We start from the raw sequence: 288,358 nt of genomic DNA on the forward strand, positions 1-288,358 counted from the left end.
CAGTTTAATTGTAAACGGTTTTCAATTGTAAAAAAAAAAAAAAGAAAAAAAAAATTCATTTCCTTTAAAAATGGACTGGTGGCAGCAATGGGTCTGGAACAGTGACGCCGCTAACGTACAGCGTGGGTCTGGAACACAGTCACACCTCTAGCATACAGCGTGGGTCTGGAACACAGTCACACCGCTAGCGTACAGCGTGGGTCTGGAACACAGTCACCACGCTAGCGTACAGCGTGGGTCTGGAACACAGTCACACCGCTAGCGTACAGCGTGGGTCTGGAACACAGTCACACCGCTAGTGTACAGCGTGGGTCTGGAACAGTGACACCGCTAGCGTACAGCGTGGGTCTGGAACACAGTCACACCGCTAGCGTACAGCGTGGGTCTGGAACACAGTCACCACGCTAGCGTACAGCGTGGGTCTGGAACACAGTCACACCGCTAGCGTACAGCGTGGGTCTGGAACACAGTCACACCGCTAGTGTACAGCGTGGGTCTGGAACAGTGACACCGCTAGCGTACAGCGTGGGTCTGGAACACAGTCACACCGCTAGCATACAGCGTGGGTATGGAACACAGTCACACCGTTAGTGTACAGCGTGGGTCTGGAACACAGTCACACCGCTAGCACACAGCGTGGGTCTGGAACACAGTCACACCGGTAGCGTACAGCGTGGGTCTGGAACACAATGACACCGCTAGCGTATAGCGTGGGTCTGGAACACAGTGACACCGCTAGCATACAGCGTGGGTATGGAACACAGTCACACCGTTAGTGTACAGCGTGGGTCTGGAACACAGTCACACCGCTAGCATACAGCGTGGGTCTGGAACACAGTCACACCGCTAGCGTACAGCGTGGGTCTGGAACACAATGACACCGCTAGCGTACAGGTGGGTCTGGAACCCAGTGACACCGCTAGCGTACAGCGTGGGTCTGAAACACAGTGACACCGCGGGTCTGGAACACAGTGACACCGCTAGCATACAGCGTGGGTCTGGAACACAGTGACACCACTAGCGTACAGCGTAGGTCTGGAACACAGTGACACCACTAGCGTACAGCGTAGGTCTGGAACACAGTGACACCGCTAGCGTACAGCTTAGGTCTGGAACAGTGACACCGCTAGCGTACAGCGTGGGTCTGGAACACAGTGACACCACTAGCGTACAGCGTAGGTCTGGAACACAGTGACACCGCTAGCGTACAGCGTGGGTCTGGAACACAGTCACACTGCTAGCGTACAGCGTAGGTCTGGAACACAGTCACACCGCTAGCGTACAGCGTGGGTCTGGAACACAGTCACACCGCTAGCGTACAGCGTGGGTCTGGAACACAGTCACACCGCTAGCGTACAGAGTGGGTCTGGAACACAGTCACACCGCTAGCGTACAGTGTGGGTCTGGAACACAGTCACACCACTAACGTATAGCTTCAGACTGGCCTGGAAAAACATACTCAGTCTCCTCTTCAAGCAAAACCACAAAACAAGACTCAAACAACTGTTCAACTGTTCGGTATCTGCCTGCAATCTGTACAACTAGCAGTGTGAATGAGGTCCGTCAGCCTTAGAGGGACCCGTTATAACTTGCAAACAAAAGGCTAGGGCCTCACCCGGCCCTCGTAATTACAAATCACAGGGCGCATTCAGAAGCAGCAGTGTTCCAAAGCCATTTAGCAAAGTAATGCTCCACGGAACATTCCGGGGCGGCAGTTACCCCGTCAGAGGGACAGCTCATCCAGTGGCCGCACTGAAAACACGCGTCCGTTCAATTGCTTCCAGACACCCGACCGCACGGCTCAAATGATCCGCAGTCGTTAAAAAGGGCTTTAAATTCAAAGCCAATGCGCTGCTTTCTCGTCCTCTCTCTCTCACGACAGTGCCGGTTGGTCTGTTTTCCAAGGGCCAAAACTGCTGGGTTTCACGGTTCTCCTTACTGATGACAGGGCCGCTCTCGTTAATCACTCAACCAAACTCTTTCATAAAACCCTTGAGCAGGCTGTGTAGTGCAGCAGAGTTTCAGTGTGTGATGAACAGCTATTTAAAAAAAACAAAACCTTTTAACAAGCTGCATTGCCATGGCTGGCCTGAGGGCATTTAGATCTGTGGTAAGAAAATAGGCTACCCTTTTAAGTAACTCCAAAGCAGCTCGTACAGCAATGTTATGCCCAGGGTTGTAACTACATACATCACCCGATTAGTCTTCAAAACACAGTTACTAATTTTTGGTTTGAACCATTTCCTATGGCACATTCAACTTGAGACTGCAGCACTCAAGACAGAAGACAGACATGATATAGACTGATCTAAAGACAGAAGACAGGCATGATATAGACTACGCTGACCTGAAGAAAGAAGACAGGCATGATATAGACTGATGTGTTTAGCACCAAAATGAATGCGTTTACACGTACACCATCTTGAACAGACTTAATGATCAAACATTAGCATGCTGGACCTCCTCGCCACATACACAAAGTAAATAAAACGTAATGCTTCTCTAGCTCAGGAAACGGGCCATCCCAATTACTTTAGTTAGCCCAGATGTGGCAGCCATAAACGGCAGTTTATTTCAGGGACATAAAGGAAAGAGAAATGTCACATGGTCATAAGAGACACTTGTCCTCTCCCAAGCCTAAGGCCAGACAGAACAACCGCACTGCCTTTTCACACAAGTTTGCTTTTCCAAAGTAAGCGTTTCTAATCAGACCCGAACACAACGATGCAGTTGTAAAATGCTGATTGGTTTTTACTCACTTAGCTTTTAAGGCCTAGACGATAACACTACTGGAGAAAAATACAGACAGCAAGCAGCGAATCAAAAAAGCTGAAAATTTAGGTTGTCCGTCAGCTGTTTTACAGCGTACATACAGCATTGTCCTGACCCAAAATCAGAACATCATCTTGGTTTCCACCTGACATCAAGTCTCATTGTCTATAGAGCAGGGTAGTAAGATATGAATGCTTTCTCCAGCTCGAGCTCCATTGTCACAAATGTAATTGTATACCTTTTTTTTTTTTTTTTACAGAAAACCTCAGAAATATTATACTTTCTGGAAACTATTACAAGAATCCATTCATGGACATTTAATAGAAAAATGACAATGGTCAACACAAAGAATAAGACAATGGAAAAACAAAGGTCCTTCCTGCTATACGTGTTTAAAGTCATGGGGGAAAAAACTAATTTTTTCTCTCTTTTTAAAGTTCATAACGTCTCAAAAGCATCTCTTTCCTTGTTAAACAGGAAAGAGAGAATGGACTATTGAGACATTCTGGACAACAAGTCAAGAGTTTAAGATGACAAACATGATAGGTTATTGTAAATTTTAAAAAGGCATTATTCATTATTTGGACATGAGGAATGCAATACTACACTTTCCTAAAAAATGTGTTAAGCTATGATGACTGGCAGAAATCTGCACGGTGAAAATGCCAACCGGCTGCTAGCATTGATATCTGCACATCTTTTTTAAGTGTTAAAAGCATGAAGGGACAAAATGTTCCACAAGAAAAGTGAATACTGGACGCCTTACGCAGCATGAGTGTGTCGTATAGCACATGGCTTGCTCTCACTAGTTACTAGGAAATTGCAAATAAAATTCAACTTTACAACCCGGAGTTTACAGCGAAGTGAAGTCGTCATCTTAAATAGGGACTAGGGAGTCCACGAAAGCACGATCACGGGCAGATGACGCTAATTAGAACAAAACCCATTTTGTAGATTACGCATAAATGCGCAATATATTAGCAGTTTACAGGGGCCCTTGTTATCAGCCGGGTAGACACTGAGTAAGGGACACAGTAGGTTATTTCCAGATATTTCCTAGTTTCCTAGTGCAGCAGGGTAAAAATCGGGACAAAATCCCAGCAAAGGAGCGAGTGGTGTAACTGTCCCGCCACCCTTTAACCGCTGGTTATAAGGTAGCTAACAGGAGTAGCAACATTTTAATAAATTTGATGGTTTTTTGAGGTCGCACAGACAAAAGAGAACGAAGACCTGATTCAATCAACATAATGTGGTCCGACAGAAATTCAAGCGTAGACTAATGCTTTTTATTTCTTTTTTGCAAACAAAGAGTAGTGTGAGCTTAATCGCTGAAATTAATTCGTGAAATTACTCTGTGAACAAAAACATTCATTTAAGGACTTGTTGATTGATTGGAAACAATAACAGTCATTTAATGTCTAAGGTTGATAGAACTGAAACAAAAATGAACTATTTTACAATGTAACGTGAGCGCTAATTGGCCAAATAGCCATGTTAGCTAGCTATCTCTAACGTTGAGCTAGTTCTATCCACACGAGACGCTTAACTAGCTGACCAGTAACGTAAATGTACAGCCGCAGAGACAGGACGAGGAAAAGGAACTGCGTTACAAGTCAGGAAAAAACAAAACACAAAAACCAAATGAAAAAAAGCAAACTGGCAAGGTAGCCAGCTAACCGTTGGCACCTGGACTTAATTCGCGCGGTAGCTACTGTGACTACCGAACTACTTAGTCTAGCGTTCGCTACATAGGTAGCCTAATTTAAGTAGTCTCCAGCGTATTTATCCATTTTACGCTTCTGGATAATTACTGAGCGTTGCTGATTTTTTCCTAATTTAATCAGAGAAACAGTATAACATACATAACGTGCCACTGTTCACAAGGAAGAAGTTAACAACTATTTAAATAACTGGATGGCAATGCAGTGTTTATTTTTCCTGTGCCAGTTACTTTTAACTGTGCCATTAACATTTCTACCATGCTAACTAGCATGAGGGCTAGTCTAAGCTAAGGACTGTGTGTACACCAGTTGAACTATTACCAAATCATCGTTCAGGTGAATCGACAGCATTCACTTTAAAAACGAATATTGCACCATGTATTAACAAAGTAGCTCAAATGGCAAATTGCATTATAATTGACTGCCACCTTAGGGCGAATATCAGCATAGTCATCTCTTTCACAGGTCTCCGTCTCATTCCCTAGTGCTGTTCATCCTCTTCATTTTTTCTCCAAGTTAAGCTCCACGCAACAGCAGTAACTAACAAGTTAATTCGCTTACTTGAGGGTAATTAACGGAGCAGCCCACTACCGTTATTTATGTTAGCTAACTGGCGAATATCAATAGTTTTATATTGCGACCATCATTAACTTTTTCTGAATGCCTGCTACGATCTGTTTCTCAAGACAGCAGAGTAACAACATGAGCTAGCTGATACTAGCTATGGCAAATACTGGTACACAAGTATGCTGCCACATGTTTAGGCTTGCAGTGTTATTTTTCCCCCCAAACGGGACGTTTACCTACAAGAAAAACACAAGAAGTTTCGATCTAGGCTGGTAAGTTTTAAATGCTTAATAGCGACCAAATAATTTAGTGAATCAACGCGGAGTAAAACTTAAGCAAACTATCATAGCTACCTTTTCAACTTTTATGCGTCCTCCTGCTCGGGAATGATGCGGCTCCAGTTGATGTTCCCCAATTCACTATTACAATTGCACTTTTCCCTCGATTTTTCGGCATAAAACAAAAGCGTCCTTCTCTATTAACCCATTGAGGTACCATGTGACCCTCCAATCCATGTCAGGGTACTAATACGAGGAGGACAAAGAAATATCCCAAAATCCCATTTCCTCCTCCCCCTATCTGCGCACCCACCCCCAGTTTGGGGCCCATGTATTGAAACCTGAGATCGCGATCTGCGATTCGCGCTTGTGCCTGATGCAAGCCAGCAACGTCCTGACTCACTCTTCGCCGTTTTGTTGAGGTTTTTTTTTTTTTTTTTTGCATTTTGGACACGATCATTGTGTCGCCTCGTCATATTTGAAGTCATCAAATGTAACCGTGCACAGACGAGAAGTTTAACCGTATGAATTTCGCTGTAGCCTAGGCTACTTGACTTAAATGATCCTCTAATGAATTTAACGGATTCAATAAAACGTATCTGCTCGTTTTGTCAGCGTAGTCTTAATCTACGAATGATTAAATCTAATTTACAATTTCAGGTCCTAATTTTGTGTTTACCAATAGCATAAGTATTGCATAGGCATCCCTGCTAGCCTAAACATGCACAGGGTAAAATGTGTTGCATCACTGCTTAAGTAAGTCTTGTCTGTGATTTGTGGACCAGATGGAATATAGCTACAGGTTATCCGCTGCTCTGTCCCTGGTAGAGTCTATTTCTAGCTCTAGAACCTGAAATGGTTATATTTCCGGGACATTCTCAGAATTCCGTTTTCTCATGAACTATAACAGCGTAATTATGTAGCCTTCTCAACATTTAGGGTATTTGTTGCAGAATTTTAGCTAAGTAACAAGGGTGTACATTTTATGGCCAACTGCAGGCTATTCGACACCCCATATATTAACCATTATTAGTGGTGGGATTATGAGAAACATCAACAGTTAACAAATATGTGCAGAAAGTACAGTCTATTGTACGAGTTTTTTTTTGCGACAAAATGTTTGCACTCCTTTCCCCAGAAGGTTATGAACGTTGACACAATGCATCCCGTTTTCCAGGTCTGTTTCTAATCTGTGAATGTGTGTACGTATCCGTGAAACTTAAATTTTTATTTATTTTTATTTTTTTAAGTCTGTATAATTTTAATCAAATTGGCTGAAGTGGTGCATTGGTGAAAAGTTTGACAAGACTAAAATGGTTCACATAATATGCCAATATTTGCATGGCAAGAAGAATACATTCTCTGTAAAAAAGAAAAAAGGCTTAAAAACAACTGAGTAAAACAAGACTTGTTAAAAAAAAAAAAAAAAAAAAAAAAGGACTAATAATTTATTTTAAAAACACCAGCAGTACAAATATTCATGGCTCACCTCCTTCCTTCCCCCTGTCCCTACTGCCAGACACTTAAATAGTTGAGCCAATCAGTTGCACCTGGTTACAATCACATCAGATTAACAAATTAAACAATTAAATAATCAATTAAACAATAAATACACAATCAATTAAACAATTAACAAACTAGTGAAGGGCCACTCCTTCACATTCTCTAAGTTTTTTTAAAAAATTAAAAGTTACATTATTTGTTGCAATTGAATATATTGTAAAATGAGGAAAACTTGAAGGAAATATTGGCTTATGAGCGAGTTGCAGTATGATAAGAACAATAACTAATTTTTGTGTGTATGGTGGAATATCCTACATGTCCTTCTGCAGTAAATCGCCAGACAGTATGCAGCACTGAAACACATGCCTGTGCAGCTGCATCCGTGCTTGCAGAATCTGCAAGCTTCCCCTGAATTTCTTACAGAGGAACCCACAAAATACTTTAGGTTCCAGGTGTTTCCATTCGACCACAAAGTAAAACTAGGGTAAAACGATGTTTGCTTTTACCCGACTTAATTTTTGACAGTCAGAGAAGATGGTCAGCGAGAGAAGTCTTTTTATTTAGCCTTTTCTCTTTTTAATGTGTTTTAAATTGATATAGTGGACACCTTTCGTTAGAATTGAGTTGAGTCTTGTCAGTAGAACAAAATATTTCTTGTAGAATGCATTTTGGGGGGAAAAATTGTTTAGATAGACATCTGAATTTTTCATAACACAAATATATGATAGGTCTGTGAAGAAAAAAAAAACATTCAGGTGTTCACCATCTCTGCCATGTGCTTTGACTGCTAGCTGGTTTACATGTTGCCAGCTATGTCAAAAAAGTAATTAGAAGTTTACTGGGTTACTGCTCATGAACAGTAACATTTACAAGTTTCAATTTTCTCATGTATGACATATAGGATGAAAAAGATTTTTTTTTTTTAATTAGAGAGTGCACAGGGAAAAGTGTTCAAATGTGACCTCAACAGTATCTTTGGGTATAATTCTCTTCCTGCAGGAGCATGTTTAAATGTCTGCAGCAGTGGCACAAGCACATGGGAATGGAGAGAGAAAGCGCTTCAGAAGATGTGCAGAAGCCATTCCTCCCCTCGATGGTCTCTCTGGGCACGTGCAGAAACGCGTCCAGCTGCTCTGGCACGGCGAGGTGTGAGGTGCCCGCGCGCTTTCTGACATGAACGGAGACCGAGCAGCACGCGCGCTTGTTTAAGTAGCGCAGAAACATTTCCTCTTCCTGCTCAAACGGCCGTTCGGAAGTTGTTGCTAGTTCAGTCTCCACAACACTTTCGTTGCAGGAATTTGGGGTGGGGAGGGGGGCTTTCTTTTGTTTTCCCATTTTATTTTTACCCTGGTGGTCTTCCTGTTTCACACATTGAAGGTGTCTCTGGAAAGCCTGACCGCAGGGCCACTTGAAAAGACGGGCTAAATACAATCTAGGGCATGAACCATGGCTGGCTCACAATCACTGTTACAAAACTCTGAGGCAAAAATAGAATTTCAGTATTAGTTGTTTGCCGATATTACTATTTACACCACCAAAACCTTATCGCACATTGCAGAATATGAGAAAAATAAGCCCCTTGCACCCAATCTGGATTCCACTGTTTGGATTAGATAGCTGCATTTAGTGACAGAGGCATTTTTTATCAGGGAAAGTATAGCTAAATACTGTTCTGGAAAAATATTAAATGCATTTATTGTCGCAGAATCAGATAGAATATGTTCATTAGCCTTTGGATTGTTTTTAGAAAGCAGCAGAAAACAAATCAGTTGAATCACAGTTGAAGTTTCAAAATGCCTCTCCAAACGAAGCAGAAAATCTGAGCGTCTCAAGGCATTCCTTTGAGCCGTATCAGACAGAAAGTTTGTGCGGTACACAGATGAGCTTCACCGTAAACTGCAACCAGGTGCCTCTCATTTTGTGTCTAGTCAAAACGAATTGTCGCATTTTTCCAGTGTAACTGAATCCTGCAAAGCAAAATCCCTGGTTGCTATTACGTTAGCGATCGGCGTTGGGCATGCACTCTCATAAATGGCTTGGGTAGCTGTTTGGTACGATAAAAGAGGTCTGTGTTGAGTTTCAGGGTCTTTGTTCTCTGCTCCCGTGGTTGTTTTGCGGTGAAAATCTGATTGATCTGATCTTTGTTGCTTAAAGCCTGCTGGACGCACAAGTCCAGAGAATGAATAAACGTCCCTCCACACACTGATACTGTATTCTTTTACTTTTCTCCAGCACTCTGTAGTGATAAACACTCTGTATAATGAGGTGCACTTACATGAATGACTTTTAAGACTGTTTTATGTAACGAAATACAGGTATGCTGACTAATCGCTGGCTTTTGCAGTATTGATGTAATGCTGGTAAAATGGTTCTGGTGTTTTCCTGTAGCTAAGTCAGGGAAAGAGACAGTCTTGATGTGAAAAGAGAAGTGTGTAAAAGGACAATCAGCTGAACCTCTGTGTACACTCGCACACGCACGTCCTCCCACGATCTCTCTTCTGCTTGAGCTTCTCATTGCGGGACATTTTGCGCAACACACCCTGATTCCCATTAACCGCCAAAGGGTGGGAGTGGAATCAAAATGCTTATGCAAGTTCAGCATTACCTGACATTTTGGCTTCCTCGGCACCGAACGACTTTAACAGGGTAATGGAGTTGAACAACCACGAAGACTGTCTGCATGCAGGTGTCGTTTTAAAACGCATTTTCTATCCTAAATACTTTTTACACAATCCAGTCTGTATCAAGTTACTCCTGCTGGGATTAGGTGCTGAATTTGCTTTGTATTTCAGCATTTGCTAACTGTGGGTGTGAGTGTTCTGATGAAGTGCACTGCCAGACTGCACATCAGTCAAGTACCAGGAACCAAATAAAAAACAGGCATCTATGCTTGAGGAGAATTATGTAATAAATGAACATTTTACTCATCTGAAAAGTGTATGCAGTTAAAATGCACATTTAATGAAATTCATTAGGGAATAAGAAAATAAACATTAGTCACATTCATTTTCCTTTAGACAAGTTGTTGAAAAATCCCAAATACCAAGTACAGCATGGTAGAAATAAGTTTGTACCCATTTCTGTTTGGCCAGCAGTGTAATATAATAGGGAACCCCTAAGGAATTGGTCACAGGTTTGATTCCCGGATAGGACATTGCAGTTGTACCCTTGAGCAAGGTACTTAACCTGCATTGCTTCAGGATATATCCAGCTGTATAATTGGATGCAGTGTAAATGCTATGTAAAAGTTGTGTAAGTCACTCTGGATAAGAGCGTCTGCTAAATGCCTGTAATGTGATGTAATGAACCTTTCATGAACTCTCATGCATATGATGTATGTGTGTATACGATAATAATATAAAGCACCCCCTCGCATGGCATTTTCTCCTCAGAATTCTTGCATCATGCCATAGTCCCTCAGGATCAAATCTGGCTAATGTTCTACTGGCGTACCTTGAGTTGTTCCCATGCCAACAGAGCTCTGAGCCTGAAGCTCAGTGGGTGTTCGGATTGTCCCCAGCACACACCGCGGAGAGACCCGTCCCTCCTCCCTGCTCTCTTTGTGTCACACGCATAATGAGCTCTGAAGAACTCTTTGGCCGTCCTCTCTGAGGACCGACTCGGCTAGCTCTGTAGCCGACTCATTTCTCTTGCTTGCTTTCGCTAGAAAATGTCGAAGGTGCGACAATTCCGGTCTCCGGCCTTTAAGGGGAAAAAGTTTCCGAGTCTGGCCGCGTCGTATCTACAGCCTCCCTTTCACTTCGGCTGGACAGGGCTTCCCGTCCGCGCTGAACGGAGCGGGAGCTGTTTACGCGCTCAGCTTGCGCTGAAGCACCTGCAAATATTGGCCGTAGGCTCGTTCCACATGCCATTAGAGGAGCTGCCGGCATTCCCCTCGTTGCTGAAGCAGTTTAATTCACCGTCCTGCAGGGAAGTCGAGCGAGGCACCAGGGGCAGTAATGCTTCCCATCTGCAGCCTTACGATTCCCCTCTGTGCTCAGCGCCGGGCTTTACAGCGCCTGTCTGGGGAGCAACCCGCAGCATCGCTGCAGAATGCAAGCAACCAGCATGACGGCATTAGCTTTGATTCGCAGTGAATTTGCAGGCATTAGTCACTCGGTGATTTGTTTCTGCAGCTCACAAAGAGAAGCTATACGGTGATGTTTTACATCAAAGGAATGCCACACGTTTCTTACTAATAGCATAGTCAAAAAAGAAAGAAACAAATCTGAATTATACAAAACAGCTTGCAGTACAATAAGCAGAGTGTTAAAACTTGCCTGTGCAGTATGCTGCACTGAAAGTGGACAAAATAATAGGTTTTTTTCTTACAATTTATGAATTGTTATAAAGAATATCTGCATCATAGGAATTGAACTCCTGATCCGTGATTTGCTGTTCAGAAGTGTGCGTGTGTTTCACGGAGTTCATGGGTGGAGGGGATCCTCAGGTTGCTAAGGGGACAATGACCTGCCTGCAGCGCGGAGGATGGGGCATGACTGCGGGGGCAGGGGCGGTGGGGGGGGGGGGGGGGGGGGGGGGTTGGAATCCCGCTGGGGATGGCATGTGTCAGGGGGTGGGGGTTGGGTGGTAGTTTGGGGGGTTGGTAGGGGGGGAGACCACCTTGTTCAGTACAATGGGAAAGTGGGGGTGGTGATGAAGCTCCAGTTTCACTTCAGCTCAAATAAAAGTTGTCCGTTTCACATGATGGAAAACGAGAACACACTTATACTCAGCTCAGGGGGGAACAGGACAGGAAACAGACGTGCGTTCCTCTGTTCCCCTATTCCGTGTAAATCACAGCTTTACCGAAAATAATCTTCATTGCACAAGGACAGTAGACTGAGGAGGGAAAAAAACAAAAAAAAAACAAGGTTTCCAGTATTGTCTTTGTCAGCCATGATCTCTGTGCCACATATGGGCGTGTTTTGGGGCGGGGGGGTGGGGGTGGGTCGAGTGGGACGCAGGGGTGCTTACCCTTCTCCCTCAGGGGTGGTGGGGGGCTGGAGTTACCATGGGAACAGACAGCTTTCTGCCCGTGGCCTCTCCCTAAAAGTGAAACAGATGGTGGGAGGTGTGGGGTGCCTGGGATCGGGTGGAGCTGTGGGGTTACCAGTGTTCATGTTTCCATGTAAAAATACTTCCCTCCCAGTCCAGGGTACTGTACCAATATGTCACAGCATTCAAACTGCACATCTTATGCACTATGCATATGGTAAAAAGCAGGCAAATTAACAAAAAATATATTATTATTATTATTATTGTATTTAATTTAGTAAAGTATTTTTCCTGAATGGCGCCTTCAATTTGTTTTTCATTAAAATCCTTTTTCTTAGTCTGTGTTATGTGACTGGGTTTTTATGTTTGTTATCTTTATGTACAATCGGCATGGAACACTCTTGCTGACTAATGGCGCTTCTCCACCGCCGCGCCGTGCCGGAATCCGTGCTCCCGCTTTGTTTTGCGTTCTCCACTGCCACCTGACCCTTGCCGGGCCGCAAGTACCCATGCCGATTTTAGCTCCTGCTCGGGGGTAGGTACCAAAGGTTTGAGTTTGCCTTTGATAATGGCCATCAATAATAGCATGTTTGATTTCATTTCATTATAAATTTAATTTATATTTAGTTTAGACAAAAAAAGGTTAAGAAGCGTATGCTCAATTGTAACAAAATAAATAAATAAAATTATATTTCTTTCATGTCTATGACATATTCAGATATAGCCTAGACATTGAAACTATACTGAAAGGTGTCAGTTATGTAATGTTGCTGGTATGATGTCAATATGACTATCAACAGCTCTATTCACTGTCTATTTTTGCTGAGAACCGCGCGCCTCGCGTGAAAAATAGGCTCCATGCCGAAACTCCAGATGACGCGCCGCAGCAGCGAGGCTCGAGCCGCGCCTCAGACGCGCGTCTCACGCTGGCTGTGCGGCTGCTCTAACCTGTTAACATGGGCGCCGAAATGAAAAGCAAGAGGTTCCGCTACCGTCACGCACACGCGAGGTGAGCGGTGTGGACCGGGCCTTAGCAGAAAAAGACACTGCACCTAACGAAATGTTGTCAACAATTTCTCGTAATCTCTTGGAAAATACTATTATTATTGAGGACTTCTGGGCATAGCTAAGCCAAAGGTTTGCTGATAGACCTATCTGATATCGTTTTCTGGAGCAAAACATAAGTGGATAGAACTTGATTTACTGTCTCTATCTCTATCTACTGAACACAGATAAAATGTCATAATTTCTATGTAAGTATTACTGCTCAAATATTTCTGTTATGTACATTATTTTTGAAATTGAGTGTCTTTAAATAGGTTAGTGGTATTATATAATGTGGATATTTCACACTGTAATGTTAGCGTTAGTAGTGTAATAGTTTTTGTGATGCATGCAACAGTGATGACGAGAGTGTTGGAACATTGCCAAAAGGTGGTGGACGGTGAAAATTGTTTTCATATTGTCCCATCCCCATACAAGAAAACATATGAGAGTACAGAGTAATACATACAAGAGTTAATTATTAAACATTTAGGACGCTTACTCCGCTTTACTCCTCCCATGACTCCTACATTCACGGGTCTGTTGTGTATGGAGAAGCGCAACAGGGCAACACGGGACGGATAGGATATGAATGCTTGCCGTCCTGTACCGTGCCGTGCTGGTCAATGGAGAAGCGCCATATGTGTCAATAATGTTAGTCAGTCAATGAAAGCAGAGAGAGTTTTTAGATTAAATCTGGGTTCGGCATCATGTTGGCTAATTTTCACAAACGGACCTGAAGGGTCAGAGTTATTTGTGTCCAACTTAATGTGTTTGTGTGTGCGTTCTCCTCCTGGAATAGCTCTGTGGGTGAAAGGGCTTTTTGTGAGCCTGAGCTGGCCCCTGGAGACACACCCTCTGTGTCTCAGCTGAGTCATCAGCTCATGGACCCTCCTGCTATGTTACAGGTGAATTTCAGTTTTAATGTCCCCGAAATACTGTAAAATGTCTCTTTTCCTGAGTGAAACTTTAGGACTTGTACTTCTGTGGGGTCATGGACCTCTATGCAGTGTTTTCACCCACAGCTGTGTTGTGGATTGTCTGTGCACACTTTGTACTGAGATGATGCTGTCGATCAGTAGTGTTTCATAATCATCTTTATAAAATGCAAAGCATACATTTGATCCCTGAAAATGGTTACATCAATTTGAACTGTTTTATCAACATCTTAACTATTTATTTGAGAGGAAATATGTTCAATAAATGTTATTAAATGTCATGTTTGAAAAAAAAAGAAGTTATTCCTGAATTGTCAGATGAGACAAACATTTCACTGTTTTGGGATTATTTGACTCTGGTTATAGATTTACATTGCGTAAATTAATTTGACCTGTAACATAATGGATGTAACTACACATTACAACATAATATAGGGTTAAGTCTGGGAGTCCAGTTTCATTCCAACGTTTTGCCAAATTGGTTGGAAAGAGACCAGGATGCGTTGAACTCCATTCCTGGGGATCGTTACGACATTGACCTGGCTATTTTTCACTTTTACTTTACAGTAGTGGCAGACAGTATATCACACTACGTAATGTCTGTGGTATTCATGATATTGGTTAGGTATCCATGTCGAGCCAATAAGGGTCCCTTGAAAGGTAACAGGCGTGTGTCTTGGGACGGCTGCGCTTGACTGACTCTCTGGTGAGCAGACGCAGAGAAACAGGCCCCAGGAGACAGCCCCCCCTCTGGGGCTCCCTTCAAAGTCCAGGAAATGACCGACTCCACCTCACCTCCTCACTGTCCTCTTTGATGAGTACCATGTGTCCCCTCCCCCCCATCTCTACCCTCTAAACACACCTCTACCCCACCCCCACTTCCCCCCTCTAAACCCACCTCTACCCCTCCCCTCAAAACACACCTTTACACCACCCCCATCTCCACCCTCTAAACACACCTCTACCCCACCCCCACTTCCACTCTATAAACACACCTCTTCTCCACCCCCACCTGCACTCTATAAACACACCTCTACCTCCACCCCCACCCTTAAAACACACCTCTACCCCACCCCCACTTCCACACTCTAAACCCACCTCTACCTCCACCCCCACCCTCAAAACACACCTCTACCCAGCCCCCACATCCACCCTCAAAACACACCTATAATGCACCCCACCCTCTAAGTACATATCTACCCCTACCGCCCCCACCTCCACCCAAACAAGCCTCTACCCCCAGTGCCAAACAAACCTGTTCCTAGAGGGTTTTCACTCCATTCTCTAGTTTTTCACTCCAATTCTAACAAAGCACATCTCATCCAACTGCTAGATATCTCCCCAAGCTGCTAATTAGTGGAATCAGGTGTGCCAAATTACAGTTGAAATGAAAAACCTACCAGATGGTAGATCTCCAGGAACAGAGTTGGATACCACTAATGTAAACACACCTCTATCCCCACCCCATCTCCACCCTCTAAACACACCTCTACCACACCCCACCTCCACCCTCTACACCCTCTAAACACATCTTTTCCCCACCCTTTAAGCACATCTCTACCCCACCCCCTCCTCTACCCTCTCAAGAGTGGTTACCCAGTTGGTAACCATCTACAGTCCCATGAAAAAGAATTTAACCCCTTCCTGATTTCCTCTATTATTGTACGTGTGTCACACTGAATGATTTCAGATCTTTAGATAAAATCACTTATTTAATGACAAAAGTTACCAAACGCCCTTATCACCCATGTGAAATAGTAATTTCCTCCTTAGTTACTTAGTCAGCCAATTAACCTAATTTAATTAATATTTATATTTATATAATTTATATTATTTAATTTCAGCTGATTGAATAGAGCCAGGCTTGTTTTCTGCCCTGTTAGATCAATACTACACTCATATTGAACCTGTAGATGTCTGGTCGTCCGTCCATGACTTGAAGCTGAAGTGTAATTGCGTTATACAGCAAAACAATGATCCAAAACACAAAAGCAAGTCCACGTCTGAATGGCTAGTTTGGAGTGGCCTAGTCAAAGTCATGGCTTAGCCAAACGAGATGTTGTATTAGTACCTGAAACAAACAGTTCATACTCGAAAACCTATCAATTTGTCTGCAAAGAAGAGTGAGCTAAAATTTCTCCACAGCGATGTGAAAGACTGATATAAAATTATAGGAAACATTTGCTTGCAGTTATTGCAGCTAAAGGTGGTGAAACCAGTTATTTAACTGTTTAAGTTTCACATGATATGGATATTTAATAGCTTTTTTCTTAAATAAATTAAATAATAATTTTAAAAAATGTGTTTTGTGTTTACTCAGGTTCCCTTTGTCTAATATTACATTTTTTCCAAGATCTGAAATTATTCAGTAAGATAAATATGCAATAATACAAGAAATCAGGAAGGGGCAAATACTTTTTTTCATCAAGCACACAATTATGCCAAATTTAAACTGGGTGTTCAGTGTTTGCTAGTTAACAGTTATCTTAAACTTTGGTCTTGTATTTTCTCCTTCACGGTTTGTATAACATTTAACCCTGTACATTTAACCCTCAGTAGGTTAACACTGGTTTTTGCACACACACCCACACACACACGCACACATATGTGTGCGTGTGTGTGTGTATGTGTGTGTGTACTTAGCACTACAATGGACTGACAAACGGTCCAGGGTGTATTCCTGCCTCAATGCCCAATGCATGCTGGGACAGGCTCCAGCACCTCCTGCAACACTGGCCAGGAATAAGCGGGCATAGATATTGGATGGATGGATATATGTACTTAGTTCGTTTCAGAAAGTATCATGATAAAAATATTTTGTTTTTATTAGGATTAAAGTTAATTGACTCTTATCAACAGGGAGGACGATAGTGTTATTGACTCCAGATCAACAAGAATTTGAGGGAATTACAGGGTAAGGTTGGAATGGCAGGTATGCCATCCACCAAGCTACACCTTGACGGGGCATGCCCCATACCTATACAACACCCAGAGTTTGGCACTTTTCAGGGTTTCCTACAGAAATCACCGGAATGACCACAGACTCTCAGCCCTAAAAAACATTAACTTCTATACCTTCTGCCTATATGGAAACACACAGAATTCAGATATAACTTCACAGGTTCACACAATAAAGCCCCAATCTTGGGTTATTTTGCATTTTCTCCTTCTTCCTGCTAATTTCATAATCACAAATTCCCCAGTCACACAATCAGTAATTCTCCCCATTGGACATTTAGCTACATCTGCCAATAACGACATCTGATCAAAGTCTAAGTGGGCAGTTGACTGTCAGCAAATTATGATTGACACCACAGTCCCCCAATCCCTGTTTAGAAATGGTTGCTGATCTTCTCCAACATCTGGGTCCAACACTGTCTGCAACATCATTGTAGCTGATAGCGGAAAAAACTACAAGTTACAAAACTTCTTCTGGATGTGTTGATGGGAAATGTGCAAAATCGTGGTGATTTGAATGTTACTGTGAACATCTGGGGGGGGGGGGGGGGGGGTTATTTTTATTCCGCTCCCCAAGCAAAGCCAAATTAGCAAGTGTCTTTTGTGGTTAAAGCTTTGTGGACAACCACACTCACAGCTTAATGTCAATACGTGTAACTCGAGTACCAGCAAACAGCGACAGTTATCAGACACGTCGGGTGTGTTCATGCGGGCTACATCTCTCCTGGCTGGAGTAGAACCGTCTGCTCCCCGACGATGTCACCAGTTCAAACCCTGTAAATGTTTGTGATGGTCCCCAGCTGTCCCAGAATGCCTCACTGCTCCCTTTCTGCAAGGGCTTCTGCACAGTTGCTGCTTCAACACTTTGACAGCCAGTGAAAATTGCCTTTTTGGTGTGGACCCCTGTCTGACTGACTGAGCCAAGCAGAGGTCATCCTTGCTGGCCCCCATTTTGGAATGTGTGAGGATTCTCAGGTGATCTTCCGCTGACTAGCGATGACTGCAATAGAAGACACTCTTTTGAACAGAGGGAGATAGGCATGCTGTCAAAGACTCAGAAACAAAAAGAGCTCATCAGAAACGTTTGCAGAATTCCTGAGGTTTTACTTTTCTGAGAAACCCAAAACAGTCGCAGTCAGAGACTGACACGGCACAGGCTATTCCTGGGCTGAATTCTGTGCATCATAATTACAGAAATACCTGTGGTGTGTTAAATACAGTGTAGCACGGCTCCAGGGCTCTCATACTGCTACTGCTAGGCTAAACACATAAAAGCAGGACAGGACGTGGTCGTGTGTGTTAGCATGTCACAGCTAGCTTAATGTACAATTTACACTCCCGTCATTCAACTTCAAAAGTACACTTCACATGGCATTCTTTATGAAGTGAAGACAGCTTGTCCTTTGTTTTCTGGATCTTTGTCAACCCAGAGTTTATGCAATTAGTCTTTTTCAGCTAAAGAGAAAAAGATAATGGAGGTGAATTAGCACTATTGACATTAGACGTAGGCTTCCGAAGTAGACCCAGTTTTTAGCAGAAGTATGTGATTTTCAAATCTTTTTCAAAGGCAGGCATTTAAAATATTTTGAAAAATGAAGGCAACACTGTCAAACATTCTAAAAAAAAAAACCGAAAGGGAAGCTGAACTTCAGGAATCTATCCAAGAGGAGATGTAGGAAACTACATGTAACTGCATATCACATTGGAAAACATGAAATATGTATCCCTCAGAACACTTCAGTTAGACAGAAAGCACTGTTCTCCATGTCTGTACATCTCTGCTTACACTACAATCATTTGGCATGTGCCAGATTGTAGATTGTAATGTAATGTAATGAGGGGCTTGCACCAACTTGAACCTGTTGGAGCTCCATAAAAGCACCCTCCCCCCCCCCCCCCCCCCCCCCCCACCACTGTAATCTCTGCCTCCTGCTCAGCTGGGACTCCTGCTCATCTGCAGGAGGAGAACCGCACCAGGTGTGTGCAAACATGCCGATAAACATAACTAAGGGAAGGACAGACCCTTTGACCTTCCTGTCCATAACTCTTGTCGCACTTGGAGTTCTCAGACACATGGACGATGGCATTTCAGTTCTTTTGTGTGAGGGGACAATGTACCCCCTTCTGCAGCTTTGGCTGTTTTAACATGACAAAGAGTCCCAGCTGGATGTAAACGGCGCTCCACTCAGGAACCCCCCAGTCCAACTTTGTCGACACCTTGACGGCTAGACGTGCCCCCCCCCAACCCAACCCCCCCCCCCCGAGCCGGATGGTCCATAAATATCCGCTTCAGTTCTCAGCCCTTTGTTCCCCCTTATTCACCACCAGCACTTCACCATTGTGGAGGTCGTTCTCGGTTTCAAGGTGAACCGTTTAAGTTGTACCGTTAAGACATCGCTGCTGTGTGCTGAACTGCGTCTTCTGAGGACTGCCCAAGATGCGTGATACAAGATACGATTTTCTTTTAACTATCAGTATTACGGACTAGTTTTAAAAAGCAGCTGACGCTGCTCCCCAGGCCGGCGTGCAATTTGTTCCCATATTAAATAACCTTCCTTATTCAGGGCCATCAACCCATCAATGGCGGCTGTCAGGCGTAAAGCTGTAAAGAGATTGAAAGCTGCGAGCCCGTAAAGAATTTCGCATGTGCCGTTTATTGCACTCTTCTGGCATTCGCTCTATTGTGACAGAGTGAGGATGGCCTTCTGAAGTCTGTCGGCATGCATCTGTTCGGCTGTTTGCACCTCATCGTAAACTTTTACCCCCGTCCTGCCAATGGGCCGGGCCAGAACAGAAGGATAGGTGGGGGGGGGGGGGTACACGCGGCCAACGGTGCGAGTCTCTTGAACTCTGACCTCTCCTGCCAGATAGAGCTCCTCTCCGGTCTTTCCCATTGACCGTCACATCAGAAAACCTCTTGTACTCATTGGTCGACCTCTCTTAAGCAGGTTGAGCTTTTTTTTTTTTAAAGTGAGTTTTTAGCGTTGCAACTGAGATCAAACTGTCATCTGGATGTAAAGCTGCAAATCTTTGTGGAATGTTCGTAATCCTTCAACCCAGAAGACCCCTCCCCGGAAAACAAGCTTTCTATTTGACCGCTCTCGGCCCTAATAAACGCTGAGCTGGAAGATGAGGCTGCGTGTGCTCGTGACTCGGTCAGATCCGCCCTGCGGTGTCTCGGGCCCGCTGTGTGGTTCCGGTGAGAGGACACCCTTTGGTCTGCCGCGGTCCTCCTCCTCCTGTTTGCTCTGCACACTCCACTGCCCGGGCGCTCAGTCCAGCCTGCGCAGCCGAGCTCGCTTCAGTACCCCAGCGCTGGGGCAGGGGGAGCCTCCCACACTCTGGCCTTTCTGACACGGAGAGGAGCCGCAGGATGGGCCTCTGAAACGAGCCAGAGCTGAATCCCAAAGCTGGGTCATCGGGACCTGACCGCTCAGTGTGTTAGGGCTCAGTGTGTTAGGGCTCAGTGTGTTAGGGCTCAATGTGTTAGAGCTCAGTGTGTTAGAGCTCAGTGTGTTAGAGCTCAATGTGTTAGGGCTCAACGTGTTAGAGCTCAGTGTGTTAGAGCTCAGTGTGTTAGGGCTCAATGTGTTAAGGCTCAGTGTGTTAGGGCTCAATGTGTTAGGGCTCAATGTGTTAGGGCTCAGTGTGTTAGGGCTCAGTGTGTTAGAGCTCAGTGTGTTAGAGCTCAGTGTGTTAGGGCTCAGTGTGTTAGGGCTCAATGTGTTAGGGCTCAGTGTGTTAGGGCTCAATGTGTTAGGGCTCAGTGTGTTTGGGCTCAGTGTGTTAGGGCTCAATGTTAGGGCTCAGTGTGTTAGGGCTCAGTGTGTTAGGGCTCAATGTTAGGGCTCAGTGTGTTAGGGCTCAGTGTGTTAGGGCTCAGTGTGTTAGGGCTCAATGTGTTAGGGCTCAATGTGTTAGGGCTCAGTGTGTTAGGGCTCAGTGTGTTAGGGCTCAATGTTAGGGCTCAGTGTGTTAGGGCTCAGTGTGTTAGGGCTCAATGTTAGGGCTCAATGTGTTAGGGCTGGGGGGAAATAAACTGAACTCATCTTGCCAAGATTGTACGCATAGATTTCTCTAAAACACTGGTGAGCAACAGGGGCAGTGTGCTACACTCACAGTGCCAGTGATTTGTCAATCACTGGCTTCCACACTGAGAAGCACATGGAGCAATGCAGTTTGGACTTTCACTTCATACCCAACTCCTCATTTCTATTTTTGTGAAAAATAGATGAAGATTTGGAAGCATCAGACAGAATACTGAGAAACCTCCTGAGCTACACTACAAAAAATGTGAAAAATTAATAAAAGTTCTTCCAACAGGATAGCCAAGTCCAGTGCATAACCAGAACAACATAGCGGTAATTACATGAGTTCTATTTTTAAATGAAAGCATGACCTCGAATTAATTTTTAAAATGGATCTGAGGGCTTTGATCTTCCCACAGACACAGTGGGAGAAGAGGTCTGGTAAATATGTCCCTCCCAAATGAAGCTAAGGTTAAGAATAAAGCAGCGGTCCATTCCTGCATCCGTTAGTTGTTCTGACGCACTGGGGCTCTCTGAGCTGCATACAGTGCCTTACACAGCAGTAAGTAGGCCTGACTGCTGCCTCGTTGAAAAAACGGAGCGAATTCTGCGGGACTCTCCAGTTACAGGGACCAGGAACGATGGGTGCTGTCAAGGGCACAGATGCAATCCAAACAAATAAGTGGGATTTCGGCTAAAGGAGCTTTCAACCTGCGCCAAAACTTTGATCAAGTTTCATTCCACCAGAGAAAGGAAAGACGTGGTCTCAGAGTTCAGAGTTTTCCTTCTCCTGTGTTGTTTTTCCCCCCCCTTCAAGTCAGTGCAGTATGGAGCCCACAAGGAAAACACCTCTTCTACAAGTCAAATTTCATTCACAGCACTTAAGACCCCATTGTGCCGTCGGATTATTATGGAGGAATATAGTATAATAAGCAATAAATGGGCCTCCTGCTTTGACAATACTTCACCAAGTAGTGAGACACGTTAAACTGCATTCTCAGCTCGTGCTCTGGGCTTATTCTTACAGTCCGTTCTAACTGTCCTCTCGTGCGTCTCTGCACTGTAACGGATCTACACTGGCAGGCCTGGGAAAGAGATCCGAATCTCTCTGTGGCCGCGACGGCAGAGCTGCCTTTTATCGCAGATCAAGGCAGGGGGACGCAAGTCTGCGCACGCAGCCCTCTTTCATCTCCCGAGCTGGCGGCCAGGAGCGATGTTTCGGTTACCCAGACGCGCCGTCTCACGGCACACGCGGGCCCGTCTCTGCGCCGCCAGCGCAGCTGCAGCTTTCCAGATCGGGGAAGAGATTAGGGACCTGGAACTTCACCTTCGCGCACGCTCGCAGGAGCTGCGCTGTGAACGTCGCTCGCCGCTTCCCGTTCGCTGTGCGGGCTCTGCAGATGTTCGCCTTACTGACAGCTCTCTTTCAGCGCTTGCCACGGACTTACTCAAATAGTGTCGCAATGCCCCTGCTAAGATGCGCGCACCTCGAAGATGCCTTGGGCGTCACCGCGGTTGACGAACAGAAAGCCTTTGTTGGAGATTGCACTTGTTTTTTGTGCGACTGAGTCACACGTGCTGTGCTGAGAGGCACGTGAACAGTGTTGTTGGAATCCCCGAAGGAACGCCGCGGAAGAATCTGCCTCCGCAGCGCTCGGACGCTTGACCTCTGACCTCCTGAGTCAGCGATTCCAAAAACCTCCTAAAAACACGCGTTTGTGTGCAGATGTGCATTTATCATTTTTGTTCCATTTGAAGATGCAGTACAAAGTCACTAAAGAAAGAATTTGAAAGAAGAAATCCCAGCACACTTACAATTACGCTGACCACGGTTGTGAGTGTTGGCTCAAGGAGGACCCAGAAGGCCATGTTAAACAGCACTTATTAACCCTTGTGTTCAATTTGGGTCAAACTAAACAATTAGTACATTTTAGTAAAATAGGAATGATTCTTTAGAGTGACTGAACCAGGGTAAATTTGGTTCTTGTTTTGTATTTTCATTTACCGTTCATCGTCTGTATTTGCCTTGTCTTTTTGCCTATATTGTTTCTTTGAATATAACAAAAAACATGAAAAATGTGAGTTCAAAACAATAAATATCAATACGGCATGATTGTTGTTTCAGTTTAATTCACAGACACAATTTACATAGATGAACATGATTTATAAACGCCATGCCTTCAATATAGTGGATTCGTTAAATAAATAAATAAATAAATAAATAAATAAATAAATAAATGACATTGGAATTGTTAAATGTGGTCTAGCAAAGGTAAATGGCAACCATTAACCATATATAGTTTAATCTGATTGGAATTGAGATGATAATATATATTGAGCAGTGCTGCCCAACACTGTTCCTGAAGGTCTATCATCTTGTAGGCTTTCATTTCAACTAATTTGGCACATCTGATTATTATTTATATTATTTGATTCTAGCATTTCAATGAGGATCTCTAGCTGTTGAGTGAGGTGTGGTTTTTTAGGGTTGGAATGAAAACTTGCAGGATGGTAGAGCTCCAGGAACAGGGTTGGGCATTCCTGATATGGAGTATTTTTGCAGAAGTTTTTATTTTAGTATTGCTTTAAAATACCAATAATTTCCTGGGTATATTTAACCCTGACTAACAGTTTCACTGATGCTGATAAGTGAACAAAAGACAAGTGTTAAAAATACTCCATATTTTTCTAGGTCTGAGCTGTTAGACACAGCTCAGCAATGCTAGACTACTGCCCCAGGGCAAGACCTGAAATTTAGGAATGGAAAAATTGGTGTCACCACATTATTTAGCCTCAAGTCAAAACTACAACAACACAACTATTGTAAAACTTCCATATGATCAACATTCTGGTAAAAAATGTAATAATGTATAACATTATTATTATTATTATTATTATCGTAATTTACACAATTCTTCATACTTGGGTCAGAAGTCACTATGTAATTTCTAATTAATCAAAATGACAAAATACAATATTTTAAAAGGTAAAACCATCCGTTTGGCCAACAATAAACTCTATCCCCACAGTCACTTATTCGGTTTTCTGTCGCAGAACAGCGGTAAACTGATTTTAGAGAAGGATAGTTTTAGGAACTGACCTTTTTCTTTTTTTTTTTTACAGTTTCCTTTTGCTAAATTGAGCCTTTCCAGGGACGGCCCTTGGTATTGCTAAAGACAGGATTATGTAAAATGGACTACCATCAGTCACCTCAAACTCAAATCCACATAAAACCTTATGGTCCAATGTATCTGTTTGTTTTCTCGTGTTTATTATTACCTAAAGTATGCAACGAATTAGCGTGCGGTTTTGCGGCCAATTAACATAATGAAGGGGTTAGTAAGCAGGGTTTTTACTGCTGCTCAATCAGTGTGCTGCTTAGTTTGATTCCAGATGTATGCTAGCTTTGGCAGGCATACAACAGCCAGGGATCCAGGCCTGCCACAGCACAGCTGCCACACTGGAATGGAGTCTCAGTGCCAGAGGTGGGCGGCAGTGTAGCATAATGGATAAGGAACTGGGCTTGTAACCAAAAGGTCATAGGTTCATAGGTTTAATTCCTGGGTAGGACACTGCCGTTGTACCCTTGAGCAAGGTACTTAACCTGTATTGCTTCAGTACATATCCAGCTGTATGAATGGATACAATGTAAAATGGCATGTAAAAGTTGGGTAAGTCGCTCTGGATAAGAGTGTCTGCTAAATGCCTGTAATGTAAAGAGGTGAAGCTGAGAGCTATACCAGGCAACAGAGGCATATACGTTTCCTGTCTGAATGGAGAGCCAGTTCTCCAGTCAGACATATTTCTGTGGTACAGAGACTTATATAAGTGACATTTAGAGCACAGCTGCTGAACACAAGAAATAAATGTGTACCATCTCTCTTGGGGAAACAAAGCGCTGAGTCTTCCATTTCAACAGCTTGGAAAATATCTCTCAGCTTTGCGTGACAGGAAGTGACATCGCATGTCTGACTGAGAAGCACAGGATCAGGAGGAAATGTCAAGATGTTGTAACACAGCATCGAAGAAATTATTTTTTAGAATCCACAAAAACAAGAAGAGATTCAAATTGAGCTTTAGCCATCTATATGTCCTGTATTGAAAAACAGTACTATCAGTAGGTACCAGTTTAGAAGGTGAATTCTATAACCCATCACAAATATGTATAAAAACAGCAGTCTCTAAGAAATGATAATTACTGCCTTCTCTGTGCTCATGCCCCTCCTCCCGTCAATCCCTTACAAGTGTTTTTCTGTTTCCTGTCAGCATTTCCAGACGTTTGATCAGCTAAGTCCTGTCCTTAAAACACAACTTCACATTTTAATAATCTATAATCTAATGTACTGTATGAATAGGCAATGTAAGACATCACAGCCATGAGAAACAAAATTTTTTAGGCCCAGTGTTTGAAGTCAATTACTTTCAATTCTGTCAAATCAGGAAATTAACTGGGTTTCAATTTATTGATGAAAAAATCCTCATAGAACATCTTGGTCATTTTTCAATTTACTGAACTGTGCTGAATTTAGATTTAATTGACCACAAAATGTCTAATAATGCAGGACTCATATATCGCATTACATATCCATGACAGGTGTTACGGCCCTGGGACGTAACAACAGGTGCTACAGAAAATGTGAAAAGCTTGCAGTTGAATATCAGATGGTAAAACATGCTCAACTGCAGCTTTTATCATTAAGCAGTTATAACTATAGCGTACAGTACAGTTTTATAGTATGACTTTGAGTACAGTTTTACAGTATGACCATGAGTCCAGTTTTACAGTATGGCCATGAGTACAGTTTTACAGTATGACCATGAGTACAGTTTTACACCATGACTTTGAGTACAGTTTTACAGAATGACCATGAGTACAGTTTTACAGTATGACTTTGAGTATAGTTTTACAGAATGACCATGAGTACAGTTTTACAGCATGACTTTGAGTACAGTTATACAGCATGACTTTGAGTACAGTTTTACAGAATGACCATGAGTACAGTTTTACAGCATGATTTTGAGTAGTTATACAGCATGACTTTGAGTACAGTTTTACAGTATGACTTTGAGTACAGTTTTACAGGATGACCGTGAGTACAGTTATACAGCATGTCCACAGGTACAATTTTACAACTGTTTTATTGCAGAGTCCCTCTTCTGGAACATACATGGGCTTTTTTCTTTCATAAACTTACGTGGCAGCTTGTAAGTCAGAACAAAGTGTAACTCAGATTTTCTGTGGAATCAGCTGCACAACTTGACTAAATTTGAGGTTGGGAAATACAAATGAAATTGCGTAACCAGCGTAACCTTGGTACACCATGGATTTCAGCTGACTCATTGTCTGTTCAGAGATAGCTTCACAAGGAACATATATATCATATTCATGTTTATGCCATTAAAACATAAAAATACTGGAGAAACAGACTGAGTAACCTGTTTTGACTTCTAGCCAACTATTGAAGAGAGATTTGTGAAAATAGGCTGTTACTTAACCAATTTATGGCCTTTCTCTCTCTGGATATTTACCAAACTGCACTCTGGGGTCCACATTAAACCTCATTGCTCTGTTCCTTCCAGATGCCCCCCCCCCCTCCTGTTAAGGACTGAAACAATAGAGGTGATTGTGAGGGAAACTCGAGAGGCTTTATTTTGGGGGGGGGGGGGGGTGGGGGGCAGTCTGACTTTCACATGGAAGCATCAGTGACAATCACGGCGAATTTGAGGAGGTACATGAACAGGACCAGATACAAGGGAGGGTGGGGTGAAGGGGGGGGGGGGGGGGGGGGGGTATTCACAAAAGCCTGAGGCTCTCATCATCAATGATAAGGATAGTAACTTGGCTCTTCAGACAGAAGAAGGTTTTCTGTTTCAATCCTTGGTTGTGCGTCACAAAGCAGAAGACAAACAAAATATCGGCATTGTAGTTGCATTAGGTTACAGTCTCCACCACAGCCTTCTGCCAGTTCACTCAACGCTTGACAGTCCAGGACGTCGGTGGATGTGTGTGGTGGTGGAGCCCTGGAGAGAATTCAAAAGGAAACAAACCTTCACATTAAAGGGGTAGTTCACTTTCTGGAGTTTTTAAAAAATATATTACATCAGTTGAAATGCATGTTTTCAATGGGCCCAGACAGTTGTGTTGTGCCATGAAGGATATTTTAGACACTTTCCAGAAGTTTCCGCTGACATGCCGGCTTTCATATGGGTGGGAAAGCGACATTGCTATGGGCCATGGTTTAAAGCAAGCTATAAATATGAACACATTTATTTAGTGGTGTTTATTCACATTATTGCTATTTTTATAATTAACCCATAATTAATAATGACATATCTGACAGCTGTTATCCATTGTGCAATAATTACCTGGTTAGAACATGTACACCAAGTCAGACGCAATGTTAGCCAGAAAGCTAAATTTAACCAGTTCATTCATTCATTCTGTTCATTCAAGAGGACTTCAGATCCCTGCTAATATGCTCCTAACTTCTGGCTAGCTAGCAAGTGAACAAACTTGGAAAAATACGAAACGCTGCTACTAATAGACAATATAAAAGCACTGTGCGTAATGGGATTTTTAGGTTTATAGACTCAGACTTTGTTGTAGCTGACTGTAAATATCTATTTCAGCCTTCGAACTTCCTCCCTGCGGCACTGCTGCAACAATCACCTCCGTCTGGCGAACCGGTTCCACACCTGATCAAATGATCGCTTTTATTTTATTTAATTTTTTGAGGGGGTGGATGACCGATGTGGGTTATGAGGGGATATGGAATACCCATTGTGATGTGAAAAACAATGACTGGACCAAATGTCTTTAAGGTAATTATTGGCGGGGATACTCCCAGCATATTGGTGGGGACATGTACCACCTGACCCTCCCTAAATCTAAGCCAACGGTATCGTGCTTATTCAACTTATTCCAAGCTCCAACCACAATAGAAAAAAATAGAACAGTGAGCAGGACTAGAACTCTTTGTTTCCTTTGTTTTCCTGAGTAAAGAATCTAATCTTCCAGACTAAGATTTCAGGCCTGGAGACGAAACCCAATAGGGCAGACATTGTTCAGTTCCTTCATATTCAACCAGGTCCTGCTTTACAAAATGGGCCTGCTGTTTATAAGTATAACCCCTTAACTCCTGGGTTCAGTCAATACTACCCCTAAATTGTGGTAAATCGCCTGTCAATGTCCATGAATATAGGAGGGAAAGTTACGGAAGTGAAAAGATAATATCTCTTGGTATCACATCACCCTCACTAATGTGACAAATTAGATGTTTCTATTTTTGGAAAACCATTACTATAGATAAAAATGAATTCTTACTGGATACACCAGGGGCAATCAGTTTATTTATTTGAGGGGATGCATAAAATCTCTGATGATTTACTGTAATAAGGTTCAAAAACCACAAAGCACCCTGTTCGTACGCATACATATGCTTCCTTCAGAGAGTAAATGGAGGACTTCCAGTGACCTGAAACCTGAGAGAGTAAACAGGTAGAGCCCCTGCAGCTGCAGCCACAACAGTCCCTGCAGAGGGAAGGATGTCTCCGCCCACGAGAGAGTGGAAAGCTCTGAATATTTCACCCGTTAGATCTGTTGTAGCACTGGTTCAAGGCAACCTGTCTGCTGGGCTGTTTATTTTCTGAAGGAGTGTTTGGATGAGGCCAGATAGGCCGACTGCCTGGCCACAGACGGGCCTTGGAGGTGAGGTGCATTGTGGGAGACAGCAGGACTCTACTGAGGGCCCAGGATCAGGTAGATTTCCAGGGAAAATACAACAGCCTTTTTCTTTGGGCCAAGACTGTCTAGGGTGCCATGGAGACTTGGTATTTGTGTTGGAACCATGCCTGTAATTGATAGGGGCCCTGGTCGTAGACAGACCCCAAGCTCTTTCTCTCTCTCTCGCTCTCTGTATCCGTTTCTTTCTCTCCTCCCTTTCTGGATCGCTGTCTCTTTTTCTCACTCTCACTCTTTCTTTCTCACATTCTCTGGCTCTTGCTCTCTCCCCCTCTCCTTCTTTCCCTCCCTCCTTCTCTCTCTTTTTTATAATGATTGGCCGGCTTCCTCCAAGAGTACGTCTGCATACCAGGACCATGTGACAGCAGCCAGGAAGGTGTACCTTTACCATTTATGTATCCTGCACTTTCAACATCCTTACCACTTCCAGATTCTCTGGTATTCTATTACATCCCTCCATGTCAAACTTCATGTCTTTCTTATCCCTGCTCATTTTAATGATGCTAATTTGTCATGCATGGCCTTCCTGGCATTACAGCCTATTCAAGCTCACATGAAGAAGATTCCTTCTGCGAGTTACAGAGCAGGGCAGCGCACTCGGGGGGTCCATCAGGAGAGCAGACTCCATGGGGTGAATTATCTCCCCCTGAACCAGATAAGAAGGAATAGCTGAAAAGCTTCGTCAGAAATTGGAGCAGGTTATCTGAATATTATTTATTGCCCAGCCAGTGTGGCAGCTCTTTCCTTTTCCTATGCTATTTAGCAACCATCTTTCTCACGTGATTTACAAGGCCCGTCCTGCGGGCGTGGGAGATGGCAGCCTCCTCTCGAGCTGGGGCCTGTCCACATTGAGCAACATCTGTTGCGTATCGTGTCAGGTTAGTGACGTGTGTAAAAATTGTTTTGCTACGGTGAAGTTATCCTTTGGTTCTTCCCACAGACAAATATTTGAACAGCTGTTCCACTGCCATGCGAATGCCTTGCTTAGACACATTTTTTTTTTGCATAATGGATAGGGCTCCTTTCTCTTTCCGCATACAGGGAGCGGGTTAAACTCCCAGCCTGGAGAGGAAATCTGTGCTTGGTGAAGGCACCCAGGTATTTGGGCTATCTTTATAACATGCGGAAGGCACAAGTCTCGTCCTGTCTACAGTACATACACTCAGGGAGGCAGTCTGACATTTTCAGTCGCTCCCTTCTCTCTACCACACACACACACACACACACACACACACACACAAAAACATGTAGGCTGGACTGACTCAGGCACATAAAAATAATCCAGCTGGCAGCCCCTGATAATGTCCATTTGTTCCAAACAGCTTGGAATAGGGCTAAATTCACAGATTCTCCACACTCATTCCTGTCCTCCCTCAGGACACAGGCTAACACGGATTGCTCCAAACTTCTTCTGCAATTGTGCAGGAAAAGCTAAAGAAGCTTTGTGAAATTCCATTTATTGTTAATACTTAAACACCATTGAACACCTCTGTCCCATCCCACCACACAGACAAGTTGAACACAAAACAATCTAAATTTAAGAAATAATTATAATAATAATTATAATATATACATAATTAAATTATTGAATTCGGCTGTTGCACAATTTACGTTTTAAAAACAAAAGAAGGTGAGGGTGTTTATTGAGTTTTCTCCAAGTTAAGATGTTGTTTGATTCCCCCTTTTCCAACGAGGACAAGAGGACCGGTCTCCAGCAGAGCTGCACTAAGGGCCAAAGGTCAGAAGATGAGAGTAGCCAGTTGTGGCTTACAGAGGTTCAGTTTGGGAGGGGTGGAGGGGAGCGGGGGGCCGGGACCCTAATACAGCTAATAGCACAAGAGCACAGTGGTCTCAGCAAGACATTTCATTACTTTTGAAAGACTGCAGAATTCATCAAAGCCAGGATATGGCCAAAGCATGCGTTCTGAGAATGATGATGGGTCTCATATAGGATCCCCCTCCAGGGGCATTTCTGAACATGTCATTCGGCAGATATGAAGCCTGTGAAGAACATTGAGCTGAATAAGAATGCAGCAGGTGCAGATGGAAAAGGACAGAAAGTGCTGGAAGTCATCTGGGTGTGCCATGCTAATGTCTTTTTCCCATGCAGCTTTTACATCAGGCAAGCACTGACAGTTCAGAATAAGTGGGAAGCGCTGCGGTAAATTAGCATGCTTGTATGCAAATTGGACCTTCCAAATCCAGGTGGGGCTGGAGATAACAAAATTTAAATAAATAAATAATTTATTTTTAATTTAAGGAAAAAAATGTGAATACACAATGAAAATGGTGAAACTAATCAAACTGCAGCATCGCAGTGTCAGCAGTAATAAATCAGCAGCAGTTGTAGACCATCTGCAGTGCCAGCGTAAGATATAACACTTAATGCACATCTCATATCTTAGTTACATCAATACTGAGATAGCTAAGCAGTTTGGTCTCAATATGTGCCATGTTTATTCAGTTTAGCAAGTGTCATCACATAGGTGCTCAACTGAATGCAGAGTTTGGCTACCATTTTGCTACGACAGTACAGCTGCAGTTTTTGCAAAAAAAATTGAATAGATGGCTAGCTATACAGAACATGCAGTGATTCCATTTGGACCCTGAATCAAATGGAATTTTTATACTTATTTTACGAGTGACAGCCAACCTAGTATAACGCTGGCTTGCTATTTGACTAGAGCGAGAGGAACTAGCGTGAAGGTCTCGTTACTAGGTAGTATGTAAGGTTTAGGCTTTAAATTGTGAAGTAAAGTTTCCATGGTATTGTAAACAAATCTTTATGGTGGTGGTTATTTTCCAGATATTAGTCTGACCCACGTGTGTTGCCAGAGAAACAGCACCTCTCTTGCTCTTACCTTTTAAAATTTGAATCCAAATCATTTAACAAAATACATGAATGCTTGTTTTAATTTTTTCACAAGTGATCACGTTATAAATGGCACAATCCATGACGTGATGCATGGGATGATGCTTCCTCACTGCCATGTCATGCATTAAAATCATAACATAAATATAACATTCATTGTAAAATGTTTATATATTTAGCTAAAATATGATCATTTGGTGACATGGTATTGATACTGAATTGCAAAAGAAAGTATTGCAGCTCCTATGCTGTATCTGTTTTTCCCCCATCTCTACAGCCGAAATATGTACCCCGACCCCCCCACACCCTGCCACACTCCCATGTCTCAATGGAAATTGAGCACCATCCAAATTGGGATTACAGACATTGGCTAAAACTACTGGGGTGGTTTAGCGAACAAAAGCTATTGTTGAATGAATCATACTTTTCCCCATCAAATACTGCAGAGATCAGAAAGGAAAAGGTGCTCCATCCAGCTCCTGTAAGAAAGAAAGTTTATATTTAATTGTCTGAGGTGTGAAAGCACGCTATTCCATCAAAGTGGATGATTGAGCCCCTTAACATTACAACTCACTGAGAAGGGATCATTACCTCTGTTATGTGACATTATGACTGAACATCCATCAACACCGACACAACCATCAACATCCTGGTCAGGATCACAGGGGGGTGCTGGAGCCTATCCCAGCATGCATGGGGTGAGAAGTAATCGCAGGGCACACATGGGCAATTTAGAGTCTCCAATTAACCTACCTGCATGTCTTTGGACTGTGGGAGGAAACCGGAAAAACTGGAGGAATGCCACGCGGAACATGCAACATGCAAACATACAAACTGTATGGCGACAACGCAAATGTAAAATGTGTATACATTTACCCACCACCATTATGCCGCCCTTATGAGTAAAAACAGTTTTTAAAAAAAGTGCAAAAAAGGATTGCCAACATTAAGCTAAGATGTTTGCATAGTGCTATACAAACAGATTCTGCTTGCCACATGAGATATTCAGGATATTGTGCTACACAATGCTACAATACATTAAGGATAGTGCATATAGGATATCAGCCTCACTAATATACAACCAGTCCTGTGGGCATCATAACAACACACTTTATAGACAACTGATAGCAAGCAACTTGTACATGTGTTTATAGCAAAGCCTAGCGGACTTGCAAACAGCAGGCTAAACGAATAGAAATACACACGTCTGAGCCACAGATATCAAGTGGCAGCTGAAGTTTTCAGGATATATCTTTGGATGTTGGATTCAGTTTCCTCCGGAGTGTCAAACCCCTTCTGGTTTCCATTATGAAACACTCTGAAGCCTGCCGAGGACGCCAAGCGGAAATTCACCCCCTGATGACCCCACCGCATTCATGATGTCATTAAAAGCTGCTCTCCTCTTCACAACAGCTACACTGAAGTTTGGGAAGTGTAGTCATTTCTGCCCATCGTAGTGCAAAGTCCCGGACTGCCCAGCTGTTCTTCAGGGTGAAAACAATGCAACACATTTCCACCTGGTTTCAGTCCAGGGTGCACTGATCTGTGTGTGCTGTCTGAAAGAGGCTTGCTGTTCAGTTCAAGCAGATTCTTCAGTGGTGTAGCGACAGATTCCCTAAGCTTTTCGAGTTTTCCTCAATCACAGTTATTCCCAAGTTGTTCCGATATCATATTCTGCTGTGTATTATTCCTATACCATTATATGGCAGTTACCTCTGCTGAGTTTCTGGAATTTAGTCTCAAGGGAGTGTCCTCTATTCTACTGCCGGCTTGTGGAAAATAACGTGCAGGCCAGTTTAGAGGGAGCGTTACGTGCATATTGCGCCCGACAATAAGCAGCTTATTTTTGTGAATTATAGGCAAATGATATTCGAATATATTCGAACGCTAACAAATTACAAAAGCTAATATTCAAACTCAATTTCATGGCAGTTTTGACAGCCTTATTAGATACTGTGCTGGTTGAACTGAAGGATTGCACAATGAAAATCAAACTGGGAATGTGAAGCATGCACAATAATTTAACTTTGTAAATTCAATAGAAGCACAATAAGTGGTGGTTAAACTATGATTAAGTAATCATTTTGTAGGGATGTCTGAATTCCTACACCTCTCTGAGCAGTCCCCAGAAAGATACTATTTCACTTTTTGAGGAGTACAAAACAATATCACTGCATGCATAAAATTTGCTGAATCCGAACCAACTGTTTTGAATTTAGTGTGGGTATCATATTTTAAGCCTACCTATAAATTCCATATAAAACCTATACAATGGTATAAATAAATCAATGAAATAATTAATTACTTAATTAATTACAAAGTTATTTACAAATTACATTCATTGACCATCAACACACAAAGTAATGCCAAACTTGACAGAGTTGATAAATGCACACTGAAACAAGTCACACAGGGTGATTTTCCATATGTTAACATGTGTTAAAAGATACGTTCCAGTGCGTCCCTTTGCTGTAAATAAGACTGACACACAGGAAAAACAGGATACCCTACCTATTCCCCAGTGAGTCTGATTAAAAAAAAACAAATCACAGAGACAGATTCCTCAGTTTACCCTGGGAGTAAGAACATAATGTTCTGCTTTAGTAAACAAGATTGTCATGGATTCAGCTCTGCTACCTTCAATTGTCACTGAAGAAACTAGCTCCTATCCTTCCAGGAATGACACGAATATCAGAAAAGATATTCATCTAAGTTAAGGTTAAGTTGGCGACTTTGCTGAACACTGTAATGCCAGGACGAGGTGATGCCATGCAAATCTAAAGCTATTGGTGTCTATGTTACACGGGGAATCGGGATTAACTTTCACAAGTGTGTCACGTCATATGAATGAGGTGTCTCCTCAGACAAAGGGATCTAACTCAACCGAATAAACAATATCTGAAACAACAGTGAGAGTGTAATCTGCTGTAACCAGTGGAATAAGCCAAAGGTTTTTGGAATAAGCGAGTGCTTGAGAGCTGGAAAAGAAAAGGGGCAGTCTTATCATCAAAGCTTGCCCGGCAAAGGAGGGTGGAGATTTCAGTCATCCCATAGTCAGTATGAGACAGATAATGCACTGAGGTAAAAACCTGAGCTGTTTTGCGGGGACGTGCACAAAGGAAGCTGTTGTTCTCACGGCTCGTATGATTTTTAAAAATATAAGATCTTGCAGCAGGGACAAGCAGTTCGGGGAGGCACAGCATTCCTCTGCCTTCACTGTGTCACATGACCCCTCACAGGGGTATTAAAAACTCATCTCACACCAGTGGGAAAAGCTGGAAGCAGGAGACTACCTCACGACGGCAAAATCAGCTCGCTTAAAACACTTGATGGTAATTGATTGGTTCACCTGAGGGCATTAGGTTAGGCAGAGCTTTTCAATCCAGACAAACTGGAACACTGTTGTGGTTCAGCAAGGCCAATTTCAACCTGAGTTAACCTTTCGTGCTTGGAGTTGTCATTTATAACCATCAAAATCCTAAACTTTAACACTGATATTCATGTCTCCCGCTGTAACCCACATGCCGGACTGAACGTGGCTCAAAGCCAGGGAAGGAGTGGGCTCCTGGTTAACTTCTGCTGCCTCTACAACCACCTGATTTCAATCAGCTCAGCTGAGCATCATCACGCAGTGAATGATTAGATGAGGCTAACCAGCTCGACCCATTCTATTTGCTGTGATATATCCCTTGTAGCATTTCTGCCACATTCCATCCTACTGCTACTTTACACCAGGCTGGAGTGGAGGATGGGCTCCCCCTCTATAGCTGGGATCCTCTTGAGATTTCTTCCCATTGGGGAGTTTTTTTATCACCACCATTTGAGGGTTTTCTCCCTACTGGGAGGTTTTACCTTACGTACTTGCTGTTTGGGGGTTTAGGCCTGGTGTTTTCCATTTGCTCTTTTTGCTCTGTCTCTTGCCTTGCTACTCTGTAAAGCGTCTTTGTGACAGTTGTGAAAAGTGTGAAAAGTGCTATACAAATAAAATTGAATTGAAACTGAATTCACTAGCTAATATATTTCACGGTACTTAATATGAATGAGAGCTCAAATCCGTCCATCTTTGCCTGACATATCTGGAAAAGTAATGGCTGGATTGCCATGACATTTGCTGCACACATTTATGCGAGGGAAGATAACTGTGCCTTGACAGAGGTCTGCACTCTTCTGAGAAAAATCTTTTTAGTTTCAAATTGTACTTCTCTCTTATCCCTATTTAAAATACCCAATTAATGTGTGTTCATGTAACCTCCTCTGTCAGCACACACAAGAGCGTGTGAAAAGTTTCCTGGCATGCTGGTCATATTCAGTCTCCATTCTCCAGGTCAAGCTCACACAGACACTGAGCTGGGGGAGCACTCTGTATGTAGGCACCTTATGGAACAGAGGGGGACAGTGTTGTGGGACCCAGACATGATGACTGAATCCCTCACTTACCCATTTATTCAGAGGTGTCGGCCACAGGCTGCAATGGCACTGTCCAAATTCAAAACCGGATCGTGGGGCCCATCCACACACTAGAACAGTGCATTAACAGATACCACACCATGGAGCTCATCCATGCACTAGAACAGTGCATTAACAGATACCACACCATGGAGCTCATCAATGCACTAGAACAGTGCCTTAACAGATATCCGACCATGGAGCCCACTTATGCACTAGAACAATGGAACAGTACCTAAACAGACATCAGACTTTGGGGGCCATCCACACACCTTAACAGATTCCGAAGCTTGGAGTCACCCAGTAGTCCTCTCTTGTAAATGTATCTTGTCAGTCATGTCAAAACTGCATGTAAATGAGCAGCACTACTATATGGTGGTTTAGGGCACACATCTTGAAGGATTCCTGATATGCGTTCAAGACGATGAGCATTAGCTAACGCTCGCGAACATATTCAAACATTTTACACACAAACTTTTTCTGGGACTGCCCAGGGACAGGCATGGAAACCGATGTTGAAGATTCATTGGTGTACAATTTACACCCTGCTTGTGTCTCCTTAACGACGACTCCCTACTTTATAGCCTCTACAAAGCCAATTGCGCAGCAGTGGGTCCCACTGCTATAGATCTTGTGGAAGTCCCTCCACAGGGAAGGTTATCAGCAGTTCATGAATGGTCAGGGTTATCAGCAACTGTATAGCCGTATTCCTCTGCCTTACATATAAAATATCTCATTAAAAACACGTTTTCAACATACAAAAATGCCAAGTTACTCACACTTACAAAGCACTGTCTGTAAGTCATTCATTCAAACTGGCTAAATCTTGGCCTTCCATTAAAAGTATTGATATCAAAATGATGCCAAGTTACTGTACCAAAAACAATACAGGCTATCTTGCCTCACCGAAATTAAAGAAGCTGTATTCCAAAAACAACTGTATTCTTGAAACAATTTATGAGACATTGGGTAACATTCCTTTGGAATTATACTGTTCTGTGTCGCACAGTTTTTTTAATAAAACTATTGAAAATTTGTGCTTCATACGGTCATAAAAGCTTTTAGCTGACCACATACAAACTCACTCTCAGCTCGCTTAGCTTGTTGCTAATATTCTAGCAAAGCTTGCTACCAAGCAAGACGTCCTGTGCCTGCAAATCTCACGCTGACTGGAGGCCACTGCCATCGACTGGCGTTAGCTGGTTAGCAAAGAGACAGAAAGATCCTTGCATTATGTCATGAAAAACACATTTTTTCAATGTACAAGAATGGGAAGTTACTCACACACAAGGGTGACCAGACGTTTTTGGCATATGGTTTTTGGTGGCCTGTCCCCGGAAATATCCCGGTTTTTAACTGTGTGTTAAAAACAGACTGCAAAGTGAAACGTGGCAAGAAAGGCCGTGCAGCAGAGCCTACCGGTTGACGTCTCAATCATGTTATGCTTGTTTTGGCCAACAGAGGGGGCTGCTCGCTATAGCTGGTTCATATCACTCTTCTTCTACTAACTACTTGCTCGTGCTAGTTTTAGAGAAAACTGCTGTGGAAAACTCGGCCAGAAGCTAGCATGTATTGAACCATTTTCTTTATTGTGTGTTCCATAGTTTACCATAGCTTCACTCACCATGGTACTGTAAACTGATTTTCTGACACAGTTTACAAAGTTACTTAATTAGTACCCAATTTTATCAGTCGGCCTGCACCATAGTTTATTACAGTACAACAGTTAACATGGTCAAAATACATGAAACCGGAATTGTCCCCCTTTTTTATTTCATAGATAATAACAGGATATTTTAATGATATTTTGACCGCCGAACTGGAAATGTCCCCGGTTTTCATGTTGTATTTTCAGTCACCCAGCAAGCCAGTGTACTGAGTTTAGAGATGTGCTGGAGTCAGAGGGGGGGAGTTGAACCTGGGTCTCTCAGTCCTGTAAACGGTTCCAACCAAAAGACAATAGCACTACCCATTAGGCTATGAGGGAAGTTGACAGCAGGGATGCAAAGTTGTACTGTTTTAAACTTGCACACTTGTGTATGTTCATTTTGTGTTTGCATCCAATGTTTTTATTGGTTGATGTATGTAAAATGACCAATGGGGAGACATATTCTTTGTGGGCTAGGAGCATTTGTGGCAGGAAGAAGGAGAAAACGCAAAATCCCCTTAGTTTGGGGCTTTATTGTGTCGACATGTGAAGTTGTTTATGAATTCGGACTGTTCAAATGGGGTCAGAATGTATAGAAATGAATGTTTTTACAGGCTGAGAGTCTGTGGCTGTTGCGGTTATTTCTGTGGGGCACCCTGAAAAGTGCCAAACTCTCTGTGCTGTATAGGTATGGGGCATGCCCCTGCCAAGGTGTAACTTGGCTGGAAGGCATACCTGCCATCCCAATAACAAAAATCAATCATGACAATCGATCATGACAACAAAAAAACAAAGAAAAAAAAACAAGTTCACTGTTCACCGTCACCGTTGACTGTTTTCCCTGGAGCACAGTGCTGAGAGAGGTGCAGAAAACATTCGGTTATAAAGATTACGCAAAACATCCCACGTAATCCAGTGTGACGTGGGCCAGGGTTTCCTTTCAGGAGCTCCACAGAGGTGTAGGAGCAGGTGTTTTCATGCTCAAGCTGGATGCTCTGGGGCAGGGCTGTCACGGGGGGAGGGGGGGTAGTGGAACTGATGACCCAGGGCCCCAAGGCAGGGGGGTGGGGTGGGGTGGGGGTTGAGCTTAAAAGGCCTGGACTAAAAAGTTTGCTTCGGTCTACAATTTTAAGGGGGGCCACAGAGACTGCATATGCACAGGGCCCTGGATTTCATGCCCCACCCTCCTGCTCTGGAGTTCTCCCTGGCTGCTTTTCCTCCAGAGAAAACATGATGGAGGGAAGGTAGCTGAGCTCACGTGCTCAACATCAATAACTGCGAGATGAATGTGCAGACCCTGCATCATCAGTAATGCTCTCTCATTCATTTTCTCATTGGCTGATTTATACGTAAGTATTTCTTTGCTTCGTAGATGCCCTGATTTAGGAAGAGCTTATTTTTTTCTCAATGGATCTTTCATAGGAAGGCGCAAAGTAATTCAGCAGGTTAATAACATTGCTCATGAATGTGAACAACCACCATGCTACGATTTCAGTGTACAACTTTCCAGCTACACATCTAGTTTCTTTTCTATAACTGAACTCTTTTCCCCTAATATCATTTTGTATATTGCATTTTTTGAGCTTGTAGTAAAAAAAAAGAAGCTAAATGGGCTGTGTTGGGCATAATCATGCCATACTCAGATCACACATTGCCATATCCCAGGCAAAATTCCATTGCCACTCATGCCAATTAATCAAACAGAACTCACATGCAAAGCGATTTCACAAATGCTCCTCAGAACAGGATTATTGAATCTGACCGGTGCATAGCATCGTGACACTAAGGCATAATAACTTGGGTGTTATAGTTTGGCTTGCGAAGAGGCTTCACCTTTTAGGTTAAGAACACTGAAACATAAGAATCCTACCAGCGTGGAATAAAAACCCAAGACCTTCAGAAAGAGGAAGAGGAATCCCTACGGGAGGAAAGAGCAGTGGTTTTGAAGGCTTGAGTACAGAAGCTCACTGATTTCAGTCTGGGAAAATAGCTAAATAATAAAAGGCTAAATTCACAAGGGAAGAAGTCCAAAGACACGTGGTAATCGTCAGCAGAGCAGTGCACGATTCTGCGATGAGAAACACTTATGTAAACTTCATGCGCACACCTGTTTGTGCTGCTATGTACTGCATGTGATATGTCTGCTATGTTTTATATTAGGACCGTGAGAGGACTTGCTTTAACGATAACCAGACGGGCGAAACGGGAATAATGCACTATACAGGCAAACCTCAGCTATAAAAGTAGACTGGATAAGTTCCATAAACTATTTGTCTAGACAAAACAATGCGGTTATAAATGGTTTTCTGTCTGAGGTTCGGAAATTAAGGAAACCACAAGAAAATGTCATACGGTGCTCTGTACTGTACTGTGAGTATCTATTAATACTCACAGTTCATACTGAGCATACAGTAATACAATGTAAAGTTATTATAGCTAAGTTGGAGAGCAGTGTTATTAACGGTCACAGTACATAGTTATTATATTTATGTTGCTCAGTATTGTTATTAATACTCACTGTACACAATTATATCTGAGTTGGATGGTACTTGTGTTTATACCCACAGTACATTGTTACATCTGAGTTGGATGGTCCTTTATTCATACTCACAGTACACAGTTATTATATCTGAGTTGGATGGTCCTTTATTAATACTCACAGTACACAGTTATTATATCTGAGTTGGATGGTTCTTTATTAATACTCACAGTACTCAGTTATTATATCTGAGTTGGATGGTACTTTTATTAATACTCACAGTACACAGTTATTATATCTGAGTTGGATGGTCCTTTATTAATACTCACAGTACTCAGTTATTATATCTGAGTTGGATGGTTCTTTATTAATACTCACAGTACTCAGTTATTATATCTGAGTTGGATGGTACTTTTATTAATACTCACAGTACACAGTTATTATATCTGAGTTGGATGGTCCTTTATTAATACTCACAGTACTCAGTTATTATATCTGAGTTTGATGGTACTTTTATTAATTCTCACAGTACATTGTTACATCTGAGTTGGATGGTACTTTTATTAATACTCACAGTACACCGTTATTATGTGTGAGTTGATGTATTTGGTACATACTGTATGAGGAGAAACAGCGGTTTCACCATGTCAAGCGCTGGATTTCATTTTTTTTTTCATTCATTTTTCTTTCCTGCTAACCGCTCCCATTTCTCAGTAAATGGTTCAGATTGAATGTGTTCCGTTGCTGGGACAGCATTTTGGGAGTGCTCTGTTTTGTCGTATTTTGTCATCTCTGGACCAATGAAAGCCGGTTTAACTAGTTGGTAACTCCACAGGTCTCAACTTGTCATAGACTAATGGCAGTTACTGCTGACTAGAAGTCATCACGTTTCTCATCTGCTGATGCCAACAAGAAAAACAACAAAAAACTATTATGTCATTGACGTCACTAAGTCATATTAATTAAAATATCAAGAGAAATCCAAAAACGTTTTTTTTACTTAGTCAAAGAAGATAAATGCATTGACACTCTCAAAACTGAAAGAGACCTGTTTTAGAAGCACATGTAAAAAAGCACAAATCAAGGAGTCACATGACTTTCGTGATGATTTCCAGAGAAACTTCAAAAGCCTGACCGTTCACCCAGTGCCCTATATATCCTCAAAATTTCTTGGCTAAGCTCAGAGAGCTTGTGTTGTCTCTGTGAAAAACTGGGACATACTCAGCATGTGAAGATTCTGCGTGCTCCTCATCCTGTGTGATAAACCCAGGACACACTCAGCATGTGGGGGCTCTGTGTGCTGCTCATCCTGTGTGATAAACTCAGGACACACTCAGCATGTGGGGACTCTGTGCTCATCCTGTGTGATAAACCCAGGACACACTCAGCATGTGGGGACTCTGTGCTCATCCTGTGTGATAAACCCAGGACACACTCAGCATGTGGGGACTCTGTGTGCTGCTCATCCTGTGTGATAAACCCAGGACACACTCAGCATGTGGGGACTCTGTGTGCTGCTCATCCTGTGTGATAAACCCAGGACACACTCAGCATGTGGGGACTCTGTGTGCTGCTCATCCTGTGTGATAAACACAGGACACACTCAGCATGTGGGGACTCTATGCTTCTCACCCTGTGTGATAAACCCAGGACACACTCAGCATGTGGGGACTCTGTGCTTATCCTGTGTGATAAACCCAGGACACAATCAGCATGTGAGGACTCTATGCTTCTCACCCTGTGTGATAAACCCAGGACACACTCAGCATGTGGGGACTCTGTGTGCTGCTCATCCTGTGTGATAAACCCAGGACACACTCAGCATGTGGGGACTCTGTGTGCTGCTCATCCTGTGTGATAAACCCAGGACACACTCAGCATGTGGGGACTCTGTGCTCATCCTGTGTGATAAACCCAGGACACACTCAGCATGTGGGGACTCTGTGTGCTGCTCATCCTGTGTGATAAACTCAGGACACACTCAGCATGTGGGGGCTCTGTGTGCTGCTCATCCTGTGTGATAAACCCGGGACACACTCAGCATGTGGGGACTCTGTGCTCATCCTGTGTGATAAACCCGGGACACACTCAGCATGTGGGGACTCTGTGCTCATCCTGTGTGATAAACCCGGGACACACTCAGCATGTGGGGACTCTGTGCTCATCCTGTGTGATAAACCCAGGACACACTCAGCATGTGGGGACTCTGTGCTCATCCTGTGTGATAAACCCAGGACACACTCAGCATGTGGGGACTCTGTGTGCTGCTCATCCTGTGTGATAAACCCAGGACACACTCAGCATGTGGGGACTCTGTGTGCTGCTCACCCTGTGTGATAAACCCAGGACACACTCAGCATGTGGGGACTCTGTGCTTATCCTGTGTGATAAACCCAGGACACACTCAGCATGTGGGGACTCAGTGTGCTGCTCATCCTGTGTGATAAACTCAGGACACACTCAGCATGTGGGGACTCTGTGTGCTGCTCATCCTGTGTGATAAACCCGGGACACACTCAGCATGTGGGGACTCTGTGCTCATCCTGTGTGATAAACACAGGACACACTCAGCATGTGGGGACTCTGTGTGCTGCTCATCCTGTGTGATAAACCCAGGACACACTCAGCATGTAGGGACTCTGTGCTCATCCTGTGTGATAAACCCAGGACACACTCAGCATGTGGGGACTCTGTGTGCTGCTCATCCTGTGTGATAAACTCAGGACACACTCAGCATGTGGGGACTCTGTGTGCTGCTCATCCTGTGTGATAAACTCAGGACACACTCAGCATGTGGGGACTCTGTGTGCTGCTCATCCTGTGTGATAAACCCGGGACACACTCAGCATGTGGGGACTCTGTGTGCTGCTCATCCTGTGTGATAAACCCAGGACACACTCAGCATGTGGGGACTCTGTGTGCTGCTCATCCTGTGTGATAAACCCAGGACACACTCAGCATGTGGGGGCTCTGTGTGCTGCTCATCCTGTGTGATAAACCCAGGACACACTCAGCATGTGGGGGCTCTGTGTGCTGCTCATCCTGTGTGATAAACCCGGGACACACTCAGCATGTGGGGACTCTGTGTGCTGCTCATCCTGTGTGATAAACCCAGGACACACTCAGCATGTGGGGACTCTGTGCTCATCCTGTGTGATAAACCCAGGACACACTCAGCATGTGGGGACTCTGTGTGCTGCTCATCCTGTGTGATAAACCCGGGACACACTCAGCATGTGGGGACTCTGTGTGCTGCTCATCCTGTGTGATAAACCCAGGACACACTCAGCATGTGGGGACTCTATGTGCTGCTCATCCTGTGTGATAAACCCGGGACACACTCAGCATGTGGGGACTCTGTGTGCTGCTCATCCTGTGTGATAAACCCGGGACACACTCAGCATGTGGGGACTCTGTGTGCTGCTCATCCTGTGTGATAAACCCAGGACACACTCAGCATGTGGGGACTCTGTGTGCTGCTCATCCTGTGTGATAAACCCAGGACACACTCAGCATGTGGGGACTCTGTGTGCTGCTCATCCTGTGTGATAAACCCAGGACACACTCAGCATGTGGGGACTCTGTGCTCATCCTGTGTGATAAACCCAGGACACACTCAGCATGTGGGGACTCTGTGTGCTGCTCATCCTGTGTGATAAACTCAGGACACACTCAGCATGTGGGGTCTCTGTGTGCTGCTCATCCTGTGTGATAAACCCGGGACACACTCAGCATGTGGGGACTCTGTGCTCATCCTGTGTGATAAACCCGGGACACACTCAGCATGTGGGGACTCTGTGCTCATCCTGTGTGATAAACCCGGGACACACTCAGCATGTGGGGACTCTGTGCTCATCCTGTGTGATAAACCCAGGACACACTCAGCATGTGGGGACTCTGTGCTCATCCTGTGTGATAAACCCAGGACACACTCAGCATGTGGGGACTCTGTGTGCTGCTCATCCTGTGTGATAAACCCAGGACACACTCAGCATGTGGGGACTCTGTGTGCTGCTCACCCTGTGTGATAAACCCAGGACACACTCAGCATGTGGGGACTCTGTGCTTATCCTGTGTGATAAACCCAGGACACACTCAGCATGTGGGGACTCAGTGTGCTGCTCATCCTGTGTGATAAACTCAGGACACACTCAGCATGTGGGGACTCTGTGTGCTGCTCATCCTGTGTGATAAACCCGGGACACACTCAGCATGTGGGGACTCTGTGCTCATCCTGTGTGATAAACACAGGACACACTCAGCATGTGGGGACTCTGTGTGCTGCTCATCCTGTGTGATAAACCCAGGACACACTCAGCATGTAGGGACTCTGTGCTCATCCTGTGTGATAAACCCAGGACACACTCAGCATGTGGGGACTCTGTGTGCTGCTCATCCTGTGTGATAAACCCGGGACACACTCAGCATGTGGGGACTCTGTGTGCTGCTCATCCTGTGTGATAAACCCAGGACACACTCAGCATGTGGGGACTCTGTGTGCTGCTCATCCTGTGTGATAAACCCAGGACACACTCAGCATGTGGGGGCTCTGTGTGCTGCTCATCCTGTGTGATAAACCCAGGACACACTCAGCATGTGGGGGCTCTGTGTGCTGCTCATCCTGTGTGATAAACCCGGGACACACTCAGCATGTGGGGACTCTGTGTGCTGCTCATCCTGTGTGATAAACCCAGGACACACTCAGCATGTGGGGACTATGTGCTCATCCTGTGTGATAAACCCAGGACACACTCAGCATGTGGGGACTCTGTGTGCTGCTCATCCTGTGTGATAAACCCGGGACACACTCAGCATGTGGGGACTCTGTGTGCTGCTCATCCTGTGTGATAAACCCAGGACACACTCAGCATGTGGGGACTCTATGTGCTGCTCATCCTGTGTGATAAACCCGGGACACACTCAGCATGTGGGGACTCTGTGTGCTGCTCATCCTGTGTGATAAACCCGGGACACACTCAGCATGTGGGGACTCTGTGTGCTGCTCATCCTGTGTGATAAACCCGGGATGCACTCAGCATGTGGGGACTCTGTGCTTATCCTGTGTGATAAACCCAGGACACACTCAGCATGTGGGGACTCTGTGTGCTGCTCATCCTGTGTGATAAACCCAGGACACACTCAGCATGTGGGGACTCTGTGCTCATCCTGTGTGATAAACACAGGACACACTCAGCATGTAGGGACTCTGTGTGCTGCTCATCCTGTGTGATAAACCCAGGACACACTCAGCATGTGGGGACTCTGTGCTCATCCTGTGTGATAAACCCAGGACACACTCAGCATGTGGGGACTCTGTGTCAGTCTCTGTGGCGCAATCGGCTAGCGCGTTCGGCTGTTAACCGAAAGGTTGGTGGTTCGAGCCCACCCAGGGACGGAGGGCTTTTCTCTAGCTCGATGTCTTCTGAATTTCCGTCGTGATTATTATAGTATCTTCCAGGATGCTGGTGCACTGGTCGGGACCCAGCCGGACAGCAGGGACCTCATATTGATACCAAAACCTCAATGCTAACTTCTGAAGGCCCAAAGCACGAGGGTCATTATGTGCCTGGCCTATGAAAGCTGTATTTAAAAATCGCCAAATGGCGGCCAATGATAAAGAACGGACACAAGTATGCACCGCTGCACACTGCTCGGGAATTTGCTCACACACATGTGAAGCACTCGCACATATACTCGCAATATACTATGCATGAACTTACTGTTCAGAACTTTCAGAAGAATATCTGCAATGGACACACATATGGGATACTCTCACGTTCGCATACATGTATGAAATATTCCATTTCTGTTTGAGTATATTGTGTGTTTTGAACCTGGTACTATAGTTTTTTAATGACTACAAAGCTTGTCTGCTTAGGAAGGGATCATAATTAGCAGCTGTTTTGGGCTTTTGTTGTGTTCAGTGCAATCATGTTCTGTGATATTCTCTTGTAATAATTAGACTACATATATCAAGTTGAATGATTTAAAGAAAACAAGCATCAAGTTTAATTAAAAACATTTTATGGATGAGTGATTTACATCATTACTCAGAGAAAGCTCTACCGCAACAGTTGACTCATGTTTTGTCTGCTGACTCTTGTGAGTGTTTATTTTCCAAAAGCAGCTGGATTAAACCACTCAACTAAGAGCAGAAGGTTAAAAAGATTCTGGTCTGATCCAAAAATACAAGCAGCTAATAAAAACAATACTAAAAATCATTCCTAAAAGTCCTTGGTACTTTCATGCATCATGCTGTATAATAATAATAATAATAATAATAATAATAATAACCCAAAAGCTGATATTGGACAGTCATAATATTAAGCATAACATTAAGGGGAAAAGTTTTTTTATTGAGCATTTGCCTTTCATACTAATAAGTATGAGAGGCAAATGCTCACTGAACAAAGATGGAGGAATGGCCGGTCTCTCCCTCTCAGTGGACATCTGCTGTACATTTGACATTCTGCGCATTTCATGGGTTTGTTTAATGTTGCATGTTCCTGAGTGCACTTGTTAGGAGTCTCAGATTAAGGATTCTTGGTGAAGGGAGAGCAGTTGTTAGGAATCTCAGATTAAGGCTTCTTGGTGAAGGGAGAGCAGTTGTTAGGAGTCTCAGATTAAGGCTTCTTGGTGAAGGGAGAGCAGTTGTTAGGAGTCTCAGATTAAGGCTTCTTGGTGAAGGGAGAGCAGTTGTTAGGAGTCTCAGATTAAGGCTTCTTGGTGAAGGGAGAGCAGTTGTTAGGAGTCTCAGATTAAGGCTTCTTGGTGAAGGGAGAGCAGTTGTTAGGAGTCTCAGATTAAGGCTTCTTGGTGAAGGGAGAGCAGTTGTTAGGAGTCTCAGATTAAGGCTTCTTGGTGAAGGGAGAGCAGTTGTTAGGAGTCTCAGATTAAGGCTTCACAGTGAAGGGAAAGCAGTTGTTAGGAGTCTCAGATTAAGGCTTCTTGGTGAAGGGAGAGCAGTTGTTAGGAGTCTCAGATTAAAGCTTCTTGGTGAAGGGAGAGCAGTTGTTAGGAGTCTCAGATTAAGGCTTCTTGGTGAAGGGAGAGCAGTTGTTAGGAGTCTCAGATTAAGAATTCTTGGTGAAGGGAGAGCAGTTGTTAGGAGTCTCAGATTAAGAATTCTTGGTGAAGGGAGAGCAGTTGTTAGGAGTCTCAGATTAAGGCTTCTTGGTGAAGGGAGAGCAGTTGTTAGGAATCTCAGATTAAGGCTTCTTGGTGAAGGGAGAGCAGTTGTTAGGAGTCTCAGATTAAGGCTTCTTGGTGAAGGGAGAGCAGTTGTTAGGAGTCTCAGATTAAGGCTTCACAGTAAAGGGAGGGCTGGTTCACCACCGGGCCAGTGACACAGGTCACTTTCAGGAAGCTGTGCGAGAGCGGTTCCTGTGGGAGGGAGACTCAGTTTTATGTATTTGTTTATTTGTGCGGCGTCTTTTTTCAGAGATGCTGTCACCAAGTGGAAACACAAAAACGACAAACGGCCAAAAAAACCTGTTTGATTGTTTCCTTCCCCTCCCGGGCAGCCAACGGAAGGCTCAGGAGCCTTTAGAAATATCTGGAAGCGGCTGAACTTTCAGTCATCCCTATCAACAGCCCTGACTCGGCACGGCGGTACCCGTGGAAAGCAGGGGAACGAGCGTTCCCTCCCTGTTAAGGTATGCGTTCGCGTGCTCAGTGGGCCGGCCCTTAACACGAGGCAGGGTTGGGTCATTACACTGAGGGAAGAGCTTTTGACTCCGGGCCAGGGGAGCAGCGCAGCTGAGTCATCCATTGGACACCTCCACGTCCTCGGGACGGGGTTTCAGGGGAACCGGGCTGGGAGACGCGGGAGAGGCGGTCAGAATCCGAGAGAGAAAGAGAGGGAGGGAAGGAGGGAGAGAGATAGAGAGAGGGGGGGGGGGAGGGAGAGAGAGAGAGAGAAAAAGAGAGGGAGTGAGAGAGAGAGAGAGAGAGAGAGAGAGGGAGAGTGTGAGAGAGAGAGGGAGAGTGTGAGAGAGAGAGGGGCAGGGAGAGAGGGGGAGAGAGAGAGTTGTCTATTGTTTCATTGTGAATTGGTTTGGCAATATTGCTGCTATAGTCATGCTATAAAGCATTATAGAATTGAATTGAAATTGAATTGAGAGAGAGAAAGAGAGAGAGAGAGAGAGAGAGGGGCGGGGAGGGGGGAGAGAGAGAGTTGTTTATTGTTTCATTGTGAATTGGTTTGGCAATATTGTAGCTATAGTCATGCTATAAAGCATTATAGAATTGAATTGAAATTGAATTGAGAGAGAGAGAGAGGGAGAGAGAGTAAAAGAGAGTGAGATGGTGGATGAACAGACTGCAGCACACGCAGTGGGGGAAGCTCAGCCCATCGGTCTGATTCATGGTAAAGGAAACAAAGCTGACCCCCACGCTTGCCTCACCACTTCAGAGCCCTGTATGGCAGAAGAACGCACCCTTTAACCTATCGCCAGAGAGACCACATGACCTCGGCCTGCTGCCAGTTCTCATTTCTGGAGATTATTCTGTCGTTGTTATGACAGACTCCCCGATCCCTCCCCTGTGAATCACCCAGCACCCATTTGCCTTTCACTGCTTGGAATTCACTGGCGCGTTATATTGTGCCTTGTGTCGGAATGCTGGCCAAGTATTGCACCAAGCCAGAAAAAACCAGTCCTGAGTTATTTTCCACAAGCACGGTTTTTAAGAGGCTCGGTAGTTAATATGTATTAAATGATCAACTTCCCCCTAATGTCCTCTGACATAGTTCTCACCTACATTTTTTCCATTCAGTGTTTTGGCACGAATTCAATGTGTATAATTTATACAAGATTTATACATTTGTACAAGAATTTACTGATCAGTGCTTGATGTTTGTATTTCTGAGTTTAATCAAATTCACATTTACCTTATCCCATATACGTACAGAAATTGCATCTTAAATACCATGTCTTGGTCAAGAGATAAAGTAATTATAATTTAACAAAAAGAGAGAACTATTTTCTGCACAGTAAGAGGCTGTTTTTTTTCCAGTTCTCTCCCACAAACACAAATCCTTGTGGAAAGAAAAGCCTCTACAGCTGTAGGACGACAGAAGCATCAGTTTAATTTCATAGAATTTCAGCCCGGGAATGGACCAGTGGCCTACAGTAATTGCATGTACTGTAGTTTATAAAAGAAGAGCACTTCCATAGCTGTCCTCTTATAGGTTATTACAGGCGTGGGCTGCTAAGACAATGGCTTCCCCAGAGTACAGAACAGCACAAACCTCTGTAATGCAGGCAGTGTTTGCATGAAGACCAGTTCACTTTACAGCACAAACCTCTGTAATACAGGCAGCGTTTGCATGAAGACCAGTTCACTTTACAGCACAAACCTCTGTAATACAGGCAGTGTTTGCATGAAGACCAGTTCACTTTACAGCACAAAGCTCTGTAATACAGGCAGTGTTTGCATGAAGACCAGTTCACTTTACAGCACAAACCTCGGTAATACAGGCAGTGTTTGCATAAAGACCAGTTCACTTTACAGCACAAACCTCTGTAATACAGGCAGTGTTTGCATAAAGACCAGTTCACTTTACAGCACAAACCTCGGTAATACAGGCAGTGTTTGCATAAAGACCAGTTCACTTTACAGCACAAACCTCTGTAATACAGGCAGTGTTTGCATAAAGACCAGTTCACTTTACAGATTAAACCCTGGTGTGTTATCCTAAATGAGGAGCTGTTCAGTGGGTGTCCCACCCCTCCCCCGACCCAAAAGAAAACACCCCTACTACACTACACCCACCCCCTTCCCCCTCCCCCCTCATGATTTTCTATGGGTGAGTTAACTTAATTCCTCATTACAGATCTCTTAATTCAGGGAACAAATTTCGGCACGGTCGCCGCAAATGAGCCTTCTTTCTTTCTCGCGCTCGCTCTCTTTCTGTTTTGTGTGGGTGCCGCCTGACGCCGCCGTGAACCCCCCTAAAGTGGTGGTTTTTCGAGGGGGATTACGAGCGCTCTTCGGCGTCGCCATAATGACAGGGGAGGGAGAAAAAGGGGCCTATTATTTCCTCTGGGCTGCCTCTCATTCCTTCGCTCGTCCGCTCAAGTCAAGCGCATTTCATGCATTCCTTCGCTTTCAGCCTGCTCCCTCAGCCGTCTTTTCCAGGGCCGCGCTCGATTCGGATCAGTACGCGCTCGGGACCTGGATCCTGTTATTTTAGACAATTCCCTTCCCTCCTCCTTCCTTGTCCCCCCAGCTCTCCTAAAAATTTACGTGTCCTTTAGTTTGGGGGTAACTGGGGACCCACCCAGATCCCACCAGATCGCCCTGCTGCCAGCGAACCCTTTTCTGTTCTCCCCAAATGGCTCTAAGCCCCCACAGTGAGCACGCTAATGCGCTCCACCAGTCTCAGCACGGACACTCAGCCTTTGAAGCCCAAATTAATTGGGCCCTGGCCCTTTTAACTGATAGGCAGGCCGGAGTCACATGACCCTCCAGCAGACACTGGTAACGGAGCATCAGCGACGGGCGTTAAACTCCAACAGATCAACCTCAGAAAAAAATCTGCTTCCACTTTCCATTTAACAATTAGAATTTTATAATTTCAGGTTTTGAACCAACTTTATTCATTGTCATGGAACTCTGACAGTACACAGAGCTTGGATAAAAATCTTTATAATGTGAGTTTAAAATTCTAAATGAAAAAACATGGAGGCAAGGTTTTTCCATGGCTGCCATGACAGGTAACTTTTACATATTATGCTCATTGAATTTGCCATGCGTGAACATGGCCTGTCCCTTGGACTACAATGCTGTTAAAACAAGGTTACTAATTTATTTATTTTTGTCACATTTTGGATCAAAGAGATATTTAATCATCATATAAGTAGTAGTATAGACAAAAGGTTATGTAACAAACACAGTTTGAACTTTTCCATCATTTACTCAACAAAAACAAAAACTTCATCATCAACTTCAATATTTAATATCCAATTTATCCCGCAATAGTTTTAACCAAACTTTTAATGTACACAATTACTCTCACACATTGCCTAGGAGAAATTCAAGAACACCCTGTCTTACAGAATTGTTATCATACCCTTTCATCCCAATAACCTTTCAGCTGTAATTGTAAATGCAATTACGTATTCTTCTCCAGAATATTCTGGTACAGTGTGGAAGATATGGTTCCTTGTAGCTCAACAGATACTGAAGTAGTGGGGTCCATCCATGCTAATATTCCCCACTGAAGTGCCACATGATGGAGGTATGATGATGGCTTTGGGCTGCTTTGAATCTGTAAGGAAGTGTGATTCAGAATTACTCCTTGGCAACTGGAGAGACTAATCATCACTCACAGGAAATGTTTGTTTATGGATATTACTATTAAATGAGGTTTTAGCAGTTACTGAACTTTAGCTGAAAAGCTGTGTATGTGAAGAACAAAAGCAGTTCCTGTACAGTATTCCTGTGCCTGGTCAGCAGTAAGGACTAGTGTTGATTGAATTCAGTCCTGCGGCTTTCCAACTGGGAACAGCTGACTTGTTGTTGTGGATGTAAAAGCGAGCGGCTGAACTCTAGAAGGGTCTTTATTTCCCCAGAGATGCAAGACGGGAAATGGAGGCGAACAGAGATCCTTCAGTTAAGAGTTTTCAGCACTGGGGAACAGATATACACATGGAGGATTTATCACTGGGGGACAGAGATACACATGCAGGTTTTAGCACTGGGGAACAGAGATACACATGGAGGATTTAGCACTGGGGGACAGAGATACACATGGAGGATTTAGCACTGGGGCAGAGAGATACACATGGAGGATTTAGCACTGGGGAACAGAGATACACGTGGAGGATTTAGCACTGGGGCAGAGAGATACACATGGAGGATTTAGCACTGGGGCAGAGAGATACACATGGAGGATTTAGCACTGGGGCAGAGAGATACACATGGAGGATTTAGCACTGGGGAACAGAGATACACATGGAGGATTTAGCACTGGGGCAGAGAGATACACATGGAGGATTTAGCACTGGGGGACAGAGATACACATGGAGGATTTAGCACTGGGGAACAGAGATACACGTGGAGGATTTAGCACTGGGGGACAGAGATACACATGGAGGATTTAGCACTGGGGAACAGAGATACACATGGAGGATTTAGCACTGGGGGACAGAGATACACATGGAGGATTTAGCACTGGGGGACAGAGATACACATGGAGGATTTAGCACTGGGGGACAGAGATACACATGGAGGATTTAGCACTGGGGAACAGAGATACACATGGAGGATTTAGCACTGGGGGACAGAGATACACGTGGAGGATTTAGCACTGGGGGACAGAGATACACATGGAGGATTTAGCACTGGGGAACAGAGATACACGTGGAGGATTTAGCACTGGGGGACAGAGATACACATGGAGGATTTAGCACTGGGGAACAGAGATACACATGGAGGATTTAGCACTGGGGGACAGAGATACACATGGAGGATTTAGCACTGGGGGACAGAGATACACATGGAGGATTTAGCACTGGGGGACAGAGATACACATGGAGGATTTAGCACTGGGGAACAGAGATACACATGGAGGATTTAGCACTGGGGGACAGAGATACACGTGGAGGAGTTAGCACTGGGGGACAGAGATACACATGGAGGATTTAGCACTGGGGGACAGAGATACACCTGGAGGATTTAACACTGGGGGACAGAGATACACGTGGAGGATTTAGCACTGGGGGACAGAGATACACATGGAGGATTTAGCACTGGGGGACAGAGATACACATGGAGGATTTAGCACTGGGGGACAGAGATACACATGGAGGATTTAGCACTGGGGGACAGAGATACGCATGGAGGATTTAGCACTGGGGGACAGAGATACAAGTGGAGGATTTAGCACTGGGGCAGAGAGATACACATGGAGGATTTAGCACTGGGGAACAGAGATACACATGGAGGATTTAGCACTGGGGGACAGAGATACACATGGAGGAGTTAGCACTGGGGGACAGAGATACACATGGAGGATTTAGCACTGGGGGACAGAGATACACATGGAGGATTTAGCACTGGGGGACAGAGATACACATGGAGGATTTAGCACTGGGGGACAGAGATACACATGGAGGATTTAGCACTGGGGGACAGAGATACACATGGAGGATTTAGCACTGGGGGACAGAGATACACATGGATCATTTATCATTGTGGGACAGAGATGCACAACAGTCATCCACCTCGGCACTCTTATAGCTTGAATCCCGATCGCACTACCATTCTGTGGGCTTATATCAAATCATAGTAAAGCTCAGTGTAGAGTTCACAGCTTGGCACTGTTCTAACTGATGCAGATTATGGCGGTTTAAAACCATGAGACTGCGATCTTAAGGAAAAGGGTTTGGATCATGTTAGGCCACCGCCAGAGAGTACACAGCACAAAGGCCTGAGGCCTGAGGTCTGTCCGCCAGCCTTTAGGAAATCACTCCGAGGGACATTATTCACGTCATGAATGGCTGGTTCTTTCCTACGTGGCCTCGAGAGGATAAATCATCACACAGTGGACCTAAGGAGTGTCTAATTAACAATTAACAGCCTGTTGCAATTCTGAGGTTGCGCTTGTGGCTGGAACAAAAGCCAGTGTACTCAGGGGGTCTGGCGGGCGCGAGTTTGAGAAGCGCCGTTCTCGGGAAACGGACCTGCCGCCGGCAGACCACTGTGGTGCCGACCTGTGAAACACTGGCGGGCCGACGGAGATCTGGATTTGGCTCAGAGACGGCTCCTCATATGCGCAGAGCAAAGCGTTCAACGTTAAATCAACTCCTATAAGAGTACGCTGATTTTGAAAGAGCAAACTATCTCTTTTCATAAACTCTCTTTGTTAAAATGATATAAACGCCATTAAACCAATATAAACTCGGTTAAACCAATATAATCTCTGTTTAAGTTGACATGTCGCTTAAGATTTTACTGAGTAGCTCAGTAAAAGTACACAGTAGTACACAGTAATCACAGTAATTTGTAAATACGTTTCTATTGGAGAGACAGTCTTTAGTCTTGACACAGTGATGAAAGCATACTGATGTGTGTTGTGTGTGTGTGTGTTTGTATAGGGGTGTGTGTGCCTGTGTGGTGGGGGTGCATGTGTAGGGGTGTGTTGTGTATGTGTGTGTGTATGTGTGCGTGGGGGGGGTTATGTTTGTGTGTGTGTAGGGGTATGAGGGGAGAGGGCTTGGACATATCATGTTTGGTCAGAAATATTGCAGTCTGTTCTAGGCTTGCTGTCTAACAGGCTGGCTTTCTGGAGTCTGAAGGGGAGGTCAATCACCATGTGATTGGAGACCACCCATCGGGTTGCAAAAACACCCCTGATCTCTGGGGGGCTACCTCCAAATGTGCAGAGGAAACCTCAAATCCATCAAAGCGCAGAGAGACTTTCATCCTTAGTCTGAAGAGATACATTTTAATCTTTTGTGGAATGTGCTTCTCACTGAGTCTCGATCCCATGACCCATATCGTTGGCAGTCTGAAGACCCCCTAAGCCTCACCTCCCCACGTCTCCTCGGTATGGTTCTCTAAATGTCAGCCATTAAAGGGGCAGAGGAAGGTGGAAAGAACCATACAAAAAAAAAACTTTGCTCTACTGTGTTTTGGTCCTATATGGACCTTGCTATATGGTCAGACGAAGAACTCCAGCAGTCACAATGTATATGCAGTTGTTTTGATGAAAAAAGTGCGAATTCATGTGAAATGTATTTGAGGATTTATTGTGCTGTTTTAACAGCCGGGTCACATAAATCGTATGTGTTCATAAAGTGGGTCATGAGTTTGGAAGGTTCTGGAACCCCGGGCCTGGCTGACTGCATCTGTTATGACACACAGCTGACTGGGACTACAGCCCCGTGCCCCCCCCCCCCCCCTCCCCGCTGGAACGGGTCCATCCGGCACCGTGGGAGCAGAAGGCGCATGCTCCATGGCTCGCCCCCCCCAATCCCAAAAAACCCCACCGTGGACTTTTCCCCCTCCGCCACCCATGATGGGACATCCGCCAGAGTCCGCAGAGGTCGCCCAACAAAAACTATCGCCCGTCGCCACAGCAAGGAGCGCTAACAAACGGGCGGGGCCAGACCCGTGCACGGGGCGAGACGTTCGTGGACAGAACGTTTCCGGGGGGTAGGTGGGGGCTGAAATTAAAAAAGAGGAACCTGCTTTCAGGAACTAATGCGACTGTGCTCTACAGCGCCCATATGTTTTCACGCTTGTTCCCCCAGGAAGGGCTTTCCGTTGTTGCCACAGCGAGCCCCACACCCTTGCTTGCTTTGACTCAGCCGTGTCGAACGGGAGCGCGTTTGCCTGTCAGCGCCCGGATTAGCCAAGTGATGGACTGCGTGGTTTTGCCGTCGTACCACAGTGCCGCCACATAGCTGGGGTCTCCTGCTATTGTTACAGAGAGGGCTGATGCAAGATGACAGTGCTAGGCTGTTCCCATAGCTTTCTGCAATGACACTTCAGAATTTGGTGACAATAAGACGTGACGGGGCAGCTAGTCTCATTGCACAACTAATTCAGTTTTGGGAGACAAGCAAACAGCCCTGATCGCTGGGGAACAAAGGGGGAATCAACAGCAGATGGACAGATAAATGTGTGTGTAGCTGGTAACATTGGAGTCAGTGTTGAGCTGACATAACAATGAGGCAGCCTGCTCAGTTTTGTTTCACACGTGTGATGAGGCAAGTGTGTAGCTATGCGCCATAAATCCTGTGTAGCACTATAATCATGACACAGCACTGCTCATAACCAGCCACGACAGCTTATTACAGCACCACCTTCACAAGGGTAGCGCAATGTCACTGTGAAAGTGTATGGGGCAAATTTTACTAATCAGATTTCAAACGAACTCTTCCAGAGCAATCGTGGTATACATTGTGTCAGCGACAGTGTCTATCGCAAGCTGTGATACCATCAGCAACCTTAAGTTAGGAACACGTTAAAAAAGAGAAAAGGATACAAAAGAAAAGAAAAGAAATGTAACTCCTGAACATGCTGGACCAGCTCCTCGTTTCCTGCCTGCCTGCCTTGTCTTAAAACGTACTTTAAGACGCAGCAGACTGGAGGTTTTAATCTTTTACTTTGAAATGGTGGTGGATGGATATGCACCCCCACCCCCCCAAAAGTCTTTGACCTATTCTCCCTTTGGCCTTTGGTCTGCAGGCCGCATGCAGGATCCCTGCTCTCCTGTTCCCCTCCCCAGCTCAGATTTTTTAGGCTAATGTAGACTTCAGCCCCGGTGCTGTGTGATCTTCCAGCAGGGGGTGCCACCTAGCTCTGGCTGAGCTGGGCCAGGTTCTGTGATACTCAAAGCTCCCCTCTGTCAGGACTTTGGCCCATCATGGCCAGCATCATAGGCACTTTCAAACTGCAGGCCAGGGACATCCAAACTTTAGGCCAGGGACCCCCAAACTGCAGGCCAGGGACATCCAAACTTTAGGCCAGGGACCCCCAAACTTTAGGCTAGGGATCCCCAAACTGTAGGCAAGGGACCCCCAAACTGCAGGCCAGGGACATTCAAACGTTAGGCCAGGGACCCCCAAATTGTAGGCAAAGTTGCCTTTGGTGTGACACACAAAAAAGTAAATCATCTGGAAAACATATGTGAATGGGGAGAAAAGATGATTTAAATGTTCAGTAAACCCAACTTGGCTCATTCAAAATATGATTTATATATATACTTTATGTTCTGTCTCAACCCAGTCTTAACCCTTATGTGGTATTCGTGTTTTTGTTATTCACCCAATGTTCGTGGGTCTGGTGGACCCACGACATTATTGGGTTTTTAAAACCATACAGCCATAACAATTTATGTAAAAATACTTAACAGATGTTGGCCTTATCTCAATTACAAGCAATATAGACAGCATATATGGTTAATATTTGCCATTTACCTCTGCTAGATTACACAACCAATAGCCCCTCTGGGGACAAATAAAGTTCTACTTGACTTGACTTGATTTATCAATAAAAGTGCTATTCGTTTTTAGTGCTAAAATGCGATTTTTGTGAAAGAAAAATCAATTATCAATGCATGGGTTGAATAAATCATGTTTATCATGAGCAAATATAAATGAAACAAGGTTTTTATCACCATTGGTGTTTAATGTTTGAACTGAACAAATTGGAAAGACAAATTTTACATACGGTATTTAATGGAAATGATAAATGATCCCCATTGAACACAAATTCATGCCAGTCTACACACCACATGAAGGACAGAGTTTTACTGTGTGTGGGTGTCAGGAGGTCTGCCTGAGTTTCCGTTGTGTTCCTGTTTCTATATTTATTGTTTTTTTTTATTTCATTTTTTTTTTATCCGTTTATTTTTATTTTATTTTTGCGTGCTTGCTTTTTGTGTGTGTGTGCGAGTGCATGGGGTGTGCTTTGGTTTTCTTTTTCCTTTAGGTTCCTGGTTCCCGCCCACGCTCCGCCCCAGTCCTGCCTGTTCACCTCATCATTCAATCAAGCCTCGGCAGCCATCTCCACCTGCTACTCATCTTCCACTCGGTTTCTGTTGCTATATATTTCTGTTAGCCCATTAGCCTGTGCCAGATCATGCCTCTGTTTTCTCTCAGTTGCCGTTCAAGCTTTTTGCCCTGTATCTCCGTATCTCCTGGTTTTGATTCCTTGCCTGTTTGTTGACTACGTCTCTAGCCTGCCTGCTCTGTTGCTTAGCTTCCGGTTTTTTGACTCTTGCCTGTGCCCTCGACCTGATTTTTCTGCTCCGTTTCTGTACCTTTGCCTTATTGGATTTGGATTCACGGATTTTTCGACCTGTGCCTGTTTAGCGACCACAAGACTGTTGTTCTTCCTGAAACCCTGTTTGGTATTAATAAATCGCCACTTTCTCACTGGATCTTTTGTCTGCGTTTGAGTCCTACCCCGGATCCTGACAGTGGGTTGCAAATGTATTTCTTGGACTTGATGCATGTGTACTGTCACTCACTCATTCACTTACTCACTCACTCACATATAGTTTCAGCAGGCCAAGGTAGCAGAGTGAGACACACACACGTGCAACAACATCAATAACATTTACTTCAGGTACTGGAGTTGGTGGTTCTGTGGGTCGGGAGGGTGGGGCACCAGCATCCTCCTCCTGAAACCTCCTCACGATGGCTGCAGAAGCCGGGGCCCTTGGGATATGTTGTCTCCTCTGGACTTGAGGTCTTACCAATGCTTTGCCCGGCTCCTGGAGAAGGAGACGTCTCCTCTAGAGCTTCCCTCTGTTCCAATCTGGGTTGGCCCTGGGGCTGACTGCTGAAGGGCTGGTCCTGGGGCTGGCTGATGGTCAATCTCATCCTCTCCTTCGAACTCACTATCACACTCCGAATTGACAGAGACATGATCCTCATATTCTGAAAAATCTTCATCTTCCAAAGTGGAAGACGGTCCTTCCACACTAGCTTCTCTCTCTTCTAAAATGATTCCCAAGACTCTGAGCAGATATTCTTTTTGCTGTACTGATCGATTGTGGTAAGGAGCCAAACATGCAAATCTATTTATTTATTGTGTCCCTCCCCCAATTTGCAGTTGGGGTTGAGTGTGAGAAAATATTAAATGTTTAGAATGTTTTGAAATAACATTGTGCAGATCCCGCAAGACATTGTGTAGTTTCACACACTACAGAGGGTAGAGTGTGCGGGAAAAGCGGGAGCAGACAGGTTCTTGGAGCTGTGTTGATACCTTGTGTGTTTGTGTGTGTGTGTTTGTGTGTGTGTTGTCCACAGAGAAACTGGGAAGTGATTTCTGATTTTGAAAAGAAAAGAAATAAGAATTCTTATGAACTGTGAGTGTGTGTGTGTGTGTGGGGATGGGGGTGTATTGGTGGAGGAGGGGTGGGTGTGGGGGGTGGTGATGGGATTTGGCTTGGTAAAATGCCTATAAAATTGTGGAGAGGGTCATGTTCAATCTATGAAACATGCTGCAAATCTAAAGGACAAACCACACACACACACTCACACACACATACAACAGGCCCAGGTAGGAGGAAGACAGAGTGATGGTAGACAGCAAACCTTTTTGTTTCATTTTTACCATGCTGTAATACACCAGTCATACAGTACAGTCATACAGTCATAGAGTGCACAGTCATATACTCATACTCTAGTCTGAAGGCATGTCCACAACTTTGGCAATGCTAGGCCATGCTGTACTGAAGCACATGATATAGCCAGAAATCCCCGCCTCTGCTCTGAGCGTGCCTGGTGGTTTTACAGACATTTAAAGGCGTCATTTACATCAGAACCTCTTCAGTGGTCATTAAAAAAGGAGAATAAGTGGAAAAGTGTCTGAATTCCACAGGAAAGGGTCACAGCTGGCCTCATCTCGATTCTCTTCTTTTTTCATTTGTGCTGTCGTTTCTGGATTACTCACAGGAAACGCGTTCACGGGTCAGCCACTGGCCAGCTGCTTCTAAGTAAAAAAGATGAATAAACTCACAGTCCAGTCAATGGACAATGATGTGATGTGATGGAATTTTATCGTGGCTGTACAGAGGAGTGCTTTTCACAGGAAGAGATGACCTGAAAAGTATTATCCTCTGTCAGGTCAGAAAGTTACCCCCAGTCTGGAACTGGAACTGGAACCTAGATTAAGTAATTAAATAAATAAATGAACAAAACTTAATGATGAAGATTCATACTGCGATGGAAGAAAGGTTTTTTTTTTAAACTTCTGAGCTGCCTGAGCTTCCAGTCATTGAAAACAATTCATATGAGCGTGAACGAGTCCAAATGAACCACTGGCGTGAACTTCTCTCTCATTAAGTGCCAGGTCTCCAGCGAATTAATTAAAAACAGGGCGGGTTAATCCTCTTTTCCCATTGCAGGAGCTGGAGTGAAGGCAGACAGGGATCTGCTCGCCCCCCCTACACAAAGCCAGCGCCCTCCACAGGTCCCGGGACTCCAGACAAAGAGACGTCTGGCTCCGCCAGCTGCAAACAATAGATGCAGGAGCGACAGCAGGGAAGGAGAAGCAATGGCAGGCCTCTCTCCCCATCGAGTTCAAGCAGAGTTAACGCTTATAGCCATATAATTTAAAACATGAGTCCAGCTATATGCTTGAAGATCTGTATGGAGCAAAGGCAAATTTATTGTGGCTTTGATTTTTGAAAGTTGTTTGATACCTTCAGAACAACTGCATTTTCCTCACACAAACTCAGATGGTTTATTGCCAACTTGACCAAGACTCGGATGTAGACAAACAGGAGAGCTTGATGAGAGCTCATCGGGCTGCTCAGGCTTTCTTTGTGGTCTGAAGGAGACCCCATGAGTCAAAATGCATCTTTCCAGAATGCTGCTTGAACTTCTATTCTGCATATCAAACACAGCTTCACCGTCTCACCCAATACTGTCCTTCCACCTCTTTTTTGGGGTTCATGGTGTTGTGCCATTGGCTGAGCGTACTTGGGGGTTTTATGTTTTTGGTAGACTCTATGGTCACTCATAGTCACTACAATATGATAACCACAGCAGACCCAGACAGGCATTGTGGAAGTTCAGGCTCTCAGGTATGCCCTCAGAAGTGCATACTCATAGCTTCCAGCATACTGTCCTCACACAGCTCTCAGGTACGCCCTCAGAAGTGCATACTCATAGCCTCCAGCATACTGTCCTCACACAGCTCTCAGGTACACCCTCAGAAGTGCATACTCATAGCCTCCAGCATGCTGTCCTCACACAGCTCTCAGGAATGCCCTCAGAAGTGCATACTCATAGCCTCCAGCATACTGTCCTCACACAGCTCTCAGGTATGCCCTCAGAAGTGCATACTCATAGCCTCCAGCATACTGTCCTCACACAGCTCTCAGGTACACCCTCAGAAGTGCATACTCATAGCCTCCAGCATACTGTCCTCACACAGCTCTCAGGTACACCCTCAGAAGTGCATACTCATAAAAAGTGTACTCTCCTGTCCTGGGAGAAAACTGATTTATACTGGAGGTGATAGATGAAACTTTACTAGCAGATCCTAGCACCCAATGGACATTAAAGGTTTCCTGGCAGTATTTAAAGAGTGGTGGTATCAGCCTGGATTTCCAAGCAAATAAGGGTAACATATATTCACCCTGCGGCTGATTACACAGCTTCTCACATCCCAGCTGGTGTACTCTGGTTGCCCTACATTGCAACTAATATTAAAAATAGTTGCAGTTGAAGTTCAGCACTGAGGGGTTACAAATGAAAGAAAGCACTTTGGAAAAGCTCAAGCATGTGTAGTACCTGTGCATGTCACAAGGGGGCAGTAAGGCCAGCAGAATTGGGGGGTAATGAGCTGTGACTTCTGCAGGTAATTTTGTGTAGTCAGGTTACATTATATTATCTGGTTTTATACTTCTATGTGTGAAATAGGCTACTGACAGAAATAAATAGTAAAAACAACCGCAGGACTACTTTATCCTTAAAACCACTGATTTCATTACCTTTATTTCTCATGTGTTTTATCCTTTTTGTCTGTTTTTTTCTTGAGTGGAGCACTTCCCGAAGTAGTCATCCGAAACTGGCCCTGGATGCGCCTTTTCCAGGTTCAAATGCGGTAGGATCCCAGGGTCTCCTGGGTGTGGTAACACCCAATATAAACAAGGGTGTCAGTGACCATCAGACCAGAGGCGCGACCACGCCCGAGGGAGGGTGGCTGACACCCCCCTCCCCCATCTGAAGACCGGCGTGTCCAAAAGAAACACCGGCGTGTTGAGAAAAGCAGAGGTTAGAGGCAGGGCTGTGGAGTATCAGATGGTCAGATAGCAGCCATTTTGGCTCGTTTCCGGCAAACGTAATAAGCGCTTGAGAGAAAAGGAGGCGATGATAGCATCCCATCAATCTCCGCCTGGGACCGGAGGCGGCTGAGAAAGTATCCCTGAATCTGAGGCCATGTTCTGCATGTTCTAGCTGAATCTGTGGCCCTGTTCTGCATACTCTAGCTGAATCGGTGGCCATGTTCTGCATGTTCTAGCTGTTCTCGTCAAAGTACCTACTCAGTCCCAGATTTCCACGGCCTGCATGTGAATAATAAGAGAATCTAGCACCTTCTCTATGAGTTTACATGAAATGCCACCCAACATTTTCTGCGAATCTGTACGGCCATCTTGGTTCAGCTGATTCATCCATAATGGTGCCCTCAAGAGATAACTGTGCCCCACACTCCAGTGCTGCAGCTCTGCGAATTCTATAGGCCATAGAAAGTTCTACCAGAAAAACGTCTGCGTTCCCACTCTTAAGCAGGACAGAAAGGCATGGATTTATTCTCTTTTCCTCGACTGAAGCTTTGTTTCTGAGGTAAGACTGTGCTAATACTCCAGTAGTCTTCCAAACCTTGCTCAGAATGTGAGTTTACCTCTGAATAGCAAGGCCCAGTCAAAGCCAGACAGCAGCTGTCGGATATCAGACCCCAACCCCACAGGAATACCTCAGAGGGTGCAGGAGTAAGTGGAGAAAGGCACGGGTGAGATTTTGTAAATCCCCATGGCAACTACGCACTGATGAAACCCAGAGACAGGTTTTTTTTTCCTACCAAAATGCCATGCTTGATCACATACCAAAGAGAGTACTACGAGAAATTTCCAGGGATCTGAAAACCTTCAGGAAACAGCACGTACTGCGGTATGTACTGCCAGTAGGGAGCCCAGGCACAGTTAGTGGATGTTAGCCCTACACAACAAACACAGAACTGAACCTTAATTAGAATCAGACATCAGCTGGGTGAGCATCTCACGGACGTTTTGAGGTAGATTCGAATATATTAACTCAGTCATGCAGGAACAGATACTGACGCATGCACTCTCTCTCTCTCACACACACACACACACGCACACATATACAGTACACACACATACACACAAACACACAAAGATACACACACATACAGACACACACCACACACAAATCACACACACACATGCATATACACACAGACACACACATGCATGCACACACACATACACACACACACACATAAAGCACACAAATATGCATACACATAAGCAAGAACACAAACTTAGACAAAGACACACACACACACACACACACTGGCACAAAGACAATCACATACTCATAAGCATACACACATACACAAAGCTGAAGAACACACACTGAAAGGTACGCAACTCATACTTGAATTTTTAAAATTTGCATGATAGCAATTCCGAGAGAAGTTCAATAACAAAATAAATGAATAAAACATGTTTTATTAATACATTTCTTGCTCTGGAGAAATGTACTAATCACAGACTACTATAGGAATATGTAGATTGTTAACAACAGGATTTCAGGATTCAGAGATAAGTAGAGCCTCAGAAATGAGTCCGAGCCAAATGGATTGCTGAGCTTTGCTTTGTGAAAAATAAAAGGAGAAAATGGCAGAGAAAAACAAGCTGAGATCAGCACTTTGTGGCACCCCGTAACAGCTACCCCAGTAAGTTTACAACAAAAGCATTCCTTCCTTGCCCTAAAGTCAATCATATCAACAAGTTTCATACAAATCCAGACACCGTGTACGTTGTTTAGTCAGACAGTTTGACATACACCTAGAGGGGAAATAACCTCCACATGACCTACTGGTCCCAGATGTAGAGAAAGAACGCTATCGCCACCTACTGGAGCTTCTAAGCACTTACCTCCGAAGTTCTGCGAGCTGCAACGGAACATTCCTGAAATTTGGATGCCTGTCGTGCAAACAATCATAAGCCTATATAATGAAAACTCCGATATCTCAGAGAATTAAAAATAAAATAAACATCCTCCGGTAAGACTGCTCAGTGTCCGTGCTCTTCAGTGGGCGGGGAACAGAGCCGTTAAAATCTAATTTCCGCCGGCTTAGACACTGTCGGAACACTCAATTTCCTATTAAGAAATTTAATATCAATAAAGGAATAATTTAAAAAGTAAAGTAACCTATTTCTCAAAATATTTACAGAGTATTATCTCTATCTCAGACAGCTAATTTTTTTAATACACATTATTTCAGTTTTAGTGAATATTTTCATTTTCTTTTAGTGACAGTTTTTATGAGTGATAAAGTATATGTTAGTTATGTTATGATGGTTTTGATGTCTTACTGCCTTTACAGTTGTAGGTATACCTCATCCAATGGTTTGTGGTTTAGAGAAAGAAAATACACTTCAGGTAATCCAAAGCATTTTACACAATGTCATCATGCCTCCTCAGTCTGTACATGTATATGTTACCTGCTTATTCTGCAAAAAAAGAATGTTATTATGTTTTCAGGTGGAATTATTTCCTATGGTATGCAACCTGATAGCACTGCCTTAAAGGGAAGAATTACCCGCAAATTATAAAAACCAAAATGTGCATTCAGAATCACAAACAAACACTATAAAAACAATCTTTTCATGTGTATAGATTATGGAAACATCACTTAAAAAACCACTTTGGCATTACTAGAAGTATATTTTCTTGCTTAGGATCGCAAATTCCCAAATGCTCCTACAACATCCATTGTTCATCACAAAGGTATAACAAATTCTGTAATCAAAATATCCTTCATTGTACATAAAAACCGCCTCGGCTGATTTAAAACCTGAAACTCCCAGGTGAACCTTTTCCAAAGATCAAATTTAATTTAATTGTTTTTAAGGACAGATCAGGCAAAGTGTATTGATATGGTAAACACATTATATTCAAGGGTTTGCAGTTTTTAATTGTTACTTGAGCAAAGTATTATTTATAACGCACCTGTATTGCTCAGATCTTTTTATTATAACATACTGATATGCAGTGCCGTTATACTGTTGCATAAATTCAGCATAAGGACCTAAGGACTCAAACCTGCAGCCTCTGCATTACATGGCCTGTCCTCTAACCATATCACTACACTGCCAGCCCAAAGCCCCAGGGATTACTGAGTAGGGAGGATTTTAGTCAGTATTTCCCATGACTCATTGCACAACAGTGCCCCCCTCTGGTTGAGCAGCACACAGTCTGTGCAGAAGTGCAGCCCTGTGCAGCTCAATGGGCGTGTCACAGAGACACACTGGCAGCACGCCATTCACCAGAGAATGTGTTCTGTCTGAGCTATCCACAGCTAATGACAGAGAGTGTCTGTGTGATAAGACTGCAACACTCATTTGTATATTTCAATTTAGGAGATAATACAAACGATGGATCAAAACATGCTTAAAAGTATTAGCATAACATTATGGAAAACATCTTAAGCAAAATACCACAGAGGAAGAATAACTGCAGAGGGGAGATCACACAGTGAAGTGTTCAGAGTAATAATACCACAGAGAAAGAATAACTGCAGAGGGGGGGTCACACAGTGAAGTGTTCAGAGTAATAATACCGCAGAGGAAGAATAAAAGCAATGGGGAGGTTACACAGTGAAGTGTTCAGAGTAATAATACCACAGAGGAAGAATAACTGCAGAGGGGAGGTCCCACAGCGAAGTGTTCAGAGTTAATACCACAGAGAAAGAATAACTGCAGAAGGGAGGTTACACAGTGAAGTGTTCAGAGTAATAATACCACAGAGGAAGAATAACTGCAGAGGGGAAGTCCCACAGTGAAGTGTTCAGAGTAATAATACCACAGAAGAAGACTAACTGCAGAGAGGAGATCACAATATGAAGTGGTCAGAGTAATAATACCACAGAAGAAGAATAACTAGAGGAGAGGTCACACATGAAGTGTTCTGAGTAATAATACCATAGAGGAAGAATAACTGCAGAGGGGAGGTCACACAGTGAAGTGTTCAGAGCGATATATGTCATAGCTCAGGAGTTAAGAGCGGTTGACTGGCAGTCGGAGGGTTGCTGGTTCGATCCCCCTGCCCTGGGCATGTTGAAGTGTCCCTGAGCAAGACACCTATGCTCTAATTGCTCCCAATGAGTTGACTGGTACCTTGCATGGCAGCCTTTCACCATTGGTGTGTGAGTCTGCATGTGAATGGGTGAATGAGAAGCATCAAAAAGCGCTTTGGATAAAAGCGCTATATAAATGCAGTCCATTTACCATATGGTTTCTCAACGGGGGCGTTCTGAAATTGCAAGGGGGCGCTAGAAGCACGATGGATGAGAGGGGGCGTTGTGACCATTACGGGGGGCGTTTGCCCAATATTAATGTTCAAGTACGGGGGCAAACTGACAGGTAGCCTCTAAGGCCCGAGGGAAAAAATCACAATGACCACAATTAAAAAATATAATTCCGGCTTCACAGATAGCTGCGCTCCTTCCACAGTTCTGTGGCTCCGCCGGTAAGAACACAGAGAGGATGTTACGCATATACAACACGGCTGAAAGTTCTGTGCAGGGTTGCCAGACTGGGTATTTACACCTTAATGTAGGGGGATTTAAAAATCCATAGATAATGACAGTCAATTGGATATGGGGATTTTGGAGGAGTGTTTCAGAGGGAATTAATTCATGTGTCTGGCAACATTGCTTATTTGCCTGACGCACTGAACTTTTCTGTCAGTTGATAGGCCTACCATCACTGTAGCCAAGTTACTATTCAGAGCATGAGGAGCGAGCCAATGCTACATATAATGTAGATGTTTTTTGTTGCCTACACAAGACAATTTTCAGGGTTTTTAGCTTGTGGGATGTTGCGTTTATCTTGGGCCTACATGTGGGTAGAAACAATATAGCTAAGATTAATAAAAAGCAGTCGTTTGCGTGCTGGATCAAAATAATCACATTCTGTGAATCGCAAGTTGTAAAATCGACAGCTGCCTCCAGTCGTGTCTGAGGAAAGGAAAGTGTCTTGGTCGGAACCATGAACAGTAGTCTAGCAACCCTGTGTTAGCCAACTGCGAGTGTGGCGGCTAGCGGGATTAGCCTAGCTGGCTAGCTAGCTCACAGGCGATAAGTTATGTGTTGGTCACTAGCTAGTTGACGGTATCTAGTTACATACGGTAGGGTAGGCTAATGTCGCAGGCCCCAGGTTAAATTCAGCAGTCGTTGTTTTCAAATATTTTCGCTGTACGCAATTGATTTATTATTGCGAGTACCATTTCCTTGTGTGTATACTCATTTTTGTTTGACCTCTGTAGTCAACATAGCTTCAGACTGACGTTGCATTGTCACGATGTACCTTGTGTTTTTGCAACATGCTTTCATTCCCATTATTTTTGTCCTCTCAATCACTGTGGCTTTGGTTCTTTATGAATATTTTTAAATAGCCTAATGCCAGTTCAGTGTCATAAGACCCAAATTGTCCTTTTTCACCAGCTAGTAGCCGGCTAGCCGCCTTTCACTTGCATTCTTTCACTTGCCCTGTGGCTGGAACCAGCTAGCGTAAATGCGTAAAAGCACAGGGCTCACATTAACATTTCAGCCGTCCTCTTACTGTCTTTCCGCTGTGAAACACGTTTGACTGATCTGTATCATTTTTCTGTGTCATTGTCTGTAGCGGTAGGCTAATTCATAGGCATATTTTTGAGGAAATAATTGCTGGGGCTGCCGCTATTGTGGCCAAAACAATTTTTTCGTGTACAATCGCCTAGGCTTGTTTGATCAATGAAAAACACAGCATATGCCCCAAAATAAAAAGAGCATGCCAAATTGTTACCAGATGTAGGCTACTGAGGTGAACAGAGAAACAAAAGGTATGAACCGGGATAAACAAGGAAGAGTTATTTAATAAACTATAATAAAATGAGCACGATTACCACGACCACAGCCAGCAAATGTCAGGCACTGAATAAGAAAGATTAGACAAGACATAAGTCATTTGCTGCCCTCTGGTGGCAGCCAAGGGTTATGACACATAGCTAAAATGTAGTTCTTGTCTGAAAATTAAACAGCATTGGTAGGCTTGTTTGATTAAAAGAAAAAAAACCTAATATCACGAAAATAAGAACCTACATTTGGGGCTGATAATTCAAATTTTGGTGGTGGGGGGGGGGGGGGGGGGGGGGTATGGGACTTGAACATTTGATAGGGGGGCGTTGGTCTACAAAAGGTTGAGAACGCCTGATTTACCAGAGTAATAATACCACAGAGGAAGAATAACCACAGAGGGGAGGTCACACATTGGAAGTGCTCAGAGTAATAATACCACAGAGGGAGCACATAAAAGGGGAATCCAGCCCCAGCCCCTGATGGACTGAAAGCCTCCAGGCAGCGATTTATGGCCAGGCTGAGTCTCAGATCACATTCAAGAGGAAGAAAACAAGACCTGGAAGATAACCTGAATGATTCAGAAAGCATCTCACAGCCAAAGCCTGGCTATGCAATGGAATCCCCAGACCACAAGGGGGCGCATGCATCCAGAGATTTGCTAGAGGTGCACACCGAAGGCAATGTCTGTATAATCCTCATTTAAACGCTGGTCAAGCGTTTAAAAATGTGACTGACTCCACAATCAGTTGAAAGTTCATCTGACAGTAAAACAGATATGAGAGAGCAGTGTTTTGGTAAATCATGTACATTCTCTGTGCCACACATCAAAATAAATAAATAAATAACATGAACAGAAAAGTCCTGATAATGTGTTGCAGTACAATTTTTATTTCCACCTGATTCCAAACCAGGTGAGGATCAATGAGCTATTTGAACCTGAAGAAGGAATCACATGCCATATTTCCTAATAAAAAAACGAGTACCACCGGTTCAAATCAAAAATGTTCTACAAAGGCTCTGCAGAAATCAATAGAAAGGTTAAAGGCAGTAAAATTATGTAATTATGCATGTAATGACTTGTGCTGTGCCTGCGATGAGCTGCTCTGTGTCTGTGAGAAGCTCCTCTGTGCCTGTGATGAGCTGCTCTGTGCCTGTGATGAGCTGCTCTGTGCCTGTGATGAGCTGCTCTGTGTCTGTGATGAGCTGCTCTGTGCCTGTGATGAGCTGCTCTGTGTCTGTGATGAGCTGCTCTCTACCTGTGATGAGCTGCTCTGTGCCTGTGATGAGCTGCTCTCTACCTGTGATGAGCTGCTCTGTGTCTGTGAGAAGCTCCTCTGTGCCTGTGATGACCTGCTCTGTGTCTGTGATGAGCTGCTCTCTACCTGTGATGAGCTGCTCTGTGTCTGTGAGAAGCTCCTCTGTGCCTGTGATGACCTGCTCTGTGTCTGTGATGAGCTGCTCTGTGTCTGTGGTGAGCTGCTCTCTACCTGTGATGAGCTGCTCTGTGCCTGTGATGAGCTGCTCTCTACCTGTGATGAGCTGCTCTGTGTCTGTGATGAGCTGCTCTGTGTCTGTGATGAGCTGCTCTGTGTCTGATGAGCTGCTCTCTGCCTGTGATGAGCTGCTCTCTACCTGTGATGAGCTGCTCTGTGTCTGTGATGAGCTGCTCTCTACCTGTGATGAGCTGCTCTGTGTCTGTGATGAGCTGCTCTGTGCCTGTGATGAGCTGCTCTGTGTCTGTGATGAGCTGCTCTGTGCCTGTGATGAGCTGCTCTGTGTCTGTGATGAGCTGCTCTGTGTCTGTGATGAGCTGCTCTGTGTCTGATGAGCTGCTCTGTGCCTGTGATGAGCTGCTCTGTGCCTGTGATGAGCTGCTCTGTGCCTGTGATCAGCTGCTCTGTGTCTGTGATCAGCTGCTCTCTACCTGTGATGAGCTGCTCTGTGTCTGTGATGAGCTGCTCTGTGTCTGTGAGAAGCTCCTCTGTGCCTGTGATGAGCTGCCCTGTGTCTGTGATAAGCTGCTCTGTACCTGTGATGAGCTGCTCTCTACCTGTGATGAGCTGCTCTGTGTCTGTGAGAAGCTCCTCTGTGCCTGTGATGAGCTGCTCTCTACCTGTGATGAGCTGCTCTCTACCTGTGATGAGCTCTTCTGTGTCTGTGATGAGCTGCTCTGTGTGTGTGATGAGCTGCTCTCTACCTGTGATTAGCTGTTCTGTGTCTGTGATGAGCTGCTCTGTGCCTTTGCCAAGTGCATGTTTTGCATGGAAACCCTGATGAGCTGCATGGTGTCATTGCTGAAGTCCTTCATGCTCACTCTCCACAAACTCAAAAATGAGATCTGATGATATCCATCCCGATTTCTCTCTGCTGTACTTATACTGGATTTGTTGAGCTGAATTATGATTATGATTATTATTATTGTTATTATTATTACAGACTGGTGACTGTGCAGGCTGTGCAGTGATGGGCTGAACCCATTTCAGAATGCTGGTCTTTGCCCTCCTGAAAACACAGAAGCAATTTTGCAAATTATCGCCACTAACTCTGCAGCCCACGAAGATTAGAACTTACCACATATATGTAAAATATATGCAAAAGTATTGGGACAGTGACACAGTTTTTGTTGTTTTGGCTCTGTGCTCCAGCACTTTTGATTTGAAACAGAGTGGACCGTCAGCTTTCATTTGAGTGCATTGACATCCATATTAGGTGATCCGTGTAAGAATTACAGCCCTTTTTATACATGGTCCCCCATTTTAGGGGAGCAAAAGAACTAGGACATTTTGCACAGCTGTTTCTAGGCCAGCTCTGTATCTTTGTATCATTAGTTCATGTGGACGAAAGCTAACAAAAGGTCCAGAGGTGATTCTAGGTGTGGCTTTTGTATTTAGTCTCTTGCTGTTGTCTCTCTACATGAGGACCAAATAAGAGTCAATGGCATAAATGCAAGCCATCCTGAGGTAGAAAACTCAGAATGAATCGATCAGAGACATTGCCACACACTGGGTGTGTAAAAATCAACTGTTTCACACGCTAGAAAGCAAGAATGCACTGGGGAGCTCAACAATAGCAAATGACCTGGTAGACCATGGAAGATCACTGTAGAAGATGACCGAAGAATACTTTCAATTGCAAAGAAAAAGTCCTTTTCAACTGTCGAACAGATCAGGAACAATTTCGACCATGCAGGCATAGCTGGGTCCTAAACTACATTAATAAAAAGAATTCTACGCAAGCATAACCTCAGTGAATTCATTGCATGATGCAAACCACTGGTAAGCCTCAAGAACAGAACGGCCAGATTACAGTTTGCTAAAAGCTACATAAAAAACTGCACAGTTCTACATCATAGTCTTATGGACAGATGTGACGACTATTAACCTGTACCAAAGTGATGGAAAGAGGAACTGCTGATCATCCCCCTCATCTGTGGAACACGGTGGAGGTTAGGGATATGGCTTGGGCATGTATGCCACTGCAACTGGCTCACTTGTCTTTATTTATGATGTGACTGCTGACGGCAGCAGCAGGATGAATGCTGAAGTGCGCTTATTGTGGGTTGCTTTGGATAAAAGTGTCTGCCAAATAAATGCAATGTAATGTACAGAAACATCTTATCTACTCAGATCGAACCAAATGCCCCAAAACTCATTGCCTCGCTTTGGAGCAGGACAATGACTCCAAACTGCTACTGCTAAAGCTACCAAGGAGTTTTTCAGGGCCAAAATGTGGAACATTCTTGATTGGCCAAGTCAATCACCTGTCCTGAATCCAACTGAACATGCGTTTCACTTGCTGAAGACGACACTGAAGGCACAACGCCCCAGAAGCAAGCAGGAGCTAAAGGTGGCTGCAGTACAGGACTGGCAGAGCATCACCAGGGAAGATACCCAGGGTCTGGTGATGTCTGTGGGTCACAGATTTTAGATACAAAATATTTTGGATTTTGTACCATGTATAAAATATGATGACTTAATTTCCGATTATGTTGATTCGTCCAATTCCTTTTGCTCCCCTGAAATTCCTACGCTGATCACTCGATGTAAATACCATCATGTTAAAGCTGACAGTCTGCACTTTAACCTCATATCCATTATTGCATTTCAAATCCAATGTCAAAGCCATCAAAGGAAATATGTATGATATTTCTACACCCTGAGCCAACCAGAGGAGGATGGGTTTCCCCCTTGAGCCTGGTTCCTTCCAAGGTTTCTTCCCATCTACCACAGGGAGTTTTTGCTTGCCACTGTTGCTTTAGGCTTGCTCCTGTGGGGGTCTAAGCCAGGGTTGTCTGTGAAACATATTGAGACAATCGCTGTGAAATATGCTCTATAAATAATTTTTTATTTGATATACTATTTCTTTTCAGCAGTCTAAAGGAGCTATGGGTGAACTGTGCCGGTCTAATATTGTATTTCCAGTGTTTGCCTTTGTTCCACATTTTGCTAATTCTTATGAGGAGCCAGTTGAGAGCAGATTTGTTTTACATTTGCACAATATTATTCATCATGGAATATAGTGTATTTGAAGCCCTGGAATAATCTCACTTTGTAAGTAAACCCGTAAAAAGACTGAGATACTCATGCAGTGAACAGGACCACGAGCTCAGATAAAGAACGTAGCCTACTCTAGTTTCCATGGGAATCTGACCAACGTCACTCACACTCAATTATGCATTGACTACATGCTTTATATTTGAACTGGGTAAGTTGCCAGAGGTATAATGACATTGGTCTACGAAACTGTCTTTTCTTGGTCCCATTTTTCAGTTAGAATCACGGTGGCGGATTACCACAGAATAATAAACTCGCGCCACATTCACCTGCGTTTTACAGGCTCGAAGCGGGCAACCCTTCAGGCTAAGTCGCCAATCTTGCATATTGTGTGACTTCGCTTGTTTGAAGGAGGTTGACTGCTTGCATCACGTGGCCGTAGTCAGCATCACTAGTAAAGCAAGGAGCAATCTAGGAGGCGGCGAGAGCTTTCGCTATGGAGCATCACGGCTGCGGCGCTCTCTGACTGTACGGGCTTTCAAACTCATTCCGCTGGGACTGCACTTCAAACGCACAGGTAGGCCAGTCAGTCCGGGCCAGGTCGCTGGAGACGAACTCTGCACAATCTGGCGTGTACGTGCAAAATATTTTAAAAAAATCTAAGACAAACCACAAGGGAAGACTGCCCTTCACAAAGCATGGCTATTAGAAAAAGGAAGCGTTTTTCTTTCTCCTGGAGTATTCGTTTCCTTATAGCGCCACGCACATTATACTTACGAAGAACAACAGACCATTGATATGCATTAAATAAAATCCACCACGTGAATGACTGAGCATCATTGGTTTAAATAAAAAAACATGATGTGCGCTCCTTGATTCCACTTGCGTCGGGTAGCATTTTGCGGAAGATGCCTGAGGAATTGTTAAAGTAGGTGATGTATCGATTGCGGCGGAAGCGGTGTTGCCTTAGCTTATTTTGTGCCATTCGCCGTGAATCGTTAAATAATGATTAAATACAGTAACCATATTCTCGCTTCTAATGTATAGTGCAGAACAACAGCAACATTTACGCTACAGTGTCCAGTAGCATCAGTGTGTTTATATTTGGTTGAACAAAGAGCAGCCAATGTTGACTGTGCGCAGCGTATTGCCTTGAAGAGGGTTAACTCCGAAATGAGCAAATTCATTAAATCTAGGTTAGCATATCGCAGGATTTAAAATAGTCTTGGAAGCTTCTACTGATTTATACAGCTTTTTCGTATATTTAATAACTTGTGTAATAACGAATCCACGAATTCCGTAAATGTCCGTTAATGCATTCAGTCGCATCGGATGGCACGATTGTCATTACAGTAGCGAGCAGCTACCCCGCCTATAACTCCGATTCCCTATATTTGAGAACGTATATCTATAACTGATTACCGCTGCATTATGTTAATAGCCAAGCATTGTATGATTGTCATAATTACACAGGAAAAGACAACTGACGAGATATCGCCATGTGCTAAAATATTAGAAAATTGTCACTAAAGGACTTATTTTGAGAAGATAATTTCTGTCGTCCTTTTTCACATTGTCAGTGTAGAAACATTTGCAATACAACCAGTGGTGATGGCGATCGTGACGTTATTTCTGCAGATAATGCCTTGAAGAAGCTGGGAAATTCAGTACAGTACTGTTCAATGGACACATGATTTTTTGCGCGCACACCATTCGCGTTTCAGAATTGTTCCCAAATTATAATACAAACATTAAATGACAATGGCTGTATTGAAATTAAGAAGGCCCATTACAATACAGTGTGCAAAAAAGTCATGCAGCTGTTTGCATTACAAACACGTTTCCTGCGTGCAATGAAAATGTATGAATTAAACAGGTGCAGCCGGTGTACTGTAGGTCGAACAGACAACATTTAGAGGTACGGTTCTTCGGAGGTTGTCGGGCTTCCTTTAACCACATGGTCTGAAATGGACATCTTAGACGTGAACAGCTGCATTGGCATATCAACAGTATGTAAAGTACCCTGTGCTTTACCATAATGCCCTGCATAGTTCTGACTTTAATACTTAAGTATTTCAATATTTAAAAAAAAAACAAAACCCTACAAATGTTGGTGTGGCCCTGCCTTTGGGTAGCTGTGTGTTCATTAGATGGTCCGTGGAGTGCATTTGGCCGCACTTCCGTGTGGCTGGTGGTGCACATCTGGCTCTGCCTTGTGTAGATTTCTGAAAGCTATGGAAATTAGTGCTTACAGCGTGTCCCTTGCCCACACACAGGTCTATATATAGGCATTTGCATCCAGCGATGCTATCCTGGTGCTTTGACAAAATGCACAGAAAATCGCTGCTCTTTCTTCAGAAGAGGATCAGGCAGGATTTAAACAGAAGCCCGTTTCTGGCACTAGTGCCTTACTTTACCTTTACCTTTACCTTTCTGCATCCATCCAGGTGGGGAGAGCAGTTTGAGAAAATGTGGCAGAGTTGTGTAACGTGCAATGACTTACCCTTGGTATGAAGCTGCAAACAAGGGCTTCAGAATCCAGGCCTTGCTTATGAATGCACAGTACAACGCTCCCTCCAGGAACATGTCTTAGTATATCAGGTGAAATGCTGACAGTCTCCCTCTATCCCTAGTCTTGTACCTGCAGGGGTCCATGAAGGCTCATTCCTAACTGGGTTAATCTACTGGTCGGGATGTTGTGTCTGCTATTAATGAAAGCTGAATATGTGATCGATCCTCGTTATTTTGCAGCCGATTGTGTACCTGAGGGGATGGAGATGGATGCAGGTGCGTTTCTGCTGACTGGGTGTTCAGTCAGGCAGAATCGGTTCGACTGTTAGAGGTGAAAAATAAGTCTGCCGTCTCAGATCCAGGTGATGGAAGTTCACTGTCCAGTCGGATGGTCCTCAATCGGAGTACCTGTGCCGGAGAAGTGTGAGTGCAGAGCAAAGTCTTCAGTGTAGAATTAACTCTGATAGAGTTCTTTTAACTCTAACAGAGTATATTACTGCACTGAAGACATCCATTCATCCATTATCTATACCTGCTTATCCTGGGCAGGGTCGCGGGGGATGCTGGAGCCTATCCCAGCATGACGCTGTCAGACATCCATTCATCCATTATCTATACCTGCTTACACTGGGCAGGGTCGCAGGGGATGCTGGAGCCTACCCCAGCATGACGCAGGCAGACAACCTGTTGGAATTTGTGTTCACTTGTCAAGTGGTCTCTGACTTGAGTGAATGAGTTTTAGGAAGCTTCCTGCTTGTTTGCTGGCTGTTGGGTCTGCTTGTCCACAGAGACTGTATGACCATAGAAACAGCAGTATTACTTGCTCATTTGTTTACAGACACAGTCACAAACTGTCAGAAAGGGCAGCCTCTAAAAATGGGAATGCCTGTGTTTTTCCACTCGATAGGAAACTGCCTTGCCAAAGAAAATGTAGGCTGTTGCTCCTTTTGATAGGCTGAATGCCTATGTTTTCTGTTGAGCTAAACCACATTGTTTTTTTTTTGTTTAAATTTTTTTTTTTAAATAGTGGGACAAAAACTAAATGTACTCAGGTGGCAGAACAGAACTCAGTCTGCCATGTCTAGATGAATCACTCCCCCTCACCCAGATTCTGTGAGTTGACTCCGCAGAGATTAGGGTCAGGATGGGCTGAATGTTTGGGCTTTGGCACTAGTTGTTTTTGTGAAGGTCAGGCCCGCCGATAGTGAGATGACCTTTGGCCCTGTGGCCGGCCCATCAGAGCCACAGTCACACGTGTAGCTTAAGAGAGCTCACAGTGCAGCAGATCTACACGGATGAGGGCCGAGGAGACTCAAGGCCCTCTGAGAGTCACATCTTCTCCCTGCTCTGCCGGTCTTTATGGTGTCAGAGAGCTCTTAATGTGCCCAGGAGCCAGTGGGGATCTAATGAGGAGAACAGGCCTTTCAGCCTGTCTGGGTTTGTCATTTGCCTGCTGCCTGTCCCTTTTACTGCTGCGATTCTGCATTGCGTCCGTTCTTTCACCAGTTTGAAAACCAGCGGAGAAACTGTGCTGAAGTTTTCTTTAGTGCGGAGACAACTGGAGTTTTTCCAGTTCAACTAATTTTCCCTCTAAACCCTCATTATTAGTTAAACATCCTTGTCTTCTAACCAGATCATATCTAACAAGACAAGGTCAAAAACTAGTATATGGCTGGACCTAACACACGTGATCTGGTCGACCAATGGTGTAACTTCATAACTCGGCTGACCAGGGGTGTAACTTCATCACTCACTCACTCACTCACTCAGTCACAGACATTCGCGTTTGTAGGGCTGGCCCCGCTGTTCAGGTCCAACCAAAAATAAACAAACCGTGTGCCTAAATGGTGCTACATGTGTTGCCCTGAGTTACGTGGCCCTGTGTTTCCTATCAGATACTAAAATGCAATTTAATTTTATTGATAAAAAGTTATTTGTGAACTGACAAAAACCTGCAAGCAGTTCTCAGAATTCTTTCAGACTTTAATGTCAGTATTAGTAGTGTACTATTCAGGAGAGGAAGCTCTCCTTTCTATAGAAGTCTGCTAGCTATATATAGCATTGTGGCTAGCTAGCTAACTGCCATGGGTAGGAAGAGGATGCTTCTAGCAGCAGAGAGCTAGCTTGCTAATTGTAACTACAGAGATGTCCAGTAATACCAATGTTTACAAAACAGTTGAAGCATAGCTAATTAACAAGTTAACAGCCATGACTTTCCTGCTCACTACATCAGCTTCATTTTGTTTCCAGAGCGCAGATTTAGTCTAATTTAATTTAGGGGTTTAATTACCCACCTTGTCATGCTAGCTACTGGCATCAAACTCTTAGTGCTGTATATGTACAGAGGGTACCACAAGTTGTAACATACATGTGAGTGTGTGTGTGTGCATGCGTGTGTGTGTACGTCCGTGTGCATCTGTGTGTGTGCGCGAGTGTGTGTGTACACCATAAAAAGTTGCTCATGAGCTAATGTTGTCTCCTGTAGCCTGCATGGCTAGCTATCGTGCATTTTGCTGTGGTCAGTGATCATTTTCAGGCTCTAGACCAGGGCAGTGAAAGGTAGGTGAGTCCTCCTTTGGGAAGACAGATGCACATGTTCAGCTGCTGGTGGTGAGGTGGTGCGGGTTAGTGTCAGAGTGCCCCTCCATTAGGCCAGTGGCCAAGCACAACAGGGAAACGTGAGCAGTGCCTAACGTGCAGTACCCTGTGTTCCAGATCCTTTTCAGAATCGTGCCACGTGTCTCGTTTTAATAATAGCAGCACGTTACTCCATTCCAAATGAGCCAGATTTAAGTCAAAAGAGGGCCCATGGAAAGCATGGAGCTTTGCAAACCATTTTAGTGGAACAAGGAAAATTTTCAGATGCAATTTTTTCAAATATGCAGCAGGATAAATACAACAATGTTGTGGTGCCCAGAGTGGTGACTATACTCTGTCTGGTCTCTAGTGAGTCTTGGCTAAATGGTTGAGAAAAATATATTTGATGTAGTATTAGTGACTGGCGCGAGTAAATAGATTGAGGAATTTTGTGAGTTTTTTATGTTGTATCTACAGGGGCAGGATGCTTACCGGATTAACCAGGCTAATGTCAATAGGCTCAGTTAAGTCAGTCTGCCAAGCAGTGGTATGGTTCACATGGCAGACATTCACACTGACTCTGTGCCAAAGTGCACATAACACAGTGCACATGCCACAGCTGCCCCGAGTGTATGTGTGCACATTTTACTCTTACACACACACAGACACACACACCTGTGCGCACCTACACACGCACACACACTCACACACACATGCATGCTCAAACACACACACACCTGTGCGCGCCTACACACGCACACACACTCACACACACCTGTGCGCACCTACACACGCACACACACTCACTCACTTTGGATAAAAGCGCTATATTAATGCAGTCCATTACTCACACACACATGTGCACACACACACACATGCACACGTGCGCACCCACACACATACTCACACACGTGCATGCTCATACACACACACTCGCGTGTGCACACATATACACACACACACACACACACACACCTGTGCGCGCCTACACACACACACACACTCACACACACATGCATGCTCAAACACACACACACCTGTGCGCACCTACACACGCACACACACTCACACACACATGTGCACCCACACACACACTCACACACGTGCATGCTCATACACACACACTCGCGTGTGCACACATATACACACGTGCACACACACATGCACACGTGCGCACACACACACACACTCACACACACATGTGCACCCACACACACATTCACACACGTGCATGCTCATACACACACACTCGCGTGTGCACACATACACACACACACATACCCGTGCGCACCTACACATGCACACACACTCACACACACGTGTACTCACACACACACACGCATATGCACACACATGCGCACACACATACACACACACACCCACGCATACACAGACATACACACACACACACAAGCAGCAGTACACGTAAACACACATTCCCTCCCACATACACACACACACATACAAACACATTTATTCCCATGCTCCCAGTAGAAATGGCAGTGAAATGTAATATGGACTAGTAGGGCTGGTTCAGCTCAGTCTTGTTTCCAGAGCAGCTGGGCGGAGGCTGCCTGGATTGGCCAGTGGACAGCGAGCTCCACTTGTCTGAAACCAGAAGGCCGCTCGCACATATCTGCAGGGAGGGAAGGTTAGAGCACTGAGCACTACATAGCCCCACTCTACGTGAACTGACACAGCCCCAATCTACATGAACTTAGACAGCCCCACTCTACATTGACTGGCAAAAGCCCCACTCTACATGAACTGACACAACCCCACTCTACATGAACTGACAAAAGCCCCACTCTACGTGAATTGACACAGCCCCACTCTACATGAAATGACAGAGCCCCACTCTACATGAACTGACACAGCTCCACTCTACATGAACTGACAGAGCCCCACTCTACATGAACTGACACAGCTCCACGCTACATGCACTGACACATCCCCACTCTACATGCACTGACACATCCCCACTCTACATGAACTGACACAGCCCCAATCTACATGAACTGACACAGCCCCACTCTACATTAACTGGCAAAAGCCCCACTCTACATAAACTGACACAACCCCACTCTACATGAACTGACAAAAGCCCCACTCTACGTGAACTGACACAGCCCCACTCTACATGAAATGACAGAGCCCCACTCTACATGAACTGACACAGCTCCACTCTACATGAACTGACAGAGCCCCACTCTACATGAACTGACACAGCTCCACGCTACATGCACTGACACATCCCCACTCTACATGCACTGACACATCCCCACTCTACATGAACTGACACAGCCCCACTCTACATGCACTGACACAGCCTTACTCTACATGAACTGACAGAGCCCCATTCTACGTGAACTGACACACCCCCACTCTACATGAACTGACACAGCCTCACTCTAAATGAAATGACAGAGCCCCACTCTACATGAACTGACACAGCTCCACTCTACATGAACTGACACATCCCCACTCTACATGCACTGACACAGCTCCACTCTACATGAACTGACAGAGCCCCACTCTAAATGAAATGACAGAGCCCCACTCTACATGAACTGACACAGCTCCACTCTACATGAACTGACACATCCCCACTCTACATGAACTGACACAGCTCCACTCTACATGAACTGACAGAGCCCCACTCTACATGAACTGACACATCCCCACTCTACATGAACTGACACAGCTCCACTCTACATGAACTGACAGAGCCCCACTCTACATGAACTGACAGAGCTCCACGCTACATGCACTGACACATCCCCACTCTACATGCACTGACACATCCCCACTCTACATGAACTGACTCAGCCTTACTCTACATGAACTGACACAGGCCCACTCTACATGAACTGGCCGTTTAGAGTGGAGAGAGGCGGAGCAGAGGAACAGCAGACACCCCTGTCTGTCAGGGACGTGGTTCACACGGGATTCCTCTCTCTTTAACCGCTGCCTCGTCTGAACCAGGCAGACATTTTAAAGATGCCGTACGGCTCACAGCTTGCTCCAGACTCCATCAGTGTGGTCAGTGTTCAGGGCTGGCGGTTCTGCGTGTGGTAAACAACATGGGGTCTGCGTGTTCGCCCCTGTGCTAAACACCCAGCTCCGAAAGTCATCCCCATTTTTCAAGGACACCTAGAGTCCCAGAGAGTGTAATGTATTTAGGGGGACGACCCACACATTTCCACCTGTCTACAGGCCAGAAGGAGAGCGGTAAATGATTTAGTATATTCTCCCTGGCGCGTATGTGTGTATGTTTGACATAATATGAATACTATTTGAAGAGTAAGCTGAGATATCAGTGATGCTTCACAAGTTTTAGTCTACAGGTCAGGCTTGGAAAGATCAAGCGTGCAGTTATATGCTCCTCACACTGAGTGGTGAGTATTTAGCAAGAGTGAAGGGGTCAGTGTGCCTATTATATTTCACACAGAAATATAATATACCTGCAGTCAGAGTGGCAGATTAATTTTCAGGGGAAACGTCTTCAATATTTTAAATAGTAGAATCAATAATGATATTGTGGTATGAAAACATTGACTGAGAGAATGTGTGTAATTGTGTGCATGTGCGAGCGAGAGAGAGAGTGTTTGTGAGAGTGTGAATGCGTGCGTGTGTGAGAGAGTATGTGTGTGTGTGTGTGCTTGCATGTGTGTGAGAGAGTGTGTGTGAGTGTGCGCGCGCGTGTCTGAGAGAAAGTGTGTGTGCATGCGTGCGTGTGTCTGCGTGCGTGTGTGTGTGAGGGAGTGTATGAGTGTGTGTATGCGTGCGTGTGTGAGAGTGTTGTGCTAGTGTATGTGCTTTACAGATGCAGTATGAGAGTTCACTTTTGGCACATTTCAATTCCACACTGAAATGTAAAAACTGTGTCGTACATTGAAATTTTCCTGTTTACCTCTCTCTCTTAGTCAAAATGGGCTGTCTGGAGCAGCTCTCTCTTTCTCTTTCTGTCTCTCCCTCTCTCTACCTTTCTCTCTCAGTCAAAATGGGCTGTCTAGAGCAACTCTCTCTCTCTCTCTTTCTGTCTCTCTCTCGGTCAGAATGGGCTGTCTAGAGCAGCGCTCTCTCTCTCTCTCTCAGTCAGAATGGGCTGTCTGGAGCAGCCCTCTGTCAGAAGGGATTCCTCTGCTAAATCCTTGCACAGACAGGACTGTAAAGCACAAGCAGCTCTTTGATAATTAAATCAAATAAGGTGGGGGGGGGGCAGGAACCAGGAAACAAATGTTGAGTCAGCTATTGTTTTTTTGACATCCTGCAACAATGAATTATCTGCATAATTAAAGTGATTTGTAACTTGAACCTGTGTTACATCACGAATATCAGAAAAGGAGGTCACTGGCGGACCCTCTGAATTGCATTGTGTCTGACAGCCCCCCTCGTCTGTCCCCCTAAACCTGACCGCACACGGTGTGGTGAGGTCGCTTCAGGGCAGAGAGAACCCCTTAATTCAGGGTAATGGTTTGCACCTCCAGAGAGAGCACTGCTTCGGTTTGTGTTCACATACTCATATTTTCACAGGCTTCAAATTATTGATTAAAGTTGTCTTTGAGTCAGACCCATAACCCTTTGGGTGTACGATCACAAATACGTGATTAGAATGTTTCTGACTGAACATTCTCTAATGCTGATATAACAATTAGTACTTGTAATTGAAAGCTATGGAGTTTTTCAAAAGATTAGTGAAACTCATCCAAGGAAACTACTGGGGTGAAGTTTTCCCCAGAAACTTTATGTCATGAATACACTCTCATAAAAAGGGTTGTTTAGCTTGTCTCCACACAGGGACCTTTTTAGTTCTTTATGGAACCCTTTTAAGGTAGATGTGAAAAGTACGAAAGCTTACAAATTGAACCATTTTGCCTGACAACGAACTCTCCAGATAGGGTTCCTCTATGGAGACACAGAGGAGCCTTTAGAAACCTTTTCTGAAGAGTGAAGGTGGTAGGAAGCACCAAGGGCACTGTTACGCTCCCTTGCTCTGTGAGTCTGTGTGCATGTCTTTGTTCCTGCAGGTGGAGCTTATTGGGGCTTGAGTGTTTGACCTGTGTCCACCTAAGTAAACTGGATAAAGCCTGAAGACATCTCATTTGAAGGGGCTTTTTGAGAGACTCCTTTTTGACTCCGAGGCCTTTCTAACAGTCCCTTTACAATTTGCTGCTACCACATTTTGTGTTCTGTTTATGTTTTGTTTTGGTCCTTTTCTGTTGTAGGTTGCATGTGGTCAGGTTTCTTTGTTTGAACACGTTTTTAGATGTTTAGGCCAGAGCAGGAAAAAGTTTGCTGGAAGACTCACTCCTTTTGCTTTGTCCGGTACTTTAGAACGGTGCTTTCTTTTAGATGAAGAGTAGCCTAGCTCTGGTCTGTTTTCTGCCTGAATCATCCTGTTAACCTATACATGGTAATGTTCTGTTTTCTATCTTATTGGTCATTTATTGGTCAATAAATATTATATTTTTGTTACTGTATGTAGATTTTGACTCCTTGTTTTGTTTGTGGCATTTGTGTTGTTATTCGTTGTTGTGCCCGGTTATTGGAACTCGGGCTGGCTTTTGGGACATAACAGGCACCTTAACTGATCTGTCCTGGGAATGCTATGTATGTTTGATAACCTCCTCTCGAGGTTAGTTAATTAGGTAATGGGTCAGACAGCATGTCTTGTACTATTACAACCATTTATCAGACTCTCCTATCCTTTGCCAGACTTCATGGGACCCATATCCAAAAAGTTCCACTTTTGACTCATCTGTTCATAGAACATTATTCCAGAAGGCTTGGGGATCATCATGGTGCGTTTTGCAAATGTGAGGTGGGCATTGATGTTCCTCTTGGTTAGCAGTGGTTTCTGCCTTGCTACTCTCCATGAATCCCATTTTTGCTCAGTCTCTTTCTTACTGTGGAGTCATGAACACCGACCTTAGCTGAAACTAGACAGGCCTGCAGTTTTTTTGGATGTTGTTCTGGGATAATTTGTGACTTCCTCCTGGATCAGTTGTCACTGTGCCCTGGAGAAATTTCGGCAGGGTGGCCACTCCTGTGAAGATTGATCATGGTTCCTAGTTACATTTACATTTATCCAAAGTGACGTACAAAAGTGCATGTCATGGTCATTGGGACAACTACAAAACACAGGTTTGATAAGGTACAATACTTATTTTGTACAGTTATTCAAAGCCCAGAACGCAGTCTAGTTCAGGCAGTGAACATTATTCTAACACACCCCCAGGCCCTTGGAAAAGGTGGAGTCCCAGAGCCTTAGGAATAGCTTTCCAGTTTGATTATATTTAAACAACTTTTTTTTTTTTCATTGCTTCTGGATTTTCTGTGGCATATTGTGCTTGTAGACTTTTTGGTGACTACATTATGCAGTCAAGCCTGACTGTGCTCAGTCAGCTGAATCTAAATATCAATTAAATTAGGTTAATTGTGTAACCAATGTGCAATTACTTTTTTGCATGGGTGATGTGTGTTTGTAACTTTTCATTAAGTAAATTAAATTTAAAATTTTTAAAATCTGTTTTGTTTGCTAATTTTTTCCTTTGTAGTATTACATTTTGTGTAACGATCTAAAATCATTCAGTGTGACTAATATGCAATAATTGAGGAAATCAGGAAGGTGGACATTCTTTTTCACAGCACTGTATTCCAAAATAGGTGAATTCATCTTTAAAAACTTTAAATCAAACTTTAAAATTTTTTTAACCAAAACCAGTCTGATTTGCTATTGCCATACAATTACCATCAAGCCTTTCACCAGCATCCCATAGACATCTTGGACAAAGGCTTTGCAGAGAACTATGGGAGATTGAGACATGGAAACATAGAAATGGCTGCAAAGACTCTTTGCAAGTATAACTTGTGATTTTGAAATGGCCATACTGCTGAGGGGTGCAGGGTCTGGCTGGCAGACAGAGATAGACCCATGACCCATGAGAACCAGTGTAAAAACAGCCAGCTATGTTTTTGGCCAGCTCTCTACCTCCTGCCCATTCAAGCTCAACATATCCCAGACATGTTTACATGAACACTAGACCTGTTGACCCCCAGCTGTGAGTGAAGTAATGATGCTAGAATTATTACATGCTCCCAATCAGAAGCATGTTTTCCAAAAGCACCCAGGTTAATGTCTGAGGGCAAACTACTGCATTAAGAATAGGCAATCTGGACAAACAATGATGCTTCCCACATGTTCATAAAGTAGTCAAAATCCCTGAGGAATTTTGTTCATCATACACAATGAAAAATAAATACCAGTGATGGCTGTTCAAACAGATGCTCTGGCACTCAAAACAGTAAACATAGGCATGTACTATCTGACCAGCACTGCAGCTGACTGGCCAAGTTCTTGGGTTCATCTGTTTTGAATTGTCCCTCGTCCCTGAAACCTTGTCAGAAGCGTTACACACATAGTGCAGGTCCAGCGTACACCCTGTCCACATCTGTCTGGGAAATTTTGACTTTTGCAGATGGGAATTAATCCCTTGCTTGGTTGCAAATTCCAAATGAATCATCGGCTGATAAATCACACTATAAAAATGACTTGCTGCCATTCAGCGTTGGTCCAGGCCAGATGGAATTCTCCAGTGTTTCTCCCAGAAGATCTTTCTGTTTGCATTGGTTGTTAACCTAAACTGAAGTAGTCTGTCTCATCATGTTGTGTTGGCAGTGCTACCGTGAGTATTTCTTTTATGTTGTTCATTCTGGAGGATATTTCTGCCAGCAAGGAAGTTCCAGAACCAGCTGCCATCTTATTTCTGGTTAGCTTGTCTTAGTTTGCATTTTTTAAAACATGTACTGTTCACTTGAAGCATGTCAGTTATTTGATATTTGGGAGCTTCTGAAAAACTAAAATTAACATGAAATTTGAGTCAGAAAGGCTTTTCACAAGAGAGCTACTTAACTCTGTTTCTTGTGGGAAATGGTTGCTGTGTTCTTTCTCATTATCCAGGTAAACACCTGGTAGTATTAACTGTCATTTTAATTGAATGGAATTGGCTTCTTCCCCAGTTCAGGAAGTGAACTGGAAAAATTGTGGCTAATTAGCCCATTTTGGAACACTGGGAAGATATGGTTCTTTTTCTGGAGTGAGTAGCAGCAAGCTTGCAAAGGAGGGGGCGTCAGACCAGTCAGTGGGAGATAGTTAGGCTAGGGACCTGGGGGGGGTGGGGGCGGGGGGGGGGGCGGGGGCACTGTCTTTATCTCTCCTCACCCACCTCTGTAGATGTCCAACTCTTGCTATCTCTGCATCACTATACCCTTACAGAAATAGAACATGCTGTAATTTGTTCTAAATATGTGGACATTTTGGAAAATATAATGATAAACATGTATTTGCAGAAATGTAAAATATATATTTTGGAAAATATACATTGCAATCTGAAAGGAAGAATTATTAGTATTTTCTCATATTCCCATATTTTTGTTACTGAGTTCACAGTGGAGTGTCTGTACTGAGTCTACACTGGAGTGTCTGTACTGAGTTCACAGTGGAGTGTCTACTGAGTCTACACTGGAGTGTCTACTGAGTTCACAGTGGAGTGTCTGTACTGAGTCTACACTGGAGTGTCTACTGAGTTTATACTGTAGTGTCTGTACTGAGTCTACACTGGAGTGTCTGCACTGAGTCTACACTGGAGTGTCTGTACTGAGTTTGCACTGGAGTGTCTGTACTGAGTTTACACTGGAGGGTCTGTACTGAGTTTATACTGTAGTGTCTGTACTGAGTCTACACTGGAGTGTCTGCACTGAGTCTACACTGGAGTGTTTGTACTGAGTCTACACTGGAGTGTCTGTACTGAGTTTATACTGTAGTGTCTGTACTGAGTCTACACTGGAGGGTCTGTACTGAGTTTATACTGTAGTGTCTGCACTGAGTCTACACTGGAGTGTCTGCACTGAGTCTACACTGGAGTGTCTGTACTGAGTCTACACTGGAGTGTCTGTACTGAGTTTATACTGTAGTGTCTGTACTGAGTCTGCACTGGAGTGTCTGCACTGAGTCTACACTGGACTGTCTGTACTGAGTTTATACTGTAGTGTCTGTACTGAGTCTACACTGGAGTGTCTGTACTGAGTTTACACTAGAGGGTCTGTGAGAGCAGGAGGCTGAACCAGAACACCGTCTGGGTTCTGAGAGTGACACTGTGAGGGCAGGAGGGAGACTTGGCAGGCTACCAGTGCCCTTATTTCATGTTAAGGGATTATATTTTTAATAAATGAAATGCTGCCTCCACCATCCCTCACAAGAACATACATAATAAAAATAAAATTAGTCAAAAAGAGCATGATGACGTGACTGTATTTTGTCTTGTTCCCTTAAGCACAGCTGTATTGATAAACACACAGGGCCTCACTCAGAGATAGCAGATGCTGTGGGGAGAAATGCTGGGGTAGATCAGAAAGAGGCGTGTCCCCATAAGTGTATGTATTTCGTCAACACGCGGTGGACCAGGGTGCACTGCGTATCAATGCATCATGTCAATGTGTAATGTGTTAAAGATCTGTCCTTGCATTGACCAATCAGGACGTTGTTTCCGTACAGCAGCCTATAGTATCCATGCTCTCTGCTACAGCTCTCACTCGCTAATTTCGCTGGCTGCTCTTGTGAATGACTGACCATCCTGCCACCAGTGAAGTGTGAAAATGAACTTTCAGGTGTTTCTGGTAAAGAATTACAGAAAAAGATTCTTTACTCAACATTACTTATTAAATGTATGCTGAATTTAATGTATTCTTTTACATGGTTCAGTTGTACACTATTATTAGCTATAGTGTTGTGTAGCTAATAATAATAATAGTAACACCTACTACTACTACTTCTACTGCTACTGCTACTGCTGCTACTACTACTACTACTACTACTACTAATAATAATAATAATAATAATAATAATAATAATAATAATAATAAATTGTGCTAGCTACTTCACATTAACCCTGTACGGCGATCAGTAAAGGCTACCAGCACAGTACCACTTCATTCTTGTCACTTCTATCACCACTGTAATGAACTAAAAAAGGCGGCAGACTACCTTTTCTGTAAGAAATGTACTGAGCTCACGTGCATACACTGCTGGCAACATTCTAAATTCTAAAGTTCCGTTTTGCCCTCCCTACTGTCAGTTTGCTGTGATAGCTAATTCTAAATCATATTTGGGGACCCATGGATAACTCGTGACCCACAGTTTGCACCGATGGCTTACAGGCAAGACAATGCAAATATTTGACTAATGTCAGATTCACTTAAATTAGAGTGCCTTTTAAGGACTATTAGACTATTTCTGGTTGGTTATATTCATTTATAGCTAGCTGGCTAACGTCAGCTAGCTATGTAGTTTGCTTTTATAATGTAATGTTATCAATAACATTAGCTAGCTAGTTTGCTTTCAGAAGGACATTATAGTTGTGGTTTTATCTTATCTTGGCTAGCTAGCTAGCAAAAATTATTATTGGATATAAGTCAACGTCCTTAGCTATCGATACTTGATATACTAAGTTAGCTAGCTTGTGAAATCTTGTCTCCCAAGATGAGTGCGTATCATGGAGGTAGCTATGGTAACGGGGAACGGTCTGTCAATCATAGCTAACTGACAGTTCTCATTACCATGCCCAGACAGTTTGGGTGAACTTTTATAGTGGGAAATTTAGGCTTAGAAAATTAAGTTTTAAAATACATTTAAATGACTGAATAATAAAAAAAAATTATGCACATTTGTTTTGTTGTTGCCTAAAGACAACTGCCAAGTGTCACATTCAACCACCATGTTAATCCTTTAAAATCTGAAATCAGGAAGGACAGGGTTTGAGAGCCGGGGATGACTGATGAACACATGGATGAGGTACACAGAGTTTTGCACAGCTAAATCTATTGGGACTTATGATAAAATGGGCTTCAGTAGGGTCATCCACAGTGAATGGAGCTGAGCGATAAGGGACAAGGCAAATGAGTTTCAGAGCTGATGTTCTGACCATCTCATAAAGTGCTCCTCCCATGAGGTCAAGCTTTATGGGCCCAGTTATTTAGAAATGTGAAGATACTCAGATCCTATAACCTGGTTCTCCAAGGTTGTCTCTGACAATTGGTTTATTTACGGTCAGCACTTGCTCTGTTAAAAGAGTGACGTGTTTTTAGAGATCACGGTATTGTTTCCTCTTACCTCACCCTATTGTATGTTTTTGGAGAAAAAAAAATCCATTTCGCATGAATGTGCGTACCTTTCCATGAGGTGACTCTACTGTTGTGCATATATGCCAGATAGACTAACTTTCCTGTGTGAACCGAGGGACTGTATTAAATAATGAGGGATGGAAGTCACTGGTGACATAACATGCACTTGATTCATGCTGTGGTTTTTTATTTTCTGTTTTAAATTGTATATCTGCAGGGTATAGGTTTTTTGTTGAAAATATAACATAGAAGATTATTGTGGATTATGCTAAATATCCATTCATCCATTATCTAACCTGCTTATTACTGGTCAGGGTCATGGGGGGTCCTGGAGCCTATCCCAGCATGCATTGGGCATGCAGTTTGCCAGTCTATCACAGAGTACACACATCATTCACTCACACATTCATACCTACGGGCAATTTAGACTCAGTTAACCTAACCTGCATGTCTTTGGACTGTGGGAGGAAACCGGAATGCCCGGAGGAAACCCACACGGACACGGGCAGTACATGCAAATTCCACACAGAGAGGCCCAGCCCGGAATCGGTCCCGGGACATTCTTGGCTGAATATATCATGATAATTCATTTGGTTGTAATGAATTTAAATATGATGTTGTTACTGTACTAGAATCTGAGTGTAGATGCTTCCGCAACATCTCTGATATTACCAGGGCATGGCTGCATCTGTGCTGAGACCAGGGCTGCTGCTGTATTCACAGAGCTGCAGTGCTGATCTGGGATCATGCGTTCCCTGTCCCTATCCTATCCTTATCCATTATGAGCAAAAAGGCTAAACTGGTCCTGGATTGCCACTCTGACTCTGACATTTTAAGTCCAGGACCAGGTTTTGCTGGTTGAATCTGTAGAGCCCTTGAGTCTGTGAGAAAACCACTGCTCCACACCGCAAAAGGACCGAGCCAGCCCCATCCCACACACAGCCCCATCCCACACACAGCCCCGTCCCACAGCCCCGTCCCACACACAACCCCCCCATCCCACACACAGCCCCCCCGTCCCACACACAACCCCCCCGTCCCACACACAGCCCTGTCCCATACACAACCCCCCCATCCCACACACAACCCCCCCGTCCCACACACAACCCTGTCCCGCACACAACCCCCCCGTCCCGCACACAACCCCCCGTCCCACACACAACCCCCCCGTCCCACACACAACCCCCCCGTCCCACACACAACCCTGTCCCGCACACAACCCCCCCGTCCCGCACACAACCCCCCCGTCCCACACACAACCCCCCCGTCCCGCACACAACCCCCCCGTCCCGCACACAACCCCCCTGTCCCACACACAACCCCCCTGTCCCACACACAACCCCGTGTAGTGTAATGCAGTTTATAGTGTAACTTCATGTGGTTTAGTGTAATGTAAGGTTGGATAGTGTAATGTAATGCAGTTTAGTGTAATGTTGGATAGTGTAATGTAATGTAGTTTAGTGTAATGTAATGTAATGTTGGATAGTGCAATGTAATGTAGTTTAGTGTAATGTTGGATAGTGTAATGTAATGCAGTTTAGTGTAATGTTGGATAGTGTAATGTAATGTAGTTTAGTGTAATGTAATGTAATGTTGGATAGTGTAGTGTAATGTAGTTTAGTGTAATGTAAGGTTGGATAGTGTAACGTAATGCAGTTTAGTGTAATGTTGGATAGTGTAATGTAATGTAGTTTAGTGTAATCTAATGTAATGTTGGATAATGTAATGTAATGTAGTTTAGTGTAATGTAATGTTGGATAGTGTAATGTAGTGTAGTTTAGTGTAATCTAATGTAATGTTGGATAGTGTAATGTAATGTAGTTTAGTGTAATGTAAGGTTGGATAGTGTAATGTAATGTAGTTTAGTGTAATGTAATGTTGGATAGTGTAATGTAATGTAGTTTAGTGTAATATAATGTAATGTAGTTTAGTGTAATGTTGGATAGTGTAATGAATGTAGTTTAGTTTAATCTAATGTAACGTTGCATAGTCTAATGTAATGTAGTTTAGTGGAATGTAATGTTGGATAGTGTAATGTAATGTAGTTTAGTGTAATCTAATGTAATGTTGGATAGTGTAATGTAATGTAGTTTAGTGTAATGTTGGATAGTGTAATGCAATGTATTTTAGTGTAATCTAATGTAATGTTGGATAGTGTAATGTAATGTAGTTTAGTGTAATGTAATGTTGGATAGTGTAATGTAATGTATTTTAGTGTAATCTAATGTAATGTTGGATAGTGTAATGTAATGTAGTTTAGTGTAATGTAATGTAACGTTGCATAGTGTAATGTAATGTAGTTTAGTGGAATGTAATGTTGGATAGTGTAATGTAATGTAGTTTAGTGTAATCTAATGTAATGTTGGATAGTGTAATGTAATGTAGTTTAGTGTAATGTTGGATAGTGTAATGTAGTGTAGTTTAGTGTAATCTAATGTAATGTTGGATAGTGTAATGTAATGTAGTTTAGTGTAATGTAATGTTGGATAGTGTAATGTAGTGTAGTTTAGTGTAATCTAATGTAATGTTGGATAGTGTAATGTAATGTAGTTTAGTGTAATGTAATGTTGGATAGTGTAATGTAGTGTAGTTTAGTGTAATCTAATGTAATGTTGGATAGTGTAATGTAATGTAGTTTAGTGTAATGTAATGTTGGATAGTGTAATGTAGTGTAGTTTAGTGTAATCTAATGTAATGTTGGATAGTGTAATGTAATGTAGTTTAGTGTAATGTAATGTTGGATAGTGTAATGTAGTGTAATTTAGTGTAATCTAATGTAATGTTGGATAGTGTAATGTAATGTAGTTTAGTGTAATGTAAGGTTGGATAGTGTAATGTAATGTAGTTTAGTGTAATGTAATGTTGGATAGTGTAATGTAATGTAGTTTAGTGTAATATAATGTAATGTAGTTTAGTGTAATGTTGGATAGTGTAATGAATGTAGTTTAGTGTAATCTAATGTAACGTTGCATAGTGTAATGTAATGTAGTTTAGTGTAATGTAATGTAACGTTGCATAGTGTAATGTAATGTAGTTTAGTGGAATGTAATGTTGGATAGTGTAATGTAATGTAGTTTAGTGTAATCTAATGTAATGTTGGATAGTGTAATGTAATGTAGTTTAGTGTAATGTTGGATAGTGTAATGCAATGTATTTTAGTGTAATCTAATGTAATGTTGGATGGTGTAATGTAATGTAGTTTAGTGTAATGTAATGTTGGATAGTGTAATGTAATGTATTTTAGTGTAATCTAATGTAATGTTGGATAGTGTAATGTAATGTAGTTTAGTGTAATGTAATGTAACGTTGCATAGTGTAATGTAATGTAGTTTAGTGGAATGTAATGTTGGATAGTGTAATGTAATGTAGTTTAGTGTAATCTAATGTAATGTTGGATAGTGTAATGTAATGTAGTTTAGTGTAATGTTGGATAGTGTAATGCAGTGTATTTTAGTGTAATCTAATGTAATGTTGGATAGTGTAATGTAATGTAGTTTAGTGTAATGTAATGTTGGATAGTGTAATGTAATGTATTTTAGTGTAATCTAATGTAATGTAGTTTAGTGTAATGTAATGTTGGATAGTGCAATGTAATGTAGTTTAGTGTAATGTTGGATAGTGCAATGTAATGTAGTTTAGTGTAATGTAATGTTGGATAGTGTAATGTAATGTAGTTTAGTGTAATGTTGGATAGTGTAATGTAATGTAGTTTAGTGTAATGTAATGTAATGTTAGCTTGTGTAATATAATGTGTAGTGTCGTGTAATGGGTACAGATTTAGCACTGAGGCCATTATCTGTGGGTCTGTTCTTTGTCCGCACAGGTTATGCCACCCCACAGGCTGACTGGAACTCCAGCTGTCAAAGAGAAGGGCTGATCCGGGACGCGTGCCCCTCCCCCCTCCCTCTCCCCCTCCCTCTCCCCTCCCGCTGCTGCCCTCCTGTGTCCCCATGGCGACAGGAGGTCATGCCCCCGAGACAGACGTGCTGATCAACCTGCATCAGGTAGGAGACACGCCCGCCCCGCCCTCTTGTCTCGCTCCACCTCACCTGGGTGACTTCCCTTGGGGAGAGAGAGAGCACCTACCCGCCTCTCCTGAGATACCGGCATCCTGCGTCCCCCCGCCCCCCCCCCCCTGGGAATAACACACGGTGACTTCTGCCACACAAACGAATTAACTGGAGCTGGCGGGGTTAGCGGTATTTTAAACAGACAGGGTCAAAGGGGAAGTGGCGTTGGTGTCGTCTTGATAATTCGCAGTGAATCAATCATCCCTAATTAGAGGGGGTTGCTAAGGCGACCTTAGCAACCGCCGGCTGATGTCTGGCAGCCGCCCGTGCGGCGCGGGTCCCAGTGACGCTGGCGGCGCGCCGGCGGTGCGCTAGCCGGCGCGCGCGGAGACGGGCGCAGATGGGCCGGCTCCTCCGGCTGCGTTGGCACCGCGCGGCGACGTCTCTCGGCTCAGCGTGCGCGCGGGAGCCCGAGAGTAACGGACCTGCCCCCCCCGCCTTCCCGCCAACCTGCCATCCCACCATCCCGCCAGCCCGCCATCAGCTCTTACGGCCCGTCCTGCTCTTTCTAAAGGCCGGCCGGTCCCGTTTCCTGTTTCCTCCTACACGAGGTCCCGGCTAACTAACGGGCTCTAATTGCACTGATACGTTACGACAGGAGCGCGAGTCGCGGTAACAATGTGAAGTGGATGACTGTGGCGGTGGCACAGGTCATGCATGCAGATGAGGTGTGGCAGGCTGAGGGAAAAGTCAGAGCAGGTGATGCACAGGAGGGGGCCTCTGTCTGAACCCACCCCCCTCCCCAGCTGGGAGCCCTCTGCTTCAGGCTGACTGGAGAACGGTGGGGTGCCCAGAATGGCTTGGGATAGATAGAACATGGGATCGTGTGGATGGTGAAGGAGTGATCTGTCAATCGCTCAGTCGAGTAGACAAGGTTCGGCCCCTGCGCTGCTGCTGATGTCAGCGGTAGGCGTGTCCGTGACACATCCCCCTAAAGACGTTGCTGTTTCAAGGGGATTGAAAGGCCTGCTTGTGGGGTGTGTCAGTGGGCGTCAGTCCCTGGTAAAGCCCAGCTCCAGACTATGAGCTGAGTGGCCCTTACAGACTATTCAGAGCCAGGTCTCTGAGGAGGAGATAGTGATATAGGCAGCAATGTGGAGTAATGCTTAGGAAACTGGGCTTGTCCCTGCAGGGCTGCAGGTTCGACTCCCAGATACAGCAGGATAGTGCTGCTGTAGCGGGGATCCCCTTTGTTTGCTGTGTAATGCTCCCCACATCAGATCCACTTTGTTCGCTGTAAATGTGTTCTGTTCCGTGTATCCGATGTGCTTTGTTTGCTGTGGGCCGTTCCACGTATCATGTCCCCTGCGGTCACCGTGGGCTGTTCTGTGTATCAGGTTCAGCTGAGTGTAAACATTAACACAAAGTCCCACCGGTGTTTCCAAGGCTGTCTACTTCTAGCCCCGGAGACGGGCAAGGCTGGCCCATGGGAGGACAGCGCATGATTGGCTGCAGTCAAAAACAGCCTGGCTCGCTGTGATTTGCTCATCCCTCCCCCACTAAATTTACACAGAGAGCACACTGATGGGAGGGAGGGAGGCTGGAAGAGAACATTTTTGTTGCCTCCGGGTGAATATTTGACTAAACAATATTCAAACCTCATTCAAATCAACACAATGTGACTTTCAGCGACTGAATGGGGATATATTATCAGCGACTTAACTGAGCCAAAGAGAAGAAATAACAAATAGCACAGTACTAACCCCATTGTGAGACTGTGAAGTAAACTAGGCCAAGTGTTCTGTAGCTAAAATATCATTTGAAGTAACATGATTTCTGTTCAGGATTATTTCTATTTCCGTTTTACAGGAATAATAAAAGGCCTTTGACAGTTGTGTGCCCTGAACGACACCCTGTCATCTGGGGCCGTATTGCTGATAGTGGGCTTCTTCGCGAGCTCCTCGGTGGTTTTGTGCCTGTCTCTCAGCGAAACAGTGGAGCTCTGGAAGGACAGGAGTGAGAGTCTCTCTGCGTTTCCCGCCTTTTCCTGCTTTCCATCTGCCAGGCGATGCAAGGACTGCCTGTGGGTCTGGCAAACCTTACCGCTTCACAGAGAGTAATTCAAATGGACAGCAGAGGAAGAGAGCTTGCCATTCTTATCAGACATATTCTCCTGACGCTCGGCAGAAGAAGTTTAAATAACACAAGTGTCTTGGATGACAAAAACATGTTGCACTGAAAATATTTTCAAAAATAGTATTACTATATATTTATGTCCTCTACTCAGACCAACAGGTTTCAGCATAATGTAATATATGGTTCTAGTGATTACAACCAGAGACACATGTCCCCTACAGGAGACAAAAAGCAATGGCTGGGTCTTAGTAGGATGGGAATGTACTTGCGTGCCCATAAATAAAAGATTATGGCACTTAATTTAAACATGCCCTACATGGACACACAGGCCTTTTTGAGTCTGGTTAGGATTTGCTGTTTGCTGGTTTCTGTTTGTATCTCTCCTAGTCCAATGCTTGCTGTCCCCCTGTTGCTTCTCTTTGAAACATTTTTATGTATTTCTATATGGTTGATTCAGTTTTAAGCCCCTATAATGCTTAGGTTAATAAAATGCGTACGTTAATGTGATAGCATGTGCTGTATGTTTAGTATGACTCCAGTCCATGATTTATCAGATAAACACAGTAACATCAAACCATCTATACTACTTCAACTTTAAGTACAGATGGATTGGGCTGATGTTGAGGGAACTTAAAGACAGATCAGGCAGATGTTCAGGGCCCTTAAAGACGGATTGGGCTGATGTTCAGGGAAAGGAGATGCTGGTAATGGGTGCTGTGCAGTACCAAGCATTAGCATGATTAATGAAGCAGTGCGGATCGATGGCTGAGAGAAAATGCAGCCTCTGTACTGCAGATATGAACAGACAGGCCGCGTGTTGAGCACATTGTTGCTGTGATGGATCGCTGCCTTTGTTTTCTGTTCGGTTGTCTTGATTGGCTGCCCTGAGCACTGACAGTACAGGTGAGCCCTGGCGTTCTGTGGTTACCCGTGGTAACGGGCACATTATGGGTTAGCAGCCATTTACGAAATGTCAGTCCTTGTTTTTATTTCTGTTTTTTATTATGGGAGTCACATTAAAGACAATGATAGATAATTGAAACAGTAATGCTTAATAACTCTTTGTTGAGTGAATTTCTTTTTTGCACAGAAAGGGGTTTATACTACAAAACTATAAGTTAACCAAATAAAACACCAAAGAGGAAAATAGTAATGCAGATAAGATAGTTACGTAAGTTTGATGTAGAAAAGTGGAAGTTTAAAATGAGACTTAAGTCCCTGATAAATCTGGCCAGTTATTCCAGAAAATTGGAACCCTTGCTGCGGAGTACTTTTCCAGACTTGCTTTGAAATGCGTGGTTGGGACAGTGAGGAGGGTTTATGTTGGGGGTCTAATGCGGTGGGGTGTAAGCTTTTATGAGATCAGAAATGTATTCTGGGGCAATATCTAGCCTTACCTTAAAAGTGGTAAGTAAAAACGTTTTTTCATGAATTCTTAAAGCTACTGGAACCCTGTGCAGTGAAGCTGGGAGAGGTGTTGTATGAGATTTGATATTTATTCTGGTGAGAGGCCTAGCAGCTGAGTTTTTGAACTGCAGGTGGAATGAGGTATTTTCTACTGCGATACAGAAGCAGAAGGATGCAATAAAATAAAATTCATGTGCGATAAAATTGCTCTTTGGTTTAACATTATACAACACTATTGACTATCAAGAGGCTGTCTCTCTGTGATGTCATTTCCTGTGTGGGGTCTGTTTACGGACTTCCTGTTTGAGCATGCTGTGGTGGGATCCAGTGGCCCTAAACTGGGGTACCAGGCCCTGGGCTCCTCACTATGTCAGCTGTTCAGCGTTTGTCCTCCAATCAGCTTCCATCAACAAGCTGATGACCTGTCTAACAGCCGCATGCAGGCCGTCCCTCTGACCTCCTGGTCTTACAGCCCAGCCAATCAGCTGTGGTCTGTGAGGCAGCTGGGTCTGTCTGCATCACTGGTCAGTGTTTGAGCAGAACTGCAGAGTTTGAGCAGAACTGCAGAGTTTGAACAGAACTGCAGAGTTTGAGCAGAACTGCGGTGTTTGAGCAGAACTGCAGTGTTTGAGCAGAACTGCAGAGTTTGAGCAGAACTGCGGTGTTTGAGCAGAACTGTTGAGTGATCTCTAATATCATTCTGGGATTAGATTAGGAAGATTTAAGCACAGTTTCCTGCTTTAAGCCATGCACTTTTGAAAACTGCATTTGTGACATCAGGATTTCAGGGGCCAATCACAGCCAATTTGATTGTTTTGTGGTTCCCGTTTGTAGTTGATCACCTGACTGATGCCTTGCATTCTCTAAGGTTATTTTAAATGTGTGTATGTGTGTGTACGCGTGTGTGTGTGTCCTAGGGCTGGGTGGTATACCTTGTGTGTAGGTACACTGGCATGAATTCACGCAACAGTAGCAGTTTTGTAATACCGTTGTTAATGGCATTTTATTTAATTTATTTAATGAATATTAAAAATTGCAAGTTGCTTCAATATGATAAAGAATTTGTGATGTAAACCTGAGGCAGATTGTTTTAAATTAAACCCCATTTCAAAATGTTGATGTATTAGTAATGTCCCTATGGAAATAGGCAAATCTGAACAGAGCTTTTCCACATAGAAAACTGACTTTGCTCGAGTTAACCAATCATCTTTTACCTGCTGATTTAATATCGCCACTCCTCTGCAAGGCACCGCCCACTGTTTGAACTACAGAGCAGTGGCTATAATGGTGCTAGCTGTTTGGTGCTAGCTGTTCGGTTTTAGACTGTACGTTTAAAAACAAATCTTTACACCGGCTCCCTACGAATCCAGCCGTAAAAAAAAACACTATGGGTGCCGTGTGTTTCTAATGCAAGATCCCCTGCTCAGCTTGGCAGAAAAGTGTTTGTTTACTCAGGGCATTTCTCTGAAAGCAATATTCTCAATGAGATGGAGCGCAATGCTGGGTTTGCCTCCAAGTTAGTACTAAAACCAGGCCCGGTTCCATCTATTCAAACCCCTACTGCAAACACCCAGCCAGTAAGTATTTGTGTTTTACCAATAAATTTACCCTGAATGACTTGTCATTGATAGCCAATGTTTTCTGAGATGTAAAAGTAGCAATGCATTTTTTTTGTCCACTGGGCTTCAATTTCATATGCAATATCATAGGAATGCATTATTGTGGGAAATATTTTTCAGTCGGTGCCTGTGTAAAGGAAATTAAGTATAGGGAAAAGGAGAGGAGATATCACGCACAATGTAATCTAAACTCATCCATTTTTCTTATTTCTTCTCAGGCAGTAGACCTTGTGCAATTTAGCGGTTTTGGCTTTATGTCACTATTGTTGTACTGTTTGTGTCACTGTGTTTGTGTTGAAATTTGATATCTTGGCAATTATAGCAAACATTAGTTGGACTTTGACCTAAATATGAAAGAGGATTCTTGAGGAAATCTGGGTAGACCCTCTACTTGACCTGGGTTGTCCTCATAATTTGGGTCTGACTCCGCCCCGTACATTTACGCCATGACAACGCCCCGTGGTTCCGCCATACCGCTTTTCTCAAACCTGTTTGTGGGTGGAGTCGGCAAAAATTCAGAGCCAATCACAGCTATGGATTATTACATATTTAAATGAAGAGGGAAAAATGGCTCCTGTGAGTGAAGTGATAGCAGGAGTCTCGGGAAAATAATTTATTAAAATATTTGTGAATTGTTTTGACTGAAAAAAAATTGGCAGATGCATTGAAGAGGGGCCAGGGAATAATGGAAATTTTTTGAAAATATGGTTAAAAAAAAGAAAGGACAACTTAATGCCTGAAAGTAGGCCTGGGTGATAAATCATGTCAATGATTATGAAATGTTTTTAAGCATAACAATCATCTTTATTTTTTTGTAATCAGTAAAGTGTTTTTGTCTATCACATGAACACTGCAAGGCCACTGAGTGGATATCATTTAAACACTTAATATATAAAAGTGGTATTGTTTTTTTCCAGAAGTATTTCACATGGTCTCTGAAGTTTGGGTGTTTACTACGCATTGGGTATGATTAAAGAAAAGAGATGAAAATTAAGACAATACGTTAAAAATACCAGATAATCCTCTATATGGTTTATTATTGAGCAGCCCTACCTGGAATGGCAAATTCAAAACCTAGAAGCTTGGATTAAAAAAAAAAAATAATAATAATATATATATATTATATATGTGCAAAAACTCTGGTTGGTAGTTCTTTTTGCACCACCGTTGTTAATCAAAAACCTCTGGTCGTTAATTCTATGAAAACAACGATTTTGTCATTACATTATTTAAGAAAACTGCATGAAACCATAACTCAGTCAAATTAATCTATCTAGCTCTGTCTTGCGTTTTAAAAGGTTGCGGTCTCGCAGTGTAGACATTGCGTTTTTCCAAGACACTGTGAAACCGGGTTTGAATGCCAGTTAGCTTTATGATAATTTCGCCGTCACTTGTCACCTAGCCAATATTAAAATTCTGGGTTTTAGGCAGTGGCGTTGCCAAAGAGATTCGAATAGCAGTAAGTAACCTAACCGACTAGTAGGCGCAGTAGGTTGCAATCAGACAATTATATGGCTAGCACTGGTAGGCTACAGCAAAGTTCAGTCACAGAGTTCTGAATGACAGACTGACAGTTCCGCTTGTCTGACAAACGTACGCATACGCACTGCGCAGAGTTCTGTAGACGAGTCCGAATATTTCTCGTTCAGTAACGTTAGTGTCAGAAGAAAATATCGAGGCAGGTTGTTGAGGAGGAGATTCAGGAGAATAATGATGAGATTGAGAATGTAACTAACGTTACAGCGTATGTTGAGAGCCAGTCAGCAGCCCAGTCGGTGAGTGCAGAGCAGCTAGCTTCAGGTTTGTGCCGGGCAGCACAGGGTTGATAATACTGGCTACATGCAGCTAATTGTGATTAACTAAAATTAGTTTATTACCGAGCTAAAATCAGATTTAGAAGTGTAACGTCAGCAAAATAATTATTTGTGATGCCAGCTCAGTGACGTTAGTACACCTAACGTTAGCTAACAACGTTAGCTATAGCAAGCTAACGTAACCGGCTGGCTAAGCCAGCTAACGTTGTTAGCTATATATTCTTTTTAGCTTGCCTGCCCAGTGCCTTGCCAGTTTACGTGCTAGTAAGAAAGATTATTTAAAAAAAAAAAAAGCCATTACATATCATCACTCACAGCTGCATAGGATAAGAAACTAGGTAGTTAGCTAGCTATTTATGGCTAGTATTTTGTTTATTAATTTAGTTACAGTATATCTTATACATATTCTGGTAACTGGTGTAATATTCTGGTGTTTGCATAGCCAGTTATATTGAACCACGTAGATATTTACTCTGTTAGTCTGTTTCTCTACTGTAACATGACCAGTTACATTAATTATTTAACTACATCTAGCTGTCTTCATTCTGCTCTGCAATATAGTCACATATTACATTCATTCAACATTATATCCCTATACTAGCCAGATTAGTACAGCACTGTCACTATTATTTTTTGTAATCTAGGGTAATGTTTGTATGTGTAATAATAATAAATGGTTCCCCAAAAAAATTTGGGGGCCCCAAAAACTTTTGCGCGCACACTGTGCTTCATACTTTCCGCGTCCACGTGTCGTCATCCGCTCCGGAGGGCGCCGACTGCGCATGCTCCAGATGAAATTTAATGGATGCTTATTTTGAAGAGAGCTGTGCGAGGAGATCCGCCATTACCCACATTTATATTGTCTAGCTGGGCATTCATAAAAATATTCTTTCACCGCTCAAAAATCGTATTCCGTATAAACCCTAAGATAAATAGCCCTAAGATATGCCAATACAGCAGACAATCTGTTTGTGAAATACACGCGCATTTGTGATGCCTGGGTACAAAAATAGCTGTGCGTAATACCACACCTGTTGTTTACGGTGTTGTTGCCCTTTTTAGTAAAGTCTGGCTTGATTGATTTATTCAGTAGGTGAGAGTATAAGCTATCTAACGATGTATAGCATGTCTACTTTTGCTTTTGGAATAGCGTTTTATAGGTCAGCGTAACAAAAATTTTCTGAGCGTAGATCGGAAAATGCGCATGCGTGGAACACCAGACCGACGCGGACCCTCAACAAAGAGATTCGAATCTCTTTGCCCTCATTGTAGTATGAATGGATCCGGGCACGCGTCCGTGGATATTTTTGAATGTTATTCAATATTCACACCATTCAGTTCAGTGTTCATGTTTTTCATTGCTCATAAAAATAATGAAATGTATTACTGCATTTTTATTGATCCTTATTATTTTGCAGTTACAGTAGCCCTGTGTTTCAGTTTACTTGCGTAGTTTGTATCGGAAAACCAAATGCCTTCATACCATCAATAAGCCGCCTATAGGATAAAATGCCAAACACACCTGGTAAATGCTTAGAAATGCTCAGGGATATTATGTTTAATGAAACCCTGATGGATGCCAGGATGTTTGGTTTTAGCAGGAAATTATGTGTTTGTTGCAATGAGCCGTAGTGTAGCTGGGATATGTAGTTTTAGCAGTAAATGATGCATTGTGGGATGTTTGTGCTCAGTTAGGAGGTTCCTGGGGAGTACAGGGGAGTCGCCCGTCGCCCATGCAGCTTGCGCAGGTGGGGGTGCCACCTAAAACCAGGCTGCCGTTGCCATGGTGATCGTTATGGGACTCAGTCCCCAGTGTGAACCGCTTCAGCTTAAACGGGGGTCTGCGACACCCCCCCCCCGATACCCCCCCCACCAGTTGGGATTGCATTGCCATGGCAACGTCACCCTAGCAGCCGGCTGCAGCCCAACATCAGTGGCATTAATCAGAGTGGGTCTGGCCCCTCCCTGGACGAGGCTACAGCAGAATGGTCACAGTTAGCACTGGCTCCAGAACTGATTTCATACCAGACCATAGAACCCATCCATGCACTAGAACAAATTCCACAGCAGACCATGGAGGCCATCCATGTACTAGACCAGATTTCATACCAGACCATACAGCCCATCCATGCACTAAAACAGATTCCATACCAGACCATAGAGTCCATCCATGCACTAGAACACAGCCTTAACAGATAGCAGGCCATGGGGCCCATCCATACACTAGAACAGAGCCTTAACAGATACCAGACCGTGGGGCCCATCCATGCACTAGAACAGAGCCTTAACAGATACCAGACCATAAAGTTTATTCATGCACTACCACTGGGTGGGGCAGGGGTGTTGTGATGGGTCTGGCGGGATAGGGCTGCTGAGTTGGGACTGGTGGAGAAAGGTTGCTGGGTTGGGCCTGGCAGGGCAGGGGTGCTGGGTAAGGGCTGATGGGATAGGGCTGGTGGAGCAGGGCTGCTGGGTTCAGGCTGTCGGAGCAGGGGCTTCTGGGTTGGGGCGAGCGGGACCCAACGCCGCGGGGGCACAGGGTACTGCCGACCGGCCGCTGTGGCGTGTGGAGTTTAATCTGCGGCGTTCAGAGAGAACGAGCAAACAGCACACAGGCGCCTGTTAGCCTGTTAGCCTGCGCTGACTCCCCCGCCAGCATCACCTGTCCGCCTCACCTGCAGGATGAATAGAATCAGCCCGGTCCACCCGGCCGTCACTCCTCTTTCAGCGGCTCTGGGGGGGGCGATAAGCACCTGTGAAAGGAGAAGCATTCTCCCACCGCGTGACACTCAGGCGCTGATTCATCCCACCTCCATTTATGAGTGACTGCAAGGCAAATACGGCCATAAAGGGCATTTTCAAAGAGCGCTGCGGCCTCTGCTTATTACTGTGTTCCTGCACGCATTCAAAGACGCACGCACACACTCACGCATACACACACACACGCACACACTCACACACACACACACCCACACACACACACACACACGCACACACTCACACACACACACACACGCCCGCACACACCCACACACACACACACACACTCACACACTCACGCATACACACACACACACACTCACACACACCCGCACACACTCACACACACTCACACACTCACACACACACACACACACACACACCCGCACACACCCACACACACACACACACGCCCGCACACACCTGCACACACTCACACACACACACCCGCACACACTCACACACACTCACACACACACACACTCACACACACCCGCACACACTCACACACACTCACACACACCCGCACACACACACACACACACACCCGCACACACTCACACACACGCACACACTCACACACACACACACACACACACTCACACACACACACACACCCGCACACACTCACACACACCCACACACACACACGCATACACACACACCCACACTCACACACACACACGCGCGCACACGCACAGACGCACACACACACACGGGCGCGCACACACACACTTGCGCACACACACACAGTCATTCACACGCACACACACACACAAAATGCACATATACACACGTGCACACACACACACATGCACACACACTCACACATACACACACACTCACACACGTGCATACACACACATCAAAATGCACACATACACACACACGCGCGCACACACACACACTTACACGCACTCACACACATGCACACACACGTACACACACACACACAAAATGCACATATACACATGCCCACACACAAATGCATGCGCACACACAACCGCACACGCACACACACACACATACACACACTCACACACACGCACGCACACACACAAAACATGCACATATTCATGCACACACACACATGCACACATACACACCAGTGCTCCCATACACACGAACACAAATGCACACAGACACACACACGCACACTGACACACACACACACACACAGACACACAAGGATACTCACTCCTCTAAGCAGAACATGAAATAGATGAGCTTTGCTATCTGTCCACACTCAGTGTACAGTGATGAGTCCTGGGCAGCTCATTAATGTTATCTAGTGAAACATCACATTACAGAGTAAATAGGCACTTTTATACTGTAAGCTGGATGCTAGAAAGCTTGTTTCTCACCACAGTCTCATGGTATACAGTGTGTGTGCTTTGTGTTTTGCAATGTCAAACAAACAGGTATGAGTGTGTGAGTGAATGGTGAGAGAATAGTTTGCGTGCCCTGCGATAGATTGGCAGCCAGGGTGTATTCCTGCCTCTCGCCCAATGCAAGCTGGGCTAGGCTCCAACACCCCCCTGTGACCATGACTGGGATAAGCAGGTATAGATAATGGATGGATGGATTCTGTCCTGTCCATACTAGTCTGCAGCTAATCATGGCCGCGCAGGTGACTGTGGTTCGGTGGCTTCTGAAGGTGAGTATGTTTAGCCCGGAGGTCAGCCGAATGACGGAGCGAGCGCTCGAGCTAACGAAGTGGCGTCTGCATCCGCTTGAGAGGAGCCGGAGCGCGTTGGACGAGAAGCGTCTCCTCCCCGTAATCAAGTAGCTCGTGTGCCCCGCCCCCACTTTCATGTGTCCTCACGTTTAAGCGTCTGCTAATTACCCGCTGCTGCATAGCCACAGCTGCCGAGTTCCTCACACGGTGAGGTCTTTGGATTTAAAGGGGAACGGCATCCTAAAATCACTTCTTAATGGATCTGTTGACGGGCCTAACGTGTTACTGTTGGACGGATCAATTGATCTCCAAGAAAATGACATTTGCAAGATACTAGATATCCATCTCCCCTCCTGGAAAAACTGCAACCAAGTGCTTTATGTTCCTGGGGAAGCTATATAATAAGCTCAATGTAATTTTAATATGATACTGATATATATCAAGAGTCAAGGAGGCATGTTTTGGACACAAAACAGGAAAGTAAGTTATCTAGACAATCCACTTAGACAATATGGCATCAAATTGTGAAGAGATCAATAGAATATAAGAACATTGAATTAGGATGAAGTTGCCTTTCATAAGCATTTTTTAAAATAATATCTGTGTTATCCTGGATTATGATACTAATCATTTTATTTTTGCTCCATATGAATCTGTAAATAAAGTGATTTAGAGTGGCTTGGCGAGGCTCTTAACACTTGAAAGCAGGGTAGTGCCGCTCCTATTCCAGAGGGCTTCTGCTTGTGTTGGGTTTGTTCTAACCAGCTATCCGGGACTGAAATGTGAGTTTTCTAAATATTTGCCGCAGCTCACCCTGATAAAACAGACCTTGCGCGTCCATCTTCTTGTGGCCTCAAAATGCCATAAAATTTACGTTTGAAAAATTCAACAGCAACGTCTCTTTCCAAATATAACCCAGCGGTTACTCGCGAACATCCACAGAGCTGAATCTCTGTCGGGATTCATCGAACCACTTCTTCTACCGAGGTAGGCCAAAGCCGTAGCCTTTATCGCACAGCCTTTATAAGGACAGGACAGGCTTTACCAAACGCCCCCTGCACGAGCACTACGGAAGTTATGAAATTGTATATTGCATTCATATAGTAATATGTAATAAATGGATCACGTCAATATTTTGATTCATCGCCATATTTGTATCCTTTATCGTTTTGAGATACAGAGTTTTATTTTACACTGGTTTGTCTTTGATGGGAAGGGGTTAAACGGAACCAGACTGCAATCTCGCGTTTGGCCCTTCGGGGTAAAAGCAGGGGCATATGTGTAAAAGGGGATTCAGTAAGTGCATTCATAAAAGCTCCCCGGTCATGTGGTTCTTTCAGAAAAAGGCCGGGCTGCAGATTCAGAGCGCCTTCGCCAGGGAAATGGATCCTGGAAGAGTCCCAGGGCCTGTGCGACTGGACTGTCCCGTGGGGGGGGTGACCTTTACCCCCCACCCCCCCCCCACCCCCGCCTTGCGCTTCCTCGTCACTGCCGTCTGCCGTGCGCCATTCTCGCAGCCCACGCCCGAGGCCCCCCCCCCCCACCCCGCTTCAAAGCTCAGATGAGAACCCCCACCGATTTGGGAGCTGTGGAGTGATCAGGGGGGTTATCACCCCCCGCCCCCACCACCTCCACCCCCACCCCCACCTACCCTGCCTGCGTAGAGAACACCCCCCCCCCCCCAGACACACCCTGGTCCCTGGGGGCATGACGCGGGATACGGTGCTGGGGGGGGGGGTTATCGCCTCCATAGCATCACACAGTCACCTCCCAGCTACACATTCTTCTCCCCAAAACAGTCCTGTAGTCCTCTGCTTTCCTGGATGTCATTTACGATTCTTTTTAAGAGAAAATGAACATGTTATTGTTATTTACAGTTGTATCTGTGAATGGTAATTGGTCCATTTGTTGTTCCTCAATCAGGAAGGTTCACAATGTTCAAGGAATGGCATTTCAGTAATTCAAAATTCTGTACGTTCTTGATAATGTCAATGCCGAGTGCCTTCAGTTATGTTTTTCATGCTAAATGCTAACCATCGGTGGAGATTGAGTAAATGTGCATTTTACAACGCCCAGAATGTTATTTTGTGACTTTTACAGAAAAGTGACATGTTGCGTGAGGAACGTTGTCGTTATAGCTAATGGTATCTCACGACCAAATGGGAATGTTTTTTGTTAGCCGGGTTGTCAGTTATGAACTGAAAAGCAGAGAGGCCCTTTATGTCCCAGACCCCCGCCCCCTGGCCCCACCCCCCCCCGGCTTTGGATAAAAGCGCTATATAAATGCAGTCCATTTACCATAAAGTGAGCGGTGATGCTTTTCTGATCAGACGGCCGATGCTGCTTCCGCGGTTTCGCCTAATCCGCGTCCCTCCCGTGATCGTGCGTGGGTAGCACAGGGGCTGCTGTTCTAGTTACACAGCGGCGTGAGTGAGGGAGCAGTGCGGCTCCGCCCCTGTGACACTCTGTGGAGGGAACCCTGCTGTTACTGTGCGCCGTGATGGAATGATCCTTAGACCCTGTATCCCTGCACCCTTCATCCCTGCAGCTAGGGGGCGCTGACGAAGTGATCCTTACACCCTGTACCCCTGCAGCTAGGGGGCACTGATGAAATGATCCTGACACCCTGTACCCCTGCAGCTAGGGGGTGCTGATGAAATGATCCTGACACCCTGTACCCCTGCAGCTAGGGGGTGCTGATGAAATGATCCTGACACCCTTTATCCCTGCAGCTACGGGGTGCTGATTAAATGATCCTTACACTCTGTATGAAATGATCCTGACACCCTGTACCCCTGCAGCTAGGGGGCGCTGTGCCCTGACCCTGACCGCTCTTCTCGTTGCGCAGGTTCTGGCAGAAGAAGAGAAAGGCGCTGCCGATGGAGAGGACGAGGAGGACTGGGAGAGGGCGCTCTCTGTGGAGAGGTTCGGGGACATCATCTCCGAATCGGCCGCCAGCAGCGGCGAGAAAATGGGCCGCTGCTACAACGAGAAGGACTTTGAGTGTACGTACCCCCCCCCCCCCCCCCCCCCCCCCCGCCATCCCGCTAACGCACCCTCACGACCCCCCCTGCCTTCCTGGTAACGCACTTTGCGACTCCCCCGACCACCCTGCCTTCCCACTATCGTCTTCCCAGAGACGCTGCCGCACTTCAGAAATGTGCATGTGAGTCAGGCCAGGATTCGCTTCGCCGTACCCTGAAGGAGATGGGCAGGTCCCCCGCGTGCCCTGAAACAGTTGGGAGATGGGCAGGTCCTATTGGACAGGGGTAGCCCTGGAAAGAGCTGCAGTGTGTGCTGAGCTCTCTCTAAACCTTAAAACCAGATCAGAACAAATCCCAGCATGCACTGCGGCTGTCAGTCTCCCCTCCTCTGGTGTTCGCCGTTACCTTTCGGTTGAAAATGCCCTCACGGATTGATCGCCCTACCTCGTAGCACATTTCGAAAACGGCTTTAATGACAAACTCAGACTGCACTCCTTAACTGCCTGACTGCTTTCGCCCGGTCTTTGGCCTTGGACCACCGGTAAACCCAAACGAGAGTGCGGTCATTGGAGGAAAGCTCCTGGCTATAAATCTGCTCCCCTTATACGAACGCACGCCCGTACCATTACATTACATTACATTGCATTTATTTGGCAGACGCTTTTATCGAAAGCGACGTACAAAAAGTGCATTTCATGGTCATGGACAACTACAATACACAGGTTCAATAAGATACAATACTTATTTTGTACAGCTGTTTCTAGCCAAGGACACAGTTTAGTTCATACAGTGAACACTATTCTGTACCCAGCTGAGTCGCACTCGTGGAAGCTTGAGGGAGTATTTGGGTGCTTACGGTGCGGCTCAAATATAGATAGAGGGGGCGGGGGTGTGTAGGGTGGGCAACAGGTGGCTGGTAGTGGATGAGAGTGCTCTCCCTGCATTACTGTCTCCATTGTCTGAATGCCACTGACTCTGCACAGCCACAGTCACAGCACAGCCACAGCACAGTCACAATCACTGTACAGTCACTGCACAGTCACAGTCACTGCACAGCCACAGTCACAGTTACTGACTTTGCACAGTCACTGCACAGCCCCAGCACAGTCACAGTCACTGTACAGCCACAGCCACAGCCACAGCCACAGCCACAGCCACAGTCACAGCCACAGTCACAGTCACAGTTACTGACTCTGCACAGCCACTACCCAGCCACAATCACAGCCACTGCAGAGTTCAGGCCAGAGCCCACGTCTGCAGCCCTGGGCTTGAAGAGCCACGGGGTCTGCTGCTTTGTGTTTTAAATCTAAACTCAGTAAGCAGCTCAATGTTACAGAGCCAGGTGAGGTGAGTTCACTGTGTAATGAGCCAGTTTAACAGGTGAGGTGTAATCGACCGGTTTGGATCATCATTGGTGTGCTGAGTAAGCCAGAAATCAGCAGATCCTGCTTTGGAGCCCTGGCCCGAACTCTGAACTTTTCTTCCCCAGAGCAGTTCATTACCCCCCACTGCCAGCAGGTGGCACCGAGGTTCACTCGATTCGTCCTCCGCATCGGTTTGTGAACAGACGTTACTGAATCACTGAATTAATCGGGGACAGATTTGAATGGAGTTGAAATGATGAGGAAAAGAACTGGGCCATTACAGCTATAACTGGTTTAAGTGTGCAGGCTTCCACATGCCTCTCTGGCTTTAGAATGCGGGGGGGGGGGGGGGGGTCTTAGTAAATCAGGCCCCAGGTTTGTGTGTTTGAGACACACAAACATGGCTGCATAGCCCCACTGTAAACTCAGCTGCATGCGATTTTGTCGAGTCAGGTGTTGATTTATCAGGGTGAGGACAATGTAAGAGCAGCCCAGTTCTCTCTCCAGACCGTTGTGGTTGTGTTTGTATGGACAGGTCACTTCCACACCTTCCACCACACGCACCACTGCAACACTTTTGGAGTGTTTCCCAACACATACATGTGCAATGGTCCCTGGATGTCCCCTGAATTTCCATCTCATGACACAAGACAGATTGGAGGAATGACCGTAGAGTACTATGCGGTTTGTTATTCCGGTTAAAAGCATTAGCGACAGAGCTAGCGCTCATTATTATTCACAGCACTGTCTAAACGCTTGCATTGTGGTTGTGTTTGTGCGGGACAGATCACCGCCACACCTTCCACCACACGCACCACCCCCTCTCCACCCACCTGCCCCCGCCGCTGCGTTTCCGGAAGAGGGTGCTGAGCATCGACCGGCGCAGGAGGAAGAAGCGCCGGAAAAAGAGGACCTCCATGCCGCCCTCCGAGGTCACGCCCACCATCCAGGAAGTAGACGAAGAGGAGGCGGAGTCAGAGGCGGAGGGGCGGGACCCGGTGGCCACCCCCACCGAGCAGGCAGACAGCAAACCAAAGGTAAACTGGGCCGCGCGGTGACACCTCGGACCCCTGTGCCTGTATTTGAAAATTGTTGAAAATTCTAAAATGTTTGTTAGCGGTGTTGCTAAATATGTCACGACATACAGACGTGTTGTATTTAATTTGTTACGTACAATAAATAATGCATGTATTGCATTACAGCATTTAGCAGACGCTCTTATCCAGAGTGACTTACACAACTTTATACATAGCATTTTACATTGTATCCATTTATACAGCTGGATATATACTGAAGCAATGCAGGTTAAGTACCTTGCTCAAGGGTACAACGGCAGTGTCCTTACCCAGGAATCGAACCTACGACCTTTTGGTTACAAGCCCAGTTCCTTACCCACTGTGCTACACTCCGTCTATGTATGTATGTATGTACAAATACATATTGTACATACATACATACATAGAGAACTTATTTATCCCCATGGGGACATTTCCCTCGCAGCATGTTACATTCACATTTACGAACAGACATTTATACCAAGAAACATACAATCATTCACGCAATAGAAAGGCTGGGCAGCGAAATACATACATACCAATATAAATTGGACATATAGACGCCTATTCAATCAATCTTGACTGTGAGAGAGCCATCCACACATGTTTGGCCTGTCCATGTAGTGCATGCTTATACACACAGGGCCAAGTGACTTGAAAGAATTGAGGAAATATTGGGTAGCATTGCTTTGAAATACATCTTATGTAATTTCGGTGAGGCAAGATAGGCTATATTGTTTGTAGTACCATAACTTGGCGTCATTTTGATATCAATACTTTTGAGTAACTTGGCATTTTTGTACGTTGAAAACGTGTTTTTTATGAGATTTAATATACAGTGGGTTAGCAGCAAAACAAACAGGTGGCGTCATTTAAATCGGTCTTTGTGCTTGACTCGAGAATGTTCTCAGCTGGACTTCAGTAAATACATATTTGTATCGCGCTGACCCATTGGCTGTCTCACAGCTGCTCTGTGGGAATTCTTCAAGGATTCAGATGTACCCGAAACTGCCGTCGTTTCTGTTTTACCTGAACGATCTGAGCGCCGTCTCCTGAAACGTTATCGGTGCGCGCTCCTTAAAGAACGTCCTTCACGCCCGCATGAGCTGCGCGTTGGTGGAAGCCGCCGCGAGCGTGCTGTAGGAATGCGGCCGCTAACGAGAGAGCTGACGGGACAGATGAAGATCTGCTGAGCGGCAGAATCGCCTCTCCCAGAGACCCACGGGGGGAGCCGTCCTTCGCCCTCTCGCTCTCATTCGGCCTCAGGAGCGCCGCCGTGGCGTCTTTGGGGGTTCAGGGGAGAGTACGGTGACGGGGGTGCGTTGGTGGCTCAGGGGAGTGAACGGTGACGGGGGTGCTTTGGCGGATCAGGGGAGAGAACAGTGACGGGGGTGTTTTGGCGGTTCAGGGGAGAGTACGGTGAGGGGGGTGTTTTGGTGGTTCAGGGGAGAGTACGGTGACGGGGGTGCGTTGGCGGTTTAGAGGAGTGAACGGTGACGGGGGGTGAAGGTTCGGACCCTGCCCGCGAAGCCCTGGCTCATGGCGGCTTGTCGTTTGCAGTTCAGCCCGGGGAGCCAGGAGGACCTGGCCCCCCCGCTCCCCTTCACCAGCTTCCACATAGAGAACGAGAGCCCGCCCACTCCAGAGGAGGCCACGCCCCCAAAGGTGGAGCCGGAGGAGAAGGAGCAGCCGCCGTGGGAGGAGCCCGTCAGCAGGTACCTGCCCACTTTTAGGCTCCTGGAACCTTCCCCAAAACACACGTCTGCTGTTCCTTGGACGTCCCCTGAATTTCCTTCTCATGCCACGAGGTAGATTGGAGGAATGACCGTAGAGCACTATGCGGTTTGTTATTCCAGTTAAAAGCATTAGCGACAGAGTTAGAGCTCAGTATTATCAGCAGAACTGCCCAAACACCTGCATTGCAAATGGAATTTTAATCCTGATTGACATCCTCAAATGTTTAAATGGTTTTAAAAATGAGTAATTTTTTCCATTTTAACAATAAATACATTCCAGGACTGTTTGGGGAACACTCTCATAACATTAACTGACAACCGAACGGGAATCCAACTGGAATGTTTCCCAATGTTCCTGAGATGTTTCCTGTAATCTGGGTAGGACTGGCAGAACCAGAACCAGTGGCCCCGAGAGAGCAAACAGAACACAGTCCAGGAGAATGTTTTGTCCAAAGGACACTCTTGTATTTTGCAGAAGTATTTTGAACTGAATTTGGCATCAAAGGGGATTGCAATTTGATCAAAACGTGGTGCTTGTTATCAGTACTCAGTGGAATGCTGTTTTTGCCATCCATCACCGCATGCTAATCTGTGTGCACAGAGCAGGCATTGCTCGGTCACGGTTAGTCATCTCAGCTGAAATGTCTTTGCATAGGGGTCTGCTGACAGCTCATCATGTTAAGGCTCTGTTCTACTGCATGGATGGGCTCTATGGTCTAGTATCTGTTAAGGCACTGTTCTACTGCATGGACGGACCCCACTGTCTGGTATCTGTTAAGGCACTGTTCTAGTGTATGGATGGGCTCTATGGTCTGGTATTTGTTAAGGCTCTGTTCTAGTGCATGGATGGACCCCACTGTCTGGTATCTGTTAAGAAAACGTTATAGTGCATGGTAAAAATATGCAGATGACCATATCTCTATTCAGTGATTGTGTGGAGATAATAATTTACTTTAGCTCATAAGTGATATAAGCAATATAATCTGAAGGTTATAACAGCAGCTAATCATTATCAGTAAAACATACACCTAGTCTGAAACGGATAGCGAATAAGCAAAAGCATCATCACACATGATTTTAGTTTGAGACAGAGCAGAAATTCCTTTTGCCAATTTCAGCAGTCTAATTCCCACTGTTCCAAAACCAGTGACCAACATCAATCTCATTCCCACTATTCCAAACTCGTTAACCAACATCAATGTCATTCCCACTATTCCAAACACGTTAACCAACATCAATGTCATTCCCACTGTTCCAAACACGTTAACCAACATCAATTTCATTCCCACTGTTCCAAACTCGTTAACCAACATCAATGTCATTCCCACTATTCCAAACTCGTTAACCAACATAAATCTCATTCCTACTGTTCCAAACTCGTTAACCAACATCAATCTCATTCCCACTGTTCCAAACTCAGTAACAAACATCAATCATGATATTTTGTCATGATCATCAATCCACATTTTAATTTCAGCGGTCACTAATATCAAACCAGCATATTTGAGAGTATCTTGGATCATAAACTCGTAATGATCTTGACTGTAAAATTATGGTCTTCACATTGATCTTGTCTTTCGCTCTTGGACTGGAATAAGATCTTTTTATAAGTTGTTCTGTGTGCTTTAGCTTAATAATCCAAGCCACAGCTTCATTTTGAACAACATTTTAATGGACACTGCTCAACTGTAAAGCACACTGTAATCCAAAATAATCATTTTCAGCCTTTGCACGTTTGAAACTTAATTACTTGCATCATGTTTTTCAGCATTATCATGTATCATGTTCCACACCCTACCCTGTTAGCACTGTAACTTTTTTTTGACTTGCTTTCTCATTCTTCTGAAGTAACCATATTGAGCAGGCCAGAAAAAACAGAGATGTGCATTTGCTTGTGGAGGTGCACAGCAAATTCATCTGCTGTTCAAGGCAAACTAAAACATATATGCGACAAATGGAAGACATTAAAGTGCTTTGTTTGAACTAACACTCCATAATCCTTATAAACAGCTCGGCCTTAAACTTAATGACTGTCTCCTCTGGAGATGACTCAAAATCGTATGTGTGTGTGTGTGTGTGCTCTCAAAGGGCGTATGGTTCATAAACACACATGGCAATTAGAATATAAATAATTTGGTATTGCTTTGAATAATTTATGGCTTTAGCTGCCTTCCTGTGATCGGAGGTGGTACTGAGGTACTTGTCATCTGGTTCCTTTATGGAAAACACGTTTAGATTTATTACATGGATTTATCTTAGAGCTCAGAATAAAAACGTAATGACAGGCTAATGCGAAGCTATGCCACAGTTATTGAGGGCAAACAGCAAATGGTCCTGTCACGGCTGGATCAGGGAGGATGTGCTCCTGCTTCGTTGTTGTGGCACCCCCTGCTGGGCATTGGAGCACATTGCTGTGAATGCTGTCAACAGAGAAAGCCATGAAAGAGGAGAAAGGGAAGCAACTGGCCCACCCACTGTGTGAGATCCAGGAGCCAGCTCCACACATGCCATTTCAGTGTAAATGTGCGCACAGCTTAGCTGTAGCATTGGACAACAGCAAATAAAATCAAGGCTACAATATTTGCTAATCATATGCCCCTAAGACCTGGAAATTCAGTTTTGTCCCCTGTAGGGCACACACGTCTCTGGGCTTGATCTCAAGAACCATGCATTTTACTATGGTGAAACCTACACTACAAGGGGTATTCAATAAAAATAAAATAAATCATATTTTTGAAAGAAAAAATTTCACTGCAATATGTTTTTGTCATCTAAGTCTACTTGTTAAATAATTTAACCTTTTTTTCTTCCAGTCTCAGGAGGATAGACAGTGATCAGAAGCAGATGGCACTTTCATTGTACTGCATTACTGGCTGTACAGGCCTCACTGTGTTAGACTTGCGGTGTCTCAGTGACTGGCTGTGGTAGACCTGCAGTGTCTCAGTGACTGGCTGTGGTAGACCTGCAGTGTCTCAGTGACTGGCTGTGGTAGACCTGCAGTGTCTCAGTGACTGGCTGTGGTAGGCTTGCAGTGTCTCAGTGACTGGCTGTGGTAGACCTGCAGTGTCTCAGTGACTGGCTGTGGTAGACCTGCAGTGTCTCAGTGACTGGCTGTGGTAGACCTGCAGTGTCTCAGTGACTGGCTGTGGTAGACCTGCAGTGTCTCAGTGACTGGCTGTGGTAGACCTGCAGTGTCTCAGTGACTGGCTGGGGTAGACCTGCAGTGTCTCAGTGACTGGCTGTGGTAGACCTGCAGTGTCTCAGTGACTGGCTGGGGTAGACCTGCAGTGTCTCAGTGACTGGCTGTGGTAGACCTGCAGTGTCTCAGTGACTGGCTGTGGTAGACCTGCAGTGTCTCAGTGACTGGCTGTGGTAGACCTGCAGTGTCTCAGTGACTGGCTGTGGTAGACCTGCAGTGTCTCAGTGACTGGCTGTGGTAGACCTGCAGTGTCTCAGTGACTGGCTGTGGTAGACCTGCAGTGTCTCAGTGACTGGCTGTGGTAGACCTGCAGTGTCTCAGTGACTGGCTGTGGTAGACCTGCAGTGTCTCAGTGACTGGCTGTGGTAGACCTGCAGTGTCTCAGTGACTGTGGCTGTGGTCCGCAGGTTCTCGGGCGCTCCAGAGCCTCCCAGCACGACGGCGCGCGGATGGTTCCGGAGAAAGCCGCTGCACCGGGCGGCCGGGGCCCAGCGCGCCAGCTACGACCTGCGGGAGCGGATCTGCATCGGCAGCATGACCGCCATGGAGACCGCCGTGTACCAGAAGGTCCCCACCGACGAGGCCGAGGCCCAGATGCTGGCCAGCGCCGACCTGGACGACATGAAAAGTGAGGCTTGCGTCGAGCGGGGGGGCGCGCCCCAGCCAGGCTGCGCCAGCCAGGGCGGGGCAGGGCCCCCCAAAGCCGCGCGCGGCCACGCGCTGCTTCTCCGCGCCATCGAGTAGCCCTGTTTCTACCGCACAGGCTGCGGCGTGGGGGTGAGGCTCGCAACACCACTTCATCAGCTTTTTAATTAAATCTTAATCTTATTTTAGCTCAGTCCAGTGGTCTGCAGCCTTGGTCTCGGAGGAACACGGGGTCAACTGGTTTTTTTGTTTTCCCTGGAAAATCACCAGCCGGCTCAGTCCAAAGAAAGCAGGCAAGTTGACTGCAAACAAACGCTTCACTTAGCCTGACCGATCACTTAAAAGCTGAGCAACAATGAAAACCAACAGACCCTGTGATCCTCCCGGTCCACCGCTTTAGCCGATGCATATAAATACACGTGTCCAGGATGCAGAGCTCCAGTATTGTCAGGGCTGGGGGATAGCTTTAAGGCCTGTGCGTTTACTGCTTATTGGACATGACAGGGAAGCTTAGACCCTGGTCAGAGCCATCCAGCACTCTGCTCTGCAGCCCAACAAAAACAGTGTGAGGGCTGACATCCCATAGCTCACAGCTCAGAGAGCGGAAACAGGGAGGGCTAATCTGTTGTAGCTTGGTGGGCTGAGAGAGCCAACTTTGGCAGAGTCTGCTCCAGCGTGCTAACGTTTTCCATTCACGAATGTACGCTAACGTTTTCCATTCACGAATGTGAGCTAACATGTTCCACTCGACAGCGTATGCTAACGTGTTATACTCGTGAATGTACGCTAACGTGTTCCACTCACGAATGTATGCTAACATTTTCCACTCAACAATGTAGAAAAGTCTGTTCTAGAAAAGTATGTACTGTGAATGATATTCGCATAAAAACAAAACATTTTGTACCCCTATTTTTGTGTTCGTAGCTGAGGTGCTGCAGGCCATAGTTGCCACCTGCATGGTCCGGATTCAGTACCAGACCACGGGGCCCATCCGTGCACTAGAACAGTGTCCTGACAGGACATAATCAGCAGCCTTGGTGTACACATTCTGTGATATGAAAAGAGACGTCTACATTTTGAAGCCAAAATAGACGTTATCGCTAAGAGGTCCTTGACGTGTTTGCTTGTCCTTGAACGTCCCAGGTTTTGTCTAGACGCACCGCAAACAAAGCAGGGCTGAAAACTACATGTTGACACTCTCATATGTTATAATATAATCTTATGTTCATGTTTGCTTTCTGTAATACAGTGTTATTCTGAGAAAATCAGGTCCTGTGGTCTGTGGAGTTTTTTTTTCGAGGCTGCGCCGTCAGAAAAAAGGCCCGTCGGTGTGGTTTCTCCCTGAAGCGCGCGAGGTCACACGCGCTTCGCTCCGGCACCGCGCTCCGGTTAGCCTCCCGCCTGCGTCGCGGGATCGCCCTGCAGCCGAAGGGCGTGAAAACCTCACGAGGCGCGGGGAGAGCGGCGCTCCCAGCCGCTCCGCCGCTGCCTCCGTCCGGGGTCACGTGACCCGCCCGAGAGAGAGAGAGAGAGAAAGGCCGCGGCGCTGGCCGGGCGTCCGAGAGCTCCCAGCCGAGGGGGGCGTGCTTCCGCACGGGAGACCCGCTTCGGCGAATATCCCCGAGAGGGCGCGTCTCTTCCCCGAAAGAGGATCCTTTTTTGGGAAAGGCCAGTTGATCCATCTGTTTGCGCTATTATGTAACGCAGGGGTGTTTTTTTTTTCCCAAGACCCCCCACCCGGGATCAGAAGGCATCCAGGGGACAACCATCATAAGTTAAAAAGGGTTGGATTTATATATAAAAAAAGCTTTTATATTTTGAAACATTTTCTCAAACTATTTACAGTCGTTGCATATCGAGTCTGGCCAGGGACCCCCTCCCTCTACAGTATCGTCTGGGAGCCCCTGTTGGGAGCTCAGGACGTAACGCGTTGCCTGCCGGACGGGCCTTTTGTTCCCGCTCTGCGAGAGGGTGGAAGGGGTGAGAGAGAGAGTTAGCATTTTTAGCGCAGGGGAGCGGAACTCAATGGGACGGCCCCCCCCCCGGCTGTAATTAACACATAGGCCGTGATTGATTATCTGTATCGGGCGACGCTGCCCGCGGCTCTTCCTGTTTTTTGGAAGTCGGCCGCATCGACCGCCCGGCCCCAGATGGATTAGGAACAGCGCTCGCGCTGGAACGAGAAATTGGATTTTTGTTAAGGCTCCAGCGACGGTGAATTTTATGTTGCCTTTGCGTTCTCTTTGTGATGTTACCCCACCCAACGGTCTCCTCTGCTCTCCTGATATTTTCTTCCATTTTGCTGTTGGGGGGGGGGGGGGGGGGGGGGGGGGGGGGGGTAATGTTTTTCTTTTTTACATCTGAGTGAAAGCACGCACTGAAATAGTGGAAATTGGTAGATTATGTGTGCAGTGTCACACCTAGTTGAAAAAAGAACTTCAGTAGAGTTTCCTTGCAGTAGAACCATAAATATGTACCATAAGCAGTATATATATGCAGTGTTTACACACACACACACACACACACACACACACATATATATATACACACATACACATGCACAATTCCATAGTTGAAGTTCAGAGGAATAAATTATATATATGGTTCCTATACTGTTGGCTTGTGTGAAAAAATAGCATCAGTCCTTATAAAGGCACCAAATGCAACTGCTTCCACTGAACAGAAAACTGTTTTTATGCATTTCATTAAACACCTAGCTCTCTGTGATTCACATTCCCTTTGTGATTGCGTCAAAACGTTGTGATTGTATTGAATTATAGCAATGTAACGGTTCTTGTGTCAAATACATTCCTTTGCTTAATGCCACTAAAAGACGGCTCCTCAGCCTATAAACAAGCCTGATATGATCTCAGCGTGAAGACTGACAGTGTGCTATGTGTGAAGCGGCACACTGCATTACGATGAGAGGAGGGAGAGTGGCAGAATAATGCCTGGTTTCTGGGGAAATTAATTTAGGATCAGATCTAACGGCCAGACCTTTTACAGCAGATGTAACAGTGGAAATGGAATAATTTGGTGTATGTAAGATTGCATAAAGGCAGTAGATGCTTTTGGCTGACAGGAGACATGCTGTCAGTGTGTGTTGCAATGGCTCTTGAGTGACTGGGCTCAGGTTGTCCTGTCCTCTCCTGCTATGTGTTGTGTTCCATTACCCTTGTTCCACTGTTCAGCTGATGAGGTCATGACCTCACCTGGCCTGTTGGTAGACCCACTCCACTGGCCTTTACACTTTTCACCTTTGCTCTTCTGGCAAAGCAGAATGATTTGTGTGTTTGTGTGTGCGTGTGTGTGTGTGTGCGTGTGTTTGTGTTTGTGCGTCTGTGTGTGTGCATGTGTGTGCGTCTGTGTGCGTCTGTGTGTGTGTGTGTGGGTGTGTGTATGTGCGTGTGTGGGTGTGTGTGTGCGGGTGTGTGTATGTGTGTGTATGTGTGTGTGCGTGTGTGCGTGTGTTTGTGTTTGTGTGTGTGTGTGTGTGTGTGGGTGTGTGTGTGCATGTGTGCGTGTGTTTGTGTTTGTGTGTGCGTGTGTGTGTGTGTGTGGGTGTGTGTATGTGTGTGTATGTGCGTGTATGTGCATGTGTGGGTGTGTTTGTGTTTGTGCGTGTGTGTATGTGTGCATGTGCATGTGCATGTGTGTGTGTGTATATTTATGTGTGTGTGTGTATGTTTATATGTGTATGTGCGTGTGTATACCATACATTAGTAGGTATATTACAGTATTACAGTGTAGCCCTTTAGTATACACATATCTAGAGCAGGTCTGCCATTCAAAGCAGACTCGGTGGTATTTCCAAACGCAGCGGGATGCCAGGTTGTGATGAGGCTGCGTACGCAGGGGCTGTGGCGACTCCCCGCTCAGCAGCGCTGTGAAAGCTGGCGGAGCTGTGGCCCCGCCCCTCCCAGTGAGGCCGCGCAGGATCGATGGTAATGAGCGGCGGGCCGCCGTGGCACGTCGGCACGCCGATAGATCAGCCGGGTGAAAAACAGATCAGCGTATGAGCGCTCCTCCCGACACCGGTTCAGCTCAGTGAGCTCCGAGCCGCCGAGCGTCGCCGTCACGCCGCCACGAGCTCCACGCGTCCGCTCCGGAAGCTTCCGCTCGCACCTGCGGGTCCCAGCGCCGCACGCCAGCTCTGAGGCGCCATACAGCCGCGCGCCATCGTTTTTTTTTAGTTTTTTTTTTTTGGTTTTTGACCGGAGAACTTTTGAGAAAGCTCGAGCCACCCAATCTCGTCCCACCCACCCCTTCAGAAACTTTTATCGGCTCCCCCGGGACGTGGGGAAGGGGCGCACGCGAGGCCTGCGCGCTTTCGGTTGGTCTCCGCCGGGCTGCCGGATCGGTCCTGTCTTCTTTTCCCCCGGGACGTTGGAAGTGCAGTTTGGGGTTTGGTGGGGGGGAGAGGACGCGGTACCCGTGTCCCAGTCCTGGTTGAGCGCGGGGGGTGTCCCGTGTGGTCGGAGCCGGCGCCTGGGGGGCGTGCTGACGGGCGGTGGTGAGCGAGCGCGGGACGGGACGGGGCGAGGGCGCGGCGAAGGTGCGGAACCCTGGACGATCCGGGCTCTGGCGCGGAGCGGGCGGGCGAGATGATGGGGAAGCTGAACGGCGAGGAGCCCCGCTCTGATGGGGCGGGGCGGGGTGGGGGGGGCGAGGGGGACCGGGAGGACGGGCGGGACGGGGGGCACCGGGAGGGCGAGGGGGACCGGGGAGACCAGGGGAGAGAGGAGGGCCATCCGCTGGGGGTCTTCAGCGTGGACGGGTTCGAGGAACTCGAGGAGTTCGTTTTGGATTTTGAAGACTACGATCTCTTGGAATCTATCCACTCACACCTGGGATCCAGTCCTGAACACGGCCGTAAGTTTGCGCACACGTCTTTGTGAGTGTGTGTGTGTGAGTGTGTGCGTTTGTGTGTGTGTGTGTGTGAGTGTGTGTGAGTGTGTGTGTGTGTGAGTGTGTGCGTTTGTGTGTGTGTATGTGTGAGTGTGTGTGTGTGTGTGCGTGTGTGCATGTGTAGGTCAAAGCCATAGTAATTTATGTAAATTACCCATAATGCACCTGCATCCAGCCAGATTCACTGGGTCTCGTGTACTCTGTGCCCTCTTTCACTGTATTTTGAATCCTTGGTTTCCATGGACACTGGCGACCAGTCAGTCAGCCAGCTTTCAGCTTTGACTCCGCGGTCTGTCAGCGGTGTGATGTGCTTAAGAGAGACAGGCTGCTTTCATGACCGGGGCCTACGGCGCGTTCGTATCGCAGTCTGCTGTAGTGCAGCGGTGGAACCCGAGCCCAAACGCAGTGCTGAAACCCGAGCCCAAACGCAGTGGTGGAACCCGAGCCCAAACGCAGTGGTGGAACCTGAGCCCAAACGCAGCGCTGGAACCCGAGCCCAAACTCAGCGGTGGAACCCGAGCCCAAACGCAGCGGTGGAACCCCAGCCCAAACGCAGCGGTGGAACCCGAGCCCAAACGCAGTGCTGGAACCCGAGCCCAAACGCAGTGGTGGAACCTGAGCCCAAACGCAGCGGTGGAACCTGAGCCCAAACGCAGCGGTGGAACCCGAGCCCAAACGCAGCGGTGGAACCCGAGCCTAAACGCAGGGGTGGAACCCGAGCCCAAACGCAGGGGTGGAACCCGAAGCCCAAACGCAGTGCTGGAACCTGAGCCCAAACGCAGGGGTGGAACCCGAAGCCCAAACGCAGCGGTGGAACCCGAGCCCAAACGCAGCGGTGGAACCCGAGCCCAAACGCAGTGCTGGAACCCGAGCCCAAACGCAGTGCTGGAACCTGAGCCCAAACGCAGCGGTGGAACCCGAGCCTAAACGCAGGGGTGGAACCCGAGCCCAAACGCAGGGGTGGAACCCGAGCCCAAATGCAGCGCTGGAACCCGAGCCCAAACGCAGTGGTGGAACCTGAGCCCAAACGCAGTGACATTTCTCTCTTTGTCTGAGCGAGGCCCTCATTCCGAGAGGGGAAATAACGCAGCGGCTTCATGCGCAGATCAGGCGATCGATCGGTGACACGTTTGGAAGCGGTCCGCTCCATCGACCGCGCGGCGATACGCAATAACTAATTAATGTCGGGCCTATTCCTGGCCCTGCCCGCGTGGCGATCGAAGAGCCCCGGGTGAAATGGTGCTCCCCTTCCACGTGGCTAACGATTCGGAGGCCCTCGTCCCCTCCCCGGGCCGCTCCCTGCACGGGCGGGGGCCCGTCCGAGCGTGAAGGAATCCCATCGACGAACCGAGCGTTTCCCGCCCCCAACGTCGTTTCGGGCCGCTCCCTAATTAGCTGGAGGTTGAGGGACGGGCGGGTTCGGTCCGTCCCGCGGATCGAGGCGTCATGGAAACATCTGCCCTCGCGCTTGCCCGGGTTCGAGTCGCGGCGGATAATTGGGTCCTTGAGCTGTTTCGTGTTTCCTGGTCTAGATGGCGCTAATCACCGGTTTTCCCAGGAGCCCTGACCCGGTCCCTTCCCTAATTTGGCGAGAGGCCCAGGCTTCTCTGATTGGGGCTGCCTGACCTTTTTCCCTTCCCCTCCCAGAGGGATTCTGGGCTGAGACAAAGGTGACTGCTGGTCTCTCCGCGTCCAATGTTTGCCTTCCCTGCGTTGGCCATTTTAAATAAGAGCAGTTTTTTTACATAATGGGGTGTTTCATGTCGAATAGATCGACTTTCAGCCGTTCCCAGCTCCTAATCTCAGTGAAGGCCCTCGTGATTGGTGCGTACGTCTAACACTTGGTTAGTTCTCTTCCCTGAACAACCGATTCTCCGTTTTTAAAAGGATTCTCGTACGTTTGAGGCAGATTGTCGACCTCAAGCGCCGAGCGTGATCTTAAACTCCAGCTGATTTGGCGCTCTCTAGGGCGTAGCAATGTCTGGGCTGTGCCAACCCCCTCCCCCCCCCACGCCCCCCCCCACGCCCCCTTCCCTGGCGATAAACGCGGACCTTTTCAGGGGAACAATGACTAATCCCAGCACAAATTTCACCGTGAGGCGCGCTAAAAAAAAAGAGAAAAAGGGAAAGTAGAAACGGGACGGAGCTGGCGAGGAGCTGCGAAGAGAAAGTTCTAGACTGTGTTTAGGGCCTCCTCCCGCTGCCACGGCGATCGTGCGGAATGGCCAGGGGGACACGGGGGGACTGGCGATGGGGCGTCCCGGTGTTCGGGTCGCCCCTTTGCGAGCTCACACGCACCCCTTCAGTTATCTTAAATTCAGTCACCTGTGCATCTGTGGCCTGTGAACGTGATATTATAGCTCATATAAGTCCTGTCACCTTCACCACCCTAACCCGTGGCTTAAGTCCCTACACTCTGTTCCGATCTCGTGCTTTTTTTATAATGGATGCTTAAATAGATGCTTATAAATATTAAGAAAATGAAATGTATTTATTTGTTTAATCGTTATTCGATGTAGCGCTTGTTATTTACTTTGACGTGATTGCACTGTGGCGCTGACGCGAGCGACCTGTCGACCTTTAACCTCGACGCCGTCCCGCTATTTGAACGACGCCCCGTGTTTTCGGACAGGTCACCGGTTTGAGGACAACCCTGGGGTGAGGCGGCACTTGGTGAAGAAGTCGTCCCGCAACCAGGTAACCCGGACTAGCAACAGCTCGCCGCCTACCTCTAGCATAAAGAAGAGGACCAAATCAGACAAGAAAGTCCACGAGGTGAGACCCATCCCCAGCAGCCCGCTCGGTGGCTCGGCCCCGGGCCGCACAGCCGTTCGGAGTAGAGCAGCAACCCCCCCCCCCCCAGACACTCCACACACGCAGAATCACGCTTTTTTCGCACTGAAACTCGAACCCTGCGCCTTCTGGCTAGCGCGCTTAGCTTCCGCCGCGGGTGAGCTCTGGAGCGCGGCGCCGGCTGCTGTTGACAGGGGGCTCGGGAGCCAGCCGGCCCGCAGCGGAAACCCGAAACCCGGCCCTCCGGCTGCTCCGACACCGAGGCCGGTCTCGGGAACGTTTCTCGGAAATTCGTTATTAGGAATTAACCCCTTGAGACGCACCTCGTCTTGTTTCCAGGGGGGTTCCTCAACGACGGTAATACGACGTAAGCGCGAATTAGACTAAACGTTTAACAAAAAAGACAAAAATAACAACAAGATAATTAAACGATACCAAATGTGACAAAAAGACAAACAAACAAACAAACAAACAAACAAACAAACAAACACTACATCTGCTGATAAAAAGCCGTCGGGTCGAAACCACAGAGGCCGTCTCAGTCCGCTGATGTTTTCTAGTTTAGGTTCGACCCACTGACTCCAGCAAACAGAAGGAATCTCGCTTGTTGATTAATCAGATAAACCTTTCGGTTCTTCCCTGGAGAGGCCTGTTTTTTTTTCTACCTCAGTAGTTTGCTTCTTTGTTATGCCACCGTTAGACTAAACTGGCGGTTTCTCCGCGTGAGGGACCTGGGCTTATTTCTCATTCGCGCGATGGATTAAGGAGAATGAGAAGTAAATTAGCGCTGTGTGAATCGAGCTTCCGCGCTCTCTCCTGTGTCGTTGAGCCTAATTTAAGCGGAGAGCCGGGCTGGCACCCTTTTCAGCTGGCTAAGAGAGCCCAGGTTCTTCTCTCCTCCCCGGGGGAAAAGCGCAGGAGCGTCGCGGAAGCCAGGTTTTGCGCGGGTCCCCCCTGCCGAACCTCTCTAAACCCCCGCGCCGTTCTTTCCCCCCCCCCGCCCCCCCCGACGGGGCCCCGCGCGGCCGACCGGGCCCCAGGTCTTCGTGGAGCTCAACGAGCTGATCGTGGACAAGAACCAAGACATGCGCTGGAAGGAGACGGCGCGCTGGATCAAGTTCGAGGAGGACGTGGAGGAGGAGACGGACCGCTGGGGCAAGCCGCACGTGGCCTCCCTGTCCTTCCGGAGCCTTCTGGAGCTCCGCAGGACCATCACGCACGGTGAGGACCCCCGCGGCCCCCCCCCCCCGCCGGACCCACCCCGTCCCGGGGCCTCCCCTCCCCAAACCTGCCCACCCGCCGGACCCACCCAGCCCTGGGGTCTCCCCCTCCCCAAACCTGGCCTCGCCAGACCCACCCCACCCTGGGGCCTCCCTCCCCAAACCTGCCCACCCACCGGACACACCCCGCCCTGGGGCCTCCCTCCCCAACGCTAGCCTTGCCAGACCAACACCACCCTGGCGTCTCCCGTCCCCAAACCTGCCCACCCACCGGACCCACCCCGGGGCCTCCCCTCCCCAAACCTGGCCTCGCCAGACTGACCCCACCCTGGTGTCTCCACTCCCCAAACCTGCCCGCCCACCGGACCCACCCCACCCTGGGGTCTCCCCTCCCCCCAAACCTGGCCTCACTGGACACACCCCGGGGCCTCCCCTCCCCAAAACTGGCCTTGGTGGCCATTATCTTCTTCCAGTAAAAAGCACCAATGGGAAAAAACATCAAATGCTACAGTAAACTGTATTAGGTGGATTCAACTCACACAATTGATGGTACATTTTTTTTGTGATACAGAGATAATCTAAAAATCTCAACCCTGTCTTTGTACATCAATAATACGGTATTGTCTGAATCCATGTCCTCATAAACATAATTGGCTGTGTGAGGCCATGCTGTAATCATATGCATTAATCCCTAAAACATACAGGAAATTATATCCTTTCCTTTGCATCTGGGAATTTGGAATTTTCATATTTTGGCCTATGGTTCATTGCTAAGATTGCTGGGAACTGTAGGCACGTCTGGCCTTTCGGAATGCTTCGCTCAAGGAGAGGGATTTCGGCTGTCGTATACATACGCCGTCGCAAGAACGCGTGCTATTGATCCACGTCCAAGCAAAAACTCCAGTTGAGTGGCCAAACATTTAAAATCGAACACCTCCAAACTGAACAGCAGTTTCTGTGGCTGTTATATGACAGTCAAATCAATAAACCTCACTGTTAACATTTTACATTCTAGGCATTTAGCAAACATCGTTATCCACAGACCACAGAGACTGGACATGGCTCATGTTCTTTGCAGACAATCCATTCATACAGCTGGAAATTTACTGAAGCGTTTTGGCTTAAGTATCTTGCTTGAGGGTATGGTGACAGTGCCTGCTGGCTTGGTTCAGCTCTGATAATGTAAATCACTGATTGGCTGGAGTTGACACACTTGTTTCAAAGCTGGCTGCTGATTGAATGGAAAGCACAAAACAGGACTGGAGACACAGCGCCACCTCCAGGATTGGATTTAAACCTGCAGACACTGCGGTCCTCCAGGACTGGAGTTAAACCTGCAGACACTGTGGCCCTCCAGGACTGGAGTTAAACCTGCAGATACTGCAGCTCTCCAGGACTGGAGTTAAACCTGCAGACACTGCAGCCCTCCAGGACTGGAGTTAAACCTGCAGACACTGCGGCCCTCCAGGACTGGAGTTAAACCTGCAGATACTGCAGCTCTCCAGGACTGGAGTTAAACCTGCAGACACTGTGGCCCTCCAGGACTGGAGTTAAACTTGCAGACACTGTGGCCCTCCAGGACTGGAGTTAAACCTGCAGACCCTGAGACCATCTAGGACTGGAGTTAAACCTGCAGACACTGCGGCCCTGCAGGACTGGAGTTAAGCCTGCAGACACTGCAGCCCTTCAGTTTTGGGGTTAAACCAGCACACACTGCGGCCCTCTGCACTGCAGAATAAGACTCCTGACCAATATGAATTTACAGAATACACATGCCCCCCCCACAGGTGCAGTGCTGCTGGATCTGGACCAGACCACACTGCCTGGCATTGCTCACCTGGTGGTGGAGACCATGATCATCTCTGACCAGATTAAGGCACAGGACAGAGCCAACGTCCTCAGAGCCCTGCTACTCAAACACAGGTCAGAGCCCCGCTACTCAAACACAGGTCAGAGCCCCACTACTCAAACACAGGCCAGAGCCCTGCTACTCAAACACAGGCCATAGCCCTGCTACTCATACGTAGGCCAGAGCCCTGCTACTCAAACACAGGCCATAGCCCTGCTACTCAAACAGGCCAGAGCCCTGCTATTCAAACACAGGTCAGAGCCCCGCTACTCAAACACAGGTCAGAGCCCCGCTACTCTAACACAGGTCAGAGCCCTGCTACTCAAACACAGGCCATAACCCTGCTACTCAAACACAGGTCAGAGCCCTGCTACTCAAACACAGGCCATAGCCCTGCTACTCAAACACAGGCCAGAGCCCTGCTATTCAAACACAGGTCAGAGCCCCGCTACTCAAACACAGGTCAGAGCCCCGCTACTCAAACACAGGTCAGAGCCCCGCTACTCAAACACAGGCCAGAGCCCTGCTACTCAAACACAGGCCATAGCCCTGCTACTCAAACACAGGTCAGAGCCCTGCTACTCAAACACAGGCCTTAGCCCCGCTACTCAAACACAGGCCAGAGCCCCGCTACTCAAACACAGACCATAGCCCCGCTACTCAAACACAGGTCAGAGCCCCGCCACTCTAACACAGGCCATAGCCCTGCTACTCAAACACAGGCCAGAGCCCTGCTACTCAAACACAGGTCAGAGCGCCGCCACTCTAACACAGGCCATAGCCCTGCTACTCAGACACAGGTCAGAGCCCTTCTACTCAAACACAGGCCATAGCCCTGCTACTCAAACACAGGCCATAGCCCTGCTACTCAAACACAGGCCATAGCCCTGCTACTCAAACACAGGTCAGAGCCCTTCTACTCAAACACAGGCCATAGCCCTGCTACTCAAACACAGGCCATAGCCCTGCTACTCAAACACAGGCCAGAGCCCTGCTATTCAAACACAGGTCAGAGCCCCGCTACTCAAACACAGGTCAGAGCCCCGCTACTCAAACACAGGTCAGAGCCCCGCTACTCAAACACAGGCCAGAGCCCTGCTACTCAAACACAGGCCAGAGCCCTGCTACTCAAACACAGGTCAGAGCCCTGCTACTCAAACACAGGCCATAGCCCCACTACTCAAACACAGGCCAGAGCCCCGCTACTCAAACACAGGCCATAGCCCCGCTACTCAAACACAGGTCAGAGCCCCGCCACTCTAACACAGGCCATAGCCCTGCTACTCAAACACAGGCCAGAGCCCTGCTACTCAAACACAGGTCAGAGCCCCGCCACTCTAACACAGGCCATAGCCCTGCTACTCAAACACAGGTCAGAGCCCTTCTACTCAAACACAGGCCATAGCCCCACTACTCAAACACAGGCCAGAGCCCTGCTACTCATACACAGGCCATAGCCCTGCTACTCATACACAGGTCAGAGCCCTTCTACTCAAACACAGGCCAGAGCCCTGCTACTCAAACACAGGCCAGAGCCTCGCTACTCAAACACAGGCCAGACCCCGCTACTCAAACACAGGCCGGACCCCGCTACTCAAACACAGGCCAGAGCCCTGCTACTCAAACACAGGTCAGAGACCCGCTACTCAAACACAGGTCAGAGACCCGCTACTCAAACACAGGTCAGAGCCCTGCTACTCAAAAACAGGTCAGAGACCTGCTACTCAAACACAGGTCAGAGACCCGCTACTCAAACACAGGTCAGAGCCCTGCTACTTAAACACAGGTCAGAGCCCTGCTACTCATACACAGGCCAAAGCCCTGCTACTCAAACACAGGCCAGAGCCCTGCTACTCATACACAGGCCATAGCCCTGCTACTCAAACACAGGTCAGAGCCCTTCTACTCAAACACAGGTCAGAGCCCCGCTACTCAAACACAGGTCAGAGCCCCGCTACTCAAACACAGGTCAGAGCCCTGCTACTCAAACACAGGCCAGAGCCCTGATACTCAAACACAGGCCAGAGCCCCACTACTCAAACACAGGCCAGACCCCGTTACTCAAACACAGGCCAGACCCTGCTACTCAAACACAGGCCAGAGCCCTGCTACTCAAACACAGGTCAGAGCCCTGCTACTCAAACACAGGCCAGAGCCCTGATACTCAAACACAGGCCAGAGCCCTGCTACTTAAACACAGGTCAGAGCCCTGCTACTCATACACAGGCCAAAGCCCTGCTACTCAAACACAGGCCAGAGCCCTGCTACTCATACACAGGCCATAGCCCTGCTACTCAAACACAGGTCAGAGCCCTTCTACTCAAACACAGGTCAGAGCCCCGCTACTCAAACACAGGTCAGAGCCCCGCTACTCAAACACAGGTCAGAGCCCTGCTACTCAAACACAGGCCAGAGCCCTGATACTCAAACACAGGCCAGAGCCCCACTACTCAAACACAGGCCAGACCCCGTTACTCAAACACAGGCCAGACCCTGCTACTCAAACACAGGCCAGAGCCCTGCTACTCAAACACAGGTCAGAGACCCGCTACTCAAACACAGGTCAGAGCCCTGCTACTCAAACAGAGGTCAGAGCCCTGCTACTTAAACACAGGTCAGAACCCTGCTACTCAAACACAGGCCAGAGCCCTGCTACTCAGACACAGGTCAGAGACCTGCTACTCAAACACAGGCCAGAGCCCTGCTACTCAAACACAGGCCAGAGCCCTGCTACTCATACACAGGCCAGAGCCCTGCTACTCAAACACAGGCCAGAGCCCTGCTACTCAAATACAGGTCAGAGACCTGCTACTCATACACAGGCCAGAGCCCTGCTACTCAAACACAGGCCATAGCCCTGCTACTCAAACACAGGCCAGAGCCCTGCTACTCAAACACAGGCCAGAGCCCTGCTACTCAAACACAGGCCAGAGCCCTGCTACTCAAACACAGGCCGGAGCCCTGCTACTCAAACACAGGCCAGAGCCCTGCTACTCAAACACAGGTCAGTGTGGAGCTACTGCGAGAGCTTGCACCGTCTCATACACACACAGAACCACCCACTCTCTCATATACACACACACACGCTCTCTCACACACAGAAACACACACACTCTCTCTCACACACACACACACCCGCAATCTCTCTCTTACACACAGAAACCTACACGCACACACACACACGCTCTCTCTCACACAGAAACACACACTCTCACACACATGCACACACACACGCTCTCATACACTCACACACACACACACACACACACACACATACACTCACGTACATACACACTCACTCTCTCTCTCACACACACACTCTCTCTCTCACAGAAACACACACTCTCACACACATGCACACACACACGCTCTCATACACTCACACACACACACTCACATACATACACACTCACTCTCTCTCTCTCACACACACACTCTCTCTCTCACAGACCCACACTCTCTCTCATACACCCATCACAAACACTGCTAGTACTCACATCACCGGTGTGCCAGTCCTGAAGTCAATTACATTTCTTCCATTAAATTTCGAAACTTTTCCTTCATTTTGAACCCAGTTCTCTGCAGGCGCTGGTCCAGTCGGACCCCCGGGAGCGGTCCGTACTGTAAGAATGGTATCCTACCTTAGCACTAACTCTCACACTTTGTCTTGCATGTCCACTGCTTCAGAGCGGTGGCGATGTATTAACACTGCTGGAATGGAATCCACAATTGGTGCTTTGCTCATTAGCATGAAAGCACAAGTAATGTTTAGAATAATAACATACCTTGAAATAGGCTTGAAATAGAGTGTCCCTAGCACTTTTACAATGAAGTTTATTTAAAACCGCTCTGGTGCATCTTGGGCGTTTTGCACACTAATGTGCACTTGGTCTTAATGCTTGGTGTGGGGTGTTTTCTTTTTCTTTACTGTGCATGGTGTGCTATTTGGAGTGGCTGGTACAGGCTGCATCTGGGATCCGATCGCACGAGCTAGCAAGTCTGACGCTGTCTGCGCTCAAACGGCTCGACTGCGCAGTGAGGTCACTCAGCTGCCGGCCGGAGCGCTGAACGCAGCCTGGCTCTCGCTTGCCTTTGGCCCTCCATTCGTGAGAAAGATTGAGTGTATAATTTAGGCGAAAATATAATTATATTGTGCTTTCAGGTTTGTATGTGCACACTGCTAGTATCCCTCTCACTTGTGACAGAGTAATAATGGATAGCTGTGTATTTTTTTTAAGAGGACATCTAATTTTCTAGCCCAAAAATACTGAACATCTTATTTATATATTTCTTTTTTAAAGACTGTGGGCCCCTGGAAGACATAGCTGTAGAACCCAGGGGACCTCACTTTGATACAGAACCCCACTGTATGGGGACCTCACTTTATATAGAACCTGCTGTATGGGGACCTCACTTTATACAGAACCCTACTGTGTGGGGACCTCACTTTATACAGAACCCGCTGTGTGGGGACCTCACTTTATACAGAACCCGCTGTGTGGGGACCTCACTTTATACAGAACCCTACTGTATGGGGACCTCACTTTATACAGAACCCTGCTGTGTGGGGATCTCACTTTATATAGAACCCTACTGTGTGGGGACCTCACTTTATACAGAACCCGCTGTGTGGGGACCTCACTTTATATGGAACCTGCTGTATGGGGACCTCACTTTATATGGAACCTGCTGTATGGGGACCTCACTTTATACAGAACCCCACTGTGTGGGGACCTCACTTTATACAGAACCCGCTGTGTGGGGACCTCACTTTATACAGAACCCGCTGTGTGGGGACCTCACTTTATATAGAACCCTACTGTGTGGGGACCTCACTTTATATAGAACCTGCTGTGTGGGGACCTCACTTTATACAGAACCCCACTGTGTGGGGACCTCACTTTATACAGAACCCGCTGTGTGGGGACCTCACTTTATACAGAACCCGCTGTGTGGGGACCTCACTTTATATAGAACCCTACTGTGTGGGGACCTCACTTTATACAGAACCCGCTGTGTGGGGACCTCACTTTATATAGAACCCTACTGTGTGGGGACCTCACTTTATATAGAACCTGCTGTGTGGGGACCTCACTTTGATACAGAACCCTACTGTGTGGGGACCTCACTTTGATACAGAACCCTACTGTGTGGGGACCTCACTTTGATACAGAACCCTACTGTATGGGGACCTCACTTTATACAGAACCCGCTGTGTGGGGACCTCACTTTATATGGAACCTGCTGTGTGGGGACCTCACTTTATATGGAACCTGCTGTATGGGGACCTCACTTTATACAGAACCCCACTGTGTGGGGACCTCACTTTATACAGAACCCGCTGTGTGGGGACCTCACTTTATACAGAACCCGCTGTGTGGGGACCTCACTTTATATAGAACCCTACTGTGTGGGGACCTCACTTTATATAGAACCTGCTGTGTGGGGACCTCACTTTATACAGAACCCCACTGTGTGGGGACCTCACTTTATACAGAACCCGCTGTGTGGGGACCTCACTTTATACAGAACCCGCTGTGTGGGGACCTCACTTTATATAGAACCCTACTGTGTGGGGACCTCACTTTATACAGAACCCCACTGTGTGGGGACCTTACTTTGATACAGAACCCCACTCTATGGGGATCTCACTTTATATAGAACCTGCTGTATGGGGACCTCACTTTATACAGAACCCCACTGTGTGGGGACCTCACTTTATATAGAACCCCACTGTGTGGGGACCTCACTTTATATAGAACCTGCTGTATGGGGACCTCACTTTATACAGAACCCCACTGTGTGGGGACCTTACTTTGATACAGAACCCCACTCTATGGGGATCTCACTTTATATAGAACCTGCTGTATGGGGACCTCACTTTATACAGAACCCTACTGTGTGGGGACCTCACTTTATATAGAACTCTACTGTGTGGGGACCTCACTTTATACAGAACCCTACTGTGTGGGGACCTTACTTTATATAGAACCCTACTGTGTGGGGACCTCACTTTATATAGAACCCTACTGTGTGGGGACCTTACTTTATATAGAACCCTACTGTGTGGGGACCTCACTTTATATAGAACCCTACTGTGTGGGGACCTCACTTTATATAGAACCCTGCTGTGTGGGGACCTCACTTTGATATAGAACCTGCCATATGGGGACCTCACTTTATATAGAACCCTACTGTGTGGGGACCTCACTTTATATAGAACCCTACTGTGTGGGGACCTCACTTTATACAGAACCCGCTGTGTGGGGACCTCACTTTATACAGAACCCTACTGTGTGGGGACCTCACTTTATATAGAACCCTACTGTGTGGGGACCTCACTTTATATAGAACCTGCCGTATGGGGACCTCACTTTATATAGAACCCTACTGTGTGGGGACCTCACTTTATATAGAACCCTGCTGTGTGGGGACCTCACTTTGATATAGAACCCTACTGTGTGGGGACCTTACTTTATATAGAACCCTACTGTATGGGGACCTCACTTTGATATAGAACCTGCCATATGGGGACCTCACTTTATATAGAACCCTACTGTGTGGGGACCTTACTTTATATAGAACCCTACTGTATGGGGACCTCACTTTATACAGAACCCTACTGTATGGGGACCTCACTTTATATAGAACCCTACTGTGTGGGGACCTTACTTTATATAGAACCCTACTGTATGGGGACCTCACTTTATACAGAATCTGCTGTATGGGGATCTCACTTTATACAGAATCTGCTGTATGGGGACCTCACTTTATATAGAATCTGCTGTGTGGGGACCTCACTTTATACAGAACCCTACTGTGTGGGGACCTCACCTTTTTTGTTTTTACCAAAAAACACTGCTTCTGCTCTACACAAAATCTCACCTTTTTTCTATGAAACATGCAGCCCAATCTCTCCCTGAATCCACAATATAGATTTACATTAGCAGACACACCTTGCATATGCAACATACACAGATTACATTTTTAAGCGTACTGTCCAGCTGTCCCATGACGTCCATTTTTACTGAAACAGTTCAGGTTGATTTCTTTGCTGAATGGTATCGGCTTTTGCGCCTTGATTAGTAGAATCAGGTGTGTTACTACTTGGTTGAAACAAAAGCTGGCACCCACACTGGCCCTTTCTGGATGAGACTGGGGACCCCTGCTCTAAAACATGAAAGCACCAGCATACACAGGGGCCCCGAGGACCGAGTCTGAGACCCACTGCTCTAAATTGCCCATTGGTATGAGCGTGTGAGTGAATGACGTGTGTGCCCAGTGCTAGATTGGCGGCCTGTCCAAGGTGTATTCCTGCCTCTTGCCCAATGCATGCTGGGATAGGCTAGGCTCTAGCACCCCCCTGCAACCCTGCCTAGGATAAGCGAGTAGAGATAATGGATGGATGATGCAATCTTTTATAACTTTCTTTCCTTCATTACAAGGATATATGTGTTTGTGCTGTGTTTCATCCGTACTTAATTTACACTTTTTGGAACTAAAAGTATGCAAGGGTGTGCAGTTACAAGTTTCATGCTAATACTTGGTTGGCCGCATTGAAAATTCCTTGGTTGTTTAGCACAGTGGGATTGTTGTTAATAATCAGGAGCTGTGAGTCAGCCTGATACCACCAACCCTGAAGGTCGGACGGCTGCTGAACCGCTCTCTCCCTTTTCCGCAGCCACCCCAACGATGAAAAGGAAGGCTTCTTCCCCCGCAACCATTCGGTCAGCAGCATGGGCAGCTTCCACCGCAACCACAACCACCTGCCCAACACCTCCCTGCCGCTGGTGTCCGAGGACCGCACGGAACCTCACACGACCAAACCTCAGGACCATGAGAAAGAGGTGTTTGTGAGCTTGTTTGTGAGTTGGCTGCCAATTGTGCTGGTGTATGTGCTCCACCAAATCGCCCTTCGCTCTGGTGGGCGAGGGTTCCCGAAGGATTAGTGCGAAACGGCAAGAACCACCGAATGTCCGGCGGCCAGACACCTGCTCGGCTCACGGATCCGCTGTCAGTTTTGATCCCGGTCACATGATTGAGAGTAACTCGGGGCTGGGCTACAGAGTGGTGGGCGTGGCAAAGGCTCGATCATGTGATCGGCGTCAGAGATCCTTGTATATCGTGGCAAACCATTTTCCGTGCGAGGCTTGCAAGACGGTCAAACGGTTGTGAACATTTCGTTTTTCCGTTTTTACAATTGAAAAACAGAGCCTAATAAGAGGTGGGTCTAGGAAAGGCAGGGAATAAATGTTGATGTTTAAATTGACATTTAAAATGAGTCACATATTGTAGGTTCGACTGCACTCAGGGAGCCAGTGTTACTTCTGCCTTATTATTAGAAGCCTAATAGTGCGAATGTCACATCAAAACAATAAAAATCAGTTGTTTACTGCATGAAGACCATGCGCAGCTGCACAATGCCCCCCTCCCGAATTCCCTCCAGTGCAGTCAGTCAGAAGCTCCTGGACTCTGGTAAAACACAATAACACCCGGTGTACATGAGCAGAACTAAGACAGAAAGCCTTAAGCACAATGATTTCTTTAAAATGAACGTTTCCTCCTCAATTTTCTCAGTGCTGAATTGTTTCTAAATAATTTCCCCTTGCCTTCATTGTGGACCTTCAGAAAAACAAAACCGAAACCTTGCTTTTATATCCAAATACGCTACACCCATCGCTAATTGGTGAACAGAACTAGAACAATTTGTAGAAGTGTATAGTGTTAATATAGCAGTATAGCAGTAGGTGTTTATTTTTGTGTAACTGAAAGAAAAATGATGTTAATGATTGAAATGTATGCGTTCAGTACATGAAGGTTTTGACTAATAACCCTGCCTTTCCCCCGCCCACCTCTTATTAGTCTGTCTGCATTTTTTGTGTTTTGCAAGTGAAAAACGAAAAAAGGAATGTTCAAAACGACTTCGCAGTTTGCGAGACTCGAACGGCAAACGGTTTGCCGTGATGTTGGCGGATCGTCGGAGCTCAGCGCCAGCGTTTCCCATGTGACTGTGAGGTGTGGCTCCGGTGGCATTCTTGCGCTAATACGTGGGAAATACGTGCCATTTGCTGGGCTGTGCTTGTCGTGCCTGGTGCCCCAGCAGTATTCTGGCGGCCCTGCGGAATCCGCGCTGCCATATGTGCCGAATTAGCTTGCAGGTGCTTCTCGTTAAAGCTTCTTGATGCATTAACTGTGAAACTTTTAATGTTCCCCGCGGCTGAAACATTTTGGCAAATCTAGAAAGGCTCGTAAAAGCGAGGAACTCCGTCATATTAAATTGATTTAAAGTGATTTACCATTTGGTAGCTAACTTACTCACCTGGTCCTGTACGTTTTTGCCTTTGCGACAATAGAAAGTCACTGTGACTCACAGGATTTGCGATATATCTCTCACGCATGTATGTAAATATGTATCATTTGTTTCTCGCTCATGTTTAAGTGGATTTCAAAGCTGTTGTCGTTGTGCACTGTATGCCAGAGCCGCTCTGCTTTAGCCGCGCATGTTTAAGCTAATATTTTACTGCCGTTTATTTTTTTTTTCTGTTAATGAAAGAAAGCGCTTCACCCTCTTCCTGCGGAAGGGCACCCCGCCGTCAGGTCCATGAAACTCCTGGCAAAGATCCCCAAGGACGCGGAGGCCACTGTGGTCTTAGTGGGTAAGCAGAAATGAGCCTCCGCGCTGCCCAGAATGCACTGCGGGTGGGTGGGTTACACTGGGGGGTTACGCTGATCCGACACTGACCTGCCATTTTCTGTGGAGGGAGACCCATAATGCTTTGGGCACTACCGCAGCTTTGAGCTGAGGTAAAGTTGGCTTCGACTATTGCCCTCTGGACTATTGAAGCGCTCGTCAGGTCCTCTGTCATTGATTGGATGGAGCAAACGCAAGCACATGCCCTCCAGTCTGGTGCTTGTATGACACTGCAGTTCACACGTTTGGCTTGCCCAGACCCAATTTATACATTGCCGTGCTGGCCGTAGTCGGCACTAATATGGTCCAAATTTAATACCAGACTGTGGGGTCCATCCATGCATTACAACAGTGCCTTAACAGGATGAGCCACCCAGCAACCCCGATGATATCAGTATTTATATTACACTGCTAATATTCCAAACAGTGAATGGATATGAATATGCAAAAGTACTTTACTTTGTGACCCTAAGCCTGATTAAATGAATGTTGTTCTGTTTTGATCATGAATAAAAATGTATTCTGTGATACCTGTCATTTGCCGACAAAGAAGGAAACAGCATATAAAGCACTTGTATTTCTTATTTTCATTGTATTAAAATCACGCATGAGAGTGAGTCACTGAACATTGGTATTACAACATTTGTCTGTGCCTGATCTTTAACTGGGTACAAAAGAATGACACAACAAATTAACTTTTGGCCACCTGGAATATTTTAATGTAATGCAATGATTTTGGATTTTCTAATCATTGGTCATTTGGAAGAAAACACTTTTGCTAGCGTTACTGTGACCTGTACATAAAGTAGAGTTTCCCAAAGCTTAATATAAGAAGGTGCCAGTCAGTGCTCCATCCTGGTCATATTGTGGCTGATCTGGGTTCGGTCGGCAGGGTGCGTGGAGTTCCTGGAGCAGCCCGCGATGGCCTTCGTCCGGCTGAACGAGGCGGTCCTGCTGGAGTCCGTCCTGGAGGTGCCGGTGCCGGTGCGGTTCCTCTTCGTGCTCCTCGGCCCGAGCCAGGCCAACATGGACTACCACGAGATCGGCCGATCCATCTCCACCCTCATGTCTGACAAGGTACTGACCCTTCCCTTTATCACTGTTCACAACGGAGAGAGAGAGAGAGAGAGAGAGAGAGAGAGAGAGAGAGAGAGAGAGAGAGAGAGAGAGAGAGAGAGAGACAGAGGCAGAAAGAGAGAGAGATTGTTGGTTTTCTTTGGAAAAAGTATCCATGTTTTGTAGGGCTTGTAACGTAGACTCACCGTGCCCCAGACGTCATGATATTCCAGACACTTGGCCTTTCCAATCACTTATTAATGAAAAACTGAAAGCTCATGGATACAATATAAAATATACATCTGTTTCATCCTCATTTCCTCCTTTTCCATGCGGATCAATCACAAATCATCCACGCTTGTCATCTGAGAGAAACCAGAGCAAGTTTCCAACGTGCGTCCACGCCGATTGGAGTGGGGGAGGGCGGGTGCGGGGAGGTTTTTTGACGGATCGCTCAGGGGTGGGGAGAGCTCGTGCAGGCAGAGTATGTGCCAGGCGGGGGTATAGGGTTAGGGAAATCTCTGAAGACCTGACATGACGCTGTTAAAAAAGCCTGGGTGTGTCTGAATGGAAACGGCAGAATCAGTTTCCTGTAATGAGTGTCCGTAACACAGTGGGGCTCATTCACAAAACTCTTCTTAAATTATTCTTACTTTTGTTCTTAAAAATGTTCCTATGCAAAAACAGTATGAGATTCATGACACATGTGCAGAACTTTGTAAATGATATGAATACATAATGTTGTAAAATTTATGCGAAATCCTGTTCATGTGATTTGTATAAGGAAATGGCCATGAACAAATACAGATAAGAAAAAAACGATGAATGCCGAAATGTTCTTCGCAACGTTCTTACACGTGCTTTACTGTCAAATGTGATCGTACACGTTTCTTGAATGAGGCCCAATGAGTCTACTTTAGTTTTTCCATTATTTTTGTCTAACTTTATCTGCCTCTTTAAACGTCACTTAATCTCAGGAGAAGTTGGCATGGCAATTTTTAAGTTTTTTAACATTTATTTTCCCGTTCCCTGAAATCAGAACTTCCACGAGGTGGCCTACTTCGCCGACGACCGGCAGGACCTCCTCAACGGCATCAACGAGTTCCTGGACTGCAGCATCGTGATCCCGCCCTCAGACGTGGAGGGGAAGGACCTGCTGAAGACTGTGGCCTCCTTCCAGAAGCAGATGCTGAGGAAGAGGAAGGAGCGAGAGAACAAGAAGGGCGTGAGCGCGACGCCCGGAGCCGAGACCGAGTCCAAGGGTGAGCTTCCTGTCCATACAGAGATTCATGTCTGTACTGGGCTTACTGCCTGTACCGGACTTCCTGTTTGTACCGGACTTCCTGTCCGTACTGGGCTTCCTGTCTGTACCAGGCTTACTGTCTGTACCGGACTTCCTGTTTGTACCGGACTTCCTGTCCGTACTGGGCTTCCTGTCTGTACCGGGCTTACTGCCTGTACCGGACTTCCTGTCCATACCGGGCTTCCTGTCCGTACCGGGCTTCCTGTTTGTACCGGGCTTCCTGTCCGTATCGGGGCTTCCTGTCCATACCGGGCTTCCTGTCCATACCGAGTTCCTGTCTGTACTGGACTTCCTCTGCCAGAACCGGGCTCATGTAGTGGAAATGCTATACCCAGTAGCATCAGGCAAAGTTTAACTTTCGGTAGTTTTGAAGTACTATTAAAATACATATTACTATTACAATTAAAATTTAGTCAGTTCTGTAATCATTAACCTTCCAAAGCTATTCAGTACTATATGACCATAAGTATTTTTTGGTTACATGTTCAGATGTAACTAGCGCACCCAGTGATTAGTGGGCTAATGAAAGCGGTCGCTTGTGTTCTCGCACGTGTGCGCGCGGGTGAAAACACTCGCGTGGTGGTGGCTGTTCCGCAGAGGCGAGCCTGGATGAGCAGGAGGAGGAGGAGATGGAGGTGGACCCCCTGAGGCGGTCGGGGATCCCCTTCGGAGGCCTCATCCACGACATCCGCCGCCGGTATCCCCACTACGTGAGCGACATCAGAGACGCCATGGACACGCAGTGCATCGCCGCCGTCATCTTCATCTACTTCGCCGCTCTGTCGCCCACCATCACCTTCGGCGGGCTGCTGGGTGAGTGTGTGTGTGGTGTGTGGCGTGTGTGTGTGTGTGTGTGGGGGGGGGGGGGTTGTGTGTGGTGTGTGTGTGTGTGTGTGTGTGTGTGTGTGGTGTGTATGTGTGTGTGTGCGTGTCTATGAGTGTGTGTGTGTGTATGTGTGAGTGTGTGTGTGTGTGTTTATGTGCAGGTGTGTGCTACACGTGTGCTGGAATGTGAGTCCCCCATACCGCTTTCATTGGAATGTTCTTTATGATCCTTGCAAAGGAGCTGTTCATTATCCCCTCATAATGATTTACACAGAGCACAGTCTCATAATGATTTACACAGAGCACAGTCTCATAATGATTTACACTGAGCACAGTCTCATAATGATTTACACTGAGCACAGTCTCAGAATGAAGTTACATAGAGCACAGTCTCATAATGATTTACACTGAGCACAGTCTCATAATGAAGTTACATAGAGCACAGTCTCATAATGAAGTTACACAGAGCACAGTCTCATAATGATTTACACTGAGCACAGTCTCATAATGATTTACACTGAGCACAGTCTCATAATGATTTACACTGGGCACAGTCTCATAATGATTTACACTGAGCACAGTCTCATAATGATTTACACTGGGCACAGTCTCATAATGAAGTTACACAGAGCACAGTCTCATAATGATTTACACTGAGCACAGTCTCATAATGAAGTTACACTGAGCACAGTCTCATAATGAAGTTACACTGAGCACAGTCTCATAATGATTTACACTGAGCACAGTCTCATAATAAAGTTACACAGAGCATATTCTCATAATAAAGTTACACAGAACACAGTCTTCCGCAGCTCCCTTCTCAGTCTGCTTCCCGCTCTGCGCAGGCGAGAAGACGCAGGGCATGATGGGAGTTTCTGAGCTGATCATCTCCACCGCCACGCTGGGGGTGCTGTTCTCGCTGCTGGCGGGACAGCCGCTGCTCATTATCGGCTTCTCCGGACCCCTGCTGGTGTTCGAGGAGGCCTTCTACAAGGTACAGTCCCCACGCCCTCTCCCCTACGAGACCTTCTACATGGTACAGTCCCCACGCCCCCCTCCCCTATGAGGCCTTCTACAAGGTACAGTCCACACGCCCCCTCCCCTATGAGGCCTTCTACAAGGTACAGTCCACACGCCCCCTCCCCTATGAGGCCTTCTACAAGGTACAGTCCACACACCCCCTCCCCTATGAGGCCTTCTACAAGGTACCGTCCACAGGCCCCCTCCCCTATGAGGCCTTCTACAAGGTACAGTCCACACGCCCCCTCCCCTATGAGGCCTTCTACAAGGTACAGTCCACACGCCCCCTCCCCTATGAGGCCTTCTACAAGGTACAGTCCACACGCCCTCTCCCCTATGAGGCCTTCTACAAGGTACCGTCCACACGCCCCCTCCCCTATGAGGCCTTCTACAAGGTACAGTCCCCACGCCCTCTCCCCTACGAGACCTTCTACATGGTACAGTCCCCACGCCCCCCTCCCCTATGAGGCCTTCTACAAGGTACAGTCCACACGCCCCCTCCCCTATGAGGCCTTCTACAAGGTACCGTCCCCACGCCCCCCTCCCCTATGAGGCCTTCTACAAGGTACAGTCCACACGCCCCCTCCCCTATGAGGCCTTCTACAAGGTACCGTCCCCTTCCCCACCCTCCCACCCCTCCCAGCCTAGGCCTTCTACAAGGTACCGCCCACACAGCCCCTCCCCCACCCCCACACTCCGCCCGCACCATTAATGCTCAGCTCGTCATCACCACGGCAACATCGCGCAAACCCCACCCGCTCCCGGTTGATTTTGGTGAGGTCGAGCCCCCCGATGTGACCCTGCTCTGACCGCGGCCCTGCCCGGCTGTCTCTCCTCACCTGCCCCAGTTCTGCCAGGCCCAGGGGTTCGAGTACCTGACGGGCCGGGTGTGGATCGGCTTCTGGCTCTTCTTCATCGTCCTGGTGATCGTGGCGGCGGAGGGGAGCTTCTTGGTGCGCTACATCTCGCCCTTCACCCAGGAGATCTTCGCCTTCCTCATCTCCCTCATCTTCATCTACGAGACCTTCTCCAAGCTCATCAAGGTGAGCGGCCCGCCCGGTGCTTACGCTGCCGTCCTCTGCAGACGGTGACGGACGCGTGTGTGCCGTCGCCATTGCTAATGAATGCCGGGATCATGGATCTAGTGTAGACTCTGTGTTGTTAACTGCGCCAATCTCCGTTTTATTCATCGCAGCTTGGTCATAGGTTCATGGTTTAGTCTGTATACGTCTCTGTGTTTATGCCTGTATGTGTGCAGGCGTGTGTGTATGTGTGTGCATGCGTGTGTGTGTCTTTGCGTGTGCGTACTTGTGTGCATATGTGGGAGTGTGTGTGTCTTTGTATAGGCTATGTGCAAGTGTTTGATCTAGACCATCATAAATGACCCACTAGAAATTGCATGGGCCTGCTACATTAACCAGGAAAAAATGAAGTAAAATGACACTGCAATGCATGTAACTTCACTTTACAGATCACCAGCCATAGCAGTAACTTTGCAAAAATATTGCAAGTTTGTCAATATAGCTACTGTTGTCTAATTAGCTGACGTTATGTATTTATATCATAATTAATCAGTAAAGTTGTTCTTATGTACTGAATTAATGTAACTTTGCTAGTTTGCAAAGTGAGCTAGCTAGCTACCTAGCTAGCTTCACAGAAGCATAACACTATTGTCAGCAAGCTAGTTATATCAGTAATATCATTAGCTAGCTAGTGAGCTGGCTAAACTACCTAATTCCTTATCAACCCTGCTGAGAACTCCTGGCCAGTTGGGATTCTAAGCTGGTGTAAGATGGTTTAAGCTGTGTTTTCGACGCTTCCAGCTGGTCATAACTGGTCTGTGGCTGGTCAAAGCCAGTCTCTCACTGGCCAAAGCTGCTTAAAGCTGGTTAAGCTGGTAGAGTAAGCTTGTGGTCAACTGATGGGTTAGCTGACTCTGTAGGCCAATCAGCCGGTGAACAGCTGGTCACCCGGCAAAACTAGTTGAAAACATCTTAAACTGGCTTAGGCTGGTTTGAGCTGGAATTTTCAGCAGGGAAAACTTAGCGAATTTGTTGCAGCAAACTCAGTATTAAAAAAAGCAGTAACATTATTGTTAGCCAAGTAACATTCTCACCTTAGTCAGTCTTGCAGTGATAGATGAAGTGGGCACTGAGTGTACATGGTTATATGTACATCAGCATCTGTGAGTATGTGTTTATGTTCCTGTGTGTGTTTGTGTGTGTGTGTGTGTGTGTGTTTGTGCATGTGTGTGTGTGTGTATGTGCTTATGTGCCTGTGTGTGTTAATGTGCCTGTGTGTGTGTGTCCATGGGTGTGTGTGTGTGTGTTTATGTTCCTATGTGTTTGTGTGTGTGTGTGTTTGTGCATGTGTGTTTGCGTGTGTGTGTGTGTGTGTGTATATATGTGCTTATGTGCCTGTGTGTGTGTGCATGGCTATGTGTGTGTGTGTGTATGTGTTTATGTGCCGGTGTGTGTGTGTGTGCATGGCTGTGTGTGTGTGTGTGTGTTTATGTGCCTGTGTGTGTGCGTGCATGTTTCCGTCTGTGTATGTGTGTGTGTGTATGTGTTTATGTGCCTCTGTGTGTCAATGTGCCTGTGTGTGTGTGTCCATGGGTGTGTGTGTGTGTGTTTATGTGCCAGTGTGTGTGTGTGTGTGCATGGCTCTGTGTGTGTGTGTGTGTGTGTATGTGTCTATGTTCATGTGGCTGTGTGTGTGTGTGTGTGTGTGTCTATGTTCATGTGGCTGTGTGTGTGTGTGTGTGTGTGTGTGTGTGTGTGTGTCTGTGTTTATGTAGCTGTGTATGTGGCTGTGTGTGTGGGTGTGTGTGTGTGTGTCCATGGGTTTGCAGGTGCATATCTACATCCGGTAATGCTATATGCGGTGAGGTTGGGTTGTTAAAAGTGTCAAACTTGCTCTCCAGGTGTTCAGCGAGCACCCCCTGCTGAAGAGCTACCCCCCGCCCAGTGCCCAGAATGCCGTGGGCAACCTGTCGCAGGGGGAGGGCGTGCAGGACGGGCCCCTGCTGAACCAGCCCAACACCGCCCTGCTCTCCCTCGTGCTCATGCTCGGGACCTTCTTCGTGGCTTTCTTCCTCAGGAAGTTTAGGAACAGCCGCTTCCTGGGGGGAAAGGTACCGCTGTGTGCGTGTGTGTGTGCGCGTGTGTGTGTGTGTGTGTGCGCAAGCGAGCGTGTGTGTGTGTGAGTGAGTGTGTGTGCGTTTCCGTGGCTCTCAGTTCCAGTCTTCAGGGTGTTCATCACTGTGTTCCAGGCCAGAAGAGTCATAGGAGATTTTGGGATTCCCATTTCCATCCTGTTCTCCGTGATCGTGGGTTACTCCATCCCTGATACGTACACGCAGGTACACACAGCCTGATGCATGCACACAGGTACACACACTCTGATACTCACACGCAGGTACACGCAGCCTGATGCGTGCACACAGGTACACACACCGCTAACCTCCACAGCTCTGACCAAGACTGTCCTCCATCGGTCCAACTACAGGACAACAGCAGATTAGACAAAAACACACAGCATTCGTATCACTGCGTAACCAGTGAAGCCCAGGCTGTTGGGCGTTTAGCTACTTTTGTAATGTTTCAGAGACGTTCATTGGCAGGCGGCCCACACTACTCTTTGAATGTTAGGGTGTGAATCTTCTTTTTTTGGTGGGGGGTGGGGGGCGGCGATTGCAGAAGCTGAACGTGCCCTCCGGTTTCTCGGTCACGTCCCCGGACAAGCGGGGGTGGTTCATCAGCCCGCTGGGGGACAAGGAGCCCTTTCCCGCCTGGATGATGGGCGCCTCCATAATCCCCGCCCTGCTGGTCTTCATCCTCATCTTCATGGAGACTCAGATCACCTCGTAAGAGCTCGAGGACCCTGCACGCCCTGCCGGCACTCCCCCCCCCCCCCCCCCCCCCCCACACCCCCGAGTGGTGGAATGAGCGCCCCCTGCAGTCAGGAGAGCAGAGTCCCTGTCCATCTTCCGCCACAGACTGAACACGCACCTGACTACACTGCATAAAGTGATGCTAAATGCTACACAGCAAAACTTTCACTGTTAACTCAACTCAACTACGGAGTACATGTTACATGTTACATGTTACCCTATTGGGCTCATATGTACTCTGAATTAGACATTTTTCTGTGTGAGCGTTTATCATAGGTTTGCTAGCCCAACCTACAGCATACTTCCCAACACTGTACCCTCAGTCCCGTTTTCCGATTACAGAAGTACGTCCTCAGTCCCTCCCTCACGCTTGCCTTGGTGCTTAACACCAATATATATGTTATAGTTTTATAATATATAAAATATATATGTATAATATATTTTATATTAGTTTTGTTATGTTGTTAGTTATGTTGTAGTTTTGTGTTATCGCTGTTACTAGTGTTTACTGTTACTACTATTTTTATGTCCTGCACTTTCATTGGTTTGTTAGTTAGCTATTTACAGATATGTGTGACTTCCTGATTCCTATATCTTGGCAGAATCAGATCTCTGGAAACCTGTAGTGGTGACACGTCCCCAGAAAGAAATCTGGTTGACTTTTATTTGTTTGTGAAATGTTTCCGTTTCCGTGCACCTTCCATTCTGTTTCCGCTGTCTTAGAAAACTGTGCGCTTTGGCGTGGCTTCTTTGGGGTACTTTGGGTTGCTTTTGAACCCTGTGGTAGGTGTGGAAATTGTGTAAAGCAAAAAAATGAGTTCCAAAGCAAAGAAAAAAATTCCCCTGTGAAGCCAAACCAGAGTGTACAGATAAACAGCTAGTTAATGTTCTGTTCTGCTCCGGACTGATAGTGTGTAAAAAGAGTGTTAATGTTCTGTTCTTCTCCAGGCTGATAGTGTGTAAAAAGAGTGTTAATGTTCTTTTCTGCTCCAGGTTGATAGTGTGTAAAAAGAGCGTTAATGTTCTGTTATGCTCCAGTCTGATAGTGTGTAAATAGAGCGTTAATGTTCTGTTTTTTTGAGGCTGATAGTGTGTAAACAGAGCGTTAATGTTCTGTTCTGCTCCAGGCTGATAGTGCGTATAAAGAGCGTTAATGTTCTGTTCCAGGCTGATAGTGCATAAAAAGAGTGTTAATGTTCTGCTCCAGGCTGATAGTGTGTAAGAAAGAGCGTCGGCTGGTGAAAGGCTCGGGGTTCCACCTGGACCTGCTCCTCATCGTCTTTCTGGGCGCCCTCTGCCCGCTCTTCGGCCTGCCCTGGCTGACCGCCGCCACCGTGCGCTCCGTCACCCACGTCAACGCGCTGACCGTCATGAGCAAGGCCACCGCCCCGGGGGAGAAGCCCATGATTCAGGAGGTCAAGGAGCAGCGGGTGACCGGCATGCTGGTCGCTGTGCTCGTGGGTAAGATGGGAGTTCTGTTAATCTGTTGTTGGGTAAGATGGGAGTTCTGTTACTCTGCTCGTGGGTAAGATGGGAGTTCTGTTACTCTGCTCGTGCGTAAGATGGGAGTTCTGTTACTCTGCTCGTGGGTAAGATGGGAGTTTTGTTACTCTGCCCGTGGATAAGATGGGAGTTCTGTTACTCTGCTCGTGAGTAAGATGGGAGTTCTGTTACTCTGGGTAAGATGGGAGTTCTATTACTCTGCTCGTGGACAAGATGGGAGTTCTGTTACTCTGCTCCTGGGTAAGATGGGTGTTCTGTTACTCTGCTCGTGGGTAAGATGGGAGTTCTGTTACTCTGCTCGTGGGTACGATGGGTGTTCTGTTACTCTGCTCGTGGGTACGATGGGTGTTCTGTTACTCCTGGATGAGGAGGATTTTCTCCCTCTTTGGCTGCCATTACAGTTGTGAGGTGCTGTTTTATAAGTTCACTGCAGTTGTTAATGCTAAAATGGCCAGTTTTTAGGAAAAAAAAAAAATATTTTGGATGTGAACTCGTCAGTTTCAGTCAGGATTTTTATGAGCCTGTGGAACTGGCTGCATTCGCTCTTGCTGAGTTCCTGGCTGTCTGACCCGGCTCGTTTTTACTGTATTCTCATAATACCAAAACAACCCGATCTTAATGAAGGAATAATGAAAAATGAACATACGGGAGGAACTTGTGAAGGAGAGGAGAGGGCTCTGTTAGCTCCTAACGAGCTCTCTCTTTCTCTCTCTCTCTCTCTCTCCCTCTCCCTCTCCCTCTCTCTCTCTCTCTCTCTCTCTCTCTCTGCAGGCATGTCCATCGTGATGACGGACGTGCTCCGCACCATCCCCCTGGCCGTGCTGTTCGGGATCTTCCTCTACATGGGCGTGACCTCGCTCACCGGGATCCAGCTCTACGAGCGCATCATGCTCATGGTCACGCCCGCCAAGCACCATCCCGACCACATCTACGTCACCAAGGTAACCCTGCCGCCGGCTTCCGTTACAGACTGTGGTAAAAACGCAAAATGAACCCTACAAGCTCCCTATGGCAGCTGTGCTCTTTTACCGTGCCTTGGTTGTGTATGAATCATGTCTGCCGCAATCTGTGTTGGATAGACGCCCTTGTTCCAGTGCAGGTAACTCTTAGTCATTACTGGAAGTGTTTAAAGTTTATGGATTCAGGTGAACAGTGGATGTTGACTGAAACTTACAGTAGGAATGAACAGTACCCGCTAGATGGCACTAAATGCATCTTGTTGGCTAACAGATCCTACTTAATGGAGGTTAACCTAACAGGGCAGTGTTCAAAAATGGATTCATGGAAGACCTGTAATTGAAATTATGTGTGTCTACATGTGCACTTCTGTGTGTGTGTGTGTGTGTATGTATACGTGTGTGTGCGTGTGTGTGTGTCTGTGTCTTTGTGTACGTGTGTGTGTGTGCTGTGCGCGTGCACTTGTTTGTATGTGTGGGCTGTGTTGTGTGCTTGTGTGTGTGCTTGTGCGTGTGCATGTGTATATTTATGTGTGTGTGTTACCTGTAGGTGAAGACCTGGCGCATGAACATGTTCACCATGATCCAGCTGCTCTGCATCGTGCTGCTGTGGGTGGTCAAGTCGACCGTGGCCTCGCTGGCCTTCCCCTTCATCCTCATCCTCACCGTCCCGCTCCGCCGCCTCGTCCTCTCCCGCATCTTTGAGGAGCGTGAGCTCAAAGCGGTGCGTGCGTCCCGCCCTTACCCAAAGTCCTCCACTGCATTACACCCAGAGTCCTCCGCTGCAGTACACCCAGAATCCTCCGCTGCATTACACCCAGAGTCCTCCACTGCATTACACCCAGAGTCCTCCACTGCATTACACCCAGAATCCTCCGCTGCATTACACCCAGAGTCCTCCACTGCATTACACCCAGAATCCTCCGCTGCATTACACCCAGAGTCCTCCACTGCATTACACCCAGAATCCTCCGCTGCATTACACCCAGAATCCTCCACTGCATTACACCCAGAATCCTCCGCTGCATTACACCCAGAGTCCTCCACTGCATTACACCCAGAATCCTCCGCTGCATTACACCCAGAATCCTCCACTGCATTACACCCAGAGTCCTCCACTGCATTACACCCAGAATCCTTCGCTGCATTACACCCAGAGTCCTCCGCTGCATTACACCCAGAGTCCTCCACTGCATTACACCCAGAATCCTCCACTGCATTACACCCAGAATCCTCCACTGCATTACACCCAGAGTCCTCCACTGCATTACACCCAGAGTCCTCCCCTGCATTACACCCAGAATCCTCCACTGCATTACACCCAGAGTCCTCCCCTGCATTACACCCAGAGTCCTCCACTGCACTACACCCAGAATCCTCCGCTGCATTACAGTCACTGCTATTCACCACACTATAAACATAACATTTCTGTTATCGATAGCGCGCGTGAGTTCACTGAGGAAACGCATGGGAACCGATGACCTGAGCGTCAGATGATGAGAACGTCCCTTTTCTCCTCTTTCAGCTGGACTGTGAGGAAGAGTCTCCTAATTTTGACGAAGACGGCAGGGACGAGTACAACGAGCTGCACATGAATGTATAAAAACCACGCGGGAGGCGCACCCTGAGAAAGCCAACAACGCAAACGCTGAACAGGGTGGGGAAGGGCGGAGCACTTACTGGGTGTGGGGCGGGTGTGAGTCTGCCTGCGATGGAGTGTAGCACGCTGACTAACCTATTGTGCTGCGCGCGTGTTGGCGTGAGTTCGGAGTATCGGGGTATTTTTATTTATACGGTCGTGTTTCTGTATGCGAGAGTTGTTCTGTGACACACGGGTCCTTGAGGGAGGTACACTCCTTCCTCCATTCATTTTGTTCGTTTCATTTCTGTCCGGTTCAACAAAAATGTGACCATCTACTCTGTGCTTCACAAGGTGCAAGACATGGGTGGCTTTCTTTTTTTTTTTTTAGTATTTATACTGAACTCCTTCTTGTGTTTTAGAGGCTAGGGCGTGTTTCCGGTCCCTTAGTGACGGACGTACGGGAGAGGGTGGCGTGTGGGTAACGAGCACAGGTGCATTGTGGGTATAGCGTGAGAGACGGTAGGCCCCGCGCACGCTCTGAGCACTCTGAGGACTCTCGTCACGGCACAGGCGGGGGGGTTTCGGAACGACGCGGTAATGCTTCACTTCAGTGGCCGCGGCCGCGCCGTAACCAGGGGATACGGCGCCCCGGGAGTCAGCGGGGTTAGCGGGGTTAGCGGGCCGCGCATTTCTCTTACCTCTGGAGCCAGGTTGTTACGAGCGCCCGGCGCAGCGCAGCACCCCAGCTTTCAGGACCGCGATCCACGCGCACACAGCGGCTCCCGGTCCTCCTCTCCTCCTCCTTTTTTTCGACTACCCCAAAGCAATGCACTGAAAAACCGCATGTTTTATAGAGAGATATTTTTATGAGACAGATTTTACTATGTACAGATCAGATGAATATTATAATTATGACTTTTTTGGATGTAGACATCGGACTCTTGATAGCGGAGTCCCTGCATGATTGGTTTCCATTACACATAACCTGTTTTGATATGTCAAATGTGACCACTAAAATGAAGTTTTACCATTCTTTTGCCTTTACACCAGGCTAGTAATTTGTGAAATTCTGATGTAGTTTGAAGCCATGGTAATGACGTGTGGGTGTATATCTGAAACCCCCCTGTATTTTATATGTTTAAAAAGTTGTATGGACACGTGCTTAATAGGTGATACTTGAAATTGCCAGGAAAATGACTGGACTAGAGGCCCAATCAGTACCATTAACAAGGCACATGTGCTTGTGTTATTTTCAGTCTTGTAAAGATTGTAAAATGCATCTCCTCAGAGCTAAGCGCTTGGAATTATGGGAGCTTAGACATGTCTAAAATGTATTTTCCTTTCTAGTAACATTAGAACCATTATTTTACCTTTGAGGAAAAATAGTTTTTGGGGGGGAAATTTGAATCTTGTTTTCTTTTAGGGGGAAATAATTGAATCTTGTTTTTTTGGTCAGGAATCTAAGAATGTAGTGCGTTGACTAAAAAACAAATTATGCAGCGCAGAAGTGAAGTTGAACAGTCACAGGACTGCAGGACTTGACAGAACACGTAACTCACGTAACTAGTGTGGCACTGGCCTGAATAGTATACATTAATCTAAACCTCTGTAGTGTCCCCTCTCCTCTGGAAGCTTTTTTAAGGGTGAATGTGTCGACTGAGAACCTACTTTTCATACTGTCACTTCTGCAGGTCAGTGAAACTTTGATTGAAGCTTTGTTTTATACACAACCACGCTCCGGTAATTTTCTAAATAAATAAAACCGACAAGGCATTCTCCCTGCCACACGCTGCTATACGCTGTACATTGTGCTTTGGAGAAAGTCTGTCAAATAAATCTGCCCTGTAGATTGTAAATAGTGTAATGCTCATCGATTTTTTGCTTCTGACTAGTAGCTGTGTATATTCAGTATATTTGGCCACTTTGACACTATGACTCAAGCAAACCCAGTTAACATGGAGGGCAGTTCACTCTACAACACAACCGTGTGACTCCTAGCAAACACCCCAATAAGTAAACTATATTCCAAGAGGATTACTTATTACAGTTAAATGTAGTATGCAGTAGATTCATTTTATTGTAGTTTGGATAAAAAAAAGATATATTGTGTGAAGTTCTTGCGAAAAGTAGTTCTGCCTTAAATGATTGACGTTTTGAGACAGCGCCTTGGCTGAATGTTTTGCTGTAGGTTGAGTTGTTACCCTACATAGCGTTAACTCTGTCCTTAATGAATTCATGAAGTGAAGAAGGGTCAGTCTGTAGCTCTGACCTGTGGTGAGTGGGACACTGTTGTATGTGAGACTTAGTGGAATAAGACATGAAAATAGAACCAGCCGCTTTCCCAACATAACCTCCTGCTAGCACAGAACATCGCACTGCTGCAGGGTTGTCTGAGGATGTGGCATTTTCACAACATTAACATGTAATCACGCCGAATCATAACTTTGTGCTTTAGATAAGTACAGAATACAGCTGTGCTTTATTCGAGCAGAAAAAAAAAAGTTTTAAGGATGTGTTTGCGATCCAAATACATCACAAGTCACAACGATCCCATAACTTTTACCAACATTTAAACACAGAAACATCACAAGACACAATGATCCCATAACTTACCAAGATTTAAATGAAAATACATCACTGGACACAACAATTTCCTAACTTTCCCCAAGATTTACATAAAAATACATCACTAGACACAACAATCCCCCAACTTTCCCCAAGATTTAAACGAAAATACATCACTGGACACGACGTCCCACGCTTCTCGGCCACAATGTCACTGCAACCTTGCCATAATGTTGTGATGTGGCTGGGAGCAGTTTCTCACTGCTGCTCATCTTAAGCCGTGCCAGCTGATCACAGAAGTCGCTGCCCGTGCCAAAAGTATCTTACAGATCCTGTTGAACGTATTGTGTTGTCCTCCACTGTGCGAGACCCGTCAGAAGAAAGGACCACAAAGAGAGAGGCTGACTCGGCCCGTTCAGTTACTGCGTCTGCCAAACTAAATGTGCGTAGGACAGCTCTGTTTATTTAGATCCGACTTAGGCGGATTCTCTGAAGGAACGGTTTATTCTCTTTTCGAGAATCAGTTTACAGAACGATGCGGTGGCTTGTAATTCACATTTCCACCACTAGAGGTGCACCAGGCTATAAGCCACCGCTTTTTTTTAGGATTTTATTCATTTTCCATTCTTCAGAGAGATAATATACGCATTCAGTCCTCACGGTTTCTGTGGGGAGAGGAGTGCAATCGCTCTTATTTTTTGAACGAATGCTTCTCAATTTGAAGCGCTGTGAAAAATCGCGATTGAATTAACCGCTGCATTTAATGCCCCTTAAAAGACATCTGCACGCAAACAAAAACCCAGTGCGTTCATCTCCATGGAAAACAAAAACAAAAAATAGCACATTAAATCGAATATCACTGTGCATTCAGTTAACATGATAGACGAGAGCAGAACTGGTTCAGATACATCGGTTTCCCTTTTTAAGCGAAACCAGAGTTTCGTGGCATTCTAAATGTATGTGTGAGGTTAGGCAGGCATTGTTTTGTAAGCCTCCTCTGGGGTGTTTTCATGGTTTCCACATCTCTTTAATGCGACAGCGTGTGTGCTCAAATGTCAGGCTAAACAGTACCAAATGAATCTGGGTGTGCTCGGGCACTGGCTCAACGCTTCGCGTTCTCACGAGGAATGACTTCAATCTCTATGATCCCAGACCTGACACAGAAGGATCATTCGAACGGGCGCTTTCGCCAGGGAGAACAACAAACGGTCACGGAGAGAAGGACACGTCTGAAGCAGTGTTGGCAGTTACCATGGCAGCAGACATGTTGCTGCCCAAAATTGGGAAATTGCAGAGGTGAAAGCTCTCTCTCTCTCTCCTTGTCGGAAACCAAAAGGTTGTTTTCTTTTTCTGTGCGAGAGTGCACGTGCTCCCCTGTGGAGGACAGCCCGACACGTGCACCAGCACTAGCAGGGCTGAGCGCTCACAGGAAAGCCAAATGTCTGTCCAGACCTAACAAAATTCCACTCTTATTGTCCTAGACACTGAAATTCTGCCACATCCTTTGCCTGGTTTCTTAAACATGAGAGTCGTAAAATGAAACAAATTTTAAAAGCACATTAATGGTGATAGTACAGTAAACCAGTAAACCGGTAGCATCCATTCTCTAAGTTGCAGTGCATTTGAGGCTAATGATGATTTGCTGTTTATATTTTTGTATGTATTTATTTACACTGTACGTTTATGGTACAGAACTCATACGGTTCTGTTTGGCAATAGGTTCTTCATGGTCCTTGAGAAGCAGACAATCATTACCTGTGTGTTTGTAGTCACTGTAAGTGCATACACAATTGATACGTGTGTTTTTTTAGTCATTGTAAGGACATACACAATCAATATGTGTGTGTGTGTTTGTAGTCACTGTAAGGACATACACAATCGATGCGTGTGTGTTTTAGTCACTGTAAGGACATACGCAATCGATATGTGTGTGTGTTTGTAGTCACTGTAAGGACATACACAATCGATGTGTGTGCGTTTTAGTCACTGTAAGGACATACACAATCGATGTGTGTGTGTTTTAGTCACTGTAAGGACATACAGCCGATACTTGTGTTTTAGTCACTGTAAGGACATACACAATCGATGTGTGTGTGTTTTAGTCACTGTAAGGACATACAGTCAATACTTGTGTGTTTTAGTCACTGTAAGGACATACAAAATCTGTCATCCATGACAGTTAGGCCAGTCATTTGCATTAAGATTTGAATGATGTCTGTTGCACTTTGAACCTCACTCGCAATCAAAGGCTGAAAGTAAATGGAACAAAAGTTACATTTTTATGTGAATTAATGAATGGTAAATAATGTATTACTTTAGCATTAGCAATACACAAAAATAAATCAAATATTCTGGTGGGTAATTTATTAGTAGTTCAAATTGCAATTATTGTCAAATTGTAAAGAGCTTGTTTCAAGCTGTTTAAAAGATTTGTTATTTTTTGTCTGGAAATAAATATTTATTATGTGTTTCAAGTTCATGTTTGTCTGCGAATAGTTTATTCAACTGAAAGCACCAGCACCAAAATACTGTATCAGAACAGGAAAACTGCAATGGGCCCCTTTACATCTAATTAAAACCGTATGTTGTCCTGCTTGATTTAACCTCATTCCCCTCCCCTGAGTACTGTCATTTCCCTTCCGAAGCCACAGAAGTTGTATTTGAATCAGAAATGTTTGGAGTTGGTAGTTTATCTTTGTGTATATTTAAAGGTTGGAAAGAAATCGCACTGCCTGACCTACACTTTCAGAATTTAGGCTGTTTTCCGCACTGATACACTATGTCAATAAGGCTTTTCAGAAGCTCTTGGATTTCTGCTAGCAAAACCATCTCAAAGGCTTAATTTATTGTGTATTTCTCTTTTCATGGAATCACACGAAAAGTCTACCCATGTGATTAGTTAGCCCATCTTTTTTTGACCTTTTTCTTTCTGTTCCAGATTTGTAACAGCAAATGTAAGTTGCAAAGTTGCAAATGTGACCTCAATCATCGATGCAATGGCATCCACACTAACGTGTGTGTCTGTGTGTATGCGTGTGTGTGTGAGCGTTCGCGTGTGTTTGTGTGTCTGTGTGTACGTGTGCACATGTGCGTGTGTGTGTGCGCGTGTGTGTATGTGTGCTTGTGTCTTTGCAGGCGTGAGTGTGTGTATGTGTGCTTGTGTCTGTGCGCGCGTGAGTGTGTGTATGTGTGCTTGTGACTGTGCGCGCGTGCGTGTGTGTGTTTATGCGTGTGTGTGCACGTGTGTCCGTGTGCGTGTGTGTGTCCACAGTCACAGTTGCATTGCAGTCTCTAGTCCAGCTGCTAAGCTGCCCTGCAGGCGGTGAGGTAAGTGCAGGTGAAGGGGAGGATAAGAGCAGTGAGGATGCAGGGCAGGACCAGCAGGAGCAGGGTCCCTAAGTCCGGGTCCTGCATGTAGGAGCAGAGGGGGAAGTAGGCCTTGTGGATCCCCAGGAACACCTCGTCCTTAATGGAGGGCTCCATACACCCACTCAGACGCACCCCCTGCCCCACGCACATGTCCAGCATGATGTAGGACCTGTGAGAAACAAGGACCTTCATCAGTGAACAAAAAGACCTGGAAAATGTGATAAATATTCATCTTGACAGTTCATGGGGTTCTGCAGAATTAGGAAACAACGTAACCAAAATGGTCTACATGCATGCTTCCACCGAACATACATGCACACCAACAGACAAACTCAAACTTATTTTCACCTGACTGCAAGCACAGAATTTTTAGTTTGAGCCACACGAAAGAAAATTTGTAACCAAAATGGAGTAATTGTGAGATTCAGTTTGGTTTAAATTAGCTACACTCTTTTAGTAACACAAAGCACCCAGGAGAACTGGAATCCCACGGTTTATGAAAGACGTTCAAACTTTCCCATGACAAAAGGTCATATATCTCTGACGAACAGTTGTTAAGTTAACAACAGTTATTTTCAGTCTTAACCTTTCCCTCACTCATCATTTATGATGATGTCATGGTGAGATCATTGGCTGCTCTTCCTGGCATGGTTTGATAATGGATGAAAGTGTAGAAGGAGAGGTTGTAACGAGGCAAATTAGAAAGGACCGCGCTGGCTACACCTACGGAGTATACAAAGGGAAAATAACATGGCTCACCTTCTCGTATTGGGCCAGGGGCACCTAGCTCGGTAGCTGGTAGATGCCATTGACTGATTAAAGGCAGGAATACAGTAGTTATTGACATAATCGTCAAACGTGGACCTGTCACAGGGAACGTAGGTCTCTGTGAAGCCTGAAAAGGCAAAAAAAACAAAACATGAATAAATAAAATGCAGTTATGATAGGCCCTGAAATATATACAGTGGATTATATCATGTTACAAATGGCAGTCTCCCCTATGAATAAATGAGTGTGTAAATGCAGTACAGTCAGGTGAGACATGCAGGGGTTTCCTGTAAATCTCTAACCCTAACCCTAACCCTAACTGTACTGAGCAAGAGGTGGAGACATGCCCCTTTCCTGTGTGTCTCCTTTGGATAACACATTGCTGATTATTATTAGATGGCAACAACCAAACACAGAAAGACTGTTTACTGGTCACTTCTCAAATTCTCTCTGACATTCATATCACCGATGCCTGTTTAGACAGTCCCAGTCTTTTATTTATTCATTCGCAGTGGTGTAGACAAGCTTTTCACCAACATTACAACTGCTTACTCTCTTTATCTTTTGCGTTGCCTCACACACAGCTTTAAGCTTCGGTTCAAAAGGAATGCATTCGCTTGCTCCTGTTTATTTCTGCGAACACACATATTTCTCCAAGGCAACACGATCAATAAATGAAACATTCAGATCATCTGTAAATCTTTAAATTGCTTTTTAGTTCATTTAAAAAATAATTGTCCCATTACTCACCAGCAGAAGCAAAGAGAATGTAAATATATGCAGAGATGGTGAAGGCCAGTCGATTCTCCATCCCTCTGTGTTTCTGTTGGTCTTTTTTCTGTGAAACGTTGATTACAGTGAAAATAGTAATTCATTTCTCATCTGGTTAAACGTTTGGGGGGTATTCTAGTATCTGGGATGAATCTGTTCTTACTCTAGTTCATGGATAATTCAAATCTGGACCCCTGAATCCTAATCTAGCCCTGGTTTCCTTTTCCCCCAGGTTATTAACTGAACAATTAGTGCTCCTAATTGGCCAGACTGTACTCAAACCTGACTCCCAGGTAAAGAAAGGGTGGAAAACCAGCAGTTCTTGGACCTCGAGGGTCATGATTTGAGTTATAGGGCACTAGATAATGGGCAGCTAAATGGGTCCAAAGATGGTCCCATAAAACATGTTACAGAAAGGACGTGATTGATGAACATTTTGGAGAGAATGTTCGTGCATTTTTACTAAGTGACCTCACTGACTGAAAAGCGAAATAAATACATAAATGGTGGGTCAATATGACAACAAAAATGGTGGTCAATACAGTCTTTGAGAACCAAAGACATAAAATGTAATCTCAAATACTTTATGTTTTAAAAAGGGAAACGTAAGAAGATGGGATAATAAACATTGCAGATTAATTTCATATTGCAGAACACTGTGTTGAGGGCTTGGGCAGGGACGTAATTACAGTTATGTGTACAACTGCATCTGATACTGCAAGTATTAGATATTGTTGCAGAAATAGACGGCAAAGTAGCGTTAGAGAACTGTCAACAGGTGATATATATGGGGGAGACTGAACTGGAGGTTAAGAACAAGGTAGCACAATATAAACATTTAAGATTTGGCATTGCACTGACCCCGTATCATGCTGTTTTTAAGGCTGTTTCTGGGAAAACTGATTTCCCCCGGAGGATTAATGAAAGCACATCTATCTTCCTTCTGAACGCTTAGGGTTACAGTCAGAGTCTATCAGGACAGAAATTAGAAGAATGATTATGCATTTAAGAAAAAAATAAAAATAAACACAAAGAACAATATTTAACAAATTGTGAAAAACAGGTTCCAAAAAGACCCCTGAGGGACTCATTACATTACGGTCACTTAGCAGGACTGACGTACAGGAATGGAGAACGTCCGTGTAACTCTCCGAGGAATACAAACATGGCAGAAAGGCACAAAGATGCATTTATAATCATTAAGTATAATGTTAATGCAACAAATGGACTATTTGTATTGTAACAAAAGAAAGTACCTCTAAACAGATAACCTGTCATATACAGCTATAACAATAACATAATTCAAAGGGAAATCCAAAGAAAGGTAACGGGAAAGAAAGGCTATCTAGAGGAGGGAAAGGGAACCAATCGGAAGATAGAGGGTACAATCTGAAGAGTTGCGTCTTCAGTCTGTGTCAGATGATGGGCAGGGTTTCTGCTGTTCTGACTGCAGTGGGAAGATGGGCAGGGTTTCTGCTGTTCTGACTGCAGTGGGAAGATGGGCAGGGTTTCTGCAGTTCTGACTGCAGTGGGAAGATGGGCAGGGTTTCTGCTGTTCTGACTGCAGTGGGAAGATGGGCAGGGTTTCTGCTGTTCTGACTGCAGTGGGAAGGAAGATGGGCAGGGTTTCTGCTGTTCTGACTGCAATGGAAGATGGGCAAGGTTTCTGCTGTTCTGACTGCAGTGGGAAGATGGGCAGGGTTTCTGCTGTTCTGACTGCAGTGGGAAGATGGGCAGGGTTTCTGCAGTTCTGACTGCAGTGGGAAGATGGGCAGGGTTTCTGCTGTTCTGACTGCAGTGGGAAGATGGGCAGGGTTTCTGCTGTTCTGACTGCAGTGGAAGATGGGCAGGGTTTCTGCTGTTCTGACTGCAGTGGAATATGGGCAGGGTTTCTGCTGTTCTGACTGCAGTGGGAAGATGGGCAGGGTTTCTGCTGTTCTGACTGACAGAGCTTTTAAACTCACATCCCTCACACATTAATAAGTCTCATACACGACTACATTCTGGACAAGGGGACTGACATGTGCTTCTCTGAAACCTGGCATCAGTCATGGGTTTACTCCCTGTTAAATGAATCCTGTCCGCCTGACTACAGGCACAGGAGAAAGCCCACAGCACTGGTGGTGGTGGTGCCTTAACCATCACACACAGAAGCCAGCTGAAATCATCCCCCTTGCATCTGCCTGACCTGTCCTCCTTCAAAAGGCTTCCACTTGAATGTAAACCCCCTTACTCTATGACACTACTTCTCATTTACCGCCCTCCTAAAACAAACTCAGTCTCTATACCTGAGATGCACAGTCATTTTGCCTCACTCTGCACCACATCTAGCAACACTGTAATTCTTGGTGATTTCAACATTTGTGTTGACACCCTCTTATCTCACTCTACAGATGAACTTCTGCATCTAATGGAATGCCTTGACCTGGACCAACGTTTCGATGTGCCCACATGCACCAGGGGGGTGCACGTTTGACCTGGTCATCACCCCACACACATCAGAGGGTCACACACTCTCTCCCTATTAGCAACCTGTAGGCCTATGATCACAAGGTTGTTTCAATGGAGCTGTCATCTCTGTGTCATCATACCAAACCCAAGCCCCAGGTGTGTTTCAGAAACTGAAAAAACATCCACCCAGACATCATGACATTGGACCTCCAGCACATCTCCTCTCCAATCTTCACATCAGGGGATGAATCGGTGGAGTTCAATAATAAACCGTCGAGCAGTTTCACCATGCCCTTGCGAAAACACGAGTAGTCGCCTTCTCACGCTCAGTTCCCTGGTTCACTGGAGAACTGTGGAAAATTAAAACAGTTGGGTGTGCACTTGAACGGCACTTCAGAATCTGGGCTCACTGTTCACACACTAGCCTTCCAGGAACATAAAAAGCATACTCAAGACCCCTCAAAGAGGGGTCACTGCTAATCTCCAACATTATCAGCAATAATCCTGGTAGCTCCAAGCAGCTATTTTCTACCATTAACCATCTCCTAAATCCACAAAATTGTCCACAAACTGTTCCACAGTGTGACAGTTTAAAGTGACTTCTTCAGAGCAAAAGTCAACAACATTCAGTCTCAGCTCTCCAGCTCTTCCTCTCTGCCACCCCCTGCTGTTGGCTCTCAGCCCGAGATTTGTAAGCTTCTCTGTTTCTTCCCTGATGTCACGCAGAGAGAAGTTGAGGACATCATCAGCAAAATGAAACCTTCCACCTGTGTCTTGGACCCTTTCCCCACGGTTATGGTGAAATCATACATCTCAGCATTCAGTCCCCTCATCCTCAAAGTTGTAAACCACTCCTTCCAAGCTGGTCATGTTCCACCCGTTCTTAAAACTGCTCTCATCTGACCACGTCTCAAGAATCCTGACCTGGACCCACAAGTTCTTGCCAATTACTGACCCATTTCCAACCTTCCCTTCTGGTCCAAAATTCTTCCTGTTGGAAAGAGTGGTAGCTGCACAGCTTCAGGACCATCCAAAGTTGAACAGCCTCGATGAGAAGTTCCAGTCAGGTTTTCATTCTGCCCACAGCACCGAAACACCACTGGTCTGGCTTACCCCTCTCTCTTTGTGACCTGAGGGCCGTGCTCAGCACTGTTGATGCTGACATCCTCCTCAAGTGCCTCCACAGCACTATCAGACTCTCTGGCTCTGGCTTAAACTGGTTTCAGTCCTACTTGTCTGGACGGCCTGAGTATGTCTCCTTAGGGGGTTGCAAGTCCTGGATGCACTTTTTCACCTGTAGTGTTCCTCAAGAGTCAGTTCTCGGCCCCATCCTGTTCACTCTCTATACGCTCCCCCTTGGTCATGTCATCTGTCGACATGGAATGTTAATCCATTGCTATGCACATAATTACACCTGAACCCCGACCTAACCACTCTGCATGCAGCTTCATCACTACTAATCACCTGCCTCGAGGAGAGAGGGGCCTGGATCAAACACAACTTCCTCCAACTGAACAACTCCAAAATCAAGGCCTCTTAGTTGGCATTCCCCCCCAACTCACCTCACCTTTTCTGGCCACAATATTTGCCTCTCCTCATCAGTCTCCAAGCTACGTGTTAGGTTTGTCCTTCACCTTACCTTCAATGCCCACACCAAACATTTGTGTTAAACCTCCTTCTACCACCTCCAGAATATCTCCAAACTCTAAACCTGTCAGACACAGAGATGTCTTGTGTCATGTCTTTATCTTCTCAAGGTTTGAAATACTTCACATGACCCATCCTTGCATCCATGGAAATGCTCCCTGCCTCCTCTTAAGAAACTGCTCACTCCTAAAGCCTCCACCAGCAAAGTACGATCCTGCAATACCCTGCTTCTCTGTGCCCTCAGGACTAAGCTCCACACCATGGGGGATCAGGCATTCCACTCGGCCACACCCCGCCTCTGGAATACTCTGACCGACCACCTAAGGGCACCACAGAATCTGGAAATTATTAAAACAGGCCTAAAAACCTTCCTTTTTTAACAGGGCCTCTTCTTACATATGTTTTGTTTTGTCTTTGTTTTTATGCATCCCAGTGTAAACTTTCCTTGTTAACAAGACATTTTAAAACTTGTTTTATTTGAACTTTGTGCTTGCTTTAATTCATCCAACTACAAGGATTTTATGCACCTCTTTAGCACTTTGAGATGAAATTTTAATAAAAAGTGCATTACAAATAAAATATATTATTATTATTATTATTATTATTATTAGGACGTGACAAGAGTCAAGAGATTTTGCAAATGGAAAAAAGAGGAAAGGGCCGAGGCCTGAGCCCTGGAGGATGCCAGTTAAGAGTTCCTGAGGTCTTCACACAGTACGATGCAAACCAGTTGTGAGCTGTGCCACAGATCCCCATGTTAAGAAAGAGAGCCAGAGTTGGTCAAGTGTCAAGTGCTGCTGAGAGGTTGTGGAGCATTCTCACAACATCCTGCCCAGTTATTCGTCTTATTTTCCTCAGATGCACGATTTCAATTCTGTCCCCTGTAGGGAACCATGGGTTTCCATGTCTTAATGTCAAGACCCATGTATTCTACAATGATGAAACCTACACTACAAGAGACATTCAATAATAATAAAATAAATATTTTGATATTATTTTCGCTGCAACAGGTCATCCAAGGCACTATTGACACCATTATGTCAAAAACAATATATATCAGCCAGTGTCAGGAGGATGCTATAGCTGCTGCCATTCTGTACTAAAGCCAAAGCTGAACTGAGATGACTCCTCATGTGACTCCAACATTTTTGTCAAACATTTTTGAAATTTAAGTATATAATACCATAATCATTATCCCTGAATGACATCTGGTGAATCAATATGCACATTTTAAATGCTATGTATCAACATTTTAAGGGAAGATTAATTTATAGAACATCATAAATTGAAGTGTGTTTTATGTGAATAAGGTATGAGCTAGTAATTGGTCTACAAGTCCTACATGGTTCACCCAATACGGATGTAAATATTAAAGTGCTTTAACCTCACATTCATTGTTTTATTTCCAATGTGCTGGAGTACAGAGCCAAAACATCAAATGATGTGTCACTCTCCTAATACTTTTGCATTTGACTGTTTACAAAGACTTATATGGAAGTAGAGACCCTTGAACCTTGAACTGTTCAGGAATTGACTATGACATGAATTCTTGACACCTTTTGTCTATAGGAAAAAAAAATAAGCCTAGTGTATATGGGCTTGATATTCTTATCGTTCAATATTTTCAGGATTATTATTATCATTGACACATAGCTCCATTTTGATTGTATTTTTATGTTTAACCATAGGTTCTGTTTACCCATAAATACTCAATTTATGACTAGGTATATAGTTATGCATTTAGTAGTTAAGTATTGAACTGAACTGAAGTTGGTTCACATATGGTAGATTAACCTCAAAAATGCAAATGGGAATGAACAGTACAGGAGGTTAGCACACAGGATAGTGGACATATTTAACAGATTTTCTTGCTGCTTGTCCAGTCACGCACATTGTGTTAATTTGATGGCAGCTAATCTTTTTTTAAAAATCCTTACAATGCTAATGGCATTCCCCTCCTGCCATTGCTAGTTTTCACAGTACTGAAATGTCACAAACGATGTTCATCTCAGCATGAGTCTTATCATGAAAAGAATGTTTTTGTACTGACTTATTAATAGACTGCAGCAGACACACTGTCACCATTACAGTTGCTCAAGTATAGAGAGCGTGCTTATTTATGCCACACTTACATAAGCAATGCATCGGGAAATAATGATAGCCCTTTTCAAAAGAGCTGAAAGTCTAGTCTTCAGTTTAGACGATTTTTCCTGTTTGTTTACAAATAAAGAACTGGGAGCTCTTGGGAACTGTGTTTTAAATAGGTAACGGCTTCGGAAAAGCTCGCAGCAGCATAAACATCCCCGACATTACATACACTGTTATGGAAACAATATTTGTTTTGCATTACTTTGTTGTTATGCCAATAAAATACAGTTCTTATGAGGAATGTACACAATAAGTTCACCAAAACAGCACTGTGCTGTAGTATGTAGTCATATTTTCCCTTCCCTGGGGAAATCAAACCATAATATTTTCAAGATATAACGTTACGGACCGAGGGCCAAAATGAGAATTCAATTAAAGACAGGACCAATATTCCCACCATTTTAGAAATAACACATTTCACAGCTACATTTCCCATTAATTAAGAACACTTAAAGGACAATATTGGCAAGTTTTTTCATGGTCCCAGCTGAACAGACCCATTAAAACGATCTTTTTTCTGCTTTATTTTTAAGGAAAGCAGCCAGACAAGATTCCCTCATGTCTATCTGTGGAGTCTTCCAGGAAGTACATATTAAAGCACTTTTATGCCAAATAGCAGAATTGTGCAGGTTAGCAGGAAGTCTTTGGAAAAGAAATCATTACCGCAGTGTAGGGAGGAGAAGCCGCTCCGATCCCAGTTTTCCCAGAGTCCCCGCGTGCCCGGAGAGCCTGGGTCTTATCAACGGCAGAATGCTCCGTCATGCTAAGGGCCAGAGTCCCCACTGGACATCTGCTTCCTTTCCCAGGGAGCCCCTGCCCTGCCCCATTTTCCCAGGGAGCCCCCCGTCCTGCCACCATTTTCCCAGGCCACAGAGCATCTATGTATGGCTGTTGACTCCCAGGTGACATCGAGTAGAGGGCCTCATAATGTGACTCAACTGCATAAGTCAGCGATGTAACGTTTCACAAGACAACAGACTCACTTCATCATGCAATACACATGGGAAAAATGACTGTTTGTTTGATTTTCCTAGAGAATGCTCTTTTCTGTCATCTCATTTACTGGTCTGTGAAACCCTACAGCAGTGCTCTTGCATGGCTAATCCTAATTCATGGTGATTTATATGGCTTGCATGTGTCACGTTATCAGTTTAAGCAGCTGGGGAGGATCAGAAGGTATACAGGTTGGTAAGCGTCGGAGTCTTTGTCAAGGGTGCAGTATGCAGCAGTGTTCAATCCTGCAATGCCATGCATACAAAATGGCAGTTCTGCAGTATGGCACTATTTCTGTGTATAACTAATTATGCACACACAGACACACACACACAAACACACATATATACACACACACTCACACAGATGCACACACACACGCTCACACATAAGCACACACACCAACACACACACATAAACTCACACAGACGCATGCGCATACGCAGACACACACACACACACACACATACACTCACAGAACCAACAAGAACAGGGTGGGTTCCCCTTCTTGAGTCTGGTTCCTCCCTCAATTTCTTCCTTCTTGCCATCCGGGTGTTTTCCTGTGCCATTGTTTTCCACTCTGACCACAGACTTGCTGTGTGGGGTTTCAGGCCAGGGTACACTGTGAAGCATACTCTTACCTAGGGGTGTAAACCTTAGGCTTCACCACGATAAGATTTGGAGATACATGAAATTTTGCCGCGATACTATTGGATAGGGTGCAATACTGTAATATAAGATATGATATGATAATTTGGGCTCCAGCTATTATAAACATGTACCATTTCAATCCTTTTTTCACCCTTTTTAGTACAGACTGGCTTGATTGACAATTCATTTATTCAGTAGGTGAGAGTATAAGCTTTCTAACGATGTATATAACATGTCTAATTTTGCTTTTGGAATAGTGTTTTATAGGTCAGCGTAACCGAACATTTTCTTATCATCGCATTCACTCTGTGGTAGCAGTAAAAGACGCCGTTATCGGTACTCTGGTTTTATTTTTTTAAATGAACTGACGATGTGAAGACAGTAGTAGACAGAGCGTGCCAGGGTACAGTTGGCTAACCAGGATGTACTGTATGTCTTGTGATTTCAGGTGAGCGACGTCTAAATGTGCACAAAAGTGATATTGCATTAGTACAGTGGATGTATAAGAATGCTAGGATGTCAATGATGCTAGTAGAATGTGTGTATGAGATCGCTAAATGTTACTATGTAGGAAATACAAGTACATGCATGTAGTCGCTAGCTAACTGGCTAGTTAGCCCCACTGTAGCAGCTAGTTAAGTGGCTAGTTAGCCCCACTGTAGCAAGCTAGAAGCTAGAAATGTCCGTTTGTAATCAGTAATATGTGCTTACGTGTGAATGTCCAGTAAATATGTATTTAGCTATGGTGAGAATAATGTGTTCATGCGAATCTGAGAATTGCAAACTTTATTTTATTGAGAATATATGACAATAGATAATGATACCTGTGGAAAAAGTGGCTGTGACGGTGGCAAGATTGTTGTGCGAGGCAGCAGCAGTGAACTTTGTACAGGCTCTGTGTAGAGGAGGAGCTCTGTGTGTGGCTGGCTTATCACAGAACGATGTGGACACTGGACACAGCTACCCAATGAGGATTTTCCTTCATCACGATTACGGATATTGACACATTTTACTCGGATGGTACTCGTGCTCGTAAAAAGTACATTATCCGTACCGGATACTCGTTTCATCCGAGTATTCGGCTCAACCCTAGTACTCAGGCATCACAAATGCGCGTATATTTCACAAACGTTTGTCCAAGACAATATATGACCACTCAGTCTCAAACGGGACATCTCTACACGTAAAACCAATGGTAAGGTTGTGTATATTCAATATTTAGTCCCATATATTGACTGTAGAATGACATGGTATCATTTTTTTTAAAACTTCTAATTTATTTGGTTATTCATTGAGCAGCGTTTTCACTGCTGTATTGTAATATCTTAGGGCTATTGTTGGGTTTATCTTGTTGCTATGACGGAATACGATTTTTGAGTGGTGAAAGAATATTTTTATGAATGCCCAGATAGACAATATTGTCCATTATGTCATGGGTGGGGGTCTAAAATGAGCGCCACACGACCGCGTTTTTTTTTTTTTTATAACAGATGCCGCAGTGAAGTCCTGTCTCTTCACCTGCACAAAACGCACCCAGGCACGAAAGCTAGAAGCGTTCCTTTTCCTGTAAGGAAAATTGTGTACTCGATGTCCTGACAGGCTGTAGTTTGTGCAACCTGCACAAACACAATAATTTACCATGATGATACACAGTGAAATGCAATATTAAACTACTGAAAAAATAACTAATCAGAGACGTTGACAGAATTGCATGTGTTTCTCGGCTCTCAATGATACGAATCGATTAATTCATGTTGAATCGATTGAATTGAATTGTTGCTTTCTGTATTGATGCATCAATCTGAATCGATTAATTGTTACACCCCTACTCGTACCACAGGGTACACTGTGAAGCATACTCTGACCACAGGCTTGCAGTGTGGAGTTTCAGGCCAGGGTACGCTGTGAAGCATACCCTGGTCCAGAGGTGGACGAAGTACACAAATCCTGTACTTGAGTGAAATTACAAATACCCTTGCTAAATATTACTGCACTAAAAGTCTTCAATTTAAATTTCTACTTGAGTCAAAGTACAAAAGTACCTGCTTTTAAAAATACTTAAGTATCAAAAGTAAAAAGTAGGCTACTATTATTGGGGTTGCTGACATGACAAACAATTTAAAAATACAGTAGGCAAACTAAATTGTTCACCTCCTAACATACTGTATGTAAGAGTGAAAACTATGGTATAAATACAAATTCACAGTTTAATAAAAAAATAAAATGGAACAAAGGCACCATCAATTCTAATATTTCACTATCAAATATCAAAATACATCGAGGTTTCCTGGCGATTTAGCCACCAGAAATGATATAGCACAGGCAACAGGTCATAGCTTAATGCGGAAGTGAATGGATAAAAACGCTATTCCAAATGCTAAATTACAAATGAAAACACTGTCAGCTAGGTATATCAACAAACATATGGCTTAGGCATACCCAGAAGTCCTCAATAATAATAGTATTTCCCAATAAATTACGAAAAATCGTTGATAACGTTTCGTCAGGTGCAGCGTCTTTGACTGCTAACACAGAGTGAATGCGATGATGAGAAAACTTTCGGTTGACCTATAAAATGACATTCCAAAACCAAAATTAGACGTGTTATACATGGTTAGAAAGCGTATACTCTCACCTACTGAATAAATGAATTCTCAATCAAGCCAGACTGTACTAAAAAGGGCGACAACACCGTCAACAACACTTGTGCAGCAGCTTCTGGTCCGGTCTTACTCCAGAAAACGAGGTCAGCTAGTAATACCACACATGTTGCTTTTGGTGTTGTCGTCCTTTGTAGTACAATCTGGCTTGATCTACAGTTAATCGATCCAATAGGTGACAGAATAAGCTTTCTAATGATGTATAAGATGTCTAATTTTACTTTTGTAATACCGTTTTATAGCCTATTCCAGTGTATTTGAAAGTTTTGTCTCATTATAGCTGTATTACGCATTCGGTCTGTGGTAGCAGTGAAAGAAACGCTTTTTCACCCCAACTTGTAGGTAAAATACACTGCACCTGGCAAAATTTTATCGATGACTTTCGCTGTTTCTTGGAAAATACTATTATTCTTGAGAAATTCTGAGCGAGGCTGAGGCATATGTTTGCTGATAGACCGGGCTGATATACTGTTTTAAGATGTACTAGGACTGTTAAGCTGTCTCTCTGTGTTCCAAATCGCCAGTCTCTGCTTGCCTTCCCGCCTAGCTAACGTCTTTGGTTCAAAGTGTCAGGAGCCAATTGAAACGCGCGCTGCGCCCTGATTGGTAGGCTTCAGTATGAAAGTGATGTTGTAGTATTATTCTATAGGATCTTTTAGACAATCCATTTTCTCCACATCAAAGTAACGAGTAACAGACAGATATCGCACAAAAGTAGTGGAGTAAAAAGTATGATATTTAGTTTGAAATGTAGTGGAGTGAAAGTAAAAAGTCTCTCAAAATGGAAACACTTGAGTAAAGTACAGATACTTGAAAAAGGTACTTAAGTACAGAAATGAAGTAGGCCTACATGTACTTTGTTACTGTCCACCATTGCTCTGGTCACAGGCTTGCTGTGTGAATGTTTAGGCCAGGGTACACTGGGAAGCACGCTCTGAATAACTCTTTGTAAAATGTGTTATTTAAATCAATTTGACTGACATGTGAGCAGACTACATTAAATTAATATTAGGGTGTCAGTCTGGAAAAATTGACAAGCCGCATATTTATTTATTTATTTTAGATAAATAAATAAATCGCCTTCTTTTTAATTGCCCTCTTCTGCAGTATGTTCCTGAGAAAACAGGTTCCACAAATCTGGTCCTTATGTTGACAAATGCAAATAACAGACTCAAAAGGAAATCAAAAGCCTAGAATCAAGACGAGATCCTGAAAACCCTCTTCTCTGCACTAAGGAAGCAATTAAGCACACCTGACTGATCACAAACACCTGTGAAGCCATCTGTCCCCAACATAATGGTGCACTGAAATTGGCAGACTATGTATAAAAAGTCATGTAATACATGTTATATTTTTCAGTCCAACAATTTTTGATTATATATTTTATTTTTTAAATCAACCATTTGGCAGATAGTTTTAGCCAAAGTAACTTAAAATAGTGCATTATATTAGAGTTAAAAGTCTAGTAAGTAAATGGTTTATAATAATACACTACATGGCCAAAAGTATGTGGACACCTGACATCCAACATCTCATCCGAAATTATGAGCATTAATATGGAGTTGGTCCACCCTTTGCTGTTATAACTACCTCCACTCTGGGAAGGCTTCATACTAGATGTAGGAGTATTGCTGCATTCCATTCAGCCAAAAAAGCATTAGAGAGGTTGGGCACTGATTGGGCGATTAGGCCTGGCTCGCATTTGGCTTTCCAATTAATCCCAAACATGTTGGAAGAGGGTTGAGATCAGGGCTCTGTGCAGGCCCTTCAAGTTCTTCACACCGTTCTTGACAAAACCATTTCTATATGGACCTCACTGTGTGTCCAGGGACAATGTCAGGCTGAAACAGGAAAGGGCCTTCCCCAAAATGTTCGGGAAGCACAGAATCATCTAGAATGTCATTGCATGCTTTAGCATTAAGATTTGCCTTCACTGGAACTAAGAAGCCTAGCCCAAACCATGAAAAACAGCCCCAGACCAAGGGGTGTCTGGATACTTTTGGCCATATAGTGTACTTCAAGTATACTAACTTAGAAAACAGTACACTTCAAGTATACTATACTTGATGTAAAATGTACAATTTCCAATTTTACAATTAAGTCATTTGGCAGATTTTTTCAGCCTAAGCAACTTACAATAGCGCATTAATTATATTTTCATTATACTGAAGAAAACTACATTCAGTGGCCACTTTATTAGGCACATCTATCTAATACCACGTCGGCAAGACCTCCTGCCCCCTGCACAGCGTGAAATCTTAGTGGATTAAACAAGGTGCTGGAAACATTCCTTAGGGACTTTGGTCCATGCTGACTCAATGGCATCACACAGTTCCAGCAGATTTCTGCCCTGCCACACATTCATGCTGCGGACCTCCCGTTCCACCTCATCCCAAAGGTGCTCCATTGAGATCTGGGACAGGCAATTGGAGTAAAATAAATACATGGTCACGTTCGTGGAACCTGCTTAAGATGATAATGTGCTTTGTGACTGTTATCCTGCTGGAATTAGGGAAAGAGTAGCCTGTGGCCATAAAGGGACGCCTGTGGTCAGCAACACTGCTTAGGTATGGCTTTCTAATGATGCTCAGGTGATATTAACCAGTATAGCATGACCAGCCTGCATTGTTTTGTTTTTTGTTTTATTTTTATTTGCACAAATTTAAAATCAACAAAGGAAAGGAAACTAGTAAGCAGATAGTGACAAGAAACCCTAAGCGGCTTATGTAAGGTCTCTACCTATAATAATATACAGTTTACATGAATATTTACAACACATTACATCAAAACATGTTGACACAAGGCAAGATCAATGGATTCATGCTATTTTCACTGAATTCTGCCCTTGCCACCTGCATGTAGTAGCCACAATTCATCAGACCAGACCAAGTTTTTCCCGACCTTCAGTTGTCCAGTTTTGGTGATCACATGTCCACCTTCTCTCTTACAAACATTTTAGCAGAGTGGGTGCAAGAATGCACACACAGGGAAGAGTTTTATTTCCCAAACCGTGGAAAAGCTTTTACACTTTCCCGCAAACCTTCCTGAAGTTTCCCCTTGTAAATTCTGTTCTATTCTATTCTACAGGTTTGTCACACCCATGTTAAAAGGCAATAAGACTTCGAGCCAGTGTTTGGGTTTCCAGTGAGGCCTGTGCTAAAACTGTGTGTAAGCTCAGGATTTGCTCAGTTCAGTCCTTCTTTCCATCACCTCAACAGGCTCTTCTAAATCATGCGTTAAACTTTTCCCTTGCGCAGCCAGGAAGATCCATGATCCATGTGAAAGATTCTCTCTGAAATGTGACAACCCAGAGATAAGGCCAAAGTGCGTGCGTGTCTGCATGTGTGCGTGTTTGAGTGTGTGTGTGTGTGTGTTTGTATTTGTGTGTGTGTGTGTGTACCTGTCTGTATTTGTGTGCGAGTGTGTGTGTGCATGTGTGTGTGTACTGTATGTGTGTGTGTGTATGTGTGTGCATGCATATGAGTGTTTGTGTGAGCGTGTGTGTTTGAGTGTGTGCGACTGTGCGTGAGTGATCAAAGCAAGTAAAACATTGGCACTACGTTGAAGAGGCAATTCCAACAGCCACTACAACAGTACAGAAATCTTCACCCAGCCCAGAAAGAGCAGCCTTCCCCAGTGCCACGGCGGATTGGTCTGGTTCCCTCGCTTTCTCTTCAGTTCAGATAGATTTGAAAAACAGCGGGACACACACCAGGGAGCAGAAGCGCATGAGAGAGCTGGAATAAAAAGCAGAAAGGAAAGGAAGAAAGAAAGAAAGAAAGGCATTCTGAGTGAGGCGGGAGAAAAGAGGATGACCGGGCCACAAACCCACCAAATCCCAGGTCTCGCCGCCATGTTTCCAAGCCCTGTGAGTCACACTCATGGACTCGCGTCAAGAACGTCGCAGCAAACCCCGCAAAGACCACATAAAAGCCACTCAGACAGCCGCCGAGGAGCGGGACAGCCACCCAATCAAACGCATCCCGCGCCGCGCTTGTACCTTCGTACATAAACACGAAGAACGCCGGCTTGTCCCTCCGAACGTCAACAGAACGGTGCCGCAATTAGCAACAGCGCAGCAGTCATCGACGCAAAAACCACCGGCGGCGGCTGTTTGAAGCAGGCTTCTCGCGGGACCGCTCGCGACCGCCTACCAACCCCGGGCCCTCTTCGGATCGTCGAGGTCTGGAAAGGATTATTTTCGAAAGCGAGCGGAAAAGCGGCAGCGCGCTCGGCTATCGGCGAGCTGTCACGGAGGAGCGCGAGGGGAAGCGAGGAGAAGCGAGGGGGAAGCGAGGAGCCGGGCGCCGACCTCGCCGAGGCCTCCGGCTCGGCCCCCCGCGCGTCTCTGCTCGCGATGTTTCTCTCGGGCGCCGCTGCGGAAACGGCTCCATTGTTCCTTTAAACGCGCGGCGGCGGCGGCGGGGAGAGCGAGGGCGGGGCCCGGGGGTAAACGGAGCTCGGGTCTTTCGCCGGCGCGGCTTTTCTCCTCCGCGTCCGGCCAACCCTTCGCCGTCGCAGTCCGTGTTTTCTCTCCGTCCGGTCCCATTAGGCTCAAATGCGGGCGCTGAAAAAAATGAAATGCCGCTGTACCGTCGATAATTTGTCCTGACTTGACGACCACTTGAAAGATGTGCCTTTCAAATTTAATAAAACATAGTCTTTGCCACCGTGATGTTTTTCCCAGCGCAAAACAAACATTTCACAATTTTTGCCCATGTACATTCACTTCTGGTTGCCGGGCAACACACACAAAACGAGTGCAGTGAACCTGTGACTAGGAGAGAGCGATTTTATATAAACGGTCACAGTGTGATATGATGAAGGAATCTGTCTCACTGGTAGGCAGGGTGGAACCACTTCAAAGGGCCGCGTTTTTGATGTATGAATTCCCTTCTCAATTCGGTACGTGGATTTTCTGTTATGGAACGGCGAAGAGCGGCGACCGTGGGTGGGCTACGCACCTGTCTCAAGCAGTGAGCGGCCGCCTTTGATCTCCATTTCCAGGACTACACACAGGCCTTTGATCTACACGCCCAACCCAATACCCCGAGGCCTCATTATATTGGTGCTCAGTTAGATTGATAGCGTAGGGGAGACAGGTCAACCTTCGGAAGGAACAAACATCATCGGCTAAGCGGTGGTCCCAATCACTCTCAATAGCGACTGCATCACCATTGTAGCGACTGCTCGTACTGTCAGTGCTGCCTCTGCTGGGGATACTAGGTAATGCAACCATCTCAGCAGCATAAGGCAGCCATTTTGTGTCACAACGTTCACCAACGGAAGTGGAGGGGAAGGGATATTTTTAAGCCTGTTAAAAATATTATTTAGCACAGCACAGAGTGGGGTGGGTGTGGGAGAGAGCAGCACAGAGCGGGGTGGGTGTGGGAGAGAGCAGCACAGAGTGGGCCGGGTGTGGGAGAGAGCAGCACAGAGTGGGCTGGGTGTGGGAGAGAGCAGCACAGAGTGGTCCGGGTGTGGGAGAGAGCAGCACAGAGTGGGGTGGGTGTGGGAGAGAGCATCACAGAGCGGGGTAGGTGTGGGAGAGAGCAGCACAGAGTGGGCCGGGTTTGGGAGAGAGCAGCACAGAGTGGGCTGGGTGTGGGAGAGAGCAGCACAGAGTGGGGTGAGTGTGGGAGAGAGCAGCACAGAGTGTGCTGGGTGTGGGAGAGAGCAGCACAGAGTGGGCTGGGTGTGGGAGAGAGCAGCACAGAGTGGGGTGGGTGTGGGAGAGAGCAGCACAGAGCGGGGTGGGTGTGGGAGAGAGCAGCACAGAGTGGGCCGGGTGTGGAAGAGAGCAGCACAGAGTGGGCCGGGTGTGGGAGAGAGCAGCACAGAGTGGGGTGAGTGTGGGAGAGAGCAGCACCGAGTGGGGTGGGTGTGGGAGAGAGCAGCACAGAGTGGGCCGGGTGTGGGAGAGAGCAGCACAGAGTGGGCCGGGTGTGGGAGAGAGCAGCACAGAGTGGGCTGGGTGTGGGAGAGAGCAGCACAGAGTGGGGTGGGTGTGGGAGAGGGCAGCACAGAGTGGGCCGGGTGTGGGAGAGAGCAGCACAGAGTGGGCTGGGTGTGGGAGAGAGCAGCACAGAGTGGGCTGGGTTGGGGAGAGAGCAGCACAGAGTGGGCTGGGTGTGGGAGAGAGCAGCACAGAGTGGGCTGGGTTGGGGAGAGAGCAGCACAGAGTGGGCTGGGTGTGGGAGAGAGCAGCACAGAGTGGGCTGGGTGTGGGAGAGAGCAGCACAGAGTGGGCTGGGTTGGGGAGAGAGCAGCACAGAGTGGGCTGGGTGTGGGAGAGAGCAGCACAGAGTGGGCTGGGTGGGGAGGCAGAGGGAGGAGGCTCTGTTTTCAGGTCTTTAACTGCTCCTCCAGGAGATCACAGTGCTGAAAACTGAAACCAGGACCCCCTTCCTTTTGGGATTTCCCTTCGGGATCATAATAAGGGGTCGGCAACGTGTCAGCACAGGGACGTCAGTGTCTGTGGGAAAATAAGAAGTCTGTGGTTGATTACTCGGCGATGGAAAAACCATCAAAATAGTCAATTCAAAAAATGTTTGAAAAAAAGTTAATGTCCATCACATAGTCCTGTAATTTATAAAAATTGTCCATCATGGAGGATGGTGGTGCTGACCCTTGATAACACTGCTATAGGTTTACCTGTGTAAAGCCTGCTGTGTAGAGGTATTTGTCTAAAATTGTTGGTTTGTTGGCTAACTTTACATTTATAGATAATGAACGGGCCTTCTGTGGTTTAGGTGATGTTCTTGAGACTAAGACTTAAGCCCTCCGTTTTTGTAAACGGATGTGGATGAGTGTGGCTGCTAAGCCATTGCAGTGTAATGCAATGCAAGGCTTGTCTGCCAATGAGCAAACCTCCACTGAAGCTGTATGGCTGGGGGTCTGTATTCGATCAACATTTGTCCTTAACTTTGTCTTAGAAGCGAATGCAAACGTTTTCTTCACAATCTCAGTTGGGTGAGCTCGTCTGAAGCAACTTTTTGTGAGCTAGTTTGCGAAAAAAAAAAACATACCGTTAACCTTCCTGTTGTCTTCTGGGTCAAATATAACAGCGGTCAAAAACCCTACCATTGGAAAAAGGTAAACATTCCCCTTTTTTAAATATATAAAAGCAGTATAACATAAAGGTACAAAGATTGTCTTATGAGTCTTTTTAACCCTGCTGCTATGAAATTAGAAGTCAAAATCAAAGTTAAACTCCACACATTTATTGCAGAAAAAAAAATTATGATGTGTGCTTTGTAGTAAAAGCAAGTGGTGGAGTACAGAAACAGTACAGTCTCTCTGGACTGTCAGAAGTCACAAAACAGGTTTTCACCTATTTATTGGTGAGAGACAAGTAGGTTCTACATTAACAAAAATGATTCAGGATTTAAAATTCATTGAGGAGCTTTATCTCAGGGGATCTAGTCAGGGTGGGCAATTTTTGACAATAGACATGAGGTGCCTGCAAAACAAGAAGATAACATAAGGGTTAAATGCAAAAGTATTTGGACAGTGACCCAATTTTATTTTGGCTCTTTACTCCAGCACATTGGATTTGAAATAAAACAATACAGTTAAAGAATAGACTGTCAGCTTTAATTGCTGGGTATTTACAATTATCTGGTTTTGCGTAGGAATGACATGAAAACTGGATAAATGTCCCACCATTTTAGGGGAGCAAACGCAACGGAGAAATCGGACGCTCAGCTATTTCTTGGCCATCTGTGTGTCTTTGCAACACTATTTAATGCCAAAGAAAGCTCACAAACGTTTTTGTGACGAATCTAATCTGTGAGTAATGGTGAAGGTAGTGCTATGGCTCGGGCGTGTATGGCTGCCACTGGAACTGGCTCACTTGTCTTCACTGCTGATGTGACTACAGATGGCAGCAGCAGGATGAATGCTGATGTGCACAGAAACATTCTATCTGCTCCGATCCAACCAAATGCCCCAAAACTTCACCCTGGAGCAGGGCAATGACCTGACCAAATGACAAATGACCAGGGCAAACACACTGCTAAAGCAATCAAGGAGTTTTTCAGGGCCAAAAAGTGGAATGTTCTTGACTTGGCCAAGTCAATCACCCAGCCTGCATCTAAATGAAAATGTGTTTCGCTCACTGATAACCAGATTGAATGCCCCAGAAGCAAACAGGAACTGAAGATGGCTGCAGTACAGGCGAGGCAGAGCATCACCAGGGAAGATACCCAGTGTCTGGTGATGCCTGTGGGTCACAGACTTCAGGCAGTCATCGAATGCAAATGATTTGCATCCAAGGACTAAAGATGATGACTTAATTTCAGAGTATGTTCATTTCTCCCATTACTTTTGCTCCCCTAAAATGGTGGGACTGTGAATAAAAAGCGCGGTAATTCCGACACAGATCACCCGATATGGATGTAAATATCCCCAAAGAGCTGACTGATGTCACAGTCCCAATAAATGCATTTAACTGTATATACTTTTTGCTTTGGTAAATGGTAAATGGACTGCATTTATATAGCGCTTTTATCCAAAGCGCTTTACAATTGATGCCTCTCATTCGCCAGAGCAGTTAGAGGTTAGGGGTTAGGTGTCTTGCTCAAGGACACTTCGACATGCCCAGGGCGGGGTTTGAACCGGCAACCCTCCGACTGCCAGACAATCGGTCTTACCTCCTGAGCTATATCACCTCCTGAGCTATATCGCCTGCTTTCAATTGTTAGTCGGAGGCACACATTTTGATTGAATCCTAGGCAGGGTCTCTCTCTCTCTCTCTCTCTCTCTCTCTCTCTCTCTCTCTCTCTCTCTCTCACTCTCCCCATTTCCCTCTGTCTCTCTCTCTCGCTCTCCCTATCCCCCCCCCCCCCCCTCTCTCTTCATTGCCCACCACTCTCGGGCTGCCAGGTCATCTCCTCATGCAGACTCTTCAGGAGGAGCATGCTGAGCCTGTCTCACCTCCAGGTGACAGTCAGGAACGGCGCATCTTCTTCCCCGACACACCGGACCTGGCAACCCTCCTGCCCCGCTCTGACATGCGCTATGACATCACTTCAGAGGTATGACATCACTTCAGAGGTATATGCGCTTGCAACTCTGGGGCCTCTGCTCCGATAGGACTTAAATACCGCCAGTCTTTGGTAGCGCACATAGCCTAACTAACGTGTGAATCTACAAATTAAAAAGGCAAAGCACGCGTTTCGGTTGCTGGGAGTCATCTTAAGGCGAGCCCCGGTGAGGACAGGCTGGCGAGCAGACGTTACCTCAGAGCGTCGGCTGCAGCAGGTCCAGGCTGGAGGTGCCGTTCAGCGGCAGCGCCGCAGAACGGAAAGCACGACGCGAAACCCGGTGTCAGCCTTCGGGGGAAGCTCCTTAAAAGCTCGCCCCACTCTGAGCTCTTAACAGAGATTATCGCACAGGTACGTCTTCGCCGCAGTCGTCCTCCGCAGGGCGACACTGTCACATTCCTCCTGCAGGCCAGGAGTGGCGCCTCCGCGCGTCAGGACACAGCGTCAAACATTCAGCAGTCAAACAGGAAGTGTCTTTTCCTTCTCACACACACGTGGTTATATATAGCCACTGTGAAGGTGCTACTTATATTTGACGCAGACATACGAAACAGTAGGGCTGTTGATGGAAAAAAAAGCACATTTAGATGTAAAGTAAATTGGTTTGAATGTGTGGTGGAAATGTATGTGTATGACACTGCAGCGGGCCATAGGTCTCTGGTTTTGATTTCCTCCTATGAGAAGCGGTAGCTCAGACCTCCATGGCCCTTTCCCTGTTTACCCAATTTGTTTTTCTCCTCCATCATTAGAGCCCCTTTCACGACTAATTAGAAAACACATAAAGCATGCGCCTAAATATAACCGGACCTTTCCAATGATAACATGAGGGCCCAAACTATACTCCTCTCCGGCTAATTAGAGCAAATATCTCCCCGCTTGCCGAAGAAGGCCCCCGGCTCTTTGGCCTCCTGCCATTGGAAGGCTGAAATGTAAATACAGAAGAGAATATTGGCCCCACTCCTTGCCCCCGACCTCCGTGACCTGTAAAGTTTTAAAATACATTCTTACATTAGCCGTGGAGGGCAGTAGCAGTCCCTCGCTCTCGCTCGGAGAGCGCAGGCCGACTCACGGGGAGGGACCCGCCGCCGGCCGCCATTCCCTCCCTCACGTTTCGGGATTAGGTTCGGACTGTAACAGGTGAACCCGAAGACCTTCTGCTGGACGGACAACAAAGGAGCCGCGTTCAAAAGCCGTCTCAGCATAAACACGTTTTAAATCTCCGCTGGCACAGACTGCTCGCAATAGTAGCAGCCAAACCCCTCCGTAAAAAAAAATTCATAAATGGTAAGAAATGAGTAATTTGGGCTTTGGGGTCACTTTGTTATTTAATCGAGGAAGGCATCGCCCTGATTCCCATCAGAATTAAATTTTTATTTATTTATTTATTTATTTATTTACTTACTTATTGCTTACTGAACTCGGAAGACCCCATTGAGATGGAAATCTCTCTCCCAAGGGTTCCATGACATGAAACAGGACGGCACAAAGACAGACAGCGAACAATCAGAAGGACCATAATGCACCGGGACCAGACAGCTGTGTAAACAGGATTTAACACCGAGACTAAAAGCAGGAGCACACTTCAGTCACTGCATCATAAATTACAACCTGACGCCTCTCGTTGACCTTATAATCTAAATACAGATTTATAAAAAACCTACCCGGGTTTAAACCGCGTTAATGGATACATTTAATAGACCAATTAATCTACTGAATGCATATGTTATGAAATGAAATATCAAAGGTGTGAAATGCACAGAGAAACTGACCACTAACAGCTGTAGGAGGATATTTATTTATTTAAAATTGAAATAAAGTCATCTGACAAAGGCTGCATTTAATCAATGTACCACACAGTGACTATAACCTATATTTCAAGTACACCGTGCAAACTTGGTCTACAAGCGGTATTTATAAAACTGCAAGCCTGCTACCCTGCAGATTCTTTTTTTAAAATGACATACGAGGTTCTACATAAACACCCCAGTTTCATCTGGACTCTGGCTGAAACACATTTTTCAAAAGTCCCTTTTCATTTCAGACTCTCCAAGGTGAAACGGGCTGCCGACCAGAAACGTATAAATGCCATAAAATCAGTATGCACCCACAAAACAAAATAATCCTCGTTTATATCTGCAAGTCAGCCACAAGAGGGTTAGGGTTCAGAGCGAGCAGCTATTTCTGTACCCTTAAATCAACAGCTATTAGTCACCGAGGCAACCGAGTGAGCCGGCTGCACTGTACGGGTTAATGGGGGGCTGTGCGGAAGGCCAGCCTGACACCTCCAGCCTCGGCCACTCTAATCAATAGGCAACATACAGGGAGGTACCTGGTTTGGGAAAAGAGTACAGATTTAATTAAGTGTCAATGGACATGTCAGGAATGGCGAGTGGTTATATCTTAAACATTGCCCCCATAATATTCCCCCTCGCATACCGTATATTTCATTTTATTTCAGTTTTTGGTTGTTTGACATAAGAGTTTGAAAAAAAAAAAAAACATGCTGGCGGCACTCACAAAGCCAAAAAAAGCAGGTAAACATATTTAACTAAAATGAAACTAATAGTAGCCTAGGCTAATACTAAGGCTTTGCAATCATCATTATGCTTGTGTCCAATTCAGGCTTACGTTTAACATAAAGACACAAAATGAGTGCAGTTGTGTACTTTAAAAAATGTGGGACAGTAGGGGAAGCTAAAAACTATTCTTGGCAAGGTGTTCAATCTTCAACTACAGTGTAATCCCCCTTAGTCTACAGGTTTAGTTTACTTACCAATGCCTTATCATGGGCGCAATAACCAAAATCAAACTAACCTTATATGTAATAATTACATTACACATAAGATATTATTAGAGATTACATAATAACAACAACAATAATAATATCAGTAATAATAATAATAATTTAAAACGATTATTCATTTATTTATTTTGCAGGACGACAGATCTTTGAGCAAATGCACTTTATACGCCTTATCGCGTGATGTCAGTGAAACCGGACAGTTCATAGGACCCTGAAGACTTTGCTAGACTTCACCTGTTCGCATGCACAGTTCCACTTTTTCACCTGTAGTTGCTCTCCTCTGTCTGTGCCCATTAATTCTTTTGCTAGTGGGGAAAATGGTTTCGTACGTAGTCTGCAGCTTTCTCCTAGCATCCGTAGCGTTCCCGGGGACCTTCCTCGGAGAGGTAGTGTTTCGCTGCCCTAGCTGCAGCGCCGAGCGGCAGGCTGCATGCCCGAAGCTCACGGAAACTTGCGCTGAGATGGTAAGGGAGCCCGGCTGCGGCTGCTGTCCGGTTTGTGCTCGACAAGAAGGCGAATCTTGCGGCGTCTACACCCCGCGATGTTCCAGTGGGCTACGCTGCTATCCAAAGCCGGATTCCGAATTGCCTCTGGAGCAGCTCGTGCAAGGTCTCGGACGATGCGGACACAAAGTGGATGTAGAGCCCACGGGAAGCCAAGAACATCGGGAGGTTAGCGGTGAGTTAGCTAGGCTGCTTTTAGGCATTTTTTTTGCCACGGTAGAAGATTCAAGCGACCCTTGTACGGTTTTGTGTTTTCTGCCTCGTAATTAGTGTGCTGTATCGATCGTACCTTTACACAATAGGCGTACATTAATAACCTACGATGCCAGGGAAGATGCTGTTTTGACACGTACTTTGATCATGCTTGATTAGTATCCAGAGCATGGAAATATTTATTTTATGAAAGTATTGTTTTTGCAAATTACACGTTTTGACGAACAAAAAGATTCCATGCATGACCTAAGACAGCAATAGCTAACCTAGCAAATATAATGTTCTCACAGTCTTGCAACGCATTGTATTGACATTTTACTATTGTTAAAATATCTCAGCAGCGCTCAGAGTGGGCTAGCCTGCAATATAGGCAGATAATGTACTGTTGGCTTTGGAAGTTGTTGGTCTCAAAGCTCACTACATGTTATGCCTATATCTGTTTTAGCTGCTCTGATAACCTCCTTTATGGCAATACAACTTGCTGTGTTTTTTTTTTTTCTTTTTTTTTTTTCTTCTCCATGCATCCATGGATCCGTAAATTTAACTGAAGTAATGGCACTCGGTTGGAATTTAATGAGCTGTGAGGAGGCATAGTTACTGCTCTTTCTAAACCGTAATCAAATATATTTTTCACTTGCATTCAGAAGTGTCACATCTGAAGATCTAATCTAATCATAGCAAACTGGCTTTTGAATAGATTGCTGTTAAATGCATTGATGGCATAGTGGCCACTGGATGACTGACAGTATAGTGGCATTGTTTTGTGTTGTGGTCATTGATACCTCCAGCATTCTTCCTGTGGTAGCAACAGTGCTATTTAGATGATTCTCATGGAGAGACTGAACTTAACTGTGGATGCCATGGCTTTCCTGGAAAGAGGAGGTAAACAGAATCTAGCAATGATTAGCACTGTGGACTTTGAGTTTTGGCCCATCTTTGTTTGGAAGTTGCCAGGCCATGTAGCATATGCTCTGTGGCACATTGTATGGATGTATGCACACAAACATTTAAAACCATCGCAAACACAGACAGGTCCATTGCACTGCACAGGTGTATGCACACAAACATTTAAAACCATCGCAAACACTGACAGGTCCATTGCACTGCACAGGTGTATGCGCCCAAATATCTAAAACCATCTCAAACACAGACAGGCCCATTGCATTGTATAGATGTATCTACACAAACATTTAAAACCATCTCAAACACAGACAGGTCCATTGCATTGTATCGGTGTATGCACGCAAACACCTAAAACCATCTCAAACACAGACAGGCCCATTGCATTGTATAGGTGTGTACACACAAACATCCAAAACCTTCTCAAGCACTGACAGGTCCATTGCATTGCACGAGTGTATGCACACAAACATTTAAAACCATCTCAAACACAGACAGGTCCATTGCATTGTATCGGTGTGTGCACACAAACATCTATGACCACCTCAAACACAGACAGGCTTGTTGCATTGTATAGATGCACACAAACATCTAAGACCACCTCAAACACAGACAGGCTCGTTGTATTGTATAGATGTATGAGCACAAACTTCTAAAATCATCTCGCAAAGAGTGTCTGAACTAAAATGAAAGGGAAGGATATTTGCACCTTTTTTTCTCTGAATGGAAATATCTGGCCTGGTTTGCTGTTCGCCGAAGAGTTCTGTGTAACCAAGGTGATGCACTGGCCAGAGTTGGCTTTGAGTGTTAGAACTTGGAGTGAAGTCAGGGAGGAGTAACCTGGCATGTTCAAGGATGAAACAGTTGGGTGACATCCTCACTGAAAGGTTATTTCTCTCTGCCTGGGAGGAAAGGAAGGTGACCCAAAACCAAGGCTTCCAAAATGTCCTCCAGATGCCCAGTTTTGAAATACCTTGGCTGGGGGTGGACGGCTTATAGGCGAGCCTGCCGTGCTGCCTGCTCGGCTGAGAGAGATGGCCCTAATCCCGCTCGCCCACAGGCAGGCCGCAGCCAGTGCCCCTCAGGCCTTCCCCTGAAAGTCGGACACGAGAGAGGCACAGTGTGTTCCAGAGCGCGGTCTCAGCGGAACTCTGCGCTCGCGTAAACAATGTCAAAATATTATTGAGTTACACAATGTTTTTCCAGCAAAAGGACGGTGGTGCTTGGACCGGGCGGTGTTATGTTGCTGCCAAGCCGTTGCGATTGTGCTAGCGGAACGCCAGCGAGCCCGAGGTGCAGGGACGGCGTAGCGGTCAGGAAGGCGATGCGCTGGAGTCGAGGCTAGCGGCGCTGGCATAGAGGCTAGTGGCGCTGGTGTAGAGGCTAGTGGCGCTGGTGTAGAGGCTAGTGGCGCTGGTGTAGAGGCTAGTGGCGCTGGTGTAGAGGCTAGTGGCGCTGGTGTAGAGGCTAGCGGCGCTGGAGTAGAGGCCAGCGGCGCTGGAGTAGAGGCTAGTGGCGCTGGTGTAGAGGCTAGCGGCGCTGGAGTAGAGGCTAGTGGCGCTGGTGTAGAGGCTAGCGGCGCTGGAGTAGAGGCCAGCGGCGCTGGAGTAGAGGCTAGTGGCGCTGGTGTAGAGGCTAGCGGTGCTGGAGTAGAGGCCAGCGGCGCTGGAGTAGAGGCTAGCGGCGCTGGAGTAGAGGCTAGCGGCACTGGCATAGAGGCTAGTGGCGCTGGTGTAGAGGCTAGCAGCACTGGAGTAGAGGCTAGCGGCACTGGTGTAGAGGCTAGCGGCGCTGGTGTAGAGGTTAGCGGCGCTGGTGTAGAGGCTAGCGGCGCTGGAGTAGAGGCTAGTGGCGCTGGTGTAGAGGTTAGCGGCACTGGTGCAGAGGCTAACGGCGCTGGTGTAGAGGCTAGCGGCGCTGGAGTAGAGGCTAGCGGCGCTGGAGTAGAGGCTAGTGGCGCTGGTGTAGAGGTTAGCGGCACTGGTGCAGAGGCTAACGGCGCTGGTGTAGAGGCTAGCGGCGCTGGAGTAGAGGCTAGTGGCCTGTCCTGTAATCAGGGTTCAGCCCTTAAAGACACTCTTTGTTGCCGTTTCCCCTGGTGATGACCGGTTCTTCTGTCTGGGTGGCATGTCCGCTTAAGTCTTTCTTCATGTCTGGAACAGAGGCGTGTTTATCGTCTCCGAACTTGTGAAGAACGCTTGTGGGCTGTGGTACGGCTGACCACTGTGAGAAACGGGGGCCTGTGGTACAGCTGAACACTGTGAGAAACGGGGGCCTGTGGTGCAGCTGAACACTGAGAAACTGGGGCCTGTGGTGCGGCTGAACACTGAGAAACTGGGGCCTGTGGTACAACTGAACACTGAGAAACTGGGGCCTGTGGTGCGGCTGAACACTGAGAAACTGGGGCCTGTGGTACAACTGAACACTGAGAAACTGGGGCCTGTGGTACAACTGAACACTGAGAAACTGGGGCCTGTGGTACGGCTGAACACTGAGAAACTGAGGCCTGTGGTGCGGCTGAACACTGAGAAACTGGGGCCTGTGGTACAGCTGAACACTGAGAAACTGGGGCCTGTGGTACATCTGAACACGGTGGCAACTTCCACAGCTCCAGAGCGTTGATTGAGGTATCTCGCTCCACCATTAATGGTCATTTAGGTGATCTCTCTGTTCCATTAACTGAAAGCCCAGTCACGTTTAGCCCAGTCGCGCATCTCTGATTGGCTGGGAGTATGTGAGGTATTTCCTGGGGGGCCCTTTGCATTTCCTCCCCATGCCTGTTTTTGCCTTGTCCCGTCCTTTGTGTTTGGACTCAGTTTACCGTGCAGACCCGACCTTTGAGCTTTGAGCTGCTGTGCCATTTGTTTTGAAGCGTGAGGCAGTGTGCCCTTCTTTCGTGTTGCTGTACTGGATGGATAACAGGGCCTGGCTGAGAGAGTGCCACGGCAGGATTAAAACCCACATCCGCGCGGTGGGAGTCGCATATGCCCGAGAGCTGGCCGGCCTACTAACTGCCACACGGCTTGCCAAGTCGCTGTGACTTGGACTGTGAAGCGCACGTTCTTCCTGTGAAGTACGTTTGCGTGGGTGGGTTGGGGGTTGGGGGGTGGGGGGTGGTGGGGGGGGGGGGGTGGGGGTGAGCTTTTCATGCTGTTCTATGTAGTTTAATGTTTCTTTGTATCTCATAGAAAACATGTTCTTATGTTCTGGCCATGCTGCCTTGTCTCTGTCACCCCCATTTCGTAAGTTAGCAGGGAACCTTCTTAAAAATAAAGCAATTGCGACAGGTGCATTGGTGCAAAAAAATTACTGCGGAGAAGAAAAATGACAGCTGACTCGTCACCCTGAGAAACCCCTGCACACAGGCCATGGTTTGGTTGTGATTAGAATGTTTATCATGCATTTTATTGTGCCGTTCGGTGTTCCAGCTTCATAATAGCGGAAACCGTACTGTACAGCGCATTGAATCTAGCCTTGCCAGACTCTTAGTTTGAAACGGCGGTGTGAGAGCCAGTTTTATTGAGCTTCTGCATGATGGCGTGGGGGTTGCGAGCGTGGCCCTTTCAGGTCAATGCTAGCAGCGCGCAATATGGAGAGTTATATAGGTTATAAACTGTACTGAGCATCTGTTTTCACTGTAGCTTTCCTAGTGACTCAAATGTAGTGTCTTCATGGCTTGGGGCATGGTTTAGCTTTGACTTGAATGGTAGTAATTCAATTGTCACTTTTTACGTAGCGTGATGGATCAAAGTACGTGGATTTAAATCAGTTGAGGAGAAGTTGAGATCAGTTGAATGCACCTAGATTAAATGAGTTCAAATAGCTCTGTGCTGTATAATTATTTAACTATTTCTGTGGAATAAAAATGTACTTCTGTGAGCTTTTGTCTGCATACGGTAAATATTTGTTCATTTTCAGGTTGAACATAGTCTGAACTGGCTGTGCGTGCTTACTGCCCTGTTTCAGAAGGCACACGTGTTTACACCGCGTAGCGTACACTTACTCCTGTAATATTCACCTGAAGAAGTGGCGATTATGAAACCTGTGTAAACACAAGAATCACAGAAACTGATTGTGCCCTTCAGACTTGAGGGGGAAAAAAAGCGGCTTTGCTTTTTTTCCTTGAGAAGCCACCACTGCATGTTGAGAGGCTACGGAAGAACTCTGAATGGACGCCATTTTCGTTTTGGCTCCTCAGGTTTAGTGATGATTAAAATGAAACCTGAATGTTTTTGATAGGGAAGGTTGAATTACTACATTACCTCACGCGCCTCTGGTTCTGTTTCCTTTTTAAAGGCGCGTGCTTTTAAATCCTTACGCTTCAGCACACATCAAACAGCTTTCCATACACTTGTGAATATGGACACGGCTCGTGAACTCCTATTGCCTTTGTGTAACTTCCCTCTCTCTCTCTCTCTCTCTTTCCCCTTCTCTCTCTCTCTCTCTCTCTCTTTCCCCTTCTCTCTCTCGCTCTCTCTCTCTCTCTCCCCTTCTCTCCCTCTCTCTCTCTCTCTCTCTCTCTCTTTCTCCATCTCTCGCTCTCTCTCTCTCCCCTTCTCTCTCTCTCTCTCTCCCTCTCTCTCTCTCTTTCTCCATCTCTCCATCCCTCTCTCGTGCTCTCTCTCTTTCTCCATCCCTCTCTCTCTCTCTCTCTCTCTCTCCCTCTCCCTCTTTCTCTCACTCTCCCTCCCTCTCTCTCTCTGGTCTAATGTGCCCTGGCTTGTCCTCGGCTCCCTCCCTTCGATAGGCCTACAGGGGGCTAATTAGTATCGCTGGGGTGGCTGGGGCTGTGAGGTTAGCCTCCTGTGGCATCTGCGTGTCAGGACCTGCACCTGGAGGAGCTCTTTAATGGCTGGGGGTGCAGCCAGCATTGCACAGCAGAGAACCAGCCAGGAATTCCAGCCCTCTTTCTGGGTCCTCTCACTCCCTGCGCCCCGCCCCCTCACCCTCCCCCCTCCCCCCCCCACACACACAGCTCCCTCACCTCAGAAACACAGAAAACTCAAATGAGAGACAGAGAAAAGTTGGTCTCCCACCCCAGAATGCACTGAGAATCTCTCGGGATAGAAGGTCGATGCATTAAGAATCTCTGTAGGCCAGTGTGTAAATGGTTAATTATTTAACAAGACCAGGTCAAAACCTAGTATATGGCTGGACCTCTCCGGCCAACCAATGGTGTAACTTCATAACTCGGCCGACCAATGGCGTAACTTCATCACTCAGTCACTCAGTCACAGACATTCGAGTTTGTAGGGCTGGCCCCGCTGTTGCGGTCCAGCCAAAAATGCGTTATTAAAAATAAATAGTTGTGTGACATAGCATTAGTAATCGCGTCCATGGAAGAGCATGCAGTAAGCCTCGACATCTCTGGCCTCTGTAGGGTGATTCTGTACTGCCAAAACTCCCGTACCTTCCAAGCAAGCTCTCCTCTCAAACCGCGCTAATACCGGTGAGGCTCACACACGCACCAGAGGGGGGCGCCGTCGCAGGACGAGGTCCCGTCCTTCTCTGCCCGGGAGGTGCCGCCCTGTCGGGCAGCCAGCACGGTTCGGGTTCGACGGCGGATTCCCGAGCCCGTCGACACGCCCGCACGGGGCCTTAACGGGATGAGCCGCCAGGCGGCCCCGCACGTCGCGCCCGGCGTAGCGCCGGAGACGGAGCGCTGTTTATCTCTCCACTGCTGTGTTTGGAGAGATCGTGTTTTACTTCCCTGCAGAAGGCTTAGCAAGAACTGCAGTTGTTTTCCTTTATTTTTTTTTTTTGGTTCTCTGAAAGTAGGCCAATGGAATCTGCTGTATCATTAAGGAACTGTAGTACGCTGTTTTTTATCAGGCTAGATGGCAGTTTATGCTCAAAGACACTTTGTTTACTTTGCTTTAAACATACAATACTGACAAATTTAAACATTAATTTTATGATTCTTGTTTTATTATAATCAAGTAATGGCAATTATTGGTACTTAAAGCCACAGTTAGCATTTTTAATAACCCAGCATTCTGAAGTATAAATGATTAAGGGGTTCTTTGCTAATGCCTCTAATACCATCCTTAATATGGTCATATAGTGCACATGCATGGCAGTATTATGGGGCACCAAAGGAATCTGACATTTCATCGTGCCATTGTAATATAAATCCTCTGTGTGTGAGTGTGAGTGCGAGTGTGTGTGTGTGAGTGCGTGTGTGTGTTTCATACGTTTCATGGTAGCGTGGTTGTGAGATGGCTGAACTGCCTGCTGGTGCTCAGTGACGGTGTGACGGTGTGACTGGTCGGGGCGTGTTAAGGTGGCAGTCAGGGGTGGCTGAACACTGTTGCAGGCTCGCCGTGTGATCAGTTCCAGGCCTGACTCGCAAAGCTCAGAGCTCTTGGCTCAAGTCCCACCGATGTTGTTCTTCATACTCCAGCGGCCATTCCTTAACACCGAAAGTAGGTCAGCATTATTTACACAATCATTACATACCATGTTTCCTTCGCAGCTATAGAGGGAACGAAAAAAAACCTTCCTTTTTATTTTAACCTTGGACATTTAACCGGGCCGTTCAATAATGCTGATAATTTATCAAACATTGACAGAGGTTGAGCCGTTTTTGCAGGGATTTAACAGAAAAGCTGTATGGTTCCGATGTTTTTGCTCCGTATGTTTTGTGACTCTGTCTCAACGAGGACGGGTCACGATAAGGACGGATGAGCCTCGGGCCAAGCCCGCGAGCAGATTTTTCCTGCCGCCCTCGGCCCGCTGAGTCATCACCTGCCGCTTGGCCCGCGGCGAGATTAACAGTTTCACACCCTCAGCGGCCGCGTTTTTAAATTACGGATTAGCTAAAAAAAAGCTCGGCCAAATTCACCGCGCTTCTGCCTGATATTTTACCGCCGGTCATACCGCGGTTCAAAGCAGCCAGGAACAGGGAATTTGGCTGGCTTTTACTGCGATCAGTGGACATGCTATAGCCCTGTTAGGCCGCTCGGAATTTTTAAAGGAGGCAGTTATTAAAAAAAACAGGAGGGTGTTAGGAAGAGTGTGGAAGGCACGGGTGGACCGTGTGAGGGACACGCGAGGAGCACGGAAGACGGTGAAGTAGCAGCGCCGGTGGTGTGTGGAGTCCTCCTGGCCCTGGTGCGTGTAGGACAGGGCGTGCTGCAAGCACGCGCCCCCACACACTTTGTGTGGAAAATGCAGATATTCCCGGGTTGCTCCAGTGAAGCAAATATACATTACAGTTGGACAAGGAAAGATATTATAATAGATCAATGCAATAGATCTGGCTCCGTGGCAGTTTTGGACATTTGGTTCTCGGGAGCTTCTTTCCAAGAAAGGTGGCGGTGAGGAACGTGGTGAGGCTTCACCGAAGGGCTTGTGGAGAGCTTCCTGTGGAGAGCTTCCTGTGGATTTCCACTGCGTCGGAATTATGACCGTTTGATTAAAAAAAAAAATCTATGAGAAAACCCAAAGATGCAAGCGAATGAGTCTTGCCTGTGTGGCCGATTATAAAGAAAGGAAAAGTGCCAATTATGCTACCATTGGCTAAAGTTTGTGTACCATGATGTAGCCGAGGAATCGGATCTCTGATGATGAGATGTGTGTAGTAAGAACGATCAGGAAATGGTAAGAGTAGCCTAGAAACGATGAAATAGAAATTGAAAAACAGTTGGCGGGTGCCAACTCTGTCAGTAAAGGCATTTTGCTTGAGCATACGGACAGGGCCCTGTACCCTCAACATTGCTGTACAGAATGTGACCTATGTGATTAGCAGACTTTTTGTTTGCTTTATGCCTCCAGGGGTTGGGTAGGTTCAAGTTGGCCGGTGTCCCTGGACTTGCACGCAAGCTCTCCCCTAGTTGTACGTCAGGCACCCACAGGTGACATCAGACCCACCCAACCCTGCTCCTTTTGGACGTCTCCTGTCCTGTAGGCTTTCACTCCAACCCTAACCGAACACACCTCATTCAACAGCTAGAGATCTCGTTGAGCTGTTAATTAGTAGTTGGAATGACATTAAAGTTGAAATGAAAACCTACCAGACACTAGACCTCCCAGAACAGGGTTGGGCAGCCCTGGGTTTGATGGATTTCTCTCAGTCCTCTAATCAATTCTGCCTCTCCTACGATAAGCTGTGTTGTGTGTAGTGTGGAGAACAGTCACTGGCTCGCTGGCAAATGTGTATGCACCATGCAGGCCCTTCTGTTGCAGCGCCCCCTGTCGAGGTGCAGTTGGCATTGCAGTCAAACAAGGGCACGGTAGAATTTTTGATCATAAAATCTGGAGAAAAATGGGGGAAATGCCCTGCGGAGTAGGGCTGAAAGAACAGAGCTGGACTACAGCAGTGCTTCTCCACTGCAGTCCTCACCGAATGTCTGTGTTCCAACCCAAATTTTAACAAACCTGATTCAACTTCTGCAATGTTCAGCGGGCTGTGGAGTAGAGGAATCGTTAATACGGCAGTTGAATCAGGTGTATGAATTTTGAGCTGGAATGGAAACATTCTGTGAGATTCTGTGAGACTGTCATTGAAGGCTAGAGTTAGAGAGAGCCACTGCACTAGTCTATGATTCTCTCCTGGTTTCCCTGCACAGACTGGAAATGTGCATTTAATCCCAGATCCTTGTTTTTTTTTTGCTTTGCTTTAGCCTTGCCACAGCGTGCTTTAGCACCTTGTCTTTCTCCCCACCCTCGACCGTCTGTTCCAGCAAACAGAGATGGAGCGCTGTCAGCGTCCAGGCTTTGATCCAGGACAGCAGAACAAACAGTGGAAACGGGGAATTCTTTAGAAAGAAAGAAAGAAAGAGAGAAAGAGAGAAAGAAAGAAAGAGAGAGAGCACTCTAGCCTCTCCTCCCGTGAGCTCGCGTGGATAGGGGCCCTTCTCAAAGTGCTGTTTTGAAACTTTGTTCGCTGCACTTCAAAGAGACGCTTTCCTTTTATGTCCTCGTTCGTACTCCCACCCGCAAACTTTCCGATAAAGAAAGCTCTTCACCGCCACACTTGAGCCTGTCTGTCAACATTCAGCGGGGATACGGTCAGGCCTCCGCAGTTTTCCAGCGCTATCTGGCGCGCGTTCCCTTCGGACGGATTTACTCTGCCCCTGCAAGGAAATGAAACGAAATGAAATCTGAAATGTTTTTTTTTTTTTTTGGCTCTGTTGTACCAGGGTCCCTTGATGCAAAGTTCATCCCCCACAAAACCCCGCCGTTATGTAAGGGAGAAGTGAGCCGGGCCTCGGCCAAGTGCCCCGCCTCCTCCGGGGCCGAGGCGTGTCTCTGGCTCTGCGTTTTCCGCGCAGCGAGCTCGCGCGGAGGTGAAGGACCTCGGCTTTGGCTCCGGCGAAAGACAACGTGTCCAGTCAGCGCGCGGTGTCGGTTGTTATTCTTTGGCTTGGGGTTCAGAGGGAACGCAAATGGTTGTTTTTCCATCAATGGTTAACCACCGGGGTAAACTGTGCGGACGTTTCGATCGATGTCGATGTCGTCCTGTTGATTTTCCGTCCCGGCGCGATGCGGGACCGGCGGGGGGTCATGTCAGCCCTCGGGGGGCCTTTGCGAATCAACCGCTCTTTCACCTCCTCACATTAATACAGTATCCATACGTCCACTCTCTGTGGCTGAGCATGTGTGTTTATTTATGAGTCCATGCCAGTAACCGATGGGTCCGTCAGGCAAAAATTACGGATCGACTTTTGTTGGCGTGTACTTCAGTGTTCCTTACTCGATCATATCTTTGTTAGGGTTGGTTGTACCTTAGCCATTTCTCCTCTTAAACTTGGTTTCGTTTCATGGAGACAGGTTCCTGTCCAGCCTACTGAATACAAGCTCACTTGCTGGACCAGAGTGCCTGTTGAAAAGGACTCGGTTTAGCTTTAAAGGCAAGCCTACGAGAAGGGCAGTGAAAGCTAAAAACGAGTCCACAAAGGCCTCAGAGTCTCTAGCAGCTGCTTTACCATAGCCTCTGAGTCTCTAGCAGCTGCTTTACCATAGCCTCCAAGTCTCTAAGAGCTGTCTTTACCATAGCCTCTGAGTCTCTACCAGCTGCTTTACCATAGCCTCTGAGTCTCTAGCAGCTGTCTTTACCATAGCCTCCAAGTCTCTAAGAGCTGTCTTTACCTTAGCCTCTGAGTCTCTAGCAGCTGCTTTACCATAGCCTCCAAGTCTCTAAGAGCTGTCTTTACCATAGCCTCTGAGTCTCTACCAGCTGCTTTACCATAGCCTCTGAGTCTCTAGCAGCTGTCTTTACCATAGCCTCCAAGTCTCTAAGAGCTGTCTTTACCTTAGCATCTGATTCTCTAGCAGCTGCTTTACCATAGCCTCTAATTCTTTAGCCGCTGTCTTTACCATAGCCTCTGAGTCTCTAAGAGCTGTCTTTACCATAGCCTCTGCTTCTTTAGCAGCTGTCTTTACCATAGCCTCTGAGTCTCTAGCAGCTGCTTTACCATAGCCTCTGAGTCTCTAGCAGCTGTCTTTACCATAGCCTCCAAGTCTCTAAGAGCTGTCTTTACCATAGCCTCTGAGTCTCTAGCAGCTGCTTTACCATAGCCTCTGAGTCTCTAGCAGCTGTCTTTACCATAGCCTCCAAGTCTCTAAGAGCTGTCTTTACCTTAGCATCTGATTCTCTAGCAGCTGCTTTACCATAGCCTCTAATTCTTTAGCCGCTGTCTTTACCATAGCCTCTGAGTCTCTAAGAGCTGTCTTTACCATAGCCTCTGCTTCTTTAGCAGCTGTCTTTAGCATAGCCTCTGAGTCTCTAGCAGCTGCTTTACCATAGCCTCTGAGTCTCTAGCTGCTGTCTTTACCATAGCCTCTGAGTCTTTAGCTGCTGTCTTTACCATAGCCTCTGAGTCTTTAGCCGCTGTCTTTACCATAGCCTCTGAGTCTCTAGCAGCTGTCTTTACCATAGCCTCTGATTCTCTAGCAGCTGCTTTACCATAGCCTCTGAGTCTCTAGCAGCTGCTTTACCATAGCCTCTGAGTCTTTAGCTGCTGTCTTTACCATAGCCTCTGAGTCTCTAGCAGCTGCTTTACCATAGCCTCTGAGTCTTTAGCTGCTGTCTTTACCATAGCCTCTGAGTCTCTAGCAGCTACTTTACCATAGCCTCTGAGTCTTTAGCTGCTGTCTTTACCATAGCCTCTGAGTCTCTAGCAGCTGTCTTTACCATAGCCTCTGAGTCTCTAGCAGCTGCTTTACCATAGCCTCTGAGTCTCTAGCAGCTGCTTTACCATAGCCTCTGAGTCTCTAGCAGCTGTCTTTACCATAGCCTCCAAGTCTCTAAGAGCTGTCTTTACCTTAGCATCTGATTCTCTAGCAGCTGCTTTACCATAGCCTCTAATTCTTTAGCCGCTGTCTTTACCATAGCCTCTGAGTCTCTAAGAGCTGTCTTTACCATAGCCTCTGCTTCATTAGCAGCTGTCTTTACCATAGCCTCTGAGTCTCTAGCAGCTGCTTTACCATAGCCTCTGAGTCTCTAGCTGCTGTCTTTACCATAGCCTCTGAGTCTTTAGCTGCTGTCTTTACCATAGCCTCTGAGTCTTTAGCTGCTGTCTTTACCATAGCCTCTGAGTCTTTAGCCGCTGTCTTTACCATAGCCTCTGAGTCTCTAGCAGCTGTCTTTACCATAGCCTCTGATTCTCTAGCAGCTGCTTTACCATAGCCTCTGAGTCTCTAGCAGCTGCTTTACCATAGCCTCTGAGTCTTTAGCTGCTGTCTTTACCATAGCCTCTGAGTCTCTAGCAGCTGCTTTACCATAGCCTCTGAGTCTTTAGCTGCTGTCTTTACCATAGCCTCTGAGTCTCTAGCAGCTACTTTACCATAGCCTCTGATTCTCTAGCAGCTGCTTTACCATAGCTTCTGAGTCTCTAGCAGCTGCTTTACCATAGCCTCTCAGTCTCTACCAGCTGTCTTTACCATAGCCTCTGAGTCTCTAGCAATCTTTACCCTGGCTGGTACTGATAGTGCTGCTTTTTACAGACTTACTTATGCAATAATGCAGGAGAGGCTGTGCTAGGCCTTCAGTATAGTCATGGCTAAGCCGTGTGCTTGGCACTTGGACTATATTCAGGATAGAGTGCGGCCCCAAGTCTTTATTATTTTTGTAAAATTGATCTGCAGAGTTCGGAATTCAGAATAATAATAACTTTTAAAAATGTAAAAAAAAATAAGGCAAGACCAATCAAAATAGCATTTTTATCACTGGAAATATCACTATGCCACAGTATATTGTTCCTGTGTCTGGCAGTAGGTAGTGTGGTTTGGTCACCTTGGCTGTGTAACTCTTTGCTGATTGCTGCCTGCTTATACTAGTTAGAGTATTCAATAGATCATAATTTGACTAAATAAATAAAAAGCATATTCTAAGCCTTATCATTTAGCATTATTGTGAACGTGTTATAAGACTAAGAAGGAAGAAATGTCCCAATATTTGCTGTGGAAGCATCATTTTCAAAATCCTTCATGTGAGGATCGATTACATACTGGCTTCTCGAAATATTTCAGGAAATGCTTCTGAACTGAGACTAAAGGAGGGGGCAGCCCTGTGTGATTAAGCTGTTATTATCTGCTCAAACTGTCCGATCGATTGGAACAAAGCTGTTAACTTGCTACTCGCAAACAGCTGCTGCACACATCTGCTGACAATAAGTGTAATTATCAACATTAACGTTTACCTTCATTTGCATAGTTTAAAATAGACTGCTGCCGCCACTCATAACCTCGGCCAGTATACTGTGGTGGTGGTCATGGATAAAGAGCGTATGACATTTTTGGGGTGTGATGCTTTGACAGAGACACTGCATTAATATTTGGTCTGTGCAATGATAAGAATTGAAATCATACAAAGAGTAGGTCCTTTTTTGGGAGGGGACAACCCCACCCCATGCCTTTCATTAAACTGTGTGTGAATTTAACTGAATCTGCAGTATGTGGGATTGTCGGTTGAAACACAGCGATTGGGGGATTCTCTGGGCGTGGGTCACTTTGAGCTGATGCTGATTGGAGGCCTGGCAGAAAGGAGGAGTGTCCTGGCAGGAAGGAGGAGTGGCCTGGCAGGATGGAGGAAGAGCCTGGCGGGATTGAGGAGGGGCCTGGCGGGATTGAGGAGGAGCCTGGCGGGAAGGAGGAGGGGCCTGGTGGGAAGGAGGAGGGGCCTGGGAGGATGGAGGAGGGGCCTGGCGGGAAGGAGGAGGGGCCTGGTGGGAAGGAGGGAGGGGCCTGGCAGGAAGGAGGAGGGGCCTGGGAGGATGGAGGAGGGGCCTGGCAGGAAGGAGGAGGGGCCTGGGAGGATGGAGGAGGGGCCTGGCAGGATGGAGGAGGGGCCTGAAGATGTAGATACAGGTGCATGCTGTTCTATGTTAATTTATGCTATATTGGGAGTGAAATGGCAGTCTACAGGATCCATAGCTGGACCAGTCTCCCCCGGATGTTCCGTACAACAGCTGCACACTGCCGGGCAGCTTCGTCTCAGGCACTGCAATCACCATTTATGGCGTGTGGCTGGAGATGCCAACGAAACCGTCTCCTCTTCTTCCGCTTTTGTGGAGCCCATTACTGGAGACAGACTGCCAAAGACTGCCAAAGGCTGCCAGAATGTATGAGGTTAAGAGTTGGAGTACTGCGCAATAGACATGCACTTTTCAAACATTTACTTTGTTGTTCTCTATGCTTAATGGATTCGAGCAGTTGAATAGATGAAAAAATAAAGATGTAAAATTTTGCTCCAAAACTGTCACTTTATAATATATAATATTTATAAAGAAATATAGCATTTTTGGAGATACAAAGAGCCGTTTAAGCTGATTCAAAGCCTCTTTCATCAGGGTGGGAAAACATGGTAAAAACCGGTAAACTGGTAAACAGTGATAAAGGATGACTTCCTGCTATAAAAGGATAAAATGGTGAAGTCAAAGACAGTCACGTCAGGATAATTAATCTGAAATCAGTCTCTGGCAGAGAGACTCGTCACTTTTTTGTAGAGTTCTTCTAAGAAACTTTGGAGTGTGCATTTAATTAAGACGATGTTCTGGACACTTACCTAGGAAACATCTGAGCCATTTGGACTTGGCAGAAGCAAATTGCGTGACTTTACTGAAAACCTTCGCCCTGAATGAAATCCAGTGGCAGCATATTCTGAGAAATCACTTTAACCAAAAGCTCAGTTGTTTTTTTTGTTTGTTTTTTTTTTGTCTGTTCTCTGTGGTAACCAGGGGGGGGGGTTAACCCAAACATACAAATGCACACAGAAGAGGATTAGAGGATTACTGGGAAACTGGCAGTGGCTATTTGTGATGGTTTGCCTTTATGGTTCAGTTGTGTGTAGTGGTGGTTTCGTGGTATGCCAGATTTGAAGGCCGGTCTTATTGAGATGTCTAAGATACAGTGCTTCTTTTCAGGTAAGCTAAGACCCCTTTACACCTCTTATGCTCTTGACCAGGGGTTTTCAACCAGATCCAGGTACCTCCACCCAGGTTGAAAGTGATCACGTGTCTCCCCATCATTAGGTAAAAAGGGTTATTTAAAATAAAAATAAAAAAAGGTTTTATATGTTGAAATGTTTTCCAAAATCTAAAGTGCCGTGCATAATTTGGACAGTGATACAATTTTGTTGTTTTGGATCTGTACTCTTGCATATTAGATTTGAAATAAAACAATGGATATGAGGTTACGAGTGCAACCTGTCAGCTCTACTTTGAGGGTATTTACATATCTGGTGACCCATGTAATAATTACAGCCCTTTGTGTACATAGTCTCCCCGTTTTTGATGAGCAAACATAATTGGGCAGTTGGGTGGTCAGCTGTTTCTTTGCCAGCTGTGTGTCTTTGCATCATTATTTCATGCACAAGAAAGCTAACCAAAGCTCTAGAGTAGATTCTAGGTGTGGAATCTGCATCTGGAGTCTGTTGATGTTTTCTCTCAACATGCAACGGTCAATGCCAGTTAAGCAGGCCATCGTGAGGCTGAAAAATCTGAATAAATCAATCAGAATCATGGCCAAAACATTGGGTCGAAATCAACTGGTACATTGCTAGGAAGCAAGAATGCACCGGTGAGCTCAGCAATGGCGAATTACCTGGTAAACCACAGAAGACCTCTGTGTTGGGTGACTTCAGTGAAGAAAACCTCCTTTTCAAGTGTCAAACAGAACAAGAATACTCAACAGGAGGTAAGCATAGATGCATGAAAAAGTACCACAGAGAGAAGACTTCACCAGAAAAATCTCAGATGGTTCATCACAAGATGCAATGGTAAGCCTCGGGAACAGAATAGCCAGGTTAGATTTTGCTGAAGAAGTACATAAAAAAAGAATAAAAAATAAAAAGTTCTGGAAGTCTTATGGAAAAATGAGATTAGTATTAACCTGTACCAAAGTGATGGAACAAGAGAAGTTATGGATAAAGGAAAAGTAGGAAAGGAGAAATGCCCCAGAAACTAGCAGGAGCTGAAGGTGGCTATAGTGCAGGCCAGGCAGAGCATCACCAGGGAAGATACCCAGTGTCTGGTGATGTCTATGGGTCGCAGACTTCAGGCAGTAATCGAATGCAAAAGATTTGTGACCAAGTACTAAATATGATGACTTTGAGATTATACTCAATTGTCCAGTTACTTTTGGTCAATTAAAATGGGGGGGGGGGGGGCTGTTTATAAACAGGGCTGTAATTCCTACATGGATCTCTGGATATGGATGTAAATGCCCTCAAATTAAGGCTAAGTCTACGGTGTGCTGTAGTGTACATTACATTACATTACATTACATTACAGGCATTTGGCAGACGCTCTTATCCAGAGCGACGTACAACAAAGTGTATAACCATAACCAGGAACAAGTATGACGAAAACCCTAGAGAGAAGTACCGGTCCAAGTACAGGGAACAACCGCATAGTTCAACTTGGACCCTGATGGTTAAACTGATTAACACTAACAACGAGAACGGCAACAACGCAATCTATGGAAAAATAAAAATAAATAAAAATACAATTAGTCGTACAGAACCAGAACAACAAAAATTGTATCACTGTCCAAATATTTACACACTGCACTGAACATATAGTCACTGCACATCAAGTCTGACCTTAACTCCCCTGCAGTATCTTCAAGGATCCCCAGTTGATCAGTGGATCCCCTGTTGAAACCAAGCATTTTTAACTAGACAGGCTAGCACGCCTTCAGCTAACCTGAAGTCCCGGAAGTAAGCCAGTACTGCGCATGTCGAGGGCAAAACAGTGGAGTTCCCTTTAAAGTGAAAGGGGAATATCAGACTTTTGAAGGCAAAATGAAACGTCCCTGATGGTATTTTGATGCTCGATTAATGTTATGTTACGTTTCATGTTACAAAATATGCACTTTTTAATAAATATTTTTACCCAAGACTTCTGGACCAAAACAACCATTGTTTCAGAAACTGCTGCATAATGAAATGTATGAGACCCAGGCTTTAGGCCTTCATCAGACCAACCTACTTCGAATCACATTAGACAGGCTGTCAAAGAAATGATGGATTGGTTGTGGGTGACGTGAGTTCCCCCTCATCACTGTAAAGCACTTTGAGCGACTTCATAGCCAAATATAGCATATTCCTTTCCTCCAATTGCAACTCTCTTGACCGCAAAGCAACAATGATGACTATTCAATCTTATTTGTGTGAGGAAACAAAATCTGTTAAATTAAGCACTTAGTAGCTGTAGAAGAGTTATAAGAGCAGATTGATAAAAGGATCAAAGAACTAGGATACTCTTGGAAACCCAACCCTTTTTTATAGACTTGTTTCCCTTAACATCAGAAAATGTTACCAACATAAAACTACAGTCTAAATTACCTTAATAGAAAATGTTACCAACTTAAAACTACCATTGATGTTTCATAGCAAATATTGTTAATATAGTGACACATTGCCTCTAAAACCGTAGGCAGCATATTTTGATGGCCTAATTTGCCCTATCAGAAAATCCTACCATTGGTCTTTTATAAGAAGGTCTTTTATACAGATTGCCCCCATAAAGTACATAAAAGCGCTAAAAGCAGCAAGGTTATGCTGCCCTGTTGTTTGAAACAGGTCCGACATGTATAAAGCAATGTAGGTACTAGCAGGCTGTCTGCGGTATAAGGCTAAACCGTGAACTCTCTTTGTGCAACCTAAAACGCTGGGTTTATCCCAAAATGTTCTTTCATGTATGCCTGCTTCATACAAAGCTGTGATGTGATTGGACGCGCTATGAAAGGTCTACTTCAAACAAGGTCGAAGTTCAAACGATTTGAACTTTGAGGATCGCAGCTCTTTAATGGTCTGACACCGCGTCAAGCGTTTTGACGCTTGTCGTGTGAAAGCAGCGTCACAAATCGTAGTTTACGGAAATGACATTCTGAATGTGAATCTGGCTGCTAAAAGCAGGAGATGTGCATTTTAAAACCTGCATGGAAAAGTGCCACCAGAATCACCCAGTGATAAAACAGAGATAACAAGCACAAAACCGTCCAGACCCACGGCGCACCTCCTGCGCATGCGTCATACAAAGGTCGTCCGTGAGTGAGTGACTGAGTGAGCGAGTGAGTGAGCGAGTGAGTGACTGACTGAGTGACTGACTGAGTGACTGAGTGAGTGACTGAGTGACTGAGTGAGTGAGTGAGTGAGAGAGAGTGAGAGAGAGTGAGAGAGAGTGAGAGAGTGAGAGAGTGAGAGAGTGAGAGAGTGAGAGAGTGAGAGAGAGAGTGAGAGAGTGAGAGAGTGAGAGAGAGAGAGAGAGTGAGAGACCACAATTTGTGGCGCATAGCCCATGGCGGCGTCCTGCGACGCGCCGTAGGAAAAGTTTAAATGTATATTTCCTTACGTCTCACATAGCTACAGAGCCTGGGGTCAAAGTGACCTTACACAACACCTTTGTATACAAAGTTGGGACAGGACATTTGAAAACTGCATTGCATTTAGTGCATGTTTTTAATCCCACCAAATTAGGAAAAATCATATAAAATGGGGGGGAAAAATTTCTTAAACTGGTTTTTAAGAGACATCAAACACTGAATGTGGTTAAATTGACCCCAGTCTTAATAGTCGGGTTACAAATCTATTGAAGTATCTGAAAGTGGCAACTATTTCTGTTTTCTGCTCTTGATAATATACTTTATTGCAACATACTGTAGTATATTCCATTTTTGTAGGGGTATAAATTGGCGAAGGTTCACCGGGATCGTTTGTAAATAGAAGTGCCCTTTGACAGAAAGGAGGGTAAACAACCAAGGCCCCGTGAGGTTTCTTGGTTTCTTGGTCTGCAAACAACCCCCTGGCATAAAGTGCACTCCTCTCTGAAAGTCCGCTCACCAGGGTCCAGGCATTCCGGGGGGGTGGGGGTGGGGTTGGGGGTGGGTCGCACTGTCCTCTGTGCTAAGTGGTGCTGTTGAATTGCGATTGTTTGACAAAGTTGGGACAAAGGTGAGAAAATGAAAAATTCTGGAAAGCTCTCTTGGGTAAGGAGCAGAGCTTTCGTAACTAGGATGGGAAGTAAGGACCTCAGGGTTTATGTTCTGCAATGTGGACAACTCCTGTCACAGACAAGCAAGGCATACATTTGCATCCTTTGGATCCTCAAACTATCCTGAAAGGTGCCTCAGCAATGCAATCTGTGTATAAGTCAGGGCACGTGCTGCTTCTTATAGCATTATTATGCTATTCATTATTTGATGTTAGAGATGTTGGAGAGATGTTATCATAGCCCATGTTTGCAGTGGAAATATGTCCTAAAAATTATCTAAAGGGAACAAACTATTTTAAAGCCATGTAATCAACGTTGACTGCCCGGGGTTAAATATATGTCATTTGACAGGAATGCAACCTCTGCTCAGAGGATTAATTTCATACAATGTGCCCCTGATGCCTAAACCAATGAACGAGACAGCCTGCTGAGGAAAGTAATTATTATTTTTTTTATATAATCAAGAATCTGTTCAGTTTCATTCACTAGTGTGTGCGTGTGTGTGTGTGTGTGTGTGTGTGTGTATGAGAGAGACAGACTTTGGTCAAATACAGATACTAATCAAATAATTTTCATTTAAAATATTTGTTTTGTGTATTTCAGTTATTTGCAAATAAACCAGGGAATGTCAGTTCTTTCAGGTATGTGTAAATAATTAATAAATGGAACAACTGATTGAATCAAATGCTATTTTAAAGATATTAATAGAAAATTATACAGAACAAACATTTGTCCAAGTACTTAAAAAACAGAAAATACTTAAAATACTTTGTAAATACTATTTTTTGAAAGTTTATATATTTCATGAGATGAGTGTCTCCAAACTAGCCATTAATTCCCCTTTCTTCTGTGTGCATTGATCACCTGACTCTATTCCCACTGAGAATCAGCAGCTTTGTGGGCTCCACCCTCTGTCAGTGGAGGGAATAGCATGTCTGGTAAACTGAGCGCTTGTGGCCGGGACACCAGTGTTCTCAGATTGCTCAACTCAGACATTCAGTGCTCCTGCAACCAAACTGTCAGTTGAAACAACAGACCATGTGTTCTAGCTGTATTAGTAGATGATTCACGAAAGCTGTGCCAAATATGGAGTTTCTAAGTGCCACCATTATCGCAGAGGTCATCCATTTAACGAGCACCCCCTCCCTGCTGTCTCTGCAACTACACCCCCCAAGCATTGGCACGACAGACAATAGCATCTATCAATAGCGTCTATCTGAGAGTTCATAAAAATATTCTTTCACCACCAATTTTTGTTTTGTCCTAGCAATAAGATAAAGCCAGCAATAGCCAAAAGGTATGCCAACACAGCGGTGATCAACACTGTTCCCTGAATAGCTAAATAAACAAGATTAATTCTTGTGTAATTATAGCACATCATTCTGCTATCAATATCTGTGACTAAATATGTAATAAATATACAAACTTACCATTGGTTTTACATGCAGAAAATGTCCTTTTTATGATTCAGTGGTCATTTATAAACATGCAAATAGAAAGCGGATGTAAGCGTTAACATTGGTCACACACAAAACCCCACTTGCTTTTATCTCTTTTCAGTTCATATGGGTTTGATTGAATAACTCTTTTATCCAGTAGAGGACAGTATAAGCTTTCCAGTGGTGTATGACGTATTTCATTGAGATTTTATAACGTCGATTGAGAGACCCATGCAACAGCATGAACGGTTGCTTCAGAGCTATGTGGCACAGTCAGCTGTAACATTACCCAGCAATATACAGGCACTTGTTGAGGAGTTATTTTTTTCTCCTTCAGTTTTGGTTTTTACTAATTTTGCCTACTTGTCAGCATGGCTGAAGCAGATTCTCCGCATGGACTTGGGGAGTAGGTCAGGAGAAAAGGAGGAAGCATGAAGTCTAGCAAGGATACGTATGAACATGGAGAGTATGCACCTTTTACTGCTTGTAACAATTAAATTATTTACATTGTGTCATATTTTTGATATTGTTATATTCATGTTGGACAAAAGAGACAACTGTTAGCCTTGGCTAACAATGCTCAGAATATTTGTATTGGTTGCTAAACTAATAGGCTTGGCTGTTGGTATAGGGGCATTATTGGCGTACCCTGGGCAGTGTTAGCATAGTGGTCTGCTTTGTTAGAAATCATGCCACTGAGCCACTTTCATGATGTTTGTGCTATTCTCTACTCGCATACTGTAGTGTAAGCATTCATAGGTGGCTCAGTCATGTCTTACGTTTGATGAACCGGTTTACAGTGAAGCTAGAACATGGCCAACATTTTTCTGATGGCGGAATATTATTTTAATGTATCCTTATTGCACATAATGTTTGGTTTTAGTATCTCCATAGGCTATACTTGTCATTTATGGCATGGGAAATACTCGTTCAAATGTACTGCGTGCTGATATGTGCAGGAGGATTGTAAAATTTCCCTTGGAGTGATCATAAATAGTAACATTTGTCTCTCAGGATTTCATGTCAAACTAAAGAACAACAAATTCATTTTTGCATTTTCACCAAGATAATTGCACGTGTGGCACTTTATTTCTACCTAAATTATGAATATGCATATGTAAATATTTTTAGTATTGTAAATGGTACAAGTGTCTTGCATCATTAAAGCCATTTTCTAAGCCGATGTGATGCTTGTGTCTGGAGTGATAAAACCTTAAATAGAACACTCCTTAAATGGGCGAGGATTGGTCAGTTTTGACATCTGCACAGCTACAAAATGGCTACAAAATGGACCTGCTTGAGTGCAGCAGTGTTGGGCGTGGTGTTATTGGAATGCAGTACTTTTCTGATGAGTATCTGTCTCCCCTAATTTTCCAGGGTACAAAATGATAATGCAACAATAAAAGGCTAAAGCCTGAAGAGACTAATGTGCAGTTACCCTATGGATATACCTAAGATGGTTAACATTAATAAAAGAGTATAACATAACTATTAATGTAACAGATACACAAAGAATGTAGAAAAATACAACAGTTCAAGTTAGGCATAAAACAAGCCCCTCTAACACATTCAGGTTCAATCAAGAACAATCAGTCAGGGGTCATCACAACACCACTTTTTCAGAGTTCAGAGGGGCAATAACCATGGGTATGAGTACAGCTGTTAATCACCACCCTGGGGTACCTGAAGACCGGAGGGAAGCATCCGGAATTAAGAGTTGAGGGATGAGTTCAGACGGGATTGAGTTGAGTTCAGACGGGATTGCTGTAAATGAATAGTTTCATGTTTTCATACTTTGATTGCAACATTATCATAGTTAACGATTCGTCTTTGTAGTAAGACATGAATTGACACTTTACCTATTTCTAAACACCAGGCCCCATCCCCCACCCCAAGGATGGGGATGAAAGTATATGGGGTTCCCAAGCAAATTCGCAATGGGGCGAAAGTCGAGATTGGTGGATCATAAAGAGGGTCCATTTTTTTTTCAAGTAGTAGCCTGCTTTTATGTAATTTACTGGCACTGGAATGTCTAAATGAGAACTTTTCCACTGTTTGTTAGGTAAGGAGTTTTTAGAAAAATGGCACATGTCGTGTTTGAAATTCTATTTACATACATTGAAATACTCGTTTTGAGCTGCTCCGGAAAATGCTTTCAGGTCATTGGAAATAATGCATTGACCTTTCCTAGCCTACAAAAAATAGATTGATTGCTTATGGCTCTGAGGGGGATTTTGGCAATTTCAATACCATCACAGTAGTATTAGAAGCTGTTGTTAGACAGTTATTGGATCATAAAAAACCATAATCATCAACACGGGATGTCAATATCAGCCTTCCTTTGGGGAAGGGGACCGCCTTGTTATTTCTTTTGTTATCTTTAGTGTTCTTCTGATAGTGCACGTGCCTGACGAGGCTTGAACGTTGCTTGGTTCTGCCGCAACTGTCCTGCTGTGCTTTTTGGGGTGTGGGACAGGAGAGGCGCTGGACAACGTGGAGCTCAGTCTGACAGAGAGCCCCCAAGTGAGGAAGCCCACCAAAGAGGGACCGTGGGGCGTGAAGGAGGTCGCCGTCAGGCATCACCTGATCGATCTGAAGACCAAGATGAGGACCAACAAAGTGGAGGACAGCAAAACACCCCGATTTGTGCTGGTGAGTGTCCTCCCCTCGTCACACTGGAGTGGCCTTCCCTAATCACACCTGAGTCTCCTTCCCCTAATCACACCTGAGTGGCCTTCCCTAATCACACCCGAGTGTCCTTCCCTAATCACACCCGAGTGTCCTCCCCTAATCACACCTAGGGTTGCAAAGGGTTGGTAAATTTTTGGAAATTTTGGAAGGGAAGTTAAGCTTGGGAATTTTACACAATTTCAATATAAAAATCTTACCTTTTAATAGTGAACTTATTTGGGGGGCGGAGAATACACATAAAAAAGCAATACTAGGTCTTATGGCATGTTTTGGTTAAGTATGCCCATTTAATTGAATTGTAACCATGCACTGCATTCAGCAGCGCACTCTACCATCACATGCTGATAATTTGCCAGCATCCCTTTAAATAGGAATTGAGTAAAATTACAACCCTCTGCATGCACAGTGCATTCTCCCATCACATGTGCAGCCCACATTACTGCCAACACTACCGCACTGTCTGAGCCAAAGGACTACATGCTTTCAGGTAAGTTTTGATTATATTACTGGAGTGAATATATTTTATATTTTTTATGATATTTCAGTTAACCGGCAGATAGTAGCATAATGCAAAGTGCACAGTTTATACCTTGTTATCACCTTCTGTTAGCTAGCTGTTACCATGTGATGTAGCTTGATTGAGCATGCTAATTGAGGAGTTTTAATTAATATATTTCCATTCATTCTTTATTGTAAAACATTTATTTTATAAATGAGTTGTTCACTTTAAACCCTAAGGCCTATTCTGACAGCGGTATTAATTCAATTTATCATTTAGTTTATATTCGCCAATGAAAATAATACATTTCGTCATGTTTTTGTTTACAAAAGTTAATTGTTATTTCGTTATGTTTCGTTTTCATCATGTTAAAAGGGGTCGTAACAAATATTTTTCGTTGACTAAATGAATGCTGTCTGATAAGTAGGCTATTTTTATCGCTGTGAAGCGGCATGGAGACGTCGTATAAATATTGGTAATTTTGGACACGCTGTTAGCTTCTCTTCAAAACTTTCTGTCTTTGGTCACGTAGTGTGCTGCCGACGTCACTTGGCACTACTCACGATATAGCCTACTGCTCGTCACTAGAACCGCGACCCAACTGACCCCTTGCGCAGTAAAATGGGACGTATTTTGTTAATGTTTATTCCACATGTCTGTCATTCTTTGACTTTTTCTAAAAACTTGCGCTTCAACTATCTATGTAAATAGAATTCTACAGCAACACTCAGAAGACTGTTTTTAGGGGTTTTTTTAGGTGTTAAGAGAAAAGTCTTTTTTTTGGAGGGGGGTCAATGGGAATTATGTCTGCTTATGATATGGTAAAAGGTTTGTTTCTATCTGCATATGGTAAATGCAGCCTGAGCCAATAGGGCTATATTTCCATTTTATTCCTGTTATTTCCTCTTAATTCCCATAAATTCCCGTTAATTCCCATGGAAAGTTTCCACCTTGAATATTCCCGGAATTTTTCAACCCTAATCACACCTGAGTGGCCTCCTCTAATCACACCTGAGTGACCTCCCCTAATCACACCTGAATGACCTCCCCTAATCACACCTGAGTGACCTCCCCCAATCACACCTGAGTGACATCCCCTCATCACACCTGAGTGTTCTCCCCTAATCACACCTGAGTGACCTCCCCCAATCACAATCTTAATTCCCATAAATTCCCGTTAATTCCCATGGAAAGTTTCCACCTTGAATATTCCCGGAATTTTTCAACCCTAATCACACCTGAGTGGCCTCCTCTAATCACACCTGAGTGACCTCCCCTAATCACACCTGAATGACCTCCCCTAATCACACCTGAGTGACCTCCCCCAATCACACCTGAGTGACATCCCCTCATCACACCTGAGTGTTCTCCCCTAATCACACCTGAGTGACCTCCCCCAATCACACCTGAGTGGCCTTCCCTAATCACACCTGAGTGTTCTCCCCCAATCACACCTGAGTGACCTCCTCTAATCACACCTGAGTGACCTCCCCTAATCACACCTGAGTGACCTCCTCTAATCACACCTGAGTGTTCTCCCCTAATCACACCTGAGTGACCTCCCCCAATCACACCTGAGTGGCCTTCCCTAATCAAACCTGAGTGTTCTCCCCTAATCACACCTGAGTGACCTCCTCTAATCACACCTGAGTGACCTCCCCTAATCACACCTGAGTGGCCTTCCCTAATCACACCTGAGTGACCTCCTCTAATCACACCTGAGTGGCATTCCCTAATCACACCTGAGTGACCTCCCCTAATCACACCTGAGTGACCTCCCCCAATCACACCCAAATGCTTTCCCCTAATCATACCTGAGTGGCCTTCCCTAATCACACCTGCGCTTTATGCTGGTGAGTGCGTTCCCCTGATCACAAATGAGTGGCCTCCCCTATCACACCTGAGTATCCTTCCCCTAATCACACCTGGTGAGTGGCCCTCCCTAATCACACCTGAGTGGCCTTCCCTAATCACACCTGAATGTTCTCCCCTAATCACACCTGAGTGACCTCCCCTAATCACACCTGCAGTGAATGCCAACTCTGCTTGAACCTGAGCTCACTGGCATCGGTAAATAGGAAGTAGAATCTAGACAATGCATTGATGCAGTTAGCAGCAGAGGTTTCTGTGGACCTGGGCCTGTATCTAATCTTGTACGGCAGCGCCCTCTTCTGGTACAGACTACATACTGGCAGTTTGATTATTATGTGCTGACTGAGATAAAAACAGTCTGAGGCTTTGAATCCAGTTCACCATGTACAGCTTTTATCATAAAGTGCAGGACTGTTCTGCAGTGGGAAAAACTAAGCTCTGTTTTCTCTTTAATATTTAAAAAATTGTATTATGCAAAAAACTGTTTGACAGTTGCTTAATTAGCATTGCATATTTTTCTTTTACATTTTCATTTCTTAAACTATTTTTTTGTTGCTGTTTTCATTTTTTCCCCATTTGTTTTGATAATTCCCCGTGCTATATAACAGAGTATTTGTAAACACTGACTTTGAAGACCAGCCATTCTGCCTGCACACATTAGTGTTGCTCCAAAGTCCCGGAGAGGACAAAGATGCTTTTCAGCCGACACAACAATGATACACTTCTCCCATTTTCTCCCTCATTTAACTCTCACTAAAACAGTCTCTAAACCCAAAAAAGAACAAAAGCTCAGCAAATTGACGTTCAATGAGACCATTAACAATCATCAGCCGCGCAACGTCGGAGAGTGTGAGGGCATGTGGGGGGGAGGGGGGTGGGGAGGGGGGGAGGGGGGGGGGGGCTGATCGCTTTGGTTTGGCGGCGCTTCGGAGCCGGTTCTGAACCCCTGCCTGTTCCACGCTCAGCAGAGTCAGTGCCAACAGGAGCTGGACCGGGTCCTGGAGAGGATCTCCAAGATGCCCTTCAGCGAAAACAGGGGCCCCCTGGAGGACCTGTACGCCATGCACATCCCCAACTGCGACAAGAGGGGGCAGTACAACATGAAGCAGGTGAGCTTCTCGCAGGGCGAGACTGAGGTGAGCTTCCCCGGCTGCCTGAAACAGGCGTGCGGCAGGGCGAGACTGAGGTGAGCTTCCCCGGCTGCCTGAAACAGGCGTGCGGCAGGGCGAGACTGAGGTGAGCTTCCCCGGCTGCCTGAAACAGGCGTGCGGCAGGGCGAGACTGAGGTGAGGCCGCCGAGGCGCTTACAGTCGCTGCTGGTGTGAGGCAGAGCAGATGGGACGACTGTTGGGCAGCAGAACAGCAGGTGAAGGTTGGGAGGAGGGGGGGGAGAGAGAGAAGCAGGGTTTATTTCTTGACAAATAAAAAACAGTGAGAGATAAGGCTGTTGTGCCAACACAGAACAGGAAGCAACTCGGGAGCCTTGGCTTACACGACAGTAAAAAAAAAAAAAGCTGATAAGGATATTTTGAGACTGAATGGCAGCATCAGTCAGATTATTTTTGTTGGCTATAAATTCTCCTCGACAGCAGCTAGACGCAGTCATTTTTTAAACGGTCGAAACGGCGACACGGTATCTGTGTCCTGGAAGGGCCGCGAGTTCCCAGCGTGGAGGACCGAGCACGGACAAAACCCCCAGAGCGAGGGCAAGGGGCCGATTGTTTCGACGCGGGGGCGGGGTTCCCAGGGTTTCCGAGCACTGTACCTCCGCGCCCCCCGGCTTTGTCATCGCGCTCTGCCTCCTGTAAATCCTCTAACTGCCACTTTTTTGTTCTTTCTCATTGAAGGAAAAAATCGAAAGTCTTGTTTTGCCTCCCCTGTTTTGGTCCCGCGAGCGCTTGTGCCCTGTTCAATTGTGACCTCATTTTGGGGAGCGCTCAGCGGGGGGGGGGGGGGGGGGGGGGGCCGAGTCTGACTGTGGCAAATGAACCACGGAGGGGTTGTTGTTGGAGTTGCCCCCCCCCCCGTCCCCCCCCGTCCCCCGCTCCCCCACCCCTCCCTCGCTCCCAACTGTAACCCTGGTGTCCTGCTCTCCTGTTGCAGTGCAAGATGTCCGTGCACGGGCAGCGCGGGGAGTGCTGGTGCGTCAACCCCCACACCGGCAGGCAGATCCCCACGTCTCCCATAGTGAGGGGGGACCCCAACTGCAGCCAGTACCTCAACAGCCCCGAGGCGGAGGCCCCCACCGCCTCCCAAAAATAGCGGCGCCCCCCGACCTTCCGACGAAACGGAGGAAGAAGAGGAGGTCCCGCGTCTCAAAAGCCAAGAGAGTAACATAGGAGAACCAGTTATGAAACAGTTAAGCTAAATTCTGAATGTGCGCGAGCGTGTGCGTGCGTGCGTGCGTGTGTGTGTGTGTGTGTGTGTGTGTGGGTATGTGATAATATGTGCATGTGTATGCGTGTGTGTGTCTGACGCTGTGTGTGTGTCCGTCTGTCTGTTTTTGTGCGTGCGTGTTTGCGTGTAGATTTGTTCCACGTAAAATGCAGTCGATCCTCAGTGACATTGTGAGAGAAGTGAATCCATCAGTGTGTTTTAGGTGCAATCAAAGCTAAATTGCAAGTACCAAACAGACCACATATGGGAAAATAAAAGGAAACTATCACGGATGAAGCTCGTCTGTCATTCACAGATTTCGGTTTTGTGTTGAACCAGAACAAACAGGCGTGGGGCGGGGCTGCCGTTATCTCCCTTCTTTTCATTGGCTGTGTGCTGTGCATGACATGGAGGTCTGCGTTGCTGTGTCTGGCTGTGTGGGCATTCCAGGCAGACTGGCCTTGCATTTGACTAGCTGCCGCTGTTCCAGCCAAGTCTCATACCTATTTATTCTACTTTTCAGCTCCGTGACCACGTGCTGTACGCTAACTAATCCTGCTGTGTTTTTATTTTCCTTCTTCTCGCTTAAAATGTCTTTTTTGAAACGCCTTTTTTGGGGGTCCTTTCCCTGGTTTCTCTTTCTGTGAAATATCGTTGTTTTTCCGTTGATCTTTCACTGTGACTCCTCACGCATCACTTCCCTTGAGTCCAAAGGCACCCTGCCGGCTCTGCTGTCAGCATGTCTCTCTCCCTCCCTCTTTCCCTCCGTCTCTCTCTATCTATATCTCTCTCTCTCTCCCCCTCTCCCTCCCTGTCTCTGTCTCTCTCCCCCTCTCCCTCCCTGTCTCTTTGTATCCCTTCCTCTCTCATCCCTCTCCTTCTGTGTCTCTCTCTTTCTGTCTCTCCCTCCCTCTTTCTCCCTCTCTTCCTCCCTCTCTCTATCTCTCCCCCCTCCCTCCCTCCCTCCCTCCAGTGTGTCTGTATTAGTGTGCTCCTCTCTCAGGCATGGAGAGGGTGCAGTTGTCAGAGAAATGCATGGTGGCTGAATGACCCCTGTTCTTCATTCCTCCTCCTCCTGACCCCACACCCAGTCACATGGCAGAATAGGTGGGGTGGGGGGGAGGGAGGGGTGCTGGACTGTTTTGGAGGGGGGGGGGGTTACTAATGAAGTGCTGACAGAGGGTGAGTTTAGGATCAGGGTCTGACATTGACTGATGGGATCTTAAGTGAGTTTGACTATATATAAACATAGGTTCAGAAATATATGCCTGCTATTTTGTGTAGTGGCCGAGAGTCCAAATGCTCTGGATATCCCAGTGTAGCTCGGCCTAAGCCAATCAGCATTTGCATATTCCAGTGTAGCTCAGCTTAAGCCAATCAGCATTCACATATCCCAGTGTAGCTCGGCCTAAGCCAATCAGCATTCGCATATCCCAGTGTAGCTCGGCCTAAGCCAATCAGCATTCACATATCCCAGTGTAGCTCGGCCTAAGCCAATCAGCTTTCACATATCCCAGTGTAGCTTTGCCTAAGCCAGTCAGCATTCGGATATCCTAGTGTTACTCGGCCTAAGCCAATCAGCAGTCGGATATCCCAGTGTAGCTTGGGCTAAGCCAATCAGCATTCGGATATCCCAGTGTAGCTCAGGCTAAGCCAATCAGCAGTCGGATATCCCAGTGTAGCTTGGGCTAAGCCAATCAGCATTCGGATATCCCAGTGTTGCTTGGCCTAAGCCAGGCAGCATTCGGAAATCCTAGTGTAGCTCGTCCTAAGCCAATCAGCATTCGGATATCCCAGTATAGATTGGCCTAAGCCAATCAGCATTTGCATTTCCCAGTGGTGCTCAGGCTAAGCCAATCAGCATTTGGATATCCCAGTATAGCTTGGCCTAAGCCAGTCAGCATTCGGATATCCTAGTGTAGCTCGGCCTAATCCAATCAGCATTTGCATTTCCCAGTGGTGCTCAGGCTAAGCCAATCAGCATTTGGATATCCCAGTATAGCTTGGCTTAAGCCAGTCAGCATTCGGATATCCTAGTGTAGCTCGGACGAAGCCAATCAGCATTTGGATATCGCAGTGTAGCTCGGCCTAAGCCAATCAGGGCCTGAAGCTCTTGGAAGTGGCCTGTAGTATGAACAAGTTTGGCTGTGTTTATTCACCAACAGATTTCCCACATGGGCTACCTTAAATAACGCCAGGGTGTTCTGTGTGCTTTAAAACCATGATTTCACTGAGTTTCCCAGTCTCTCAGTTTCCCATTATGATAGGCCTCCACAAACAATATCTTTAAAAATAAAGCCTACAGTTATTCCAGTCAGTGTTGACGAGTACTGATTTTTGGCTTCCTCGACTGATTCCACGGAAAACAGGATCCTGTGTAATTTCACCCATCGAAATTCCATGACATCTGAACCATGACATCGCCGCCACTGGCCAGTGTTAACATGTTCACCCTGTGTAAGGTAACCCATCAATTTATCATATTAAAAGCTTACTGAAATAAATACATACCTAACAAAGTATTCCCGTTGTCTCTATGTATATGAGCGTAATCAGAGTTTCTTCTTTGAATTTATTATTGTCATTATTATTATTATTATTATTATTTTGGATTGTGACCCCCAGAACTGGGGTAATTGACATTACTGGTTCATATATGCGTGTATACACAAAGTGCTGTACGCGTTCAGCTTTTACTTCACGGTGGGATTCGCGGCACGGAAACATGCGAGGATGTCCGTCCTCGTTTCCTGTGACCGCAGCTGGGAGTCGGTCCTGATGCAGATTTCCATCGGCCCGATTTCACGGCAGTTTGAGTTTGGCCCGCTTTTGAAAACGAAGCGAAACCGATCCCTGTTGACGGGGCGTGTTGATTTAGCCGGAGACGCCCGGGGAAGGACGGGCGGGCGAGCGGGGCTGGGAGTCGAGGTTTCGCGCGAGGGGGGGACGGGGGGGCAGAGACGGACGGCTTCCCGTCCGCTGCGGCGCAAAGCCTGCGTCTGTGTGCTTGCGGAGTCGCTCACCGGCGACGCGGGGAGCTTCTAAAGCAAAGCAGAACACCGTGTGCTGTGGCTGTTAAATGTATGTTGTTTTTCTTGTCGTCCCCCCACACCCCCCTCCCTTGTATCTGGGTTAAAGGATAGAGCGGTTTGCAATCATTCAGTTCAAAGTGATTCACGTGAACGCATCTTATTTTTTATTTCCTTCCTGTTCTGTCGTCCTCTTCTATTTACAGTTCCTCTGCATTTAAATGGATAGGAAAAAATCTACTACCCTGTTAGACAGTCACAAATGTATGAGAAAGCAAATAGTTAAATGTCATTTTAAAATCATATAATAAATTCAGTATATAATAAACAGAAATATCGCCTTTCATTGCATGACTCATGGGGGTTTCATTTTTATTATTTTGTTTGGAGAAATGGTATTTTGCATAGTTTAAACGAAAATAAGTTAAGTAAAAATGAGTGACACATTTTGTTTGTAATAAATACATTTGTTTTGATCAAGTGAAGTGGAATATTGCTCAAGAGTGATGGTAGTACACATTTATCCTAATTTGAAAGGTTTGACACGCGCCTTTTAAAAACCACCCTCATTTTTTTTATTGGGCATTCAAAGCTTTTCAGAGCACGTGCATTATCCAGCCTTGGGGTTTGGCTAGTCTTCATTTAAGCTGTATAACAGAGATACCCAAATCTGCCAATAGCACTGCTGGTTTTCATCTTTCCCGTCCAACCAGGGGCTGATTTAGACTTGGGGAACCCGGTGAGTGGAATCTCTGGCCAATCAGTGACATTAATCAATTAACTTCCAGGTTGAAAAGAAAACCAGCAGGACTGCTGGCCTCGAGGGCCAAATTTGAGTACCCCTGCTATAGAACCTTCTAGAAAAGGAATGTTGGTCATGTGCTGGAAAATGAGGTCAGCATCTGGGTTCTGACTGTGTTCTACTTTAATCTGTGTGGGTTCCTCTGGGTTCTTGAGTCAGTTTCAGTATTTCCATGTCTCCATATTCACCAAGGCATATTTCTCCACTTCCACTCCCAAGGCTAATATTAATGAAAGGCGAGGGGACATTTTTAGGTGTTGATGCAACTGTTTAAAGAAGAAACCAAGAAAGTTCAAGAGAGAAAAAGAAAATATGGTTTAAAGTACAAACATTTAGTTGAGAGTGACACATTCAAACCCAGATATCCATAGTTGTTCGGCTAATTATTTTTTAAAGAGGCAAGATAGTTTTGAGGCCTCAAGTGCTTTGGCAGCTCCTCTGTGGGAAATGGGTATTGTTATGTTTGCTACATTTCAAAATCAAATCCCCCCTACATATACCCCGCCCCCCCCACTCCTTGATCATCTTCTTTCAACGAATCCCTTCATGGCTCAGGACCATCAGTAGTGTGTGCCATTCTCTATTACAGCAGTGGAGCAATATATTACAATTATGTGGGATTTAATATATATATATATATATATATATGTATTCCACTGCAATATATTTAAAATAAATATAAAAGAGGAAATCATTTGTATATGTGCGTTTGCCCAAATATTCTCCCCCTCCCCACACGTAAAGGCACACGTGGCTTACCGATGTGCTCTGCCGTCTTCCTGTTATTGAGAACCGGACTCCACACTGTGCGGGCGCTGTCTCTCCCAATCTCTCTCCGCCGCTGATTTTCAATACCAGGCTCGTGTGCGTACTGTGACCTGCCAGACCCGCCGGGCCACTCCCGCCATCCCCTCTAGGGGAGGCAGGCGGACCCGTCTGGCGGTCCGTTTCGCGGGTCTCCACGGAGATAAGGAACCGGACGGGACCCAGTGTGCGTCCCATAAACATGTCGCCGCCATTAATCGCGGACGGGGCTTGATGTTTTTATTTATTTATTTTTTTTTTGTGAATAGTCATTTCCTTAAACCCAAGTACAGCGTCGACATGGGACGATGGGTTGGGATTGTATTCAATATAGGCCTGATCTTTATCCACATTTTTCACGATGCCAAAGATAATCTGCGCCTGCCAACGTGGTGTAGTGTATGTATTGATAATTTGTGGAAATCCTACAGTAAACACACATACAAGAACACAGGCGAACACACAAAAACTAAATGAATACATAACTTTATTTAAATAAATGCTTTGTCATAACAAAAAGACAAAGATTAAAAGAGTACATAAATTACAAGTTGAATAAATATTACACAGTGATATTCACTTTTCTTAATAATTTGAGTTTTTTTTTCTTCCTTTTTTATGCATTAAGAGTTCCAAATGCTGAACATTTTCGCGGTCCTCCTGCCACGAATGGGTCTTTTTTTCAGAAGCCGTTAACGTCATGTTAATATATCGAATAGGTTGCCTTTTTTCCTCCACAAAAATAGTTATGCATTCAGAAAAAAGCTGTTGATACTACTGTAATACGAGCTGTATTTATTGCATTAGTCTAACCAGGTAGGAGACGGGGAATCTGACAGGGACGCAGGCGGAGCTTAGAGCAGCTGAATTTACCATTTTAACTGCCATTTTAACCGCATTGTTTTAACTGCCACACTTGGTGTAGGCTACGAATAAAATGCTAAACAGTCAGTGCGATTTTAATTCTGATCACTTCTCGACATCTGATATGCACCCAAATAGCGAACGCAGGCTGTAGCCTACAGTTGCTTGTCTCTCGCCGGCTACTACACCCACAAAAATGTGCTGCGTACAACCGACGCACAAGAAACGCATCAATTAAAAAAAAAAGTGCATCCTCTTTGGCTGATAAAGTAATTAGCTGATTTTTTTTAATTTGGATGGTAGGCCCAACCAAAAAAAGCACCAGCGTAGTACGGCGTGCAGCTGCCTGGCACGGACTACAGCGGGGGGAGACATCCAGTGCAAAGAGACCTCCCCCTTTAAAGAGGAACGCATGACTGTCGTTTACAAAAGGGCTAAAGTTTTTTTTTTTTGTTTTTTTTTTTCGGAAACCCCCTTCCCTCTTCCGTAATCGGCAGATCTGACCCGAAAGGAACGGAAACGATTGGGTTTCCTGCTGCTTGTCGCCTGGCCCGTTCGGATTCCACAGACCCCCTTTGTCTGTCCCGCCAACTGTAACTACGTGGTAACTGTGACGTCGCGATTCTGTGTCCCCGCTGCGGAGGTTCTACGAGAGAGAGGGGGGGCCCTGCGCGAGACCCAACGCCCACCGCCCCGGTCCCGCGGACGACGGGCCGCGCGAGTAGGGCGGAGTTCTAATCGTGATTAGTAGTTAATTATTGTCATTGTCATCCGTAGCTGACGCTGTTGTGGACCCCAGGCATGGGCCAAAGCCCCTGTCAAAAGTTCAAAGTCAGGCCCTGAAACCGAGGCCTGAATCTGGCGTTTGATTAAAAAAATTAAAAAAACAAAAAAAAAAAACAAACAAACAAAAAAAAACAAATCTGCATATTTTCAGAAGGGCCTACTAGAGGAAGGTGTCCTGTTATCATTTAATTTATTCAAGTGCAAGCTGCTTTCCCAATGGGGCTGGGGGGAGGGGGAGGGGGAAGGGGTGGTGGGGGGGGCGGGGTTACAAAGAGAGGGACTCGGACCACGTTGTTGCGTCTCTCCTATTTTGGGTGCCATTTGCAATAGAAATGGACCAAGATCATGTCCTCAGCTTAAATCACTGGATAAGAAACATAAAAACATGAAATGGAAAAAAAAAAAATTATGAAAAAGAATGACTACACTTGAAAATTATTCTCTCCGTTGGTAAGACAGTCCCCGTTTTTGGTCATCCCAATGACCTCTTTAATGGCTTTCAAATGCAGCAGTCCAGGTCACGGGCCAGCAGTAGTATACCCTATTGTGGCCCTTCTAGCAAACTCAACCTGCTGGCTGCCTAGTGGCTTCCCTCACATCATAAGTGAATTAATGTGCATCACTTCATTTCTGAAACAGGATATGAGTGCAAACAATCTGGCAGAAGAACGGACAAAAAAAAGACGGAAAGGACTGGACGTCTCTGATCGCTATGGTGGAGCGCGAGTCTCTACGCCTTCGTGTTGTGCGGTCAGTCTGCCAAAGCGACACCCGGCCTCTTCACCAAAACAAGGCCCGGTTACAGCCGTCCAAGAGGCACGCGCGTCCAGACCTCCCTCACTTTTCCTCGCCTCAAACACGGGGTGCGCTTGTTTTTGGATTCAACACACATTTGCGACACAAGTCTCTTTCTCGCTCTCTCTCTCTCTCTCTCTATCCCCCTCTCTCTCCCTCTCTCCTACGCACGATGGGTACACAGGGCATCAGCTGTGTTCCCTCTCCCGTCGGTGTCTGTGGAAATCACTATTCAAATGAATTTGCATGCAGGAAGGCACTGAGATTTACATACAGGCGGAAAGCACGTTAAATGGCCCTGTGCTGGTCTATGAATGTGCACCTTGTTTGTGTCGATGGCGGTTCTTTCGAAGAAGAGGCTCCAAAGAGAGAATATGCTCCTGACGTCCTACGCAGCGAATGTGGCAGTGGACTGAAGATAAGTTACGTTATGAAGATAATTAAAGGGGTGTGATGCATGTGGGACCAGGCTAGCCTTCTGGCCACCGTCAATTCAAATGACCAGGATTCCCTCAGCTGTGACCAGCTGGAAAAAAGTCCAAAAAAAAAGAAACTATGCAAATTCTATTTTTGCATAGGTTACACGCTAAACTATGTCCTTTTCAAAACACCAACATCTTGTTCTCTGTAAAAAAAAAAAAATTAAGTATTCATTCATCTATTGTTAAATTAATACACCGACGTTAGACCTACTTCCGCATCTAGGGGACCACTGGTTAAGAAATATGGCTCAAAAATAGGGCGGTTTTTTCACTTCACATGAAGGCAAAGAAAATGGTACAAACAAATCCAGGTAAGGCTACACCCAACACAACCACTATGGAGAGAGTGCTGTGGTCCAAACTGGTGAGCACCTAGCATGCCAGCATCAGTCCCCCTCCTGACCGACGCATAATTTTCACCTTTCCATTAATACACCTCTTTTGGTTAACGACGTTGTGTTTCACGTCAAGTCCACAATATTATTCAACGTTTATGTTTTAAAACACAAATTCTTATGTTAGCCATATCTCAGACATTATACTTTTTTTTTTTTTTTTTTTTTTTTTAACGACTTACATTCATATCCTTTATTGGGTAAAGTTTAGTACTGTACTACCCGGGGTTTGATAGCGTCCAATTAAATGCTTAGTCAGGGGGAAGGGGGAAGAGGGCAGTCTCGGAGCATCCAATCAAAATCAAACGTTGCGCGGTCTCTTCACCAGCAGGAGCAGCGTTCTCTTTAGAACTCTGTGTCTCTCATGACATGGCAGCGTCTGATTACATAGGCACAATTGGCATAACACGTTTGCTACGGAGTCACAGAGCAGCTTCGACAGTCTGGTCACAATGACTTTCTTTTTTTTTTTTCTCCCGCCTGCCGTTCTACTTCCAGAGATGTCCTGTCAGTCAGATAGCCCCTCCCACCCTCCCTCAGACCTCTCCCAGCTAGCTTCAGGGAGACTCGCTAGAAGGGCTTCTGACAGGAGAAAAAAAAAAACATTCTTTTGTAAAGTCGTTCACACACACGCACACTGAACCTACCAAAATTACACATTTTCAAGCACATGAGGTTAGCCTATGAATAAGTGCTCTGACAGGACTAAAACCTGGATAGTGAGAACTGCATCAGCAGATCCCTACCTCTTATCTCTTTCATTATTTCTGGAGAACAAACCAAAAAAAAAAGCCTATATTAAAATTCCTGCTATGTCTTCTGACACCACGACAGTAAGAGACGTACAGACACAAAAGACCAAGACGGTCCTTTTTCACCAACATGCCTTCTTCTCATTATGTTTGTATTACCTTAATTTTAAAAAGAAATCGTTTGGTGCTCAAACCCCAGCTTCTATAAAAATATATAAATATATGTATATATTTTTACAAATAGAGTGCAGGGACCTAGTTCTTACTAGAAGGTTCCTGCTCCAGACAGACAGGGAAACTGCTCTAGCTGGATCTCACACATTAGCCATGAGCGCACAGTCAAGGGGGATCATATGTTCATGTCATTTTTTTTTCAGTATAATTTCTCTTTTCGTTTGTCTCGTATTTAAAATCAAAGTGACTGGTGGGCGAATGGACAGTAAGATAGGAGGTGGGCCCTTGGTCAGGTGATGGGGGCGGGTCGGGGGCGGCGGCGGGGGGGGGGCGGGCGTTGGTGGGGGTGGGGTGTGACTCCTCACTCGTTGTTGTTGCTGCTCTCCAGGTCTTTGCACTGGATGTCTCCCCCGCTGTAGTCCGTCCCAGGCAGCTGCACGCCGTACTTGTCCACGCACCAGCAGATGCCTCGCTTCCGTCCGCGGGAGGGCTTGCACTGTGGGGAACGGGAAAGAAGCAGAGACAAGCCTCAGAGAGAGATCACTCACAGATTCACAGTGCGTAAAGCACAGAGCACTCACAGATTCACACAGTGCGTAAAGCACAGAGCACTCACAGATTCACAGTGCGTAAAGCACAGAGCACTCACAGATTCACAGTGCGTAAAGCACAGAGCACTCACAGATTCACAGTGCGTAAAGCACAGAGCACTCACAGATTCACAGTGCGTAAAGCACAGAGCACTCACAGATTCACACAGTACGTAAAGCACAGATCACTCACAGATTCACACAGTACGTAAAGCACAGAGATCCCTCACAGATTCACACAGTGCGTAAAGCACAGATCCCTCACAGATTCACACAATACATAAAGCATAGATCACTCACAGATTCACACAGAATGTACACCAGACAGAGCTCACAGATTTGCACAGCACATATAGCACAGATATCACTCACAGATTCACACAGCACTTAAAGCACAGAGCATTTACAGATTTTCAAAGTACATTAAGCACAGAGAGCACTCACAGATTCACACTGTATGTAAAGCAGACAGCGCTCACAGATTCACACAGAACGTATAGCAGAGTTCGCTCACCTAAAATCAGCAAATGTGCCTTTGACAGTAAAGGCTGATAGGAATGCCTGTAACTGATGAAGCCACCAGTCTGACTGAAGCAATAGCTGACAAACAAGCACTGCCTGGTAGCCTCAATAAAGTTTTATTCAAATCAAACCCCAAGCCCGTTTAAGGGTGTGTACCTGCTTGCGCTTAAAGAAGCCCTTTCTGTCACAGTTGGGCAGGTACAAGGACAGCGCCATGATGCGAGAAGCGTCCTTCACCCTCTTGATGATCCCATCCAGCTTCCTCCGGCAAGGGCCCTGCAGAACCAACACACCACACCGCCACCCCCGTTAAACTGCAGGCCCTCTGATAGCCTTCCCTTCGGTTCTGCCCATTTCAGTGTCATTCGCTTCATTTGTACAGTGCAGCACGCGGCCCTCTACCAGGACACTTTACAGAAAAAAAACACGATATCACAAATATAGTAGAAAAGCAAATAAAAATGCGTGAAACAAGGTAATATTGCTGCTGGACTACTGCAGAACAGGCATGTATATGCGGGAACACCCACAGTCTCGCAGGACTTACGAATTCGGGCTCGTGCTTGTCGATGGGGACGGGCGAGTAGTCCACCTGGCCCATGGACCGCAGCTTCCCCTGCTGCCTTTTCTTATCCTTGAGCATAGCCTGGGCCTTCTTGCTGCTGATGTGGTCTTTGGGGAAGAGTGGCACCTTGGGCATGGGCATGAGGACCTCCGCCATCTCCGTCGGCACCATCTCGTCGTGCTCTCGCGACTCGCGATCTGCGACACAAGCGATTCGGCAGACGTCAGGCGGATGGAAACGGAGAGTCAGACACCGCTGCTGGATTAAACCTGATTGCCGGAATGACGTATGAAGTCTGTGAGCATTGGAAGGTGCAGGGCTACTATTCTACACATCTGAAACTGGGTCTGAGTAGGAGGTAGTGTAATAAAAAGGTTTTCCCCGCAGATTCGGGGAAATGTATATTGTAGAATCATATGGACTGCAATCTATGTCAAAACCACACTGCTGCAGATTGCAGGAAAGAACAAATTCTTCCACCACCAGGGGGCACCTTTCTTTATGTTTATAGGTACAAGCAGGATCTTTGCTATCTTTATCCATGAAAAGACACACACGTGCACACACATACACATATATAGACACAAATGTATGCCTACACACACACGCACACACACACAAAACCACTAAAATCTAAATCATACCCTCAACTTAAGGGAAAGCATAGTGCATTGATATTTAATGGCCTAACAACACCATTGAAGCACTGAAACACATGGGACTAACCACAAGACTACTCGATTTCATTTTTTTTTTAACTGGGAGGAGAAAGCCAGATGAAGGACAGACATCTATGTTAAGGTTTTCATTTTTAAATTTGTAGTGACTATGAAAATAATCCAAGTGCACCAATCATGCATTTTCATAATATGAACAGACAGAAGGAAAGCACGAGTAACATCTCTGCATCCAAACAAAATCACGTAAAAATTTCTAAAATATTTGAAGTCCTTGAGAAGCCCGATCAAATAAGCTCTTCTGCTGGTTTGGTTAAAAGCGGGGGAAAACAGGTCTGACAAGGAGGAGAAAGCAGGAGAAAATGGAAACCGGCTTCTGAAAGAGTCTTTACAGCTCAAAGCCATCGTTAGGCCCTTTGAAGCCACGGCAACCGAGAAACCATGGAAACTGCGAACACTGACAGAGGTGGACAAATCCAAGGCTGGATGGTAACTTTATCCATTGTTCAGGAAACATGCTTACAATGACTGGCTTGACACTGTGCTGAAAAAATAACTTTTAAGATGCTTTATTAATTTATTTAACACATTTTTTGGTTTCAGGTCAACCTACTATATAACCCACTGACTCAAGGGAAACTCTGAATCAGAACATACTGACTTGATTACCACCACATAAAGGGACAACACCAATCTAGTTTGTATGTTTCTGTTGAAAACGCCCCAAAATGTTAAAAGGTATCCCAGTATCCAGTGTTTGGGCAATTCAATATGCATGTCTGGGGGTTTGAGATGCCAGAACAGCCATCTGTGTTCTCCACACCTGGCCGGCTCCTCATCTGGTCAGCTACAGGCGCTGGGGCCATCGAAAGGTCCACCCTCGAATGAGGGGGTCTCACCAAACCCCCCCCCCTCCCCGCCAACCCCCCCAGGCCCCTTATCTCTGCAGCTCCCGCTAAAGCTAACATCCAGAGGTTTTTTCAGGCTATGAGGCCTGAGTTCCTCTCTTCCCTGCCTTGCATTGTATAGTGAGTACAGAAATAAGTGGGGCGTGTGCCAGACCACGGCTCACCAGGCCACTCTGCCAGTGGATGACTGTGGTTATATTTATCCGGCAAGGAAATCCGACTGTATAGCGGCAGGCGGGTGAAGTCTGGCGGGCACACGGGCGTGGGAATGTGCCAAGTATTGTTGCAGAGACAACCGCCAAATATCAGAGGGGCAGCTGAGGGGACCATTATAAATAATCGGGTCAAACTAGTTTCCATATCCCCCCACCCCTGGGATTGATAGTGTCTTTTTCGACGGGGGGCACAGCGGGGAGGTTGGGGTGGGGGGGAGGCATCTGAAGGAGAGAACACCACCAAGGGACTGGGGTCCCTGGCTCTGAATTTGCCATCAGAACTCCGGCCTTCTCTTTGAAATCAATCCCACAACTCATGACTTGGCAGGCTGTGGTTCTGAGCACAACCCCACAGACGAGCTGGCTTTCTCCCCCTCCCCTAGTCACTGAGCTGCAGGGTCATAAAGCACTATAAATAAGCATCTTCCATACACTTTTTATGATGCATCATGCTGAGAGGCAGTTGGAGGGAGGGGGAGAAATCCAGGCCGGGGGGAGGGGGGGTCCCTGACTAACAGAATCTGCTGTCCTTTTTTGACCAGTAGGTTCGTTCACTTAGAACGATCAACTTCTGGTCCCGAGACATTGGTGAGGGTTTCATGATCTCATGCGCAAGTGGGCTTTATCTGCTCTGCTGAGATATATGTGGACACCAACTGGATCAAGGCCTTTTGTCTGTGGTTGGATGGGTCAGGTGGCCTTTTGTCTGGGGTTGGAGGGGCCAGGTGGTTTTTCGTCTATGGTTGGATGGGTCAGGTGGAACTTTGTCCATGGTTGGACGGGTCAGGTGGAATTTTGTCCATGGTTGGACGGGTCAGGTGGAATTTTGTCCATGGTTGGACGGGTCAGGTGGAATTTTGTCCATGGTTGGAAGGGTCAGGTGGCATTTTGTCTATGGTTGGACGGGTCAGGTGGCATTTTGTCTATGGTTGGACGGGTCAGGTGGCATTTTGTCTATGGTTGGACGGGTCAGGTGGCATTTTGTCTATGGTTGGAAGGGTCAGGCACGTTATCAGCAGGCCCGGTGAAAGCACTTAGCCCCGGCTGGCGATAGTCCACGAGAGCCTGCTTACGACAGCAATGTCCCTCTGTCCTGGGTCCTGCATCTTTCCGTTTTCTGGGCCGCTCGTTCATGGCGGGGACAAAACTCACTTTTTCCATCCCCAGGCTCTTCTGCTTGTAAAGAAAGCTTAGTGGGCTTGTGTTTAACATCTGAAACGCTGCCAAGAATCTGGAGGGACGCCAAGGGAGTGGTATCACATGCAGTCCCTCAATTGAATTGAGCTCTGGAATCGAAGCTAAAGAGGTATTTGTGTCTCTCTCTTTGCTCTAGCTAAAGTTTCCATAAAGACAAGAGGTCCTGATTAGGCAAAGGAGGTCTACCTGATACGCTTTTCTTTAAATATTAACATGCTCTGCCAGGCAATTATACTTCATGAATATCTTAAGTTTCTCACTGAGAGAAGACGCATAATGAAAGGCAATACACCCTCCTTTCTGTTTCCGCAATCCTGGCCCTCAGATCTTTATTAAGGCACTGTCCGTTAATTGGGGAAATTTAATGACAATGTGTCAGAGGAATGCTCGCTGACTTTGGAATGTGACCTGTCAATCGCATACAGGGGCACGTCCTGGTTTCTCTTCTGCCATGGAGGGACGAGCCCAAAAATGTTTAATGTCAGAAAGACCTGTGCAGACACCGATACTGCAGATAATAGTGTCTAAGCCAAAACCAGCATTTTTCCAACCCAAGTATAGAAGCGTAAAGGGCTCATGCACGTGTATTCATTTTATTTAGGCACAGTGTCGGCTAACCAAGAGTCTGATTCTGTTATGGAATATTCAGGTAATAATCTCAACAAAAAAAAACCTATGGCTTTGAAGTGCCATGGTAATGTTTCTTTTTTAAGAGAGAGATGGTGTGAAGCCATGCATCGTTGTACCTTAACGACAGACGATGTTAAGCAAGCGTAGAACAAGCGTTTCAGTAACCACAAGTTCAAAAAGCCTAAATCTGTCATGATATTTCAGCACCATGAAAGAAAAAGAAACATTATTAGGCTCCTCTAACCATGTTTGAAGGGCTGTTCGATTAGCTTTTGTTCAGTTCAGTTGTGTTGGCTGAATGCCTGCGGGTGTAAGAAGAAGAAAAAAGTAATCCTGGAGTAGCCTTGACCAAACATGTAAGCACAAGCACACCCCAGCCTCCATCTTTGTTGGGCTAATCCCCGATAGTAAATCCCCATTGATAACTGTATTTACATACTTCAGGGGGTGCCAAAGCAAGGACACCTGTCACCTATCTCTGGTTTAAGCCATCACGTGTCACCTTAACTGGACATGTGGTCTCCTCGTTTCCCAGAAAATCCTTGTTTGGTAAGTGTTGCCCCCCCCCCCCCCCCTCAGGTACCAGTTTAAAAAAACTGATCTTTTAAAGCTAAGTTTTCCTGCTTGTATGAGTCTCTGCTCAAAGCTTATGATGACTCACAGTCTGAATATTTTGTCATTCCAAGGCTATCCTTAAATTCCAGGTCATTAGATAAATCTCAGGCTAATCTTCAAAAAGTGAGCGTTTGATTTAATGTGGTGTTATGCGGATGCTACTGCCTGCTTCCTGTGGCTCAATACCCTAACAAAAACAGGGTTTCTCTCAGAAGGTCCGACAGCTCTGCTACTTTGTGCTGTGTGTATTTTGGTAAGACCGCAGACTCTGGGGATCAGTATTGATGTTTCCTGCTTTAAGCTCTTTCCTCCACATGTCTGCAGCACCACGGGTTGTCTTCGCTGACTCGGGACTGTCCCTTTTCACTTGACTCCCTGTGCATTTAAGCCCACAAGGCTGACTCCTCACTGGATGCAGTTATGTGTATGAAAATGGCTGATATGAATTCAGTTCAAACGGTTCCTTATTTGTGTTAGGTCTGTCTTTAAGATGAAAATAAGATAGATGTGCCGTTCACAGTCCCAGTTAAGCAAAGCCCAATCAAAAGAGGTTCCTGTTATCTTTCCTTTTTTTTGCAAGGGTCGCAGGTGGTGATCTCTCAGCTCTGTATCGTTCCTGCATTCACTAATCCAGAAGGACTCATCAGGGACATGGAGGGAAACAGCCTAGTACAGAACAGTGTCCAGGAGATCCAAGAAACGGCTCTCTGAATTCTTCTTTGAGGTCTCACCCCGCTGCTAAGATTTGATTTGCAGCAAACCATGCAAACACAGCCTTTCCTGGGACAGCCGTCCTTACCAGACAAATGTTAGTCTGTGGCTAGATTTTGACTCTTGTCACGTAAGTGTACATTTCAGCTTGTGCAGGACCTCAATTCAGTACCGAACCTTCTTTCCCCAGGCACCCAAGCACAGTAAGATTCCTCTCCGTCCCAAAATGGAAAAATAAGAGTAGGTGGGAGGCGAGGTCCATTTCCATTTCAGGTCCAGGAAAGTATCGGGGTACCGGGTCATTTGGTGAGGAAATCTGGAGGCTTCCAGCAGAAACAAACTTTGTTGGTCTCCAAAATGTCACTTTTTCCACAAAGTTTCACTCTTAATTTTGTTCCTTATCTGAGATGTCAGGGGGCGAGGTGAGGGTGGGGTTTGGGTCTGGGACCTCAGATGGCAGGGCCCACATGTTCCAGTTTAAAGGCCCAGCATGACGACGTCCATGCTCTGGCAGCACGTCTGCAACAGAACTGACTACTGTTGGTAGCCTGCCTTTGTTCTGCAGCTGTTGGCCAATCCTCCGCTCAGGTGTCAGTGACAAATGCATGCTGGTTGCAGTAAAAGTTTACTGGGAGAAATCAATCATGTTTGCCTGATAGAATCAGTGCTCCGTTTCCCTGGGGCGGTGCTAGCAATCCTCCTATGCAGCCGATAATGTGATCAAGCTTCAGGAGCACCATTTGAACAGTCACAACGTTTCAAATTTATTTAGGCATTTCTTGATCACTTTGCATTTACTGTTTTCCCATGAAAAAAACATTCATTTCTTCTCATGCCATGGTGCAAGCATAGCGGCTGAAAGGGGTGTGGGTAGAGTGTCACTTGCACCCCCTCTTCCTCCCAAAGTTTTGGGATGGTTGTGTCAGGAATGCTATGTAAGAGCTAAGGACGATGGCTTAAAGGAATCCGACGTTTACTTTTAGTATAACTCCGAGTGCAGAGTGGAGCCGTGGATGTCTTGTTTCGAAAATGCACCTCCAAAAAGAAGGGAAAGAAAACCCTGTCTTTGATGGATGCCTTCGAATACGGAGACGTGCAAAAGTCGAGACCATGCAACAGATCATCTTGATGGCTTTGTAGTGCTGAGGTTCTGCCTGAGCGGCACACTTAAGACTCTGCCTTAGCTTTCCCATAACTGTGCTGCCTCATGCTTCCATATACACACTGAGCATGACTTGCACAAAGCAAGAATACGCTGCCAAAACTGTGTCAAGAAAAAATGTCTCAGCACAAAAGTCTATATTTTACTCTGTTCTTCTTCACTTATAAGGTGCAGTATGCTTTGTCATCCGCAGGCCAGGATTTCTAGATTTGAAATCTCTTTAATCATCTTTTCCATTCTTGGCAAAGGACTGTTTGTTCAAACATAAGGCTCTTTCACAAGCACAGAGCGCTAGCAGTCTGCTGCCATAAAATCATATCTGTTGGCAGCAGCTACTGGGTTATGAACTTGAGGGTCATGTGCCCAGCTATAAATTGAAAGCCCCAAAGCTTCACATCCAGGAGTCTGGTGCTCTTGTCCACAAAGCACTTTGGAGTACAGCCACTGATCTCAGATCAGCTTTGCAGTTAGGCTCTTAATTGACAATGCTGAGGCAGAATCAGGAGAGACTAGTTCCAAGACCAGTGCTCCTTGTGAACACAGGCCCTGGCCCTGAATGGATCAGATAATCCACACCTAAAAGAACAATAAAGTCATAACATGAAGGTTATTTTGAACAGCTGCAACCATTCGGCTAATTCATTCATTAAAACCCAAAGCTTTTCACTGATCGAACATTCCAGAACACTGAACATTGCCGTGAACACCGAACACTGCAGTGAACATTGCTGCATCACTACGTAAAGAAAACCAGTTTCATCCTCATTTCCTCAACATGACAGGTGGCAGGAATTCAACAAGTGTAAACAAATCTTTCTTGATCTGGTAACATAGTACCATGATACTCTTCATTTCATTCCAGACAGTAGAATGAATAAATAACAGAAAATATACAGAGACCCTTAACTGGAACTCAGTGGTGTCCTCTCTCTCTCTCAATCCACTCTTCCCCCTCTCTCTCTCTCTACACGCCATTGGACACTTGACCTCTTCTGTGTCTGCCTTCCTCTGCTGGTAAAACTGGGTTGAAACAGAAGCTTACACAAAACGAGGAGTGGCATTCTAAATCTATCCCCGAGCTCTGAGGGACGGCGCTTCAGAGAAGCGTTCCAAAAACGTTCTGCTGAATCACTGCGGAGAGAACGGGTGCCCACCGCGTTAGCAGGTGAAGGTGGTCCTCTCGCCCCATCGAACGGGATCGAGGGTCTTGACCGTGTCTCTTGAAGCAAAGGCAGTCATCATTACTGCTATTGTTCATATCTAAAAACGCACGGCAGTCCTATGTTGGACAAATAAAGATCTGGTACATTTTCTGTTTCAGTAGAACAATGGTGGTTTGAAAACAATATCACTTGCTGTTTTCTCGATTGATGTGTCAAGGGGTAAGGGCTTGCAGACTATTTTTTAGCCTATGATACCTCACACAAAAAATATGCTACACAAAATTGCAAGACACGTGTAAGCCATGAGCATAGAATCATAGTGGTTAAGGAATTTGACCAGGTTATGAAATCCCAGGTGGTAACGGTTTCCAGAACATTAATTTGAAGACTGAAGAAGCATAATTTAGCTACTTCGGAAAATATCCATTAATACAACTATTATTGTGTCAAATATCAGCTAAGCTAGTTCTCTGGTAAACGGAATCAGCCCCGTAAATCAATTACGTAATAATGCATTTGACTTTGTAGCCATAGCGCGGCTGCGCTGCCCACGCCTGCTCAGAGAAAAGTAGGATAATGGATGCAGATGGCATTCGATCAAGACTTGTCTGTTTGCCCCGACTCTCAGCTCCATTCATTTCAACTCACCCTTCACCCTCCCCCCTTCTCCACTATCGCCGCAACACACACACAAACACACACACCATCACTACCCTCCTCCCCTCAGCTTTTTATCTTTGAACAGTAATCCAACTCGACACCACCCACCGACATAAACCAGCATTCAGTAGCCTACGTCCAAGATCGGTTGCCTCCGGAATTAGGCTAAATGCGCGCGGCATTCACTCTGGAAACGTGCAGATACATTTTGCATCGCAGTGTACCGGTATTTAGAAATCTAGCTCTGACTTCATAAAGCACACACGGTATAGCCTCCAAAATGTATGTTGAATGCGCCTTCGGTGTAGAAAAAGAAATTGTAATTCAGCAGAGAGAAATCGAAATCAATGCATCAGACAATAATCCGGCAATCTTTCAGATTTTAGCTGTCTAGCGAAATTCGCAATTGTATATCGATGTTGGTGATTAGCTGCCACACATAGCCAACAATTTATCGGTGTACAACCATCTTAAGGTTGTGGACTATCATTAGCGTAGTCGTCGTTGTGTGAGGATTAAATGAGTTATTACACGGATATAAATTATATGAGAAGTTAATAACCTGAAGAAACCGGGTAGACTACTACGAGTCTAAAAGCCCTTAGGCGCAGGGGTAGTAAGGCTGCTTTGTAGTGCACAGCTAGCGAGTTAACATTTTATGTACAAAAACCGGTCCCGCCTCATACACGTGCTAGTAATGTTTCACGTTCTGCATTCATATAAACACTGATCAGGAAAGCTACATATATAGAGACTGATATCGCTAAAACGAGACTATTTTCCCTGAAGACATATAAGCTATTGTCTTATGTTGTATTTGTAACCTACTTAACGTTTTTGTAGCATTATGCGAATTAATCGCTACCAACAAATCACTAGCTACAATCATACTTTTGCCAAAACGTGCGATCAAAACAATCGTATCTTAAACCTTGAAGACGTCCAACATCCAATGGACCCGACAACACCGTGAGACATGGGGAAAGCAGTCTAATCAGGGCGAATATGCTTAGGCAGAAAGACACAGAACGGAGTAGGCTACAGTCTTTTTTCGTTATCTTGCTCAATTTCCAAAAGATAAGTGTTCCACTGTTGTCTTGCTACCTGTTCCCTGCATCGCTGCGCAATGCAACTGGCTACAACTGGGATGCATTTTAACCTATATCACCACACTTTAAATCTACAAGTAACGAACTACAGTCGCTACCGGTCAAAGGTAGGCTATTAATTTAAAGACTTTGTTTTACAGTAGGCTACATCGTGCACGTACCTATGGCTGGATGCGGAGGTTTGTATCCTTTCTCGTTCGTGCACATTCCTCTTCCATGAAGAAGGGCGTGAAGCGGCTTTTCCTCGCCATTCCGCGGCAAGCATCGGAGCCCGTGAGTGCACGTTCCGGTGTATACACCGCACGCCTGACCTTCCGATAAAGCGCAGGTCAGGCAGCAACCGCAGCCCGGCTCCTTGACGAGCTGGCAGCCGACAGGAACCGGTGGACACATGGAAAGAGCTTTCTGGTCGCAGGGCTCACAAGGGACGTAGGAACCCAAGCACCGGGACAGTCCCAAAAAGAATGTCACCAAGAGAAAAAAACCGAGTATCATAGTTGTTCAAAGTATTGCCTCACAATATGTAAATATCAAGTCAACTGGTGGAGTTAACGAAAGAGGTGCTTTCTTCGCCTCCGGTCATCAGATTTAAAGGTTCTACCAAAGCGTTTGTAAAACAGCCAGCATCCAAGCGCACCTGTTTTATTCTCTTTTAACGCGGTTTAACGGATAGCTTTATTGTCTGTGGGAGCTCTAAAATGAAGTTTTTCTCAGACTAAAAATATTCCCTTCTCTCTGAAAAAGAATCCAATTAGATAAAAAATGTGTGCAGACTGACAAAAATAAGGAATGCTCCCTGTCTGACAAGTGGCGACTGTTAGCAAGGCAATTCTTTGCTCAAAAATTAGCACTTCCCCCCTTTCAAACCGATTCCAATACTTTCCCCGCTGGAGCACTTTTCTGAGCGGACTGATCAACTTCAAGCAAGGCTTGCCTTTTTAAAAACAGCCAAAACCAAACCCCTGACTATGAATAAACCAAACAGCGGTGAAGGGAGGCGCACTTGTCTTCTTCCTAAGGTGCTGGTTCCAGGGCGGGTCCTGGCAAGTTTCCAAACCCTTTTTTTCCTGCAATGGGATCAGTCAGTCTATCACGCTGGAGGCTAGCGATGCCAGGAGCGAAGAGCAATACTAGAAATCAACGCAACATTAACGAACCATTTGGAACAAAAGAGTGAACCGGAGTTCTACAGACGTCCCGATCAAAGGCTTTGATTATCTTCTATACCTGATCTTGAGATAGTGCCCAGAAGTAAATGGCTTGCCCGTTCATAACTGAGTTTCCAGGGTTTTCTTTGCAAGCGCGAGATCCCTGTGCTAGCTAGGCGAAAGAATGCCCGCGCTCAGTTTAGGTTATTTTTGTGGATCGTTTTGTTGTAATAATTTTATACACGCACACACGCACGCACACACATACACACACACACACTCAAACATATATACCTAAAGGAACACAAAGGCTAAATATTTACAATACTGGCGTATTGATGTGATCCGAATAATTTGCAAAATATGCAAAATAGACGTGTGTGTGTGCGTATACTTTTGAGTATAGCCCATAAAAGTGCTGTTGCAAATCCATCCCCAACCAATCCAAAGGCATTCAAAGGAATTCGTGTTTTTTGGCAACACAAGTGCCAAAGCGCATAAGTTTCATGCGCTTCGCATAATACTGTGATAGGAAATAATTAAAATAAATGCGGGGTCTATGTGTCTGCGTGAAACTTTATGTCAATACTGGCAGGTAACATCTATTGCAACGATATTTCGGTATAGAAACTGAGTTTTTAAGGCTCAGAGGCTTCTGAGGTACGGGCAGAGGTGTTGGAGCTGTGCCGGGAATAGAGAGCTATGGGTCTGGACCTCATCCATAGAGCTAACAGCGAGCGCATAGCTGCCACCGGCCACATCGTAGATGTTTTAGCCCCTGGTTAACGCGTTTTCCACTCCCTGTTTTGTATTTAGATAATCGTAGCTGCCGCTGCGCCTATTTAGTTCTAAAAATAACACAACTTTAACGCCTGCACCTGTTTTGCTGGACTCCGTTTCGAATGCAAAGGTAGCGAGCAAGCATTTAAGTGTGTGTGTGTGTGTGTGTGTGTGAGAGAGAGAGAGGATGTCCTTTAAAGATAAATGTTATGCATGTCTAAATAATGAATTATGGCATAACTTGATTTTGACTAATGCATGCGTTCAGATGTTATAGTTCTTAATTCGACGACGGGCAGTTGATTGTCTTCATATCACCAATTCTTCCTCTGCGTCCACACTGATTTAACTAAAATGGAAGAGATGCGGAATAATTTAGCGTTTTGATCTTGTACTTGAAATTTTTTTCCCCCATCTACATTATAAAATGGTAGGTGTACTTAATATTAGTTGAGTATAAAATTGTGTAATAATATAATTTTTGATCGGTACGTTCGGAAGTGCGTTCTTTTCTTCCTCTCTTTGATTCGTAAAAACGTCTATTCTGTCATTTGTGCCCTCGTATTCATTTCCTGAACGGGTGAACAATTTACCCTGTTTTGCCATCTTCCTTGTAACGCTTGTCATCACGCAGCACTGGCTCTCGTTGGTAGCTGTTTCACAGTTGACCACTAGAAGGAGCTGTTAGCAACAATAAGAGCCTACAGGGAAAGCTAAAATTATCTTTGGCAATTATATCACAATAGATCTGAAGTCAGCAAACATTCCTCTATTGATTTTGAAATATAATATCCTCTTGAGCTATATAAATTCATTGGGCTGATTGTGCCATGTTCTGATAAACTTAACTGTGGCTATTATTATAAAACCAATATTGTGGGTTCAGATTTGTAATACATATAATACAGTGGGGTGCAATTGGGCCTCTCATTTGAATTATATGTTAAGTCATTTGCTTACTCTTGAACTACTGTTGTTTTTAGCAACAAATGTATTCTTTCTGAAGGTAAAATTGTTGAAGTATGTCCAAAGGGGAACTTGGGCAAATGATTAAATTTCAGTTTAGCACAATTTGCTATCTCTGGCTTTACAGTGGTGGGTAACCAGGGCACTGGGGGGTTTGCGGTCTAAGGCATGTATATTTTACCTTATTATTCTCCAGGAAAAATAACATTTAATCTTATTTTTGGTTGGAACTATTTCCTATGGCCGTGTAGCCTGTGCTGGAGGAAGCTGTGGCATGGCTTCCTGTTTCAGCATGGCTGCAGGGGTGGCTGGGAGTGCAGAGTCTGCCCTGCTGGGGAACCGAGGAGGAAAGAAGTCCCGGCATGCTGCAAAATGGACTTTTATAGTCATAACTGTGCCTCATCTCGGCGTGACCTCGTATCAGGCGCTGTCATTCGGTATTGCGTTGTGTCTAGTGAGTGTTAGTCATTATGTCAGGATACTGAGTGAGCACCCCTGCCCCGTGTCACAGCATTTCTTCTCTGCAGAAAGAGGCATCTTTCAAGATGGTAAATGGTAAATGGACTGCATTTATATAGCGCTTTTATCCAAAGCACTTTACAATTGATGCCTCTCATTCGCCAGAGCAGTTGGGGGTTAGGTGTCTTGCTCAAGGACACTTCGACACGCCCAGGGCGGGGTTTGAACCGGCAACCCTCCGACTGCCAGACACTCGGTCTTACCTCCTGAGCTATGTCACCCCTGACAAGATGACACTTTGCCTGTCTTCAGAGCACAAATGGCTGGCCAACAACTTACGTGCATCTTGAAAGATAACACTTTCTTATAACTTGCATAACTGCGACCCGTGTCTGCTTACAGGAGAGCAGTGCCCCCGTCCAAGCAGCTTCTCAGTGGTTCGAGAAGCACGGTGCTGAGCTTACCCGTATGTCCTGATCTTCTGCGGTCGCCAGATCTCCACCCAGTCAAGCATATTCTGGGGCAGGAAGTACGACGGCGCTTTGTACGTCCATCAGCTAAGCGTGAGGTGGCCGACTCTCGCATGGTTGAGTGGTGTCTCGTTCCTCTCACAGAGTTCCGTGCGGCGGTTGACTCCGCATCACAGCAAACGGACTGTACTGTATGCAGCTGATGGCCCAACACCCTTCATTTCACTGACTATATGTGTTGTTAACCTTCATTCTGCATTCAGGTCCAGAGCATGGAGGGGAAATCGACTGGCTTTGAGACCCTGGAAACATGCCCGGAAGCAATGGGCAGTGGGTTGACAGACATGCTGAAATGTACAGTATTAGCCCAGGACTGCAGTTTCCCTCAGCGAGCTTGTGAAGGTTATTAATATGATTTGTTTGTTTGTTTTCTTACTGGCCTTGAAGCCTGTTGTCTGGGTTTGGCTGCAGAACATCTGTCCCCCACTCATGACCTGTGTCCTTTAACATACAGATTTTGTGCATTCAACCCTCTTGCCCTAAACACAAGAATACATTTCTCCCATGTGTTGTGTGGGGATCCAGTATAATGCTATTCTTGATTGGTCATTTTTTGAGCCAATCGAAGGCTGTTCTGATAATGTGTCCAGCACCTAACTACAAATACCAATGATAGCAAGAAATAATATTGTAATTTATTTGGTGACATTTATTGAATGATATAATCTATTATATCAGTCATTGCCACTGTGCTCTTATTGGGATATTCTGTATATCTGCATGTAACATATATATTATATATTTGCACATCATGAAAATATATTTGTAGTACCTCCATGTATTCAAATGATGTATTCAATGTATTCCTATGTATTTTCAATATATGGAAGTATATTTTTGTTGCATAGGGTAGAAGGTCGATTGAGGGTATCTACTTATGACACACATCCTCTATTTGTTCATTGTTATTACTCTTTAAATAAATGAGAAAGTTTATGTGGACAGAGCTCTTCCTGGTTTGCATGTCTTTCACGGACAGCGTGTTGTCAGAACTCAGATATCCAAACTTCCAGCGTGCCCTAATAACAGTCTCCATTATAGTTCTGGTACCACCTTAACTCACATCACGTATATCCCTACATTTGTCATACAGGTATATACATTTGCTCGTTCTTCGCAAAGTAGTAAGGGGGGTTCATTTTGATTGCTAAACTTGCCAAACTACATGTGAAGAAAATAATAAGCACTTGTGTTTAAATGCACATAGGTGTTAAGGACAAACTGATGACTGAGTCCTGACTCGAAACGTCCTTCACCCTATACCTAGATTTTTGCTTCTCACCCAGTTCTTTGTGGAAGGATCTTCCTTCTCCTCATACAGCTGACAGCCTTCCCTTTGCTGCGCCTGTGCTAAGCCTGTGTGTGCTAAACCTGCCTGTGCTAAGCCTGCCTGTGTTAAACCTGCTTGTGCTAAGCCTGGGTGTGTTAAACCTGCCTGTGCTAAGCCTGCTTGTGCTAAGCCTGGGTGTGTTAAACCTGCCTGTGCTAAGCCTGCTTGTGCTAAGCCTGGGTGTGTTAAACCTGCTTGTGCTAAGCCTGGGTGTGCTAAGCCTGGGTGTGTTAAACCTGCTTGTGCTAAGCCTGCCTGTGTTAAACCTGCCTGTGCTAAGCCTGCTTGTGCTAAGCCTGGGTGTGTTAAATCTGCCTGTGCTAAGCGTGCTTGTGCTAAGCCTGCATGTGTTAAACCTGCCTGTGCTAAGCCTGCCTGTGTTAAACCTGCCTGTGCTAAGCCTGGGTGTGTTAAACCTGCTTGTGCTAAGCCTGGGTGTGCTAAATCTGCCTGTGCTAAGCGTGCTTGTGCTAAGCCTGCGTGTGTTAAACCTGCCTGTGCTAAGCCTGCCTGTGTTAAACCTGCCTGTGCTAAGCCTGGGTGTGTTAAACCTGCTTGTGCTAAGCCTGGGTGTGCTAAGCCTGCCTGTGGTAAGCCTGCGTGTGTTAGGCCTATGTGTGCATACTCACACGCAAACAGTAGTGACACAGGATCCTCTTTGCTGTCTGCAAACGTAACGACTGCCGTCAAAATGAACACACGTGTTACGGGCTGCAGTTGGTTTACCCAGATATGCATTGTGTGTGGGTTTGTTTAACTTGTATGCATTGGGGTGGGGGGGGGGGGGGGGGGGGGGGGGGGGAGGTGGGTGGTGAGGTGTTTTTTTTTTCTTTTCTATTATCCCTGTGCTGACTGTCGAGTCTACAGTTTGAAGTTTTACCATTCTCAGTATCAGAGTCTGGCTTCTTGTAAAATGTTTCACTGTTTTATGTAACCGACTTCTGGCAAAGGAAAAGCAAAAGGCTGTTATCTGCAAGCTAAAAGGACTGGTTCTGTGGTTTGACACAGGACCCTTTTTCTGTTCTGCGCGACATTCCACCAGACTGACATTTACTGTGTTCACACTGTGCAGAGCTACCAACTGAGCAATAGCATAAATCATAAATCACGAGTAATACGCCAAAATCATATTTCAGACTGCAAACGGAGGAATGGGAAACACAATGCATTATGTGTCTTAGTTTGATTGAATGTGTGCATGAGGCAATCCAGTCATGTTTTAGACCCTTAAAAAATGTGTTTTTACTACTGCAGTGAAATGCCTGTCTTATATAAAGAAATCCCTATTTGTGAAGAATATGAAGATACTTGTGTAACTAATCTGAGCACCCCCACCGAGGGAAAAAGAAAGAAAGAGAAGAAATGCACGGATTGGACTCTGTTGCTCTCTTTATTTAGAGAAATTCACTGCAGGAGAGGTCATCACTCCAGAGCTGATCCTGAAAGAATACACTGTACAGAGTGCGAGACACGGAGAGGAGGGGGCGAATAAATTAATCCTCTTAAGATTTATATTCAGGCTTGTTATGGCCTGTAATCTGAGTGAAACCATCTGATGTTTCTGTGCACATTTATGAGAGAGAGAGAGAGATAGAGAGAGAGAGGGAGAGAGAGAGAGAGGGAGGGAGAGAGAGAGAGAGGGAGGGAGATCTGAGCTCACTTCTGTCCTCTGACTGTTGAGATTTTGGTTAGTGGCCAGATCCTTTTACAGCAGCTCGGCTTCAGATGGCTCGAAACTTGGCTGTGTTTTAATTCAGAGTCACATTCTGATTTATGGATTTATTTATTCATTCTTATCTTCATTGCTCTGTCCCCATGTTTAGTTTATCTTGGATATCAGATCTTTGTGAACCCTTTTGGAAATACTGCTGTTGAACGTCGCGCATTTGTCATTCATTGTTATGAACTGTAATGGTTCGTAATCTTGTTTGGCGTCTGCATGTCGATTTTGTTTCTGCAAAGCACATCTTATGGTGATTTTGAAAAGGTACTGCAAATAATGAAATCTTGTAATTACCTGTATGTTGTAAAATAGTCAGAAGTATGGTGACATGATTTTTAATTCCTCTCAGTATCCCTTAGTTCCTGGATCAATACTGTCTCCCCAAAAACTAACTTTGTTCTGTTTGGAACCATTTATTATTTTATTTTCAAACTACGGCATGGAATCAAAAACAATAACAAACAAATAAACAAGAAACTTGCAGGCCACTTGGACTTTGATATGCATGCATAATGTGGGAATGTGAAAGCACTCACTAATTACAATTCTTAATTATTTGTAAGGTTTTCAGAAACCTGAAACAGATTCTGGGCATGCCTAATGTGCCTAACACTCCACCCCCCCGCCCCCCCCCTCCCCCCCCGAACCCGGGGCAGGGCTCTGAGCTTTAACGGTTGGGCCAGTGCCTACCTCTCAGGCCTCCACAGCTGCCACTCTGAAAGAAAGCAGGCAGTACAGAAACAATGAGACAGCTCGGCCCTCAAGAATCACAACTATTTCTTCTACCAACTCCACCATCTCTCTCTCTCTCTCTCTCTCTCTCTCTCTCTCTCTCTCTCTCTCTCTCTCTCTCCTCTTTTTAATACACAGTGGACTCTTCGCAGAGCATTCCTCTGGCCTAAAAGTAGTTATTGTACATCAGTTAAGAGACTACAGCTATTCTGGTTTACTCAGAGTACATGTTACAACTACAGTAATAGGACGACTTATAGGCTTATATTTTAAATTCCTACCATACCATTGAACAAACGATGCACATACACACACACTCTCACACTCACCAAAGGATTTGCATCCATGATAATGAAGGGCAAAAATGACTATGAAATAAAAAGTTGTAACTTTTTTTCCCAAAAAAGATACTTGTAAATTGTATGTTTTCAGTACTTTGTGCAGGTGTTCATTCACGCGTACTGTATGTGCGCGTGTGTGTGTGTGTGCATGTGCAGTCAGCTGTGCTCCAACATCCAACATCTGAATGTGCGTGCACGCATGTGTCCCTGTGTGTTTTGTGTGTGTGTGTGTGAGAGTGTGTGTGTGTGTGTGTGTGTGTGCAGTCAGCAGTGCTCCAACATCCAACATCGGAATGTGCGTGCATTCATGTGTCCCTGTGTGTTGTATGTGTGTGTGTGTGTGCATGCATGTGCAGTCAGCTCTGCTCCAACATCTGAATGTGCGTGCATGCATGTGTCCCTGTGTGTTTTGTGTGTGTGTGTAGACAGAGATATCATGGGACAACTTTAACACCTATAATGAAGCTTTAAACACTTAGTACGGCCGGCAGTCACTCTCAGGAGCTTCAACATCAGACACCCTGTAGTACCTACATTCCTATCAAAATACAGCAAGCATCATCTTAAAATACTAAGTTATTATGTGAAAAAGTGGAAGGTGGTATAGCAGGAAAGGGTGGACCAAGTCCATATTAATGCCAGTAATTTTTGATAAAATGTTGAATGTCAGGTGTCCATATACTTTTGGCTACGTAGTGTAGTTGGCCATTTTATTATCCATATTTGTAATGTTATGACTGTCCCAACTCTGGTACATGACCTGTGATTTATTTAAACTGTGTGATGGCGAGCATGGAGCTGGGGTGAAGGTTGAGATGGATCTTTTTTTTTCTTTGTCTTGCCTACCTCCCACACTTGGATTTCACGCGATGACAGGCTAAACTAACTGTCACTCAAAATAGCTTCACCGTCTTCCAACAATATGCCTGACCTGCGCATGGAACACATGAGAAAAGTAGTCATGCTTTAACAGCAGTTGTGATTTTGCTTCAGGGATGAAGTGTTCTGTTCTTTGTTAGCGGTTGGGCCAGCTGTAATGATTGAGCTATCTTACGTACTGTAGCACTTGTGCAACAAGGCCTTCTTTCATGCTTTTCCCCGAGCCTAAATCAAAACTGGACAAAGTGCAAATCAAAACCGAAAATTTGACGCGTTGAACTGTTCAAAGTGTGAATAGTAGGCTTATGATTTCAGCGTAGGTTATGACATCATGGCTTCTGATTAGTGGGCTGGTCGGAGGCTTGATTTGTTCGGGGTGCTGGATCGGTGAAGTGCAGCGAGGACCTCCAGATGGGCCTCTGTAGGTCGGAAAATCATTTGCAAATGATAATTTACACAGTAAGTCTTCCACGTCTCTCACAGTCTCCCGAAGCCATTCATGCACTTTACTTGATATATGAAAGATTTGATCCAGCCCATGCCACGGGTTTATACCTAAAATGGCAAGCTGTGTACCTGTCAGCGGCATATTTCATTTGTCATACAGGTCTTAGTTACACCTCAGTGGGGGATCTGCCTTAGCATCCCACTTCTTCTCCCATGGTTTTACCATAGCGCACATCTTTCACCATTAAAAACTTTATTCCCAACCTTTCATAGAGTTAGAGTTACATAAGGTGACATGTGGAATAAGAGAATGGCAATGTGTGATAGAATATTCATAGGATAAAAACATGCCTGTGCTGTTCCTGGTAGGGAATTTTAATGTTCAATAAAATACAATACTGGTTAACAACACGACTAAACACACTGTTCTTCCTATTTACACTCACCGGCCACTTTATTAGGTGACAGGAGTGGCACCCGGTGTGGTCTTCTGCTGCTGTAGCCCATCTGCGTCAAGGTTTGACGTGGTGTGCGTTCAGAGATGCTCTTTTGCATACCTCGGTTGTAACGAGTGTTTATTTGAGTTACTGTTGCCTTTCTATCAGCTCGAACCAGTCTGGCCACTCTCCTCTGACCTCTGCCATCAACAAGGCATTTTCGCCCAGAGAACTGCCGCTCATTGGATATTTTCTCTTTTTCGGACCATTCTCTGTAAACCCTAGAGATGGTTGTGTGTGAAAATCCCAGTAGATCAGCAGTTTCTGAAATAGTCAAACCAACCCGTTTGGCACCAACAACCATGCCACGTTCAAAGTCACTTAAATCACCTTTATTCCCTGTTCTGATGCTTGGTTTGAACTTCAGCAGATCGTCTTGACCATGTGTACATGCCTAAATGCATTGAGTTGCTGCCACGTGATTGGCTGATTAGATATTTCCATTAACGGGTGCAGTTTGCAGTTGAACAGGTAGACCTAATGAAGTGGCCGGTGAGTGTAAAAGCCCATAAAGAGCGGCGTCGTTTGGCCATGCCAGTGAACCAGTGGGCAGCAGGTCGGATTCACCGAGAGTAAATCAGGAAGCCGAGCTGGGGAAGGGAAATTAACCCCTTTCACTGTGTTAAATTTTAAACTGTTCGGCTCAACGGTACCTCGGTGATAACCACAGGGTCCTTCAGTATCCTGCATGCTGGGAAATGAAGTTTGACCTCTTTTAGCTGAGGCTGATAATGAGATCGTAAGAGAGGCTGAATTCATAGATATGAATTCATAGAGCTTCTGTGTTGTTAAATGTGATGTGTAAGCCTATATTCTACAACCCCCCCATAATTACTTAAAAGAAAATTAATTAGATTCCCAGGTGGGACTTCACATAAATGTTTTTTTAAGCATAGTTTGAAGCTGAGTATGATTCCCTGGTTTTGTTTTTCTTCCTAAGCTTATGGTCACCATGGTCACCCTTCAATGTATTTAACCTAAATGACCACGACTGATTTCCACTCGCAATTACTGCTGTATTGTTTGCCTCACTGTTAAACAGTTTAAGATTGCTATGCAATGAAATGTGGCTTACAAATAAAATGCAGGCTGCGATCCACTGAGGCTAGTGGCTAGAGGCTGTGATCCACTGGGCCCAGGCTGGAGGCTGTGATCCACTGGGTCGAGGCTAGAGGCTGTGATCCACTGGGCCCAGGCTGGAGGCTGTGATCCACTGGGTCGAGGCTGGAGGCTGTGATCCACTGGGCTGAGGCTGGAGGCTGTGATCCACTGGGCTAAGGCTGGAGGCTGTGATCCACTGGGCTGAGGCTGGAGGCTGTGATCCACTGGGCTAAGGCTGGAGGCTGTGATCCACTGGGCCCAGGCTGGAGGCTGTAGATCGAAGCCCATCTGGTCCATTTCCACTGCATGCTGTTAAACTGTGTCTGTGCACATGCCCCTGTCATGTTCGTAACGTGCTCAAGGATTTTCTTACAACCGCATGGTTTCAACCAGCAGTCAGAGTTTCTGAAGCCCACCAGAGCCCATCTGTTTCACCTAGCCAGGGGGCAGAACTGGGCCATTATGTTTTTGAGGGTTTAAAAAAAATGGCATTTTAATAATGTGGTTTTTTCTCTTTATTTTGGTTTAATGAGTAACAGTCAGCCTGTGATGTTTTTTTTGTTTTTCCTAAGGAAACTGTTGCCTTTTGAGGGTTTTCTCCTTGCTTGGGTTTCAGTGTGTATCTGCGTCCAAAGTGGAATCATATTTTATCCATCAGATCTTTGGTGGAAAGGACAAGCAGAGGAGTTTGTTCACCTTGAGGTTGGCTTTCATCTTGGCGATCGACCAAAAACATGTTTTTCTCTGCATGTCAGAGTTGAGTTACGCAGTGTTACGCTAAAAGGGCTCTTAGTGTCCTTCTCTCTCTCTCTTATTAACACGTCATAGTTTGTCTGCTCATAGTCCTTTAAATTATTACTTGTTTTAACCTTGTTATTGTGCATCCAGTTGGTCATAAATCATACAAGCTCACCGGTGGTCGCGACATATTAACACAGAATATTATTATGTTTTGGCCAGTTACAACGATCCTATCTATAATTCATTTAGAATCTTTTGAAAATGAGGCAAATGCACTTTCATTTATAACCTCCTAAGACACAGAAATTAATTTTTCTTCCCTGCAAGGGAAATGAGACGCTGGTCTTCATTTCACGAATCATATATTCTACTATACTGAAATCTAAACTACAAGGGATACTCATTAAAAGTAAAATAAAATATTGTTTTCAAAATATTTTCTGTGCAATATGTTTTGTCATCCAAGACACTTGTATTACGTCAAAAAATAAAAATACTTAGGCTATCTGAGAAAGGCCGATCTTCCAATGTTTTCTGGCATCAACAGGAAAGCAGGTAACGGGGCAGCAGACCCCGTTACCTGCGTGTGAGCCCAGAATCCCTCTGTCAGACCCAGAATAGTTAAAATCTCAGCGTGTGAGCCCAGAATTCCCTCTGTCAGACCCTGAGTAGTTAAAATCTCTGCGTGTGAGCCCAGAATTCCCTCAGTCAGACCCTGAGTGGTTAAAATCTCTGCGTGTGAGCCCAGAATTCCCTCTGTCAGACGCTGAGTAGTTAAAATCTCAATGTGTGAGCCCAGAATTCCCTCTGTCAGACCCTGAGTGGTTAAAATCTCTGCGTGTGAGCCCAGAATTCCCTCTGTCAGACTCTGAGTAGTTAAAATCTCTGTGTGTGAGCCCAGAATTCCCTCTGTCAGACCCTGAGTAGTTAAAATCTCTGCGTGTGAGCCCAGAATTCCCTCTGTCAGACCCTGAGTAGTTAAAATCTCAGTGTGTGAGCCCAGAATTCCCTCTGTCAGACCCTGAGTAGTTAAAATCTCAGTGTGTGAGCCCAGAACTCCCTCTGTCAGACCCAGAATAGTTAGAATCTCTGCGTGTGAGCCCAGAATTACCTTTGTCAGACTCTGAGTAGTTAAAATCTCTGTGTGTGAGCCCAGAATTCCCTCTGTCAGACCCTGAGTAGTTAAAATCTCTGTGTGTGAGCCCAGAATTCCCTTTGTCAGACCCTGAGTAGTTAAAATCTCTGCGTCTGAGCCCAGAATTCCCTCTGTCAGACCCAGAATAGTTAGAATCTCTGTGTGTGAGCCCAGAATTCCCTCTGTCAGACCCTGAGTGGTTAAAATCTTGGCGTTAGAGCCCAGAATTCCCTCTGTCAGACCCTGAGTAGTTAAAATCTCAACATGTGAGCCCAGAATTCCCTCTGTCAGACCCTGAGTAGTTAAAATCTCTGTGTGTGAGTCCAGAATTCCCTCTGTCAGACCCCGAGTAGTTAAAATCTCTGTGTGTGAGCCCAGAATTCCCTCTGTCAGACCCTGAGTGGTTAAAATCTCTGCGTGTGAGTCCGTGGAGCTGTGGGCGGCTCAGCGAGGCTTTGAATGGGCAGATGGAGCGACGCAGAAGCCATCAGCTTTATCTGCTGCCCTGAAAATGTCTTTTTGTTTGCGTTTGCTCTCCACCCAGCGGGAGAACTTGTAAGCTTTGGGAAACAAGCTGCATTCAGCCCCAGTTTAAAGGGGCACTGCTCCCTTCCCCTGTCCCGGTCTCGGGGGAGGGGCGGCATTTTTTCACTTGTTCACTGTAGCTATGGTCACCAGTGTTTGTGGGACCACTTTTTTTGTGGCAACAAATTTTGGCACATTTTCACATTAATTTGGTGGTTTCCATAGTGACAAGTTTTTGTTGCTATGGTAATGGCAAGGAAGACTTTAAACATGTCAGGCTTCTGAACATTTGTGCAAAACAGTTCTTTAAAATTCATTTTTAAATATATTTTTCACATTTAGTAAAAAAGAAAATGTTTAAATATCATTATTTATTAATTTTATGATTTTATATTTATGCATTTATTGAGGGTCACATTAGCGTAATGTATTGATTGTAATAAAAGTAGGTTGATATGGAGTTGACTGACAGGTGAAGATATCCACATTGTATTGAATTGCTCATTGCAATGGGCGCGACCTCGGACTACTCATGCTCACACGCAGGAACTGACTTTACCAGGTTCTCGCTTTTTCTCTAAGGAACTGCATGATGTTATTGAGTCGGCATCAACAAAAACCCCCAAGGAAAGTTTCCAGCACCTTGTTGAATCCATGTTACCATGAATTCAGGCAGTTCCGTAGGCAAAAGGGGGTCCAGAGTGACATATCAGGTTACATATAACATGTACGGTTAAATGTAGCCCTGATAAACACCTAAAAACTTTTTTTTACACCTATTATGACTTGAATTTATATCTCAATTGCTGCTGTTTTTTATGCAGTTTGACAGCATGGCAAAAAAAATAAAAAATTTTAAGTCTAGAATTTACTTAAATACTAAATACTTTTGGATTCTTTTTTTATAGTGAAATATCAGGTTTAAATATTAGTTTAAATAAAACCACGAACTTTTCTAAAAACGTGCATCATGCGCATAGAGCTATTAACACCAGCAATTCTCTCCAATTAAACAATTAAAGATTGCAGTTTTTAAATTCTTACTAATACTAATTTTAAATGACCACAAAATGTAACCAAGATTATCTAAAGTTTGGCATCACAAAGTTTAAAAAAATAATAAAATAAATGAGACTAACAGATGCAACAAAAGTAACTGATGAAAATATTCCACTTCCCTCTCTCATTTATTTTCCATTCATTCAGTCTTTGGAATGAGTCGTCCTTAATCCTAGTCCACAAAGAAAGAAGGACAAGGCCTTCTCCACCTCTGTCTCTGTCCATGTTTTCTCAAAAAGTAAATACAATTAAACATGGACTGCCAAAAACAAGTGAAACATATAAAGACAAACTCTCCATTTCATTGCAACATTGCTTCATGCATGTTTAAAGGCAAATAAAATAAGCAAAATGCAAAGACATATAAAATGGTTTTTACATGCTGTTTTTTTCTTCTTGTTCTTTTTTTTTTGTGGGGGGGGTGGGGTTGGGGAGGGGGGTGGGCTGTCCCACACTGTAAAATTTCCAGTGTCAATTCAACTGTTGAATTAACACTGGTGAGAGTTTAATTAAAACCGGGTATTTCACGGTGCGGGATGCCGGGTCCCAGTTGCTGGTATTAACCCCTGCCAATGTGTTTGGTATTAACCCCTGTTGGTGTGTTTGGTATTAACCCCTGCCTGTGTGTTTGGTATTAACCCCTGCCTGTGTGTTTGGTATTAACCCCTGCCTGTGTGTTTGGTATTAACCCCTGCCTGTGTGTTTGGTATTAACGCCTGCCGGTGTGTTTGGTATTAACCCCTGCCGGTGTGTTTGGTATTAACCCCTGCCTGTGTGTTTGGTATTAACCCCTGTCGGTGTGTTTGGTATTAACCCCTGCCTGTGTGTTTGGTATTAACCCCTGCCGGTGTGTTTGGTATTAACCCCTGCCTGTGTGTTTGGTATTAACCCCTACCGGTGTGTTTGGTATTAACTCCTGCCTGTGTGTTTGGTATTAACCCCTGCCGGTGTGTTTGGTATTAACCCCTGCCTGTGTGTTTGGTATTAACGCCTGCCGGTGTGTTTGGTATTAACCCCTGCCGGTGTGTTTGGTATTAACCCCTGCCTGTGTGTTTGGTATTAACCCCTGTCGGTGTGTTTGGTATTAACCCCTGCCTGTGTGTTTGGTATTAACCCCTGCCGGTGTGCTTGCTCCCATGATAGGCAGCAGCCATGTTAGGCTTTACTGATGAACATGGAGCAAGATGCCCAGTGCACTAAACCGCACAGGTCCTCCACAGGGGCTCAGCCCTATCCCATAAGTCTGCATGTTTTATGTTCAATGGATACTTCAGTGAGAAGTCTGTATAGTGCAATATGAAAACTGTGCCTCAGTTCTTAAGACTACATTGATTCACAAGCAGGGCAATATGTACCATGGGAAAGAAAACAGGCCACTCATGTTATATTGGTTTAACCTCACTAGCTTAATAACATTAATTAGCTCAATGGACGGTTAATGATTGTAAAATTCTTGTAGTTTTCTGGTGTTTTGATATACACATAAACTGTGTTTTGTAAATATAGAACACAAGGACTTAATCATAGGAGACCTGAAATAGAGCCAATGAAGTTTTGCAACTGAGATCCCAAACCAAGAAAAAATAAGATGACACGTAAATAATACAACTTGAGTGAAAAAAAAAAAAACTACATGTTCAACTAATTTCCCCATCTACTCACTTTAGAGCCAGGTGAGTGAGCCTTTTGACTGAATAGAAGTCATCTGTTCTGTACTATATAAATGCCAGCAACCCATTCGTATCTGTTTTATGAGTAATGAAAAATGCATTGAGCTTTGCAAATAAATGAGATCCAGCTGCAGCCCAACCATTAATATTATGTAGTTATAAATGGCTCAACGTGGTTGGCCTATCCTGGAAAGCGTACAGCATGACTGTTCTCTGTCAGAGTCAAATTTGGGAAGGATTCACATTTCAAACCGGACGTCGCTAATACTTTCGATGGGTTGTGATGGAGGTTTGAATGAGTGGGTCTACACCATTTTCACTGCAGATATAGTAAGATTTTTTTTCTTCATTTAATCACTAGGTCATTAGAGGACATGTGATCTTTTCATTCAGGAAAGACAAATATTTGACCTTCTCAAAGTTACAGGGTTAACAAAAGTACAACATTTGCCGATAGTGCAGTTTAAGACACAAGGCTTTGGAAATGTAAAAGTCCTATATAATAGCATTCTATTGTATTGAGCCTGTTTATTTTACTATGCAGTTAAATAAGAACATTTAAGTGTTTCATTCAGGCACATAGCAAGAAGTCTGAACAAAGAGCACATCTTGGAAATGGCTCATTTTGAAAAGCAAATAATTCACAGTGCCCAATAATTCTAAGATCCAGATTTCCTAAAATGATTAACAAGCACTTAAGACAAACAGCAAGAAACTCATTCACCTGCAAAATGTCAGTGTGTCAGGTCCTGTGTATATTTTAAAGGAGTTGTGCAGGTCTTTGCTGACCTCTCGGTTAGCCTGTGATGATTGGATCTTTTGCAGAGGATTATATTCTGGATTTCAGGACATTATTTTCCAGTGTTGCTCTTGCTGACAGCAGCCATGTACTTTATTCCCCTGAACCAATCCCCATGCACTGGTTTCACCAGCAAGAACATGGGAAAAACATGCGATTGGTGTGGTTTGGCTGTCATGGCCGAACTTTAATGTGTCCGCCGTGTCCCGACAGAGGCGCCCGGAGGCGTTGATCTGTGGGGACGTGGGTCCATTCGGGGGTCCATTCGCGCCCGCGTTCAGACACCTCGACGTTCCTCGACGGACGTTGGGAAGCTCCCAGCCAGTGCTCCTGCCGGGTTTCCAAAATATGACCAAAATGAGAGCTGCGTCACGTCGCCTTGCAGCTATTCAAAGGTCATGACACGGGTCTGCTAATGCCTCTTGCTACCACTGACCCCTGACCCTTGACCCCTGACCTAGCAAGACACTTGTTCGGTCTTAGGGGGAACAAAGAAGCCCTTTCAGTAGTCAACCTGTAAGACATCTGTTGCCGGGGCGCAATCGCTCCGAATACCGAGCGGTATCAAACATCCGCTGGGAGGAAGATAAAGATTTCGTTCCTTTCTGCCGAAAATCATGAAAGTGCGCGATACGCCCGCACGAGTAATCCCTTTAAAGAGTTACGCAACCTTTTTCTGTCCCATCACAGCTTCATCTTTCCCTGCTCGGAGTCGGGGAATCAGTGAGCATGTGCTTTATATTCTGATATTCGCAGAATGATGTCCTTAATTCATTCCAGAGATGCTGCCGCGCGCAGCATATGGAACAGATCTGTCGAAGGCTGAAAATAAAACTGCGAGAGTCCTTTTTTCTGCGTTCAAGACCGTAAGTGGAGTGCATAAGAAGATGAGTTACATAAAGAGTGCTGTTGTTAAACGCTGAACAGAGTTCAGTTTCTGCATTCGCACTGGCCTCGTTTGTGAAGCACGTTAAGCTTTAATGTGCGATGGGAATTGTGTGTAATCACTTTTCAGCATTAAAACTTGCTGCTGATAAAACCCTCATTCTGCCTCAGCCCCCCCCCCCCCCCAAAAAAAAAGATTTGAATAAAAAATTCCATAAGCCTCCTTTTACAGCAGCCTTTGTTTGTTTCTATGTTTGAAGTTGTATGTGTATTCTTCACATGGCGCCATTAACCGAGCAAACACCTGTATAATAGAAGAAGGTGTCAGCTCAGGAAAATGGCATGCCTTCTTAGCCGTCAGCCTTGGTGTCACAGACATGCCCGGGTAACGAGCACAGAATTAATAGAGCAGATAAAATCCTTTTTCATTTTGGCTGGCTTGATATAAAAAAAATATGGGGGATTTATGGGTGGATAGCTCTATATTGGCTCTGTGTGACATAACATAAAACATGCCAAATTATGTCTGTGTGTGCCCGCATGTATGTGTGTACGCATGTGTGTGTCTGTCCGTGCACATATGTGTGCCCCTGTATGTGTGTACATGCGTGTGTGTCCGTGTATGTGCGTGTACATGTGTGTGTCCGTGTATGTGCATGTACACGTGTGTGTCCCTTTCTGTGCATGAGCACGTGTGCATCTCCGTGTATGTGTGTGTACATATGTGTGCTTCTGTGTATGTGCGTGTGCACGTGTGCGAGTCACTGTATGTGTATATACATGTGCATGTCTGTATGTGCGTTTACACGCATGCATGTCTGTTTGTGCATGTACACGTGTGCATGTCTGTTTGTGCATGTACACGTGTGCATATATGTATGTGCATGTACACGTGTGCATGTATGTATGTGTGTGTACACGTGTGCATGTATGTATGTGTGTGTACACGTGTGCATGTCAGTGTATGTGCATGTACACGAGTGCATGTCTGTGTACGTGCGTGTACACGTGTGTACATCTGTATGTGCGTGTGCATGTCTGTGTGTGCGTGCACACGTGTGCATGTCTGTGTATGTGCGTGCACACTTGTGCGTGTCTGTGTATGTGCGTGCGCACGCGTGTGTGTCTGTATGTGCGTGCACACGTGTGCGTGTCTGTGTATGTGCGTGCACGCGTGTGCGTGTCTGTGTATGTGCGTGTGAATGTCTGTCCGTTTCTCTGTCTCCTGCGCTCTCTGCTCCTTCCCCCCTCAGACTCTCTGACTCTGCCTGTGTCTATATATAGACGTGCTCATGTACACACACATCCAAATGAATTGAGCACATTTCTGGCATGTCCCCTATCTGGAGCGGTTGTCCTTATATGTTGCTCGGCGAGCTTTGTTTATAATTAAACCGAAGCCAAGCTGATTAGCGTGGGTCTGTGAGGAAACGCGGGTCGCGGCAGCGCCGCTGGCTAATTTAACTGGACAGGGGGGGAGCCCCATGGAGCTCACGGGCTGCGGCGGCCAAGCTTCCGAAGAGGCCGCGTGCATCCAGGGTTCGAGCTCAACACTGCATCTCTTTTTGCTTTTTCGCAAGAAAGCCCCGTGCCTCCAGTCCACTCCCCCCCTCCATGCTACCCCCCCCCCCCCCCAACCTGTCCCCCTGCCAGTTACCGCCCCCAACCCCCCTTCACCCCGCTCCCCCCCCTCCCCCCCCCCCACCCGCCCCCGTGCCGATGGCGGGTCTGGAGCAGGACCAGCGCATCCTGCCCCAGGGAGCTGATGGATGTCTCCGCTCACACGGCTCCTCCAGACGTGCAGCTACACGGCCCCCCTGACTCACCCCGAATCTGCTGACTCTCCAGCTTTCTCTTCACCAGAGCGCAGGCCGGCAGAAAGTGAGTCAGCAACTGCCTTCGCTTCTCTCTCCTGCTCTTCCGTGCGCAGTCATAATTTGTGGGTATTTTTTTTACCCATCTGAAAAAAGATTTAATTCAATATTTTTTTTTTGCTTATCAGACGAGGAGAGGCTGTGGAGTGAACAGCGTCATGCCTCCACAATGATTACCCCAGGGACACTGAAAACAGTGCTGAATAGCCAAATTTCAGGACCTTGCAACCACTACCTGAATGTATGCATGCATCTGGAATTCTCAATTCGCAGTTCTATTTTAAGTAAAACTCAGTCTCACAAAGATGTTTTTTCATGAATGGATGTTCAGGTTTACGTTCACATTTCCTCCTGGTATACCTTGTAGAAAAAACAAATATTGTAAAAACAAGTATTCTAACATTCTGCAGTTTTGTCCACATACATGCTCTTCAATGCATTTTGAAACAGAATGCAGAATGCAGTGTACTATTTTGTATCATGTACAATATTATTCCGCAGTAGTACAAAAATGTTCGATGCTAGTTACTGTACTATTCATAATTTGCATATTAATACTATGACTTTATTTAGACTGCACAGTATTATTAATTAATTATTCAAGTTGCCGTGGATAAGAGTGTCTACTTAATGCATAGAGGAAATGCTTTCTGCTAAAGCTTGGACTGTTACATGTATACAGAGTAAAATATTTAGTGTTAAATCAACTCTAACAGAGTACATATGGTCCCTCTTGATCAGATATGTACTTGTTAGAGTAGATTTAACACTGCACACCTTGTTGTGTGAGACCATTTATCTGTTTTATCTTTCAATACCAGACTATAATACATTATAGTCTGCATAATTTGATTTCACAATAACTACATTCATTTGACAATATGTATGACATATCTTTTCAGCAGCTGACATGTCTACACAACAATAAAAAGAAAAAAAAAAGACATTTTAAAAACACAGTGAAATAAAAGCATCTCATTTCTTGGAGATTCTGTCTGGGCCTGATTTTCTTGGTGGTTACTTACATGTCAAACACAGTAAGCAGCTTGGCATTGCAGACTATCTTAATGGAAATGCGTAAAAAAAACATTATCAACTGAGAAATAATAATTCAAGGCCTGTCACTCAGTGTTAGCTCAAGGCAGTGAGGGAGCGCTTACTTTGGAACAGAGAGCGAGCTGTGATCCGGACATCACCGTCCCCAACGCAACAGCGCTAACTCCAAAAGCAGCACGGAACTGAGTGACACCGCGTGACCTGTGACTGGCCAAACAGTCGTCACGGAAACCGAGATACCTTTCTGTGCCCTTACTGTGTGACCTCACCTTTAATGGCAGTGAGCAGCCCATATAACACAGAGGATTCCACACTACATATAATAATAATAATAATTTAAAAAATAAATAAATAAATAAATAATAATAATAATAATAATAAAACTTTACAAAACAAGTCTGAAAAACAAGTCTGAAGAAATACGAAATTAAGTACTAAATATTGGGGGCGTGCACAGACCACATGACATGTATCAGTGTCTGTTCCACCAAAACAATCTGCGTTCGGATAGAAAAATAGAAGCGACGGTGGCATAAACAGGAAGTTGTGCAAACAAGAGATTGTGCCTTTCTTCTTATCTAGTGTACATTGGCATTGCGATTGTTGTGCTGTCTAAGAACCAGACTCATGATTTAACATGCCATCAATCCTCGAGCATGTCAAGGTCTAATTTATTTTTAAAGCTGTATTTTAAAAACAACACTAATCAAGATTTTCTTAATGATAACCCATTTTATAGAGCTACATTTGCAGTTACACGGCAAAAATTAACTACATCTCTCTTAGGTTTGCTGCCATAGCGTAGAGCCCGGGCACTTCTCCATATTACACTCAGGCCTCGACACGTTTGGCACTCAACATCATAATTATCTGGTTCCTTACTCATCCCTGTTTCTCTCTCTCTTCCCCGGGGGCTTTTGCTCCCCCCCCCCCCTCGCTCTCCCGCCCCCATCCCGGCCCCTGCCCTGATTTAGCCTGCTCCAACCCAACCCTCTCCTGGTTCAAACCCGTGGCAGGACACAACCTGGAGATCTGGCACCTTCCAGATCTGCATATTAGATGTGGTGCTTTGCTTGGATGTTCTTTTGCGTGCTTCTTTAATGCCTCGGGCTGTAATCTTTGTTTCTGTGGTCTGGCAGATTCCCCATTAACTCCCTATTACAATTTGGCTTATCTTAGCTATTGACACAGAGCCAGCCAGTGGAGGAAGGGCTCTCCAGCCATATCTGAGTTCCTCCCACTGGGGAGTTTTTCCACCCCACTGTTCGATTTGTCTTCCCACTAGGGAGTTTTTATTTGAAACTCATTTGTTGAATTTTTGGGGGATCAGGCTCAGTCTTTCTCAGATATATTAGTAAAGCGTCTTTATGACACTATCTCTGTGATGTAGAAATAAAATTAGATTCAGTTCAATTGAACAGCTTTTTATGATAGTCTTTGTCTGAACAATGCTAGTTCTAACTGTAGAAATGGTAGATACTGCAGCTGCAGTGTGGACAGGCAGCTCTGTCTAATCAACACTAGCCTAAACAATTTCATCTTCTGAGTCCGTATTTGTCCAACAGTCAGAGAAAAAACAACAACAATATTGGGCTGATACTAGCTAATTAGCAGGTCATTATTGACTAGCTACCCAAGCAAAGCAGCATCGTCACACACATGTTCTCTGCCACATTTGTTTGTGGTGGATGAGAATGGTTCAAGAGTATAGATAACTAAAAACAGAGAGAAAAGCTCTACTGACTTTAGATATGATAACAGCTGCCAATTTTATTTTTGTTAATTATTATTAAATAGTGAAAGACATATCATCGGTGTAACTCAGCTGCCAGATTTGCACAATATCTCTCCAACAGTTGAATCCATGCATCCTACACCAAACGTAGAGTGCACTTCCTCAAGTATAAAAATAAAATACCCCGTGTCACATATGGTGTCGTTTCCAGCTGAGCTCAGGGAAGGGAATGAAAAATTCCCGCAGGTACATTACATCACAGGCATTTAGCTGACACTCGTATCCACAGCAACTTACACGATGTTTACATGCATGCATCCATTTATACAGCTGGACATATACTGAAGTAATGCAGGTTAAGTACCTCGCTCAAGGGTACAACGGTAGTGTCCTACCCAGGAATCAAACCTGTGACCTTTAGGTTACGAGACCAGTTCCTTACCCATTATACTACACTGCTGCTATCGGTATTTATAGTATAGAGCATATGAAGTTATAAACACCATTTCAGTATGACTGCAATAAAAACGCACATAAAAGGATATACACTATACACTTTCCCTATGTGCTCGCAGGGCAAAACACACCATAAATTTGGTATTCCAATCGTTTTTACAGTTTGGGCCCAATCTGTACTGTATGTGTCGAAAATCTCAAAGACCCAGTTTTGCCCCTGTGATAATGACTTGTTTTAAAATCAGGACCTTTGTGTTAAATGAAAACTGCACTGAAACAACAATAGACACAACACCATCCACAAACCTCCGATACCTTCTTACAATCACAGGCAGCACCTTCTATGGACAGATTTTACTTTCTCTACAAGTTACACTGTTGCACTGGTTCTCCTTTTTAATACTCAAAACATATTCACAGCAGTAACATATAACACTCAAATAGCACAGTACATTGAAATAATAGCCTTTGATCAAAATATAAAACAATTTTGCATTAAGATGACAGACATGAACATTGCAGATGACAGTACATTTATTTATCAAAATTGCATCTGACCAAACTGACTTGCAGTGCTCTTCAAATGTATGGGAACAGTAGAGTGAAATTTGTTATTTTTTCCATATACTGTACTTAAGGCATTTGCATTTGAGATGGTAAAACATATATGCATGTTAATACCATGAAATAAAAGCTGATTGCTGTACTTTTGTCTCATATTTATATTTTACTCTCAAATCCAAATGATTTAAGTACAATATATAGCAACACATTACAAATCTACTGTTCCCATACTTATGGACGGGTCTGTATGTGCAAATATGCAAAAATACAAATCCAGCATCTAGCCATACCCAAAGTACATAGCACAGTGTTTCTACAGCCTGGCATTGCATATTTAAACCCAAATATAATCATTCATATTCTAGGTGCTTTATCAGCAGTAATATTGCTGTGTCGTACATCACTCTATCTTAACGAGACACAACATGTCATACCACAGATGTATGTTAAAGATAGAGAGAGGCAGAGAGAGGGAGGGACAGAGAGAATGAGAGAGAGATAGAGGAAAAGAATGATATATTGAAGAGAGAGAGGGAAGGAAAAGGGGAAAGTGAGAGAGACAGAGCATGACAGAGGGAGAACAAGAGACAGACAAAAAGAGATAGCGAGAGAGGAAGTTAGAATGAGACTGAGCGGGAGAGTGAACGACTGAAAGAGAGATAGAGAGGGAGAGATGTGCGATCGGCAGGGAAGGTTTGGCACATGCTCAGTTCTGGGGATCAGAGAGTCAGACAATAAGAGCAGTGAGGTGAGCGTCGCCCTCTGTGATGCCATCGCACGCACATGCCCAGTTGAGTTACCTTCTCCGCGGGTGTTTGTTTATTGTGGCCGCGGTTCTTCCGCCCCGCCCAAGAACACAGCCGGCCGGGAGAGACCCCCGACAGGTGGGCTGACGCACCAGCGTGACTGAAACTGACCGCTAGCCGCTAGGTAGCGACTGAAACTGACCGCTAGCCGCTAGGTAGCGACTGAAACTGACCGCTAGCTGCTAGGTAGCGACTGAAACTGACCGCTAGCTGCTAGGTAGCGACTGAAACTGACCGCTAGCTGCTAGGTAGCGACTGAAACTGACCGCTAGCTGCTAGGTAGCGACTGAAACTGACCGCTAGCCGCTAGGTAGCGACTGAAACTTACCGCTAGCCGCTAGGTAGCGACTGAAACGGACCGCTAGCCGCTAGGTAGCGACTGAAACTGACCGCTAGCCGCTAGGCAGCGACTGAAACTGACCGCTAGCCGCTAGGTAGCGACTGAAACTGACCGCTAACCGCTAGGTAGCGACTGAAACTGACCGCTAGCCGCTAGGTAGCGACTGAAACTGACCGCTAGCCGCTAGGTAGTGACTGAAACTGACCGCTAGCCACTAGGTAGCGACTGAAACTGACCGCTAACCGCTAGGTAGCGACTGAAACTGACCGCTAGCCGCTAGGTAGCGACTGAAACTGACCGCTAGCCGCTAGGTAGCGACTGAAACTGACCGACAGCCGCTAGGTAGCGAGGGAGCGATACGCCGCCAGTCTTCGCCTTTTCATCTCTTCTGATCATTCAGCTGAAACTTCCTCTCTGGTCTTCATCACGCTTTGAAAAAACAATAATGCGAACTCTGTGAGAGACGCCTTTGTAAATCAAAGGGGCATTTAGTTTAATATCGACCCCTGCTTTCTCTCTGTCTGGTAAATCAGAAGATAGAATGCACCCATTGAGCCATGGTTTGGAAGCTGTAAATGATCGACTTCCTCCCCTTCCTTCCTTCGGTGAAACTCCTTCCTTTTCTGGGCCACCTCCATCTCTCCACCTCTCCATCTGCCTCCTTCACAGAATACATATCCAGCTTTCATGAGCAATGTTCCTGCAGTAAGTATGTGATGCCATTAGAATTATTTTAGCTGTGCCACCACTCAAAAAAGCAAAAGATCTTTTTTTGAATGAATATGGTATGAAAAATAGCAGCCCTGTGATAAACTGATAATTAACTTCCTGAGTCACAGAGATAGAGGCCCAGTTCCCATCGACATCTGACCTTAACTGTGACAAATAATTAAAAGTGAGATTTATTTATGTATTTATCCATTCATTTTTAAAATAAAAGCATCAGCGGTTGCATGTAATAATGCACCCAAGGACAGACGCTGACTGAACGCAGGCCCTGGTTGCAGGGCATGCAGGCATGCATCCTCGCCTGTCAGTTGCAGGATAGAACACGTCAGGATGGCATCTCTGTGGCACAGAGATAGAAGAGTGGACTGTGAAACTAACTCAACAGGTGGCTGGAAACATTTGTGATGACCCTGCGCTAGCTCCTCTCTCTCTGTCTCAGTCTTTCTCTCCTCAGTCTCTCAGATTCCCTATCTCTCTCCCTCCCTCCCTATCCTTCTCTCCCTCCCTCCTTCCCTATCTCCCCCCTCTCTCTTTCCTCTCTCTCCCTCCCTCCTTCTCCCTCTCTCTCTCCCTCCCTCTCTCTTTCCTCTCTCTCCCTCCCTCCTTCTCCCTCTCTCTCTCCCTCCCTCCCTCTCTCTCTCTGTCTTTCTCTCTCTCTCAGTCTTTCTCTCCTCAGTCTCTCAGACTCCCTCTCTCTCTATCCCTCCTTCTCTCTCCCTCCCTCCCTCTCTCCCCCTCTCTCCCTCCCTCCCTCCCTCCCTCCCTCTCTATAGGTGATGTGTGAATGCTGCAGAGGGTGATAATCTCCTCCTGATAAAAGCCTGTCTCAGTTTCGACACGCTGCCCCATCGCGCTGTGCTGACACAACATTCGCACGTCAAATATTCGCACTCTCTCACTCTTCCCCTCCCGCTCTTTCTCCTTCTCTCTCCTCCCCCCCTCCTTGTCTTTCCCTTCCACTCTAATCCCTCTTTTCTCCCCCTCTCTTTCTCTCACTTTCATTTCAATTCAGTTTGCATTATTGGCAAGAAATGCAGGTGAGAAACAAAAGCATAGTATGCTATCTCTCTCTCTCTCCCTTTCTCTCTCTCGCTCTCTCACACACACCCTTCCTCTCTTTCTCTGCGAAATCCCAGAACAAATTTTGTTAAACTTTATTATTTTGTGTGATGATCCAATTCAGGCAGCCGGGGCTATTAAATGAAGGATTACCCATTATATTTGTGCCGCCAGATGTTTCACTAACCGAGTTACCAAAATATTGTTTTTGTAACCAAGTGACAAAATTTTAGCCAACTGCAAGCAATACTTTCAGTAACTGCATTTGCTTTGGCCATGGGGTATGTCAGTTACTGAAGTCTGCAGAATATCAAGATCACTGTCTACCTGGTACCCTCATTTATTGCCATAATTTATTGCAGCAGTTCCGTTCTTTGAAAGTTAGGCAATTGTTCAATGGATGGAGGCAATACAATCTTTTGATACCGTGCATATGTATTGGTATTTCTGTCATGCAAATGAGGAGATGCAATCAGCTGCCTGGGTTAGAGACCCGGGACCCGAGATAACTGGAATTGGGCTAGCCTGCTCCTCCATTTCCATTTAGAGGTGACATCACCTTATGTAACCAATCCACTTTGTGAAAGTACACGTGAATAATAAATACATGCTCTCTTACGATTGAATGAAGTTACACTTACTTTCTTAAAGGTGCAAAGCCCTAAAAGACGTTTAACTCATCAGAAGAAAATCAGAAAATCATTACATTACATTACATTATAGGCATTTAGCAGACGCTCTTATCCAGAGCGACTTACACAACTTTTTACATAGCACTTTACATTGTATCCATTTATACAGCTGGATATATACTGAAGCAACGCAGGTTAAGTACCTTGCTCAAGGGTACAACGGCAGTGTCCTTACCCGGGATTCGAACCTACGACCTTTCGGTTACAAGCGCAGTTCCTTACCCACTGTGCCACACTCCGTCAATGTGCGTCAATCAGCTTACATGCGTCAAATCATGTAAGCTGATTCATCCCTGTTCAAATCATTTCACAACCAGATAAAATGTAAAACACTGTTGCCATGGCAGCATGTCTCCTCATAACACTGACAGGTTATGAAGGCATAACTCGCCCATAAGCAAAATATGCATTCAAGCACAGCGAAACCTGTGCATCTGTGTTGCCCTGAGAACCGCCCAAAACTAGCTGGCTTGGTTGACGGTGAGTTGAAACAAGTTCATTTCTCCATAAGTTGTCTGAATGATTGACTGATTTCAGCCAATCTTAGTGATTTCCTGTGGAGAGCACAATATTTTCTTTGGCTCAATCAAGTAGATTATTGACAGGACATTTCAGGTCTACGCATGGACTTCTATCACTCTCCCATCACTAGAGAAATCATATTACAATGTATTTATGACTATGCTGGATGATTATACTCTTTTGGGGGGATTCCATTGTTTATGAAACAACAACTTTTCTGATTCTGTGATATTAAAACCAAACACAGAATCACTAACCAATAAAAATAAAAAGTAAACCACCACTGTGCATATGTTTTCCCCCTTTTCTCATTAAAGTAGGTCATTCAATGTTTAATCTGAGTACTAGAGTTTAAAAAAAAAACACAGTGTTACATAATTGAGTTTCTTTCTACTTTTCCAAAGCACAGAAACACATTTATAGCTGTGCTGATGAAAATACAGCAGCTAAGTGTTTATCCATTGTTTTGGTTAAGGCATAGCATAGTATAATAGGTAGGGCACTGGGCTGGTAACATACAGGTCGCCAGTAGGATGCTGGCATTGTACCCAGGAGCACAAAACTTAACCTGAATTGCCATAAATGAATGTCATGTAAATATACAAAAAAGCTGTGTGAGTTGCTGTGGATAAGCTCTCTGTCTACTAAATGCCTGTTATGTAACTTAATGTGTGGTTGTACATTTAAAGACGGTTTAGAAACGTCCATACGCAGCAGAAGACCAGAATCTAGTTCAGCGGTGCCCAGTCTTTTCCAAAAAGGCCAGTGTGAGTACAGGTTTTTGTTTTAGCCCAGCACTAAGGCACCTGATTCTACCAGTCAAGGTTCTGATTGAAGACCAGGATTAGTTAATTAGTCGAGTGTTGTAGTGCTGAGCTAAAGCAAAAACCTTCGCCCACACTGGCTATTTTTGGATAAGACTGGACACCCCTGCTCCAGACTTACGAAACGTGGGTGTGGAGGGTGGGTGTAGGGGGGTGGGGGAGAGAAGTCAGGGTGATTCCAGGGACCCTGACTGACAGGGGTCCTGAGAAATGCCGTGCAGGGACGGGGTTGGCCTGGGGCGGCGGAAACGTCCCTGACCCGAGGGGAAAGCAGAAACTTGGTTTAGAGAGCGATAAGAGTCACGCCTGGTGAACACCCATCCCCTGACCCCCTCTGACTCATGGTGTGCGCTGGGAGTGTCAGCGTTATTCGTGAGGGGCCATGTTTGTGTGCGACCAGCGATGAAAATACCCCAGGTTTTCTGTTTCACCGTTAAGTGAATCTGACAGCTTCTCGCGGTTGTGGCAGAGGGAGAAAATTCAGTCCGATGACACACAGCTAAAAAGATCCTTTGTTACTTTCACACTGAAAACCTCTCCCTGAAGGCTCTTTGCTAACAGTAGCATGCTGAATTTTTCAAGCAAAAAATCTAATCTTTTATGTTAAGTTTGAGGCATGCCCTCATAGTTTCCTGTTCAAAAGCACTCCATTTCTGTTACTTTTTAGCAATTAGCAGTGATTACAGAGTCATTTTTTTAAGGCAGCTCATTTGAATAAATGGGCAGTACACAATCCTAAACTAAAAGCATTTGCCTTCCCAGGGCTCGAAATTAACTTTTTTACTTGGTAGCACTGGTGCTCCCAACTTCAAAAAGTTAGGAGCATCAGCAAAAATTTAGGAGCACCCACCAAAATGTAAGGAGCACCAAGCTGAACGGCCAGCAGCATGTTGTTGAATAAATGCCTGGCCAATCGAGCCTGAATTCTTCATTACCACACATTTGTCACGGCATTTCTTGTGTTTCTCGCTGGCTCCGTGCTTAGTTAAACTCTCACACTTAAAGAGCATATTGCAGGTTGGAGACCCCAGTGAATCAATGTGTAGGAAAATGATGTAGGAACTAGATTTTCATAAAAATATACTTATACACTATGGTGACTTCTGGAGTCGTTTTTGTGAGAGAATTTTACTTCCGCATCTAAAAACACCAAAGGAGGAGAACCAGTTTATAACTGGGCAGGTGTCTTGGTGAGTGACCAGCGTTAGCTTATAGATATATACACGTATACATCTATGGTCGTTAGATAGCGATATCTAATGCTGTGTTCACATCACAACGTTGTAAAGTTTGCTATGACAATAGCCCTAAGATATATCAATACAGCAGTGAAAACGCTGCTCACTAAATAACGAAATAAACGAGACAAATTTTTCAAAAATGATACCATGTCAATATCTGGGACTAAATATTGAATAAATATACAACCTTACCATTGGTTTTAAGTGTAGAGATGTCCCTTTTGAGACTGAGTGGTCATATATGGTCTTGGACAATCCGTCTGTGAAATATACGCACATTTATGATGCTTGGGTACCTTCAAAAATAGCTGTGAGTAATACCACACGTGTTGTTTACGGCATTGTCACCCTTTTTAGTACAGTCTGGCTTGATTGACAATTCATTTATTCAGAGTATAAGCTTTCTAATGATGCATAACATGTCTAATTTTGCTTTTGGAATAGCGTTTTATAGGTCAGCGTAACCGAAGGTTTTCTCATCATCGCATTTACTTACGCATTCACTCTGTGGTAGCAGTAAAAGATGCTGCACCTGACGAAACGTTGTCAATGATTTTTCCTTTTAGCTTTCGATAACGCTAGCTAACATTAACAATTTAGCTAGTTACTTAGGTAACGTTAATAAATTGATCATAAACTTTTGAGTTCAGGTAACATTAGTTAACGCGTTAGCTCTCTGTGTCACGTGACAGTGAAGTGCCGCGAAAGGGAGTGATTGAAGGATAATATTAACCAATCTAAAATCAGCATTAAAGGTAAGAACGTCAAGCTCACGTTTGCTTGGTGAGAATTGTCACTGTGAGCTTACAAGGTACATACAGAGTGTACTAACTAGCGAATGTACAGAGAAAGGGACGTTCAACTGGGAAAAAAAAGAAAGGGTCGCACCATAACAATGATTTGCACTCGCACAAATGCTCCCAATTATATCTCGAGGTCGCATAGATTACATTTCGGGAGCATATGCGATCAAAACAGTCGTAATTTCGATGGCTGCTTCCTCCTCATTTTGTCTATTATAGCATATTTGTGACATTGAATGGTGTCAGGTCTTTAGACAAAATGTAATATTAGACAAAGAGAAACTGAGTAAACACAGAACACATTTTTAAAAATGATTATTTCATTGATAAAATGCCAATATCAATCACGTAAAAAGTTCATTGTCCCTTTAGTTACTCAATCAAGCAATTACCAAAAGTTAATTGATAATTAGATGCAGCCGATTTAACACGGTGATGCTTGATTTCAGCCGGCCCTGATGAATCTGAACCTCACTCATATTGAACCTTACCATTAGAGTGAAGTAGTCACCACAAAGTTACTACAAGCACACTCTGCCACTATCAAAGGAAATTCCAGAAGAGATGAGAAAAATGTTGAAATATATGAGTCTCAAAGGGTTACAAAGCCATTTCTAAGGCTGTGGGATACCACAAAACCACAGTGAGAGCCATTATCTCCACTTGGAACAGTGGTGAATCTTCCCAAGACTGGCCGGCCTGCCAAAATTTCTATAAGGGCACGGCAACAACTCATCCAGGAAGTCACAAAAGATCCCTGAAGAACATCAAAAGAACTGCAGGCCTCTCTAGCCTCGGTTAAGGTCAGTGTTCATGACTCTACAATAATAACGAGACTGGGTAAAAATGGGAATCATGGGAGAGTAGCGATACAGAAACCACTGCTAACCAAGAGGAACATCTACGCTCATCTGACATTTGCAAATAAGCACCTAGATAATCTTCAAGATTTTTTGGATAATGTTCTCTCAACAGACAAGTAAAAGTTTTTGGATGACACAGGTCCCATTATATGTGGCCTTAAAGCACATACAGCATTTCACAAACATGGTGGTAGTAGTGTGATGGTGTGAAGATGCTTTGCTGCCTCAGGACCCGGACAACTTGCTATTATTGATGGAACCAGAAATTCTGGTCTGCACCTGAAAATTCTTGAGAAAAATGTCTGGTGATCTGTCAATGAGTTGAAGCTTAATCAGGATTGGATTATGCAGCAAGACAATGATCCAAAACACAAAAGCAAGTCCACATTTGAATGGCTGAAAAGAAAGTAAATTTAAGTTTTGGAGAGGCCAGCTCCTGACTTTATTCCAATAGAGATGCTGTGGCAGGACCTGAAAAGAGCAGTTCATGCTCGAAAACCTACCTATTTGTCTGAATTAAAGCAGTTCTGCAAAGAAGGGAGGGCTGAAATTCCACAGCAATGTGAAACACTGATATCAAATCACAGGAAGCATTTGACTGTAGTTATTGCTGCTAAAGGTTGTATAACCAGTTATTAAGTTTAAGGGGGCAATTACATTTTCACATGGGTATCAGGATTTTTGATAGCTTTTTCATTAAATAAATTAAATAATAATTTAAGAACCGTGTTTTATGCTTACTCAGGTTCCCTTTGTCTAATATTCCATTTTGTCTAAAGATCTGAAACCGTTCAGCGTAACAAATATGCAATTATAGAGGAAATCAGGAAGAGGCAAATACTTTTTCACGGCACTGTAGCTGGCTAGCAACAGAGATGGCTAGCTTTATCTATCTATCTTTCTCTTGCTAGGTTCCAGTACTTCCAGTCACACGGACAGACAACAATTCTGTCCAATCTTGACAAGATTGCAGGTACCTACCCTTTCCGGTTCAAATGAAATGTTGATTTGTTTTGGTTCATGCTGTTGTGTTTTCACATTTGTTCATTTGTTTTGACAAATATTGTTTTGCTTTTTGTTATGTTATTTGCTCAATGTTATGAGTGTGCTTCATGAAATATGGTTGTATTTTCTTAATTGTGTTTTGTGACATATTGTGTTTTTTAGTTTGTTATTTTGTGAAGTGTTGTGTCTTTCTAAGTTGTTTTTAAAAAAAAAATGATTAGTTAATTTCTTAGTGGCCACCAGGTTCTGCACCAATAAGTTTGGTTGTAGTTACAGGCAGAATTTTGTGCATTTTGTGAGTTTGTGCACTGTAGAAACTTTTACTCTCTTGTTCAGGACAAATCTGGAATTCCCTGCAAATACTTTCCACTTCACCCAGAAGGTGTGTTTTCTCTCGCATAACACCAGACCTTAGTCACAGAGACAGTATTGCTGTCATGTGCCAATTTTCTGTGAGGAATGACAGAGCGTCGCTCTTTGTATGACCTCTGAGTGAACTCTGTCTTCTGAGGTTTTAACGACAAACTTTTATGTACACGCCTACCCTACCTTCCTCTGAATATTTACAAGGAACATTTACATTACCGGTCCACATAAGGTCCCAGCCCACTAATTCCGCTTTGCGATTTGACAAACTGGGATTTGGGAGAAAAAACAAAACGACAGAAGGTAGAGCTTCCACCGGATATAGTCTTTAAAAACGTGCTTGTTCTGGCTGTCCTGCGGCGCATTTCAAAACCTTTAATTACGTATTTTCCCAAGTGCTTCTCAGCTTTGTTTCGATGTGTTTCGATGGTTTCTGTCCCACGCAGAAAACCGTCACACCTCTCAACAGAATCTTTCCCAATCAGTCTTTGTTCCTTTTCTCAGGAATTATTCACCAAGGGCATCGTAAATTTAGAATTGTTGATTTTCTTAAATCTAAACTGAAGACTTTTTGCTCTTTCTTTTTATCTGCGTATAGTATAGTCCTTATTTATATATTTCCATAGGACTTAAATGTTGAACTGATAACTATTTCTGTAATAAATTAAAACAAAGTTCAGTTTTCTCTGATGGGACTGTAGTTACATGCTCTTGCTCAAACTTATGATGTAATGAAATCCCTGTAGTATGATGTTCTATCCAAAACTAGTGTTGGCATTGATGAGTGTGTGCCAAGTGAACAAAGATAAATGGACTGCAAATGAATCAAACAGAATAAAGACGTTTTTTGTGGGTATTACTACACTGCATGGTGAACAGGCGTGAATGAGTAATGTGGAAACAAGCCGGGGGGGGCATTAAAAAACGTTCCCTGAAACCTCAATGAGGTGGGAAAATTTTGCCCCCTCACCCCCACCCCCTGATGTGGTGCTCCCCAGTTGGCTTTGATTAGGGTTAGGGTTTTCTCTTTCCAAAAGTGACAAAACCCCAATAAACCAGAAACTCACTTCCATGTGTCCATCGCTTAAAACGCATCATCTGTTGTTATTCCACTGCCAGAACTCTGCCGCGCTCTCCTCCTCACCGATCCCAGTGAAAACACACATCAGCGGGAATGAGGCAGTATGGATGTGCAGGAATGAGGTGGTATGGATGTGCAGGGATGAGGCAGTATGGATGTGCAGGGATGAGGCGGTATGGATGTGCAGGGATGAGGCGGTATGGATGTGCAGGGATGAGGCGGTATGGATGTGCAGGAATGAGGCAATATGGATGTGTGGGAATGAGGCGGTATGGATGTGCAGGGATGAGGCGGTATGGATGTGCAGGGATGAGGTGGTATGGATGTGCAGGAATGAGGCAATATGGATGTGTGGGAATGAGGCGGTATGGATGTGGGGGAATGAGGCGGTATGGATGTGCACGGATGAGGCGGTATGGATGTGGGGGAATGAGGCGGTATGGATGTGCAGGAATGAGGCGGTATGGACATGCAGGGATGAGGCAGCATGGATGTGGGGGAATGAGGCGGTATGGATGTGTGGGAATGAGGCGGTATGGATGTGGGGGAATGAGGCAATATGGATGTGCAGGGATGAGGCAGTATGGATGGGCAGGGATGAGGCGGTATGGATGTGCAGGAATGAGGTGGTATGGATGTGCAGGAATGAGGCGGTATGGATGTGTGGGAATGAGGCGGTATGGATGTGTGGGAATGAGGTGGTATGGATGTGGGGGAATGAGGCGGTATGGATGTGCAGGAATGAGGCGGTATGGATGTGGGGGAATGAGGCGGTATGGATGTGCAGGAATGAGGCGGTATGGATGTGTGGGAATGAGGTGGTATGGATGTGCAGGAATGAGGCGGTATGGATGTGCACGGATGAGGCAGTATGGATGTGTGGGAATGAGGCGGTATGGATGTGTGGGAATGAGGCGGTATGGATGTGCAGGAATGAGGCGGTATGGATGTGTGGGAATGAGGCGGTATGGATGTACAGGAATAAGGCGGTATGGATGTGTGGGAATGAGGCATTATGGATGTGCAGGGATGAGGCAGTATGGATGTGTGGGAATGAGGCGGTATGGATGTGTGGGAATGAGGCGGTATGGATGTGCAGGAATGAGGCAGTATGGATGTGGGGGAATGAGGCGGTATGGATGTGCAGGAATGAGGCAGTATGGATGTGGGGGAATGAGGCGGTATGGATGTGCAGGAATGAGGCAGTATGGATGTGGGGGAATGAGGCGGTATGAGGCAGTATGGATGTGCAGGGATGAGGCGGTATGGATGTGCAGGAATGAGGCAGTATGGATGTGTGGGAATGAGGCGGTATGGATGTGGGGGAATGAGGCGGTATGGGTGTGCAGGAATGAGGCAGTATGGATGTGGGGGAATGAGGCGGTATGGATGTGCAGGGATGAGGCGGTATGGATGTGGGGGAATGAGGCGGTATGGATGTGGGGGAATGAGGCGGTATGGGTGTGCAGGAATGAGGCAGTATGGATGTGGGGGAATGAGGCGGTATGGATGTGCAGGAATGAGGCAGTATGGATGTGTGGGAATGAGTCGGTATGGATGTGGGGGAATGAGGCGGTATGGATGTGCAGGAATGAGGTGGTATGGATGTGCGGGAATGAGGCGGTATGGATGTGCAGGAATGAGGCAGTATGGATGTGTGGGAATGAGTCGGTATGGATGTGGGGGAATGAGGCGGTATGGATGTGCAGGAATGAGGTGGTATGGATGTGCGGGAATGAGGCGGTATGGATGTGCAGGAATGAGGCAGTATGGATGTACAGGAATGAGGCGGTATGGATGTACAGGAATGAGGCGCTGTGGATGTGGGGGAATGAGGCAGTATGGATGTGGGGGAATGAGGCGGTATGGATGTGCAGGAATGAGGCAGTATGGATGTGGGGGAATGAGGCAGTATGGATGTGGGGGAATGAGGCGGTATGGATGTACAGGAATGAGGCGGTATGGATGTACAGGAATGAGGCGCTGTGGATGTGCAGGGATGAGGCGGTATGGATGTGGGGGAATGAGGCGGTATGGATGTGGGGGAATGAGGCAGTATAGATGTGCAGGGATGAGGCGGTATGGATGTGCAGGAATGAGGCGGTATGGACGTGATACCGTAGAAAATGGAATGACCAGGGAAAGGCACAGTGTAGCACTAAAGACAGTCATGTCATTGGACCACTCTCGTGTGATTGTGGTGGGGGGGGGAGGGTTGCTGTATCTAAAACAGAGTTTAAAATAAAGATAGTGCTTCACCTGGCTATTGCAAGTATCAAGTTCAGATGGCCATGCTTCTCAAGAGAGAAACAAAGAGCGAGTGATACCATACCCCTACCTGTGAACTGAGCACCTGGCCTAATTTATACCACATGTACAATTATCCGCAATCATCTCTCTGATAGAAACGGTCCTGAAAGCACAAAAAGTAGGGCATTACACCTCACCCCCCACCCTGTTGTTTGAGCAAGCTCAGTGAGCCCAGTCTAGCGTCTAGGAGGAGCACCTTTTCCCAAACGCTTGCTCTGTCTGTGGAACAAATGACGAGACCACGTCTTGACTGCTGGCTCACACGGAACTCTCAGCAAATGGATTCAATGAGACTCTGGAATCAATAAAATGGAGGGAAAACAAGCAAGCCAAGCGCGGGGGGCCTGTGCCAGCACGGCTAATGATCCGGGCACAGATAGTGTCACGTTGGGAGGGCCGCGTGTTTCCAGAATTACACAGAGCGGAACGACACTCATAATTGCGTCTTAATTACCGCAAATTGTAGCGATACTGTACATTCCGACCAGCGCCTGTAACGGGACTCTTGGGCACTCCCTGGAGTAATGGCTGGGACAGTGACCTAGTGTGATCTAGATGTGAGAGATTCCAAACTGAGAGAGCCCTTAGTTCTTTTTCCCAATAATCTGTGCTTTACATTTCACAGTGGACTGTACAACACTACAGAGCTGGCCTTTGCTAGCCATTGCTCAAAAGAAAACACAAAAGAATGCTGTCACACTCATGATTAAAAGGAACTTGAACGGGAGTAAGTAAAAATCCAGAGAATGGCCAATTAAAAATATACTTCATTTGGCTCCTGGATCAACATTGCTGTGATTTTTGTGTTCAAAAGGCTGTAGGCTTTGTTTATAAACAAGCTGCAGCAAAGCACTCTGGGACTGTTGGCTCTTTGGCTCCAAAGTTTCCCTTTTTGATGGAGCTGTTGGCTGTTCTCTGTGTCCAGGGGTGTGTTTTAAAAAGTCACTAATTTGATTTGAAACCAAGGAATTCAGCTGAATGTAAAATGCATTCATGCAAATGAATGACCATGAACACCGCACCCCTGGATCCCAATAACACTGAACTGCCCCTTCAGCAAAAGAAGCCATCCCATAACATACTGCTATGTTAAGAAACCAAGGTCACAGAACTTCAAAAAACTAACAAAAACAGGAAAGCAGATTTGAAACAGGAAATAAATGAGATATTCTTCATTCACTATAATTTGAGTTTCCAGCGGAGATTCCCTTAAATCCGGTATTTACCTTTTTAAAGTATTTACCTGTTATGTCTTGAATACCTTTTAGCTTCTGAGACTGTAATTTCAGGATTCAGTTCATGTATTTGTGGTTGCAGACTGAATAAAACAATAATGAGCTTTTTTTCTATTATTTTCCTGGAGAAAGATTACTCTTGGGAATTTTCAGCATCCCCATCTATACTGGAAGAATGTGAATGAAATTCAAACCCCAAAAATCTGTGAAAGAGCAAAACGGACAGGGGAAACTGCCGTCATCTGTGGGTTTTTCCTACTGCTGGCAGAAGGAGGCTGATTACTCAAGGGTATCAGGTGAAACCGGAGAATGTGTTAAACCATTTAAAGAAGCAACAGCCAATCTGGTTATTCAACCCACAGCAGTCCACAGACTTGTCAACACGCTGTGGACTTCGTGAGCACCCTTGCTCTTCCCAGTCTGCGATCGGCCACGTGTGACACACTTGCTGTTGCTGTCGGCTGATGGGCAATTTTCCGTTTGCTAAAACAAATCTGAACGAGAAGAGATCCATTTCAGGAAGTGTCCTTTATTCAGCGAAAGCCCCCTCTTGCTTTTTATCCGCTAGAGTTGACCCCAGCTAGCAGTTGCCTATTAGGCCGCGATCGGGAGCAGATTTCAGCACGCCAGGGTTGTGCAAATAGACACCGTAGAAGTCCCCTCGTGGAACAATCTTTCACGAACTCTTTTGCCTTCTCTGGACAGCTGATCCTCGTCCCGATGTCCCCGCCGCGACAGTCCGCCCGTTTGCAAAAAAAACCCCCTCGCAAAAACAGCTGCGCTGACGACGGGGGTGCTAGTGGGCTGATTCCTGATCGTTAACCGGGAAGGAAAAGCGTGGTTCTGAGTTCATTTGAGATCACCATTCTCTGACGTCACATCTGACATTTAAAACAAAGAAATTTGCTTTTGTTCCAAAGTTACTGTATCTGATTGGACGAAACGGGCGGGATGAGAAAGAGGCCAGTATCCCACAGTAAAGTCTCTCCTGTGAAAGCGCTTCGCAGTCTTGTGGTCACCTAATCCCCTCAGCTATTAGCTTTCCTGAGGTCTCCCGTGGAGACGAGGCCGTGAGACCCGCCCAGGTCCACTTCCCAGACCCACGTCTCCCGACAGGAGCAGCAGAGGTCCCTCTGAAGGCCCAGTTCTGAGCGTGCTCTGAATCACCGGGCCCTGGCACCGCTTCTACAAAAAGCAGCCGTTGTGTTTGTGGGGGAATCTCCTGGGCGCTGAATGATAATCTGATAATTACACTGGAAAGGGAAGTTTCCTCAGGTTCCACTCCCACATGGCGTCACTTTCTCAGAGTGTGGCGGGGTGACACAGCCCCACTTCCTCCTCACTTACAGGAAGGAATCCTCAGATCTGGAAATTCCCCACGAGTACATGAAACAAAATTCCCCAAATAAAGAACAGATCCGTGATTTTTTTGGAAAGCGTTCTGTTGCTAGATGTATTGTTTTTTTTCTTCTTCCAACTAGAAGAACAAAGCCTCTCTTGATATTGATCTTTTAAATTTACAGTAAGTTATCACTGTCCTCCCAAGTTTTCCGCAAGTTTTAGCATACACACCTAAGGGTTCATTAGATAATTCCACAGTCTGAAATGACTGATTGCCTTTTCGTTCAAGATCAAGCACACAATGATTAATTGCTTGTTTTCTGAATTGCCTGTGTGTTGAATCACTCAGATAAACATTTGGGAAAGAGGACTAGCTCATAATAGATTTATTCAGGTATTGCCATTAAACTATTTGTCCATTTGTCCTGTTTGCTCATGCTATGTTTGTTAGCTTTTGAGCTTATGCATCACTTGGAATGAGTCATGAAAAAATAAACACTTGGAATTCATACAACTGTAAACATATTTCAATGTCTGATTCATGGAAGAATGCATGCAAACACTGGAGAGTGGAAACACAACAATAGAATATTCCACACATTTAGCACAGGAACGCTAACGAGGCTCACTCTCTTCAGCATGGCGACAGAGAGAATTGGTTATGTGCTTACCAAGCACGGGGCAAATCTGCACCACGACGCCATAAAATAGATCAGATATAGACTTATTAAATCCAGTGGACATCTCCCAGAGTTTTCATGACGTTTCCCTCCCCCATTTAAGCTGGCAGTACCAGTTCCTAACCGCCCGTACACGGATGGATTCCTTGATAATTTAGATATGCAAACCACAGAGCCATGCTCTGGAATCACATTTAGCTTAATAATTTAAAGGAAATAAAGCATAAAAGGAAGAACGCGTGTTACAACTCCAAAGGTCACATCTCAGAAATACTGGTAATTTTGTTCTTACACATCATTTTGAGTGTTTATACACCTGATCTATCAAATATGCATACAACTCGCATATGCAATATTTAGTATCAACTGGAACATACTGTCCTACTTTTAAGCAAATGCGAGCATGCTTTGAAGTTTAGAATAAAATGGAGTGCCTGTCTTTCCATATTGCGCAGTATATGTGGCCTAGTTTCCCAAGTGTTAGTTCTGAAAGTGAGTCACTGTTAGGTTTTCTCATCAGAAACTCGAAGAGTTTACAATAATGCACCAACACTGGCCACCAGAAATGACTCAGCGAAAATCATTCACGTTGGCCTTCGTGTGGTTTGCTCCTTGAAAAAATGACCTGTGACTAATTGCTTGGCTTTCATAATGTATCAATCTCTGGCGGCTATGCCACTGACTCAAATCCCTGCTTATATTGGGTGCATCCAGTTGTGCTAAATCTGGTCATTAGTACAAAGCTAACTGGAACATGACAAAGGTTAGCTTGCGATTCCCAAGCATCTTCTGCCAGGCCGCTTTGGTAATAGGACATTTTTAAGCCCCCCACCCTCCACACACACACACACACACACACACACACACACACACTCATATACACACACACACACACACACACACTCATATACACACACACACACACACATACACACTCTAACACACACGCATGCACACAGTCATACACACACACACTCTCTTACACACACACTCTCACACACACACACACACAGATGCACATGCACACATGCATACACACGCACACTCTCTCACACACACACTCATACACACACACACACACACACACACACAAACTGTCTCACACACACACACACACACTCATACACACACACACACACTCTCACACGCACACACACACACACAGATGCACACGCACACAGGCATACACACACAGACTCACACACACACACACACACACAGATGAACACACACACGCACGCACGTACACACACTCTCTCACACACATGCACACACACACTCTCACACGCACACACACACACACAGATGCACACGCATACGCACACACACACACACACACACAGATGCACATGCACAAGCATGCACATACACACACACTCTCTCACACACACACTCTCACACCCACACACACAGATGCACACACACACACACACACACACGCACATACACACACACACACACACTGACACACACACACACACACATATCCTGAGCTGTGCCTTTTTCCCTCAACCCTCAACAGCCACCACTTTGGGAGCCACTGGGTTAGCCAAATTTGGCTTCAGATGCAAAACATCTGTTTGTTTTAGTAGCCAGCCAGATTGCGCAAAATGTAGTACAACACTGTCAGACCTACAGTACATTAATTGACTGAAACACATCCAAAATACAGTATGGCTCCAGCGTTGGCCTCGTATAATGACCACCATTCAATATTATGGAGCAATATCCAGAACTGGACCTGTCATAACACGCTTCCAGGGTTTGGGAGGAATAAGAGATATGCAAAATTAAATTTAATATCTCTATTGGCATGCTGGAGGGAGAGAGAAAATAATATTTTGCAGCCTAGAAAAACTGTTTGTCTGGATAACAATCACGCATGACCTATGTGGTTGGGATGCTTTTTAAACTCAAACCCTAAGATAATATTGACAGTTCTGTTTAATCCCATTATTGGGAAGAATTTCCCGCCCATGATAAACATTTGTACAGTCAACAAGAACTTGAACCAAATAAGCTGTTGTTGATTGTGACATTCATTAAAATTGTGACCAGATCATGACAGGATTTTCTATATTATATAGTTGATGCTTTTTGACGTTATATGTAAAATTAATTGACTTAATTATAAATGTAACTGTTAATGGGATTTTATCTTTAATTAATTAGTCTCATTACATTATTTTAAGTAATTCCATTTTTTCATTAACAAAATGAGACAATCTTTCTTCCTTGACAATTGACTTACTTGGGGTATTATGACTTAATTATCTCTTCAATCTGTGCACCTAATTAACATATTAAATTAGGTATTCTGTGTGATTATCTAAAGGACAAAATGAACAGTATTGAGAAAATTGCCATAAAAAATGTACATCATAAAGTATATACTTGATAGTTTGTTGTAGTTGCATAATAAATATTGCTACCTACATTTCTTGCAGCCAGCCTCAGAAGCATAAAATTAACTTCAACACCCAATTTTATATTTATGTAGTTTCTATGACAACAGTGCATTTTTCCTAGCACGTGTCCCGTCTCCAAACGTCCATTCCTTCTGACCAGCATATTAAGTGTGCAGCTGAACTCAGCCATATGGAAATACACTCTGTGAATCACTACCTCATTGCATTGGACGAAGAGCCATTTTCTTCACTGAATCAAATAGAATCTGTCCAGGATAGCATGGCGCTGTCTCTGCGTGTCACTTAGCCAGATACAGGCACTATAGAGGCTGATGCACATCTATCCAGGATGGGCACTGATAAAGGCTGTACCAGGTCCTCTGCAGATCTGGCTCTTACGGACTGGCCTCACTTCCTCACCCAAACCGCTTATCGGCATTGCACAACATTGCTTTCATTCCAGAGCCGGCTCTGGCATAAACGCTCTACGTGGTCGTTCAGGGCCACTATCATTAATGGGCCACGCAATTCAGGTTTTAAATGTTGTTTTTTAATTTAATTCAAAGACGTTTTAATTGTGCAGTATTCGGAGGGCTCAAAGAGCATTTCGATGATATTTTACTTGCACCAGTTCCCTGGTCTGTGACCGCTGGAAAAAGTGCCCCTGCAACCAGCTAACTTCTTGTTTGGGGCCACCAAAATCCTGCAGCCAGCTCTGCCACATTCACTCAGCAGATGCTCTGATTCGTACTGGATTATAATGCAGGAGAACATGTGCTAGTGCTTACATTCACAGACCTAGTGCTAACACCATTCCCAGATCAGTGAATATACAGTATATGTGACATCACCAAAGCAATAGAGCATGTGAGCTATGCTAATTAAGAACCAAAATGTAAATCCTGAATGTACTAAAATTACAAACCTAATAAACCCAAATAAATTTTTTAAAAAATAAAACCGTAGAAGATTCCATAACCTGTTAGGGTTGGAGATGAGGCAGGAACCAATACACAGCCTGAAGAGGTTGGCCTTCAGTTTAAATCAGAAGATAAATGACAATTCAGTCCTAACTAGAGTCTTTGGGGCTCAGTTGTTTTGAGTACTCATGTCTTTTGAGCGTCATTCCAGATGGAGATGAGGTTGTTGCATCTGTGCTTTTTTAGGCTTGGGAAATAATTATTCTGGCTTGAAGATCTCCATGTTACCCTCTATCCACATTCATATTGGCTATAAAACATACCTTCAAAAGTAACATTTGTTCCACTTGGATACCATTTGTGGAGTATTTTGGCTTCAGGGCTAAATGCGTGTTGCTTGGTGCTATGCTATAGGACGTTCATTGAGGCCACCCAGGAACCAGACGTGCAATTCTTGCGGAGTCTGTTTTTCTGTTTTACTCTTACCATAAACAAAGGGGGGGGGGGGGGTAGGTGGGGAAGAGGGGGTCGGTGGTGAGAATGAGGTCCCCCCAAAGACACAAAGCTCCTTGCCAAACTGGACTTAGTAATCCTTTTGTTGAGGACGAGGCACATTCGAACACAGGCCCTCCTGTTATTGCAAGTGCTGGCCATCAATCAGCCATTCAAATAATCAATTGGGGAATCAATTGATCACATTTAATAAATCAAGTCATCAATGTGTGTTTCCCAGGAACGCAGTCCATTAAGTTATTGCATTAAGCTATGCATCCCCATACCACATATGGAAAGGATACCAGGCCAGGGCTGTGTATTTTCTCATATATTGTGATGTGCTGCAGTATATTCTCTGATTTTGATATGGATTTTCTTTTGTATTACATTTCATGACATTTCTTTAAGGGAATAACTCTTTTTGCAGAGCAGGTTGCTGTTTGGATGGGAAGTGGTCACCTGAATTGCTACTTTTCTAAGAGTGGGAAATGTGTAGCGTTTCAAATTGATAGAATATGTTGTAGAAATGGTCGGCGCTACAACTGCGATTGGGGTCTAAGGAATTCAAAAACTGGGATGGAAAATGAGCAGCCAAAATAATTTATCCCTTCATTTATCTTGTATTAGAATGGTTGCATGTATTTTTTTATTCTTATACATGTACGGATAAAATGATCAAGAATTACAAAAATTTAAAGAAGCATCTATATTTGAGTTATATTATATATTATGAGGAGGACAATTGGTTTCATATGAACTCTGGGTCTTTTTTCTTAAAATCTTTTTTCTTATTTCTCTATGTCGGGCTTGCTCCTACCTATCATGCATGAATGCTAATATATGACTTATATATGACCTGAAGGAAGCTTATGTTTAGAGCACCGCACATAAAATTTGGAGACGTCAAATGCGCTGTCGTGACCTGGACCTCGCGTGTTTGCTGTGGATGTGCCTGCTCAGCGCACTGTGTCCCAGCTTATTAAAATCTTCTCTGCTTCTCTCCATCTGAAATGACAGCTGCATATTCCTGCATGTTTCTCTGGGAGATGAGTCAGAGGGTTTATTCATTGCTTTAATAAGACAGAACAACAATCCGTCAAACTGAAAAGAAATGTGTGCGTGGCATTCCCTACAGTTTGAATTAATTTAGACTTTTTTTCATTCTGAAAGCTATCTGGCGGAGGATAATTGTTATTTATAGGTCTATTAAAATAAAAATAAAACACATTTATTTTTGGATTTTAATTTTGAATGCTTTGCTCATATTGGAATTGATGCATTTTGTCAGAGTCTATGAATCAATGAGATTCATTTTCTCTTTTATTTTGTTTAATTTATTTTCTAAAAATTCAAATAAATACCATTGCAAGTGGTGATAATATAGAAAAGGACTTCTTAACTGGATAACTTCACTGGGACTTCGTCCAAAATAAGGAACGCTGGAGCACACTGAATTCCAAGCAAGACACACTGTCTCACGGAAATGACATTTTGACATCTACAACGTGTTTCTCAGAGTCAAAAACCACTTGTTTTTTGAGCATAAGTTGTATGGGGTAACCACATCCTAGAGCCATGTCAATAGGACATGCCAGTACTATAATGTATCTGAAGAAAAACACGTTTTCAATCTACAAAATGGCAAGTTACACATACAAAGCGCTGTCTATTAAGTCATTCATTCAAACTTGCAAAATCTAGGCATGCCATTGAAAGCATTGATATCAATATTAGGCCAAGTTACAAGAAACAAAATTGGTTATCTTAGCTCACGTTTTCCAACGGAATGCTACCAAATGTCTCCTAAATTATTTCTAGTAACTTTGTACCATCCTGAACCATCATCTTCATTGCTAGAATGAAGTAGAGCTTGAAGTGGCAGTTCTACCGATGACATTTCTTTTGGAGGCATGTTTCTGAAGTTTTAGAACTACAGTGCAACGTCTCTCAGCGCTCCTGGTGTGTTTTCAGCAGCTACAAGTAGTGGTGATGATACAGTCCAAACTTACAGAAAAGTAGGGCTCGTTTTCAAACGCAACCTGATTTTATTGTCCGTTGAATCAACGTATTTGAAAGTCGGCAGTCAAAAAAGAGAGAATATGACCCAGTGTTCAGAAATCAGTTATTCAACAAAGATTAAAGGGAGCGCTGCAAATTGTGTCATTTGGCTTCAAAGGGTTAAAGGATTATTGGGTAATAGGATAGCTGGGCATGGGTGTTTCTCAAATGCCTTAATGAAAAGTAGTTAATGAAAAGTAGTTAGAAGAAATGAGGGCTCAATTTTGTGAACAAGAAAGAATTAAGCCAGAAGAAATAGCAAATGAATGGAAAATCCATGAAAATGCATGGGTATGCAAATATATATTTTATGAAGTAAGACAAGATCAAATGTGACTTTTACCATTGGCAATCATTCTTAAACGGTTATTGTTGGCTGCCGTACACCATAGCTGTATAATCACAGCTAATTTCAGAGTCAGTTTTTGGAGTGATATGTCATTGTTTAGCACCTCTATGCTAGTGTTTTTTTATTCCTGTGAGTAAGGGAGGAGTAACAGATGTGTGAATAATGCACCCCAGGTTTGAGATTTGGTATCTCATGCATTGAACTATAAAAGCCCAGAGACATTTTGTATTATTATTGGGGGTGGGGGTGGGGGTGGGGGTGGGGGTTGGGGGACGGGGGGTGGTCAAATAAAAAAGTGCAGGACAGATAGTCCCATATGTGTATACAATCAATCCACCAAAAGAGAATGCCAGAAATATGCTGCTACTCACCAGTGGCAACACAGGATGCCTGTTTTCTTTAAAACAAAGAGAATGCCAGCCCCCCTGCTGTCTCCCGGACCCTAAGGGCCACTCTGGAGGACCTGTAATCAGAGGGCAGATTTCTGATTAAAGCTACAAGATACAGATTCGTTTCATTACATATTATGAATGCCTAGAGTAACTGACCACCTTTATCACTGAGTTGACACTTTTAATTTTCTTGAAAAAGACCATTTTCAGAAAAATGTGAAATGATTTATTTAGTGCAATATCCATGTACTTCTATCTTACTTATGTCACATGCAGTTGCTGACTATAATTGTCTTGTTTGTGAGAAGGAGTATCAGGGCGCAGACATTCGGGTTAAAGTTAAAACAGTTGTGGAGGAAGGTGCTCGTCTCTGTCGAACACCAATGTGTCTATTGGCAGTTTACTTTGGCAATAAAGGGGAATTCAAAAGAAAAATAAAAACACAGGAGTTAGCCATGGCAACAACAAAACACAGCGAGACCATATTGTCTGATTTTGGACACCGGGTGTTACCGGCGGAGTTACCAGGGGCGTTACTAGGGGCTAAAAGACACGGTTTCACTGGCGCATGTTTTTTGGGGGGAGCCTTCCATTCTTTGCGGAGTATTGGGCAACGGCCGGAGATGAAACTTGGAAAGCGGCTGGTGTGTCAGGTTCCTGTGAACGAGGCAGGCTGCTGCACACCTGTCTGTTCCGTCAGGGGAGGGGGGAGAGGATCGGGTGACCTGGGAGAAAATCTGCCCGCCTGGCCTCCTTTAGGAGAGTGGGGTGCACAGACTGCCAGCTGGCATGGGATCGCTATCTATGGGGCCGACAACAAGGACAGCGCAGGCCGTCCCTCCAGCGCCAGAATCCTGGCCTGGCCTGTCCCAGGGCTCCGGTCCCTGAGCTAATGTCTCTGGGCGTCTGTCTCTGGGCGTTTATCTCTGGGCTAATGTCTCTGTGCTCTTGTCTCTGTGCTCTTGTCTCTGTGCTCTTGTCTCTGGGCTCCTGTCTCTGGGCGTCTGTCTCTGGGCTCCTGTCTCTGAGCTAATGTCTCTGGGCTCCTGTCTCTGGGCTCTTGTCTCTGTGCTAATGTCTCTGGGCTCTTGTCTCTGGGCTAATGTCTCTGTGCTAATGTCTCTGGGCTCCTGTCTCTGGGCTAATGTCTCTGGGCTCCTGTCTCTGGGCTAATGTCTCTGGGCTCCTGTCTCTGGGCTAATGTCTCTGGGCTCCTGTCTCTGTGCTAATGTCTCTGGGCTCCTGTCTCTGTGCTAATGTCTCTGGGCTCCTGTCTCTGGGCTAATGTCTCTGGGCTAATGTCTCTTTTCTCCTGTCTCTGCGCTCCTGTCTCTGGGCTAATGTCTCTGTGCTCTTGTCTCTGGGCTAATGTCTCTGGGTGTCTGTCTCTGCGCTCTTGTCTCTGGGCTAATGTCTCTGTGCTAATGTCTCTGTGCTCCTGTCTCTGTGCTCCTGTCTCTGGGCTAATGTCTCTGGGCTAATGCCTCTGGGCGTCTGTCTCTGGGCTAATGTCTCTGGGCTCCTGTCTCTGGGCTAATGTCTCTGGGCGTCTGTCTCTGGGCTAATGTCTCTGGGCTCCTGTCTCTGGGCTAATGTCTCTGGGCTAATGTCTCTGTGCTAATGTCTCTGTGCTAATGTCTCTGGGCTAATGTCTCTGGGCTCCTGTCTCTGTGCTCCTGTCTCTGGGCTAATGTCTCTGAGCTCCTGTCTCTGAGCTCCTGTCTCTGGGCTAATGTCTCTGAGCTCCTGTCTCTGGGCTAATGTCTCTGAGCTCCTGTCTCTGAGCTCCTGTCTCTGGGCTAATGTCTCTGGGCTCCTGTCTCTGGGCTAATGTCTCTGTGCTAATGTCTCTGGGCTAATGTCTCTGGGCTAATGTCTCTGGGCTCCTGTCTCTGTGCTCCTGTCTCTGTGCGTTTATCTCTGGGCTCTTGTCTCTGGGCTAATGTCTCTGGGCTCCTCTCTCTGTGCGTTTATCTCTGGGCTAATGCCTCTGGGCTAATGCCTCTGGGCTCCTGTCTCTGTGCTAATGTCTCTGTGCTAATGTCTCTGGGCTAATGTCTCTGGGCTAATGTCTCTGGGCTAATGTCTCTGTGCTCCTGTCTCTGGGCTAATGTCTCTGGGCTCCTGTCTCTGGGCTAATGTCTCTGAGCTAATGTCTCTGAGCTAATGTCTCTGTGCTCTTGTCTCTGGGCTAATGTCTCTGGGCTAATGTCTCTGTGCTCCTGTCTCTGTGCGTTTATCTCTGGGCTAATGTCTCTGTGCTCCTGTCTCTGTGCTCCTGTCTCTGTGCTCCTCTCTCTGTGCGTTTATCTCTGGGCTAATGCCTCTGTGCTAATGTCCCTGGCCTCCTGGTTCAGCTTTGATTCAGCTTTGCACCTTCTATTATTACTACATGTCATCAGAATATGGCAGAAGAAAAACAAATTAAACAAGCCAAAGGATCATTATGAAACATATAAAAATAAACTGGTTTGGAAACACATGTCTGACGATCCAAGATGCATGACATATTTGAACGCTCATTTAAACTAAACATCTATCAACTCCTGTTCTTGATCACAATGCTGTCTGTGTAACTGAATAAAATAGAAGTGGTGCACTGCTTAGATACAACAAAAAGCTATAGGAAATAAGGCAACGAATCAAACAATTTTTTATGAATACTTGCCTAGTGGGCAACTTATTACTGTCTTTCAATTCTATTCTTTATATTAATATAACAACATAATGACAAGAACAGACCTTTCAGCCTGACGATGCTGGCTATTATCCTTACGCTAAATTGTACCTAGTGCTTGGTTTACCTGCAAACTAGATATAATCTCTAACATCGTATCAAGCCTGGTCTTGAAAACCTCAGACCTGAAAAACTCTTCTACGCAGTGACTACACTCTGTGTGAAAAAAAAAAAACTTCTTAACATCTGAAAGTATTACTGCATGCAATAGATGGAGCATTTACTGCATTGAATACATGCAGTAAATATTGCCAAATCACGATATGCAAGTCATTTTAAATATAAAGGAAAACAATTCCTGCAAATGTTTACCTGTTGGAGGTTTCTTACAGTATGTTAATGTAAACAAAATAGGGTAAAAAAAAACAGCTTGATCTGAGCTTTTAATTTGTAGAATTCAGCAGAAGAAATTATCAAACCCAACTCATTGTGGAATAACTAATGTTTTTGAAGAGTATTTCTGTTTTGGTAGTTATTATTTTAATATTACAAGGTGCAAGACGTTCACCATTTAGTAGCTTTCGTTTTATCGACTAAAATTCTGTCTTCGTTGTAACATCGCAATAAACTCTTGTTCAGATCTTTCAGACTGACTCCACTCGCTGTAATTTCCCTTATAAAAGGGCCGATTCTGTCCATTTAGGTTCTGCATACTGCTTTGTCTGTGTTCCCTTACTTATATGCACTCCTACTACAGTATATGACCAATTTGAGTTTTTACTGAAGTATATATATCAGAAATGAAAACCTTCCAGGGACATACAGATGCCAATCAGCCTGAACACCTTGACTATCAGCACTCTGGGGCTCCGCCCCCAAACCAAGCCACACCCTCCCCTGCTCCTCCACCGGAAGCGTTCACTACGACAGGCTGAGTGTGCAGTGGGGGTCACTTGGACATCTGTGGGACCACTGGACAACGTGTGATTGAGGTGAACACCAACACGTGTGATTGAGGTGAACACAAACACGTGTGATTGAGGTGAACACCAACGCGTGTGATTGAGGTGAACACCAACGCGTGTGATTGAGATGAACACCAACACGTCTGATTGAGGTGACTGTTTACTTCCTACATCTTTTGTAACACAATGTGGTCTTCTTGAAAAGCATGAATGTCTAACTTCTTTGTTAACAGACAAGCAAACATTGCTAACGGGGTGGGAGCCGACCAGGGGCAAATCCCCATCTGAAGCACACCATCCCTTTAAGTGCTGGCAAAAGTCTGATAGATAACTGACCATTTCAAAACAAATATCCCATTTCAGCAACATCCAGATCAAAATTATTTCTTTTTATCTAATCTGTTTAAAAAATATAGTAATAATATTCAAACAGTTTGGGGCAGAAGCAATATGTACCGGAGGACAATTGATGTATTTAACAAAGTCCATTCCCTTAAAGGTGTCTATAAATGTCCTCTCTGTCTGGGGTTGCCTTGCCATTTTGATAACCCTTTTCCGAGCACTCGGCCCTGACACAGATATGTGAAAACAAGGCTGCAGAGGGATAGTCTTGCGGTCTGCATGTCTCAGAGCAGGGGGCGCCCCTATCGCCAGTGCTCTCTGAAAGCTGCAAGCTGGGGGGGGGGGGGGGTTGTGGGGGAAACTCATATTGGAGAGCGTATTGGAATTCTTCAGCCCTGCCGAGGCACTAGATATAAAAGGGATTATATTCAGATTATGAGAGGGATCGCATTTCCCTCCTGGGTGGAGGGGGGGGGGGGGGCACTGGGGGGGTCCCAGTGCCCTGTCTGCACCCATACTGTTGCATCAGCTGCCGGTCTGTGTTAAAAATATAGCGGCGGGCATTCACTGGGGTTGGGTTACAGGGCGAAGCGGCTTCCAGGAAGTGGCTGCTTTCTGGCGGTAAGCGCCAGCAGGGTGGCGGGAAGTGCAGGGGCGCTCCATCTGGGACAAGGGACACAAACAGTGGGGCCAAACAGCGGGGGCCAAACAGTGGGGGCCAAACAGCAGGGGCAAAACAACGAGGGCCAAACAGCGAGGGCCAAACAGCAGGGACACAGAACAGGGGCCAAACAGCGGGGCCAAAGAGCAGGGACACAAACAGCGGGGCCAAACAGTGGGGGCCAAACAGTGGGGACCAAACAGCGGGGCCAAACAGCGAGGGCCACACAGCGAGGGCCAAACAGCAGGAGGGGCCAAACAGCAGGGCCAAAGAGCAGGGACACATACAGCGAGGCCAAACAGTGGGGGCCAAACAGCGGGGCCAAACAGCGAGGGCCACACAGCAGGGGCCAAACAGCGAGGGCCAAACAGCAGGGACACAGAGCAGGGGCCAAACAGCGGGGCCAAACAGCAGGGATACAGAGCAGGGGCCAAACAGCGGGGCCAAAGAGCAGGGACACAAACAGCGGGGCCAAACAGTGGGGACCAAACAGTGGGGCCAAACAGCGAGGGCCACACAGCAGGGGCCAAACAGCAGGGGCCAAACAGCGGGGCCACACAGCAGGGGCCAAACAGCGGGGGCCAAACAGCAGGGACACACAGCAGGGGCCAAACAGCGGGGGCCAAACAGTGGGGGCCACACAGCGGGGCCAAACAGCGAGGGCCACACAGCAGGGGCCAAACAGCGGGGGCCAAACAGTGGGGGCCACACAGCGGGGCCAAACAGAGGGGGCCAAACAGAGGGGGCCAAACAGCAGGGGCCAAACAGTGGGGGTCAAACAGCGAGGCCAAACAGCAGGGGCCAAACAGTGGGGACCAAACAGCGGGGCCAAACAGTGGAGGCCAAACAGCGGGGCCAAACAGCGAGGGCCAAACAGCAGGGGCCAAACAGCAGGGACACAGAGCAGGGGCCAAACAGCAGGGGCCAAACAGTGGGGGCCAAACAGTGGGGACCAAACAGTGGGGACCAAACAGTGGGGCCAAACAGCGGGGCCAAACAGCGAGGGCCAAACAGCGGGGGCCAAACAGCGGGGCCACACAGCGGGGCCAAACAGCAGGGACACACAGCAGGGGCCAAACAGCGGGGGCCAAACAGTGGGGGCCAAACAGTGGGGCCAAACAGTGGGGACACAAACAGCGGGGCCAAACAGAGGGGGCCAAACAGCAGGAGCCAAACAGTGGGGGCCAAACAGTGGGGGTCAAACAGCGGGGCCAAACAGCAGGGGCCAAACAGAGGGGGCCAAACAGTGGGGGCCAAACAGCAGGGGCCAAACAGAGGGGGCCAAACAGCAGGGGCCAAACAGTGGGGGACTAACAGCAGGGGCCAAACAGTGGGGGACTAACAGCAGGGGCCAAACAGTGGGGGACTAACAGCAGGGGCCAAACAGCAGGGGCCAAACAGTGGGGGACTAACAGCAGGGGCCAAACAGTGGGGGACTAACAGCGGGGACACAAACACACCCATCCAAATCACTCCTCCACCCTCAGACCGGACAGACAGACATATTCATGTACAGTACAGACTTTCATGGAGGTTGAATGTATGACTGCAAGATACAAAAATGCAAAAACTGCAAATGACAAAAGCCACAATTCTGAGGTCAAAGGGAAATGGACCATTTTTGCCTTTCTTCAGAATATAAACCCATCTCCATCATTACAAATAAAGCATGTAATATTGCATGTGTAGAGCTGAACATTGAATAGGAATATCTACACCAGACAGAAGCCTGATGAAAACCTTACGTAAGGTATAATGACATTTGGCCCTGAATGATTTATTCTGAGACGTGACTTTTAAGACGAAGTTGAGCTCCAGTAATGCTGAAATCTGAATAAAACAGTGTGTTCCTTTGTGTGCGAGCACATCCAATATTCTTCTCCTGTTCGTGCCAGTTAAATTATTCATTGTCATCAGCTCTCCGAATTGCCTGGCTGAAGTTGCCATTGGTAACAGCGGTAAGTAGCAGCCAGTTTCAAGTATAGCTCACGTCAAGTGACTCCTGGTGCAGGGAACTCATGCCACTGCATGCCACACGGGCTGAGGGGATGAACACAGAGGCAGCTGCACATCTCACAGTCATACAGGAAAGAAAATACTTATAAAATCATCAGCGTATGTGCTGTGATACCAAACCGCCATTATGAATGTACCATAATGTCAGTTCTCTCTCATTTTTATCAGGGATGTCTTAATGTCTGGGGAGTGCAATTACCCTCCTCCAGGATTAGCCGAGTGGGATTTGTGTACTTTAAAGGGTTGATGAACTTTGATAAAATCTGGATAAGTAAGCAAACAAAAGGCTTTGGCAACTGACATCCCAAGAGATCGGGGTTGCTTGAAGTTTGTCTAAGCTTCTGCAAAGACAGTCTTATCCACATACAGTGGTTTAAGTAATTCCTTGACACATCGTAGATTACATAAACTGCACAGGTCAATACACAAGTCATGCTAAGTGTACCGCGTTGGAAGTTTGTCATTAATATTTATGTTACTTTCTTCACATAATTCTCTCTGGTGGCAAATATTTTGATACTGCACTATATTACAGCAACTGCCAAGAGGGTGAATGGGATTGAACAATAGATTTAGGGTTATGGGCATAATAGCAATGCACCACTTTTCCAACAGATGTATTTAACTGAAAATATTACATTAAAATACAGGAGAAATTTATGATTATATATATATATATATATATATATATATATATATATATATATATATTTAGATATTTTATATAAGAAAAACCCAAGCTGCACAGTGCTCTTTCAGAACAGGTTCTCAGAGAGCAGAGTTTATCTGTGCTTTATATGCTGTAAGGACGTTCCAAAATTATATGATGCTTATTCAGTTATTTACTTTACTGACCCCAAGAAGAAAAGCAGGCTCAGGAACAGAACAATGGGCATTCGATACCAAAAGAAATAATCTGTGCTAGGCTCCGGTCAGAGCACTGGTTAAGTGTGTATACTGTTACTTTAGCAAACCACAACATTAAACTGATTAACTCCATTTTCAAAAATAAACAGAAAAGAACAATAGTTTTTTTTTTCCTGCTTGGCCAGTAGTGTGTGAACACACAATGGAGATGTTGCTGATTGCGTCAGTTTGAGAACTACGTTTTTTTTACTCTCTCCCCCCTCATGTCATGGGGACTATGTGTTCTGGGAGTGCAGAAATTTTTTCCAAGAATTTGTCGTGCTGAGGCTTGGAATGATTTTATCTTGGAAAGTCCAGATAAGATCTTATACTGACTTATAATGAACATATGATGACACACAATGTATATCTCTGTTATGCTCCTGAAATGAAATCCTATATTAAAAATGAATAAAATATGCCTTCTTACGACAGACAGCTGGGCTTTGGAGCCCGGCGCAAGATCTACATAATGAGACATTTTGCCCCTTGGAGCTATTGGATTAAATCCTGAGTTTCACATTGGCACAGGCACATTGAAACACTGCAGCCAACACTGTTTTGTCTGACTTCAGTTTTGACTTATGCTCAGACTGCTTAATTGTATCTCTCTGTACTTCTCCTCTTTCAGTTCGCAATTATCAAATTCCACAAATATTTATCGCAAGCAAAATATTACAAGTAGAAAATTGGGGGGGGGGAGGGGGGGGGGGAGTTCAAAGTTGAAATAAGCAAAAAGTGAGCATCTGTAATAACATTTCACACATCGTCTGAAGGTTAATGATATCACTGCTCCCCTGAAAAAAGTTAAAACATGACAGAGTGCTAATTGGACTTGAACCCTCGTGGGATTTAAGGTTGGATGCTCAACAGCCTTCCTCGGGGTGCAGGGAGTGTTAGCACAGCCACTGGTGCTAAGGAGTGCTGACGAATAAACCAGAATAAACGAAACAGAAGTGGCAAGAGAAGTCATCACTGACGTGCATCTGTAGTCACTTACACATGTGCATGCGCGTGTGCGTGCGTGTGTGTGTGTGTGTGTGTGTGTGTGTGTCTCTCAAATGGCTGAACTATGCATAGGAATGCGTGTAGAAATACGAGAGATGTGAGTCTCCGCTGTACGGGAGAAACATAGCGTTTTCTGAGTGTAATTAGTGCAAGCCCTGTCCTCTGCCAGCCCCTAGTGAATCATGGAAACTTTCAGATAAAAATCCCAATGACTGGGCAGAAGAACATGGCCCACTTGTTTCCAACAACCATGAAAACTCTGCGGAGCCAGATAAGACCAGATTAGACTCGTTACGCTCAGCGCTATACTCTCTGCCCCCACTCTACCTCTATCAATGCCACCTGCATCTACATATCTTTCATTCTGTGGGGGTGTCCTTGGCACTGAAAGATGCTTACTTGCATTTTTTCTCTCTCTCTCTCTCTCTCTCTCTCTCTCTCTCTCCTTCTGGCACTGTGGTTTCAGACTTCTACCAATAACACATGGTTGCCTCAGGCTATTTAATTATTTTTTTTTCAAATTCAACCATTGTGGCTAGAGATTGCATCGGATCTGAAAGCTGAATTTATACAACATGGGCAAAAGTTTGTGGACACCTGATATCCAACATCTCATCCAAAATTATGGGCATTAATATGAAATTGGTCCACCCTTTGCTGCCTATAACAACCTCTACTCTTCTGGGAAGGCTTAACACTAGATTTTGGAGCATTGCTGCAGGGATTTGCTTTTGCACCGCAAGGCGTGGCTCACAGTCAGCTTCCCAACTGATCGCAAAGGTGTTGGAGAGATCAGGGCTCTGTGCAGGCCAGTCAAGTTCCTCCACACAGTTCTCAAAACCATTTCTATATGGACCTCCCTGTGTGCCCGGGGGCATTGTCATGCTGAAACAGGAAAGGACTTTCCCCAAACTTTTAGAGAAGCACAGAATCATCTAGAATGTGATTCTGTGCTGTTGCATTAAGGCTTGCCTTCACTGGAACTAAGGGTCCCAGCACAAACTATGGAAAACAGCCTCAAACCAAAGGATGTCCAGATACCTTTGGTCATATAGTGTATATCAATGAATCCACAGGTGGTTATATTATTGGGAAAGATGCACATGTAATTCGTTTTGCATCCTCCTATATTTTTTAGTATGAGTCACAGCCAGAATGTCACCACATGACAACATGACACATGACAAAAAGAAATTTCATGAAGTGAACCACAAAAACAATGTAATTTCTTCTGTTCTTCAGCAGAGTAAATCACGTTATCAAGGTCCTCTTACATTCTCTATGTCATTCAAAAGAATGTGTCTGAAGCCACTTTCATAATGAGCAACAGCGAGGTGCTAAGTGCGAGCTCAGAACAAATTATCTGGCCTGTTTTTAACATCCATAAAAATGCTTTGCTTGGCAGTCCACTAGCAGGAGGTCCATTCAGCAAAGTGCCTGTATATTGCTGATTGCTCTTCATTCTTTTTCTGCTACTGGTTGCCCGTATTTGCACAAGCTGCCCCTAACCCCTCACCCTTGACCTATAGAACACATATCATCACACTGACCTCTGCTGGAGGGATGTGGAATAGACTTCCATATATTTTCAAATCACTGAAGCTCACCTCAATTGTAGGTGTGAACCCCACTTATACTGCTGTAAGCTGAAGAAGCTGGAGAAGCGTCCTCTATATTTCTGCAGCTGCTCAGTCTAGTGCTGGCAAAACTGGTACTACCAAACCAGCACTACCAAACCAGCGCTACCAAACCAGCGCTACCAAACCAGCACTGCCAAACCAGCGCTACCAAACCAGCGCTACCAAACCAGCACTGTCAAACCAGCGCTACCAAACCAGCGCTACCAAACCAGCGCTACCAAACGAGCACTGTCAAACCAGCGCTACCAAACCAGCGCTACCAAACCAGCGCTACCAAACCAGCACTGCCAAACCAGCGCTACCAAACCAGCACTGCCAAACCAGCGCTACCAAACCAGCACTGTCAAACCAGCGCTACCAAACCAGCGCTACCAAACCAGCACTGTCAAACCAGCGCTACCAAACCAGCGCTACCAAACCAGCGCTACCAAACCAGCACTGTCAAACCAGTGCTACCAAACCAGCACTACCAAACGAGCACTGCCAAACCAGCACTGCCAAACCAGCACTACCAAACGAGCACTGCCAAACCTGCACAACCAAACCTGCAATACCAAACGAGCACTGACAAACCAGCGCTACCAAACCAGCACTGACAAACCAGGGCTACCAAACCAGTATTACCACACCAGCAAAGCCAAGCCAATGCGACCAAACCTGCACTGCCAAACCAGGGCTACCAACCAGTGTTGCCAAACCAGCACTGCCAAACCAGCGCTGCCAAACCAGTGCTACCAAACCAGCACTGACAAACCAGGGCTACCAAACCAGTATTACCACACCAGCAAAGCCAAGCCAATGCGACCAAACCTGCACTGCCAAACCAGGGCTACCAACCAGTGTTGCCAAACCAGCACTGCCAAACCAGCGCTGCCAAACCAGTGCTACCAAACCAGCATAGCCAAACCAGTGCTACCAAACCGGCACTGCCAAACCAGCGCTACCAAACCAGCATAGCCAAACCAGTGCTGCCAAACCAATATCTTTGCATTGTTCTACTGCGATACGAGATGGACAAGTCAGGACTAATCAAAAATCCAATTTTGATCTCACCCAGAATTTCAATGAACTCAAAGAAGAGGACGCTCATGGAGATGATTTAACGTTGGGCTGCATGTCTTGACGCAACCTTTCATGTACTTTAAGGTGACACATCTTAGCTCATAGTCAGAGCTCATCTGAAAGATGTTACAAATCGGAGGGGTAAGCGGTTCTTTCGAGTGAACCCATTGCCTTCACTCCTCCAAGCAGCCCACACCACATCACCGACAGATCATCATTTGACCGCAGTAATCTGCTGTCTTCCAAGTGCAATCCAATCACTCCCAGGTTTTCCATCAATCTTTAAGGCCTCACCTTTCTGTGGTTGACTGAGATCCTTTTATCAACATACAGGTATAATAGCAGGAACAGACCAGCAGGAAATGGTTACATGTGACAGTTTTATGCTCGGCCATTTTACATTTTCACACGCACTTCTGGCCTTCGGTCAGTGTAGAGTTCACACCTATCCAAGGCTGAGAACCATAGAATCCTTGCACAGAGCAGTCCGGATGTTTTAACTGTCTCGATCTGTGTTTAGTAAATCATTCGGATTTTCCGCTTAACGCACACTCACAATGTCTTCTGCAAGGCATACGCTAAGAGACCAGACACTTCTCAACAGTAAATATCATCCAAGGTGAAGTCTCTTCAGGACATTTTAAGTCTCCTTGCATTTATTTAGTACAAAAAAAAAAACAGAACAGCAAGCCATTATGTATTTTTCATATTCATGGAACAGAGGTGGACTTGGGCATCATTTCCATAGGGAGCACGACTTTCACAACGAAATGCAAGAATCTTAGTCACTAAATCATAGTGTTGTGTCGTTTGCGAACGATTCTTTCAAAAGAACGAATCTTTTGGGTGAACGAACTGAATTGAATCACTTCCTGAAACGATTCGTTCGTGAACGTGAACTGGTCGTTCATTGGAAACGATTCGTTCGCGAACGTGAACTGGTCGTTCACTGACTGACTATCGTTCGCAGACTATCAATTCAGTGATTCATTCACTGAACGTACTAGAGATGTGACGGTACACTGAACTGACGTATGCCCGAATCGTTCGCGAACGACACAACACTAGCCCGAATCGTTTGCAAACGACATAACACTAGTTCGTTCCTCTTGCTGTAGCGGATGCAAGGAGCGAGGAGTCTCTGGGGAGGAAGGTGGGTACGGTATGGAATAATGGATAACAAATGGATAATAATCGAACATCACTGTCACACAAGTGTGCTGTTTATTTTCAATGAAATAACAATACTTTTTTAAAACATGTCTCAAAGTAGGCTAGCCAAGGCTACTATTGTATCGACTACATTTTATGAGAAAACGATGTATCTACTTAGCCAACGTATATCAGATGACACTTCCTCTTTCGTTAGAACAAGTCACGGTAAAGAAATCAGCATCCAGGGCTAAAACAACCCAATTTGGGAAAATTACTGCACTGCTATTATTTATGACATTGGCTGTCACAGTCATGACAGTGGAGTACTCATTTTTTAAGTAAAATGAATCAAGGGCTATGTGGCAGGGGCAGTATAGGGCAGGAGAGACTAAATGGAATGCACTTTCTATGGAGAGCCGGGGATCTGAATTTGAAGGAGATTGTTGATGATTTTGCTTAACGCAAAGATGCCCTTCAAATGAGTGAGTAGGTGTGGCAAACAAGCCTGCCACAGGCCACCGAAGTGGCTTTCCACGGGGTCCTCCAGCACAGAGACACAGGGAGAAGATGTTCAAATAGTCCACATTTATTTACAAGGTTGGCAAGATGTTACCGCCAAGGAGCAGATGTAAAAACTGTCATGACAGAGGCTCCCCTTGTGTGGGTGGGGATGGCAGATTTAACCTGTGCTCACTGATTGCCTCACTACGCACAGGTGCAGCCACCCCTGTTCCCGGGTCCAATCAGCCTGGCCAATCATCCAATTCCTAACCAATTAGATTACTAGCCAGGTCTAATTAGCTTGACCCAGGACAGGTGTGGCTGCTTAAACCAGCCATCCCCACACCACAGTAGGCAAAGTCCTTTTCAACGGGAATGGAACGGTGTACCTCCTACGACGGGCAGTGAGAGCTGGTTTCTTTAGAAAACACAACGCTCTGACCAATATGGCCAAATTTATGTAACCTGCTGTAGCTCTGAAAGCAAACTGATTTTTCAGCACGCACTGTCAGTTTTCAGAGCCCTGAAATTGAGCTTTGTTTCAGATCTCAAAATTGATAAATCCACCACTGTCAAGGAATAGTGAAGTACAAAAAACTGTGGGGTCACTTAATGAAATGTGTATGCATGATACAGTATGATGTCCCATATACTGTAGAGATATATATTCATATTTAGAGAAGGTGTGCTGTTATTACTTTATTTTAAATAAAGGCAATGGAAAGGCATATGCTCATGCATACAATATTGTTATTTTATTATTGTAAATTCCAAAAGGAAAGCCTTTTTTTCTGTATGTTATTTAGAGTTAATCAAAAGGGAGGATAGTCTTAAGAAATACACGCTACCCTCTAGCTTCAACTGACCGGACTGTGACCGGACTGTAATTTTAAGTCTAGTTGAATGTACTTCTCCAATCACAGAGCAGTGGTCCTAACCTTACATTACTACTTCATGTCGAGTTGTGGTTTGGTTTTATTTGTGCTTATGTGGTTTGTGACCAGGAAAAAAGTCCCGAATGTGTGCCCAGTTCCGTTTCTGGTTTCAGGGAGAGGGATTCCAGCACGGGGCAAACACGTTTCTGTTTTCTCTTTTCTCCTTTTTGGAAAGACCATCTGCATTTGTGAGCTGGCCTCATGGGCTGTAACTCCTCTGTGATTGCAGGAGAGTGCGAGGGGCCGTTCCCTTCTGAAACACACTCCGGCCCCCATGAGGGGCCCATTCCCTTCTGAAACGCACCCTGGCCCCCATGAGGGGCCCGTTCCCTTCTGAAACGCACCCCGGCCCCCATGAGGGGCCCGTTCCCTTCTGAAACGCACCTCAACCCCCATGAGGGGCCCCGTTCCCTTCTGAAACGCACCCTGGCCCCCATGAGGGGCCCATTCCCTTCTGAAACGCACCCTGGCCCACATGAGGGGCCCATTCCCTTCTGAAACGCACCCTGGCCCACATGAGGGGCCCGTTCTCTTCTGAAACATCACCCCTGTCCCGCACGATCACGGAGACAGGGGAGGACACTTCACATGCAGCTGGTCCAGGAAGACTGCAGGTTTGCACTGAGACATGTGCAGTGCTATTGCTGCTTTAGCACGAGGAGAACATGCTCAAGTTAAAATGTCCAGTGGAAATGCCAAGTCATTTTTATACAGGCCCTGTTTGACTTTATTTTCCTAAATTATTGTAAAATTAGCCTAAAAATGAAACAGAAGGCTGACAAACCGGGGCGAACTTTGCTCGTAAGTTCAGTGTTTAATATGCAGTAATGGCTGATGGCTGCTGGCCTATGTAAAATCCCATGGTTCTGATGGTGTGTTGGCGTTACAGGCCAATGTCTTCATTATAATTGCCTCACAATTAGTTTGAGTTTATTAGTTTTAGCGGCTCGTGTATTCCCCTCAGAATAAAAAGAAAATGATATATTCTGACTAAACCTTAGCAGTTATGTCACTATATTACACTTGGCTAGACAGCTCAAACAGCTGCTTGGATCCTGGAAGTATGATAACTGCATTGTTAAAAATGGCCTTTTATGAGATTTAAATATAATATCTCACGGTAAGATACTGTCTTCTGCATTTTACTGTGAAATCAATGGCTACCTGGATTTTATTATATGGCATATTACATGGTATATGGCGGCTGTGGTTGAAACCTCATGAAGCGACACTAACGGCAAAGTCAGAGTCACCTACCAGACAGGTATGGTCAGTATTAAGCAGTGCTAAGTTATTTCACCATTCAGAGTCACTAAGAGTGGTTTCCCCATTATGACTGTGATATATGTAGCTCACTGTGGTCATTATAAACCCCATGAAACTCATCGTAAAAAGAGCAAGGGGTTCCCTGATGTCCTAGCTAAGTTCCCAACCTGGCTTTCTCAACCTGCCACATAATAATTCCCTGATGTTGAATTTTTTAAGGTAAATTATTGGCTACTGAGTTGCATTATCTTTACAGTCGAAATGTGAAAATATAGGCGATTCCCGTAATTTATAAACAGTTCACTACTGTAATTGTACATGAGCATATAGCTATATCACAGTAATCCATAGTCTTATTTGCTGTGAAATCATAGTGTATGGTTGTCTTTTAATTGCAATTTACTGCGAATAATTTACAGTAAAGTACCGTGAATAACAGTACAGTAAACGGCTGTGAAGCTTACTGTAAAAGTACTGCAACAACTTAACAGCAATTTTCTGTAAATTTACTGCTAATTATTTTACAGTTTGCATACATTTGCATCCATGTAATTTCACTCACAAGCACACCATACAGGTAAATATACAGACATAAAGAAAAACCATGTTCAAAAAGTTAAATTTGAATGCTTAGCCATTTGAATGCTTTGCCTGCTCTTTATACATAAAATGCATGCTCCAAGCCTGTAAACTGTAAAAAAAAATAAAAAAAGTATTTCATATGATAAAAAATATTTGGATGGCTGTTCCCTGTGGCATAAAGGAAAGCCAGTGAAAAATACATTTATTAAAGAATAAAGGCCTTAAAGAGATAGAATATGGGGCCCTGAAATATAGCGAAAGAAAAATAAGTTAATAAAACAAGCCGCAATAAGAAAGTCTCAGCCGGGGAAGGGAAACATAAAGATGAATAATTAACCTATGCAGCAGTGGGCAATTATTAACTAATTTCAGACTGGGAAATAATAGTGCACTGTAAAATGTTAATGCATTTTACACCTCACAAGAATTTGTCTTTATTTGTTCAGCTTTATAGAGAACTGGGCTCAGTAGCTACCAGTGCCAAGAACATTATAGTTAATTATCCATTAAGAAAACATTTGAAAGGCTAGTAAAATTAACTGCATTGTTGTAGACCCTTCATTATATTTATTTTTGTATTATATATTAACTCAAGGAGAGGGCCCTGTGTAGCTCTCCCCCTCCAAAAAAAAAGTTATGCTCAGTTTATTCCTCAAAGTTATGGAAAAATGACTTGCACAGCTGAGCCCTAAATTAAAACTTCACTGTTATTCTAAAGTAGCAACTTCTGAGACTAGGATGCTCTTCTACAGAACAATACGACAACCAAAGAAATAGAAAAGTTAACAACATTGAGAGGTATAGTCCTGCTATAAAGTGCCAAACATTGAGAAACCAGAGGCTCTTGTGCCATGACACAGTACTGTTTGCTCGTATGCTTTTGGGAAGAAACCTGGATCTTCT

General features: G+C 45.3%; 5 protein-coding genes, 1 long non-coding RNA gene and 1 other non-coding gene across 13 annotated transcripts in view; 4 read left to right on the top strand and 3 right to left on the bottom strand.

The window, feature by feature from the left end:
* Positions 1–5,732, bottom strand: part of LOC118214562 (gap junction gamma-1 protein-like) — a 14,699-nt gene extending 8,967 nt beyond the window's left edge. The window contains exon 1 of the mRNA XM_035394636.1: positions 5,414–5,732. The gene's annotated coding sequence lies outside the window, so the exon portion shown is untranslated. The remainder of the gene's footprint in view (positions 1–5,413) is intronic.
* Positions 5,733–45,314: 39,582 nt separating this feature from the next.
* Positions 45,315–45,388, top strand: trnan-guu. Its single transcript has one exon. It is a non-coding gene; the product is annotated as a tRNA-Asn (tRNA).
* A 26,945-nt stretch (positions 45,389–72,333) lies between these two features.
* On the top strand, positions 72,334–147,695 carry slc4a3 (solute carrier family 4 member 3). Of its 5 annotated transcripts, none has more exons than XM_035394425.1 (24): positions 72,334–72,681; positions 92,197–92,377; positions 106,646–106,802; positions 108,932–109,182; positions 110,761–110,915; positions 114,543–114,763; positions 122,321–122,385; positions 123,522–123,702; positions 125,489–125,624; positions 129,126–129,173; positions 133,232–133,415; positions 135,104–135,206; positions 136,134–136,318; positions 137,337–137,559; positions 138,198–138,413; positions 139,271–139,419; positions 140,294–140,488; positions 142,369–142,578; positions 142,717–142,806; positions 143,144–143,310; positions 144,545–144,798; positions 145,612–145,781; positions 146,347–146,520; positions 147,322–147,695. In XM_035394425.1, exons 2-24 carry the CDS (start codon positions 92,324–92,326, stop codon positions 147,397–147,399), a joined length of 3,666 nt encoding a protein of 1,221 aa, XP_035250316.1. In that variant the 5' UTR covers positions 72,334–72,681; positions 92,197–92,323; the 3' UTR covers positions 147,400–147,695. The 5 variants fall into 5 exon arrangements, with proteins under 5 accessions (XP_035250316.1, XP_035250311.1, XP_035250312.1 ...); XM_035394420.1 differs by having other exon boundaries at positions 72,335–72,681; positions 122,321–122,463; XM_035394421.1 differs by having other exon boundaries at positions 72,335–72,681; positions 122,321–122,463; positions 133,232–133,397.
* Positions 147,696–153,114: 5,419 nt separating this feature from the next.
* Positions 153,115–161,885, bottom strand: LOC118213887 (receptor activity-modifying protein 1-like). Of its 2 annotated transcripts, XM_035393105.1 has the most exons (5): positions 161,761–161,861; positions 155,713–155,821; positions 154,831–154,918; positions 154,072–154,207; positions 153,115–153,481 (listed from the first exon to the last, which is right to left on the bottom strand). In XM_035393105.1, the coding sequence occupies exons 3-5, from the start codon at positions 154,889–154,891 to the stop codon at positions 153,247–153,249; spliced, it is 432 nt and encodes a 143-aa protein (XP_035248996.1). In that variant the 5' UTR covers positions 154,892–154,918; positions 155,713–155,821; positions 161,761–161,861; the 3' UTR covers positions 153,115–153,246. The 2 variants fall into 2 exon arrangements, with proteins under 2 accessions (XP_035248996.1, XP_035248995.1); XM_035393104.1 differs by lacking the exon at positions 155,713–155,821 and having other exon boundaries at positions 161,761–161,885.
* Positions 161,886–177,470: 15,585 nt separating this feature from the next.
* LOC118214600 (insulin-like growth factor-binding protein 2-A) lies at positions 177,471–206,475 on the top strand. Of its 2 annotated transcripts, none has more exons than XM_035394688.1 (4): positions 177,471–177,929; positions 201,220–201,395; positions 204,771–204,914; positions 205,909–206,475. In XM_035394688.1, exons 1-4 carry the CDS (start codon positions 177,494–177,496, stop codon positions 206,065–206,067), a joined length of 915 nt encoding a protein of 304 aa, XP_035250579.1. In that variant the 5' UTR covers positions 177,471–177,493; the 3' UTR covers positions 206,068–206,475. The 2 variants fall into 2 exon arrangements, with proteins under 2 accessions (XP_035250579.1, XP_035250580.1); XM_035394689.1 differs by having other exon boundaries at positions 204,774–204,914.
* Positions 206,476–211,286: 4,811 nt separating this feature from the next.
* On the bottom strand, positions 211,287–226,703 carry LOC118214602 (insulin-like growth factor-binding protein 5). Its single transcript, XM_035394690.1, has 4 exons — positions 225,950–226,703; positions 216,724–216,938; positions 216,333–216,452; positions 211,287–215,560 (listed from the first exon to the last, which is right to left on the bottom strand). The coding sequence occupies exons 1-4, from the start codon at positions 226,281–226,283 to the stop codon at positions 215,426–215,428; spliced, it is 804 nt and encodes a 267-aa protein (XP_035250581.1). The 5' UTR covers positions 226,284–226,703; the 3' UTR covers positions 211,287–215,425.
* A 148-nt stretch (positions 226,704–226,851) lies between these two features.
* Positions 226,852–230,613, top strand: LOC118214603. The gene is made up of 2 exons (XR_004762655.1): positions 226,852–227,846; positions 229,544–230,613. It is a non-coding gene; the product is annotated as an uncharacterized LOC118214603 (long non-coding RNA).
* The last annotated feature ends 57,745 nt before the right edge of the window (positions 230,614–288,358 follow it).

Source organism: Anguilla anguilla, chromosome 15 (genome assembly GCF_013347855.1).
Source record: "Anguilla anguilla isolate fAngAng1 chromosome 15, fAngAng1.pri, whole genome shotgun sequence".
NCBI classification, from domain to species: domain Eukaryota; kingdom Metazoa; phylum Chordata; class Actinopteri; order Anguilliformes; family Anguillidae; genus Anguilla; species Anguilla anguilla.

Coding starts and splice junctions, on each gene's coding strand:
- slc4a3 (XM_035394420.1), top strand. CDS start 92,324: ATGGCGACAGGAGGTCATGCCCCCGAGACAGACGTGCTGATCAACCTG. Junction 122,464..123,521: donor CAGACAAGAAAGTCCACGAG/GTGAGACCCATC, acceptor ACCGGGCCCCAG/GTCTTCGTGGAGCTCAACGA. Junction 142,807..143,143: donor TCCCTGATACGTACACGCAG/GTACACACAGCC, acceptor CGGCGATTGCAG/AAGCTGAACGTGCCCTCCGG.
- LOC118213887 (XM_035393104.1), bottom strand. CDS start 161,859: ATGACGGAGCATTCTGCCGTTGATAAGACCCAGGCTCTCCGGGCACGC. Junction 154,919..161,760: donor CTTCTCCTCCCTACACTGCG/GTAATGATTTCT, acceptor AACGTTTCACAG/AAAAAAGACCAACAGAAACA. Junction 154,208..154,830: donor CATTCTCTTTGCTTCTGCTG/GTGAGTAATGGG, acceptor TTGCCTTTTCAG/GCTTCACAGAGACCTACGTT.
- LOC118214600 (XM_035394688.1), top strand. CDS start 177,494: ATGCACAGTTCCACTTTTTCACCTGTAGTTGCTCTCCTCTGTCTGTGC. Junction 201,396..204,770: donor AAACACCCCGATTTGTGCTG/GTGAGTGTCCTC, acceptor TTCCACGCTCAG/CAGAGTCAGTGCCAACAGGA. Junction 204,915..205,908: donor GGCAGTACAACATGAAGCAG/GTGAGCTTCTCG, acceptor CTCCTGTTGCAG/TGCAAGATGTCCGTGCACGG.
- LOC118214602 (XM_035394690.1), bottom strand. CDS start 226,283: ATGATACTCGGTTTTTTTCTCTTGGTGACATTCTTTTTGGGACTGTCC. Junction 216,453..216,723: donor ACAAGCACGAGCCCGAATTC/GTAAGTCCTGCG, acceptor TTGGTTCTGCAG/GGCCCTTGCCGGAGGAAGCT. Junction 215,561..216,332: donor GCTTCTTTAAGCGCAAGCAG/GTACACACCCTT, acceptor CGTTCCCCACAG/TGCAAGCCCTCCCGCGGACG.